The sequence below is a fragment of the Macrotis lagotis genome, chromosome 3 (genome assembly GCF_037893015.1).
Source record: "Macrotis lagotis isolate mMagLag1 chromosome 3, bilby.v1.9.chrom.fasta, whole genome shotgun sequence".
Taxonomy (NCBI): domain Eukaryota; kingdom Metazoa; phylum Chordata; class Mammalia; order Peramelemorphia; family Peramelidae; genus Macrotis; species Macrotis lagotis.
In genome coordinates this window covers 237,251,936-237,540,293 of record NC_133660.1, presented here as the reverse complement: position 1 = coordinate 237,540,293, position 288,358 = coordinate 237,251,936, and the positions used below count along the sequence as shown (strand labels likewise).

At 36.4% G+C, this 288,358-nt stretch overlaps 2 protein-coding genes across 19 annotated transcripts in view; both read left to right on the top strand.

Annotated features, from left to right (window-relative positions):
- TRIM66 (tripartite motif containing 66) overlaps nt 1-10,033 on the top strand; it is a 125,512-nt gene extending 115,479 nt beyond the window's left edge. For 5 of the 6 annotated variants that reach the window (XM_074230251.1, XM_074230250.1, XM_074230253.1 and 2 more), the window contains 6 exons: nt 3,275-3,567; nt 5,032-5,164; nt 6,238-6,312; nt 6,703-6,855; nt 7,365-7,597; nt 7,991-10,033. In XM_074230251.1, the coding sequence (XP_074086352.1) occupies nt 3,275-3,567; nt 5,032-5,164; nt 6,238-6,312; nt 6,703-6,855; nt 7,365-7,597; nt 7,991-8,138 (1,035 nt within the window). In that variant the 3' untranslated portion in view covers nt 8,139-10,033. The remainder of the gene's footprint in view (nt 1-3,274; nt 3,568-5,031; nt 5,165-6,237; nt 6,313-6,702; nt 6,856-7,364; nt 7,598-7,990) is intronic. The other variant, XM_074230254.1, reaches the window with a different exon arrangement.
- Nucleotides 10,034-50,412: 40,379 nt separating this feature from the next.
- On the top strand, nt 50,413-284,940 carry STK33 (serine/threonine kinase 33). 13 transcript variants are annotated; one of them, XM_074230235.1, is made up of 16 exons: nt 50,413-50,653; nt 136,213-136,279; nt 159,007-159,040; nt 184,266-184,706; nt 185,948-186,070; nt 201,161-201,274; nt 206,720-206,824; nt 216,852-216,990; nt 219,390-219,478; nt 234,774-234,858; nt 241,423-241,498; nt 251,077-251,189; nt 252,304-252,389; nt 265,957-266,181; nt 276,354-276,413; nt 282,317-284,940. In XM_074230235.1, exons 4-16 carry the CDS (start codon nt 184,323-184,325, stop codon nt 282,509-282,511), a joined length of 1,794 nt encoding a protein of 597 aa, XP_074086336.1. In that variant the 5' UTR covers nt 50,413-50,653; nt 136,213-136,279; nt 159,007-159,040; nt 184,266-184,322; the 3' UTR covers nt 282,512-284,940. The 13 variants fall into 13 exon arrangements, with proteins under 13 accessions (XP_074086336.1, XP_074086337.1, XP_074086343.1 ...); XM_074230236.1 differs by having other exon boundaries at nt 184,143-184,706; XM_074230238.1 differs by lacking the exon at nt 50,413-50,653 and adding an exon at nt 50,660-50,819.
- The last annotated feature ends 3,418 nt before the right edge of the window (nt 284,941-288,358 follow it).

Below are 288,358 nucleotides of genomic sequence, written 5' to 3'. Positions count from 1 at the left end.
TTCCCCTGATAGAGTGTAATTCCATTTTTGCTCTGTGTTCCTTGGGCCCAGCACATAGTAGACACTTATTATTTGCTTGTTGATTGATTTAAAAAATTAATCAAGATAACAGAAAGTCAAAAATGAAACATTCATTGCAGTTGAGAAGAGGGAGATAGTGGAAGAGGTTAGAACATGTACAAAAAGTCAGAAAATACAAAGAATTTACAAAGTACAAAGTAATTTCAAGTGAGGCCAAGTATTGGTTACTGAAGAAAAATCTGGATTTAGTGGAGACGATGAAGAAGTGCATGAGAAACTGGTCATGGCGCAAAGACACAAATGCAGGAAGAGATGAACTGCCATGTTTTGGGGACAGCTTGGAAGCCAGTTTAGTTAGAATGGAGAGTGTACAATGGGAATTACTAGGAAATAAGACTGAAAAATTTAGTGGTAACCAGATTGTGTAGGGCCTTACATGTCAAGTCAAGGAGTTTGTATTTTATTTAGAGGCCTATTACCACTGAGGATTTTCAAGTAGGGGGAATGGCATGGTCTGTATTTTAGGAATACAAGTTTGGAAGTTGTTGAAGAGGATTAAAGAGAAGAAAGATTGGAGATAGGGAAAGCAGTTCAGAGATATTGTAGTAGTCCAGGCAAAAGATGATTCAGTCTTGAGTTACCTTACAATCCATTTTAGTGGATGAGTACCAAAGATACTGTGATTATGGGGTTGGCAAGACTTAGAAACTGATTGAGAAGGCAGGTTGAGGGAAATAACTCCAATGTTGTGAACTTGGTTTCTTGTTAAGAATAACTCCAATGTTGTGAACTTGGTTTCCTGTTAAGAATAACTCCAATGTTGTGAACTTGGTTTCCTGGAAGAAATATGACACCATCAACACAGATAGGAAACTCTGGAGGAAGGATGAGTTTGAGAAGTAGTATCTTGAGTTCCATTTTAGACAGGTTAAATTTGAAATGCCTGTGGGACATACAGGTGGTGATTGGTTCATCCAGGTGGTGATTGGGCAGATGGTAATTTGAATTTTTTTTTAGGAGAGAAATTAGAACTGGAAATGTATGGTTTGGTGCCAGCTGCAGAAAGAGTAATTGAACCCAAGGGAACTGATGAAAACACCAAAGAGAAAGTGTAAAAAGAGAAGAAAATAGAGCCTAGGACAAGCCTTAGAGAATGCCCACACTTTGTGAATAGGAGGAAGACATGATTGAAACAAGGGAGTTGAGTAGAGCTAAGTATAGGGACTAGATCCCCTCTTTTCTTTTGCCTTTCTCCTGCTAGGTTTTTGTTGTTGTTCAGTTATCTAAGTCAATCTGATTCTTTCGATCCCTGTTTGGGATTTTCTTGGCAAAAAGACTGAAGCAGTTTGCCATTTGCCATTTCTTTTTCCAGTTCATTTTACAGATGAGGAAACTAAAGAAAGCAGGGTGATGTGATTTGCCCAGGTAGATCCTTGAAACCAATCTGGTTATTTTGCTGGTTACCAAGAGTAACTTGGTTTTACTCTTCTTGAATCTTTCCCAACCTTCTCTTATAGGATCAAAGCCTAGAGTCTAGGACTAACTCTGAAGTTAGTCTCTTTTAGTCATTGACTGGAAGTCTCACTCAAGATTGATGACTATGGAGCTAGAGAGAATTTTCCTCCCCTCTCCTTCCCTTGGGCCTATTTAAGAAAAAAAATTCCTTAAATGAGCTGTAAATCCATTTCCTTCATATTTCAGGTCCCCTTCATCCCTTATCTGGAAATCCCTAGTCTCTAGTAACTTGGAAATCACTATATCTTTCATATCTTTGGGCCTTTCTCCTGACTGATCTATCTGAAGCAGGTGTCTTTCTTTTTTTCAAGGCAATGGGATTAAGTGACTTGCCCAAGGTCACACAGCTAGATAATTAAGTTTCTGAGCCTAGATTTGAACTCAGGTCCTTCTGATGCCAGGGCCAGTGCTCTATCCACTGCACCACCTAGCTGCCCCTAGCAAGTGTCCTTGATCATTTTGCCTGACTAGTCCTGGATGATCAGATTTCTTCTTCTATCTCAGCTGTGGGTCCTTTGGCCCAGGCCCACACCTGGTAGGCCTCTATGATATTTCTTTTTGTTAACTCAGTTCTTTCCATCCCAGTCTAGACCTTTTTCATATAGAACCTTCCATATAGAACCAGGGTAAACTGGGGATATGCCCTCAGCCCTTTAGAAAGCAGATATTCATTCTTTGATGTGGACTCTTACTTTCATCTTTGCTTTTCTGCTTGGCCTGTGGCATCTGCAGCATGGCACAGGTTGGGAAAGAGGAAAGAAAGGGTTAATATGTCAGACATGGAAAGGAACTATATACCCAATGATTGGACTTATAGCTTTCCCTTGAAAGGAGCAGGATGACTTAGGGTCAAGAATATTGGCAAGTCAAAAGTCATAGATATAAATTCTGATTCTATTGTTTTTTGCATAGTCATTTAAGGAAATCGCTTCTCTGTTCCATAATATCCTTCTCTAGAAAAAAAGGGCTTGGACTAAATGACTAAAATTCATTTTACCTAAAATGGCTGTTTCTGATTCTAGATAACATGTTTTTACCATTATTAAAAAGCCTTAAATGTGCATGATCCTACAAAAATGTTAACAAACACATTCTCATGCTCATCTTTCTCTTCTCCTCCATACTCCCACACTTGTAATCTGGGAAGACCCTTTCATAATAGATGTTTTACCTCAGATAGGAAGAATCCAGGGCACCCTGCCGTGGGGACTTGAGCATTGCATTGTATGAGGACAGGGAAGGTGAAAGGCCCTGTAGATCTTCTGGTCTGATCTTATTCCTGGTTCTTTTCTTTCTTTACTGGCATTGTCCTCAAACTCAGAACTCCTGGATAGCTAGGAGTAGCCAGGGTCAGGGGTCACTTCCCTTGTCCAGTGACTCCAATAATTAGTATGACTGCTTCTGATCTTGCTCTTCTATCTGGATCTCCAGTCATGCAGTAAGGCAGCATGTTGCAGTGCACATATCTTAAAATTCTCATGGCCCCTTAGATTACCGAATTAAGTTCATATACAGGAGGGGTATTGAAGACTGACTGGAGCCTGTATACACTGGGAGAATGGTAGCAGAGTGGAATGAGAGGGAGAGCTCCACTCCAGTCCTCTCAACCCTTCCTTAACTTCTGAAGAACTTAGATTATTCTATCTCCTGTAAGGTCACCCATGGCAGTAATCCTCCTTCAGGGCCCTAAACAGAAACCAAGTTACTAAGACTCTCTGCTCTTCTTTTCTCTCCAAAGGTCAACCAGGACAATTTGCCAGATGCTTTGAAGCCTAAGGCTGAGGACCCAGAAGAGAGAAATGTACCAACTGGGCCAAAACTGCCATTGTTTGGGAGCCCATCGCCAGGGGATCAAAGGAGCCACTGCAACCCTGGAGCCAAGAAGTCTCCTTCAGCTCCCAACACAGACCCAATTGAGAATGAGGACTTCTGTGCTGTGTGTCTGAATGGGGGCGAGCTGCTGTGTTGTGATCATTGCCCCAAGGTGTACCACCTCTCCTGCCATGTTCCAGCTTTGCTCAGCTTCCCCGTGTAAGGGAGTACAGTGCCCACCACCATGTCTATGATGTATTCTTTCCAGAAAATCCTTTTGAGTCACTGTGGTGTCTTTCCTGCCAGAGAGGGAGACAGACTGGGATCCATGGATCTATTTAGGCTCTTTCCATACCTGTGAGGGTTATTCCCTAAATTCACCCCTCTTCCAAACTTCTCCATTACTGTTGAAGGCCTCATCATTCTTACAATTACACAGGTTCACAACCTTGTGATCATCCTTGACTTCTCATTCTTACCTACCCTGGTCCTCATCCCCACTAGATTGGTCTATGACTCTAGTTTCCTCACTGTTTTCCATCTCTCCTATCTCCAACCCATCCTGCATTCAACTCCCTAAATGATTTTCCTAAAGCACAAGTCTCTGCCACCCTCTCCTCAATACCTCCAGTGGCTTTAAATTTCCACTCTTCTGTTTGTCCTCATTCTGTCATTCCAGGCTTCTTACATCTTCCTTACCTTCCTACTTAGCTCAAACATGATGCTCTCTCCTGCTCCTGAAGAAGCATGGGTTTTTTCTTCCTTTGTTTCCATACACAGGTTCTGACACATAATAGGTGTTTAATAAATGCTTTCTTGATTAGCTGATTAGTAACTAGGCTGTATTAAGGGCTCAGTAAGAGCTGGGCATAAGTGATACCAAGGCAAAAAGCATTTTGGAGAAGGAGTGCTAGTGACTGAGGACATCAGGAGAGGCTCATTCAGGAATCTAACCCAGGTATTGTACTTTGAAGGAAGCGAAGGCTTTGGCAAAGATGGACCCCTGCATCTAGTGTGGAGGCTGGCTGTGGAAGGACATTTTGTGAAGGGAAATGTTTCAGGCTTGCCCTTCGTGCCGGCCTCACTAAAGAGCCTGGAGCCAAGAAATCTCCTTCAGCTCCCAACACAGACCCAATTGAGAATGAGGACTTCTGTGCTGTGTGTCTGAATGGGGGGAGCTGCTGTGTTGTGATCATTGCCCCAAGGTGTACCACCTCTCCTGTCCTCAAGGTGTCCTGTGCTCTGTCTTCAGGGGACCGTGGCCAGCCCTACCTGTTTCCCTCTCCTGCTTCCCCTCTTTCCACCTGAATGTAAAGTCCCCAACGGGGAGATATCAGTCTTCATTTTGCCTTTGTATCCTAGCACTTTCCTCTTTCAGTGCATCGAACCCAGAAAATGCTTAATGAACACGCACCAGCTTAGAGTATTGTAACACTATGCAAGAGTGGAAGATAGGAGGGAGCCATGTGGATTTGCTTTCAGATTAGCAAGCAGTCTTCCCCAGGACTGACTGATGCTTAGAAAGTATTGTCTCTTACTACAAGAGCCCTTCCTTCCCCATGTCTACATATTTCTACAGATATGGTTAAACGAGCTCTAGAGCAGTCTGTACTCTTCTACATTTGTACCAACCCACACTTGTGATCCATAACGTCAGCACTGATGCTATTTCTCATGGTGCAGGGGCGAGTGGGTGTGCACTCTCTGCCGGAGCCTGACCCAGCCCGAGGTGGAATACGACTGTGACAATGCTCGATACGGCCATGCCAGTCCTGGAGGCCGTCTACTCCCCGGTCTGAGCGAGTATGATCAGAAGGTTGGTGCAGACCCTTAACACTCCACTTTGGTTCAAGTTCCCTAATAAAGTCCAAGAAACCTTAGCCTCCCTTAGAGGGAGATTTCAAAAGGGAAGCAGAGCCTTCTCATCAGTTTTTTTTTTTTCTGTTGAGGCTGTTGTTAATTGGTTTCCATAGTCAATAACTAGGGTTGGTCTCTTTTCTATTTTTATTCTGTACTTAACTAGCACTAAACAAAATGGACATTTTCACATACAAAGTAAGTCGGAAAAGGAAAATTATATATGATCCTGTACATCCTTATTATGCATAGCTTGCTTTTCTTTTTAATTATATAATAAGTTCAGCCTGTAGCCTTCAAAGCTGACTTGGTTGTTTAGTCTTCTTTCTGACCTTCCTTCTGTTGTCTTCTCTGTATTTAAAGAAAAATGATTCATCAGTGACCTCTATTTCTCCTTCCTTCCTTCCTTCCTTCCTTCCTTCCTTCCTTCCTTCCTTCCTTCCTTCCTTCCTTCCTTCCTTCCTTCCTTCCTTCCTTCCTTCCTTCCTTCCTCTCCCCTCCAGGGTTATACTCAAGTAAGTGGTTGAGACCAGGTTTGATTTCAGGTCCCTGACTCCAGGGCCAGTGTTCTATCCACTGCCTAGCTGTCATCTTTTTATGAAGAAATAATATGACACTGTACTAGTTTAGTTATTCCAACAATAGATGGGTACCTTCTTAGTCTAGGTCTTTACTACTACAAAAAGAAATTTCATAAATAGTATATCTGCATCCTTTTCTTTTTTCTGTGCTCTATTTGGGATACAGACCTGGTTAGTGACAGAGCCAGGTCAAAGGATCTGCCAAGGTCAGAGATGTTGGGTACACTGTGTCTTTCTGACTAAAACAATTCACCACCTGCCAGTAGCATTAGTGTGCCTCTTGGGATACTCTCTTTTATCTGGTAAGGAAAATAAGTCACATGGGAGAAAAAAGACTTAGCCAAACATGGGAGATCTCTAAGCACCTTGAGCATTTTTTGGTTCTCCTCTGGTTTTCCCTCCCAGACTCTTTAACAAAATATATTATCCTTGTCAACTTTGCTTTTTATAGAAATGTGAAAAGCTGGTGTTGTCCCTCTGTTGCAGCAGCCTCAGTCTCCCATTCCATGAACCTGTCAGCCCACTGGTAAGTTCTTCACACATTGACTGTTAAATTCCCAGATCATCTCATTTTCCCTAAAGATGCTGTTGTGTAATGTGGCCTCTTCTGGGAGGCCTCCCAGCTCTTCTCAGTGAGGATGATTGGAGAAGGATATTCTTGGTCCCATTTTTTGAGGGGAATCACTTTGGTCCCAATGAGGTATGTTGTTTACAGTGTGGTCCTTGTTTTTGCAGGCAGCAGAGGAGAGCTTACAAAATCCATTTGTCTATCCTCTCACCTCTCTGGTACACTTTGTGACTCTCCTTCCTTCTGTTCTCTCCTCACTTCAGCCTTCCAATCTTTCCTCCTTTTCTTTTTTTCCTCCTCCTTATCCTTTGCTAATTCTCTTCTCTCTCTCCTCTTCTCTCACTCTAGGCTCGGCATTATTACCAGATCATCAAGAGACCCATGGATTTATCAATTATTCGGAGAAAGCTCCAGAAGAAAGACATTGCCCACTACTCGAGTCCAGAGGAAGTGGTGGCTGATGTTCGCCTCATGTTTTGGAACTGTGCAAAGTTCAATTATGTAAGTCCTGTCCAAACTTCCTCACCTCCAGTCACTCAAGTTCCACAATGTCTATTTTCCCTTTGTTCTTGCTTGTGTTCAGGCTTTGGGCAAACATGACATAGGAACAAGAAAGGGGGGATTGTGGCTTTAGAGATGTCAGGGAACTTGCAGGTTATCTAATTCCAACTCAAGAAACTGAGGACCAGTAAGGCAATGCAATTTGTCCAAGATCTTCTGATGCCAAATCCAGGAATCTTTCTTAATGGTAGAGAATAAAAGAGGGAGACAACATCAGTGGGTTTCAAACCTGTTCCCCAACTATCCCAGTTAAAAGATAATTTTTAAAATGGTAGCTTCAAAGAAATATTTTACATAGACTAATGGACCAAATAGTGATTTTCCTGGATCTGCACTGTGGGTCACACAGACCACACTCTCTCTAAGTGTGCTTAAGGAAGGGGCTTCTGTGCCTGTAGACTTTAACAGCAAGGCCATGGACTGACCTTGGTTGTTGTCTCTTTGGGCAGCCGGACTCAGAGGTAGCTGAGGCTGGTCGATGCCTGGAGGTCTTCTTTGAGGGTTGGCTAAAGGAGATCTACCCTGAGAGATTGTTTGCTCAACCAAGGCAGGAGGACTCAGACTTGGAAGAGGCCGAGAATGAGAGTGGGGGCTCCATGACCTCTCAGGGCTTCCCATGGCCTGCCTATGGGCAGGAATACATTCAGCCTAAGAGGAGACGTCGCCATACTGTGAGTATGAGGTGTGCGAGTAGTGTTGTCTGCCAAGAGAGGGGACTGCCAGATCTTGGAGGTTTCTGAAATATCTACCAGTACTTAGATAAATGTGGCTTCCTTCTCAGTTCTAGAGAAGCCTATGTCAATCATCAGTTGGACCTAGGGAGGAAATTGCAACTCCTAACCATGACACTGGCTTTGGGGTTGTGAAGGAAAAAGAGAATCTACTATTCCCCGCCCTCCCCCAGGAGACTTGGGGCAGGGAGAGGTTCCCCCTGAGTCTTTCCTTAGAACCACCAGATCTCTGGGAGCCTCCCCAGCTCATTATATTTGGTTGGGATAACATCTGGGTCTTAGTCAGATTTTCTTAAAAGGAGCTCAGGGCTCTATGTTAAGTTACTCTGCTGTTTTCTTTCCAGGAGAGTGAGAGAGCAAAAAGACTCTCATTCCGTCTGGCCAGCAGCTTCCCCCAGGTGTGAGGAGACTGTGCTCCCACAGCAGGAGGTGTCCCAGGATGCTGACAGCACTGCTTCCTCGATGTATCCTCTGGAGAATTCAGATGATTAGGAGTATCTCTGAGCAGCTTTTTGGGGGGCATCTGCAGCATTTCCATGAAAATCCTGGTTATGAAATATCTGGGAAAGAAATCCAGTAGATGACAGCTTCCTGCTGCTGTTTCACACGAACAGAGTCTAAATCCTAGCTCTCATCAGGCTGGAATAGTTCTCTGACTCCTGGCACATTCTGCCTTTTGGAGGACACTGGCCTTTTCCAGCTCCTCTTCCTATGCTTACCCGGGTAGAACTAGGGAGAGAAGTCCTTGACTGTCCATCCCTTGGCTGACCTGTTATCCCTGACACAGAGTGGATAAAAGTGGTTACTGGTAACTGCTCCTTTTGTTGAGGAGATTGAGATGCCTGTCACTGGCAGCTGTGGAATCCTTACAGGGAACATCAGAGATCTTGGGTCTAAATCTCTGTCTGTCGATAAGAGGGTCTCCTTACCTCATATTTTCCAAACATCTTATAGTATCCATTCCTTGTTGTAATTAGGGAGGAAAGAGTCGCTTGTTTTTTCATCTTCCTTTCATGACATCACTCAGGTGTACCGATTTTGGAACACCTTTTTTTTACTCTGTTATAGTTGTATCCATACCCTGTGGCTTTGCTTGAACCAGTTGACACAAATATTTAAACTCTTCCTTTGGGGAGGTATTAAGGACACCCACATGTTCCAGCCTGTTCTCTGTCCCTCATTACTGACAAGATGTCCCTCTAGTAAGCTTCTTTTCTTGGCTCATGAGGTGGTATTGGCTAATTGGAGAGCAATCTTTCAAACCATGTTGGAGTCCTTGACTTTGTTTTCTGGGATTGCTTTTGTGATCTGTGTCTCCAGATCCTGCATAGTGCCTGGGTTGTGAGGGCCCCTCTGCTTGTCAGTGGGAGCTAGAGAGCATTAAAGGTCCCTCTGCCAACCTCCTGGGCCCAGCGGGGGGGGGGCACAGTGATCCCTTTTTTCTTGTTACCATCATAGAGAAAATATTGTGGAAGGAGTCCTTGGTGGATGTCCTATCTCTAATGAATCTGTCTAGGAAAGGGCGAGCCCTCATTTTGTTTCCCTTGCTTCTGCTTTCCATTTGTGTCATAAAATCATAGAATCTCTGGACTAGGAGGGACCCCAGAGGTCATCCAATCCAATTTACTCTTAAGCAGAACTATCTCTACCACATTCCCAGTAAGTGGTCCTCTGGCCTCTTCTTGAAGACTGCCAGTGATGGGGAACTCACTACCTCCAAAATATAACTCATCTTGCCATTGAAGAGCTCTTGATTGTTTGAAAGGTTCTTCTTCTGATGTGCTAGAATCTGGCTCCCTGTGACTACCATGTATAAGGTTAGAGAATTTAGAGCTGGATGGTACTTTTCAACCCCTTCATACTGCAGAGGAAGAAACTGAGATCTAGACATTAGAAGTCAGTCACTTGCTCAAAGTCAAATATCTAGTAAGTAATCAGAATTTGAATTTATGTCCCCTGACTAAATCTGAGGCTCTTCTCACACCACCTCTGTGACTATTTGTTCTTGCCAATGTCCACTGAGCTCCATCAAAACAAGTCATGTCTTTTATATATCAGCCCTTTAAATACTGAAAGGAAGCTATTGTATTAGCTCTTAATCTTCTCTTCTTCAGTCTATACATGCCCAACCTAAACATAGCTAATCCTTATATGATTTTGTGGTTGACCCTGCTTAGATATGTTTCAATCTTTCCCAAAATGTGGTATATAGAACTGGATAACAGTACTCCAGGGCAAAGGACAGCAGGACCATTGTCTCCCTTGTTTTAGACCCTATGCTTGGAATTCAGCTGAAGATTGCATTTCCTGTTTTTGGCTGCCATGTTACAATTTTGATTTATGTTGATCTTGCAATCCATTAAAAACCTTCAGATATTTTTTCTTAATCTGAAACTATCATGTAGTATAAGCCACCTCTAATCTTGTATGTATACAATGAATTTTTTGATGCGAGTTTATGACTTTTAGAGTTATCCCATTTAGATTTTATCTAATTAGATTGTGCTTATTTCTCTAGTAGAGATCTTTTGAATTCTTTCATCAAATAGGTTAGCTGCTGCTCCCAGCTTCATATCATCTGTAAATCTCTGATAAACATGACAAGTATGATTACATGGTTATTTTTCATGATTCAGTGAAAAAATGCTGACGAGATCAGGGCCAAGGACAGAGCCCTGTGATGTCCCATTAGCAGCTTCCCTCCAGGTTGACATGAGCCTCTTATTGATGGATTCTACTAACACTCTATTACTCACAGAGTCACTGTGCTTTGAGCTTGGTCATCCAACCAATTCTGAATTTAGTTGTAGGAAACCTTTTAGTGTCACCAAATTGCTTTTATCTTGCCCATGCAGTTATTTTGAGAAACTTTGTCTAGGGTCTTGCTGAAATTCAGGTGTGTCATGACTATGGCATTTTCCTTGTACACTGATGGAGTCATCTTGTCAGAAAAGGAAATGAAGCTCGTTTTTCATAACTACTTCTTGATGAGCCATTTTTCCATAACTAGTTCTTGTTGAGCTGAGGCTGCTTTACTTGGATCAGTTTCCTTTTCTAATCAATCAGCAGAGTGTATTAAGTGTGTTAGATCAAGTGCTCATCCTTGGGGAGATAAAGCAGTCTGCACACTTAAGACAATCACGTTCTCATGGAGGAGATGACATGCACCTGTCTAGATATGTTCTCCTTGTTACCATACATAGACACACAGCATCTGATAAGTGCTTCACAAATCTGATCTTTTAATCCTCACCACAACCCCGAGAGGTGGGAGCATCATTACCCCCAGGCAAAGAGTTTAGGTGACTTGCCTGGGGTCATACTGCTTCCAGTCTCCCAGCTCCATTCACTGAACCACCTAGTTGCCTAGTAACATATCCATAAAGAGAAGATACCTGGTAACCTTGGAAGGGAATGCACAAGCAGTTGTGGTGCTCTTGAACTGAATCTTGAAGGAAACCAGGGATTTCTAGATGCTCAGAAGTTCTTCATGTGGTCTCGAATTAAACTCATTGACTTCTAGCTTAGACTTTATTATTTTTTTTTCTGAGCCTGGATCTCCCTATCTCTACCAGATGGGAAGGGCAGGACCATTCCCAGGCCTAACAATGATTAGCACAGAGGCTTTAACCTGCTCTGTTTTTATTTCCCCGACAGGTTTAGCCCCCTTCAGACAGCCCAGTATCCCTCTGCTCTCTGGAGCTTGGCGTCTTAGTGCCAAACTTAGTATAGACATCTGATTGGTTTGAGCCCAAGTGATCCACCAGTCCTAGGTTCCCCAGAGTTTCTGGACTCCAGGTGGCCTCCCTAAGCTGGGCCTGACCTATTATTTGAAGAATAAAACTTCTCCTTTTTGAAGATTTGGGTATTTGTTTTTTCTAGTCCTGTAGTACCATTCCCATATCTCATGGCTTTTCAAAGATCACTAGTACATTTCCATAAGAAATTATATTTATATTATGGACTATAATTCAACAGGCTTAATGACTTAAACTCATTGATGGCAGCTCTCAATTACTTGGGTTTGAATTCCCTATTAACTTTTTGTTCTGTATTCCTTCTTTTGAGGATCATTCTCCTCCTTATAGGAAATAGAAATAAAGTAGGGTTTGAATAATTTTGCCTTACGAGGAGTTCACACCAAGCCTCAATGATGGGTCTGTTTTCCCCCAGCCCAGGAAGTTGGGTGTTTGATCATGTTTCTGCTCTTGGTTGTGCTTGAGGAGAAGTAGTTCTATGTGAACTTCAGTCACTTTGTTGCCTTTGGAACAAGAGATACAGCTGGGCTTTTCATTAACTGGGGAGCAGCTGGATTGTGGGGTGAGCATACATTCATTTTCCAAATGGATCAGGAACAAAGAAATCGATTCATAGGTCACTTTCTGATCCTAGGAAATGTTCTGTCCTTCTCACTGTGAATTGATGTTTCTAATATTTTTTCTTTCTCCAGCCCTTCTGCCTTGAAATGGTAGAACATTTTGGCTTTAAGTTGAATAGAATCTAGTTTTGGAACTAAAAGAATCTATTTAAGGAGAGTCAGGGTTCAAATATCTTTTTCATCTGGATAACTCATTATTCTGTCCACAGCATATGCCAAACACTGCCATGCTGAGGGACCTCAGTATCATGATGAAGTTCCTTCTCACTTTTTCAAATCTTGCGTTAGCAAGGACACTCTGGTGCTTGGTCCCTGTGCTCTTTGGTTCAGGGGCCCATTAGAGAACCCTGTATGTACATTCCTCTCTCTGGAGATCACTCTTTCATCAAGAAGCCTAGCATGACTATGACCTAGGTTCTGGCTTTTCTCTGTCTATTCCTGCCCTTGACCTTTCTTTTTGGGTTGTTGCTGAGGAATAAGGATGACTACCACCCTGGAATGAACTCAAGATATACTGGGCCTTGCTCCAAACATGCTCAGCTCCATCTAAAGGGAACCAAGCCCAAGAATGAGCAGGAGATGCTAGGCCCAAAGATGTCTTCCTCCTTTCCAAGTACCAGGCTTCATATAGACAGCCCCACTCATAGCCCTGGTAGTTCTGGAACTGGGGAGGGTGGTGGAGAAGATGGGCCTGTTTGGTCAGTCTATTAAGTCTTTGGTGAAAAATCTAGAAAAACATCAGACTGACCAAAGTTTAATTCTTCATCAATGACTCTTCCCTAGTCATGATAGGAAGACATTTTTGTAACTACTCTTGAACTCACTGGGGCACCAGATGGGTGGTTAGTAAGACAAGAAGGACCCTCACCAAACAGCAGCCCCAGGATGTGACTATAGGGTGAGGGTGAGGGTGAGGGCAATATTGAGACCTAAAAGCAGTACTCACATGTCAGGAATGGCATTTCACAGCAGAGGAGCTCCCCAGTGACTGAGAATGGTTCTTCTCATACTTCATTATCTGACAGAGCCACCTCTTTGTTAATTAGCAGTTCATCAAGTTGTGTCTTGTTCTCTCACTGCTGTGATGGGGGGAGGGGCTTGATTTTTTTTTTTTAAATGTAAAACAGAGGATTTACTGGCAACATTAAAAGAATCACCACTCCCAGCAACTTTCTTCAGCGTGCTGATTTTGCAAGTATAGGGAAAGGATGTGCCCCAACATCATGCCAAACATCACTAATTAGACTCTCCACATTGGGAACAGAGTCCTGACAAAACTTGTGAGCAAGTACAGATTTTAGGAAGCATCATCCAGTTAATACAGGGATGGTCCAGAGTCCACATTCTCCAGGGGCTGGCCATTCCTCTCCTTAAGCCAGGGATAATTTCTGGGCCTCTAGGCATTTTTGCTTGTTCACCAACCTGCTAAATAAATAACAGAGCAACTGTTCTCCATTCAACCATCCAAAGACCTTGGGGTAGGAAGGAGGAAGGACAGAGAGGTCCCAAGTCAAGGCAGGTCAGGTAGTTTATCTTAAGTCATCCAACAAGGAAGGCATTTCAGAACATTTCTCTTGTCTCCTTGAATTAATTTAGCTAAAGTGCTATCCAGAGGCAAGACGGATGCCTTGATGACCTTGAGAGGTTCCCTTCTTTCAAAGGAGTCTGCGATTCTCTGCCTAGAGCTATTAGCCTAGAAGGAAGACTAAGTCCCTGGTGGGTGAGAATAGGAGAAGGGCAAGTGGGGCCATGCAATGACTAGTGGATGAGGGTCTGTCAACCACAGCAGTGTCAAAAAGGCCAGATGTTTGGAGCTGGGCAGCCTGGATCCTGGAGAGCTTCAGCATCTGGACAGAACCCACACATACCTGGGGAAGGTTTCCCAAGGAGTTCTTACACAGTAGGTCCACTCAACATGACTAATGGGAATTCTAGCACCATCAAAACACAAAGGGGGCGGCTAGGTGAAGCAGTGGATAGAGCACCAGCCCTGGAGTCAGGAGTACCTGAGTTCAAATCTGGTCTCAGACACTTAATAATTACCTAGCTGTGTGGCCTTGGGCAAGCCACTTAATCCCATTGCCTTGCAAAAAAAAAATACAATCAAAGACAAGTGTCAAAAGGATCATAGATTTAGAGCTAGAAGAGACACTGAAGACCATCTGCTCTAGTACCTTTCATTTGACAAACCAAGACCCAAAGAATAAGTTAAGGAAATAGTAAGAGAATTGGACTTGGAACCTACGCCCTCAAATTATAAATCAGCACTTCTGCCCTTCCAAGTCCCTCCACAACACAAGGCCTTCTAGTTCTATTGAGGTTTCTGAGGCTGCATTGGGACCTCCCTCTGTCTTACTGCTCCTTGTGATCTGTCAGTCAGCTAGCACTTCCTAAGTATCAACCAGGCAAGCAAGGGTGCTTGTGCTCCAGGAAGTCAGTCTAATGGGTGAGGGGCTGGGAAGGGGAGAGGCACAATATGAGAACAATAAATCAGGAGCAGTCTTAGAGGGGAGGCACAAAGATTTCTAGAGACTGGGGTTTTTAGGTCTTTGCAAGGCAAATGGGGTTAAGTGGCTTGCCCAAGGCCACACTGCCAGGTAATTATTGAGTGTCTGAGGCCGGATTTGAACCCAGGTACTCCTGACTCCAGGGCTGGTGCTTTATCCACTGCACCACCTAGCCACCCCCCAGGGAAGGGCTTCTTGCAGAAGGTGAGACTTAGCTAAGATCTGAAGGAAGCCAGGGAAACTTGAGAGAAAGAGGTGAAGAGGGAGAGCATTTCAGATGTGAGGGACAGTCAGTGAACACACTGAGTCAAGAAATGGAGTGTTTCGAGAAGTAGCTAGGAGGCCAAGGTTACTGGATCACAGAGTACAGAGGCAAGTAATGTGTGAGAATGACTGGAACAGTAGGAAGGGACCGGTTATGAACAGCTTTGGAAGTCAGAGGATTTTGTTACCTGGAGGTGAAAGGAAGTCAATGATGTTGGTTAAACAGGAAGCTAACATGGACAGATCTACACTTTAGAAAGATCCATTTGACAGCTGAACGGAGGATGGATTGGAACAGGGAAACCCTTGAGGCAGACAGATGAGCCAGCAGGAGATGGAGTGATCATTTAAAAAAATTTCTGGAGGAAATCAGGGAAGTGATCCCTTGGTTGGACCTTGAAGAATGGGATAGATTTCAACCAGCATTGATGCAGAGGGAGTCATTCAATGGCCTTTAAGCTATTAGTCACAACATGTACAAAGGCACAGAAGACAGGGCAGGTCAGACAAGGACTGATGAAAGGTAAAAATGTCGAGCTCTCCTGGGGCTTTAAGATTCAGGCCTCTCACCAGTACAGGCTATCTTGCCACTCAAATAGATCACGACTTGGTAGATGACCAACATCCCTCAATCACAACATTTACGGTATTTATCAATTCTGCCTTGGGGTGGCTTTTGTCCCACAGTTATACTATAACATAGGCTTCCTAAAAACAGGAAGAATGGCTCCTTTGCATTCCCTACAACTTTTTTTTAGTTCAGTGACTAAATCAAACACATATGCCTAGTGCTTAATTACTTATAGAAATGAGATTCTTTATCTTATTTAAACTTCACGATCCATTGGTGGGGCTGGAGGAAGGGAAAGTAGTGTGATGCAGGGAAGGAGTGCTTATTCCTTGAGATTAAAGCCCAAAGTGAGGAAGGGACTTGTATATGATCCCACAACATGTTAGAATCAGAGCCAGACACTGAACCATTTCTGACTCTTAGCCTATTCCCATTGGGAAATGTGATAAACTGATGTATCTTTTCCATGGGAACTGTGGAAGATGGCCTGGGTATTTTTGATACAATTCCTAGTTCTATTTTGAGGCTTTTATGGTCAGTCCCTAGAGCTACTAAACAAGAATTTTGAGGCATGAACCCCCTTCAAATTTCTGTCATTTCATACCAAAGTCTTATAAGGAGCTTATCTCAGAAAGACATTGTCAGCCCCTTAAATTAAAACACCTTTAGATCTTAGTTTCTTTAGCTAGAAAGTATGAGAGTTGTACTAAATGACCTCAGAAGTTCTCCTCTTTGTTTTTGCTCTAATGATCCCATATTGAGAAAAAAGGAAGGTCTTAAATTTACTGGGAAGATTTTTTTATAGAGGATAGATGGAGACAACCACAAGGTTGCCTGCCATTCAGGTCTTATTCTCTGGGAATGGGAACTGGGAATGAACACAACTGGCACATGTCAGATGGACACCTTAGAATGGAGATGAAGCTGATCACAGCCTCTTTAGTACATCCTTCTCTAGTTTTGATGCAAGTGTCTGGGCTCTGAAGCAGCAAGAACCCTGATCCTGTACTGAAAGATTCACCAACCATCTCCATTCACCACCATGGAAGCACAAGGGGAGAAAATCTAGGTCTAAATACCACTGAGACGGTAGCCATGCCCAGTCTCCACCAGACTCTTCCTTCTTTCATTTCTCTCTCATTCCATGCTCCTCTGGACAATAGATGGGTTGCCTCGGTAAGACATACAACAGCCCCATCTTCCTAAAATGTGAACAAGTGGATTAGTAAATGTGGAGGGAGAAGTTAGTACTAGTATCAGCGTAGGGGGACAAATGCCCACAATAAATGGAGGAAATCATAGCTCTACCAATACACCATCATGGAAAACAATGCAAGGATGGGCAAACATGAGGGTTCTAAAGAGCAAGAACTTGATATTCTGAAATAACTAGAAGCAAATTAGAAATATATAAAAAGGGAAAATAAGATCATCACACATTAAGTAGAGGCTCTTGGAATAAATTTAAAAGAAACCATTGGATGGGTCATATTGATCTTCTCTGAGTGAGGGAAGTTTCTCCTAGTTCTCATCAACACTTAAAGGTCAAGCAAAGGAGCCAGTGATGATTTTCCTAACTTGGCTCAAAGTGCAGTCTCAAAGCATTCGGCCAGGAGAGAATGTTGGTGTTGAATTTCTGAAGTTTGAATGTCATGGAAGTATCTGTTTCTTCCAACACCCGTTGCAGCCGGGCAGCCCTCCAGCAGCAGGAGGCATCACCAGGAAGATTTGGCTGCTCCTTCCATTTAATAAAATACTTCTAATTAAAGTACTAGGCACACCTGGAACAAGCTAATGAGACCCTTTAAAAGTTTCTCTTGGGGCTTTCCTTGCCAAACTTGTATTGAAGGTGAAGACAGGCACCAGTCTGCCAGATTTTCTGACAGCCAGGGATGGAGGGTGGAGAAGAACAAAGGGATTAGGGAGGTCAATTCTAAGTCCCCTCCCCATTCCAGAAGTTTCTAAAGGGAAAGATGGTAAAAAGATATTGTTTTTTCCTTTGAGACTTCTGACACCTCCCTTTGCTTCTGTTAGTGTCTAAAGTTCATTTTGCTATTTCCCAAATGCACTATTTAGTCTTAGAATCCTGAAGCTAAATGAGGCATTAAGGACAATCCAGTTCAACTTTTACCTGAACCCAGGAAGAACCCCCCTTCCCCCCCAACACACACATTGCCTATAAATGCTCATGTAGCCTCTACCTGAAGGCTTCCAGTGAAAGAATACTTACTACCTCTTGCCTAACCCTTTCCACTTTTGGATGGATCTAAAGATTAGAAAGTGTGTTGATGGGACTTTGTTGTGTGGGTGGTAAATTTTTTATTTTCTCTAGGATTGAATTTCAGGAGTGAACCATGTCCAGGTTGAACAAATAATCACCATGCCTATGAGCTCTGTTAGGCCAGAAAATAATCTCCAGTGTATCACTAGATGCCCAGGAAGATTGCTGAGCACCGAAAAATCAGCCTACTGCACCTGAGTTTGTCTGTAGTCTGAACAGCCCTTGCCTTTACAGTCTAAACACTAACAGCTAAAAACCAAATTAATTAACAATTTTAACTCACTCCCCCATTACCACCACGTTATTTTGAAAAGCAATAAAAATGTGATTAAAATTAATTTAAAGGTAAATTTGAATAATTTAAAGAAAATTTTAATTTTTTGAAATTTGGAAGGGATCTGAGATATTTTCTGCCTCCCTCCCCACTCCTGTGATATTTTCTTCTTTCCCGTTGGCGTGTACTCTTATTTGAGATTAAAAAGAAAGGAAGGGACTTAGGGTCCCATGACATGTTAGAATCTGAGTTGAGAGCTGAACTCAGTTGACTATTCTATTCTCACTGGGGAATATTGTAAACAGATGGGTCTTTTCCATAGGGGCTGTGGAACATCCTATGTCAACATCCTGTTGACATCCTATCCAAACTTTTAGACCCAGCTTCAATGTTATCTCCAGGAAGGCTTTATTGACCTTCCCCAAGTGAAAGTCATCTTTCTTTCTCCTTGGATATTTCATTACCCTTGCTTTGTACTTTCAAATCTTTTTTAAAAAAAGTCTTATCTGCTTTGTGTTAAGGTTGTTTGCAAACATTTTTGACATCTCCAATAGACAGGGAGACTAAAGCAGTGCCTAAGCCATGACAACATTATACAAATTACAGATCAATAGAATCCTAGGACTGGAAGGGATCTCAGAGACTGTGTAGTTATGAGTGGTAACTAAGTAGGAATTCCCCTGATAAATGACCATCCAGCTTCCATGGGAAGATCTTCATTTGAATATGGGAAACTGAATACTTTCCTAAGACAGTCCATTCAAATTTTGAACTCCTGTGTTTGTTAAAAAGTTTTTTTTTCTAATGTCAAGTTGAAATGTGTTCCTTGACAACTTTTGCACATTCCTTCCAGTCCTAGCCTTTGAGGTCAAGTAGAAATATAATCCATCGTAGACATGGTAGCCCTTCAAATGCTTGGTGACAGTGATCATGGTCCTGAGTTTTTTCTCCTCCAAATTAAAAATTCTAGATTCTCTATTGGAGCTTGTTTGTTGAATAAATGATGGATGAAAGAGTGAATGATGAATAAATGACCATGTCTCTTCTTTGTTAATTGCCCCAGAATATGTTCTCTTGGAAGTAAGCCTTGGGATGATCTCCTTTTCAGCCTTAACTATAGTGAGGAGTCCTCCTGCCCATGAAGTTGATTTTCAGATTCCAGGTTTCATGAATTATTTTAGGTCTTAAATTTTACTGATAGACTTAGAGATGAGAGGTGGCTAGGTGTCACAGTGGATAGAGCACCAGCCCTGGAGTCAGGAGTATCTGAATTCAAATCCAGACTCAAACACTTTCTAATTACCTAGCTGTGTGGCTTTGGGCAAGCCACTTAACCCCTTGCAAAAAAAAACAAAGCAAAACCTAGACTTAGAGATGATAGGAGCTGTAGGAATAGTTCAGTTTTTTTCATTATACAAATGAAGAAGCTAAGGTTCAGAGAGGGCAAATCAAAGCAAGTTAGTAACAAAACAATGATTAGAACCCACATCTACACTAAATTTTATCTTACTCCTTTGAGTAAGGAAGGTATTATTCTTTCTAGTCTCTTAAAGGACAAGTACTCCACAGCCAAAATTCATTCTTGAATACTCCATGAGTTTTTCACACTATTTCCTCTCTGAAAGAAGGCCCACAACTATGAGAGATCATAAAGACAAAGTATGGAGAGAGAGGGAGCCAGGCAATGTCCAACCTTCTATACTGGTTTTCCTCAAGAGTCAGGCACCTTGAAATAGCTTTTGAGGCCGCAATGTGTGTATAGAACCAGCAGGTGGTGCCCTTAGCCCAAATTTTGACTTAATCTGGAGCTGTCCAGGGAGAAAGGATTGGGAAAGAGACAGGTTGTGTAGGTAGTGGGTGTGGGATTTTTTAGCCCAGGGGTGTCTATGTCAGTCCTATGATTACACCATTGCCAAGAAACCAAAGGTGCATTACCCAGTCCACACCATCCTGCTGGACAGTCTTCCATGTCCGAGTCATAGAACTTCAGAGGTCATCTATCCCCACCCATTTTCTAATCTGGAATCCCCACGGCAACATTCCCAATAAGTGGTTGTCCAAATTCCATTTAAATACTTTTGTGAACAGAAACTCACTACTTCCTGGGGCAGCTCATTCCGCTTTGAGGAAGTGTGTTGTTATATTAAACCTAAATCTGCTACCATATTGACCAGTTACTATAGTTCAACCCTCCAGAACACAGTTGAATTTATCTGGCCTGGTGATAGGTCATCAGATATTTGAATACATCAGTATTATATATACTCGATACCATATTTTCCTTAAGTCTTCTTTTCAGGCAAAATATCTCAAGTTGCTTCAAACACCTTAGCATTGAGTTGGGGTCATTTCTTAGGAAAGATGATTCTTTTTATTTTTATTTAAGGCAATGGGGTTAAATGACTTGCCCAAGGTCAAACGATTAGGCAATTATCAAGTGTTGGTGGAGGCTGGATTTGAACTCAGGTCCTCCTGACTCCAGGGCTGGTGCTCTATCCACTGCACCACTTAGCCGCCTGGATAAAGATGATTCTAAACTCAAAACTGAACACCTAGGTTTTACCTGGCAGTTGGGCCCAGAAGTGGTTTCCACCTCTCAACAACCTGCTAGATATAGGGATAATCTTGGCATTGTTCAAATTGTATAGACCTCTGGTGGGGAGTGGCAAAGGACAAAGAAAGGGCAAATTCTGCTAGCGCACATTTCAAAATAGCAACAGCAGAACTCACAATCTCATTTTTGTGACTAAAAGAATTAAGCAAATATACCTTTGGTAAGATTTACTTTCCATTTGGCTATTCACAACAGCATAAAAGATGTGAAAACTTACCGATTTTCTTAGGTTACTAACACCGAAGGTCACATTGGAATAATAAACTGGAATAATACCACCAAGCTTTTTACAATTATAGAGTGGAGAAGGAGGAAGAGGTATTGTTTCATTTGAATCCTCTGCCTCTCCCCCCAGTGAAGCAATCATATTTTTTCATGAACTTTTTTTAAGTTGTAAAGCAGACCAAAGTTAGGATTGGCTTCAAAAGTCTTTTCAATAGCTAAAAAGTAACCTGTATAAGATGATACTAACCTGGCTGGAGATTTGCAAACATCTTTCTCCTCAAGATTCAATAAAAAATTATTATGTGTCTCTCTTCATGCTTCCAGTAGGAGAGATGCAATGATGTGGTACAATTCTTCTTCTCAAGGTGATGCTTCAGGAAAAACCAGTCTCCCTCTGTGGTTTGGTAAGGGAAAATATATATCCAGAGTGAAAAAAAGGGATAAGTTTTAAAAAAATGCAATTTAAGATCTCTACAAGTTCCAGGTAAGATTAGTGCATATACAGAGATGAATGATATATTTTGATCAAAACCCAGTAAGGTCAACATTCTCCTCCCCCAATTCCCAAATGTTACCATCATGAATTTAACCATTAGAGACTGTTTGGTTCAATAATTTGTCCTTTGAAATACAAATTTTTGGGCAAGATTAACAACAAGACTCAACCATAGGCACTTTGGAGATCATTTGATAAAATTCCCTTATTTTTCAGATGAAGAAACTGAGTCCCAGAGAGGAAAGATGATATGTTTAAGGTTGCATAAGGAATAAATGGCAGAGCTGGGCTTCAAACTCAAATCTTCTGAATTTTTTTTCTCTCTCTCTCTCCTTCCCAGGACATTGATTAGATCCTTTCCTGAGAGCAGGTTTTGATAAAGGGAATAACAAGAAAATGGGTGATGGAGGTGAGGTAAAGTGAGAATTCTGGTGTTCCAAGAGTAAGGACTTGAAGTAAATGAGTGTTTTTTGGGAGGTGGACCATCACTGAAGACAAATCAAGCCAGCTTCATTACTTTCCACAGAAAATTAAAAGAGGGTGTGAGGTCACCAGTTAGTTCACGTATGGCCCTCTTCCTAGGAGCTGGAAATTTTTTGGCTTAGAGGTCACATACTTTCAGGTAGTCAGAGTGGTATCATGACTAAATTGACTTTTGGAGATGTTTTGACATTGTGGAGACATAGATGCGAAGAAGAGACACTAAAGACTGACAAATACATACAGCTACATATGTTCTTCAGGTGCCAGTTTTGTTCTGCCCCATTCAACAAAGATTGATTGAGCATCTTACTATGTGTAAAACCCTGTGTAAGTGCTGGGGTGGAAGGGTGATAAAAACCAAGATGGAACCTGCTTTCATGAAGCTTTTAGTCCAGTAGGAGGGGACAAAAGACAGAAACAACTATATTATGAAATAGAAACAGAGGTATTTTTTTAAATGTCATGAGATCAGAAGAAGAGAATATTTCCAGTCACAGAGCTTCTTGGGAGAAAAAACATAGGGTTGGGCCCTGAAGGATGTTGGCAGATGGGGATTGTGGATTAGAGAGCCATGGAAACGATCTCTGTATTGATGAGACAACTCATGAAAGGGAAAAAATCCCAGGTAGGATGAGAAGTTGTTCTGGAAATAAAGATTACATGATATGACATTTAAAATTTTGAGAGATATGATTTCTGGGTAATTGATCATTTTATTAATTATGACTGGAAAATAATAAGGGATGATCATTTGACCATTTCTTATAAACAAAAGCCCCAACATAGAAGCATCTGTAAGTTTATATGCCTTTGGAAGAGAGGGTGTACTGGACAGGTGGCAATCAACTCTGATTGATTAAGAGAATGAATATTATAATAAGAGATAATTTTATTCTAATAAAGTATTGGGGGACACTGATCCCTCAGTCCAGGACACAGAGCCTTATCTCTTCCCAGTCTAGGGCAATCTAGACAAACAAGGGAATTCCATTTGGGTCTGTCTGACTAAATCACAATGGACTGGAATTCACCAATTTACTTAGAATAGAATTTCTTTACCTTTTGATCAGATCTTTTTCCAGTTGGGTAAGTTTCACCCAAGATTTCTTCTCATTATCATCCCTACACTTCAAAGCCTGCCAAATAACCTACAGAGTCTGATTTCTGAATGAGGAAATAGGAAGGGAAAAAAAATCTTAATCTTAATTCCATAATTGGTTATTAATATAAGAGGAATAATCATTTCTTTCAGTGGGAAAGCATCTCTCTGCTTGAGCAAACAGGTTCAATGAAAAATTTTGGGTGTTTTTTTGCCTTAGTGTTTCTTTCCCTCTTAATTTCCCTGAAAAATTGTTGGTTTTTTAAATCCCAGCTGTGTGTTATATGGATTAGGGAAAGAAGGGTTTTTGAATCTACCTGGATTAGGAATGCTGGAAATTTAATACCATAGGATTATAAATTTGGATCTGGAAGGGACCTAAGAAATCATTGAGTTCAATTCCTCATTTTCCTGATGGGGAAACTGAGGCACAAAGGGATTAAATGATTTATTTAGGGCCACATAACTAGAAAATATCTGGATAAGGATTTAAACCCAAGTTAAGCAAGAATGAGCTAGTTTTCTGTGGGTGGTGGATGCAATCTAAATCTTCCAGAGAAGGATCTGGGCCTTGGGAATGAAAGGAGCTATGTCTTGGTAGTATCCCCTTCTACACTCCATAACTCTCCTTTGAGTCTTGGTTCAGAGACCCAAGGAAGTTAGAATGCTCATTATATTCTCTGCAAAGGGAAGGGGCTTCTAAGGAATTCCTCAAACTTGAAAAGATTACTTTTATATAGGACATTTCTTCTAGATCTCAATCTTGTCTCATTAAGTCACACACCAAAGGGACAAAAAATGTTTTTACCTCTTTAGGAGGCAAATCCTCTTTTTCTTTTTTAATGTTTTCTTAACAATGAACATCAAAGTACTCATTTAAAGCTCAATGGAACTATAGTATATGTTATATACATAATATATTATATAATAACAGCTATCTTTATATGATGCTTTATATTATCTTATTTGATCTCACAACATATTATCTACTTTAACAGATGAACAAACCAAGCCAGACAAAGATTAAATGACTTAGTCAGGATTATACAGCTAGTAAGTGTTGGAGACCATATTTGAACTCAGGTCCTCCTGACTCACAATCAAATGCTGTGTCATCTAGCTGCCAATATAAACACTGCATTTTTTGCTTGTTTTGCTTTTATGAACATTGCATTTCATTATTTTTTTTTAAGTTTTTGCAAGGCAGTGGTGTTAAGTGACTTGCCCAAGGTCACGCAGCTAGGTAATTATTGAGTGTCTGAGGCCGGATTCGAACTTAGGTACTCCTGACTCCAGGGCTGGTGCTCTCTCCACTGTGCAACCTAGCCACCCCCATTTTATTATTTTTATAGTTTTTTTTGTTTGTTTCATCATGATGTGAAAGGAACCTAAGGTTCACAATGGTTAGCCCAGAGGAACAAAACTGTAGCCAAAGACATTGGGAGCAGGTTTGATGATTCTGTCTAATGTCTGAGAACCAGCCTCAGTAATTATAGGGAATGGTCAGTCTCTGAGGGTTGAACTCAAGCAGATGATAATCATTAATATTTTTTTGGTCATAGTAATTTTGACCATAGTATTTTACAAAATGATCTCCTAAGGCACAAAAGAACTCCAATCAACATTAATGGGCCACAACAATGGAATCATGGATCTATGGAAGAATTATTTGTAGTGTTCAGTTATGTTGAAATGTGATATATAAGGCTCCATAAATTTATCTGTGTGACTTTTCCATTTTGGCTTTCTTTTTCTGAGGACATTGATCCACAGCCAATAAGTCACTGGTGTTAAGCTTCTATGCATTTGGTGAAGCTTGTCTTTGGATGATGGCCCAAATGTAAGGTCTTTGTTGCTGAGTAAGGACCACTATGACTTATTCTCAACTGGCATTGCCTCTGACTCTCTAGGCTCACCTCTCTGCTAAGATCAAGCATTGGAGATCTTTATTGGTAGAAGCTAAACAAGAAAGATCAACATTTAGGCATATTTTGAATTGATAATTTGGGACCCAAGGTTGCCAAAGTAGAAGAATGTAAAAAAAAAAAAAGCATGTTTATGTTGCAGAAATCTCCCTTTATTTCTCTTTCCAGAGAAGAGGAAGAATGTACATAAGATTTGGAGTTTTGGACAATCTAGGTCTACCTCGTGACTTTTTATTTATATTAGTGGCATTGGGTGAGTCATTTAACTTCTCCAAGATCCAGGTCCTCTCTGTGAAATGAAGGGGTAGGATTATGTGGCTCCTATTGGTGTTAGGTGGCACAATTTAGAGCAGGGCTGACCATGGGATGCATCGCCTGCAATTCAATTTTATGTGACTTCCTGTGGATTTACTAAATGCTTTACTGAGCTACCACAGAGTTCTCACTAAAACGGAAAAATCAAAATTTGTTGTCTATTGTTTGGTTGCTTGTAATATTTTTTTCTTTGACTTGGGAGTTCTGGAACTTGACTATAATATTCCTGGGGTTGGGTTTTTTTGGTATCTCTTTCCAGGGAAATTGGTGGATTCTCTCAATTTCTATTTTGCCCTCTGCTTCTAGGACAACCCTGATATAGAGGATTCTGGGGTCTGAAATCAGAAAAATCTGAGCTCTAATCTGGTCTCAGATACTAACTGACTTTGTGACCCTGGGCAAGTCACTTAACTTCTATTTGCCTCAGTTTTCTCATTTGGAATATTTTATTTTGAAGTTCAGTTTAAAAAACGATGTGTTTTAGTTTTGTTTTTTACTTCTTTTAATATTTATTTCTTTTTATTTTTGTATAAATGTTTTTTATACATTACTAAAATATTCTTGTTTAAGAGTAAACATAATACCCCCTCCCCCAAAAAATATAGACCCTCATGAGCAATAAAGGAAAGAAATAATAATAATAATAATAATAATAATAATAATAATAATAATGGCAGCTAGGTGGTGCAGTGAAAGGAGCACCAGCCCTGGAGTCCGGAGCACCCAAGCCCAAATCCAGCCCCAGACACCCAACAATCACCCAGCTGCGTGACCCTGGGCAAGCCACTCAACCCCACTGTCCTGCAAAAAACCAAAACCAAAACAAAATAGAATAAAATTAATATTAATAATAATAATAATAATAATAATTGTAGGGATGGCTAGGTGGTGCAGTGGACAGATCACTGGACTTGGAGTCAGGAGCACCTGGGTTCAAATCCAGCCTCAGATACCCAACAATCACCCAGCTGTGTGGCCCTAGGCAAGCCATCCAACCCCACCTGCCTTGCAAATCCCCTCCCGAAAAATAATAATAATGATAAAAAATGTGCTTCAGTCTGTGTTCCAACACCACCACCTCTTCACAGGTGGATCACATTCTTTAGGATAAATCCATCACACAAGCTACTTCCATATTTTTTGTTTGTAATGTTGCCATTACTGATCACAACTCCCTCCATTCGTATTTCCCCACTACCATATACTATATTTTCTCTCTCCTTTCACTCTGTCCTTCTTCTTGAATGTGCTGTAGGGTAGCTGAGTGGTGCAGCAGACTGATCACTGGCCCTGGGGCCAAGAGGTCCCAAACCCACACCACCCCTAAGACCCAGCAGCCACCTGGCCCTGTGGTCCTGGACAGGCCATCCAATCTTAACCCCTTGCAAGAAGTAAAAAAAGAAAATGTTATATCTGACCACTCTCCCTCACAGTCCACCCTCTCCTCCATCACTCACATCCCCCCTTTCCCCCATTCCCCTTCTCTCCTTCTTACTCTAGTGTCTATACCCCATTGAGTATATATGCTGTTTCTTCTTCAAGCCACCTCTGATGAGAATGAAGGTTCCCTCAATTCCTCCTCACCTTCCCACCTTCCATATCATTGCAATAGCTCATTGTAATAAAAACTCTCATTATATGAAATATCTTAGCCTATACACCTCTCCTTTCTCTTACTCCCATTACATTTCCCTTTTAGCCATTGACTCCATTTTTACAATATATCTTCAAATTCAGCTCTCTCTTATGCTTCATTTATAAAAGTTTCTTCTAATTGCTCTATTAAATGAGAAGTTTCTTATGAGTATTATCAGTATCATTTTTCTATGCAAGAATACATGCAGTTCATCATCATTAAGTCCCTCATATTTTACCCTTCTCTTCCACTCTCTATGATTCACCCGAGTCTTGTATTTGAAGATCAAACTTTCTGTTCAGCTCTGGCCATTTTAACAGGAACATTTGAAATTCCCCTGGTTCATTGAAAGTCCACCAGTTTCCCTGGAGGAGGACATTCAGTTTTGCTGCGTAGTTGATTCTTGGTTGCATTCTGAGCTCTTTTGTCTTCTGGAATATTATATTCCAAGTCCTATGAGCTTTTAATGTAATTGCTGCTAAGTCCTGTGTGATCCTGACTGCAACTCCATAATATTTGAATTATGTCCTTCTGGCTGCTTGTAATATTTTCTCTTTGACTTGAGAGTTCTGGAACTTGGCTATAATATTCCTGGGGGGTTGATTTTTTGGATCTCATTCCAGGGAAATTGGTGGATTCTTTCAATTTCTATTTTGCCCTCTGCTTCTAGGATATCTGGGCAATTTTCCTGTACGAATTCTTTAAAAATGATGTTAAGGCTCTTTTCCTGATCATGAATTTCAGGTATCCCAGTAATTTTTAAATTGTCTTTCCTGAATCTGTTTTCCAGATCAATTGTTTTTTTCAATGAGATTTTTCACATTTTCTTCTAACTTTTCATTCTTTTGATTTTGAAGTATTGTATCTTGACTTCTTATAAAGTTAGTGGCTTCCTTTACTTCCATTCTATATCTAAAGGATTTGTTTTCCTCAGAGAGTTTTCTTATTTCTTTTTCCATCTGGCCAATCCTGCTTTTTAAAGCATTCTTCTCCTCAATAACTTTTTTGAACTGTTTTATCCATTTGACCTATGCTGGTTTTTTTATTCAGCATTTTTTTGATCTCCTTGACTAAGCTGCTGACTTCTTTTTCATATTTTTCCTGCACCTCTCTCATTTCTTTTCCCAATTTTTTTTCTATCTCCCTCGCTTGATTTTCAGAATCTTTTTTGAGCTCTGTCATAACCTGAGCCCAATTTCTGTTTTTCTTGCAGTCTTCGGATGCAGGAGCTTGTACTTCCTCATCTTCAGATTGAGTGTTTTGATCCTTCTTGGGATCATAGACAATGTATTTCTCAAGAGTGTTCCTCTTTTTTTCTCTGATTACTCACTTCCCCAGCCTGTGCCTGGTTTTGGTGTGCTTCCTGAGCTTTTGAGTATTATCGGGACACCCCCGCCCCCCCCACAAGGATCTCAGTGTGTGAAGCTCTTTGAATGACCACAAGGTCTTTGAATGACCACAAGGGCACCCCTCTGCCCCAGGGCTGAGGTGGGGGGCCTAGACTGTGATCAGGATCTGTATGCGGTCAGAGCCCCAGAGTCCTGTTCCAGGTACAGAGGACAGACCTCGGAAATCCGTTCCCCTACCTAGGCTGAGTTGCCTGGGGGGTCCTGCTTACTTGACAGAGGCCCCCACCACCACCACTGATCTTCCAAGTTGCGCCCAGTGCTCCCCAGGGTGTATGTCAGGAAACTGCCCCCACTGCTGCCCACTGCCGTGAGCTGCAGCTCCCAGGTGCCCTGGGGCTGCCTCTGGGAGGCTGAAGTTCCTTCACTTTGGTGGGCTGCCCCTCTAACCCTATGGAGCAGAGCCTTTCTACTATCTTCCAGGCTACCTTGGGCTGGAGAACTGCCTCACTGGATCCTTCTGTGGGTTCTGTCTCTCTAAAATATAGTTAGAGTCCTTATTTTATGAGTTTTGAAATATTATAGAGAGCACCTAAGAAAGCCTCTTCTGTCACCATCATGGCTCCACCCCCAGTTTTCTCATTTGTAAAATGAGCTGGAGAAGGAAATGAGATACTAGCTCTGCCAAGAAAATCCCAAATGAGGTCATGAAGAGTTATATATGACTGATAATTTAGCAATCCTTTCTTCCCAACTCTGTCTGTCATCCTAAGGACCTTTTCCTATAGGGTGCAGTAGTACTGGAAAAGGAACTGGGGTTTGTAGCTCTTAACTGGCCTATTTGCTGCTTTTCAAACTTGAAATTCTGCTGCTTACCTTTCTGCCTTTTCACAATCTACCCCCCAGACCTGGCATGCAATCCTTCCTCCATTTGGCTGTCAATTTCAGGTGCCACCTTCTACTGGAAGTGTTCCTTGATCTTTCTGATTATGAGTATTCTCTCCTTCCTCAAATGATATAATTATTCCTTTATCCATGTGAATGCTGTGTTTTCCCAGGAGAATATATGCTTCTTGTGGGCAGTGATTCTTTTAAACTTTGTATCCTAGTAGGATGCTTTGCAAATAGTAGATAGTAATAATTGTTGAATTGGACTGACTTGGTATTAGTAAGATCTGGGTTCAAATCCTGCCTCTAGCAGTTACTGACTGTATAACTCTGGATAAATTATCTTGCCTGATACTCATTAGTAAAATAGGAACAATAATAAAGACAACCAAGTGGTGTGGTGAATAGAGCACTGACCTTGGAGTCAAAAAGATTGGAGTTTGAATCCAGCCTCAGACACTTACTAGCTGTGTGAACTTGGGCAAGTTATTTAACCCTCATTGCCTCTCCTCCAGGGCCATCTCCAGTCATCCTGATTCATCTCTGGCCATTGGACCCAGATGGTTCTGGAAGAGAAAGTGAGGTTGGTGACTTAGCATAGCTCCCACATTAGAAACAATAATATCTGAACTATGAACTTTTGAAACTTTTCCCATCTGACAGTCTTAATGAGTGGATGACCTCCTGTCTAAATCCTGAGTCTTTAGGTTTGTACAAAATATGTTATTTTATGTTTTTTTTAAGTGCTTTGAGGACTGTAAATCAGTTTTCTCTCAATCCTATTTCTCTTATCTGGATAACTTATCAATGAAAAAACTGGATATGGTCACAGAGAGTGAATATTAGTGGCAGAATACAAACCCAGGTCTCCTCTAGCTCTAAGACCTGTGCCATATGGAAGGAACAGATGACCTCCAGTTCTTTTTATAACATCCAGAAAACTGATTTATTTCAGCAAATCAACAATCATATATATTTTTAAGAGATTTGTAGGCTACCTAGAATTCTTGCCCTTAGCACCTTGCAATCTCCTCTTAATAAATTTAGTTTACATTCTGAATTTTCCAACCAGATTCTCAGGGACCCCCCTTCCCCCAATCTTTGGCAATGCAGAATAACCATATCATTGTTCTGAAAATAATGAAACTAAAGGTTTGCTGAGCTCATTTATACCTTAATGCCATCACCTCATTAGGCTGAACTCTTTGAAAGCAGAAAGTAATAATCATTTTAGCACAGAGTAGGTCCTGAATACATGTTTGTTGACTGGCTGAATAAGTGAGTAATAGGATCAGGATGTGTCCTCCCTCTGTGTATCCCTGTATGCAGGGGAGGCTTGAAGCTGATTTATAACTCTTTTTCTACCTAATCCCTTTTAATTGGGTTTGGTTTAGACCCATAGACTTCTGGATTTTGAGATTTTGGAAGGAGCCTCAGGGATGATTTAATCCAACTTCTTGCTCAGGGCAGGAATCACCTCTATAGAATTACTGGAGATTATTCATCCAGCCCCTGCTTAAACATATCCAGAAATAGGAACTCATCACCTCAAATGATTAGTTTAAATTAGCTTCCCTCCCTCAAGCTGCTCTTTGGAGTCTGTTAGGCTAAAATTGGAATAAATGACATGTGTTTCCCATGTTCTAGAAAATTTTGATATTGGGACTTTATTGATAGCTGTCTCAAAGGATTCCTCTAGAAGATCCATGGGTTCAACCACTCTGATAATTTCACTGGAGGGCAATTTATGTATAATATGTGTATGAAGAGAAACAAACCTGTTTCTCCTGTTCCCTCAAATACATTTTATCTAAAACTTGAATGTGTTCCATTTTTCAGTGAATGTAGAGAATAAGCATTTATATAGCACCTACTGTATACCAGTTTGATTTTCACAACAACTTTTGCCGTTGTTTCTTCTATTTACATTGCTATAGTCATTTTGTTTATTGTTTCCAGGTTGGTCTTACTTCCATTTGCATCAGTTCATAACAACTCTGGGAAGTAGATGGAATTATTATTCCATTTTACTTGCCCATGGTCATGCAAACAGTAAGTTTCTGAGGCTGGATTTGAATTCAAGAACTCCTGATTTTAAACCCAGAACTCTGTGTACTGTACAAGTTTTGTTTCTTTTCAAAGGCATCTCATTTCAGGGCTTTTCTACATAGTCTCATGTTGTCAGACAGCATGTGTTGTGATTTGTATAGTATATACAAATGGTAACTTGATAGTATGTTATCCTTAAGACAGGAAGTGCCTATCTGGCTCTCAATGATATTGAGTTTGGAAGACACATATAAGAGTTTTTTGGTCTACCGGGGCTTCAGTAGTCCTGTTCTGATGCCTCGTTATGGTATATCATGGGGACTAAAGTTTAGCATAAACTCTCCCAGAGTCCTTTTGTTGTTATCGTTCAGTCTTTTCAGTTTGTGATCCCATTTGAGGATCTCTTGGCAAAGGTACTGGAGAGCTTGCGGTTTCCTCCTCCAACTCATTTTACAGATGAGGAAACTGAGGTAAATAGGGTGAACTGACTTGCCCAGGATCACATAGCTAGTGAGTGTTTGAGGCCATGTATGAACTCAGAAAGTTGAATTTTCCTGATTTCAGGCTTGGCACTCTTTGCATGTCACCAAGCTACCCTAAACTTTAAAATCCTGTATTAATGCTAGCTATTATTTCAGTGACTGTCCTCCATGTACTAGAATGCTCTTCTCATTTCCACCTCCTGGCTTCTCTGGCTTCCTTTAAGTCATAGCTAAGGTCTGTAAGAAGCATTTTCAGATTCTTATAGAGCCTTCCCTCTGAGATGACCTTCAATTTATCCTGTATACATCTTATTTATACATAATGGTTTACTTGCTGTTTCCCCATGAGATTGCATTCTCCTAGAGGGCAGGACGTTTCCCCCCCTTTCTTTGTCTACTTGGTGTTTAGCTTAGTCCTTACTACACTGTAGATGCTTCATTAATACTTTTTATCTGCTTGACTAGATGATAGGTCTCTGCAGTATTAAAATAGAAAGCTGAGTTCTAGAAGGGATGTGCTGCTTGGATAGATAAGGAGCTTAGGTCGGCTTATAAGTAGAAACAGATTGGGATACAAAGGAGCCAAGAAGAAGGGAAGCTGAGGCTGAGGCATGCAGAGTGTGGGAACTCCTTAAGAATTGTATGGCATATTTTTTCAATGCCCTATATTTTCATGGAGGGTTGGTACCTGTAGTTGCTTTCATTGATTCTAGAAAAGTGGCAGAATCAATCATCAGAGCTAAAAAGGATCTGACAAGTCACCCAGGTCAACACCCTCACTTTACAGATGGGTAAACTGAAGCCCAGAAGAAGGGATATGTCTAAGAAGATTAGTAGAGTTAGAACATTAATAATAGGAACTAAAGTATTCCCCCTCTCTCTAAGTTTCTGTCTTTCTCAGGACGTTCCAAAAGTTTTATGTAGCTTTAATTGCTTAACACTTCTCTAAGACTTTTGCCACTCACTGAGTACATTGCTTTGTAGTTTGTCAGATATTTTATAGCTGTGATCTTCTCTCCTGTGAACTGGATGGTGTAAGGATTATTAGCCCCATCTTACAGATGAGAAAACTGAGGCCAATAGGATCACAGGATTTCCTGCAAAGTCACATGGGCAGTAATGGGGAGGGTACTGCGGAATAAGGGTTTTTTGGATCACAAGACTTGGGTTCAAATCCCAACTCTTATTTGCTATCTCTGTGATTTCAGGCAAGTCAGACCTTTTTTCTGGGGCTTTGAATCCCCATCTGTCAAGTGAGAAGTCTGAACTAGCTGATTTCTGAAGTTCCTTTCAGCTCTAAATCCAATATTGACTGGAGCCTGAAGCCATGTCTCCTAATTCCAAATCCTTTTTGAAATTCCTATTTAGGATAAGCTATTTCCTCTGATCATAGTCCCCTGGAGAGAACTGCTAGTGAGTTGTTATTATAGGAGTTCACTTAGAGTGGGGGGAGACATCAGATGGGGGGAGGCATAAGTGTGGAGAAAGGCATAAGTTCTTGGTTTATTTACTTGACCCTCCAACTCTTCTCCCCAATTTGAAACTTATAGTGTATATCGTACAATGGGGTTTTCTTTCAGATACCAACAGTTACAACAGTCTGGGAAAAATCTTTGAAACTATTTACATTTAGTTTAGAAAGGTAGAGATAAAATGGTAGAAAGTATGCATGAAAGCAAAAGACTCAGTGTTGCCGTTATCTGAACTTTTTAATCTAGATAATGGTGTTAGTGTTGCTTATTTCAGTATTATTAGAAAGTCAAAGAGTCACAGAATTTTGAGTTGGGAGATGTTTTAGAGATCATAATTGACCAAAACTCCTCTGCATAACACAAGTGAATGAGATAGAATGCAAGGTATTTTTACGATGCAGGAATATATTATTATCTGTATGTTTGTTTATGGAATATGCTGACTTAGGATATATTTGTTTTGACAGAATGGTTTAGTGGAAGCATCCCTGAATGGAGAAGTGGAGGATCTGAACTGAAAAAGTCCTTAGATTTCGTTTTCTTCCCCAACTTTGACAGGTGATAAAACTGAAGGCCAGTTCTCTATAGGGACCTTGAGAATAGGGATTGTCTTTTCCCTTTCTTTGTATATCTAGCTCTTCAAATAGCAACAGACATAGTAAGTGTTTAAGAAATGTTTATTGATTGACTGACTAGACAAGATTATCTCAAAGGGCCCTTCCAGTTCTGACTTCGTATATTCCTGTGAACCATGTCTAGTTATCTGTCCACCCACATGAAGTTCAGCTTTTATCTAGCTGCTTAGGGGAAAAGGAACTTTGCGAGACACTGATAAATGGATGAGAAAAAAGTCCTTGATGTGATTTCCCCACATTTCCCAGAGAAATGTAGAAATTCCATTAATTAATTGGGGAGATATTTATATCTAAGTTTGCACAGTAGCAAGGGAGAAGAAAAATGGTTTGGTGGACAGGATCCTATCTCTACTAGTCACTAGCTTGCTATGTGCTCCTAGGCCAGCCCTTTCCTCTTTTGGGGTCTTAGTTCTCCACTTGTAACATGAAGGCATTGGATTGGATGACCCCCAGGAGTCCTTCCGGCTCTAATATTTGATGATCTATTGCCTTTCAGGAATCAACCCAGCTGCATGTAGAGATTGCTGAAGGTGTTGGAGTACCCGCATTCAAATACTTGTGTACACAGAAATAAATCCTCCAATATATCTAGTGCAGAGAATGGTGCAGGGAGAGCCGGCAGCTGGAGTCATTATTTTTGCATGTAGTTATTAATGCTAAACATTGGAGGTCCCGGAGGCCCCAAGGTGCTTTCTCTTCTACAGGAGCAAGTGTTGCTATGAGATGAGGTCCCCGGGTGGTTTTATTACCTTTCGTCTCTAGAAAAACACATGCTGGGGGCTACTCAGGAAAGAAATTGTTAGTTAGATTAACACAACTATATTAATTCTGTAGCTACTAATGTCAACCATGTTGGCTGGGTTTATATTTAACTTATTTGCCTGTTTCATAAACAGAGAGGGAGCATTTAATATTGCTTAAACTCTTTTAATAAGAGCAGTGAGCTGTTCTATGCTCGTGCTTGCTAGGATGCAATTCTATTGTTATATCCAAGGAGAGAAATGGAAGACCGCCCCCCCCCCCCAACTCTGCTTGGGTTTCTCTTTCTCTAAGAAAATATATCCTGGGGGCTACTCTGGAAGAAATGATTTGCTAGATAAACACAAGTATGTTAATTCTATAGCTACTCTCATAATCTGACCACATTGAGACACACCAGCACCCAGAAAGATTTGTTTTGAACCATGCCTCTTACATTTTCTAGCTGTGTGACCTTTGGTAAATTTCATAATTCAACTTAATTCAATTCAAAAAGTATTGGTTAAATATGTTCTCTTGGAACAGAAACTACACCAAGTATTTGAGAAACAAATTCAAAATTAAAGCAGTTTCTGCTTTTAAGGAATTTATATTCTGTTGGGAGAAAACAACATGTAAACATGTAATACAATATATATATATATATATATATAAATATATATATATATATTTATATATATATATATATATATATATATATATAAAATGAATATAAGGATCGGGGGGGGGTGGTGAGAGTCAGAGCCAGGGCGAGAGAGAGAGAGAAAGATTCCAAGAGGAGGTGAGGAGAGGGTATACATACATATATATATATATATATATATATATATACATATATATATATGTATATATATATATATACACCCACATATGCAAGAGAATGGAACTGGGCAATGACATGTGTACAAGGAACAGTAAGTAGGTCAGTCTGGTTGAAACACTGAAAACATGAGTTTGAGTGATTGTAATTAGCTTGGAACCAGAATATGGATAGACTTAAATGACAAAAGAATTTATATTATATCCTAAATTCAATAGGATCCCAGTGAAGTTTCTTGAACAGGAGTGTAAAATGGTCAGACCTAAGTTTTAAGAATATCAACTTGGTAGTTATGTGGAGGACAGATAAGAGAGGGGAGAAGCTAGATGTATGGAGAGTAATGAGGAGTCTATTGCAATAGTCTAGGTGAAAGATGACAAGGATTATTAATTAAGGTGATAACTGTGTGAATGATGAAAATGTTTGTCCTTTGTTCTCAAAGAAGACCATGACATCAGGGAGGTGATGACATGGTAAGCAAGTGAATGGTTTTAAGTGAAGGGGGACTGTGCTAAGTTGCCACCCTCACTCTCTCCTCCACGTGGGTTCAGTGGCCAGATATGGATCAGGATGACTGGAGATAGCCCTGGATATGAAGCAGTCAGGGTTAAGTAACTTGCCCTGGGTCACATAGTAAGAGTCAAGTGTCTGAGGTCAGATTCAAACTCAAGTCTTCTTGTCTCCAGGGCTATCTATTACATCACTGAGCTGTGTAAGTAGAAGAGAAGGGGCTGAATATGAGAGATATTGTGGAGATAAAAATGGCAAGATTTGGAAACTGAATAGATATGAAGAATGAGTGAAAGTGAAGTCCAGGATATCAAGGCTGCAAACTTTGGTAGGGTCTTCTGTAGCAATAAGAAAGAGGAATAAGTTTGGGGGAAACCCTCTCAGAATGAAAGGTCAGTCAGTCAACCAATAATATTTATTTCAAAGGAGAATAATCATTTATGGAAGATCCAGAAAGAGTAGAAGTAAATTCATGATTTCAAACCATTTTTCTCTTTCTGGAACAACAAAGATTTCAGGACTTTCTAGGGGCAGCTGGGTGGTACAGTGAATAGAGCACTTCCCCAATAGATGTCTTTATTCTCAGTTGTTTATATGCTTGGGTACAAGAGAGACTCCTTGGCTCCAGAGATATAGTAGCTCAAACTGCTTCCCCAGGAGATGAAAGCTCAAACAGTGCGCAGTATCAAACCATCTGCAAAGTCTAAAAGGACATGTCCTCCCCTCTGGACAAACTGTCCTGGTTGACTTTTGGAGAAAGATTCTTTTAGTTTTGATCTCCAGATGACTCTCCTTAGTCAGTCCTTCAAGAAGACCTCTGCCAACAGGTGGCCTAAAAGAAGACAGAACTTGCTTAGAGGGGGCAGGAAAGGAGGCAGGGGCACCCCATCTTATGTAGATGGATCCATTGGAGGAAGATCACTAAAGAAACCCCACGTTCCCTAGACAGACTGATTGGTGGCAGGAGCAAAGGGAAGTTCACTTCTCTTCCCCTACCCAGCTTCTGGTAGATGATGCTTGGCTCAGCACAGGCAGCTGCAGGTTGGTATTGAACTCTGCAGAGAAGATGCAAGGAGCCCACCTGAGAACTGGAAGGATCAGTATTAGGAGACTATGAGGAAAAGAAGGGCCTGAAGTGCCAGAGCAGAAATTGGTTTGGCTACATGTGTGCCTCCATTCTGATGTTCATTTGCTTTTTCTATTGATGCTATGTATATTTGTAGAAAAGCGTATCCCAGGTTGATGAAGAGAGGCTTTCTGTAACAACTGTTCCTGTTATGCCATTTGAGTAAATGTATTTGTTTTGAGCTAATTATGCAAATTTATTAGTAAAGACTTATTAGGTAAGATAAACACATTAGTGGGAACTAGTGAATTGCAGTTTTAGGAATGAGAATGCATAAAGTACACTGCTTCCTGAGGTAGTCATCCTTCAGGGGACCCAATCTTGGAATTTGAATTGGGGAGTGGGTTAGTCCAATTCCTTTAAAAAGCACTATCTTGCTTTTATATCACTTCCATCTCTAATTATATCTCCTCTTATGTCCCCTATTATCTAGTGGAATCTAGAGGCATAATGGATAGAGTTCTAAGCTTGGAGTTAGGAAAACCTAAGTTCAAATGCTGCCTCAGAAACTTCCTAGTATGACCTTAGGCAAGTCACCTAACTTTTGTTTGCCAACTGGAGGAATAAATGGCATTCCATTCCAGTATCTTTGCCAAGAAAATCCTACAGACAGAAGTCCACAGGATCATAAAGAGTCAGACACAACTAAAAATAACAGAAAAATAGTAAAACTATCCTCTATCTAGAGGTGGTGCAGTAGATAGAGTTTCTGGCCTGGAGTTAGGAAGGCACATCTTCCAGAGTCCAAATATGGCCTCAGACTAGACTTACTAGCTGTCTGACCTTGGGCAAGTCACTTAACTCTATTTGCCTCAGTTTCCTCATCTTTAAAATGAGCTGGAGAGGGGTAGCTAGGTGGCACAGTGGATAAAACTCCGGTCCTGGAGTCAGGAGTACCTGGGTTCAAATCCAGTCTCAGACACTTAATAATTACCTAGCTGTGTGGCCTTGGGCAAGCCACTTAATCCCATTTGCCTTGCAAAAAAAAAAACCTAAAAAAAATGAGCTGGAGAAGGAAATGGCAAACCCCTCCAGTATCTCTGCCAAAAAAAAAACCCAAACCCAGATGGGGTCATTAGTTTCAAATGAAAAATGACTGAGCTGAATCTAGAAAACCTTCCTTAAAACAAAAAATAAAAAAAAGTAAAAGTAATTCTTTATTTTGACATAAATGTATTGTATTTTGTATGTATTTATTTGTATGTATTATTTGTCAAATCATTTCTAAGAATCATACTTGACTTTAGAAAAACAACTTTCCTTTTTATTATATTCATTTGTATCCCTTTAGACATGAGAAGCATTGTGGTATAGTAGTGGATACAGAACTTGTCATCAGAAGACCCCAGTTCAAATCTTGCTTACAAAATGTAGTAGTGATGTATTCATGTGTCATTACTTCTCACAAATGAACCTCCATTTCCTCATGTGCAAATTGGGGTATTATCTATCTTACAGGGTGGTGAGGAGGGTTCTTTGCAAACTTTACAACACTCTAGAAATGTGAGCTGTTCTTAGGAAGTAACTTGCCCAAGGTCATGCAAGCAATAGAATCAAGTGAGATAATGTATTAAGGTTTTTTTTTGGCAAGGCAATGGGGTTAAGTGGCTTGCTCAAGGTCACACAGCTAGGTAATTATTAAGTATCTGAAGTTGGATTTGAACTCAGGTCCCTCCTGACTCTGGGGCCAGTGCTCTATCCACTGAGCCACCTAGTTGCCCTCATTAGATACTTCTCAAAGTTAAAGGCAGGCAAACTTCATTAAAATAATTGACTATATGATCATCTGACCTTACAAAAAGTTAAATTAGAGGGCACTTATTCATGAAGTGCAATAATTCTTTCTTTAAAATATGTTGATAAAACAATGTTATTACTGCTTAAACTAAAGCCCAACTTAAAAGAAAGTTGAAGCCCAATTCCTTGCTAGAAACTTAACAACTTTCTTATGAGCTGAGTCAGCAAACTTCAGGATATTCATTGTTCTCAGTTGTGCTAGATACTTACCATGGTTTCAGACTTTGCTCAACTGACAATCTTCAATTCGATTTCATTTTCTTAAGCTTAAGCAATTAAACATTACCCTATGACCACAAAAGTTACCATAGAGTGTTTCAGTAAACAGTATACAATACTTTTTCTGGGTCACAAGAGCAATTACCAGAATAGAATGAGAGTAATGTAATCTAGGATAGAGTATACGGTTTACCTTCACATTGTCTTAATAAAGGTCATGGTGTTACAGTCCATTATTTCATGAGAGATTGATGGCTCCTGGCTATGGTAACAAACAGTAATATTTGATATACCTGGGTTGAGACCACATGAATATCCTGGGGGAAAAGAAAATGGATTCATCTTACCATTGAAGTGCAAACATTGAGGCAGTAATACTTAAGCATTTTGCAAGAAAGCCCAAAGCTCCAAATACACTTTAGATAACCCAATATGTCCTTTCTTCAGCAAATAGAACTTTTGACTAAAACAGCAGTGTGAGGAAAGGTAGTTAACTTATCTAAGGTATTCCAGCTCATATATTGCAAAGATTTGAACTCAAGTCCTTGAATCCTCAGCTAGATGGTATAGTGGGTAGAGTATTAAATTTGGATTCAGGAAGACATGAGTTTAAATTCTTCCTCATATATTTATTAACTGGGCAAATCATTTAACTACTCTCTGCCTATTAAATGAAGCTATCGGACTTGGTGACCTCCAAGTATCCTTCTCTCTTAAATCTAGGATTCTATGAAATCTAGTGTTCTTTACATATATATATATATATATACATATATGTATATAATCTTATTTTACATATGGAGAGATTGATTCTATGAAATCCTGTGATCTTTACACAACACTAGATTACCTTATTTTACTCACTGGAGAGATAAAAGAACTTGGCCAGGGACTCACTCAGCTAGGAAGTGGTAGAAACAGGATGATAGTTGTTTCCAAGAATTTAAAGGGCTTTGATATGGAAGAAGGATTAAAGTAAAAGGAAAGAATTAAAAGAAACTGTTGAAAGTTTCAGAAAGTTTAAACTTAAAATAAAACAAAAACTTCTTAACAATTGTAGAAAAGTTATAAAAAATGTTGTATTTAGAGATAATGGGGACTCTCCCTCACAGAAGGTTTTCAGGAGATAAGCATTTTGGGTGAATGCTGTTGAGGGAATCCCAAGGTAGGTGGAGATTGTACTTTAAACTTTAATATTCTGTGATAGTTACCATACCACGACAAAGCAACAGAAGATTTTTAATAGATATTTAATAGCACAGGGACTTTTATTCCTATATTTTATTATTACTGTATTTAAATGTTGGTTTTTGTGGATTTATTTTATATCTTGCTACTTCACTATTACCTAAATTAACTTCTTTGCTGATTCTCTAGGGTTTTCTCTAAAAAAATCCATATTATCCATAATATTTTTCCTTTTTTTTTGTTCATGTTCATGCCTTAAATGCTCTTTTTCCTTATTGCTATTGCTAATGTTTCTAGAAATATATCATTTACCATGGAATGATAGTGCATCCATGCTTACCTTCTATATACCAAGAAAGGGTCTATGTTTCAGTGTTTCTCCATTGAAAATTTTATTAGTTTTGAATTTTTATACTTATCATATTTGAAATGTCTCAAAGTATTTAAAAAAACCTTTATTATCTTTTGTTTGAATATTACCCACACTTCCCACAATACTGTCTCACCTGGGAGAAAAGAAAAAAGTTTGATAAAATTTATCAATGTTTGAAAAAGTCTGATGCTATTTGATGTTTTGTGTCTATTGTTCTCCACAGGGGTGGTGGGGATATTTTCTAATATCTCTTCTTTGTGGTCAAGTGTGATTATTATAATTTTGTAGCATCAATTTTTTTTGTTGATAGTGTCTTCCATTTACATTGCTATAGTCATTTGTATATTGTTTTCCAGTGTTTGCTTTCTTCACTTTGCATTGGTTCATGTAAGTCCTCCAATGCTTCTTTTTAATCATCATAGACATCATTTCTTATGGCACATAAATATTTCATTATATTTATGTATCAATTTGTTAGTTATTTCATAGTTGATGGGCAGCTTTGATAGTCTTTTTTTGGTACAAAAAGTGCTGCTGTAAATGGTTGTTTTATAATGGAGATCTTCCTGAGAGGGGTGTATACCTAGCAGGAAGATTGACATGTCAATGAGGATGGATATTTTAATCACCTTCACCTAATTCAAAATTGCTTTCCAGAATAATCAGGTCATCTCATAACTATAGCTGTAGTACATTAGTATCCCCATCTTTCCACAACTTCTCCAACACTGAATATGTTTGCAAATTTTGTGACATTTACCAATTTGTTCAATAAGTTGGAACCTCAAATTTAATGTCATTCATTTGAAGCACTGTTTCATATAGTTGTTAATAGACTGTAATTCTTTTTGAGAAATGTTTCTTTGACCATTTATCTATTGGGGAATGGCTTTTGGTTTTATTTGTGAGCTAATTTATTTTGCATATTAGACTCTCATCAGAAATATTTAACACAAGGAATTTCACTACCCCCACCAAGTAATTGCTTCCCTTTATATCCTAGCTTCATTACTTCTGTTCATGGATATACTGTTCAAGTTCATGTAATAAAAATGATCAATTCCAGTTTTCTTATTTGGTTAAGAATTTACTACACACATACCTGTAAAGCGGTATTATAATTCGCTTTTCTACTTTTTTATGGTGTGATATTCAGGTGTGACTTTCAGGTCACAAATGCATTTCATGTGTATTGTGGCATATGATATACATATTGGTCAAGATTCAATTTCTTTCTATATTGCTTTCCAGGTTTCCCAGCATTTCTTGTAAAATAAAAATTTGTTTTCAGGCGATTGAACAATAATAGACTAGTGAGTGCAATCTTTTCTGATTCTTCTTTGTCTGATCTGTTTTTTTTTTTTACTATTTTTTAAAAACCAGTACCAAATATTTTTGATGATTACTGATCTATAATGTAGTTTGAAGTTTGGATGTATTAATTCTCCTTCATTTCTACATTTTTTAATCATTTCCCTTGATACTCTAGATCAGTGGTTCTCTAATATTTTTTGGTCTTAGAATGCTATTACATTATTTAAAACAAAAAAACTTAAAGACCACCCAAGAGCTTTTATGTATGAATATTGTTAATTGATATTTTTCATTAGTAATTAAAAATTTTTTCTTATTATGGAAATAGTGTTGGCCTCATGGAGGAAGCCCTGAAAAGATCGTGGAAATCCTTAGTGCTCCCTAGGATACACTTTGAGAACTGCTGCCCTAGAACTTTCGTTTCTTCAATTGAATTTTATAAATATTTGGTTGCCTACGATGTCTCCCTTTTGTTAATTTGATTGATAGTGTCAAATCTATAAATTAACCTTATTTCAAAAGTTGTCCTTTTTTTTAATTTGTCACAGCCCAGTCATGAGTACTGAATATTCCTCCTGTGATGTAAGATACTGTTTACTTTTTTCAAGAGGCACTTTGTAATGACATTTATGCAGGAATTGATTGACTTGCATGTACTTATGTAACTTTTATTTATTTTAAAAAAGCAAGCACTTATTTTATCTCCTTTTCGCCTCCATATCCCCTTACCTTCACTGAAAAAAGAAAAACAAAATCCTAGTCAAGAAAAATAAATTCCTGCCACCCAATATTAAAAAAAAATAAAGCATGCATTCTACAATCTAGAGTCCATTGTCTCTTTCTCAGGATGTGGAAAAACATGATTCAATATTAATTCTCAGAAACATAGTGGGTCACTGCATTGATAAGAACTCTTTTTTTTAGATTTTTCAAGGCAATGGTGTTAAGTGGTTTGTCCAAGGCCACACGGCTAGGTAATTATTAAGTGTCTGAGGTCCGATTTGAACTCAGGTCCTCATGACTCCAAGGCCGGTGCTCTATTTGCTGCGCCACCTAGCCACCCCTTAATCAGAACTCTTAACACTTTTCAAGGTTGTCTTTATATATTTATTGTATAAATAGTCCACCTAGTTTTATTCACTTCACTCTATATCCATTTACAGAAGTCTTCCCAAATGTCTCTGAAATGATCCCTTCAACATTTCTTATAGTATAATAGTATTCCATCATATTTGTATACCATAATTTATTAATTGGTGGATACACTCCTAGTTTCCAGTACTTTGCTACAACAAAAAAGAATTTCTATAATATTTTTGTATATATGTGGAATCACTCCTCGTTCTTTGATTTCTGTAGATATATAGGCATTGTAGTAGTAATGGTGAATCAAAATGTATTCTCAGTTTAGTGGTCATGGTTCAAAATTGCTTTGTGGAATAGCTAGAATAACTGACAGCTCCACCAGCAGTGATGGATGTACCTGTTTTACTGCAGTCTCTCAAACATTTATCATTTGATAGTTTTCATTTTTGCCAATCTGATGGATTGATCTCAATGGAAACTAAGGTATGCTTTAATCTGTATTTTCTATTAGTTATTTGGAACATTTTTTCATGTCTATTAATAATTTAAATTTCTCTCCATGAAAACTATCTGTTACTATCCTTTCATGATTTTTCAATTGGGGAATAGTTCTTAATCTTATAAATCTGAATCAGTTCCTTATATATCTTGGGAATGAGATCTTCATTACAGAAGACTCCCACACATGGTTTTTCATAGTTCATTGTATCCCTTTTAGTTTTAATTGCATTACTTTCATTTGTGAAAAAAAACTTTACAATTTTATAAAACAAAGTTTTATAAATAATACTCCATGTCTCCAATTAATCATGAAATCTTCCTCTATCCGTATATCTAAAAGGGCATTTATTTCTTGCTTCTCTAATTTGTCCATGTTATGACTTTTTGATATCTAAAATATTCATCCACTTGAAGCTTATCTTAGTATATGTTTTGAAATGATAGTCTATATCTAATTTCTACCAAACTTATTTCAAGTTTTTCCAGTGTTTATTGAACAAGGAATCCTCACCCCAGAAAATGAGCTTGAGTTTATCATTAGGTTACTCAGTGAATTTGCTTCTGTGCCACTGATCAACCAATTTTTAAAAAGTATTATTGAATTGTGTCAATGATTCCTGCATTGTAATATGGTTTGAGATTTAGCACTTCAAGCCACCCTTTCCTTCCCACTCTTTCATTATTTCTCTTGAGATTCTTGAACTTTATTCATCCTGATGAATCTTGTTTCTACTTTTTTTAGCTCTATAAAGAAATCCTGTTAGTTTCAATGAAATTGCATTAAATAAGCATATTAATTTAGATAGTATGATCTTTTTATAAAACTGATTCAATTTACCCATGAATAATTAAGGTTTTTCTAATTATTTAGGAATGTCTTTATTTCTGTAAAGAATACTTTGCAGTTATATTCATATTCTGATTCTGATACATCTGGGTAAGTCATCTCCTAAGTATTTTATAGATTGTATAGTTATTTTAAATGAATTTGTTTATCTGTTTCTATAGAGGTTTGGAGGTAATACACAGAAATGCTGATTTATTAATTTTATTATTATTATTATTAATTTTGGATCCTACAACTTTGCAGAAATTGTTGTTTCCATTATGTTTTAGTTGACTTGCTAGGGTTTCCAAGTAAACCATCATGTAATTTGTGATAGCTCCAATTAATGCTAATAATGAATTCCCTGAAGTGATCACATGTATTCAAATTTATGCTTAGAGTTATAATTATGTAAAATATGGTAATTGATTCCAGTCCAATGGAAATAAGCCTGTAAATTTGAATAAAACAACTACTCCGGGGAATTCAATAATCGCACTAATCAGGACCCAACTGTAATTTTGTTCCCTCTTTGCCCATGTTTATGTTCTAAATTTTTTTCTTGTGTTATTGCTGTAGCTAGCATGTCTCGCTCTATATAAAACAATAGTGGCAATAATAGATCTTCTTTACTTCTGATCTTATTAGAGAAGTTTTTAGTTTATCAACTTTGCATACAATACTTTGTATATAATGTATATAATTCCTCTTGGTTTTTAGAAAAATGCTACTTATCATATTAAGGCAAGGAACATTGTTCCTAAACCCTAATATTTGCTTATAACATTCCCTGTCTATCTCTGCAGTTCTTAACCTTTTTTCTCCATTTATTGACATATTTTCATTACTCTTATGAATATATTCTAGGATGCTTATAATTTTCCAATTATTGAACCAATTCTATATTCTTAGTGTAAATCCAATCTTGCTATAGCAATTTTTTGATCCATTGATGGTAGTGTCTTTGCTAATATTTTCTTAGTTTTTTTTTTTTTTTGTAAGGCAAACGGGGTTAAGTGGCTTGCCTAAGGCCACACAGCTAGGTAATTATTAAGTGTCTGAGACCAGATTTGAACCCAGGTACTCCTGACTCCAGGGCTGGTGCTTTATCCACTATGCCACCTAGCCACCCCTGCTAATATTTTCTTAAACATTTTTTATGTCAAAAGTATTAGAGTTTTTGGTTCATAATTTTCTTTTTCTGTTTTTATTTTCCTGGCTTAAGAATATATCATAGCAGGAATTTGCTAGGAATTTACTTCTTTTGCTATTTTTGCAAGCAATATACTCAATACCGGAATCAATTTTTCTTTCAATGTGTGATAAGAATTTGCCTGTAAAAGCATCTTATTTTGACTTTGTCCCAGATATTTTAAAAAATTTTTCCTAGTTATTTTGAATGGAGTTTCCTTTTCTTTGTTTTCTCCTAGAGTTTATTGCAGTAGAAAATGTAGGCTTATTTTTGTGAATTGTCTCCATGACTTTTGTGCTGATTTCATGAGATTTTTTAAGTAAACAGCACATTAGCAGCCAATAAGAATCCCTTTAAATCTTTTTGCCTGTATTTATGCCTTTACTTTCTTTCTCCTTTTTGTTTTTGCTAGCATTTTTAGAACTTTGTCAAATAAGAGTGCAAAAAAGTGGACATCTTTGTTTTTATTCCTATTTTTATTGGAAATTCTCTAATATTTCCTTATTTCAAAAAATGCTAGCCTTAATTTTATTAAATCTTTTAAAAACCATGTTTTCTTTAAAAAGATCACTGTATGCCTATTTATGCTTTGTAGGATTTTTTAAAAACATAAATCAGTCTTATATTTTGTTGTGGGTAGGGTGTTTTTGTTTTTAATGTGAATAAGTATTTTCCTAGTATTGAAGTATCTGTGTAACTCTGATATAAACCCAAAGTTTGGGTGTTCAGCCCTCTGTTCATTTGTCTCTCTAAACTTAATTAGTTTGGCCTCAGAGGATAGACACATCATGATTGAATCATATATTCAGATTTGAAGCAGACCTTGAGACCGCCTGGATCACGTAGACCTATTTTTAGAGAAATGGAAACCAAAGTCCATGAGAAGCTAAATGACTTGTTCAGCTCAGGTAACAAATGACAGGGCTGGGATTCAAACCAAAATTCTCTGAATCCAAACCTAGTGTTTTTTTGTATTATAACTGCCCATCTTTGGGACTGCACTTAAAGCCTTTACCGATAGAACTGGAATCTGCCAAAGCTTGGGGTCCACTGGTACAATTTTTAAGAATTCATGTTCTGCACAGTGCCATGGTGAGGCAGTAGAGGATATACCAAAGATCTACATTGTAGTAATAAAGTTTTAATTTGTTGTACACTTCAACTCTGTTGCTTGCCAAGATGTTTCCTGATCTATGTTCATTGGCACAAGGTAAGCAAATTACTGATTCTCTGAAGTTTAGAACTAGAAGAAACTTTAGTGATCATCATGTACAAATCTCTTATTATACAGATGATGAATGTGACCCACAGAGAGATTATTGTCTTCTCCAAGGTCACACAGGTACTTAGAAACAGAGATTCAAACCCAAATCTTCTAATTCCAAGTACAAATTCTTGCTGCCAAACCAAGATCAGAAAACCAGGGATTAGCAGGATTAGGACTTAAATTTAGGCTTTCTGACTCCTCTAAAGTTGCAGTTATCCCACCTTCTTCCTTAAAAAGTTGGTCATTTCTGACCCCACTAATTTATTTGACGGTAATCAAATTGAGAGTTGGGGCAGGAGGTATTCATTATCTTCTGTGGCTACAAAAATCAAACTCAGGGTAGCCAAGAAGAGTTCTAATGCTAGGGTTAGATCAAGGAGTGATAAAAAATTGCAGTGGACACCGAATACCATATTTTCCCACGTAAAAGATGCACTCTTTTTTTGAAAATTTTGGTCTAAAAAGTGGGAGCATCTTATACAGTGGTTGTATTTTTTTATTTGCATTTCCTGCTTTTTTTGTGCTTGTTTTTATACTCATTGTATATTTTTTTTGCTTGCATTTTGTACTTTTTTGCACCTGTTGTCTTTGTGCTCATTGTTTTTACATTTGTTGCCAGTATGTTAGATCACATTTTGCCATGTTCGGGCCAGAAATGACTCAGAAAAGCTTTTTGTACAGTGTTACTGAAAGCACCATGGCAGAAGAAGGCCATGAGGGTCAAGTTAGTCAAATAGCCTGATTTAGAGAAGGAATTTTAGAGCTGGATTGAAGAGCAAAGGGCCATTGGAATTCCTGTGTCCATGAAGATGGTTCAGCAGGAGGCAAGAAGAATTACAGATGAAAAGAAGCTACTGATTTCAAAGGAGGGCACAATGGGTGCTTCAGGTTCATGGAACAGAATGGACTAAGCATGCATACATGCATCAGACTTGCCCAAAAGATGCCTGAAAGCTATGAGCAGAAGGTCCTTGAATTACACAATGAATAAAACTTGAGCTCAATAATTTTATGTAATATTTTTTTTTCAAATTTCAGGCCCCCAAATTAAGGTACATCTTATACATGGGGAAATATGGTATGTTTTAGAACCAAAAAAATGTTCTTATTCTAGAGATATAATGATAACACATGAAATTAAACAACCTGATCTATTGAAAGAAGTTATAAAATGTAAATTGGTTGTTGTTAGAATAAAGGAAATAGCAACTAATTACAGTAATTTAATTTTATTATTATGTTTAATTGAAATAAATCAATTGCCATAATATTGAGAATAAGATTAGGGGATAAGGGCTGGATTTGTGATTTCATTAGCATAGAGAAATACCTGGTGAATTGTTACTTTCTATTTAATATATATTTTTAGAGGGGGATCAAGAGAGGCCAAGAAACAACTTTGTATCAGAAAACACTTGATCATTTGCTAAGGGGAGAGATTTGGCAATTAAAAGAAGTTTAGAATATTTAATCTTACAGAGAAGGAAGACTATGAGTAGTGTTGTCTGACTTTAAAAAATGAGTAGGTTTGCAGGGCAAAGTCCATTTAAAAATCTTTGGCAAATGATTCAACTAAACAGAGTCATCTTGAGGATATTAATGATTAAACCAGAAGAATAACAGACTGAAAAAAAGATGGAAAAAAAATCTTCAAAGACTCTAATAATCTCTTTTCATCTTAGAGGAAAGTACACCAACCTGGACTCCACCATCAAAATTCTGGATGTGTTTATAGAGGTAGTAGAATTGGCACTAACCAGAAGGCAACAAGACTGGGGCCAGGTGGTAAAGGATTTTAAAAGCTAAAGGTTAGAGTTTTTATTTTGTCTTTTGGATAATAGGAAGTCACTTTATTTTATTGAGTAAGGGAGTGACAAGGTGGCATCTGCCCTTGAAACAGTCACTGTGTTAGATTGGAATGGGAAGAGAATTAAGGTGGGGAAGACCAGTTAATAAGCCATTGCTTATTACTCTTAAGTGAGGAGTGATAAAAGATAGTGACTGTGTGAGTAGAAAGATTCACCCCACTGCCTTGCAAAAAAAAAAACTAAAAAAAAAAATGAAAAGGGATTCCTTGTGTATGGTGGGACCTCCCATGTTTTCCTGTTTGTGGATGACAATGTGCTAACTGTATCAAACTCAAGATCAGTGTAGTGCTTCCTGGAAGAGATCTACAGTAATTCAAAGGGATTTGGCTGACCGTCACCATAGAAAAAACCAAGTGGATGTATATGATTCCTCAGATTTTAACTGGCATTTGTATGGCTGCCCTCTAGAATTCATTTTTCAACATGTTTATATGGCACATAAAGCATAAAAGGAACAGGTAGATGAAGATTTGAACAGGTGGAGGAGAGCCAGTGGGGCTGCTTTCAGGAAACTACAAAAATCAAGTTTTTTAGGAAAGCAAAGATTTATCTTTTTAATATTAACAGTTTACCAGTATTGCAATATAGATTCTTTAGAAAATGCTTACTATATGACATATACTAGACATTCCAAAGGGCAGCAATCGTGGAATACAATTACCTATTAAAAATTTAAGAAATTAAGAATCAAGAAATTAAGACTCATACAGAGAGTAGGGGAGAGACATATGTTGTTATGAACAGGATGCAACATATAAGCAAGGAGAAACTCCAAACATCAGTAATTATTTGATAAGAAGGAGGAAGGCCTCTGGCACCTTGGGTGCTCCTCCCTGTGGAGTCCATCTATTAGGGGATCATGGACAAGAATTGACTAGGATGGGGTGGCTAGGTGACCCAGTGGATAGAGCACCGGCCCTGGAGTCAGGAGGACCTGGGTTCAAATTCGACCTCAGACACTTAATGATTACCTAGCTGTGTAGCCTTGGGCAAGCCACTTAACCCTATTTGCCTTGCAAAAAAAAAACCCTAAAAAAAAAAAAGGAATTGCTATGATTTGTTGAGAGCATGGATCTATTTAAATTTAGGCCAGAAACCGGTGAGGAACTGGAATCCATTTTATCAGGAGCAACATGTACAGATATAAAAAATATGCTATACACATACTTACATATTGTATGTATCTGCACATATGTATAGTCTTTGTACCTGCGATCTCTACCTCCCCAAACCACAAAACCCCAACCACATACAGAGTAAGTCTTGGGTGATTCTTTGGGGGGGGGGGTGAATAGGAGGGTGGGGAGCAAGGCTCAGAAACTTCCTTGATATATAAAATGAGAGAAATAACTTTTCTCCACGACCCCCCTGATCATTAGTATCTGACAAGACACAAACCAGGGAGCCGTATACTCACCCCGGCCATCATTCATAATGGACTCCAAGGGGCGGGTGGCTTCCTGCCTTTCCATTTAAGAAAACTAAATAGAAAACGAGTTCTGGTGGAAAGGATAAAATGACTGAAACAGTTAATACTAAAGGGAAGCATTTAATTAAATGGTTCACTGTTCCTCCAGGCGGTGGGGCAGGGCGGAGCCAGAGGATGCTACTGTTTATCCCCTGCCTCGAGATGATACATTCTTTTTTAGGTTTTTGCAAGGCAAATGGGGTTAAGTGGCTTGCCCAAGGCCACACAGCTAGGTCATTATTGAGTGACTGAGACTGGATTTGCACTCAGGTTCTCCTCACTCCAGGGCCGGTGATCTATTCACTGCACCACATAGCCGCCCCGGAATGATACATTCTCAAAAAGGGTTAGATATTAAACGGATAAGACAAAATCCAGTAAATAGGCACGTTTATCCCTCGGCGGGGTGGGGGCGCCCCTCTGTCTCCCCAGCCCCTCCGGCCCGCCCCAAGCCCGGGCCCTCTGGGCCCCCCGCGCGCGGCTGCTCCCGTGCGCCCCGGCCCCGCGCTCGGAGCCCCTCGCGGTCCGGCGCTGTCCCTGCGCGGCTCCGGTCTTCCCCCCCAGGAGCCTCAGGGCGCCCAGTTGCTTGTGGGGGGCCGCCCGGTTCGGGGAGCCCCGTGAGCCGGGCCGCCCGGCCCGGCAGTGCCGGCGCCCGCTCGCCGTCGGTCTTGGGGGAGCCCCGGCTCCAGCCTGGTCTGCAGGGGTCCCGGGCCCGGCCTCCGGCTGGCCGTCCGGTTGCTACGGCAACGCGAGGTAAACCGGCCGGCTGGGCCAGGAGCCCTCCACCCTCCTCCCGGGCCGGCCCCTCTCCGGGCCCCGTCGCCCCCTCAGCCCGGGGGGCTCCCCGGAGGCGGCTCCCTCCCGGGGTCACCGGGCCTGGCCGCTTAGTCCCGTCGTCGAGGGGCTGCGCCCCGGAGTGGTAGGAAGACCCGGCTCCTTTGTGCTGCCCCCTTCCCCCTCCCACTCGAGAAGAGTTCTGACATTCTGTGAGTCCGTGGGCTCCCCCTCCCGCGGCCCCCCGAATAGCCCGGGGCGCAGGGCCACCGGCTCCCCCAAACCGCCCTCCCTTTCCCCTCCCCCGGTTTGCCGCGGTGCCGCCCCCCTTGGCCCAGGCTGCTGGGCTAGGAAGACTGAGGCCCCCTGGCCCGGGCACTCGGCTCCCCGGCCCCCTCTGGAAGCTGAGGGAGCCCCCGGCCTCTTGGGCCCCGCACCTTGTGCGCTGACTGCTCCCTCACCTGCGCCAAGCCGCCAGCCCGACATCCCTTGGCTTTCCCCTCGCCATGTTTCGGCCCGACCAGGGCTTTCCAGTGGGCGCCCTAGCAGGTGTGCTCGTCCCCTGCTAACCGTAGTAACCCGTCCCCCCACGTCTGTGCTGCCAGTCTCGTCCTCTCCCCTCTTCTGTCCCTCCTAGGCGGGCCTGCCGGATGAATGTTCTCAAAACGTGGCTCTCATCATGTCATTCCTGTGCTTTTTTATCCTGACACGATTCTGGGCTACCGACCAGATCAAGGCCAAACTCCTATGCCCGACATTCAAAGCCTTCTCTATTCTGGCAAAAACCTACCTCTCCGACTTTATCTCCTATGACTTCTCTGAATGGATCATCATCACCAACTCACATTCCCTGACAGCGACTATTGAAGACATTCCTCTGTCTCACTCCCATTCATTTAAGCACCTCACTTTCTATGGATTAGAATATCCATTCTCTTCCTTTCCAATTACCCAAACTGTTCTCATCCTTTCCAAGTCATTTCAAATATCAATTTCTCTTTGAAACTTGCCTTAATAGTCCCAACAGAGAATGCGCTTTTCTTAGAACTCTCCTAACAGTGACCTGAACCACGTATTTGGTACTTATCATATGGTACCTTATTTTCATGTGTGGTATGTGTATATATATATACATATATATATATATGTCTATACACACATCCACATATATATCACCTACATTTATAACTTCCTTAAAAACAATTATATTCCTCTACTCCTGCTTTAGTGACTAATATTATTAATTATTCATTGCAGGCAAATAATTGTAGACTGATGCATCTGTGAGTTGTGGCAATAATGCTGTTCACTTCTGTCTGACTCTTTGTGAGTCCTTTTAAGATTTTTCTCAGCAAAGATGATGGAGTAGTTTGCCATTTACTTTTTCAACTCATTTTAGAGATGAGGAAACTGAGGCATACAAAGTTAAGTGATCTAGCCAGGGTCACAAAGCTAGTGACTGTTTGAGAATGGATCTGAACTTCGATCTTCCTGAATCTGAGCTTGGTGCTCTATTCACTAAAGCAGCTAGCTCTATAATCATATAAATTATAATAATCATGTAAAAATCTAAAAATCATATAACCTATAAAGCACCTATAATCATGGTGAGCAAAATATACAGTCTGCAAACAGGATGACTTAATAATGTAAGTCAAATTGTTTTAAACCATGAGCTTACAAGAAACATTCCTTTACATAAAGTGTCTTAAAAAAGTTTTATTCATAGTTATTAAAAGTTTATTATTCCTATCACTACTTCTAAATGACTGCCCATGCCCAGTAGAACTCAACTTTATAAAGATGAACATAGCAGATTAGTGCACTGTCCATATCTGAAAAGATATTCCTCACTCTCCACCTATAGTCTATCATCTCTATGACAAAAGGTGATGAGATCATAGATTTTGTGCCCAAAAAGGTCCTCAAAGATACAGATGAGGAAACTGAGGCACAGTGATATTAAGTGACCTGCCCAGAGTCACTCAGCAAGTGTTTGAGGCATGAGATGCCTTCAAATTTGTCACACTATCCATTATACCATGAGGTGTGTTTGATCATTGCACTTAATACACATTCTTAACAGACTAGAAATGCAAGGTTTATTTTTTTATTTTTTAGGTTTTTGTAATGCAAATGGGGTTAAGTGGCTTGCCCAAGGCCACACAGCTAGATAATTATTAAGTGTCTGAGATCGGATTTGAACCCAGGTACTCCCGACTCCAAGGCTGGTGCTTTATCCACTACACCACCTAGCCATCCCTGCAAGGTTTATTTTTAAGCAAAATACTATATAAAATTTAAATTGCAGATTTTAAAGCATAACCTAATATGTTAGAAGTATACATTCTAAAGCACTGATTTATTTTTATTTTATTGAACTAAAATGAATTCTTAGATTTTCCAGTTAACTAAAGTATCTGTGTTAGAACTTTTAACATTTTATTTTAACCACTTTTGATTGAAATCTCTAAAAAATTTCAATTTTTTCTGCCTTTTAAAATGACTGTCTTGCATGATAGAAACCTTTAATTTATGAAGATTCAGGCTCATCATCATAGAGAAGTTAGTCCCCTTCCTCCACCATTCCTCCTCATCATGCCTCTTTCTCCTCACTTCTGCCTCTTAGAATCTGTTTTCCTTTAGAATTCAGACCAGGGTCCCTTACAAAATGTCTTTTCAGATTCCTCTATCTACTAGTACTTTTACTCATTCCATTATATGTATTTTGTATTGCTTTAAATGCATACTTTATATCTTCCCCCCTCCCTTCTTGCAAAAATGCTTGTTTATTAATTATTTGATTGATTTCCATTCAATTTAACAAATTCTTTTGTGCCAAGTTATAATCAAGTGATGAGCACAAATCTGCTGTTTTAGGGAGCTAATTTTTCAAATACTCTAATTTTTCATTTCTTTTGTCTCTATTATACAATTGTTTGGGACTTAATATTAGGCTATCACTTCATGCTGCTGTCAGTGTTCTTACCTCCAGCAGCCTGTCACCCCCTTCTAATTTGATGCTTCTAATATGTATTTGGCTAGATAAATGAGCTCCCAGAGGTGGAAAGGGAGTCAGGGGACTCTGTCTTCTAACCTGGTGGCCAGTAAGTGAGACTGATGTTTGGTTCCATCAAGATAAGGTGAGAGCTCATCTGTCAGAGTTCAGAGCACTTGTCAGGGGTTGGTATGAAGGTCAGAATGGAAGTGGCATGGTTGAGAGTTAGTGACTGGAAAATGTGACAAAATTAAAGGAAATATAATTAAAGTAAAATAAATAATAAAATAAATTAAGTAAAGTATAATATTAGTAAATCAGCTTTGAATAAGGAATTTTAAAGATCCTTCAGTGAGTTTTTAGTATATGGTGTTTGATTATTTAAGAGGCCTTTATGATTTTCCTCCTTGCTTCTCAGATATGGTCTGGAGAGTTGAAACTGTCAATTAAGTGACCTCTAGATAAGTAGGATGAACAATAATTATCTAATTAGAATCAGATGCATATAAGCAGCATTCAGAAGAACATCAGATTTGGAGTCAGGTTTAAGCCCCACCTCTACTGTCTCATGAAAATCTCTAAGCCTCAATTACTTTATTTTCTATAAAATAAGTGTATTGGTCTATATGAGATAAGAGGCCTTGTTTAGTTCTAATAGGCCGAGTCTGTGATGTTATTCAAATTCTTTTGAGTATATATATTGGTTCTACCATCATTCTTTGCATCTTGTCTTCAAATTCCTACTTCTCCTTCAGTATAATTCATTTTGTAACTTTTTACACACACACACACACACACACACACACACACACACACACACTTAAAAAGCTTTTATAGTATAGTATAGCTTTTACTATATACACAGATTTGAAAAGAGATGTAACAGCTTCTTGTTGTGTTATTATATCACTTTACACTTTGTAATGTTTCTAACACATTAATTTTGGAGATACAATTCATCATTGAGAACTGAAAATAAATCTCTTATGGTTAATAGAACCTTCTGGATCCAGAGCTCTAGTGAATTCATTTTACATATATAGGAACAGAGGGGAAAGATGATAAAGATCTGAACTAAACTATGATTATTCCTTTAAGTAACATGAAGTTTTTCAGGAAATGAGAGAGGATGTACATGATCTTATGCTTTAAAAAAAAATTTCTTAAGCACATATAATATGTCAGGGGATTAAGAAACTTTGTTTTATTGCTTTGAAGAGGATATTTAAAAGTTGAATATTGATAAATTCATGTGAAAGAGGTAGTAAACTTGTTTTGTTTAGTCCCAGAGGGCAGAACTAAGATCAGGGAGGCTTCAGGACACTATAAAGAAAAACTTCTTGTCCAAAAGACAGAAGGGAAACTTCCTGTCCAAAAGAGTTTTCCAAAAGTGGAGGAGGTTCAAATATTTAGTTTCACTTGCTGGTCATCTTTAAACAAAAGCTGAATGACCACTTAGTTGTGAATCTAAAGATGATTTTTTTTCAAAAATTTGATAATCTTTACATTGTTTCCATACTACCCATTGATCAGAATAGAATGTGTTGAGAGAAAAAAAAACATATCCTTGAGGAAAAAATAAAATATTTGAGATAGCAAATTATGTAGTACATAAGACATTTTTTTAAAAATTGAAGCTAATAGTCTTTGATCTTTCTTTAAACTCCACAGTTTTTTCTCTGGTTATAGATGGTATTCTCTGTTGCAGATACCCTGAAATTGTCCCTGATTGTTGCACTGATGGAATGAGCAAGTTCATTAAGGTTGATCATCACCACCATGTTGCTTCTAGGGTGTATAATGTTTTTCTGGTTCTGATCATCTTGCTCAGCATCAATTCATGCCAATACTTCTAGGCTTCGCTGAATTTCTATCCCTCCTGGTTTCTAATAGAGCAATAGTGTTCAATCATTCCCCAATTGATGGATATTTCCTTGATTTCTAATCCTTTGCCATCACAAACAGAGCTGCTATAAATATTTTTGTACAAGTGATGTTTTTATCCTTTTTCATGATCTCTTCAGGGTATAGACCCAATAGAGGTATTACTGGATCAAAAGGGATACACATTTTTGTTGCCTTTTGGGCATAGTTTCAGACTGCTTTCTAGAAAGGTTGGATGAGTTCACAGCTCCACCAACAATGTTTCAGTGTTCCAGATTTCCCACAGCCCTTCCACCATTGAACATTGTCTTTCTGGTCATATTGACCAATCTGAGAGATGTGAGATGGTATCTCAGAGATGCTTTAATTTGCATTTCTCTAATCAGTAATGATTTAGAGCAAATTTTAGCCTTGATTTCCTCATCTGCAAACTCTCTTTTGCATATCCTTTGACCATTTGCCAATTGGGAAATGGCTTGCTTTTTTTTTTTTTATAAATTTGACTCAGTTCTCTATATATTCTAGAAATAAGTCCTTTGTCAGAAACATTAGTTGTAAAAAATTGTATTCCAATTTGCTATATTTCTTTTGATCTTGGTTATAGTGGTTTTGTTTGTGTAAAAGGCTTTTTAATTTAATGTAGTCAAAATTATCCAGTTTGTTTTTAATGATGTTCTCCATCTTTTCCTTGGTCATAAACTGCTTCACTTTCCATAGATCTGAAAGGCAAACTATTCCTTGTTCTAGTTTGCTTATACTATTGTTATAAAGGTGATTCTTATTCAGGTTGGGATTAGATCACTTGACTTTTGAGATTTATATGATGATATCATCACCCTTATGTACATATCCTTTAAATATATTTGTAGAAAACCTTTTCCCATTTTATATATTAAATAAAGGACAATATTGTGATAGTGGTCAGAAATGTAAGGAATGTCATTTAATTTCCAATAACTATTTTAGGGATTATGGAAAATGAGAAATGTTTTAGATTGTTGTTTAACTGAATTAGTCCACTTCCCTCCCAATAAATTTATTAAATATGATAAGCATTAGACTATATAAAAAACTAATTATCTCACAAAACCCTTCTGTTTTATGTTAGAAGGGTTTATGTGATAAGGGGCAAAATGAATCAATATGTCATTCCCATACATAATAGACTAATTATCTTTCCTAAGACCTATTGGCAGTTTAAATTTAAATGAGAATGCTATATTATCAAGAAATCTGGAAGAAAAAACTAATGCATGAAGATAAAGAGCTTTATAAAAACAGATACTTTGCTACATTTTTTTTTTACTTTTTGTATTGCATATGTAAAAATGCTATTTTGGAATGTGAAATCTTGATTGATATTAAGTATCTGTTATGTGTGATCTGGGCATTTAATCTTTCCAAAACTCATTTGGGAGGTGTCTCAGAGAAAATTCTCATCCTTTAAGCATCCACATTCATGTGGTAGTTTGGATAATTTAAAGTTATTCTCAGTTATATTTTCTTTATCACAATGAAATGCTCCTCTGAAATGATATATAGAGGACCTGCTGTGAAAGAATCAATTTGCAATCAGCAAACATAAGATATTTGAAGTTCCATTTAGGTATGGTTGAATTCTTTCAAACTCTTTCCCTCTTAAGAGACCTAAATATTGTCAGCATCTATCCAAACAACTTTCTTTTGCCCTAAAGATAAGAGTGTATGGTTTTCTATTATTGCAGTTTTTCCTGATACTTGTATTCATTTCCCTTCATTCATTCATTTCAATGGTCTTCAGGCTGGTTTGATCATGGTGGTGTGATATGTGTGTGTGTGTGTGTGTATTCAAGATTATAAGATTTCATTTTCTTCATATTAATTTTAATTAATATAAATACCAACAATGATGATTTAAAACATTTTTATTTGCTTTTTCAACTATGTGCGATGGTAGTTTTTACCAATCATTTTTTTGGCAAGATTTTGTGTTTTAAATTTTTCTTCCTCCCTCCTTCCCCTGACAGAAAACAAACTGACATAGACTCTACAATGATGAATTTTTAAAACGACCTCTGTGACTTATAGAATTTTAGAGTTCCAAGGGAATTTAGAGATCATCTAATTCTCAATAATTTCCTAAACTTCTGTGTTTAATTCCACATATGCCTATTCATTGTTTATATACTGAACTTAATTTTTCACTATGATATATAATATTTTTGGTAAATATATGAAATAATAGAATCTTAGATTTGGAAAGGACCTCAGAATTGATATAATCCAATTTCACAGGATCATAAAATTTAGAACTAGAAGGGACCTTAGAGATCTACCTCCCCTCATTTTAGACCTAATAAATTAATAAACATTTATTAAGTACCTTCTACATGCTTGATCTGAGGAACCAGGCCCTAAAGATCATCTTTTTATAGTCTCTGACAAAAGGACCTAATCTCTGAGCATTTTGAATGACAGGAAGCTCACTAAGAAGTCACCCATTCTGTATGAAAATAAGTTTTTTATTGTAAAAAAGTTCTTTATATAATGAGCCAAAGTCTACCTTTCTGTTACTTTGATCCTATTATCTTGATTCTGTATTCTGTAGCAACACAAAATATACCTAATTATAATCCACATGACAATCCTTCATATTTAAAGAGAGCAATCATGTGTGACTCTGAGCAAGTCAAGACCCCAGTGGGTCTTAGTTGACTTTTCTGTTGGACCAGATGCTTTCTAAAGTCTTTTCTAGTTTTAAATGCTTTATTCTTTATAAGTTTTCAATTCTCCAGTCTAAATATCCCTAGTTCTTCCAGTACTTCCTTTAAGGGTTCAGAACTGAGCAAATATTATTGTTTGTCCTTACTCGTGAAGAAGACCAATGACCCCACCAGGGTGATGTTTTGACTCACCAGTGAATTGGATTTAAATGAGGCAGAGGTGTCAAAGTCATCAGTCTCACTTTTTCCTCTATAGCCGTTAGAGTCCAGTGACAAGGCTTATAAAGGGTCAAGATGGCTGGTGATGCCCCAGATGACCTTTATAAGCCAGAGTCTTTCCCAAATCTCAGTTTGTCCGAGGCAACACCATCCATGATGATCTGACCTTCTTGTTTTTGCATACTATGATTTTATTTATAAAACCTTCATTCATGCTAACTTTTTTGGGTAGTAATATGTTGTTGTTCTATTAGTTATTATTAAACTAATCCATTTATATCTTCTCAAATAAAAGTGCTATTAAATTCATTTTGTATTTATGCAATTAATTTTTTAAAATCAAGTTCAGAACTTTATGTTTTGGCTCCTTATTATGTCTAGTTTCTTTATTAATTTTTAATTTTATTTTTTCCAATTATATGTAGAGATAATTTTTGATAATCATTTTTATAAAGGTTTTTTTCCCTTCTACCCCTCCCTTCTCCTATCCTGATATGGCTTATACATGTATATAATTGTGTCATACATATTTCCACATTGGTCATGCTGTGAAAGAAGAATCAGAACAAAAAAAGAAAAAAAACAAATTAAAAAAGGTAAAGATAGTGTGTTTTGATCTGCATTCAGATTCCACAGTTCTCTCTCTGGATATGAATGGCATTTTCTGTAGCAGGTCTGCTCTTTTTATTTTAAAAAAAATTATTTTTTCCCAGCTACATGGGAAGATAGTTTTTAGCATTTAATTTTTTGGTAAGATTTTTCAGTTCCACATTTTTCTTCCTTCTAATCTTCCTTCCCCGCCTCCTGAAAGCAAGTAATCTGATGTAGGTTATACATTAGGCATATTTCCATATTGGTCATGTTGTGAAAGAAAAATAAGAACAAAAGGTAAAAAGCCATGAGAAGGAAAAAAGAAATATAACATGTAAAGCAAATTTTAAAAATTGAAACTAGCATTCTTTAGTCTGTCTTCGGATTCCATAGTTCTTCTCTGGATATGGTTGGTATTTTCCATCACAAGTCCTTAAAATTGTCTTTGATCATTGCATCACTGAGAAGAGCTAAAACTTTCACACAATGTTGCTGTTAATGTGTACCATGTTTTCCTGGTTCTCCTCACTTCACTAAGCATCAGTTCATGCAAGTCTTTCCAGGCTATTCTGAAGTCTGTTCCTTTGCTCCATCACACTCATATACTACAATTTGTATAGTGATTCTCCAATTGATGGGCATCCCCTCAACTTTCAATTCTTTGCCACAACAAAAAGAGTTGACATTTATCTGTGTTTTGTATATGTGGGTCTTTCCCCCTTTTTATGATCTCTTTGGGATGCAGATCTAGAGGTGGTATTGTTGGATCAAAGGGTATACAGTTTTATTACCAGAATGGCTGGATCAGCTCACAACTCTACCAGCAGTGCATTAATCTTCCAGTTTTACCGCATCTTTTCCAACTGTTCATTGCTCGTTTTCCTTTTTAGTCCTATTGACCAAGTTGCATTTCTCTAATGAAAAATAATTTAGAGTATCTTTTCCATATGACTATAGATAACTTTGATTTCTTTATCTGAAAACTGTCTGTTCACATCATTTGATGTTTTATAATTGGGAAATGACTTGTATTCTTATAAATTTGGCTCATTTCTCTATATATTTTAGAAATGAACCCTTTATTTGAAGTGCTAGCTATAAAATTTCTATTTTCAATCCCAATTTTATCTTCTAATGTAAGAAATGATGGGTCTTTCTCTTTATATCACCCTTGACTTGTGTTTCATTCAAATAGTTGATAAAATATTGAACTTGATGGGGCTGATGAGTAGAGATAGAGACTATCTCTTAAGCTAATCTTGATCCAGGTATTAATCTTTGAATCACCTTGATCAGGTGATTATGTATACTCTAATCAGTGATCCAGTCCATATTTCTCCATAACATCCTATTGTAAGGATCATAGGATCCTCATAATGATCCTTCATAGGGTCATAAATTTAAAACTTGGAAGTACCTTAGAGGTTTTAGTCTGATCTATTCATTTTCAGGTAAGGTAACTGAGGCTAAGAGAAGTTAAGAAACTTAGAACCTGACTGGTATCTTGGCTTGAAGTCCTCTGCATCTAAGCCACGGCTATTCCCACTATACTATCCAGCCTTTCCTAATCAAAAAGCTTAATTTGCTTTACTTTTCACCCCATTTCCCTCTTCCATTGGATTAACGAGTCTGTTGAAAAAAAAAAGGAAGAATGAGGATAGTTTGGCGTGACTTATTAGTAATTCTGTGCTTGATCACAGCAATTACTTTCTAAATGCTCACAAACCACCTGTTTAGAAATCTGTTCTTGAGTTTTCTAATAAGCTTGTCTAGCTTATGAGGGAGAGAATTTTCCTTCTTTCCTTCTCCTCACATCTCCCCCCCAGAACAAAAGGACAATATTTGTAGTTTTTCTAATCCTGGCTCTTTTATTATCATCTTAGGTGTCTTTAGGGAAATTAATTAATTTCCTCACACCACATTTTCCTTATCTGTAAATTAAGAATGATGGATTAGTTTAGAATCACCTAGGTGGTACAGAGGATAGAGTGTTGGCCTTGAAGTCAGGAAGACTCATCTTCTTGAATACAAATCTGGCCTCAGACACCAGCTGCATGACCCTGGATAAGTCACTTAACCCTGTTCATCTCAGGAAAATGAGCTGGAGAAGGAAATGGCAAACCACTCCAGTTTCTTTGCCAAGAAAAACCACAAATGAGGTTACAAAAAGTTAGATGTGACTGAGCAACAAACAAGAAAAATATTGTATGGTAATGGAATTATTAGGTATCAGCTATAATTGAAATTTCTGAGGAATCAGAACCAAGATCCAGATTTCTAAGGAAATCTGGCATTTTCCCTTTTAGCTTTTCAAGTTTAGCTGGCAATATATGAAAATAGTTGTATTAATTATAGTCAGTGCTAACAGTTATTAATAAGTCATTCCTTTGCAGCTTATTATCTCTGTTTTACAGACTGATTTTTCAATAAGATTTACTTAATTGTATCAAATGTTTCTTTTCTAAAATTCTTAACATGCCCAATTGCTTCAATCTTCAAGGAAACTAAAGTCTTAATTACATTTGGAATTTTGATTCCATTTGATGTGGCAGAGATGTGATGAAAGTTGTCAGTTTTAAGGGATATGACTATCACATATGTAATTAAACTTATTGCCAATATTCAAAACTAGTATTTATCTTACAGCTTAATTAACTCTGTTGCTAACTCAGATTTGTTGCTCTTGAAAAGTTAATGCTTATTTCATAATGAACATGCTGAGGGAGTTCTTATAGTTTTTACTCCTTCTCAGTTCCCTTCCTCTCTTATTTGACTTTGGATGCTACTGATTAATAGTTTCTGCCTGTTTAGCTTCTATTTTTCATAGTATGTGTCACCTGCCATACACACATGAATAAATTGAAAGAATTTTAAGAAAGTCACTGTAAAATAGAATGACATTTTTTTACCCTCAGAACTCTCTGACAGACTGCTAGCTGCCAGAGTGCTTAGTTTCTTGTAGGTAAGAGTGATCATTTGTGGAATATTTTATTCTGTTCTGGACATATCATTTAAAAAAAGAACCTGGCAAACTAGAGAATATGGATTTTGGAAATTGTGTCATGTGAAGATTGATGAAATGAACTGGGGCTATTTTAAGAGAACATTTAGGGGAGACAAATTTTAGTTGACTTTTAAGTATTTGAAAGAACATTGGGTGTAAGAGAAAAAGACTTATTTGTGTTTAGGACTTAAGAGTGGTAGATTTAGGAAGGCAGATTTTAGTTCTGTGAAAAGAGAAAATTTCTAATAGTTTAACAATAGTGCAAACTGTTAGGAACTATCTATCACCAGAAATGTTCAAGTGGAATCTGAATGAATATTTATTAGCAATATTTTGAAAGGATACCTCTATTGAGAGGGAAAGTACATTAAATGATCTACAAAATCTAAAATTTCTATGGTTAAGGTAATGTAACATGGTAACACGAGGACTTCATCTGAAGTTTGAAAACCTAGGACTGTCAACTAATATTCACTTCACTGTGGGAAGTCACTTCATTGCTCTAAGCATTACTTTTTTTTACCTAGAAAAGGAAGATAAGGATATTTACATGATCCACCTCATAGGGAGATGGTGGGATATGTATTTACTTTGACCAATATGAGAAATGTGAGGTGTTTTAATCAGGATGACTCTCTTATCTTTAGTGTGAAGAATACTGGAGTCAATTCACAATTATTTTTCTATGGAACTTGTGAGAAGTATATTCTTTTAAAAATATTATATTTGTTTTACAATTATATACAATAGTAGTTTCTACCTATAATTTCATGTAAGGTTTTGAATTTTACAGTTTTTTCTCTGACCCTCCTTCCCTCCCCCATCCCCCACAGAAGGCAGTCTGAAAATCTTTACATTGTTTTCATGCTATACATTGATCAAAATTGAATGCATTGACAGAGAAATCATATCCTTGAGGAGAAAATAAAATGAAACACCAAAATTACGTAGTACATAAGACACTTTTAAAAAAATAACTGAAGGTAATAGACTTTGGTCTTCATTTAAACTCCACAGTTCTTTTTCTCTGTCATAGGTACTCTAAAATTGTCCCTGATTATAGCATTGATGGAATGAGCAAGTCAATTAAGGTTGATCATCACCCCCATGTTGCTTTTATGGTGTACAATATTCCTCTGGTTTTGTTCATCTCACACAGCATCATTTCATGAAAGTCTTTCCAGATTTCTCTGAAATCCCATTCCTCTTGGTTTTTAATAGAACAATTGTGTTCCATGACATACATACATATATATATATATATGTATATATATATCACAGTTTGTTCAACCATTCCCCAATTGATGTACATTTCCTTGATTTCCTATTCTTTGCCACCACAAACAGAATTGCTATGAATATTTTTGTACAAGTGATGTTTTTACCCTTTTTCATGATCTCTTCAGGGATAGACCCAGTACTGGTATTGCTGGATCAAAGGGTATGCACATTTTTGTTGCCCTTTGGGCATAGCTCCACCAACAATGTATAAGTATCTCAGATTTCCCATATCCCTTCCAACATTGAACATTGTCTTTTCTGATCATATTGGTCAAACTGAGAGGTGTGAGGCAGTATCTCAAAGATACTTTAATTTGCATTTCTCTAATAGGTAATGATTTAGAAATTTTTCATATGACTATGAATGACTTTTATTTCCTCATCTGTAAATTACCTTTGCATATCCTTTGACTATTTGTCAATTGGGAAATATCTTTTTTTTTTTATAAATTTGACTCAGTTCTCTATATATTTTAGAAATAAGTCCACTATCAAAAATACTAGTTGTAAAAATTGTTTCCCAATTTACTACATTTCTTTTGGTCTTGGTTATAGTAGTTTTGTTTGTGCAAAATCTTTTTTAATTTAAGGTAATCAAAATTATCAATTTGTTTTTAATGATGTTCTTCATTTCTTCCTTGGTCATAAACTGCTTCCCTGACAGGTAAACTATTGTTGATAAGTATATTTTAAGGCATTTGATTTCAGTTTTGAAATCCATCATGTGATTTGTCTTTGAATGGTTTTGCTTTCTTAGTCATGTTTGACTTAGGCACATTTTAAAATTAATTTATTTTAGCACACAGCAGCTGATGGATAGTGTGAAATTGCCTAGAATATATTGGGTAGCTGGGACAAATGGGCTGAATTTAAACATTAATGATCATAACTCTGTAAGTAGATATGTACATTATATATATAGTTTTGATATTTACTCTTGATGTTGGAAAATGCTGTTTTATCATGTCAAACTATATGATATTAAATCATATGACCATTTTTGAGAAGATCTTTAGGTCTTATAGTAAAATAATATGCTTTTATTATGAAAAATTTATCATTTTGATTTTTGAATGTTGCTAAGTAAAAAGTCAGTAGAGGTCCTTTATAGTATAGAAATAAAAAAATAAGTGATAAAAAAGGGCTTATGAATAAAAATATCATGGACATTCAGTTAACACCTAAATGTTCAAGTTCAGGAATTAGAAGAATTCTAGTCCTATTATGAATTGAATTGTTGAGTATAGTTTTAGTGTTTTAAAATGCTATCATTTGTTATTCAGTTGTGAATAACTCTTTGTGACATCATGAACCATAGCATGTGAATATTGTCCATGGGGTTTTCCTGCCAAAGATGCATTTCCTTCTTCAACAAATTAAGGCAAACAGAAGTTAATAACTTGCCCAGGTTTACATAGCTAGTAAATGTCTGAGGCTGGATTTGAGCTCAGATCTTCCTGACTTCAGTCCCAGTTTATCCACTGAGTTTTCTAACAGCTATCTCTGGAAATGGCACAGTTCATTGCAATTTTGACCTGGAGTAATAGACTTTTTCTGACCTTAAAGTGAAATCCATCTTCTCGAAGAACCTCTTATATGAAATGATGAACTCTGATTTTAAAATCAGACACTAAAGTGTCGACCATTAAAAGTTCAGAAATATATTTTGAGTTCCTCTGAAAGTAGATTTGGGGTATTTGGCTTTCAAGTAGTTCTGTCATTGGTGAAAAATGATACAACTTATTATGACTATAACTCACTCCAATGAGTGAGCATTAGAGTTGTTGTTCTATAGAAATGTTTCTGACCTTCAGGGATGCAGATTGGAAGTCTAAAGTGGTGGGATTTCCAAACACACTCAGTGAAATTCATGGAAGTTCACTGCAACATAGCCTTTGAGAACCACTTTAATGTCACTAGAAAAGGCTAGACAGAAGCAATGTAGCATAGGCCTAGGGTACCGGGTCTGAGTGCAGCTCCCATCTTTATAATTTACTGTGTGGTAGTAAAAAACTATAATGCTTTTAGACTCCAGAAGACCCGCAGTCAAATCTAATTGTGTAACACTAGGCAAGCCACTTAACCTCTCTGGGCTTCAGATTCTTGGAAAAGAAGGACTGAACTTGGTAGCTGCTAAGGTCCTTCCCCCACTAAGTATGTGATAGTGTTATCTTCTAATATGTGAAGAGACTGAGGAAACGAAAATTCTCTCAGATAATCATATATATCATATAATGTTTCAGGCCACAAAAAAAGAGGAATAGAGAAGAATGTAGAAAACTTTTTGTGTTGGCATAGGCGTAATATTGTCTTCATCCATATAAATGCTCCTCTCAATGAGTCTCATCATTTTTCTGCTCCCTTTCAGACTTATCTTTAAATTTACCTCCTAAAATCCTTGACTTCCTTAAGACTCAGCATGTGTTAACTTCTTCAGTAAATCTTTTCTGTTTACTCTTACTGCTAGTGCTTGCCCTCTAAAGCTACCTTCCATTTTGTATGCATACTGTTGCTTTCCTAATTTGAATCTAAGCATCTTTGAGGACAATGACTGGTTTTGCTTTTATGTGTTTTGTGCTTAGCACATAGTAATCACTTAAATACTTAATATACTAAGAGAATCGAATACTCATCTTTAAATTCTTTTTGAGTGGGAACAAATCTTTAATCATTTTTCCCATGTTCTAAGGCATGATATGTAGCATTTCAAAGAGTGCTTTAGAGTTTTGCCCACCTATTTAGCATCTAGTCTTCAGCTTCATTCATAATTTTGTGTAATCTTCACACAAATGTCAAGTTTGTATTATGTTCATTTGCTTGCTAAGGAATCTTTGATGTTACCCTTCGCTTATTAAAATATGCTGCTTAGAAAACACCCTCAGATATATAGGTAAATGCTACCGAGCACAGTTTGGAACTTGAAGCAATTTCCCATCATGATATAATCAATCCAGGACATATTCTCTGTTCACTCCATGCAACTCATAGACATAGACCACTGAAATCTTTCCTCAGAGATTACCACTTTTCTAGATGACACATGGACAGAACCATAATGTGTAGAAGCTCAAAGAAGGAAAATATTTGGAGCTATATAAGGACATAGAAGATAATATTAAATGAACAAAAATTTGACATTCATATAGTCCCTTGACTTGATCTCAGTGATGTCACACAGTATGTGTTGATTCTCCCAGAACACTGGGGCTCAATTAGCTTGTCACCATCCCAATGAACTTTGCATATTTTTTTCATACATTGATGTGGGTTACTTCTCTGAGACTAAAATTTGAAAACTGCTGACTCTAAATTGTTGACATGCATTTTCTTTGATTTTTTTTTGTTCTGGTGATCTATATTTGAGGATGTGTGACTAGCCCGGTTGCCATGTGATTGTTTATCCATGCTTACTGATAGTGAAACTGTCTCTAGCTTTGATAAGGATAAGAATAAGAAAAGGAATTCTATTGCTGAGGATGAGATATTAAAACTTTTTTCTTGTTTTTATTTGAAAACTTTATAGATATAGTAGGGATCATAGGAGGCAAAAATCATGTTTCCAGCCTCTACTTTCTGAAATCTCTTCTTGTATCTGTGATGCTAGCCACTTTTTTGATTATTGTTTTATTCCTTTGCTTTTTCAGACACTTAATACTTTTGTATGTAGATTTGTAAAATGAGAGCTCTGAAAGAGTTCATATAGATCATCTAGTTTAGTCCTTTCTTACTTTTATTTACTTAAAATTTAAAAAAAAGTTTTATTGATGTCTTTTCCCTTGCATTACAAATATCTCTGGGGAAAAAGAAAACAATGTCCTTCTCTTCTCCAGTTTAAACACACCCCTGTGATAAAGAAAATCAATGGTGACCCCACTTCTAATCAAGTATGCAACATTGTGCTCTGGTAGTTCACTTTCTTTTGTGAGGAGGGAAATATATTTCATTATCTTCAACAAAGCAATTATTGGCTTCTAAAATACTCAGAGTTTGACTTTTTCTTAGTGTTTTTTCTTTGACTTTATTGTAATTCTGTCTAAATTATTCTTTTGATTTTGCTTATTTATCCAGCATTAGTTCTTATAGCTCTTCTCAAGTTTCTCTTCATTTCCTCATATTTTTCATTTCTTACTTCACAATAATATGCTCATAATTTGAATGCCAGTTCACTCATCAAAGTGGAATATGGTTGGGACTGTTATAGTACTTCATTTATTCAAACTCAAAATTATTTTACTCTTTTTAATATCCATATCACACCCTTGATTAAACTTATGGGAGGGTGAAGCTGCTAGATTCTTTTCATTTCTCTTTTTGATAGTTGAATTTTTATTTTTAGTTATTAAGCTTGTATTTTCCACTCTACTACTACATCTATTCCTCTTAAAAGAAAGACAAAACTTTTGTAAGATGTAAGCATAGTCAACAAAAAATATTGTCACATTGACCATGTTAAAAAATGATTTTTCATCGTAGTCCTTCCCTTCTCTGTCATGAAATGGGAGATAGCCTTCATCTTCAATCTTCTGGAATCATATTAATCATTTCCTTGATAAGCATTCTTATGTTTTCCTAGTTATTAGTTTTTGTAGTAGGGATGTTGTAGTATAAATTGTTTGACTGATTTTGCTCACTGTATTCAGTTTCAGTTCATGCAAGTCTTCCCAAGTGTCTTTGAAATCACCTTTATTTCTTATGGCACAGTAGTCAGTTAACATTTATTAAGCTCCTTCTTTGTTCCAAATACTGTGCTAAGTACTTCAAAAAAAGGTAAAAGATGTCCCTACTCTCTAGGAGCTCACAGTCCAATGGAGGAGATGGCATGTGGAGACCCCTGAATGATCAGCGTAAATTTGAAGTAATTAATAGGAGGACTCTAGAATAGAGGGAGACGGGGAAGGGCTTCTAGTAGAAGGTAGAATTTTAGCCAGTACTTGAAGAGAGCCAAGACCACCAAGGGCTAGAGATAAGGAAGGGGAGCCAGAGTAGGGTGATGGAGTTTCTTATTTGAGGAATGGCAAGGAGACCAATGGCAGTGAATCTTACATTATGTAATGACATATAAGAAACCTGGAAAGATGGGAGGAAGCAGGTTATAAAGAATTTTCTTTTTATTTTTGCAAGGCAGTGGGGTTAAGTGACTTGCCCAAGGTCACACAGCTAGTAATTATTAAGTGTCTGAGTCCAAATTTGAACTCAGATCCTTCTGACTCCAGGGCCAGTGCTCTTATCCATTGTGTCACCTAGCTGCCCCGGTATAAAGAGGTTTACGCATTAATCAAATGGTTTTATATTTGGTCCTGGAGGTGAGAGGGAGTTTATTGGGGGGCTGATATGGTTAACTTTGTGCTTTAGGAAGATCACTTTGAGAGCTGAATGAAGAATGAGATTTCTGTCAGGGCTGCCAATCTTTGCTACAGTGCAGGCAGGAGAAGATGAAGACATGCACTAGGGTATCAGCAATGTGAGAGAAGAGAAGTGGGAGTTTTTGAGTAGTGTTATGAAGCTAAAATAAGAAGACCTTGACAAATGACTGAATATGGAGGAATGGAGAATAAGGAGTCATGAACTCCATGGTTTTGAGCCTGAGTGACTGAGAAGATGGTGGTGATAGGGAAGTTAGGAAGAAGGGAGAGATTTTTTGGGAAAGATAATGAGTTCTGTTTTGAGCATGTTGAACTTTAGAAGTATGGAGGATGTCTAGTTCAAGATGTCCAATAGACAGATGGAGATTTGAGCTTGAGGATCATCTGAGAGGTAAGTGCTGACAAGTACATTTGAGAATCTTTAGTACAGAGAGGATTATTGAATCCTTTGGAACTGCTGATGTCATAAAGTTAAAAAATAGAGGTAAAGAGAGAAGGTCCAGAGCAGTCTTGTGGGGCACCCATAATTAGTGGCTGTGACCTGAAGATCCAACAAAGTGATTGAGGAGCAGCCAGATAAGAGGAGAACAAAGATGTCAGAGAATCGAGTCTCTGGGACAAGAGGGTGATAGATGGTGTCAAAGCCTGTGAAAAAGTCAAGAGGGATAAGGATTGTGGGAAAGTCATTAGATTTGGTAATTAGGAGATTGTTAGTGACTTTGGAGAGAGCAGTTTCCATTGAATAATGAAGTTGGAAGCCAGATAGTGAAGATTTAAGAAGAGAGTGAGGGAAAGGAAGGATTCCATCAATTCATGTCCCTTCATTTGTTCAGCTGTTATCCAACTAATAAGCATCCTTTTGTTCCCAGTTCTTACGTATCACAAAAAAGAGCTACTATAAATATTTTGTTCATATAAGCCCTTTTTCCTGTAGATTTAATCTCTTTGGGGGAATAAGTCTAATAGTAGTATAACTAAAGAATATGCAGAATTTCTTAAATTTGGGGGCGTAGATCTAGATTGCTTTTGAGAATGGCTTAAAAAGTAGCTTACAGGGGCGGCTAGGTGGCACAGTGGATAAAACACCGACCTTGGAATCAGGAGTACCTGGGTTCAAATCCGGTCTCATACAATTAATAATTACCTAGCTGTGTGGCCTTGGGCAAGCCACTTCACCCCATTTGCCTTGCAAAAAACCTAAAAAATAATAATAAAGATGAATTTAAAAAAATAAAAAAATAAAAAGTAGCTTACAACACCAATTGTTAAAATCCTTATTTTTCTACTTTTTTTTTGTTTTTCTGCTGTTAATCAGCATATGTCATTTTCCATTTTTTTCAGCTTTGTTCATATGATGTATGGGAGATTTGCTTTGATTTGAATTTTTCTAATTAACAGTGGCAGTAAATGAACTGCCATCCTCTGACTTAAGAACCTTTGTTCTCACTATACCACACTACTTCTAGGCTTATTTGGTGCCAGGTCTTGATTATTTGATCTCTTTCATTAATCAGCTTTTCTATCTTTTAAAAATCTAGTACCTGTTAATTTTCTCTATTTATTTTTTCTCAATTACATGTAAACAAAAGTTTTTAATTGTTTTTATAAAATTTTGAGTTCTGAAGTTCTCCGTCCTTCCCTAACCTTCTTTGAGAAGGCAAGCAATTTGACATAGACTATACATATGCAACCATGCAAAACATTTTCATGTTAGTAATGTTGTAAAAGAAAAAGGAGTTCAATCCCCCTGCTCCCCCAATAATTAAGACAGGATGCTCCAAATTGCATTCAGACTCCATCAGTTCTCTCTATGGAGGTGGATAGCAATTTCCATTGTAAGTTCTTTGGATTTGTGCAGGTTTTGCTGAGATTAGCTAAGCCATTCACAGTTGATCATTGTACAGTTTTGCTATTTGTACAATATTCTCCTGGTTCTGCTCATTTCACTTTGTAACAATTCATGTAAGTCTTTTCAAGTTTTTCTGAAATCATCCAGCTCATTTTTTATAGCATGATAGTATTCCATCACAATTACATATTACAACTTGTTCAGCCATCTCCCCAATCGATGGGCATGCCCTCAATTTCCAGGCAAAAGGCTGCTAGAATATTTTTGCTCCTATAAGTCTTTTCCCTATTTTTTATTTCCTTGGGGTATAAACCTAGTATTGGTATTTCTGGATCAACAGATATGCACATTTTGATAGCCCTTTGGATATAGTTCCAAATTGCTTGCCAGAATGGGTAGATCATTTCATAACTTCACTAACAGTGTAGTAATTTCCCTATTTTCCCACACCCCCTTCAACATTTGTTATTTTTCCTTTTCTATCATATTAGCCAATCTGATGAGGTGAAGCACCAATTAGTTTTCATAATTACTCCTATGTAATATGGTTTGAATTCTGGAAATTACCCCCTTCCTTTCTCCATAACACACTCTCAGTTTATTCATTATATGCTTTGATATTTGGACTTTTATTCATCTAAATGATGTTTGTAATCATTTTGCCCAGTTCTGTAAATACATCTTTGGCAATTTCATTGGTATAAGACTAAATATGTAGAACTATGTGGGTTTTATCATCACTACCTCCAGCTTAAAAGAAAAACCTTGGAGCAGAAAAGACAATGATGAATAATATGAATAATGTGACCTAAGAAGATAGTAAGGTAAACAAGATTTGAATTTCTGATAAGGGCTAAAAATGAAGAAATGAGGGACTTTGAGGCAGGAATGGAAGTACATTTAATGTAGACAGAAAAATATATTTGCCTAATACCTGAAGATCTTATCAAAAATACAAGGAAGGGAAGAGAAAAACAAATTGTTTAAGATTCCTGCTAGATTTACAAAGAGTAAAGTAGGAAGACATAGCACTGCTGCCCTATAATAGGCCAGGACGCTAATTACCATTACCTCAAATATATGTACATAAATGCTGAGTTGTGTGCATTTTACTTTTGTTTTCTCTTTCAAGGAAAATGATCTTTGGATTGAGAAACAAAATATTTAGTGAGGGCTTTAATCTAAAGATAATAGATGAGATAGACAATATCTAGCTTTCCTCTATGACTTCAAGAAAGGAGATTCTGGCTACTATGAGAGGTTGGAGATGTGATTGTTGATGACCTTTGACTGGATGTCACGTGACTGGAAAATGACTTATTCTTTTAGTATTCTGAGAAAAGGGAAGAGGATAGAGTCTACAAATGCTAGATTATTAAGGGGGGGGTTGTGAGTATATAGAATGAGAAGTAGTAATCCCTAAATTTCATTAAGGATATACTAGATTGTGTCCTCACTAATTTTTTTTTTAATGGAGGAGCTGGACTGGTAGATCAAGGGAATATGGTAAATAGATTTCCCTTTGTTTTCTGTAAATTGTATGTCTCTCATGCTGCATCCCATTTTATGATGGAGAGATGTGGGCTATGTGATAATGGGTTAGATGGTTTTGGAACAAATTGAATGAAGAGATCTAAGGAACTGTCATTAATTAGTCATTATCATCTTAGAGGTATGTCTGTCAGAATGCTAGAAGGATCTGTCCTTGACTCTGGAGTGGTCAACATTTTTCTCAGTGACTTGGAGAACAGCACTAATTTTGAGGCATAAAGAATGAATTGTGGGTTGTCAAACTTGCAGAGGATAGGATATGACAAACACGTTGGATGATGATACTGCAATAGTAGCTACTGGCATGTATAACTTTAAGATTTGCAGGACTCTCTTGATCCATGTATTATCTCATTGGGATGATAGAGACGGGTTTCCAAAAAGAGAATGGTTAACTAGAATGATAGACTGGTTTGGGCTAGATAAAATTGAATCGGGATAAATGCAAAGTTCTGTACTAGAATTTGAAAGGCCAGCTTCACAACTGCAAAATGAGGAAAGTTTGGCTATAAAATAGTGAAAAAGAACTGGCTATTTTAGAAGATGGTAAGGTCAGTGTGACATAGCCTATTGCTAACCTAGGCTGCATTGAGAGCAAAATATAGTGTCTAGAATGAGGGAAGCAATCTTTTGCTATCTTCTCCCTTGGTCAGGCTATAGATGGGGTATTTTAATTTGGGGTAATCACATTTTAGGAAAGAAATGTATGCATTAGAATAAATCTATAGAATGGCATTGAGGATTCCTTTTTAGTAGAGGTTGGACTAATTGGTCTTCATAATGGCTTCCTGTTCTAAGATTCTCTGTTCCTTGCCCAAGGTTGTACTTTCATTATGCAGTGAATTTCCATTCCCTGATAATCTTCCAATTTAATTTACTTGGTGATGCTACGAGGAAGTTTCCTACTCAGATGAGCATTGGTATAAATAAGGTATATTTTAATTTACTCTGCTTGACTTCTGACCCAGATTAGGAGCAAAGGGCCAAAGTGGAAAGAAGCCGATTGCAGATTGATTTAAGGAAGAGATGTTTCAAAGTGGACCGGGCTCTCTGAGGGACTAATGCGTTTTTATATCCCTAGAGGACTTCAAACACAGGCTGGAGGAACTAATCAAGAATGCTATGGAGGTGATTCATGTTTAAGTGAGTAGGGCACTAAATGAGGTCATTTGTAACTCATTTTATTATTCTGTGTCTTGATTACAAATTGAGATATTACATCATAATTAGTAGTAATGAGAAAATTTAAAAAGTCCAGAAATTCAAAAAGAAAATTTAAATAGAGTGATGTTTCCACATTATGATGAAAGAAAAAAAACTGATATTAGGAAAAATCACTGCTACCCTTCTCTTGAGTTAACAAGACTTGTGACCATGTGTTTCTATGCTCTTTGCACTGTAGCTTCTAGGAAAGCTTAATACATTCATGGTGGACAGGGTTTAAATGTTATTTCCTTAGTAATTTCACTTGTTTCCTATAGAGACAAATGCTTTGGAGTTTGGGGAAATATAGAGAATTGAAAATAATCTGATATATGCAGTAATGTTCATTTTATCATGGCTGGCAGTCTTATCTTTTGTGAAACTGGTATGAATGAGGCATTATTGATTTTCAGTTCAGTGCTGGATCATGTATTTTGCCTGGAGATCGAAGATTTTATGTCTTTTAAGTATTTCTTTGGACAGATTCTCTGATTTCCAGTGGCCTTAAAGCAGAAAATTCATGATTTCCTTTAAAGGAAACTTTACTACCTCTTTACCTGACTGATTTGTGTCATTCTCAGAATAATATTAACCTGGTCGTTGGATAGTTGCAACAGTTAGGCTCTAACACTGAGAGGATCTTTCCCTGAGACTTCAGGAGCTATAGTCGTCAATATTTAAATACCTTGATGTAATTTCAGAGTTTTTTTGCTATGTTTTTTCAAGGTAATGGGGTTAAGTGACTTGCCCAAGGTCACACAGCTAGGTAATTATTAAATGTCTGGGGTCAGATTTGAACTCAGGTCCTCCTGACTCTAGGGCCAATGCTCTATCCACTGCACCAGCCTGTAATCCCAGTTTTTAAAGATATCTATTGAATTCTATTATTCATGAACACAATACATATATTTGCATTTATGCATAAATCCAGTAAACTTTTAATAAATCATAGAAATAATAGAATCTTAGAGCTGGAAAGAACCTTAGAGATTATATAATCCAAACCTCCTCATTTATAGTGATGATAAAACTGAGGTCTGCAGAGGTAATATGATTTATTTAACATTATAGTTCTAATTCTATAATTTAGAGGGAAAGAATTTGAAACTGTGTCTTCTAACTTTTAAGTCCAGTGTTTTTTCCACTCTGACTTGATGCCATAGATCCTTAATCTTTCTTATACTTGTCTTATATTTAGTTGTCTAGCCTTTGTTTGAATACATCTAGTGACAGGGAACTCATTCTTTACTTTGTGAAGCTTATTCTATTTTTGTGCTATTCTGATTGTTGTTTCAGTAATGTCTAACTCTTCATGACCCCGTATGAGGTCTTCTTGGCAAAGATACTAGAGTAGTTTCCCATTTCCTTCTCCAGCTCATTTTACAGATGAGGAAACTAAGGCAAATAGAGTCAAGTGAGTTGCCCAGGGTCACACAGCTAGTTAATGTCTAGACACATATTTAAACTCTTGAAGATATATATATACACACATATTTATCTCTCTATCTTTGTCTCTGTCTCTGTCTCTATCTCCATCTTCATCTCCATCTCCATCTCTATCATTATCATCTCATCTATATCTATACCTTAGTATATGTATTCATATATGTGTATGTATTGTATAGTATATGATTATATGTATATATTGTGTATAATATGTATATATTATTATTTGTTCATATGTCATGTTGCTTCTCTTCACATTGCTATCAATGCACCTCAAGTTTGTGTTGGCATACATTGAAGATTAGAGTCTAGAGATAACATTGAGATCACTAAATCTAAACTTCCCATTTTATAAGAGAAGAAACTGAGGTGTCAAGAGGCAATGCCAGCTATTGGTGGAGCTTGAAGAAGACCTGAGGAAGATTTGGCATTTCAATGGAGCTTAGGCAGAGTGATAAATTTAGAATGTTGATATGAAGTAACGGCATGATTTTTAGTTAAATCATTATATCCTCTACCTATTGCACATATCACAGAACCATAGCCCATAAGGAAATGCTTCCCAATGTTCAGGCTATTCAGGAGTAGATGGATAGGTTGCTTCAGTGGCTGTTGACACATTCTGTCAGGGATGCTAAAGCTATGATTCCCATAGGTGGGCAATAGGTCTGCATGCTTATTTCTCAACTGTTGAACTCTAGTGTCTTTTGTCATTTCGCAAAGCTTTCTACATCAGAATTTTGTGAAGTGGCAAAAAATTACTAGAGGTCAACAGTGCTTCCGTATTTTACATTTAATAAAGCATGTCCTTCACATCCACCCAAGGAAGCACTCAAGGTAGATGCCATTATTCATCTGAGAAAACTAAGTCACTTTGTTCTGAGGTCACATGGCTTGGAAATGACAGGTCTAGGACCCAGACCTGGGTCTCTTGATTAACAATATGGTTTTCATTAAGTTGTACTGCTTTTCTGCCCTCAAGGAGCTTACAGTCTAATTTGGGATATGTGTGATAAGATGGATACACTTGAGAAAACACTGTATATAGTATATAGATATTCCCTGAGTATGGGGCGGTTAGGTGGCACAGTGGATAGAGCATTGGCCCTGGAGTCAGGAGTACCTGAGTTCAAATCCAGCCTCAGACATTTAATAATTACCTAGCTGTGTGGCCTTGGGCAAGCAAAAATAATATTCCCTGAATGTGTGTGTGTGTGTGTGTGTGTGTGTGTGTGTGTGTGTGTGTGTGTGTATAGGCTAGATTCTGTGGCAAAAATTGTGATTACTATAGACTTTGAGAAGAAAAAGAGAGATAGTCAGGAAAGTCTTTTTTTTTTTTTGTCTGAGAAGTGAAGTTTGAGTATACCCTTAAGAGTGAGTAATGTTTGATTAGGGGGAGGTGTAGGAAAGATTATTCCTCTCAAAGTGAGAAGAAACTCTGATGGAAAAGATAGAAACAGGAATGAATTTCTAGGACAATGAGGAGACTGGCCAGTTTGAATCAGATGGATCAGGTCATGGGACTTAGATTTTTAAAGAGAAAGATATAGAAAGGACAAGTACTGAGAAAAAGAGATGAGTCTGTTAGACACACAAAAATTTCAATTTCTTAAAGGGAAGCTTGATTTACCCTATTAACCTCCATGTAGATGGCCCTATGGAAATGATTAAAGCTACAAGTGTGCAGTTCACATTTCAATCCTATGATGGACAAAGAGGAATTTGGGGAAGTCTTGTGCCTGACTTGCAGCATGTTATTACAAAATTCCTGGGCTAAGATGAAATGACATCATTGGCAAATATTCTCATAATAATAATAATAATAATAATAATAATAACTTATATTTTATAGTACTTTGAGATTTACAAAATGCTTTCTTCATGATAACCATGGGAGACAGACTGCACAAATATTATTCCCATTTTACAGATGATCAAACTGATGCCAAGAAATGATTTAATGGCTTTCCCATGATTATACAGCTGGTGTCATAGGTGGCCTTTGAATTCAGGTTAAGTTCCATGCTTCATCTACGGTACCACACTGGCAAAATTAAATTTACTAAAATGAACATGGTGGGACATCTGGATGTAATTGTGTTCTTGAAATGGGGATCAAGGTGTTCACTGAAGATGAGGCATGCAGGAATGGGAAAACAACCAAATTCTTGAATTTCCAACTCAGAAAATATTTATTTAGCATCATGTATGACCAGAACACTAATGTTAGTCTTTAAGGGTACAAAGATGATAAGCATCACAGTTCCTAGACTCATGTAGTATACAGTTGGTAGTTCTATGAATCAAATCAAGAAAGTCAAAAGGGGGGTTAGGGTGTGGAAAAATGATTAGATCAATAAACAGTTTAGGAAACTGGTACATTAAAACCAAGAGATATTCTCAAAGCTGCGCTGCTTATGTAACTTAGAATATTTTTGGATTTCAAACACATATAAAACATTAAATTCATAAATGCTCCATAAGATACCAAAGGCTTTTGAAATGTGGGTTAAGACCTGGTTTACTCTGCCATCATGGTGGTACAAAAATGACTAGCTCATTAATCAATATTCCTTGTGCCTCTTTGTTGATATTCTCTCTGCCTCTTCTATTTCTCAGTCATGAACTATAAAATGTATATTTAATGAACCCTAGGGTGCAGAACACAATCATTTTGATGAAAGATTTTGTATGTCATATAAGAGTATTGCTTCTTAATTGATTTTTATTTATATTGTATTTGGAGTCCAACAACTGAATGCAAATGCCTTGTATTATTTGATTTTATGTTCTAAGAATTATAAGACTTTTTATTACATTATGCAACATAATGTTCTTAGTTGAGTGAATTTTTGAATTTAGAGGTAACTTTTAACTTCCAAAAGTATTCTCACCTTTTATAGAAACTACAAAGAAATATGAAAAGATAAATGGTAAGTAAAAATCTTTTTCTTTTGGTTCAGCGTTCTACATTTAATAAATATTTATTTAGTCCTTGGCATGTAAAATGTGGAACAGCTAGGTTGAACAATAGATAGAACCCTGCTTCTAGAGTCAGAAGGACTTGAATTTAAAAAAAGCCTCAAACACTTGCTAGCTGTGTGACCCTGGATAAGTCATCTGACCTTTTTCCTTTATTTTCTCATCTGCAAATGAGCAAATCCCTCCAGTATCTTTGCCAAGAAAACTTCAAATAGGATCACATAAAGTCAGATGTGACTCAACAATAATGACATTGTAAAATGCTCTGTATTAGGAATTGATGATGCAAAGATAAATAACATTTTCTATTGTCCATGAACTTAGAAATTAAAAAGAGGAAGTAAGACCTGCATATGGGTAAATAGAAAACAGAGATTTAGAACTATTTGAGTGGCCAGACCTAGGGGTAGTCATTAAAGGTTTCATAATATTAAAAGGAGGCCTCCAGTTGAGTACAGGAATCTGTACTTTGCCCTATGCTGTTTAACATTTCTATTAATAACTTGGATACATGCAGATGGAAAATTTTGGAAGGAGAATTAACATTTTGGAAGGCTTTGAATTGAAGCAAATTCGATGAAATTTAAAGAGAATGAATATTAAAGTCTTATTTGGGTTAAAAAATCAACTTTTCAAGTATAACATGGAGAAGATGTGACTAGCTAGCAGTTTATCTAGAATTTGGGGTTTTAGTGGTCTGTAATTCAGCCATGTTAAGTACCTATTATGTGGGTAGTAGGCATCATGCCAAGACCTGGAGGTAGGGTGGGCAGGAAACTAATTTCATCCTAGACTATAGGGAAAGACTATAAAGTATAAGGGAATATTAGACTTTCATCTTTAGACTCAGTCAGATCATATTTGCAATGATTAGAGCTATCTACAAATGGAATGGACTGCCTCTGGAGTGTGGGGGGGTTCTTCCTCTCCTAAAAGCTTCAAGCTTACTTGAATGACTGCTTGTCTTGCATCCTACTCTCTACAGAAGGCTTTTCCTGACCCTTTTGGCTAGTTCCTCCCCTATACTTTGCAAATGTCTTGGAAATGTTGATTTTCATTTCTTCATTAAAATATGAGCTTTGAGGAACATACTAAGCATTTAATTAGTGATTATTGATTGATTGATAGAGGGAATTTTTCATGTCTAGATTGAAGTCAATATCCTTTGAGTGCCCTTGCAACTTTGAAATTCTCTGATTCTATGACAAGGATGATATAAAAATGCCATAGGATACGATGTGGGAAAAGTCATTTATAGCTACAAGAATTAGATCATGCTTTATAGGATTTGAGTTGGGTCTTGTAGCATAGTAGTTTTAACAGCTAAATTTTTCTGGTGGGGGGGAGTAAGGCATTCCAGGCATAAGGAAGAACATGAGTATCCCAAAGATGGGATGAGAGTAGTTCAGCTTTACTCTGATGTAGAATTCATGGAGGCAATGATGGGTCTGGCATATCTTGGAAGGATCTTCATCTTTATATAGAAGACAAGGAGTCATTCAAGCTTTTGAAAAGTAGAATGGTATGTTGATAACAATAATAATAAAAACCAACATTTATATAGCACTTAAGGTGTATATAACATACCTGTTAGAGAATGGAAGTATCAAACCCAAACTTTCCAAAGTACGAGGGAACTCCAATCAGTCAGCACATCTAGGAAGAATCAGAGAAGAAATGGCCCAAAGTTATTGTGATTACTAGTTAGGAGTTTATACATGAGCAATAACACTAGGAAAGGTGAGGAGGGAATAAAATTGACAGGACTTAGTATATATCTAAACAAGGAGAAAAGAGAAAATGATTCTAGTTCCATTTCCTTGGCTTATTATTAATATTATTTAAGATTTATAATGAAGATGGGAGTATATGTGTGATATTTTTATTTTTTCCTCTTTTATTCATAAGAGTACATTTGGTTTTGGATCTAGTTCCTGTCTCTGATTATTCTTGTCCAGAAAGAAAGAGGCAAGAAAAACTTGAAGGTTTTAGGCTTTCATAAACCTGTGACCATTCTTCAACAAACCTCATAAACCATCTTGTGGAATCAAGTGGAAGAGGTAGTGCTCCTTTCTTTCCATTGGGCTATTCATGAAATGGTATATCCTTCTAGAGCCTTTGTCTTCAGCATTTAGAGCTGTTAAGTCATTAATTATAAGGCTGAAAAAGAGGATCAGTACTGAAAGTTATGAAATGTATGAAATTTTCACCAATCAGCATTTAAAGTTGTGTCTTCTTACTTCAAAAGTTGATAGCTTCATTGCTAGTCATGTAGTAGAAGGGGCAATAGAGTCAGAATACCTAAGGAAGGGGTTGAACTAAACTATATCTAAGATGCTGTAATGCTCTCAAATTCTATTAAAGCTCATGAATACACAGAATATTAGGACAAGAAAGGACCTTAAAAGTAGTCTCATTCAGGTCACATTACAGAAATCCCCATGTAGTGTTTCTGGAAGACAATTCTTCAGCTCTAGTTACCAATATTGTTGGGCTGTTTGCTATATCTTGAATATATTCATTCCTCCATGGGAGAACTCTGATTGTTGGAGAGTTCTTATAGTGATCTAAAAATATTAATTCCTTATAACTTCTACTCATTAGTTCTAAACCCTACTTGAGAAATAAGATGGGGATATAAATTCCTTTCTTTGTTATACCCCTTCAAAATATTTGCAGACAAAGCTGTCTTATCTCCCTTTTTGACTTCTGTTACTGAGGCTAAATGTTCCCGCTCCTTGCAAGCTGCTTCTTATATGCCATAGTTTCTAGATAAAATGACAATCCTGACTGATCTGAGTTTTTCAGCATTTTTAAAAAGCATTAATCAGAATTGAATATAATACTCCAAATGCAGACTGATTAATGTAGGAATGCAAGGCTTCTCATCCTTTAATACTTATAGTACTATTAATATAATTAAAAATTATGTTGCCTTTTTAAAAGTAGTTATGCTCCAGACCCATATTAAAAGCTCATGGTCAGCTAAAGTCTCTAGATCTTTTTTATATGAATTACTTCAGAATCACTTCTTGCCTATTCTGTTTTCAGTTTCTTGATTCTAAAAAATCTAAAGGCATCCTAACAGCAGAAGGGAGAAACAGTAATTCACAGAGAAAAATTTACAGGAAGAGAATTAAACAGCATAATTCAAAATCACAGATTTATATACATACATGTTCAAAATACAGGGATCAGGTAAATTAGAGATTCCCATTCAAGGAGGCACATTTAATCTATGCATCACTGAAACCTGGTGGTATAAGACATGGTTTGAATTTGATTCTGGAAGGGTAAAAACCTTATTTACAAAGATCAAAATAGATGAAAGCGAGATATGGGATAACATTCTATATTAAGAATATATACTCATTTTTAGAAACATGGAATTTGAGAGGGGGAAAAACATGGTAAGTTTTTGAATGAGGTTTAATGAAGAAAGAAAATGAAGTGATAGTATTATAGATACTATAATATACTATATTATACTATATTTACTATAGATTATCTGGGCAGAGGATTAGTTGAAGAATTAGTTCTTTAGTTGAGAAATGTGGAAAACAGACTGCAAAAGTCACAGAATTCAGTGGTTGTCTAGTTTGCTAACCCATGAAAATAACCCCTGGTGTCACATACTTGTGGTTATTTAGCTTTTGCTTGACGAACATCAGTGAAGGAGATATTATTCCATTTTTGGATAGCTCTAAGTATTAGAAAGTTTTCCTAACATCAAGTTTAAATCCCCCTCTTTCCAATTTTTACATATTACTTCTTGTTCTGCCCTCTGGAGACTAAACAGAAGTTTAATTCCCCTTTTCACATGACAGTCCTTCCCATACCTGAAGATAACCAATATGTCCCATCTGAATCTCTTTCTACATGATACACATCCCTCTGAACTCTAGCTGATCCATGACATTAACTCAAGACTTTTTGACATCTTGGTTGCCCTCTTTTGGACAACTTAAATTGTGGGGCACAGAATTTAGTACCTTAGTCCCTTATCTGACCTAGGCAAAGTGCAGAGATTAGAAGTAATGTCTCTTAATGGTTTTCAAAATTGCATTAGCTTTTCTTGGCTTCCAGGTCATGCTGCTGGGTCATATTGGATCTGAAGTCAACCAAAATCCTCGGGTCACTGGATTGGAAATATGAAATTGTAGTGATAGGGAATTTCAACTGTCTAGCCATTTGTGGGTAATTTCTCTCTGTCCAAAACTAACTTGCTTTAATAATAATTTCATCCTTCAGAATTAACAGGCCATGACAAGGGAAACTGTTCTAGTCCTGATTCTACCAACCAGGAGGATCTGATTGCAGAAGTAGAGATGCCAGAAACCTTAGGAACAAGTGCCCTCTCTGTCATGGAGCTTATAATAGAGAAGATGTGCATTTGATGTGTATCCTAAATTTTGAGGAGATTGTATTTCAAAGGGTTCAGATAAAGGATATTTAAAACCTAATGAAATAAATATTTTGAAGGAGGAGTTTATCCCTGGAAATAGGTAGTTCTAAAGAATTAAATTCTAAACATACAAGATTAAATGATTCCAAAGGGGATGAAAAAGGGTGGACACCAGAGAAACTGATGATGGATACATGGGAAATTCTTTGACAAACTCAGATTTTAGAAAGGCATGAATAGAAGATGGAATGAGGGGCAAGAAGTTGAGGAGGAATGCAAAACGGTCCTGTGATAATTGTATCTGGAATGCTAAACTCAGAATGAACTGAGGTGAATAATAAACAAAAAATGTTAGAAAAGTGATTTTTAAGCTATGATGAAGGCAAAATGAGAATCAGAGAAGCCAATACTTAAGAGTTCATCAGATGATAGATTTAGAAATGAAAGGAACCTCAAAAACGATATAATCCAGTCCCTTTCATTTTTCAAGTGATGAAACTGAAACCCAGGGAGGTTAAGTGAATTGCCCAAGGTCACCACAACATTGTCTGGGAAGGATTTGAATCTAGATCTGACTCCAGAATAGTGGACTTCCCACTGCGTCACACTATCTCTTGACATGCTGCTATTGAAGGATGATTTTTTTTTAAAAATTGAATTATTCTCTTCTTATTTTGATTCTATTTTCTCTTTCAAGGAAAGTGATCTCTTGACAAAATAGTTTAGCAGGATGTGACATCCAAAGATAAATAAGGAGATGGGTCACACAACATCATGCCCTCCTCAATGAATTTAAAGCAGCAAGACTAGATGAGCTGCTTCCTGTTTTTGTTCAATAGTTTCAGTTGTGTCTGCCTCTTCATGACCCCATTTGGAGTTTTCTTGATAAAGATATCAGAGTGGTTTTTCCTTCTCCAACTCATTTTACAGATGAGGAAATCAAAATAAACAGGGTTACATGTCTGGCCCACTTAGTAAACTAGTAAGCATCTGAGCCTGGATTTGAATTTAGGAAAATATCTCCCAGCACCAGCTCTCTCCACTGTGCCCCCTCCCCAGCTGTCTTTATTACATGGTAGGCATTTAATAAATGCTAGTTAATTGATTGCTCTTAGAATCATACTCAGCACAGCAAAATGTTCAGGAATATGAGAATTGTGGCAACTGAGACCACCTGAAAAAATAGCAGATTCATGCCTCTGGATACACGCTCTCCCTCTTGCATATGCTTGTTGAGTAGATTGGTAGGCATCATCCAGAACCTTTTAAAGTATAATGTTTCTTTCTGTATTTATTATTATTTGGTATGTGTGTTTATGTTTATAATTAAATTCACACAAGTTAAAAGCTTATACATGACTCTAGGTCTAGCATGACGATCACCTTCCTCATTCTTTACCATATCCAACTTTAATCCAGTCTAGGATTGCATTAGTGTTTTAGGTTACCGTGTTGGGCTGTTGATTCCTGTTGAGCTTGTGGGCCACTAAAAGTCTCAGTTCTTTTTTCAGTTGGTGCAGTGGATGGATGGATGGATCTGGAGTCAGGAGGACCTAAGTTCAAATCTGACCTCAGATATTTACTAACTGTGTTACCCTGTGCAAATCATTTAACCTTTGCCTCTGATTTCTCATCTATAAAATGGGGATAATAACACCAGCCTCACAAAGCTATTGTGAGGGTCAAATGGGACAATAATTATACAGTGCTTGGTATAGTACCTGGAAAAATGAAGTGCTGTATAAATGTTAGGTTATTATTATTACTATCGCTATTATCATATTTTTGAAATTGATCTCCTGGTTCCCACTAGACTTCTAATCGATAACTTAGTTGAGTATAATAAACATTTTTCATTTATTTTTTCTCATAGTAACCATATCATATTCATCTACTTTATTTAAGTGAATAAGTATCTCATTTTAAAGAGACCCAAGACTAGCCCCATTTTATCTACAACTGTTTAAAGGAATAAACTGTCTTTCATGAGAGATTTAAGGATTTTTTAAGTATAATTTTGATGTTCAAGTTATTGTCACCTAATTTTATAATTAAACTTAAGATCTGATTCCATTGAATTTTGCCCTGGTCAGGATGGTTTAAGAGTATATAAAATGAGAAACAATGATTACTAAAAACTAGCAGGACTTTTGGATGATAGCTATGAAAAGGGGTTTCTTTCAAGTCAATTCATCCTCACTTGGTAATCTCATCAGTTTTTATGTATTCAATGATCATATGATGACTTGGGCCACCAATTACCTGTTAGGCATATCCAACTAGATATTCCAAGGGCATCTCAAACTCACCATGTTCAAATAAGAACTAATTTTCTCTTCCTCCTCCTTCTACATTTCTCTATTTCTCTCAGGGGTACTGCCATCTTTCTGGTCATCCACTTTTACACCCTCTTTGTTATCCTTAACTTTCTTTTCTTCTCTTTACCCTACCATCCCATCTGTTGTCAAGTCTTGTCAAAACTAATTCTACAACATCCCTTGTACCTGTTCCATTCTTTCCATTTGGCCATCCCTCCTGTTCAGGAGACCACCTCTTGTCTGAAGCATTGCAGTGGTCTCCTGTTTGATTGCTTTGTATCCATCCTCTCCCGACACCAATGTGTTTTACAGCACAGCCTCTAGATATTCCAAAAGCCAAGGCCTGACCATATGTTGCTCCCTTGATCAAACAGCTCCAAAGACTCATTACTTTTAGTACAAAATATAAAGACCTTTGTATTTTAAAAATCCTTTGTTATCTGGTTCCTACCAGTCCAGGTGTATCATACCCTCCTCCCTTTTAGATCTAACTTCATGCACTTAATGGTTAGTTGTGGGACTCTGGACAATCATGTTACCCTTTGGGAACTAGTTCCTTCTCTGTTAAATGGAGGAACTGGATGAGATGCTCTTTAAGAGCTCTAAATTTATGGTTCTGTGAATCACATAGTCTCTATTCCTACTTGCTCTTCTGGGACACATTTCCTTCCCAGTCTTCATGTATTTATGCATGATTGGGATATTGGGATGCATCCCCTTCCCACCATGCTCTTAGAACCCTGAGCTTCTTCCCAAGCTCTCTCTTATGAGAGTCCCCACCTCCCTTCTCCACAGACCGGGGGCAACTCAGCCCCTTCAAAATTACTCTGTTTTGGATTTACTTCTGCGGGTCTATGTTTTTTCCCCAGTAGAATGTAAACTGCTTGAGAGCAGAGATTGTTTTGGTTTTGTCTTTGTAGCCCCAGAGCTTGGCACATAGTTAATAAATGTTTATTGATTGATTGAGTTGTTCTAAGGAGAGTATTTTATTAAATGCAATAAAACACAAGTTATTGCAAGATGATTTGTTCATTTTCATCATCACTGCTGCTTTTTTGTCACTTTCATTGCCATTATACTCCGGAAAGCTCAATTTTAGGCAGAACTCTGGTTTTGTGGAAGCCTATAGGGTAAATCATCTCAGTATAGTGGAAAGACTTGGAGTTAGAAAGCCCTGTTTATGACAGATGCTCACCAGCTTTGTGAGGCAGCAATGTTCCCTAACTTCATTAGTATGGGGAGATAGTACTCTTACTTCTACCTCATAGTGGGCATTTAATAAATACTTGTGGATTGGATTAGATTGGATTGGATTGATTGGAACTTCAAAATGATATAGAAAGAAGAGTTATTTTTGCTTTTATAGTCTTATTTTTGTGTTCATTAAAAAAACTAAGTCCTGAATTTGCTTTTAGCTTAATCTTAGCTAATGAATTGATGGAAATACTATTGGACCAGTTATTGTTAGTGAGTTACTATCCCCTGTTTCTGGTATTGCTTTTAAAATGGTCCAGCTGAGTTCATCCAGATATCATAAAATAAAATGGAAGGCAATAGTTCAGGCTTTGCTCCATTGAGGTTGCAAAGTTTTGCTTGAGGGATATCTTCTGGAATGTATTTGGTTCTGGTAGCTTAGATACAGCATTTTACGATAAGTTTCTGCCTGACTGGGAGGTAGGTGTTGGGTATCACCACCCCCCATTTTACAGCCCAGAAGATTGAGGTGGCTTGTCTGGGAACCCTGCCCACTGCTCAGTGAAGGAGATGTGGGAGCTGGCTTGGAGCCTGCTCCCCTCATGGGACCGGCCCGAGGCTGGGAAGCCCATTGAGGAAGGAGCTCACTGTATGCTGCTCTCTTCCGGGCCTTATTATCTATTTTTAATCAGAGAATGTTAGTTGCTGTGGTGACTTTGACAGAAATGGTTGATCGTTCATTTAAAGTTTGACAGCTGAGCGCCTCTTATTTTAGTGAGTTTAGAGTGTACTTGAAAATGGTTTATTTTAAAATTGGAAAAGGATGGAGCTGAGAATTCTTGAAATGGAGCTCAAGCCTTGTGTCTTTTTCGTTTCTGCCTTTGGCAGCAGCTCCCCTTGTATAAACATATAGAATATTGACTTTTAAAAAAACCAACTTGGAAGTTGTCTCTCTACTTTTAAATTATGTTAACATCCTTAATTTACTTTCATTTTCAGAGATTTGTTTTTTGGAAATTTTTAAAAATTTTCATTTTGAAATAATGTAGGCTTAAAATTTTAGATTTTCTACGGCAATGGGGTTAAGTGGCTTGCCCAAGGCTAGGTAATTATTAAGTGTTTGAGGCCAGATTTGAACTCAGATACTCCTGACTCCAAGGCCAGTACTCTATCCACTGCACCACCTAGCCGCTCCGGCTTAAAATTTTAAATAAAATGTTTATTTTTCTCTTTAAAAAGATTCTTCATAGTCCAGGGGGCTGATTAGTTCAGCTATTATAAGGATTGGGGATGAAGTCAGAGATTTAACTGGCATGGGAAACTGCCTTATAAGTAAAGTCCCTCTACCAAAGCAGATTGGCATCTTTTTGTCTTAGATTCAGCTTTCGTGGATCAGAGGAGAGACTTGACCCCTAGGTCTTTCCATTAATTATGGGTCACATCTAAAATTTATAAAATCTTTTTCTTATCTCAAACATGTGAAATACTAAATATAAAATGTGAAATAAAAGTATTAAGTACAAAAATTTAAGTATTTTTCTTCATTTTAAAAAAAATTAATAGATCTTTCTTCTAAGAGGCATAGAAAGGTGACTTGCTTAAGGTCACTTGGCTGCTGGTGGCAGATATCTGAATTTAGCTCATTTTTTCTGATTTCAAGTTCAGTATTCTTTCTGCTGTAGCAGACTTTCCTTCCGGAATGTGGAAAGTTTATGTTGATTTTTATTTACAGCCTTCAAATTCAGGTGATTCATATTTCTTAAAATGCAGTTCTACATTGGCTTCTTTCCACAACATATATGTTTCTGTATTTTTCTGCTTTTGAAAAATGTTGGCCATGGAACATTTATGAGTGTTCAAATCAGTTTTCAGGTTAGACAGAGGCAGATTATAGACCTCCCTTGTGGGAAGATTATATCTTCTGTAGTGTTATCAACTAGAGACCCAAATCTTTGTATTTGTTTTTCCTTTTCAGCAAAGGACTTGAGGCCTTAGGTAAACCAAATGGACTGGGGCATGAAATTTGTTGAAAGCTGTTTCCTAGCAACATTCTGATGCTTCCTGTAAATAAGTACTTGACATTCACCTCGTTATTTTCCTTTCTCATAGCCATGGTTTCCAAGAATAATAGTATACCTTAGCTACATGCAAAAGGGCAGAGAAGTCTTAAAATTCCCTCCATCTCTTCAGCCCTCTTTGATGGAAACATGAAGATGGCCCTTATTTGGTAACAAAATTTCCTTTGACCTAATTTATATATTTTATTTGAGAAAATGTTGGAGTCTTCATATATATATATACATATATATATGTATATATATATACTAGGCCTGTTTTATATATATATATATATATAGTGTCTGTTTTATATATATTTATATATATTTTATATATAATATATATATATATATATATATGCATGTACTGAGCCTGTATGGTTTTCCAAATTTGATAAGGAATATTCATTTTTCATATTGTTCTGAGGTTAAATGACAGTTTAGGTATATATATAGTGCTAAAGCATTTAAAATTACATTACTACAACTTAGCCAGCTAATGTCTCCAGTGTGTAAATTATTTTGAGTGTGGTGGTGAATTATCTCTTTCAAGTCCTACAGTTCTTTTGAATGTATCTTAATTGATTCATCGTTATTTGTAAATTGACATACTGGTTTATGTTTCATTTGCTTTATCATGAGAAAATTAGTAACTTCTATGATCAGTCTTGATTAGAGAGCCAGAACGGAGTTAGAGGAGAGAAGAGTGAAGAAGCTTTGCAATGCTTTTAAATATTTTAAACTATTTGATTATTGAGAAGTCCCTTTCATTGAGACCAGTATTCTACCGGTGATACCTCATGCTTTTGATTCATATCTAGTCTGTGATCTCTGAAGAGTCAAATTTTTACACAAGCCAAATGACAATAGAAATACCAAAATCTCAAGATTATTGAATTTTAGAGTGGGACAGATCCTTAGGGACCATCTTTGCCAACCAAAAAAGAATCCTTAGTAACATATATCTGGTCATTCAGACTATGTTGAAAAGCTGATGATCTTCATAGTAATGATAGATCTGTGGTAGGTCTAAGTAGGCTATTATATTACTTATGTCTTAAAATAAACCAGCAATCCCTTATGCTATCATATGTATGATTAGAAAAGAATGTGAATAAGTTTCAGCTCAAGTTGAGAAAACACAGCAGGAATGCTATCCCTATGGGAGCCAGAGAATCTTAGGAAGGGCTTGGTGACAGTTTCCATGAGGGATAAATTGGAAATTAGAGAGGAATCACATCTATCTGGGTAGAAGGTTTAAGACTGATATGGTGAATTTAGTGTTCCCACTGTTGCAATTATGGCTCTGCCTCTTTGATTTCTGGTGGTGCTTTTTGACCAAAATCATAGAACCGAGTCCAAACATATTAAAAATCTTTAAGTTAAAAACAAGTGTAAGTGTTTCTTATGGCTTTGTATTCCTTGTGTTTAGCCCAAACTCTTCCTTGCACTAAGTATTTAATAAATGTTTTTAAGTTTGGTTTGGATTGGTTGACTTTATAACCAAATTTGTAGATTATCTGTTATTATATTCAAAAACTTTACATACATGACTTGGCTGGGGAGGTGCTGAAAAAGAAAAAAATTAAAATTAAAAAAAAACACAGGAGTATAAGTTTGAGTGTTGCTCTGGGATGGTCATCCAAGAGCACTTGAGTGAATGAAATTTGATACTTCCAAAATAACTTCATTGATGGAGAAAGGGATGATTCTGGTCAAAATTTTTAAACAATTGATCTTTAGTACATTTATTACTCAATTTCAGTATCTCCTTTCTTTCTCTCATATTTTTTTTCCTGTACCAAGGATTCAATTGCTTATGTACTGGCTCCTAGCTGTGGAGGATTGATACCTTTCCAGATTAGGACCCACTATCCAGGTTTGGTTTCTTAACCTCATTTCCTCTTATTCATTCACAGAATGAAAGACCTGAAAGGGACCTCAAAGAATATAAAATCACAGAATGAAAGACCTGAAAGGGACCTTAGAGTCAAACTGAGTTTTTCAGTGAGGAAACTAAAGCCCTGGGAGGTTAAATGACTTGCCCAAAATCACATACATAATAGGCATCAGAGACAGAATGCTGTTTGCTATATATCACAATTGGCTCCCATCTAGGTCAATTCTCTCATTTTACACCTGCTTCCCTTAGAGATGAAATTATTTTCCCAAGGCCATACGGTTAGTTGCAGAGCTGAAACATGATTCCAAATTCACTTTTACACTTTTGTACACACCCTCATGATTACATCATTGTGGGCACTCACTCAACTGATTTAAAACCATAACCCTTCCAAAATTCTCTTTAAGTTTTTAAAAATTATTTTTAATGAACAAAAGTGTCTTTTTTTATTCCTCTACCTTCCCATCTCACACAAAAGTTTCTAAGAGATTTGGATGGTGAAGCAAAATGAATCCTGCTATTGGTCATGTCCAAAAAAATCATTTTATTTTGTACTCTTAAGTCCCATCACTTGTCAGAGGAGATGGGAAACTATTTCATCCTGTATCTTCTGGAATCATGCTTGGCTACTGTGCTGACTAGAGTTTTAAGTTTTTAGAAGTTGTATGTCTTTATAATTTTTTTGAATTGTTCTCCTGTTCACTTTTCTTTATATCAGTTCATACAGGTCTTTCTTTTCCTGAGTTTTTTTAACTGTCCCCTTCATACTTTCTTTTAAAAAATAGTATTAAATCACATTGATATACGATAGTTTGTTCAGCTATTAATCAAATGATGGGTACTCCTTAGTTTCCAATTCTATGTCAGCATAAAAAAGGACTTCCATAAATATTTTTGCATTATATGTATCCTTTTCTTTTGCTTTGATCTCTTTAGGATAGACATTTAGTAGTGATAAAATGGATTAAGGTATAGGCACAGACTTTTGGAGCATAATTCTGGATTTTTTCATTTGCATAATGTCTCAACCAGTTAATCACAACACCAAAGTACTTAAATGTAACTGTTCTATAACAGTCCCTCCCTCCAACTTTGTCATTTTTCCATTTTTGTCAACTTTGCCAAACTTATGGGGTATAAAATAGCACCTCAATTTTGCTTTTTAAATGAAATACCTATAATCATTAGTGATTTTCATTTTTAAATGAATTTTGATAGTTTGATTTTCTTATTTTGAAAACTATTCTTTTCTTTTGGTTATTTATCAATTAGGGAATGACTCTTATTCTCATAAATTTATGGCGGTTCTGGATGGTTCAAAGAAATGAGATTTTTATCAGAGAAATTTGGTACAAAGTTCCCCTCTCCCCTACTTATGTCTCTCTTCTAATTTTTTCTTCTTAGAACTGTATGTACAAAAACTTTTAATTTGTTTTTAGTGGAAATTGTCCATTTTTTCTTGTGTGATTATCTTTGTTGGGTAATAGGTAATTTCTTATTTGTTCCTCTAATTTGTTTATAGTGTTACCTTTTATATTGTTGAAATTATTTTGACGAGGTGTTGGTTTAAACCTAATTTCTGGAAGCTGCTGTCCAGTTTCCCCAGCAGTTTTTATATAATGAGTTCCCTAGTAACAGGGGGCTTTGAATTTATCAAATGCAATGTAGCCCGATTTATTTGCCTTATATTTGTATACCTTATCAGTTCTGTTTTCTGACTTCTGTTTTCCTTAACCAAATTCTTTTAATGTTTAGTAGAATTTGAGATCTGGTCCTAATAGACACCCCTTTCCTTCTTACTTTTATTTTTCATTCTTGCTCTTGAGCTTCTTGATGTTTTGTTCCTCTCTCTGAGTATTGTTATTTTTTTCTTGCCTCTGTAAAAATATTCTTTTTGGGAGTTTGTTACAGTAAACAGTTTGTGTGGTATGATTTTATTATATTGGTCCAACCTATTCATATGCAATGAATTTTTCTCCAATGATTTGAGTCTCTTTTATTTCTATAAAGAATTTTTTTTAATAGTTTAGATCCTTTAAATTTCTGGGTAACACTTAGAAGATATGAAGATATACTTCCAAGTATTTTTTAGTTTCTGAATTTTTTTGAATACAATTTATTTTTCTAGTTCTTGCTGGATTTTGTTGGCTATATGTAGAATAATTTATATGGAATTGTCCTAAATACAGCAAGTTTGATGAAGTCATTTCAATTGTTCTCTATATAATATATCATTCACAAAAAGCAATAATTTTGTTTTCTTGTTTTCTCTTTTTTGCTTATTTTCTCAATTTCTTTTCTCTTACCTGATTGCTATAATTACCATTGCTATAGTGAAGTTAAAATGGGATCTTTACTTTATACCAATTTTATTGGAAAGACCTCTTACTTTTTTTCCTTGTATATATTTACTTTTGAATTTATCTAAATACTGTTTACTATATTAAATTCCTTTATTGCTATAATAGCTAGAATTTTAAATGGAAATGTATATGAGATTTTGTCAAAAGTCTCCAGTATATTTTATTGTGATCATGTTTTTTTATGACTTATATGGTTTATTAAATTTATAGCATTCCTTAAATCTAACTAACTCTATATTTCTGATATAAAATTCAATATGGTCAAAGTGTAGAATCTTTTCTAAAGGATTCCCTCCCCTATTTTTAAATTTTTTCTATTTTTTCCAAGCAATGCATATAATGTTTGCTTTACTTATTCTTTAAATGTTTGATAGAATTCTTCTTGTAAATCCATCTGGTCCCAGAATTCCTTCTTCAGGAATTCATTATATCTGTTGTTCAATTTCTTTTTCTGTGATATAGTCATAAAATTCTGTTAATCAAGGCACTTCACATTTTAATAACTATCCATCCTTTTAATTTAGATTCTTCGTTTTATTGGCATATAATTGGACAAAATCATTTTTAATAGTTTCCTTTATTCATTTGTTTTCAACTCACTTTTTAAATACTAGAAATTTATTTTTCTTTTTTCTTTTTTAAAATGGAATTTGCTAATAGTTTTAGATCTACCTCCTTTATTATTTTTTATAATAGCTCTTTTATTAATTAAATGACGTTTTCTTTAAATTTTGACTTTCTCACTTTCTGTTTTCGTGCCTAATTGGAATTTTAAATTTGTTGACTTTTGAAGTTGTTGATTTTATGTGCCTTTTCTATACCTTCTCAAGCATGCGAGAACTGACACAGTTTACTGATAGTCTATAAGCAAGAAGATTGAGGATTGTTTTTTGGAGATGTCGTGGAAAGATTATTAGTAAAGTGTGGATTGAACTAGATGGACTTCAAATGTCTTGTAACTCCTTTGATCCTGTGACAGTATTCTGCCTGGTCTCTTTGACTGACTAGGTGACTAGTCTTTAAGGTATCAATGGTCAATATTGACTTAATGTTTTACCCTTTCCAGACAACACCTGCAATTCAACAACCTATTTTAACTCAATTTCAGCTGCCCTGGCAGGCATTAGAGATCAGGGAGCTTTTGGAATATCTTTACCTTGGACACCAACAGCAACAGGTAGACATCATTCATGGAGAATGTCTCTAAAGATGTAAAATTGCCTGGCTTAATTTTATTTACATTCAGGCTGATGATGTAATGATGTCCATGAAGATCAGAGCTGAACTGCTCGCTGTCATGGCTCTGCCAGTCACAATCTGTGCTTGTAGCAAAGACAAGAGCTTGTGGTTACCCAACACTCAACCAAAAAGGGCATAGCCTTCCTGCTCCTTCCCCTTGCCCCCACATGTTACCTGGTAAGTGAAACTGGCAGCAGGGCAGAGGATGACCAGGTGACTCTTCAAGAGGGACAGAATGAGATGAAGTGTCTGACTGGATTCTTCATAGTCACAAATGGAAACATGGTGAGGGAAGACAATGGCTTTGTTGTTTGAACAGAAACAGAAATAATGAGTGTGTATTATTGAGCTTGCTTTTTCATTTGTATTTCTAGCATTGTACATTGGTAAATTGAAATTCAATGATAGTAAATGGGTCTGGGGATTTGAGGGACAGGTGAACTTTTGGGTTTTTGGGGAATCATAGCACCTGTGTAGCTCCCTCATCTGCTTATGTGGAAATTGGTTCTAGTAGGAAAGGAATGTCTTTTTTTTTAGAGCCTTGGTAGAAGAAAAGCTATCTCGTGGATGCTACTGCTGAGGGAGTGCCAAATGATTCAGTGAATCAAAGAAGGGTCCTTATTGAGGATCTGCTGATTAAATCCTTTTACATTTTATACCACCAAGGGAATATTTCTAGGGTATGTAGAATCTTTTATGTGCCCACTCCATTATGGCTCATTTTGTGCGTCGTAGTCATTAAGCTTCTTCTAAATTTGGAAATACATTAGGAACAATTAAGGGAAATATATATTTTGGTTTAGGAGGGGCAGCATGGTATGGGAGGAAGCATGTTGGGATTAAAGGCAGAAGACCTATGTTCCATCTGAATTCTATCTCTTACTAACTGTGAGAAAGATACTTCACCTCTGCAACACAGAAGGGGATAACAATGTCCTTTTTTCACACTGGATTAGTATAAGGAAAACGCTTTGCAAATATTAAAGTACATAATAGTAATGACAAAATAATTGTGTACTAGATATTGTCTTAAGCTATTTACAAGTATTTTCTCACTTGATATTAAAAATAATTTCCTTAGGTTGTGGCCTTTTTTCCTTATTTTTTAAAAATTTTATTTATTTAAGCAATGGGGTTAAGTGACTTGCTCAAGGTCACACAACTGGGTAATTATTAAGTATCTGAAGCAGGTCTGGTGCTCTATCCATTGACCTTTTCTTTATCAGCTTCTCAGAGCTTTTGAATTCTTTCCTGGCTTAGACTATGTTCTCAATGGGAGAGATTGATTAGTAATCCTCCAGACAAATAAAATGTCAACTGTAGTATAGGTTAATTTTTCAACTATTGAAGGCTGTGAAAAACTTAGCTATTTTTTGCATCTAGACTAAGCAACTGTATAATTGATGGAATTGGTGGTTAACAAATTTTATCATCCTCTGTTGCCTTAAAATGGGGGTAGAGTTGGTCTTGGGTTCTAAAAAGCTTGGAGGCCCCAGTATATTGGAAAAATTAGTGGTAACTAAGGGTTGGAATGTGTCAGTGTGTAAGTTTGTGAGTCTGTGTGTGTGTGTGTGTGTGTGTGTGTGTGTGTGTGTCCATAGTAACTCATTAAGATCAGGCAATGGAGAAGTTGCAACCCATATCAGAGGCGGGCATGTCTACATTAATGATTTCATGGATACTTGAAGTATCTTAATATATAAGTACATAGTTGAGAATCTAATTCCTTGAGTATAATTCTTCTTTTGCTATATATTATGCTTCTTACCTCCTTTATCGTTCTGAAGTATAACAGAGTAGCTCTGTAACTTGCTCATTAAAGGAAGAACATTGATTTTTCACAATTCTTGTTTTTTTTTGTTTTGTTTGTTTTAGTGATTTTAGTAATAGCTAGTGCAAAGGGATGAAAACTAGATTTGGAGTAAGGTGACCTGAGTCTTTGCTATGGAGCCACCACTCAGTATCTGTGGGACCTCAACTCTTTGTTTCCTAACCCAAAGTCTCAATAGCCTTCTCTAGGAAATAAAGGGGTTAGAATAGAGGAGCAATCTACAAGGCTCAGAGTTCATTCTTTTTATCTATGTTAGGTTTTGCCTAATAGAAGAACAAATTAATTTTTCATTATAGGACTTAAGAACAATTTACAAAGTTTGGAATCATAAACTTGGGGATGGAACCTGAGAAGTTATCTGCTTCAATCCTCTGATTTTACAGTTGAGGGACTAAGACCCAGAAAGGTCAATTAAGTTACTTGCCCAGGCACACAGCAAGGAAATAGTTGAGGTGAGATTTGAACTAAGGTTTTCCCAACACTTTATTCACTATGCCAGATTGACTCAGCTAAGAGTTTTAGAAGTGATTCATTTATTTGAAGTTTTAAAAGTGAGCTAAAAACATGACTGAAAACAAAACTAAGACATCTTTTTACATGAGTATCTTTAAAAATAATTTTGTATATAGCATGCTTGACAACTTTGTTGTCTATTGAAGAACTGTGCTGTTACATGATACCATACTTGAACAATGTGTTGATTTACAACAAGAAAATTGAGAAGGTAATAAAAGATTTCATTGATTAAAGTCTGTCTGTGAAGAATGATGTCAGGACTCGGATTTCTCCTTGATAGTGTCACAATCGATCCTTCCAGTTGCTACAGGACATTTCTTAGACAGGAATGGAGAAAAATATTCAGCAAGATTGTTGTTATAATGTTTCATTTAGTGATTTACCAAAATTTGTAATCACATGGTGAATTTTAATTTCAAGATAACCTTTTTTCTTTAAAAATTAAACATCAAATAGCTTGAATTTTTTTGTGGTTGCCATGAAAAAACACTTTCTCAGTGGAATAGTGGAAGGAGCAGTTTTAGCATATGATATTTTTAGAATTTATCAAATCATATTGCAATATCCATTCTAGTAATATTTCTGAGTTGTGATTTCATGTACTTAATACATTATCTTCAACTTATAGTTGAAGTTATATCATCTGATATATGATTTGCAGTAAATACAAAAATATTATGAAAATTTTAGAACTTTAATTTCATTTTATGGATCCACATTTATATTGAAAAATTCAATTGAAACTTTTCATTTCATTTGGACTCATTCAGCAGACAATAATTTTGGATTTAAATCTGTTTTTTTCTGAAGTTGGTATTTCAATGACTCATTGAAAGATTTCTACTCTGCTCTATTTTCATTGAATCTATCTGGTCCTTCTTGACCTTATTTTATTATTGTTGTTATTATTTTTATGACAGCTATAGTTTATATGGGATGGGAAAGCATTTTCATTTATATTATTCCATTTCATTGTTATCATCTTATGAGGTAGATAGTTCCAAAGTCCATGATAGAAAAGCAATCATGTGTTATAATAAAAAGAGCACTGAATTTACTAATCTTGGAATTAAAGACTATAGATTGGGAGCCAGAGTCTTTGATTCCAATGCTTTGAATCCAGTGCTCTTTTTATTATAATATACGTTTGCTTTATCATGTAACCATAATTGTTTAATTGTAATATGAAAATAAGAGCAAATAGAGAAATCTTTCTATTACAGTAGATTGATAATCTAGAAAGGATTTTAGAGATCATAAAAAGAAATTGATAATCTTTTTCAAAAGGAGGGGAGGAATGACCTCATTGACTTCTCAGGGAAGATACATTTCAATTAACAAGTATTCAGTGAATGCCTTCTAGGTACCTTGTGGGAATTACCAAAAAGTATTACAAAAACTCATATTTCTAAAATGCTTTAAGCTTTGATGGTGGAGGTCAATGCAGGTATTTTTTAAATTTTAAAAATTTATTTAAGGCAATGTGGTTAAGTGACTTACTCAAGGTCACACAGTTAGGCAATTATTAAGTGTCTGAGGTCATATTTGAACTCAGGCCCTCCTGACTCCAGGGTTGGTGCTCTATTCACCTAGCTGCCCCTCAATGCAGATTTTACTAACAAAATTTTAGAGAGACTTGAAGAGCTTAAGTGATTTGTTTTAGTATGGTGTCCCAGGTAGTAAATGGCTAAGGTCTCTAGAAGCTGGAGTCGCTAGATTTGTTAAGTGCTTTCTCCTTTCTACTCAGTCTCCTCTGCAGTTGTATTCTCATCTCTTTTCTAGATTGAATCAATAACCTTCCATTTGGGTTTCTTGCTTCTCCTCATTCCAATCCATTTCTCCACACAAAGTGATTTTCCTAAGTGTAGATCTAACCATGGCATCCCCCACTTCAAGAACTCCATTCTCAGGATTTAGTATAAAGTCTATGGTTTGGCATTTAAAGGTCTTCACAACATCAACAATGTCTGCTTTTCCAGGCTTCTTAGATTTCACTCTCCTCCATGTTTTCTATCCTTACCTCTAACTCTTAACTGACTCAACTGCCACCTTCTGGAAGAGCCTTTCCTAGTTTCCCAGATAATAAACATCTCTCTTAGGTTGTCTTCCACTTTCTTGGCTTTCATTATTTATTCACATGTTTATCCTACCATTAGAATGTAAGCTCCTTAAGACCAGGTGCTATTTTTGCTTAGGACCGTTGCTTGCACACAGTAGGTATTTCAATATTTCTTTATTAAATGTACTACCACAATGCTTACAGAAATTATATTAATTTACATTAATTTTAAAATTCTATCTAATATGTGATATCAATTATGATCTTAAAAATATTCTTTAAAAACTCAAATGACATCTCCTTCCTGAAGTCTTCCCTGACTCTCCTAGCACTAGTAATTAACTTTCCCCTCAAATATTTTCACACACTTTTTTATTGATTAATGCTCTATAAATTATGCGACATATGACTATGACATTGTGTATTTTAGAATAACCTGTTTATCAGGCCCTGACCTTTGACTCAATAGGTCCAGGCACAATCTTAATGGTGTAGATACCTCATTAATAATCTTTATCACACTCTCATGCTCTCACCCTGACCCCTCAGCTGGGAACAATGAAAAACAAATCAAAAGAAAACTCATTACAAACATGTTGTTAAAACAAATTTCCACATTGATCATGTCTAAAAAAATCCTGTCTTCTTATGCACTCAGCTCTCTGTCAGGAACTATGTGGCAGATTTCATCATTTGTCCTCTGGAATCATTACCTTACATTTATCAGAGTTTCTCATTCTTTTCAGAATTGTTGTTTGCCTTTATCACATTGCTGTCATTGTACAAATTGTACTGGTTCTTTTCACTTTACTCTGCATCATTTCATACAAGTTTTCCTAGGTTTCTCTGAAACTCTCTCCTTCATAATTCCATCACATCCCTAATTTGTGTACCTCCCTTTAATATTCCTGTTCTTTTTCACCTCAAAAAGCTATAAATAATTTTGTACATCCCTAGAGTTCATTTTGCTTAAGACTAATCCCTCCCTTAATCTACATTCTCTCTAATTCCTCCTCCTCTTCTCTATTTTTAGCTCCTATTTTCTTGTTGAACAATTTTTTTTTTATATCTAACTCTGTGTATGTTTTTATGTGTGCATTCTTAACTTTGAACAATTTAAATAAAAGTGAGGTTGAAATGTCTATCCTTGGTTGAATAGTTATCAACTTGTGTACTCTGATTGTGTGAGCTAATTTTCTTATCTTCCAATTCCTTTGCCTCCTGCATCAATGTATCTCCCCCAAATATATTCCTCTTATTTTCTCTTTTCATTCTTAAGATCATGGAGGCTTAACAGAACTACTCCCAGGCTTCTTCTAATTAGATTCCTACTATGATCCCATATAATACAAAGGTTTTAGTGGGGATCATCTCCCCATATTATAATTGTAAACATTTTATCTTTATTTAGTCCTTTATCATTGTTTATACATGTTTACCTTTTGATGTTTCTCTTTACTCTTGTGTTTGTACTTCAAACTATGTGTTTCTGATCTTTTTTTTTTTTGTTTGTTTTTGCAAGGCAATGGGGTTAAGTGGCTTGCCCAAGGTCACACAGCTAGGTAATTATTAAGTGTCTGAGGTCGGATTTGAACCCAGGTACTCCTGACTCCAGGGCAGGTGCTCTATCCACTGTGCCACCTAGCCGCCTCTCTGATCTTTTTTTTAATTTAAATTTATTTTTATTAAAGATATTGAGTTTTACATTTTCCCCCAATCTTGCCTCCCTCCCCCCACCACCACATACAGAAAGCACTCTGTCAGTCTTTACTTTGTTTCAGTGTTGTACCTTGATCCAAATTGGGTGTGATGAGAGAGAAATCATATCCTTAAAGAGAAGTCTAAGAGGTAACAAGATCAGACAATAAGCTATCTGTTTTTTTTTTTCTAAATTAAAGGAAATAGTCCTTGTACTTTGTTCAAACTCCGCAGCTCCTTATCTGGATACAGATGGCACTCTCTTTTGCAGACAGCCCAAAATTGTTCCCGATTGTTGCACTGTTGGAATGAGCAAGTCCTTCAAATTTGAGCATCACTCCCATGTTGCTGTTAAGGTGTACAGTGTTTTTCTGCTTCTACTCATCTCACTCAGCATCAGTTCATGCAAATCCCTCCAGGTTTCCCTGAAATCCCGTCCCTCCTGGTTTCTAATAAAACAATAGTGTTCCATGATGTACATATACCACAGTTTGCTAAGCCATTCCCCAATTGAAGGACATTTACTGGATTTCCAATTCTTTGCCACCGCAAACAGGGCTGCTATAAATATTTTTGTACAATCTCTGATCTTTTTATCAGGAATGTTTGTCTTCTATTTCATTAAAGATCCTTCCCCCCCCTTGTAGAATTATACTGTTTTGATGGGTAACTAATTCTTGACTGTAAGACTGTATATGCTTTCTTGAATATTGTTTTCCAAATTCTTTGTTTCTTTATGATGATGACTTCTAATTTACGTGTGATTCTGATTTTGTGTTCTTGATTTTAGTTGCTTGTAGTAAATTTTCTTTGATCTAGAAGCTTTAGATTTTGTCTATGATGTTTCCAAGAGTTTGGGTGATTTCTTTCAGAAGGTGAATAGTATATTGTTTCTATTTATAAATTGCTATGTAATTCTTAATGATCTGAACAGTTTTCTTTTTTTGATTTCTTGAAATCAAAATTTTGGTTATGCCTTTTCAGGTAGACTGATGATTCTTAAATTCTCTCTTCTTGATATGTTTTTCAGACCAGTTGTTTTTGCTATGAAATGCCTTATATATATTTTTCATTTTCCTAGGACCTTTGGCATTTGGCTGGTTTTGCTTCACCATAAAGAACCCTCAGTTCTTCTCAAAGAACCCATGCTAACAAAGACATCAAATATAGGATAATTTTATTTAAAGTAGAAATGAACATAGAAGGGACTTCTATCTTAGACGTTAGCAGAATAGTGGGGAGAGCTCTTTTGATGAGCCCTGTTTCATACATTGAAGATTCTGCACAGTCTTTGAAAACTTGTGGCACTATAGAAGGGATTTCTAAGTTTTACAGAAGCTGTAGGTTTAGTGCCTCTGTCTAATCTGCTCACCTTTTTTTTTAGAATCTCTGAATTATCTTTGCATTGGCAATATCTGTTTCTTGACAGGGTATCTGCAGTAGAAAAAACACTGAGACTCAAAAGGGCTTCATGGAAGCTCTAGAAACTCAAGGGAAAGAGGGAAAGCTAGAGGCTCAAAGCAAAGATGCATTACCTATATCAATAAATAAGTATTTATTAGTTACTTTCTTTCTAGTGGAATGTAAGCTTTAAGAAATTAAAGTGATTAAATGTGATTAAATCTCATATATAATCTCTTTGTCTCCTCCACGATGTAGCTAAATATCATAGAACTTTTAGCAAATGTTTATTGAATATGTGTTGAATTAACAACAATAGGACTGACCAACAAGACACTGCACAAACTATTTAGTAATTATTTCAATTTCCACTAGAGGTCAGACTCTTCCCTGAAAACATAAATACTTAAGTGGCCTGATCCTGGAGAATATAAATATTTGAGCATACAGTACCACATAAGAGAAGTATGTTATAAAGGTAAGATAATGGAATGATTTTTTTTGAATGTGCAATATGATCAAAAACTATTTTGTCATAGAAAAAAACATATTGGTTGACTAGCAGCTCCAATACTGGCTACAACTGTGGAATTGAATGAAGAGTAGCTCTCATGAGATGTAGTCTGGCAGAGAAAAGACCAATGACCTTGACCTTTGGAATCTAACCACACATTAAACATTAAACTAGTCTAGGATTACCAGTGCTCCCTATTTCTGTTCTTGAATCATTCAATCCAATCAGGGACTTAAACTGTGCCTAGAGAATATAATGTAGCAGTGAAATGACTGTGTCCATTCAACGTGTGTTACCCTAGGAACTGGAAGACTATATATGACACCAAACCATAAAAAAAAACACAGAAGCTCATTTCTCTTCTTCAATATTGGTCTCTAAGTATTGTGAATGATTTGAGGTTTGAATAATTACAAAAACAAATTCATACAACTTAATTTTGGTACACTGCTACCTTTAGGATGATTTTAGTGACTGTTAGGAGTTAATGTAACCTGTCATGTTCATTGAGACAGCCAGTTAGACTTCTAGTGGTAACCATCAACTATGTGTTATTGGGCAAACACTGAGGATATTAAAAAAAGACAAATAATGGTCTCTGCTCTTAAGGAACTCACAGACTAATGGGAGAGACAACTCCCAATAAAAAAATAAAATTTATACAGGATAAATTTGATATAATCTTAGATGGAAGAGACTGGATCAGGAAAGCCTCCTTGTAGAAAATGGGTTTTAACTGGAACCACAAGGAAGTCAGGAAAGCCTGAGATGAAGAGGGGAGAAAATTGGAAGCATTGAAAACAACTACTGGAATGACCAGTGTCAGGAGATGGAAACCATTGACATTGGATTGCAAAAAGCATAAGGGAGAATAAGATATAAGGAAAAATGGAAAAGGAAGAAGAGGTGGATTATGAAGAGCTTTAAAAGCCAAAGAAAGGGTTTTATTTGATTTTGGAGATAATAAGGAGTAACTGGAGTTTATTGAACATGTGTAAGTATGTGTCTGTTGGGGGACATGGTCAAACCTGTATTTTTCGAAGGTCACTTATGGAACTGAGAAGATGATGGGTCTGGAGTGAGGAGAGTCTAATGGCAAGAAGACTAATTAGCAGGATATTGCAATAATTGAGGCTTGAAATGCCTCATGAGTTGCATGTCTGTACCAGATTGCTAGCAATGCTCATGAAAGAACGGGCATATACAAGAGATAATAGAGAGATAGGACCAATAGAATTTAGCAGTGGGTTGAATATAGGGTGTAAGAGAGAGTGTGTAGTTAAGGAGAACACAGAGGTTGTGAGCCTTAGTGACTAGAGGGGAAGTGGTACCTATGACAGAGGAGAAAGAGGAGGATTTGGGGGCAGAGAAAAGATAATTAGTTCCATTTTGGACAGATTGAGTTTTTAAGATGTCTGTGATATTCATTTCAGTTTGAGATATCTAATAGGTAAAGGCACTGAAAGACTGAGTGTTAAGAGAGAGAGACTGGGGCTTGCTAGGAGGATTTGAGAATTACCAGATAGAGATGATAATTGAATCCCTGGGAGCTGCTGAGATTACTAATTGTAATAGCATAGAGGGAGAAGTGGGTCCAGGCAGAGCCTTGAAGTGGGATATTCTGGTGAGATGGAAGACACCTTTTTTTTTTTTTTTTTTGCAAAGCAGTGGGGTTAAGTGGCTTGCCGAAGGCCACACAGCTAGGTAATTATTAAGTGTATGAGGCCGGATTTGAACTCAGGTACTCCTGACTCCAAGGCCAGTGCTCTATCCACTGCGCCACCTAGCTGCCCCTTGGAAGACACCTTTTAATGTGGTTTATCTTGGTCTCTTTCTTGGCCTTAGGGTCAGATTCAAGGAGGTTCCATCAACTTAGATAAGAAAAAAATCTTTATTTTCATTATTCTCTGCTTGAAATTTCACATTTTCTTCTATTATGAATTGTGACCAGCAAACAAACCCCTTCTAAAAAGGAGTCCATAGATTTCACCAGACTGCCAAAAAGGTCCTTGATGCCAAAAATGAGTCTCTCCAATAGGGATTTGCTTAATAAAATCTGGCAACTTCCTATGTTGAGTGAATAGTCCAGGATGACTCTGAGATTGTGTACTTGATTCACTGGAAGGATGGTTGTGCCTTTGACTGAAATTGGGAAATTCAGAAGTGGTGTTGATTTTGGTATATATATATATATATATATATACACATATATATGTATATATGTGTGTGTGTGTGTCTGTGTACGGAAATGTATACATATATAGATATATATTGGGGGAGGGATTAATTCTATTTTGAAAGTATTAAGTTTGAAATGTATATGAATACCCAATTTGGAATGTCATATATTTGGTGTAATGAGATTGGAGAGCAGATATGAAACTAAATATAGTTTTGTAGATTTTAGGATGATGATAATTGAACCTCTTGGAAGTGATGAGGTCACTGGATGTGTATAAAGAAAAGAGAAAAGGTGTACCAAAGACCTGGGGATACACATCCACAGTTCATTGGGTTGTAATATCATTCATGTTTGAAAAAAAAATGGTCTAGCTTCAAGATAGCTATTGCCTGAGTCATAAGGTACTTATTATTAAATGTTTGTTGATCTACTTCTAAGCAGCTTCTGAAGTATCTTATAACCACCTCAATAGCTTTTCATTAGTCACAGCTGATATTTATAGAGATAATAATCACCCTGAAACATGAACGCCATTGAGCAGTCTAGGAAGGCCAGGACAAGGAGTCTGAGTAGTATAGGAAGTTGTTTGAAATAGGGCATATGGCATTGTGTTTGACTCCATGATGTTCACCTCACATTCATCGAATTAATATTGATTCATTTCCAACTGTTCCTTTCCAGTTGAAGGTTATATGGGAAAGTATGGATGAGAAGAGTGCTGAATGAGAAGTCTTCCAAGCATTATGATATGAGTGGAGGTAGATGTGTTCACAATAGTGAAGTTATGAATCTAAAGAAACAATGTGCAGTATATTGTGTACTAGACTCTGGGGAAGCACAAAGTTTACATAAGACAGGGTCTATGAAGGATATGATTTTTAACTCTTCCCAGGATAGAAGTTTTTCCTTGCAGATGGTGCAGGGATCATATATGACACCAAACTTTTGAGACCCCTGGATTTTTTACCTTTATATTTGTTGGGCTTGTTTGACCCAGAGGCTGAGAAATAAAACGGGATTTCTTATTATTTTGCCTCTTCTTTTGTCCCTGTCATCATACCTCATTTGCCTACTCCAGACCTTAAGAATCCATTTTTGGGATATATATGGAGTGTGTGTGGCTGCAGTGGTGTTTACAGAAATAGTCCTCATATTCAAACCAAGAAATGAAAGGTATCAATAATCAATCGATTATTTTTTTTAGGTTTTTGCAAGGCAAACGGGATTAAGTGACTTGCCCAAGGCCACACAGCTAGATAATTATTAAGTATCTGAGACTGGATTTGAACTGAGGTCCTTCTGACTCCAGGGCTGGTGCTCTATCCACTGTACCACCTAGCCACCCCTCAATTATTTTTAAGAGTCAGTTTTTCATGGTTTATTGATAAGAGGGTATGGACACTAGAGGAGCATACAAAAGAAAACTTCCTTAACCTGTCTCTGTGGCAATTAAACTTTCTAAACTCTTATTTCTAGCTTTATTTTAACAGCCCTCATTTGTCCTGTGATTCTCTGTAGATGTGATACGTCTGCTCTTTTATAGTCCCAGGAAAAAGTTGTGCTTGCCATCTCAGTAGTACTATTGTTGATTCTTCATGACTCCATCTGAGTTTTTTTTTTTTTGGCAATGATACTAAAGACTTGCTATTCCCTTCTCCAGATCATTTAGCAGATGAGGAAACTGAGGCAAACAGGGTTAAGTGACTGACCCACGATCACATAGCTTGTAAGTATCTGAGGGTAGATTTGAACTCGGGTCTTCATTGACTCCAGGTCTGGTACTGTACCTAATGAACCACCCAGCTGCCCCTGGTAATTTGGAATTTGCCCACTTGAGTGTTCTGAACCAAGGGAATTCATCTATTGTGTAATCTGAAAGGCACTGTCCATCATTAGGTCTCCTGGCTTAATGGGGGGGGACTGCATTTGAAGCAGGGAAATACTCCCTACTCATGTGTCATTTAACTTGTCTCCTTCAATAAAAGAAATTCAATAAAATACAGATATAGTCTTCCCATCAGCTCAAAAACAGGCTATAACACCATTCTGAAAGTACACAATGACAAGGCCATCTGTTACATGGGCTCTACCATTATTGAACTTGGAAGTATAGTAAGAGGATGTTACTTATGCATGGAAAGTGCTCTGTGAGTGTCATGGGGGAAAACTTAAAGTGCTGTGTAAATATGAGTTATTTTTCCTGGGTAGGTCATGGAAACCCTCATGAAAAAGCTGAATTTGAGCCAAGTTTTCATGAATGACTAGTCAGGGGAAAGAGAGTGTTGAGAGGAGGGGTATCCAAGGCTTAAGGAAAAAGTAGAAGGAAAGAAATGAACAAAAGCACAGGACAAATATGAGAGATAATGCATGGAGCATAGGCTAGACATGAGATAAAGATGGAGAGGTTACAGATGAGAAAACTGAGACAAATGGAGTGAAGTGACTTGCCCAAGGTCACACAGCTCATGAGTATAAGACTGGATTTGGACTAAGAACGATGAGTCTTCCTGACCCCAGGTCAGACACTGTTCTACCTAGCTACTCAATTGTGGGTTTTCCTTTTTAGATAGTAAGAAACCATTGAAAACATTAGAGCAGAGGGGTAATTTGACTAAATCCATGGAAGGAAAATTAATCTTATATCACCTTGTAGGACATATTGAGGGGAGAAAGTGAGTGGAAGTTATAAGACTTGTTTCTATTGTACTGTTGTATGTAGGTCAGAATGAGTGTGATGCTAATAGGAAGGAAAATATGGTTTTGTGCTGTATTGTAGAGGGAGAAATGCTAGAACTTCCAGGATTTAGAGCTAGAAGAGACCTGGGGCCATTGAGACCAACTCACTCATTTTATAAAGGGGGAAATTAAGGCTCATTTAACTTCAAGTGGCTTGCCTGAGGTTACATCAATAGTAAAAGCATAGATAGGAATCAAACAAACCCAGATCCTTGGATTCTAAGCCCAGTACTTTTACTGTTGTCTGTGTTAAGGTATTTCTTCTGGTAACCGATTAAATGTAAGAAGAACTTGGGGGGAAAGAGAACATTATGGGGTTTCAAACAAAGCAAATGATAATGCCACTAACAGAAATAGTAATGGCTGGCATTAAAATCATATAGGGTGGGCTCTAGGCTCTGCTGGCCATATCTACATACTAAAGACCAGTAGTGTGAGTAGACTGATAGAGGTGTAGACAATGGTTTGCCCCTGAAACTAGCTTTGACTCATGTTGTCTTCCTTTCTTCCTGGCTCCCAACTCTATCTATTCAACTTGGTAGAGTGTAAGACCTTTGGAGAACCGGAGAGCCTTGAGACCCAAAGGTATTTGGTAGTTATTGAGTGAATATATATAATCAGGCATAGTTTACCCTTCAGAGATTAATACTAATGAAGTTTACAGATACTCATCCATGAGATAGATGGAAGTCACCCAGAGAGATCCCAAGACCACTGTGTAGAAATTGAGTCTAGAGAAAAAAAAGAAACATTATAATTTGGAACTATGCCCAAAAAGTCTATAAAATGTGCTATCCTTTGACTCAAAAATACCACTACTACTCTGAATCCACAAGAAGATTTAACAAAAGGTGGGTAAGGACATGATTGTATAAAAATATTTATAGTAACTCTTGTGGTAGTAAGGAATTAGGAACTGAGGGGATGCCTGTGGATTAGGGATTGACTGAACAAATTGTGGTATATGATAGTAATGGAATGTTATTGTGCTATAAGAAATGATGAGCAAGTTGATTTCAGAAAAACAGACTTACATGAACTGATGCAAAGTGAAGTGAGGCAGAACCATTGTACAAAGTAATAGCAAAATTGTATGATGAGCAACTGGGAACACTTATTCTCAGCAATACAGTGATCCAATACAATCCCAAAGGACTCATGCTATCCACTTCCAGAGAAAGAACTGCTGGAGGCTGAGTACAAACAAGTATATATGTTCATTTCCTCCCTCTCTCCTTCCCTTCCTCTCTTCCTCCCTTCCTCCCTCCCTCCTTTCCTTCTTTCCTTCCTTCCTTCCTTCCTTCCTTCCTTCCTTCCTTCCTTCCTTCCTTCCTTCCTTCCTTCCTTCTCTTCCATTTGAGTTTTATTCCACAAAATGACTAATATGAAAATATGTTTTTACATGATTACCTTTTGCTTACAATCTTAGGGAGAGAGGACAGGAGCGAGAAAAGGACAGAAATTAGAACTCTAATCTTAAAAAAGTTTAAAATTGTTTTTACATGTAATTGGGGGAAAAATAAAATATTAATAAAAAAAGACAAACCAATTTGAAGGGCATTACTAGGAAGATCCTAAAGAAACTGGTGCCTGAGACTGATGCCCTTCTACTGGAGACAAGAGGCCATATAGCTAAGAAAACAAGATAGATCACTCCATAAGACAGAAAAACCAGGAAGGAGTTTTGAAGGCTCTTGATGATCCTGTGTTGTCTTTCCTGAAAGAGCTAAGAAAAAAATCCAAAAATCCTTTGTCTTTGAAATAACAAAAAATGCTGCAGAGCTTACTTTTCTTTTGAAGGAGAGAGAGCACTACAACCAAGGAAGGACTTTATCTGGAACTGGAAGCAGAGAAGAGTTCAATAGAAATCCACCCTGGCAGCACAAGAAAAACTTATATGGAATAGCTTCTATGGGATGATAGTAATATCACTAGAAAACAACTGTAGCCTTACAGCATCAAAGGGGTGAATTATTTTTCCCCACGTGCCCCCTGAAAATCCATGTTCTCTTCATAGAATCACCCTAAGGTTGTAACCTGGCCACATATTTTTCCTTTTCTTTTCTCTTCTTTAAGCTTTTGCAAGGCAATGGGGTTAAGTGGCTTTGCCTAAGGCCAAACAGCTAGGTCATTATTAAGTGTCTGAGGCCAGATTTGAACCCAAGTACTCCTGACTCCAGGGCTGGTGCTCTATCTATTGCACCACCTAACCACCCCTAACATGTTTTCTATAGGGGTGTCTTTCCATGTTTGTTTTATAGGGGTGTCCATTAAAGTCCTGTTAAATGGGGGAAATGCAGCATTGCCACTATTTTTTGTGTTTAATAGTATTTTTCCAATTATCTAAAGATAGGTTTCAACATTAATTTCTGTAAGATTTTGAATTTCAAATTTTGTCACTTTTCTTACTATCACATTTCTTCATATGCATTTGCTTTGAATTAATTATGTCCTGTCTTCTCTATTAAAGGTAAACAAGTAGGTCAGAGCTCATGAGCTATGGTTTTTAGTGGATAAGACTCTTAAAATACCCATAAGATTTCCGTCCTATTAAAAATATTTATCTTATTAATTTTATATGTTCCATTGGATCTTTTTGCATTTGAATTGGGGGCGACTGCTTCTGAAGGATTCTCTCTGTGAGGTGCGGTCTTCAGCCCAACAATAGTTATTTATAAGGCATTTTACCCACACAATCTCATTTGATTTTCATAAGAACCACCTGAAGTATTTACTTCTTTGTTTATACATTTATTTTATTTTTTTTTTATTTTTTGCAAGGTAATGGGGTTAAGTGACTTGCCCAAGGTCACACAGCTAGGTAATTATTAAGTGTCTGAGGTAGGATTTGAACTCAGGTACTCCTGACTCCAGGGCTGGTGTTCTATCCACTGTGCAACCTCGCCACCCTTATACATTTATTTTTAAAATTTTTTTATTTCATTTGAGGCAATGAGGTTTAAGAGCGACTTGCCCAAGGTCACACAGCTAGACAATTATTGTCTGAGCTAGGATTTGAATTCAGGTCCCCCTGACTCCAGGGCTGGTGCTCTAGCCACTGTGCCACCTAGCTGCCCCCATATGAACATTTATTAACAAACATTTATTAAGCATCTCTTATGTAATGCACCTTGTTCTGAGTATTTGAGTTATAAAGACAAAAACAAAAGTTTTGAATGTCAGCTTAAAATTCTAGTGAGCCCAGATCTAGTATATTCATAGAGAAATAAATTAAAGGTAGTTTTAGAAAGGAAAGAAAGAACAATTAGGTTGACTTGGAAACATTTGAAGAAAGTGGTGGCAGCTGACTTGAACCTTTAAAAAAGGTAGATACTGTGGGTGTTATTGTCATTTTACAGATGAGGACAATGGAAACTGGGGACGTGATTTGTCCATGGCCATACAGCTTAAAGTCTCTTGACCTTAAATCCTCTTCTCTTTCTACTATATCACATTGGTTCTCTTGTCCATTCAGAATGAGTAGATATCGAGGAAAAGGAAGAATTCTGAGGGGGGGGTAGGGTTGGGGGTAAATTTGGCTTCTATTGAAGAGATAATTGAAGCCATGGAAGAGAATGACGATTGCTTAGGGAATTCGTTGTAAGGAGGTGGTCACTGTAGGCAGGAGCAGATTGTATTTTTGTAGGACTTACCCCATCATCTAGGTCTCATTTTATAGCTAAGGAATTGGTAGTATAATGGTATCTCTGGATCTGAGCAGATAGCTAGAATTTTGGAATCCAGGAGTAACAGCCAAAGAAAATGGGTAGTTTAGCGTATGTAGGTAAGAAAGCCGATTCTAACATTTGGAAAGTCAGTCAAGGAAGATACGAGGAGTCATCCCAAGCTAGGTTGAAGATCCAATTGGATTGTGAAGAGAGGGAGAAAGAAGGGGTGGGCAAATGGGTTTACAAGAGTGCCCCTAACAAACAGGCTGATAGCTTCTAGTCCCAGGACACAGGCTGTTGTCCTGACTTTTGCTGACAGATCAGACCTTGAGGGGGTGTGTTTGCAGCCTAGGGGAGAGAGAACCCCATAGTTAGAACCTGATTACAGCTGGTGGAGAGAGAGGACTAAACCTTCTAGGGGCTTCTTAGAATTTTGGAGTTTCCTAACATTTTTATCCAGAATCTCTGCGAACACCTTTTATCTTCCCATGGCAGTGGCTTTGGTTGGTTGTATCTAGCCCATGCTCCTCTCCCCACTTTGTTTTTTCCTCCTGGAAACCCACTAATTATCTAGTCTTTATGCTTTATCTCTCTAGGCTTGGTTGTCAGAGGTGACCCACCTTGATGTGTCCTCTCCAGGACTTTTTCATGGTCTTAATAGGAGGAGCAGAGGGCCAACCTAGCAGGAAGTTTAGGGAGCACTAATTTAGGCTGTCCTTATCCTTTGGTCACTTTATTTTTATACCTCCAGGCAACAGCACTTCTGAGACCTCTTCCCCTTTTAAAGAGGGCTTTGATCTTGGATCCCTTTCTGTTTGGGATATGTTTTTGAAGGGATGAGGACACAATGTCAGCTTTCTTCTCCCAAAGGCACCAGTGGCCGAATTTCCCCTATAATCTGGGACTTTCATCATTTCCTCAGTGTTTATGGTGGCCCTAGGCCTGCAGAATAGCATTTCGCTTTTGTTTCCTGACCTAAGTGACTTGTTAATGGTAAAAGGGCCATCAGTGAAGACTGCTTTTAATAAAGGCTTTTCTCTTCGGCTTTACCCAGGGTTCCTGGTCAACAGTGAAACGTATTTCCCAAGTTTGCTCACTTTTTTTTTTCATTTTAAAGTTGCTTAAGGCCATTTGTATTGCAAGAAGAATCTCTTTCCAAATTGAGCAAGTTGAAGCAGGCAAATGGAAATCTCTTTAGTGAATCCATTTTACCTGCCCAAAATAACACCTTATTCTTTCCTGGGTGGTTTTAAATGTAAAACTCATATCTTGTAATGACTAGACTATAACTTTGAAAGGAAAAAGTAAACGATTACTTAGAATGTTAAAGAACTAATGTGGTGGAGACTCAGCATGGTCACTGGGTCTATAGATGATAAGACCTGAGAGTTAGAAGATCTATTTTCATTTCAGTGCAATTGAATACAGCACACATTTATCATACGGTTATAATAGGTACTGTAGTTATATTCTGGGGCTACAGAGAGGAGGAATGAGCTTATAGTGCTAGGGTGGGTGGGGAGATAGTATATGATGTAAAATAGGATGTGATAGGGTAAAGTATAGATCCAAAGAGCTTTAGGAAAGAAATGAGGAAGGAGAGATCCCTGTCACCTGTTAGCTAAGGGAAGGTTTCATAAAGAAAAGTACTTGAGGAAGGCTAGAAATAAAGAGAAATATTTCAGTTTGTAGAGTGAGGAGGGAAAAGATGCCAGGCAGTAAGGGAACTGCCTTTTGGTGGGGTTCAGTTGTTTTCAATCATGTCTAACTCTTCATGACCCCATTTGGGACTTTCTTGGCAAAGATACTGAAGTAGTTTTCCGTGTATTTCTTTAGTTCATTATACAGATGAGGAAACTGAGACACACAGGGTGAAGTGACTTGCTCAGGCTCACATAGCTGGTAAGAGTCTGAGGCAAGATTTGAACTAAGGAAGATGAGTCTTCCTGACTCCAGACAGATCCAACTGCTGAGCAGTTGCCTAGTTAGATGGAATGAGTGAAGGCCAACAGCAAGGATCTGCCAGCTGTCCGGTCTGGCTAGCATATTGATTATGTGAAGGAAGAGAGTGAGCATGTGGAATGAGGCTGGAGAAGAAGCTGAGAGGGACATGGTTGCTTCACTGTGGAGCCTTTGCTTTCATTAGAGCTGTGACTAGGAGAAGGGGTTTGGAGCTTGGCTTCAAGATGTCATAGTTTATAGGACATTAACAGCAACTTAAGCTTCTTTAGCACTGCAGGAGCTACTAAACTGAGCACCTAGTTAGCAGGAAAAAAATGAGTTAAAGTAGAAATCTAGACCCTCTTTCACCCTCCCCCTTATCTTTATGTTCTCAATGTCTCTTTCTCTACTGCTTCATTTCCTATATGCCTATAAACATGCCCATCTTACCCCATGCTGAAAACACTCTCACTTGATTCTTCCATCCTGCTAACTATGGTCCCATTTTTCTTCTGCCTTTGTAGCTAAACTAAAAACAAGCCACCTAAAATAGGGTCCCCTACTTTCTTCTCATCCTCTTCTTAACCCCTTATAGTCTGGCTTCTGAGCTCATCATTTCACCAAGATTGCTCTCTCCATAGTTACTAGTGATCTCTTAGTCGACAATCCAATGACCTTTTCTCAATCCTCATTCTCCTTTGACACTCCTTGATGTTTCTTCTTTTTAGGTTTTCAGGATACCACTCTCTTGTGGTTTTTCTCTTATTTGATTGCTCCTTCTCTGTCTCATTACATGTGGATTTCACTGCCATCTTTATGTTTATGATTCCCAAATCTACATTTTTTTTTGTCCCGGTTTCTGTGGTGTCCTCCAATCTTACATCTCCAACTGCCTTTTAGACATCTCAAATTGTATGTCCAGTAGATATTTTAAAGTCCAAGACAAGCCACATCTTTCTCCCATGCCCTCCCCACTGCCTTTCTATCTGTTTTGTAGTGTCAGCACTATCAGATACACTCTTTTCTCTCCTTTGATACTTCTGCCCTTCCAGTGCATGCCCTCTTCACTTTATCCCTGGATTATTGAAACAATAAGCTAGTAGATATGGCCACCCACAAGTCTTTGCCTATTCTAATCCATCCTCCATTTAACCACTACAGTGATTTTCCTAAGATGCAAGTCTGCATATTGTCTCCAGGAGCAAATGCAAAATGTTTTGTTTGGCATTTGATGCCCGTCATAACCAAACCCCCTTCTGCCTTTCCAGGCTTCTAATACTTTACTCCCAATGTGTTTTCTTTAATAAAGTGACATTGACTTCGAGATTGTTTCATGAACAAGATCTTCCATCTCTTGGCTCCATCTTTTTTTTTTCCTGACTGTTCCTCATGCCTTGAATAATCTCTTTTCTCCTTTCTGACTGCTGATATTCCTGGCTTCCTTTATTCCTAACGAAATCTCATCTCCTTTAGGAAGCCTTCCCCAACCTCCTTAATTCCACTGTCTTCCCTCTATTATATATTTACCATTATCCTGTATATAGCTTGCTTTGTATATATTTGTTTGCATGTTGTCTCTTCATTAAATTGAGGGCAGGAACTGCCTTTTGCCTCTTTTTGCATCCACGGTATTTAGCACTGTGTTTGGTATATAGGTGCTTAATAGATATTTATTGCCTTGAAATTGAATAATTTATATGGGACTTTTCAGATGTAACATTATTTGTTTTAAACAATAGAAGTGACTTTTTTGGCCTAGAATGTGACTGGTAGAATGTGACTACTACTACTACTACTACTACTACTACTACTACTACTATTACTACAACTACTACAACTCCTCTTCCTCCTACTACCACTACCACTACTGCTACTACTGCTACTACTGCTACTACTTCTACTATCACTGGTAGTAGCAGTGGTAGTGGTAGTAATAGTGAAGAAGAAGTAGAAGTAGTTGTGGTAGTGATGGTGGTAGAGATAATTAGTAGTAGTGGTAGTGGTAGTAGTAATGATAGTAGAAGCAGAAGTAGTAATAGTGGTAATGGTAGTGATAGTAGGAGTAGGAGTAGTAGCAGCTGTAGCAGTGGTAGTAGTAGTAGTAGTAGTAGTAGCAGGAGAAGCAGTGGTGCTGGTAGTAGTAGTGGTAGTGGTAGTAGTTGTAGTAGTGGTGATGGTGGTAGAGGTTGTAGTAGTAGTAGTAGTAGTAGTAGTAGTAGTAGCAGCAGTAGCAATAGAAGAAATAGTGATAGTAGTAGTAGTAGTAGTAGTAATAGCAGTAGTGATAAGTGGTGTGGTAGTGGCAGTGGTAGTAAAAGTAGTAGAAATAGAAGTAGTAGGAGGCAGTAGCAATAGAAGTAGAAGTAGTAGTAGCAGTAGAAGAAGAAGTAATAGTAATAGGAGTAAGGAAGAGAAGGGACAAAAGGAGGAAAAGGAAAACAATCAGGAGGAGGGAAAGGAGGAAGAGAAGAAAGGAAGAAGGAGAGGGAGAATGAAAAGATTTATGAGTAAATATTAACCCATGAGAGTAACTCCCTGGTGAGAAATCTCCCTCTACCAGTGTGGCTTGAGTATGGCTTGTCCTTTAGTCAGCAAGTCAGTCTTAGGGAGGTGCCTGGTACTGCTTAGAAGATGTAACTTGCCCACACCCCCTAAGTGGGATGTTATAGAAACAGAAAAATGAATTCACACCTTCCTAACTTCAAGGCTACCTGCTCTTCCCTTCCATTTTCTCCTATACCACTATTCCATTAGTTCTCATTAGTTCTACCAGCACATTCTTTTGCTTACTATTCACTTGGAAAGTGACTCTCACATTTTTGTTTTTAAGTTTTCAATTAATAAGCATTCATATTCTTTCTTGTCTTCATTCTCTTTACCACCACTGAAAAACAAAAAAATAACCAAAACCTTGTAAAAACATGCATATAATCAAGCAAAAACTAATTCCTACATTGGCAATACTTTAAAATGTTTATCTCATTCTACATTTGAGTCTATTACCTCTCAGAAGGGGGGCAACTTGCACCATCATAGGTCTTTTGGAATCATAGTTCGCCACTGTATTCATCAGTATTCTTAAGTTTTTTAAAAATTATTGCTAAAATAGTATTGTATAAATTGTCCTACTGATTTTTCTCACTTCATTCTGTATAGTTTAGGACTGTGTATGGTGGGATTAAATTCACTGTGTGCTGTGTGCTATATTTTGCCCATGTAAATGCTATGTGTCCACATAGATCTGTCTTGATATAGTTCCCATGAAAACAAGAATAGATCTCTCTAAAAGTAATTTTTCTTACCCTTCTCCAAAAAAATCCCTTTGATTTCTTCCAGTAGAAGAAGTAGGAAGTAGGGTTAATAACTGGTCATCTCTGCTTTCTACAGAGAGAGGGAGTGTTAGGCTAGAATTATGTCTATCCTTTTAAATATTGTTAGTTTGGGTTCAAGCTGCACTGTTAATCACTATCCCTTAATGGAGGAGTGCCTCAAACCATATAACTTAAGATATCACTTCCTTCCCATGAAGTGACAGCTCCACAATGAGTAAGTATAGCAAATAGAAAATAAACCTATTTATTGAAACTGAAAGCAGACAGAAATCAGAAGTGCCAATGAGAAAACATATCAGAAAATACACTGAGTGAATGATGAACTCTTCCACCTGGAGCAAAAGATCTCAGTTCAACAGAGAGGTGAAATAATTTTCTCTTTTTTGTTTGAGTTTCAGATACCACCCAAGGGGAAATTTCCCCAATTTTCTAGTGTACTAAGCAGAAAATAGAGATGTTTGAAGTCACCAGCTCCTCTCTATATATTGGTTTCTTCTCAATCTTTCTGTCAGGTTCTGGAGCTGGGTTTCTTCTCTAGCAGAGCTGGAAGCCAGAAGACCAGGATATCTCTCCTTTCAAGCTCATTGAAAACTCTGTCTCCCTTGATATGGATGCAAATGACCCTTTGAGTCAAAGGTTCCATAACTCTTCACAGGGTTTCTTTTGGAACTGTCCATCATTTCTTACAGCATGATATGTCATCACATTCGCATACCATATCTCTTCATTTCCTATCAGGTGCTCCACAGATATCATGCTTCCTCCCAGGATAAATTCAACATTAGAAATCTCATCATCATGGAAATTGCTTCAGCCTTGATACTCAACATCTCAGTATCTTTAGTGGTCTCTTGCCTTTTATTAGAACCTAGAGGTCAGAGCAAAATACTCCTCACAAATCCTCTCTTTGTAAAGGATTCATAATGTTCAACTAGTTTTTCATTTCCCATCAGCTACTTTGCATGGTTTTGAATTCATAAACATCATGTCCTCATGCTGGTTACCCTCTGATAATCCAACATCCTTTGGTGTATTTTCTTCTTCATTAACTAGTACATTCCCTGAGGGCAGGAATTGTCTTCTTTTTCACATTTATACCCTTAGCACTTAGCCTCCCTGACCTCAAGGTCTTCTTTGAGAATGAAGGACAAGCACCATCATCATCCTCATCATCCTCCTTAGCATAGTGCCTGATACATAGTAAATGCTTAATAAATTTTTCTTGACTGACTTACCTTGTTTCATCATGAACTTTTCCCCTCTACATATACCTAAAAAGATAATTTCATCCTTGTGTCTTCAATTTATTTATGATGTGATTTTTTATATCTAGAGAATTTATCTCTTATGCTGAGGAAAATATTTAGCAATATAAAATTTCCCTTGAGGATTGCTTTGTTACATCCCCCAATTTTTATATGTTGTATAATTGTTACCATTATTTTATATGAAGTTATATATTATATCTATGCCTTCTTCTTTATTTCATCAATTCTTTAGAATTAAATATTTAGCCAGAATTGGTGAAATTTTATGCCTGAATTACCAACTACTCTGAGGCTGGTGGATCTTTTGAGCTTATATTTTCCTTAATTTTATTGTCTTATACTTTAGACTCTCTTTGCTGCCCACATCTTCTTTAATAAGCTTTTTTATCCTTTCTTCTTTCCTCTTAAAACCTCCTCATAATTCCCCCTCCAAAGAAAGGGTTTCTTTTTCTTAAAACAAATTTCTTTCTGAATTTATTTTTTTATTCCCTTCTTTACCTCTACCTATTCTCTCATGTTTCTCTGTTGAATTGAATGTATTTCTGCTTAGAAGTTTGTGTGTTCTTGCCTTCTTTGACCAGTTCACACGTATGTGTAATTGAGATGATGGTTACTTCTCCTACCCATTCAATGTGTGTATTGTCTTTTACTTGTGCACTCTGATTATGTGAGATAAATTCTCCTACTTTTCCTTCTTCCCTTTCCCTGTCTTTTTTCCTTTCTTCCTTTAAGGTCATCAACATTTAACAAAATCACTCATAGTCCCTTGGTCTTATTCAACTCCTTCTGTGATTCCTCATGACATTAGCATTCTGAAGGGACCTTCGTTTCATCCTTTCCTCACTTCCCATATGAATATAAACAAGTCATCCTTACAAAGTCCTCTCTTGATTATTTCCTTGTAATTTTTTTTTTAGGATTTTTGCAAGGCAATGGGGGTTAAGTGGCTTGCCCAAGGCCACACAGCTAGGTAATTATTAAAGTGTCTGGGGTTGGATTTGAACCAGGTACTCCTGACTCCAGGGCCAGTGCTCTATCCACTGCGCCACCTAGCTGCCCCTTCCTTGTACTTTTTAATGTTTTTCTTGATTCTGATGTTTATATTTAAAGTTTCTATTTAGCTTGAGGTTTTTTGATTAGGAATTCTTAGAAATCTTCCATTTTATTCCCTGTCCCCACCAAAACTTTTTTTATTTGGTTGAGTAAGTTATTTTTGGTCTATTTATTTTGCCTTTTGGAATTTTGCACTCCATACTTTCTGCTTCTTTATAGAGTAGCTACTAAATTTTTTTTTAAAGTTTTTAGTTTTTGCAAGGCTATGTAGGGTTAAGTGGCTTGCCCAAGGCCACACAGCTGGGTAATTATTAAGTGTCTGAGACCGGATTTGAACTCAGGTATTCCTGACTCCAGGGCTCTATCCACTGCACCACCTAGCCACCCCATTGCTACTAAATCTTGTGTGAACCTGCCTGTGGTTTCTCAGTATGTGAATTCTTTTTTTTTTCCCGTTTAGTTGCAGTATATTTGCTTTGACCTAGAAGCTCTGGATTTTGGTTATGACTTTTCTGGAAGTTTTTATTTTGAGGTTTCTTTCAGAAAGTGATCAGTGAACTTTAACATTTTTCCTTCTTTGCCATTCTAATATGTTTGCATAATTTCTTTCCTTATTTCTTAAAATATAATATCTAGGATCTTTTTCTTGATCATGATTTTCAGGTAGTCCAATAATTCTTAAATTATTTCTCCTTCATTTGTATACTATATTCATTTTAAAAATATAAAATGACATATTTTCTTTATTTTTTTAGTTATTTGATTTTTTTAAAAAACATTTCAGCGTGTTTCATGGAGTCATTAAATTGTTTGGTCTTTTCTGTTTTTCAAAGAGTCTCTTACTTGGTAAGCTTTATAATTCTTATACTAAGATGTCAGTTCTTTTTCCATGTCTTTCTTTCATAGCTCTCATTTTTTTTTAATCCTTTTCTCTGTTGCTTTCTTTTAGTTTATATGGTACTCTTTTGTTCCCTATTCTGAGCCTTCTTCTCCAAACTATTTCACTTTATGGTCTCATCAGCAACCATGAATTCAATTATCATTCTTTGTAGATAATTCTTATTTCTATTTGTCCAACCTTAACCTCTCTTTGGAACTCCAGTCTCAAATCTCCAGCTGTATGTTATCTTAAACTGGATATTATATAGATATCTTAAATTAAACTTGACCAAAACAGAATTTATTGTCTTTTTTTCCCAAATTCTAATCTCTTCCTAACCTTTCTTTTACTGTCAATAATATCACCATCCCCCCAAATACCCAGGTTTGAAATCTAAGTATCATCAAAACCTTCTCTTTCATCCCTCACATCCAACTAGTGGCCAAGTCCTATCATTTCTACTTTTTCTCCTATCCACTACCTTCTTTCCTCTGACACTGCCATTACTTATCATCTCATGTCTAAACCATTGCAGCAGCCTGCTGGTTGATCTCCCTGTCTCAGGTCTTTTCCCACTTCTATCCATCCTTCATTAAAATTTCAAAGTAATCTTAAAGGACATGTCTCGCCATATCACCCTCTCTCTCCCATTCATTAAACTCCAGCTGTTTCCTATTACCTCCATGATCAAATAAAAATTCCTCTGTTTCACTCCTAAAACCCTTCATAACCTGACCTTTTTCTTCTTATATCTTATTCTCCATTACATACTCTTCAGTGCAGTGACATTCTTTTCTTTACTGTTCCTCATGCACAATACTCTTTCTCCTGACTCTTGTCTTTTGTATAGCCTCTTGTTTTTTAGTCAAGTAGGTAAGATTCTCAGTCTAAAGAGAATTCTTTAGGATAGAAGAGGTTTGGATCAATCATTGTGGAAAGTTTAAGAGTGAATCAAAAATTCCATATTTATATTGAAAAAGATTAAATTTGGAGTAAGAGTAGAAAGACAGGTAGAATAACCCTAAGTCATATATTGAAAGTTATTGTAGAGAAAAAGAATTACATTATTTTGCTTGACCTTAGAGGCCAGTAGATGTTGATAATGATGATTTTCCTTCATTCTTGAAGACCACCATGACATCAGGGAGTTGATGCCATCATATCATGTGAATTGGATTTGAGAGAGAGAGTGTTGTCTAGTGGATGGAAACTGTGGCAGAGAGATGTAGGCTTAGTGTGGAGAAAAACCTAACAATTGGAGACATCCTAAAAATGAATGAGCTGCCTCAGGAAGTGATGTGCTTTCTATCAGTCAGAGGCTAGATGACCCCCTGATTGTACTAGATAACCTCTAGAGCTCTTGTAAGTCTAATGCTCTTGTAGTTCTTTTTAAAGAAAGTTAATCTATTGTAATTACATAATATTATAGCTGGGAAAGTCCTGGGAGATAATCAGGCCCAATACCCTTGTTTTGTAGAATAGGAAATTGAATTCCAGAAAGGAAAAAAAAACTTGCCCAAAGTCACACACCAATGAACAGCAGAGTCAATGCAAAATATTGGTGATTATTTGGGATGATTAATTGTATTTAATAATTTTTGTGAGGAATATGCAGATGTATTCAAATCATCCTTTCTCTGTATTTGTGAGTGAAGGGAAGACTGCATGTTTTGCTTGTCTATTTTTATATATATAAGGTTTCATTCTTCTTTGAAAGAAAGAATGAAGAAAAGAAAGCTTATCAATTGTGGCTCAAATGCAAATCATATTAATACAGAAGTAAAAGTTTGGGCAAAAGTGCCACCTTGTGGAACGAGTTCATAGGTGCAGGTAGAAATTGGCTGAGAAACTTAATCTTTTTTTCTCCTACTGCTTTGGTTTCTTAAGATTTCAAGAATTCATAGGATGTTATAGCTGGAGAAAACTTTTGAGATGATCTTGTCTATCCTTTTTAACTTTACAGATAGATTGTTTTCAATCTTATTATAAAATTAGAATGAAGATATAAATGCTAATTATAGTTATATGTATTTTTTCAATAACTTAATTTGGTAAAAATGGTCCAGAATTAGTTATAAGAAATATCCTCAAAATATAATTGGATTCTTATTACTTATTTTCCTTTATATGATAGGCCCTATTACAAAATATTTTTGGAAGAAAATCAGAAATTTACATATCTTGGATTACATGTCAGCTTTTTTAGGGGGATAAGTTCCAAGTTCTTAGCTTTTGGGAAAGTTTTTTTTTAATTTCATTTTAGAAGAGTGGATGATCTGTAATAAGTCTAAGTAACTGAAGAAGGCTAAAGAATAAAACGTTTTGGAGCCTTGTTCATCTCTGCTTGATAGATCTCCCTTTAGTGAAGGTGAAAAATATATCTGGCCTGGCTACTTCAGTACACATACACTCATTTCATTTAGTATGATTAATTCTTGATGCTGGGATGACTTGATTGGGTAGGCTATTATAGATCTTAAACTAACTCTGGGATTTGGGTCATAAAAAGGGAGGAGATATCTGCAAGAGGACCAGTTGGGAGAAGCAAAGTTGACTATGGTAAGTGTAGAAAGATCAGTGGATTTGGAGTTAGAGATAGGGATTCCATTTCCAATTTTTCTGCCTTCTATCTTTAAGACCTTAGGTGGGTTTCTGTTGAGTTTTCCATTTTCTTATCTGTAAAATGAGGGTATTGGAATAGACTCTTTAAAAATTCTTTCCCCACTCGATTTCAATAATCCTGTGATACCGAGAAGAGCAGAACAAGAAGAACAAAGATCTGACTGAGGGTCCTGGTGAGGCCTGCATCAATACAGCCCCCTCAGTAGCAGCCATGGTGAGGCAATGATAGAGGCTTTTGGCCCCAGAGATGGTGATGGCAAGACCTCTCATTAATTTCCAGATGGGGAAACCATATGACCCAGGGAAGGAGAGAGCCATATGTCTCTAAAATGGCAGCAACCACTGAGATGTTAGAGGGGCAAGAATTCGGACCCCTCTTGGTAACCATATGGCTGTTGAAATGGAGGAGCAGCAAAGGACAGAGCCATGGTTGGAAGGAGAAAACCTGGATATTTCTCTGCTATTAGCATGAATTCATTGACTTTTGCAAGCCTGTAGGAGCTGACTTTTTAGGAACTCCAAATGGGAAGGACCTTTTGGGAAAGCCCTGGTACCATAAGTACCATAAGTCTGTAGGACTATACAAAGTCCTTTGAGATGATGAGGACTTGGCAGAAGGTGAGAGGGAAAAGTCTTTTCTGGAACACTATGTAGGTTCCCCATTGTTATCGTTGTTATTTCAGTCTTGTCTGACTCTTGGCAAAGATGCTGGAGTGTTGACATTTCCTTCTCCAGCTCATTTTACAGATGAAGAAACTGAGGCAAAGAGGATTAAGTGGCTGACTCGAGATCACATATCTAGTAAGTGTCTGAGGCTGGATTTGAATTCAGGAAGATGAGACTTCCTGACTCTAGGTCTGGTCCTCTAAACACTGCAACCTAGCTACCCATGTTTCCCTTTGAGGGAGTCTTAGTTGCAGTGTTTTGCTGCAGTCATGATGAGGGAGGGATTTGAGAAGGGATAGGAGACCCTCTAGGATATAGGAGAGATTGTATGACTATTTATGGGCTCCTTTGAGATCTTTGCATTTTTGTATTTTCTTTTCCATTTTTTTCCCTTAGAGGAAATAAAGACTGTCCTATAGCCTATGTATACTGTTATTTTGAATGCCTGAACAGGATTTCGAACTTGTTATTTTGAATGCTATTCAAATAGGTCAAAACCTAGACTAGATAGATAGCTATTCCCTAAGGGAGCCTCTAATAAGAGAAAGATGAGTCAAAGAGAATTATTCGTGAGATTATTAAAAGTAACAGTATAAAAAATTGAAAGAGAACCAGATTTTTCACAGTTATTTTGAGGAGTATTCTGAGCCAAACAAAGGATAAAAGCAATCACAAAAATAAGATTTAAGTTCATAAAATTGAAAAGCTGCTGAGCATGTATAGGTGAACTTTTTATCAGCTACCTCTGATAAGAGTCTATATTCAAGATATATAAGGATTTAGTGTTCTTTCTGTTGCTTTGAACTACTTTTCAAGAAAAAGCTAATCCCTCATCTCCATATTAGTTTTCAGATACTAAAGCAGCTATCTTTATATCCTCCTTATATCAAGAATTAATAGTTATACATTTGCAAATGGATAATTGTTTGGAAGATACGAATAAACAGTCCTCAAAGGAATAATTGTAAACTATTAACAACCTTCTGAAAGATTAGTCCAAATCATTATTAATAAGATAAATGAATAGTTTAACAATGATGAAGTATTACCCAATACTGAGAGAATTGATAAATAAAACAATGATGGGAATAGTCAGTGTTGTGGGAGTTGTGGAAAGATAGCCACACTAACTCACTATTATTTAGGGCTCTGGTTGGTCTAACCATTTTGAAAAACAATTTAGGATTATGCTTTTAAAAAGGAACTAAAATGCCTTTGACTTTACAAATTCTCTTGTTAGTTATTTATCCCAAGGAGGTCAAAGATAGAAACACAAATCTCACATACAACCAATATTCATAGCAGCACTTTTTTTTTAGTAAGAAAGAACTGAAGGGGCAGCTAGGTGGTACAATGGATAGAGTACCAACCCTAGAGTCAGGAGGACCTTAGTTCAAATCCAGCCTTAGACATTTAATAATTACCTAAATGTGTGACCTTGGGTAAATCACTTAACCGTATTTCTTTGCCAAAAAAAAAACTGGCATAAGTAGGTGTTCACTGATTGGGGAAAATGACTGTGCTATATTAACATAATGAAATAATACTAACCATGGGTAATATTTACATATGTGTATGAATATGTATATGTATTTGTATATATATTATATACACGTACACTTTGCAAAGCACTTTACAATGTCTCATTTTATTCTCACAGCAACCCTGGGGGGCACATATTAATATTATCCTCATTTTGTATTTGAGAAAAGCAAGACAGGCAGAATGCAGTGAGTAGCTCAGGTTCACACAGCTAATATGAGTCTTTCTGACTCCTAAGAAACAATGGGACAGCTAAATGGCTCAATGGATAGATTGCTGGCCCTGGAATAAGGAAGAACTGAGTTCAAATTCAGCAAGTCGTTTAACACTGCTCTAGTTTCCTTACCTGTAAAATGGAATAGAGAAGGAAATGGCAAACTACTCCAATATCTTTGCCAAGAAAAGCCCACAGAGAGGTCACAGAGAAAGTTAGACACAACTGAAATGATTCAATATCAACAACAAAAGAAACAATGACTATGAAGAGTTGCATGGGAATTCTGACCTGAATTGATAGGTGAAGGGAGCAGACCAACAAAATAATATGCATTTTGTCTTTATCAATGTAAATGCAAAGCCTCTAAACTAGGTTTTTCTTTAATACTATATAATTTTGATGACCAGAAAAGAGCTAAGAAAATGCATCTTCTTTTTATGCTGTCCTAGAGTATGGTCATTGGTCCCTGCTGTCATCCTCTTCCTCCTTCTTCTCTCCCCATCAACAAGGGCTCTGACAGATGGTCTCTGTTATCTTTCATCTTATCTTGCCAGTGCTACTTTCTGGCCATCTCTTTCCTTGGCTACTTACATTTCCACCATCATTCTCATGTCTCCCCCACCAAATCTTCAACTCTTCTCTTGACTCTGAGAGGTGAATTTTCTCTTTACCTTGGTCAGAACCAAACCTCTGCACTAGTCCTAGGACATTTCTGTACTATGCTGCCTCAAGCTTAGGTAACTCCCCAATCCTAACCCCAATTTCTAATTCCTAATACATTATTTTTATTTTCATCACTAAACTTGAGGGCAGGAACCATCTTATATGGCTATATTTATATGCCACAGTATCTGGTCATCATAGTAAGTCCTTAATAAACGCTTTATTCTTTCTTTGCAGAGGTGGGGTACTGTGATCTAAAAGCTATTATATATTCTGTCAAGATTGTTGATTAGTTTTGATGAACTTCTTTTTGACTTTTATTCTTTGTCACAAAGAATGACTTGATGGGGATGGGTGGGTGCAAGGTTATAATTGGAAGTGAAGGTAGTGTAAGAAGAAAATATATTAAAATGAGAAATTTTGAGCGTGTGATGATTTTTAACCACATTCTTCTTAAGGTCCTTTCTAGCTCTAACTATGAAAATGGCAAGAGACTTTGCTGTATAATTATACTGACCTGAATGCTTCTTTTAGACTTGAATCATTAAGTACTAGCATTTAAAAATAGTTTCTGTAGTGGTGTGGTTGAAAACTTACTATAAAGCAAAATTCAAATCACAGAATCTCTAAGCTGTCAGTTACTTCAGAAATCATTTAGCCCAATCCACACCAGAATGAGACTGCCTTTGGTGATATCCATGATAATGCAATGATACAGAATTCCCTACTTTGTTAGGCAGCTAGTTTCACTTTGGGACAGTTTTGGTTATTAGGAAATATTCCTTATATGAGGCTGAAATTGGACTGTAACTTGTCCTCATTTATCTTAGTTCTTCCCTCTGTAGCCAAGGATTGTAGGATTTAGCACTGGAAGTGCCTTGGAGATCATTAAGTCTAATTTAGGTCATTGAGATGAGGAGATGAAACCTCAGAGATTCAGTGACTTACTCAAGGTCGCATGTGCAGTAAGAGGCAGTGATAGGATTTACCTCATGAATTTCAAATCTTTTTGCCTACTGTATCATATTTACATGTGTGAAAAGTCTAATTGCTTTCCATGATAGATTTCAAATACTTAAGATTGACATTTTCATATCTTTCCCAAATTTTCCCTTTTCCAGGCCACATACTTCACCTTATCCCAATAAGGCATTGTCCCCAGAAATATAATTCCAAATTTTTATTGTCTCATTTTATTTGATCACTTCTTTATTACTGAGAAACCTTTAATTGATAACATTGTCTTTTATTAAAAGTTTATTTTTGTTTGAATTCACAATCTTTTCAAATTAGTCATTAATACTTCCAAAGAACTAGGATTTCATCAATGTGGGTGCTCCTCAGTGCTTATATTATAGATTCAAAGAAAGAGAATCATAGATTTAGAGCATAGATCATAGATAGGACCTTAGAGACCATGAAGCCCAACTGCCTCATTTTATAGAGGAGGAAACTGAGGCATAGAAATTAGCTTGTTACACAGCTAGTAGGGACTGAAATGAGACAGTTTTTCCTGACTCCAGTTCTAGCACTCTATTCTATCTGCTTCAACCTGCAGACACTTTAGTATTCAACAATCCTCATGAGTTGTTTCTAAAACATTCTATCCCTTGGTACCCAACTCTTTGCTGAACCAATCTATTCTAGGTTCTTCTCTGATCAGAGACAGCCAGACCTATCCTTGAAGACTTTCCAGCAGCTTAGACATTCTAGTTTTGAACTTAATTGACTTTATCCTTTGAAATTCCCAGATCATATCAACATGGAGGCATCAGAAGGCCCTTAGTGAACGTTTGAGTAGCCAAGGATATATAAACAAATACTAGCTATGATAAAGAAATCCTTGTTGGCACAGTAGATAAGAGTGCTCGAGTTGGAATCGGAAGAACCAAGCTTGAATTTTGCCTTAGACAACTACCACATGCAGTTTTGCAATTATCAAGACAATCTTTCAGCCTCAATTTTATTATCTATACAATGGAGACAGTATCAATACCTATTTTTGCAGGCTTGTTTTGAGGTTCAAACTAGATAATAGATGTGAAATACTTTATAAATCTAAAAGTGATATATAAATACTAGTTTCTTCTATTTTCATCATCAGTTCAACTTTGAATCTATTTTATACTGCTATATTGCATTTATATATATGTAGATATACATAATTTTATTGTGTATTAAGATTTGATCCTGGTTCAGGGTTATTCTAAATGTATCTTATAACCACAAAAATGTACTTGCCCATCAATACTGTTACTGATTCTAACTTCCCAAGAAGGTCAATGAAAGAAACAATTCTGAGCACCCACTCTACATACATATGTTTGTATATGAGTATATTCAATATATATATATATATGAAATGGGTAAACAAGTATAATATGCAATGGAATATTGCTTCATGAGAAATGATGAATATAAGGAATTTATAAAAGTATTGGAAGAGATATGAAATAGTACAGAATGAAGTAAGGAGAAGCAGTAGAACAGTATAGATGACCATAATGTAAATGAAAGGAAATCCCAGAAGGCAGCCATATGCAAATGAATAAAAATAACAAATCTTGGTCATTGAGAGCAGTTGATATGGTAATATACTTGATTTCTTTTCAGAGAGATGGGAGATTCCTGGCTCAGACAGCCTATGCTGTCACACTAGGGTCATTTTGATGTCTGTTTTTGTTAAACTCTTCTTCTTTGATACAAGAAAGGGCTCAGTTGCGGGGAGAGGGAAAAATATTTTTAAAATCTCATTAAAACATTAGAAAATGTGATTTATAAGGTAACCTCAAAGAAAAAATATCAGTGAAAGTTATGACATGGCATTAAAAGAGAGAGTTGATCCTAACTCACAGTTGTCAGTCGCTTCCCTCTTTATGAGCCTCAGTTTCTCCATCTGTAAAGTGAGGATATTAATCCCTGCCCTGCTTGTCTCAAAGGGCTGTTGAAACATTCAAATGAATGTGTATGAAAGCTCTCTGCACCCATAAAACACTGTGCAAATGTGAGCTGTTTTCATTTTTACATATCAGCTTTCTTTAAAGGGCACCGCTGCCCTATCGGGGATTCATTGGTTGCCTTTTTGCATGTTTCGGTGATGCTGATGCTTAGACATTTTTTCAGAGTCATAAATAGGGCTGTCATTTCCATTTTTTGTTCTCTTTTGAAGGTTTGCATGCTCATTTAGCTGTATGAAGCGATGAAAGAGCAAATCAACACCCTCTGCGGTGGCTGAAACCCAAGGGGGAAATAGATTTGAAAGCCTGTCTAGGTAATGGGCATCTTTGGATTGTTTTGAGTTTTGCCAACAGCATAGAGACTTCAGATGAACCAGGAAGGACCCCAAGGAGGAAAGCCTTTTCTTTTGGTTCTGTTGGTGCTGTGATTTTAGGAGAAAATATTCTTTTTGAGAAGTTCAGCCTCTATAAAATGAATCTTAAGGCAGGAAGGAAGTCTAAGCTTGGGTTCCAGCCTCAAACAGACTCCATTGTAACAGAAGTTTTCTTTCTTCTCTTTCTCTAATTTCTTCTCCCAGATTTGTTAGGATGCCAGCTTTTTTTTTTCACCACCACCATACCTAGGGCACATTTTAAATGTGTATTCCATATGTAAAATATTTTGTATTATCTATGCATATATAAATATTTATAAATTCAAATACAGGTCTTTTTATAAGTTTGCATGCATTTGCTATATATATATATTTATAAATTACTTATGTGTACTATTGACTAATATAAATTACAAAACCTTACATAGAAATAGAAGTTTTAAAACATAAGATTTGATACTAGAGTCATTTGGGAATCACTGGAGATTATTGAAGAGAGGAGTAACATAGTCAAACCAGCATTTTAAGAAAATCAGTTTTGTAGCTGTGCAAAGATTACATTGGAATGAAGAGCATCTTGAGACTGGGAAAACAATTAGGAGATTGCTTCAGTAGTAAGAATGAGGGATGATATAGTCCTGAACTAAGGTGGTGACCATGTGGGAAGAGAGAAGGGCCCAAATGTAAAAGATGTCAATTGATCAATAAATTTATTGGCTAGGGCCAAGCTCTGGGAATAAAAAGAAACCAGACCAATGCTTCCTGCCCTTGAGGAGCATACAGTATAAATGAGGAGATATGGAAACATCATCCAAGCAACTTTGTACTTGGAAGTGATCAACAGAGGGAAAGCATTAAAACTAAGAGGGACTGGGAAAGGCTTCCATTTTAGAGACAGAGGAATTTTATCTGGGACTTGAAAGAAACCTGGCAAGCCAGGAGACAGAGAACAGAGGGAGTTGTATAAGTTGCAAAGGTAAAACTGACAAGATTTGGCAGTTGATTGGATATGTGGATGTGGGTTGAGAGAAAATGAGAAATTCACAGGATCATGTCAAGGTTGTGAAAATTTGGATGATTGAAAGGATAGTGGTACTATTGATAGCAATAGGAATATTTAGAAGATGGGTGAGTTTGGGGGGAAGGATAATGCAATGATATCTGTGATCCAAATGTCAAGCCCTCCATAATTGCTCACCTTGGATAGAAAATGAAAAAAAAAGATTTAAACTTGTGAAAAAAGGAAGGGGAAGAGAAAAAAATTCATAATAATTGCAGCTAGCTAATGATAGAATTAATTACTAAGAAAGGAAGTAGGTTTTCTCTTACTAGAGGTCCATAAGCAAAGACTGGTGATAATTTTTGTAGCATATTGTAGAAGGGATTCTTGTTCAGGTACAAGTTAGAGTAGCTAGCCTCTAAAGTCCTTTTTCCCTTTAAAATTCTATAAAACAGAGAGATAAAAACCATACTGTTTTATATTAGTTAATCCATTTAGCTTTCCTGCCTCAATGCCTCTGTTCATTGTGACTTCTACCTCTAATTCTTACCCTCCCCTTTTTGTCTGTCTTTTAAGGATAGCTCAAATGCTTTCCTGTTTCCAGCCCTCATTTTTAGAAATGATCTTTCTTTCTTTTGACCTTGTATTTTATTTAGTACCTTCCTGATTTTCATATATGCATATATACATGCTGATTTCAATTTAATATATATTTATTGAATATGGATATATGTGCCATTTGAGAGCTAAATGAAAATGGTGAACTGGGAGTCATGAGTTGAGTTTGAATCTTGGCTGCCACTTAATATTTATGTGATCTTGGGAAAATCACTTTACCTTCTCAAGTCTCAATTTCCCCATATGTAAATTAGAAATAATAATATTTCATGGCCCTACTTCACATAGTTCTTATCAGAAACAAATAGTAATGTATATAAAAGCTTCAAAACCCTTAAAGTATTATATAAATTTAAGCATATTCTTCTAAAATCCTACTTTAATATCTCACAATGGAATGAATATGACTCTGGATTCTCTGTCAGCAGAGTTCAAATCCTAAACCTCCCAATCTGTATAAGATTTTGAGTACTGATCCAATGATAGGAACACGTATGCCATTAGTTGGGAGACTAGCAAGGCCAAGTTTATAGATATCATAAGGATGATCAGTTACTTGGTCACAGTTTCAGAAAGACAGATGATTTATTTAGGGTTCATGAAATGCATTGGTGGAGAGAATATGCATATCTATGCAATTGTGGATCCATGAAGCATTATTGTTGTTGCTACTAGAGTTTAAGCTCTTAATTATTTTTATCTTTCCCTTAGTGTCTTAACAATGCTCTGTTTATGTAGGCACTTTAATAGTGTTTGTTGACTCAATGGATGATTTAATCAGGCATCTGGAATATTTCTGACCACTTTGACCAAAAGACTACACCTCTTTCTTAATCTTTTAAGGAATTCTTACAAACAAATGCAAGACAAATAATCTACAGGGATAGGTCTGTTTTCCATTTTTAAATACTGATTGCAATTGTCCTTTGTTTTCAATACTGTGTAACTTCCTGGTATCACACAGAAGTTCCATTATTATAGAGCTGAAGTTCTTTGGATATGTGAAACATTCTGAAAATTCATTCAATGCTTTAAAACTTATTATATCCAGGAGAGACAGATTTAAGATTGCTACAGTTTCTGGTTGAAGTACTTCGAGCAGAAATCCATACTCCATTAGGTTTTTGAACATTATGTGACCTTAATTTTCCAGATATTTTGCCCTTTAAATTGAAAGTAGTATTTTAATACTATTTAAGTCTTCTGAAGGGGCTTGTAATATCATAGACTTAAGTTGTGAAACATTTGAACCAAATGAAAGGTAAAATAGCAACTGACTCTAGACTTTAGAATTTTACTTTTTTTTATTTCCAAAGATACAGTGACATAAAGATATGTATCAGACCTACTTAATACACTGAAGTTGGTGAAGAAAGCTATTTGCTGGAATGTGAGGTTGTTCACACTGTACCTTGGACAGCATTTCATTCACTGTGCCCTTTCTTTGCTTTGATGACAATATTTCTGAACAGTAGGCACTATAAGTTCTGTGAAGTTAGGGGATTTACTTCTTATAAAACTATGGTCTGGACAAAATGAAAATCTACCTGGACAATAGCGGTGGAGTTATCTCACTCCACCAGATAAAGCCAGAAATATAAGACTGCATTGTATTACTAAGGTAACAGGGCCGGTTTGAAAAATCCTCTGTGGAAAAGGCTAGATCAAAAGAATCTTGCCCTTTCATTAGTAAATTAGGTCAGTATTTTAATAATGTGTTCATTGAAAACTGTACACATTTTTCCCAAGTAATTGATAAAATAGAATTCAATTCCTATCTTAGAGTTATAATAAGTGAACTGAGTTCTTTGAGAGCTCCTAATTGCTTCACCATTTTTTTTTTTGTAAAATATTGTTTAGAACCTGAATTGGCCATATAATCTCTGCATTGGATTGTCATTCACTTAGAGGTATCATACTCCAAGTTTTCTTTATTAGTCTATAGAATCAGGGTTTTAAAAATATATTAGCTCTCATCTGTGCAATACTTTAGTTATGAGTTGACTATTAGGAGCACACTGTTCCCTGAATGATTTCCCTTACACAGATTCACATTACATTTGTTAAATGCCAAATAAATTACACGACCATTTTAATGTCAAGTAATTACTGTATTGAATTGCTCGGGAATATCTCTTAATGTAAAGAAGCAACTGGCGATAACATCTCTACAGCTTTTCACTGCTAGTATCAATCTTATGATGGTATTCTTCTTGGCTTGTTATACCATATACCTCTTTTTTGCTGTTACTCTGATCAGTGTTGTTACTTCAGCCTTTAAGGTCAAACAAACAGAAATGATTCTTTAGAACCTGAAGTCCCAGGTTTTTGAGGCTGGTGAGCTCTCTTGGGTAGAGCCTAGTGGTCTTGAGTCCAGGGTCAGACAGTTACATTCAGCATGATTCCTCTGACCACTTCTGAGTTCTCTACTGGGAGGCAGGAGACCTTCAGGTCTCGTCTTGACTCTACTTCTTCTAGCTTTGTGACCTGGGATAAATTTCAGGTGCCATTTCCACCTTTCCAGCTAAATCTCATCTATTATATATGTGTTATGTCTCTTAACATCCTGCTCTGGAATACCTCATTGTGTCGTGGAAGTGTCCCTAGTTTCTCAACGGTTGTGCTAGTCAATCACAGGAACTAAAGTTTAAAAGGCTGGGGCAGGTGATGGCTCACCTTTGTCCTTTCTTAGCCTCCCTCTAACTGAAGTCAAAGAGATTCATCTTCAGGCAGACTTCAGGGTCAGAGATTTTTCAGATTTAACAAGTTTCAAAGATGATCTGCTGTGTTCTAAAGGAGTTTGTGGCCTATAAGAATCTTAAAATATTGAAGTTAAGTTTATGAGTCCTATCCCCCAGTGGAAAGTAAGAGCCATGAGGGCAGGAACCATGCCAGAAATCATAGGCAGCATTTTACTCTGTGTACAGTTTGCTTGCTTGCTGAATTGAGCTATATGGATAAATCTAAAGTTCCTTCCAGCTATAAAACTCTAGTGAGTATGTAAGTGGGTACCATCAATCATAAAAAGCATGGGGAAAATGTGTGGTTGAGTTGGGCTAAGAAAACCATGAACATTTTCTCTGGAGCATCTTGGTAGTGTGATCTTTGTGAAGCATGGCACATTTACCATATTCACTTGTCACACTAGAATAATGGTTAATTGGTTCATGTTTTTAAAGGGAGGACATGGGTATGGTAAATTAGATGGAACCAGGAATTTGCCTGTGTTTGCGTATTTCTTACTTAATCAAGGTTTTAGTTGTATTAAAAGCTAATGTTGATGTTTCCAGAGTGTTTTAAAAAGCTAACCAAACAACTCCTTAAATGCCATAATAGTCCAACCTTTCCAAAACTGCATCTGTGCACCCCTTTGAATGGGAAAACAATGCCTAGTTCAGCAGTTCTCTATGTTTTTGGCAAACCAAATAATAGTATTCTGAATACAATATGTTACCCTCATTAGAGTCAGGTCATACCCTTTGAAAGCACTCAGAGTATATTCAAAAGGCCTTTATAGTCTCTTGTATTAATTGAAATACCTGCTGAGTCCCCCCAAAAGCTCATAAACATATGAAAAACTGTGTATTTCACATGAATACTAGGAGAAAGTCTAGAAAAACCAATTTGATTAATTTAAAAAAACACTAGATTTTCCTCATATTTTCTGCACTCCATTTTGTTACTATCCTCTTTATAAAATTTTAAGGGTACTAGTTTTAATATCCTAATCATATGTCAGGATTTGTTTTTATTATTATTGTTTCATGGTGTTTTTAATAATGTTAATGAGAGCAAAATTATAGATTTTGTTTCTTTGTAGGTGAGTTTTTTAATAATGTTAATGAGAGCAAAATTATAGATTTTGTTTCTTTGTAGGTGAGTTAATTTGCTCTGTTTTGTGTCTAAAGACTGCCCTTAATCCTGGATAACCATGTTGCAGGTATATGCCATTGGTGACAAGGGGAAATGGGCTAAAATATATGGATACAATTCTATAGTAATGACAACATAGTGTTATTACTAGAAATATACTGACAAAAAGGAAGAATGCAATGGTTCTCCTGCCCTCTGCCTTAGTCAGAGCATCCCAAATGTTTAGAATATTTTGCTTAGTTCTGAGAATATTTTTGTGGGAATTTGACGATTTGGAACATACTTCAAAGAGGATGACTGAGGGGTGAGTAGACTGGAAGTCAAGTTATGGGAAAATCATTTGTGAAGAAATTAGTGATATTTAGCTTGCCTGGAGAAGACAATACTTAAAGGGATATGATCTTAACTTACTTAAGCTCTTTGGATTTCAGTTTCCTTATCCATAAAATTAGTAATGTGAATTAGATTATTTCTAAGATCTCTTTATCTCTAATGCAATGATCCCATGATTCTATGAGGTATTTATTTGATGGGCTGTCAAGTAGGAGAAGTATTATATTTTTACAGAATTACAGAATTTGACAGTTAAAAAGGATCTTAGTTGCCATCTAAACCTACCCACATTAAAAAGGAATCCTAACCATACAAATTGACACTTAGATTCTGCTTGAATATCTACAAGGAGGGTAAACCCACCCCTTTTTAGGGATGCTCCAGTTGTTGGAAGTATGCTCAGGTCCTTCAACCATACCGGATATCTTAAACTCAAAATCAATCATCATCATCAGAACACTTTTAATAGGTTTCCTAAACCATGATATGTAGAACTAGACATAAGAGTCCAGGTGTCAGACTTGTTAAGTGAAGAATAACATAGAAAAATACCTCATCTCCCTATTCTTGGAAGTTATTTCCCTCTTAATGCTGCTTAAGTCTGCATTATCTGTTTTGATTGCCACATCACACCATAGACTCTTATTGAATTTGTAATCCACTAAACATTGAGATATTTTACAGAATAATTGCTTTCTATACATGTCCCCATCAATTTATACTTGTGACATTGATTTTTATTGTATCCATGTATAGTATCCCTATTGAATTTCATCTTATTTGATCCATCCAATGTTTTAGCCTATCAAAGTCATCTTAGATACTGATCTGTCACTGGTGTTAGTCATCTATCTCAGCTTTGTGTCATCTAAATTTGATGAGTCTGCCATTTGTGCCTTTATCCAAGTCATTGTCGAACATGTTCTATAATGTATGACCAAATACAGAACTTTGAAATACTCCCTTGGAAAACTCCTATCATGCTTCCATTGAACCACTAACAACTACTCTTTCAGTCCAACTGTCCAACCAAAATCCATCTCCATGTAATATCTAATCCACATTTCTCTCATATTCTCTGAAGAAAAGTGTGATACTTTATTGGTACTCTTGTTAAAATATAGATGGATCGATCATATCCACAACATTCCCATCATCTATTAATGTAGTAATACTGTGAAAAAAGGAAAGGAAATTATGGCAGTCTGGCATGACCTGTTCTTGATTGATGTACTCTGGCTCTATATTATCACTATTTTCCCTTCTAGCTATTCTCCAACTAACTCTTTTTAAAACAAAACAAAAGTTGTGCTTTTCTTTTATTGTGAAATTAGGAAATTCCAAATAAAATGAGCATTTGTATTTATGTTATTTACTACTCTGCTTTTGGAACTCTAGCACAACTCTCATAAAGCACTGGTGTGTCAAGATCTTTGTGTGAGATCTGTGATTGGTTCCTTAGACTCCTCCTCCTCTTATTCTTTCCGTCAAAGTGGTTATAGCATACTCCAATGGTCAAATCCTTTCTATTTTTTTCCTCCTTTGGTTTCCACCCAATTATCACACACTCACCCCCTATTTTTCTCATTTGGTTCCTAGATTTCCTCACATAAGCATACTTTCTTAATATACAGTACAATCTCATACCTATTCTTACCTATTCTAGTTCTTAAGAGTAAGGTATTCCCATCTCAAGCTATATCCAGTCCTGAGTTTCATTCCAACAACTTTCAGTGATTCTTATAAGGCCAAATTTGCCTCCTCACATTAGGAATTATAGCTGTTTAGTTTGTTGCCTAAAGTCTGGGAACTCAATAATTGAATTTTACTCCTAGTTCCTTTCATCTTTTCTGACCACTCAAGCATCTCTCTCTCTCTCTCTCTCTCTCTCTCTCTCTCTCTCTCTCTCTCTCTCTCTCTCTCTCTCTCCTCCTTGTCTTCATGCTTGACCTCCTGTTTCTTCTCCTCCTCCTCCTCCCCCCTCCCCCTCCTCCTCCCCCCTCCTCTTTCTCCTCCTCCTCCTCCTTCTCCTTTTCCTCTGACTTTTCTCCCTCCTCCCCCTTCTATATAGTATCTAGAGTTCTTCAGTTTGACCCCATAAGATAGAACTAAGATCACTTGACTCATGATACCCAACAGTGGAATGGACTTTCTTAGTAGATAGTGAGCTTCTTGTCTCTGGAGGTGTTTGAGCAGAGGCTGAATTATCACTTCTCTGGCATGTTACAGAGATTTGTGCTTCCAGAAAAGACTGGGCTAATTGAAGTCAGAGAGCTCTTCTGACTGATATTTGGTGATTTTTGATTAGTTCAAAGCTATCACCATTCCTAGATAATACTCAAACACACAGACACATACTGCCCTTAAATATAAATATATTCTTTGTTGGATGGCATGATAGTTTCATTTTCATAGATGAAGTGTTTTGTTCTTTTTTTGATTTGAATATCAGGGAGAGTTTTTAAAATTTACTTTTTGTTTTCTTTCTATTTATATATATATAATATTATGTTAATTCATTTTTGTTGATATTTAGAAAATACCAAAATTGCCTATTTCCTCATATAGAATAGAATAGAAAAAGAGGAGCATACACAAAACAGCTGGTTTTTCTTTTAAAATGTATAATGCCTTCAGTGTACAATTTTCAGAATTGTCCTGCTTGTTGATTCTTCTTTCTGACCTTCAATTCTCTCCTCTGAAATTTTAAAAAATGTCTTCATGACCTCCTCCCCACTTTAACTACTGTCTCTATCCTTTCTCTTCCTTTTCCTCCCCTTTACAAAAAAAATAGAATTACAGGGCAAGTTTTGGGAAAAACCCCAGCATTACTAGATGAAACCATAAAACTAGGATTGGGCTAGATGACCTTTGAGTCATCATTCCAACTGTAAGATTTTGTAATTTGGTTCAAGCATAGATACATATAGAAAAGTTCACATGGTCAGATTATATTTATGACACAGTATAATTTTTCTAATAATGATAGCTTTGGGAATAAATTAGAAAGTTATTCATTTTTTTATTGATTCTTTTGCTTAGGTAATGGGGGTAAAACCTGATGGAAGTGCTGTTTCATGAATATATTGCTCACTTTCATGTAAACCAGGTGAGTACCCTACATTAAAAATCTTAAACTTTTGCTTATTTATTGAAACATCCTTTGTTTCTCCAGGACCGCCTTCTCCAAATTGTATTTACTTCTAGTTCCTAAATTAATGTTGGTGGCTTCCTCAGAGTTCACAATCCATGAAAAATTCATTTATTAAACTGGAGCAAAGAGAATCCATAGATCTTTAAAATTTCTTGTTAATGTAAATCTATACCTCCAGAACTTATTCTATGCCTTGTTAACAAATATTTATTGTTAAAGGGGCAGAGATGCCACAAGTTGTACTATCATGCTGGAATATTGAGTTGAAAGAGGATAAAGGCATTTCTTGCACTACCTATGTATAGTGATCAGCCTGGGGCTGATTCAGGTTTGACTTTTAAAAATCTCTTCAAGTCAAGAAGGAGTTTTCCTCTATTATTTTCCATGATTTCTCTTGCTGCTCCTTCCTGTACAACTTAGGTATTTACCAAAGTTCTGCCTTTGACCTTCTCATCTTTCAATATATTTATCACAATTTAATTAACATTATGTTTATTTATAAAATTGTCTTTTCTCCCCCCATTAAGCTAGAAATACTTCATTTGATAGGGGCAGTTAGGTGGTTCAGTGAATAGTGAAGGATCTGGAGTCAGGAAGGTTCTGAGTTCAAATCTGACCTCAGTCTCATCCTAACTGTGTGACCTTGGCCACTTTACCTCATCTATAAAATGAGCTGGAGAAGGAGATTACGAACCATCCCAGTGTCTTTTCCAAGAAAACCCCAGTTGGGGGTCACAAAAAGTTGAATATGATTGAAAATGACTGAATAGCATCAGCACTTCATTGGTAGAGATTGTGTTAAGTTATCCTCATTTCTCCTTCAGTGCCTAGGATTGGCATACATTGCATATCATAGAAATTTAAGAGATTTATAATTGAATGAATGAGGATCTTACATAATGCTCACTTCCAAATAGTGTCCTCCACTGAGAAGTGAGATATTTTTCCTTGGTGATCGTTAACATGTAATTAATGTTAATGTTTAAATGTATCAACTTCTAACTTCTTAAAAACACATTTTAAATCTCCATATATTCAATTTTAAAATAATAAATCAATGTTAAATACCTACTATGTGCCAATGTACTAAATGATTATAAATTTCCTAAAACCCAAATGTTCAAATTTCTGAAAAGTTGTTCATTGGAAAAATAATAATAGTTGGAAAAAAATCTGAGTTATACTCAAGTATTTTAATGTGACAGATTCCTTCTGGGGGCTACTTCTTCAACTGTCCTCAAATTGTGAGTTTTGTTTACCAAAGGGTGACTGATATCTTACCTTCTCTCTTTTATGGGACTAGGGGTAAACCTGAAAGACTGGATTTTTAAATTATTGCTTATGTCCTCCTTCCTCAAATTTATTTGATTGGCAGTTTTTCAATATCCCTAATTAATTTGTGACCAAGATATTCCCTAAATGAGTGTAGTATGAACAGTCAATATAAAACATTCCTTCCAAATGATATAGCAGTGGCTATATTTAATGGTTGTAGACTAGTGGAGAAAGGATTTCTAGGAACCAGAAGCTATGGGGCATGAAAAATGGCAGCAGTTCAAAAAGAGATCTCCAGGCTGTTTCTCAGACTTTTAGTCTGACCATAGTATACTTTTAGGCTTTAAATATATTATGGAATTATAACTACCCATTGGGAGAATCCTAGGGGACTGAAAAAGCCTCCTGGAAAAGGGAAATGCCTTCAAGAAAATATGATAACAAAATAAAAGAAATTAAGCCTTTTTTAGATTAAAATTTTGATTCATGTATAACTTTATATTTTAGAATGAAAATACTAATAATATCATTTTTTCCCCAAGGAATCCTTGTTTCTATCATGCATTGGTTCCCTAGAGTATAGGAAATGGTGTTACAGGCAGTCTTCTAGGGTAAATAATTATTGAATACCTTCTCCTCTCAGGTTGATTCTGTGGACAGTTTTTCATTTTTTCTCATGCCATAGAGGTCCATCACACCTTGCACAAATGAGCAGAGTGGTTTTGGTGGGGGTAGGGCTCAGTTAGGTTGGGGCTTTTTCTTATGCACAGGTTGGATTCTAAGTGTTTTATTTTCTTGAATCATCTGGAGGGGATATGTTGGAACAATCTGCTGCCATTGGATTTAGAGTCCCAATACCTGGGTGTGGAATGTGAGTTTTTGGTCTTCAGCCATGACACCTCGCTCCTGTGGCTCATCAGCAAGTCAAGCCAACAAGCATTTATGAAACATCAAGGACACAAAGAAAAGCTTAAATAACAGTCCCTGCTCTCACGGAACTCACAGACTAATGGGAGAGAGACACCATGCAAGAAACTCTCAATAAACAGAATTTATAAAGGATAAATTTGAGGTGATCTTAGAGGAAAGGCACTGCTATTAAGGGATCAGGAAAGTTTTCTTGCAGAAAGTGGGATTTTACTGGGGATCTGAGGGGAAAACAAGGAAACCAGGAACCAGAGAGGAAGAAGGGGAAGAATTCAAAGCATTGTGACATTGACTTGTAAGGAGCATGGAAGAGAATATGTCGTAAGAAGAAGCTGATATTTGTTTGTCCTTTGTTCTTGAGGAAGATCATGACATCAGGGAAGTGAGGCCAGGTCAAGCACATAAACTGTATTAGCGTGAGGGGATGTGCTGTGCTAAGGCTCACTTTCTCCTCCAGAGTCATCTGGGACCAGTGACCAGATATGAATCAGGACAACCAAGATGTCTCTGTATGGGAGGCAATTAGGGTTAAATGGCTTGTCCAAGGTCACACAGCTAGTAAGTGTCAAATGTCTGAGGGCAGATTTGAACTCAGGTCCTCCTGACTTCAGGAATGGTGCTCTAGCCATCGCATCACCTAGTTGCAAGAAGAAGCTAGATGGTGCCAAAGCACATAGAGAGCCAACCCTTGAGTCAGGAAGACTCATCTTCCTGAGTTCAGATATGGCCCCAGAAAATTACTAGCTGTGTGATCCTGGGTAAGCCACTGAATCTTGTTTGCCTCAGGTTCCTCATCTGTAACCTGAGCTGGAGAAATGAATGGCAAAGTCACTCCAATATTTTGCCAAGAAAGTTCTAAATGGACTCACAAAGCGATGGAAATGACTGAAAAATGACTGAACAACAAGGTGTAAGAACAATGGAAAGGTAGGAAGGGGTCAGGTTATGAAGGGCTTTTAAAGTCCAATAGATAACTTTCTCTTTATATGTGATCCTGGAGGTAATAATGAATAAGTAGAATCTATTTAAAATTTGTGTGTGTGTGTGTGTGTGTGTGTGTGTGTGTGTGTGTGTGTGTGTGAGAGAGAGAGAGAGAGAGAGAGAGAGAGAGAGAGAGAGAGAGAGCGAGAGAGAGAGAGAGTCTTATGACCAGGAGACCAACTAGCAGGATATTGCAATAGTTGAGACATGAGGTGCCTCTTGCGATGCATGCCTGCACCAGAATGGTGGCAGTGTCCCAGGAGAGGAGTTTATAAAAAAGACGTTACAAAGATACAATCAGCAATACTTGTCAGTAGGTTAGATATAAGGAGTAAGAGAGAGATGAAGATAACACTGAACTGATGAGCCCAAATGTCTAGTGGGATGGTGATGATATCCTTGGAAAGTGAGGAAGAAGGGAGGGTTTGGAGGAGAGCAAAGGATAATGAGTTCTATTTTGGACATGTTGAGTTTTTAAATTGTCCATGTGATATTTAGTTTGAGATGTCTATTAGGTATGGCAATGCATGACTGGCAGTTCGGAGAGAAGTTAGGGCTTGCTGTGAGGATCTGAGAATCATAGAGATGATAAGTGGATCCATTGGGGGTTGATGGGATTACTTATTGTAATAGTATAGAGAAAGGAAAGAAGAGGTCTTAGGGAGAATCTTGGAGTGGAATATTCTTGTGGGACAGGAGATACAGCTATTTAACTCACTTATTGTAGGTTATTTGGGTCTCTTTTCTTGGACTTGCTGAATTGCCAGTTTATTTTCACTTTTATAGAAAATCTAGATACTTCAAATGGATTCATGGGTAGTTATAGATCTGAAGAGATCCATAGACTGAAATGCCTAGAGACAAACTAGATGGTGAAGAGGACAAAAGGCTGAGCCTGGAGTCAGGATGAGTTCAAATTTGGCCTCAGAAACTTACTAATTGTGGGATCCTGGGCTAGTCACTTAGCATGTTAGCCTCAGTTTCTTTAATAAGAGCACCTACCTCATAGGGTTGTCATGAGGACCAAATGAGATATTATTTTCAAATAGTTTATCATGTGCCTGTCACTTTATGTGTGCTACATAAACACTTTTCTCATTTCTTTGAATTCTTTTTCTATTCAAAACACATTTTGATTTTCCTGTCCTATGATTAAAAAGGCAGAAAGTGATTTTGTCTCATATCAGAATCAAGAAAAGAGTTGTTGGATCAATGGACAAAACAATACAGAAGAGAATGGAAGACAGCCCAGGACAGAGGCTTAGGGGACAACCATGGTTAGTTGTGTGGCCTAGATGAAAATCCAGTAGAGTGTATACTGAGAAAGAGCAGAATGACAGAAAAGAGAAGTTCCAGGTAAGATCAGGATCACAAAAATCTATAGAGAAGAGTGTCAATAAGGGAATAACAAATACCAGAAGGATGTTAAGTGAGAAAGTCTGTTACATTTGACAGCTTTTAAGACATCACTGGTAACTTTGGATCAATTAAATGATGAAATCAGAAGCTAGACTACAGAGAATTCAGAGGAAAATAAGAAGAGGCATTGTGGATTTTATGGAAGGAGTTTTTGAATGAGACAAAAAGAATGATATCTGATGGGGACTGACAGATCAAATGAAGATTTTTTTTGAGGATGGAGGAGATGTGACATATTTAAGGACATCAGGAAGGCAACCAGTAGACAAGTAGAAGTTAAAGACTAGTGATAGGGTGAAAATAATAGAGGAGGGCAATCTGAAGGAGAAAATGGGGTGGAATAGGATTATTTATAAAGCTTGTAGAAGGGTTTGCCTTGGTAAGGAAAAGAGCCAGCTATTTATGAGAGACAAAATTGAAGGTAGAGAAAGTGGTGAATGATACCTTAGTGATATCAAATGAGGAAGAGGGGGAAAAGGAGCCTTCTGCCAATGGTTTCAATTTTTTCAGTGAAATATGAGGTATAACATCTTGCCAGCAGTGACTGAGAGAACCCTCTGTGATTGTCACAGGATAATCTATTTCTTTACTTTTATAGAGATGGACAAGGGAAACATTCTGGAAATCCTGGGGGATAACTTCCTCTTGTCATATAACCCAGAAAATTTCAGTCAGTTTTTGTATGAGCAATGGAACTCCCTCCTTATAAATCTCAACTGAAATAGAATCAGCACAAGGTGCTTTGCCACACAAGAGGAGCCAAATGACATTCAAAACCTCTTCTTCAGTTGGAAATTTGTCTTGAGAGGGGTTGACTTCAACCTGAAGTAAACAGTCAGTGGCTTCAGCATTGATTGATGATGGTCTGTTGAGAACACTAAGGAAGTGTTCAACCCATCCCTCTAGGATCCTGTCCTTATCACTAATCAATGTGGCTCCATCAGCACTGAGTAGCTGAGATGCGCCATAGGTCTTTGACCCATAAATAGCCTTCAGGGCATCGTAAAAGTGTTTTGAATTGTTACTATTCCCATAAAACTGAATTTCAACTGCTTTTTTTCCCTGAGTCAAGAATCCTGCATCTCTCTCAGCTTCGCATTACTTTTGATGGAGTTAAATGTTACCTTTTTAGAGATGGATGAACTATTCTACTGTTAAGTCCTCTGGGGTTCTTGGTTTTCACTTAGCAGCTCCTGAATTTCATCATCATTTTAATCAAACCAGTCTTGAGTTTTGCCACTGTTCTGTCTCAGATGAGTAAATGCAGTGTTGTACACCATATTTCTGAAAGTTGCCCACTCCTTTGCTGCTCCACTGTTGCCAACCATGTGTTGGCTTAACTCAACCTCCAAGTTTGCAATTGTCCTTTCCCATTTAAAGCACTATAATCTATTGGTGTTAAGTCTTCTAGTAGTCATTTTACCTTGCAACCCCCCCCCCCCCCACCCCACGCACATGTTAGGACTTGGGATTTGAATCCTGGCTTTGCTCCTTATTCCTTATTTCATCCTGGCCAAATGTTTAGCCATTTAAACATTTAAGAATCTGTTTCTTAAAATTAGATCATTGTACTAGATGGTCTCTGTCCACTCTAGCTCAAAATCACTATTAACTTGTTTGGAGGAACTGGGAAAATTTAGATTATATCGAAGTGTAGACTCAGAAGAGGCTCTGAATGTTGTCTTCTAGTATTTGAAAAGTAGTCATTTCTCAGAATTATATTAGTCCTGATTTGTCCTAGAGGACAGTACTAATGACAGCAAGCTACAGAAGTTACAGCAAGGTAGATTTGAGATCAGTGTAGCAGAGGTTTCTGTGTAGAAATATAGGATGATCACTTGTTGAAGATGTTGTCTGCAGAGTTGGTGCTTAGATAGGCCTAGATTGAGATAACCTATAAAGTCCTTTCTAACTGAGAGTCTGTGCTTCTATGATTCTTATATTTTCCTTTGTCTTGGGGCTGGTTTGATCCAAAGGCTAAGATTTGCAGTTTCAAATGAAGTGACTTCAATTGTGGAGACTTTTTTTTAGTGATATGGGAATAAATAAGTCTTTAGAAAATGATCCAAAAGAAAACTAGAGAGAAATTAAATCTAAATCTTTAAGTAATAACAAGGGCAAAAGACCTGCATACTGGCTCCATTCTGTGGACAACCTCTGAGTACTTCTAGTTCTTGGCATCTACCTTTATTTCCTTCTACTAACCTGAACCATTTTGGTTGAATATTAACTTTTAGGAAAATATAATTTAAGCAATATATATATACATATATATAGTTATATGTATTTCTTGAATTATATTACTATGTAAATGTTTCAAATAATCTATCATCTATCTATCTATTGAATTATATTACTTATATAGACAATTCTTATAGTAAGAATGGGATAACAGATGGATAGGCAAAGAGTTTCATAGGAATATTCTGAAAATGGCAAAAGATATAGAAGTTTGGAATTTTCTAGTATGCTAGCTATATCTTTGGTGGCAGACCTATAGGCTATGTGGATAAGAATCAAACTATGAGAAATGTGTGGGTGTATTTTTATTTGCATTAGTAGGTGGAATATTGATATGTATTATATTGAAGTATTGAGTCACGATTAAGTTCATAAATTAGACAATGAATTTAAGAGATTCAGTGTTTTGCTAAGCTCTAGATATACAAAGAAAATCAAACTGTCCCTGTTCTTAAAAGAGCTCATGGTTTAATGGAGAGGTAAACAGGCAGGCAGACAGACATTTTGAAATGTGATCTTTAGCTTGAGAAAGAAACAAGGATAGAAGATTATAGATTAGGTAGCATTCTACATAGAGATCATAACTGAAGCTATGAAAATAGATGAAATTGCCAAGGAAGAGGTAGTGAAAAGAGACGAGAATCTTTGGGGAGACCTATGGGAATGGGAAGAAAAAGAGAAATGATTCAGAAGGCAGCCAGGAGAGGTATGAGGACAACTATCATGGTTCAGTGATACAGAGGCCAAAGAATTAGAACTTAAAAAATGAGGGATGTGATCAGCAGAATATATGTAAAATGATAAAAAGTCATTGCAGGGGCGGCTAGGTGGTGTAGTGGATAAAGCACCGGTTCTGGAGTCAGGAGTACCTGGGTTCAAATCCGGTCTCAGACACTTAATATTTACCTAGCTGTGTGGCCTTGGGCAAGCCACTTAACCCCGTTTGCCTTGAAAAAAACTAAAAAAAACATCATTGTATTTGTAAAGTAGGAAGTTATAGTTGCCTTTTAAAAGTGACTTCAGAAGACTAATGGGAATAGAATTCTAATTGTAAGGAGTCAGGTAATGAAGAAATGGAGTCAGAAAGTATGAATTACTCTTTTAAGAAGTTTGGCAGTGAAATGGAAGGGAAAGATGATATGATAAAAGTGACAATTTAACAGATTCAAGGAGAGCTTTTCCCCTTCTTTGCTTGAGAAGAAATGAACTTGCTCGTAAGGAGAGGAGAGTTAGTGAAACCAGAGAGATTGAAGCTGTCAGAGAATAGGATGACTGATGGACTAAGGGTTTTCATGGGCAGGAAGGAATAACAATAACAACAATAATAGTACATTTATATGACATTTGACAGTTTATAAAGTGCTTTCCTCACAACAATACATAGTTGGAGAAACTGAGGCTGAGTCATTAAACATTAGAGTTGTAATTCATACCCTGGTTATCTGATTCTAAATCCATTTCTCTTTCTGCTTTATCACACGCAATCAAGGGAATATGAAGAAATGTCAACCGCAGTAAAAACAAGAACACATCTCTTCCTCTGTACAGGAAGAAAAAAAATACATGAGAGGCTGAGTGAAGAAATTTTGTGATGCAGAGGAGGAGAGTTGATTGTGGAATTTTTGTTGGGTGGTAGTAGTGTTTATTAATTGAAAAGGAGATGAGAACGTAGGGTTTGGTTCTGAATAGCCATAGCAAAAAAAAAATGGGATAAATATCACATAGTGCTGAAAAAGTAGTCTGGTAGTGTGAATTTATAATAGCCTCTAGTCAGGACAGTTGGTGATTTTCTCTAGTTAATATTCAATAGCTCAGAAGTTAGAGTAAAAAAATCAGGTGGACCAATTTATCCAGGATTATCAGTAATGAAAGGCAAAAGAATTGAGAAATTTAGAGTGGACCAAAACTAAATTGTTGAACTACTCTGAGACAAGAGAAAGTTAGTGGTGATAGGATCTGGGAGAAAAAAAAAAGAAGTCAGGTTATTTTTATTTCATTATTCCTGAATGAATATGTTGGAATAATAGAATTTTATGTTTTGAAAGCTATCTTAAAGATCATCTTATCCACTCCCTTCATTGTATAGAGGATACTGAAAGTCAAAAAAATCCCAGATATAAAGAAGGCATAATACCATAAAGTATATGAAGTGAATAGTGAGAAGATGATGAGAGAGGCATACATTTATGTCCTATTCTGTTTACTTTTTTCTCTCTTTCTCCTAACACAAGCGTAGGGTTGAATTTGAGGAAGGTGAAGAATCCAGGTTTCCCAACTAATCCCGATATGTTTTTCAGTATCTGTACCCTCATTGTTTCAGATCACTAGGCAAAATTGAAAAGGAGAAAGGTTCTGTTGGTGATATTTTCTCTTTAACCTTTGGTCACTGTTTTCTGATCTCTTCATTCATGGATTCTGATATATATATACTACCTTCAGGCCATTTGCCTCTTGTCCCAATCAAAATTTATAGAATCTTAAGTGGTAGGGATCTCTGATAAGTAGACTATGAACCATAACTATAAGCAATGAAGAGTACTCACTTTGTACTTAGAAATTTATTTATGAACTAAAGTTAAGAACATGAGGTATTTTCAAGTCAATAAAGAAATAAATTTTGAGTATAAAAAGCACATATGAATAGATCATATATCACATATATACTTCTCTCATTTATCCATGTTTGAAAGAGGCCTATCTCTTGGACCTAAATTTCTCTAAATAGGCACTACTGTTGACAGGATGACAGTTTCCCTATGTCTAGGTATAGTGCCTAAGAGAAGACATTGAGATTAATCTCTTTCAATGTGATTAATTTTGCTTTCCTTATTCTACTCCCAATTTAGTGATGGAAAGTCACTAAAGTCTCATTGATCTCTGATTTCCAATCAAGCATGAATCTCAGGGATTGATTCATTCAGCTGACCCAGTTTGCCTAAGGGATATTTCCACTATAGTTAGATAATGTACCATGCTTTACTGGAACCATCATTTCCATAAGTTTCCATTTGTACTGTTTAGCCAACTCTAGATAAAGGCATGGGAGTAAAACAGTTGGGATAACTATAGCTGACTTTCTGTTCAATTTTGATTTGTTTAGCTCCAGTAGAATCAACCTAAATTTTAAATTTACCTTGTGATATATTAAATTCCTTTATTTGAAACATCATTTAGAAGTTTGTTATCTCTTCATTAAGAATCTTTTTTGACAGGGTCACTAGATTGGCATATCAGGGAAATGCCTTAAACACAGCAAAACTCCGATTTCATCTGAACCTTTTACAAGGTGCCTGATCATGTAATAGTGGACAAAAGGAAAAGGATGTAGGTTAGATTATAGGACAATTAGGTGACTTTGAGGACTGGTTAGAATGATCAGATCTGAAATTGATAATTAATGAATGGGTATCATCTAGGAAGAGGGATCACTAGTAGAATGCCCCAGAGATCTGTCCATGCTTCATTTCTCTAACATTTTTATTGATGACTTCAATGAAGACCTGATGTCAGACTTGCCAAATTCTTGGATGACATGAACATTATATAAAGGCAGTTAATATGTTGGATGAGAGAATTGGGATCTAATACAATGAAATTTAATAAGGGTAAATATAAAGTTTATCTGTACTTGAGTTTTAGAAAATTTATAGAAAGTATAGGATACTGGATCTGTAAAAAGATCATTTCCTCCCCCTGCCCCACACCCATTGAACTGCAAGCAGAATATTAGTCAAGCGTATCCCCAAAATAGCAAAAGACAAACAACAAACAAGGAAACAACAAGAGCAACTCCCTTCCCTCCCCATTACATTAATGCATAGGGTCTGGAACTAGGGAGATGACAAGTCCAACTATCTTCTGATTTAGTCAGATCTTTCTTGAAGTAATATATTCAATTTCACAATGAAATACATCAGGAGGTCAAGGTCTCTAGAGATCTTCAAGGACTTGGGGGCAGTAAGCCTGGAGAAAATACCAATCAGTAAATCTCTCTACATATATAACTAGTTTCTTGTGGGAAAAAAATAGACTTACTTTTCTTGACTTCAGAATACAGAATGCCAATCAATGGATTATTTTAAGTTATAAAAAGGCAGATTTTGGTTCAATATAAGGAAGAAATTCCTAGTTACTAGATTGTGCAATAATGGACTGAGCTGCCTTGGTACACAATGAACCCCTTTGTCATAGGAAATGTTTTTAATGGACTAGAGATTGTTTTCTTTCAGAGATGCCTTGAGCTTAGGGTGAAGGAACATCATAATAAATGATCTCTGAGGTTTCTTTCAGCTCTGAGGTTCTAGAAAATTTGAAAAACAGTTATTTATTCTTGGTGTATGAAGACTGGAAAACAGTTTCATGTTCAGATGCCTGTTCAGAGATAACCAATTGCCACCTCTCTTGAGGTGTGCTGCTGTCCGTAACACAATATATAAAGACATCAGTACTTTGTTGTTAAGTGAAAGTGGGGCTCAGCTTAATTTAAATAAGGAAAAATCTCCTTTTTCTTTTTATAAAATATATGTATTTAATTTTAAGATTCTTTGTAGGTACTGCAAAAATAATTTTAATCCTTATTTTAATTTTTTTAAACTTTATTATTTAGAGTTTTGAATCTAAATACATCCATCCCTTTCTCCTTTTCCTCCTCTCTCCCTGAGATGGTAGGCAATCAGATATAGGTTATAGATGTACTTTTATGACTTAATCATTTTGTATAAGCTTATGTGCTAATCATTTTGTGTAAGAGAATTTGAACAAAAGAAAAAAGTAAAAAATAGAATGCTTCAATATATATTCAATCAATAATCAATTCTTTCTCTGAAAGTGAAGAGCATGCTTCATCTTTAGTCTTGTTTTGATAAGTTTTTTTGCTGAGAATAGCTATCATTCATAGTTCTTTATTTAACAATATTGCTGTTTCTGGATATGAAGTTTCCCTAGTTCTGTACACTTCCTTTTGCATTTGTTCATATGGATCTTTCCAGGTTTTTCTGAAATCATCTTGCTAGTCATATCTTATAGCGCAATAATATTCCATTACAATCTTATATCACAGCTTTTTTAGCTGTTCCACAGTTGATGGGCTTTGATTTCCAATTCTTAGCCACCATAAAAAGAACTGCTTTAAATATTTTTGGATGTCATTGAGATAATAGTGGTTTTGCTGGATCAAAGTGTATGCCTGTACCTTTTGAGCAAAGTTCCAGATTGCTCTCCAGAATGATTGGTTCAGTTCACAACTCCACCAACAGTGCATTAGCATCCCAGATTTCCCACATCAACTCCAACATCCAACATTTTCCTTTTTTTGCCATTTTAGCCACTCTGCTAGGTCTGAGGTGATACCTCAGAGTTGTTTTAATGTGCATTTCTCTGATCAATAGTTATTTAAAATAGTTTTTGTTAATGTGACTAATGATAACTTTGATTTCTTTGTCTGAAAACTGCCTATTCATATCCTTTGGTCATTTATCATTTGGGGAATGACTTTATTTTTATAAATTGGATTCAGTTCTCTTTGTATTTGAGAAATTTGATTTTTATCAAAGATGCTTGTGGCAATTTCCCCTAGATTTTGACTTTCCATATACTTTTGGCTGCATTGGTTTTTTTGTGTAAAAGCTTTTTAATTTTATATAATCAAAAATAATCAAAATTATCTATTTTACATTTTATAATGCTCACTGGTCCCTCATTCTTCCCTCTTTCATAAATATGAAGATAAATTGCTCCATGCTTTCTTAATTTGCTTATGATATCACTCTTTCTGTTTAAATCATGTACCCATTTTGAACTTAGCTTGGTATATGGTGTGAGATGTTAGTCTCTTCCTAGTTTCTGCCATACTGTTTTCCAATTTTCCTAGCAGGTTTTTTTTAATATTTATCTTGAAAAAAGGAAGTGATAGTTTACCTTTAACTGGGGGGGGGGGTAGAAAATAGTCATTGTTTACCCCAAAGAAATAATGTAGGTATCTTTGTGGCCCACAAGTTCAAGATTTTTATTTAATAATAACCTGCCTAAGGCATATTGCCTTCTCTTGTATCTGCAAATTATGTGCTCTATTGATTTTAATCACATTTTATTTTTAAAAGTCACACTATAAGATTTCAAGGCTCACCAAAAGAAGAAATTCATGCCTAAGGAATTTTCCTCCCTTCTCTGGAGACACAATTATTATATCTCATTCTTTTGTAACCATCTGTTAAAACACATTGGAGAATATTTAAGATTTTGAGTTTGAGATCTTGGTATGCTGATATAGTTATTATTCTCTTTGCTATTTGGGGGATCTTTGATTTCTCCAATATGGATGCAAATCACTACTCTTTCATATATTTTCATCTTATGTAATTTTAGCATCTGATTTTGCACAAATCTCAATGCACTGAAGACTTTCTTCTGTGTTATTGTTTTTTTAATCTTAAGAGGAGATTGATTAGAACATTAGCATAATTATGGATCCTAAAAAGAGGTGAATGACAATCATTCGAAAGAGTTTCAGACTGACATCATACTTTGTTTCTGCATCTGTATGCCCAAAAGGTATGTGCATACACTTTGATCCAGCAAACCCCCTATATCTCAATGACATCCAAAAATATTTAAAGCAGATTTTGTGTGTTTCAGAAGACTGATGAGTTTTAATTGTGGACTATGTTGAAATTAGGTAACTTGTAATTTGACACTAGAACACTGTTGTTCCATTAATCAGAATTATTGTTATTATTATTATTATTATTATTATTGTTTTAGAAATATCCTTTAAAGTGGGAGTGGCTTTTATTTTTAAATGAGATAATGAATATGTATTTGAATATGAAGAGCACAGCAAGATGTTTTTCAAGGTATTTTTATTAGAATAATGTTAATTGAAAAGTTAGCTACTATAGTGACATGGAATCTGGGGAGTTTGGCATCAAGTTCTAACTTGTAACTATAGACACAATATGATAATGTTATTCTTTGGATTAATCATTCTTGCCATGTGATAGTGTGGAAAATGTAAAACTCATGGGATTTATAGACAAAAATTTGTAATGGATCTAATTTTTATGTTTTGTGATCTCTTCATATTATATCTAGTAACTTGGGAGTGGGAGATAAGGATTATCATGGTATGGACAGTGGAAGGATGAGGAGGTAAGAAACTTAAGTTTGGAAAACAGTGCCTTGTTAAACTGGTTAACTTTGGGATCAAGACTACAAAGGAAGAAAATGGGAAGTCAAAACAAAACCATTGGGAAAACAAGAAAAACATGTCAAAGGTCAAGCAGAAGATGAAGAATCTTACAAAGAATCAGTTAGTGGAATGTAGAAGGATAGGAGATTGTGATCTTTGACATAGGATATTTCAGATGAAGTTAAGGTCCAAAACATGACCAGACTTTCTTGGGTAACTGAGATAGAGGGAGACAACAAGGGATTGGGGAGTGTTGATGAACTGGGTGAGTAGGTAGTCAAAAGGTTTTCATTATGAATATTTTTTAATTTTAGAAAGGTTTTATTTATTTTGAGTTTTACAATTTTTTCCCCCAATCTTGCTTCCCTCCCCCCACCCTCCCCACAGAAGGCAGTTTGATAGTCTTTACATCATTCCCTTAGTATGGATTGATCTAAGTTGAATGTGATGAAAGAGAAATCAAATCCTTAAGGAAGAAATACATAGTGTGAGATATAGCAGAATTACATAATAAGACAACATTTTTTTTAAAAAAAATTAAAGGTATTAGCCCTTGGTCTTTGTTCAAACTCCACAATTCTTTCTCAAGATACAGATAGCATTCTCCATCACAGATACCCTAAAATTGTGCCTGCTTGCTGCCCTGTTGGTATGAGCAAGTCCATTAAGGTTGATTTTCACTCCCATGTTGCTGTTAGGGTGTATTAATGTCTGTTTGGTTCTGCTCATCTTGCTCAGCATCAGTTCCTGCAAATCCTTCCAGGCTTCCCTGAATTCCCATCCCTCCTGGTTTCTAATAGAACAATAGTGTTCCATCACATACATATACCACAGTTTGTTAAGCCATTCCCCAAGTGATGGCCTTTCCCTCAGTTTCGATTTCTTTGCCACCACAAACAGCTGCTAGAATATTTTTGTACAAGTGATGTTTTTATCCTTTTTCATCATCTCTTCAGGGTATAGACCCAGTAGTGGTATTGCTGGATCAAAGGGTATGCACATTTTTATTGCCCTTTGGACCTAATTCCAAATTGTTCTTCAGAAAGGTTAGATGGGTTCACAGCTCCACCAACAATGTATTAGTGTCCCAGATTTCCCACATTCTTTCCAACATTTATCATTGTCCTTTCTAGTCATATTGGTCAATTTGAGAGGTGTGAGGTGGTACCTCAGAGGTGTTTTAATTTGCATTTCTCTAATAATTAGTGATTTAGAGCAATTTTTCATATGATTATGGATTGCTTTGATTTCCTCATCTGTAAAGTGCCTTTGCATATCCTTTGACCATTTCTCTATTGGGGAATGGCTTGTCTTTTTTTTTTTTAAATTTGACTCAGAGGTAACCAAGGATGAGCAGAGAGGTTAAAATGGAATTGAAGCCTGTACCAGTTTTCAACTCATTGATAAAAGAGGGAGAGAGAGAGAGAGAGAGAGAGAGAGAGAGAGAGAGAGAGAGAGGGACTTGAAGTTGGATAGATGATGACAACAAAAATCTGGATGGTGGTGATATTGGAAGGTATTTTTAACCCAAATTTATTTTTATTGTTTTACCAATTAATAAGAATTTATTTTCTTTCTTTTTCAGTCTCAATATCTGTCACTGTTTCTTTCTGTGTGTCCCTGTCACACACACACACGCACACACACACACACACATGTCCATACCCAATCGTCACCCACAAACATAAAGAATCATATAAAACAAATTCCCATATTGGCCATGTCCCAAAATGTATGTTTTTTATTCTGTATTTTAATTCCATCTCTCCTCTGGAAGGAGATAGAGAGCTTCACTTGGAAATATAGTTTGTCATTGCATTGATCAGTTTTAAATTCTTTCAAAATTGTTTTTCCTTATGACTATGTAATTATATAAGTTGTTTTCCTTCTGCTTCCCAATTTCCTCTGAAGTGATCTATTTTTATTTTTTATGGCATAAGTGCATTACATTCACATGCCATCATTTATTTTGCCTTTATCTAATAGGTGGCCACTCCTCTAGTTTCCAATTTTTCTCCTACAAAAATATCTGAGATTTTCTATGTATATGTGTGTGTGTGTGTGTGTGTGTGTGTGTGTGTATTTGTACAACTAGCTCCTTTTCCTCTTTCTTTGATCTCATTACTCTTTATATAGAAATGGTAACATTTGATAAAAGAATATTCTCAGTTTAATGACTTTATGGGCAGAATTCCAAATTGTTTAACTAAATGATTGTACAAATCCACAGATTCATCAATAGCATATTAATATGTCTGTTTACCTAAAGTCCTTCTAACATTTGTCATTTTCCTTTTGTCACCTTAGTTAATCTTAAGGGAGTGAGATAGCTTGGTATAGCACCAAATTAGTAAGTTGATTTAGGTAGTATTGTCATTTTTATTTTGTTGGCTTTGCTTAGCCCTGAACAATTAATATTTATCTAATTATTTAGATCTCTTTTCATTTCTGTAAAGAGTGATTTGTAATTGGATTTCTATTTCTATTTCTAGGTTTACCTTGGTAAACTTCCAAATATTTTACACATTTCCTTATCATTTTTTTATATTCTCTTAACTTTGATCAGTTTTTTTCAATTATTTTCATTTGACTCCATGGTTTTATAAATAAAATGTTTCATCTGGAAAAAGTTGATGATTTTGTTTCCTTTTTGCCTGTGCTTATTGCTTTTATTCTGCTTTCTAGCATTTGAGCACTGTTATGAAGGTCAGCTCCATTTTACAATATATATGTTTTTTAAAAATCACTTTATCCTATACACATACACACACATATACACATCCATCCATACATGCATATACACTTAATATGCCTATTTTCTCCCTCATTAGTCTGTGAGCTCCTTGAGAACAGGGACTTTTATAAAGTCTTTTCTTGATGATGCCAGCAAAAATCTGGCATCTCTAGTACTTCCCATAGTGTCTGGTACACAGTAGATAACTAACTAATGAATGCTTATTGACTTGACTTTGTTAAATAGTAATGAACATCTTTGCTTTACCCCAATCTTATGGAAAGGTCTCTAACTTTTCTTTATTACATAATAATATTTATTATAATTATGTTATAACAGTATATGTAATATTATAACAATATTATGCATAATATAATATTTACTATTCATTATGATGTGTTATTTTTTGATAGATGTTATTTGCTATAACAACAGTTCATTTATTTCTGTGTTTTCTAATGCTTTTTTCAGAAAACAAAGGCTTTAGATTTTGTAAAAAGCATTTAAGAATGTATTGATGTAAATGTTTTTAATTTAGGTTATTTTATGGTTTAATATTATATTTATGATTTTTATTTGTGTGTTTATTGATGTAATTTTAACCTGGCAATAGTGAATAATCTTTTTAATATATCATTTTACCCCTTTAATAATATTTTATTTTAAAATTTTGTTACAATTCATTAGGGATATATATATATATATATATATATATATATATGTATATATGTCTATAGTTTTCTCTATCTCTCCCTAATACAATATCATATTTTTATATCACAGAAAAAGATTGAAAAGGCTTTTTGTGTTTCTATATTTTCAAAACATTTGTCTGATAGTTCAATTAATTTTTCTCTTTATGTTTGATAAAAATTCACTTCTAAATTCATTTGATCCTGAAGTTATTTGTTAATTTGGGAGTTCATTTATTGTTCATTCAATGTCTTTTTTATTATTATTCTTTCTTCCTATTATCTTGATATTTTTTAGTTTTTAGAATCACTTTCAGGAAGTTATTGATGGATGCTTTTGATTTCTATTTTGTCATTTATTTCTAACTTATTGAGCAATTTTCCTTTATAATTTCTTGAATTATGATATCTAGGTTCTTTTTTACATCATGGCTTTCATGTTGTCCAGTAATTTTTAAATTATCCCCCCTCAAACTATTTTCCAGTTTAGTTGTTTATCCAATGAGATAGTTCTATTTTTCATTCTTTTGGCTTTGTTTTATTGCCTCTTGATGTTTTATGTTGTCTTTAGCTTTGGTTTGACTGATGATAATTTTTAAGCAATTATTTTTCTAAGTGTGCTTTCATAACCTCCCCCCCCCCCAATTTGGTCAATTCTGCTTTTTAAATTCTTTTCTTTAGTGAAGTTTGTTTCTCTTTTGCTATTTGACTATCTGTTTTTTTTATGGTATCCTTCAATATTATCAATGCCTTTTTTACTAAACTGTTAATTCTCTTTTCACAATTTTCTTTGATTTAATTTCTTTTTCTCTATTATTCTTGTTTGATTTTAAGATAATTTTTTTTCTTTTAAAAAGTCTCTTCTTTTTTGTAGCTTTTCTAGGAATTTTTGTTGGATTTCCTCTCTCTAAAAACAACACTCAATTTTCTTCCTCATTTCCTTTGTGAGACTCTTTTATCTTTATAATACACATCCTATAATGCATATCCTTTGTAATAATACACAATTATCTTCTCTGATTATCTTTTTTTTGTCTCTTTTTGCTTTGTCTGAAATCATGCTTGCTATTCCTGCTTTTTTTTTACTTCAGCTGAAGCATAATAATACTACAGCCTCTTATTTTTAACTCTATATGTGTCAATGTCTTTAGTAGTCAGTGACATCTGGATTCAGATCAATAAACAAAATGGGATCAGCTAGTTTAAAAAAATTAACCCCAAAACTGTCTGTGAATTCTATTTCAGATATATTTCTTTTAAATACTATTTTGTTGTATTCTGATTCCTAATCTATTCTTCTGTTTCATAAGTTAGTTTATCGCATTCATGTGTACAGTTAACAATGACCGTGTATTGTCTATTATTTCTATTCTCTTCTATTTATCCTTTTTATAACCCTCTCCCCTCCTCAAAATCTGGTTAGCTGTTGAACACTTCCTCTCCTAATCCCATCCTTCCTTTTAGTACCATCTCCCTTTCCCTATTACTTCCCTGTTGAGTGAAATTAATTTCTATCTCTCTCTCATTTCAAATGAGAGTGAATTCAGGTATTGCCTGTTCTTCTTCCCCTTCTTCCCTTCTCCCTTTTCTACTTTATCCCTCTTTCTCACTTTTCCATTCTTTTTTTTGAGATCATCCCAACATAATAGACTCACACTCATGCCCTATATTTAAGAATACTATTTCTAACTGTATTAATAAAGATAAAGTTATTAGGAGTGTATCAATTTCTCATATAGGAGTGTAGATAATTTAATCTTATTAAGTTCCTTCATGATTTCCCTTTCACATTTAGTCCTTTTGTGTTTCTTTAGAGTTTTGTGTTTAAACTTCTCTGGTCTTTTCATCAGAAATGCTAAAAAGTCTCTGTTTTATTAAAGGTACATACTGATTTTTACTGGGAAAGTTATACTTGGTTGTAATCCTAGACCCTTTGCCTTCTGAAATTCATATTCCAAACTCTTTACTTATTTATAGTAGTAGTTGCTAAATCTTGTGTTATCTTGACTGTGGTTCCACTATATGTGAACTATTTTTTTCTGACTGCTTTTAGTATTTTCTCTTTGACCTGGGAGATCCAGGATTTTAGCTATAAATTCCCCAGAAATTTTCATTTCTTTCAGCATGTGGTGTGTGGATTTTCTCTTTTCAATTTTTCAATTTGCCTTCTGGTTCTTTGCTATCTGGGTAATTTTCCTTTATAATTTCTTGAAATATGATGTCTCTACATGTCTTTTGAGGTAGTACAATAATTCTTAAATTATATCTCCTTGAGCTGTGTTTTACACCAGTTGTTTTTCTGAGGACTATTTTAAGTTTTTGACTGTTTTTCCAATTTTTTGACTTTATTCTATTATTTTTTGGTTTCTCATGGAATGATTAGCTTCCTCTTTACCAATTTGAATTTTTAAAGGATTATTTTCTTCAGTCAAGTTTTGTACCTCTTTTTACCAAACTATAAACCTCTATTCATAATTTTCTTGTTTTGCTCATATTTCTTTTCCAAATTTTTCCTCTGCTACTTTCACTTGAATTTTTAGTCTTAAAAACTTAGTTTGTTCCTAGGAATTCTTGTTTGGTTTGTGTTCAATCAATATTTTTCTTTGATACTTTGCTTATAGCTGTTTCCAAGTTGTTGTCATCTTCTAAATTCAGGTTTCACAACTAATTTTTCGACCTCTTAATCCAGAGCCTTTTCATTCTATCTCCCCAACTCTCCCAGAATGCTCAGAATCCAGGAAAAATATGAAAACCAAGGTTTGAAGAAGCAAAATATGAAAAGTCAGATTTGCCCTTAGGGAATTATAAATTACAGAGTAGGTGCTTGTCTGTATTGATGGAAAGTTTTTCTTCACAGGGAGTTCTTTACAAGACTGGTCCAAAATTATAAGTTTGGTTTAAAAATAATGAAGTTCATTTTCAATTTTTCTCTATGTATCCTCAACATCTAGAATAGTAGTATTTAATAAATGTTTGTGAAATAAAATTGTTGCATTTTTTCAATCTTGTAAAAAAATGCTTCAGGCAAATACTAGTCTATTGGATACTGGATCACCTTAATTATTTTTCAGTTTACTTCAGTAAGATACTTAGATATAATATATAAATTAAACACTTGTCTTTCTTTTGAAAAAGAAGACAATTAGGCTCTGTTATAATTAATATAAATTTGTTCTGTAGAGGTAATCTTTTCTCCTTAGTCTTGTCATTATAATGGAAACAATGAAAAAATTCAGTAGTCTTTTATAATATAACCTGATAGACTTAAAGACTATCATTTGATTTCTATATGGACCCGATCTGGATGTTATGGAAAAGTTTTAAAACTTCAACCAGTTTTTAGGTCTATACTGTATCAAGCAACTTATTTTCACAGATTTTTCAACTGACTTTTTGGATGGATCACAGAATCATAGACTGTTAGAGCTGCAGGTGATCTCAGAAATCATTGAGGCCAACTTTCTCATTTTATATAGCAGGAGTAATAGATGAGGATATCATATAGATATAGCCTTAGGGCAGAGAAAATTCAAAAATTGCTTTTTAGGAAGAAAATTGTAGCCATTGATGTCTTATAAAGCCATTCTTATGTTCATTTTTTTTCCCTGAGGAAATTACTATAAATGTATCATATAGGATCTTTTTAAGGTTTAAATAATAGGTAAGAGATTTACAGTCATAAACTTGTTCTTTTGGTTTGTTTTACACTTTTGCCAAAAAGGAGTTTATAAAGTAAAAAGTACATACAGATGGATGAAATTCTGACTTGTTTTGAGCTTTATTTTTCTGCACTATATCTCATGTTTATTTGTCCAGTTGTCAGGAACATAGAAGAAAACTATTTGAGAGCTAACCTTTATGACTTTCTAATAAATCCATTATGCCAAAAGACCTGTTTAAACATGATTCCTGGCACAATAGAAGAAGGGCTATTAATCTTTGTGTTTAAATAAAGATCTGCTAGGTGTGCAATACTTGATTAATTTTATGCCATCAAAATATGAATGGCATCATTGGTCTGTTAGATATTGTAGATTTTAGCAACAAATCCCTCAGATCTATTCATAAATTGGAGAGAGAGAAATGGGAGTAAATGTTTGTTCGATTTTGTTTTTCATTTAACCTAAAATAATTAGAATTCAGCCAGCCAAAAAGAAATTAAATTTCAAATCAAATTATTTGCAAACTAATTTAGTACGCAACTGCTCAACCAATTGTCTTAGAATTATTGGACTAAGAGAGGTAGAACATTATTTGGCTAAATGTTCTGCCATGGTAGGTTGGAAGGCAGAAATAGAAATCCTTAGTGAAGAAAAGGAGTTCTTTTGTTCTTCTGGTTTAGCTATTAAATACCTCTTAAGAAATAGCTTACTGATAAATCTCAAACTTTGAGCTAAACAACTAAAGTGCTCTTAAATCTCTGCCAATGTTACTGATGCTGTAATAGTATGATACCCAGAAACTGATGCTGAGCAAAAGGAAATACAGAACAAGGTAAGAAAGTGATAAAGCTGTTTTGATAACCTCAGTAAAACCTGCCTTTTCAAAAGCACAAAAATAACGTTGAAAAAAGATGTGATGTTGAAAATGTATGGTAGCATGTATGTTTGAAATTTGGAAAATATATGCTTTTATAGATGTAAGATTTGTCATAAAGTATCTCAACTGGACTGAAATAGTGAATTTCATTGGTTTGGAAAACTCACTGTGAGGAAACTCCTTTCACCCCTGGAGATCAACACTTTCTCTGCAATTTATAGTCTTAGAGAGTTGACTTGACTACCAATTTTTTAAGAAATCCCAACAACTTTTCATTATTAACATTTTTCTTCAGTTCCAATATACAAAAGTCCCAAATTTGTATTCTTTGTGAACGTGTAAATTGAATAGCTTTATTCTTGACATATGATTTTCTCTAAATGTAGACAAAAGTACTTTCACCCCCCTTAAACAGAAAGGTTGTAATTTGCAGATCCACTCTATTGCTTTGAAGTACTGATCGTTACAGACATTACAAAATTAAAAACATTTTCTTTCCTCTTAAAGCAGAATTACTTGTTAAATATAGATACATTCTGAGATTCCTTTGCTCCACTTTTGAGAAAAAACAAGACAAGTCTTTATATTAGCTATTTTTATTTTGTTTTATTATGCATAAGTTTACATTCAAAGTACTATGTAATACTCATGTTGTTTTTTTTTTTTTCTTTTTACTCTCCATGTCTAGAGAATTAACTTGATTCCTATCCATGCTTACTATGGTGAGTTTGAACTTCCTGTATAATATGAAATTTTCGCCTTCTTAGACATACAGTCAAATCTTTTCATTATAATGAACTGTACATAGAGTATACGTACCTCCTATTTGAATGCATCCTTTGCATCTTGCTGATCTTAGAAAGCTTTATGCACATTACCTGTGGTGAACATCATAACTTTTCATAGTCATAGAAACTTGACCTTATTTAAGCAAGTGCTAACACAAAGGGTGGTTTGTTCCAACAAAATACATAATTTAGTTTTATGTATAAGTGGTTCCTAAACTTGGTTCAATAATTTAATCCTACAGCCATCTATTAAGTACCTACTATGTGCATAGTACTGTGATGATGGCAGAGGTGGAAAAGTACAAAGATAATTTAGACAATCTTGTCTATAAAGAGTTTAAAATACAGTAAGGATAATATAACACAAAATTTCCTATGATTATACAAGTTATGTTGCAGAATACAATAGGCTCTAAAAAACATAGTAAGCTACAAAATACTAACTTTATATATATAAATTCGTGTAAGGTTAGCAAGAATGTTGATCCTGGATATCAGGGAAAGGCTCATCATATGGTGGCATTTGACTGGTCCTTGAATGATGCATTTTTTTAGTTTTTATGAAGCCACCATAAAGTGAGGTCAAGTATAGTCCCTGTCTTCATAGAAGTTGCAGCCCAAAAGGAGGAGAATATGACTTATGTACAAAGATAACCATAATATACAATATTAAATGATACATGTCCTTGAGAGTTGCAAAAGCAAAATTCAATGTATGGTTCATAAAGAGAAAGGTCATTGCCAATGAAAGGATTAGAGAGCTATGTTATGGAGTTGGCATCTGATTTGGTGTTTATAAAAGAAATTCAGAAGATAAAGACAGAGGAGAAGGAAATTGCAGGAATAAGGCATATTGTGAGCAAAAGCAGAGAGGTAAAAGAATGAAAACTGTGTTTAGAAGGCAGAAATGTTTCCCTATGACCTCATATATTTACCTTTGTCCCATCCTGTCTGTCTAAAAGCTGGATAAGGTACAGCAGGAGGAGGAATAAGCGGGCTACTTAGGGAAACAAGAGGTTAAGTGGGAGATAGGGGAAAGTGTTGCTCAATTTCTCTTTTTTGTCATCTGGGTAAAAGTTGGTAGGGAGAGGAGAGACAGTATCTGCAGAGAAAATCTAGGGATTATTCTATTCAGATACAGAAAGTATGGCTCTACTGACCTGAGCTACATGGCCCCCTGAGGGAGAAATGGTAATGAAATGACTGGGAAATATTGAATCAGTTACTAAATGAGGAGAATGACAGTATTATCTGAAGTTAAAGGACAAGTTTTAAGTAAGCAAGGGAAATTAATATTTAGCTTTCATTCAAAATATGATTTTTAGGTATTGTGGAGTGCAGACTTCTTTCCTTCTGTTCCCTCATCTCCTATCCCTCAAAAAACAAAACAAAACAGAACAGAAAACAGAACCACTCTTCTGATTTTAGTAATCAGACCAGTTCCTGAATGCTTAACTTTAATTAGTCTTCGGCATTCTAGTTGAACTTTGCCAACTTTCCTCTCCAAACAATTTTAAAACAGTTCATCAAACCAAATTCTGGAGTGACATAGCTAATGAAAGATTGAGGTGAGACATTTTCCATCCCACCAGAACTTAGAAGGTGGGAAATAGGTTTGTGAAATTGGGTGAGGGCTGACTCAGAGCTCAGCACAGTGGTAACACTAGTTGTAGCCCTTGGAGGCTGTAGTTGTGGTGCAGCAATAGTTCTAGGAGATGGTAGAGTTTTCCACACCTGTTCAGAAAGAAATTACAGGGGTTTGAGGGCAATGGGATCAGGACAGAACACTATTGTGCTATTCCATTGCCCATCATCCTGTTACTGGTCACATTTTCATGGAGGAGATAGATATAATAGTTTTAGGGCAGGAAGAGTAGCTTTTGGTCACAAGAAAGCAGGGGTCAAAGTCATACCCTTTGATGAAGCAATGCCACTTCTAAGTCTATATCCCAAAGAAATCATAAAAAATGGGAAAAGTCTCACATGTGAAAAAATACTCTATGTATTGGCAAAGAATTGGAAATTGAGGGGATGCCTATCAATTGGGTAATGGCTGAACAAGTTATGATATTTGAATGTTATGGAGTATTATTGTTCTATAAGAAATGATGAGCAACTAGACTTTAGAGAAGTATGAAAGATTTTCATGAGCTGATGCTGACTGAAGTGAGCAGAACTAAGAGAATATTTCACACATTAACTACAACATTCTGAAATGATCAACTATGATGAATGCAGCTCCTCACAGCAGTTCAGTGATCAAGGTCAATTCTTAGAGACATTTTAAAGAAAATGCCATTGACATCCAGATAAAAAAATTATAGATTCTGAATACAGAGCAAAGTATACTATATTTATTTTTTTTAAAAAAACTTCTTTTACTTTTCTTTCTCATGTTTTCCCCCCCCCTTTTAATTCTAATTGCTCTTTTACAACATGACTAATATGACGACTTTCACCAGATTGTTCGTCATGATGGGGAGGGGTAAGGGAGGGAGTGAGGGTGGTAGAAAAATGTGCAACTCATAAACTTGCAAATGGATGAATGTTGAAAACAACCTTTGCATATAATTGGAAAATTAAATAAAATTTCAATAAAAAAACAACAAGAAGAAAGCAGAGAATGAAGACCAGGAGATCAATGACCCTCTCCTTCCCCAGGTCATAATGAAGCAGAGTCATAATGAAGCAGAGTTCTCTGAACTCAGAGAAATATTATAATCCTTTTTATTGGGAAAAAAATCTTGCAATTTTTTCCATATTGTAAAAGTGTTCTCCATTCTGTATTGGCTCTTGTAAAACCCATTTCCTAAGCCACTTTGGACCTAATATTAACCTTACCCTCGTCATGCTCTGGGGAAAGGAGCACTCTATGAGGAAGGCACAACTGAAGCAGCTCAAAGGAAACATGACATCCATAAGTTTAGAGTACTCATCCCAGGTGTTTACATGGACTATTTGTGCTCAACCTGTCTCAAACCAACCAGCCACCTATTTGCCTTAATCAATGAGAAGCCCTAAGGTCTTACTCTCCCAGTTTAAGGAAAAGTAACCATTCTTTACTTCTTTGTCAAGTCTCTCAATCACTGAATAGGCTCTGCCTCAGTCAAACTATGACCTGGGAAAGACCTTAGTTTTAAAAGGTCAAAGTCTTTTACTACGTCTCTAATTGTCGTGGTCCATATCTAGCCACTGAATGAAAGTGAGGCTGGTGACTTTGCACAGCTCTGCCCAATTTACATCTAATTCAGTTGCATATTCATGGCATTATCTCCCTGAAGTCATGGTCCTCTTCCAGAGCAAAAGACAAACAACAACCATTATTTAAGTAAATGCTCTCAGGACAGGTAGAGTGAAGTTAAAATATTTAGTTTTAAGGTTCTGTATTACAAAACAACTTTATTACTTAATATTAGCCCAGTAAAATATGAAAGTGCTAGGGAACTATTCACAAATAATTTCTAATTACATTATTTTCTTTTTTTTTTCTTTCTTTCTTTTTTTTGCAAGGCAAACGGGGTTAAGTGGCTTGCCCAAGGCCACACAGCTAGGTAATTATTAAGCGTCTGAGACCGGATTTGAAACCAGGTACTCCTGACTCCAAGGCCGGTGCTTTATCCACTATGCCACCTAGCCGCCCCTTAATTACATTATTTTCTATAGAAAAATCATTTCCTACTTATTGGTTTCACCACTCATCAAGAGTTCTGGAATGAATTAATGATGAGTGTCAAAGTATCACTGTAAATAAAAAACAAAAAAAAATATATTAAAAATCAAATAAGAGAAATAGAAGAAAGTTTGAGAAAAGAAATGAGAGCAATGCAATAAAATTATGAAATATGAATAAACAAACTTGGTAAAACAAAAATACTGGGGAAAAACTCCTTAAAAAGCAGAAATGGCCAAATGGAAAAAGAGATAACAAAGCCCACTAAATAAAATAATTCCTTAAAAATTAGATTTAACTAGGTGGAATCATCATGAATATCAAGAAACAATAAAGCAAAGTCAAAAAGAATGAAAAAAATCAAAGAAAATATGGAATATCCTTCTTCGAAAAACAACCTAGAAAAGAGATTAAGAGGTGATCAATGATCAGATTACCAAAAGTCATGATTAAAAAATAGATATCATTTTTCAAACTATTATAAAGGAAAACTAACATATCAAAGAACCAGAAATTGAAAGAATCCACCAATCACCCAAAAGAAATATCAAAATGAAAACTCCAAGATATTTTAGTCAAATCTCAGAGCTCCCACCAGATACCAATATTTCAAATAATGTGGAGCCACATTCAGGATCATACAAGATTTAGTAGAGTAGAAGGCTTGAAAAATGATATTCCAGAAGGAAAAGGAGCTAGGAATACAAGCAAGTATAAACTTCCTAATATAATTGAGCATAATCCTTTAGGGGAAAATGAATATTTAATGAAATAAAGAACTTTCAAGCATTCCTGATAAAAAGACGAAAGCTGAATAGAAAATTTGGCATTCAAATGTAAGACTCAGGAAAAACATCAAAAAGTAAACATGGAAGAGAAATCATAAGGGACTTAATAAAGTTAAATTAATTACATTCCTATATGGAAAGATTATAATGTAACTCAAAAAAACTTTATCACTATTGGGGAATCTAATGGACAGAGAGACCTCACAATTAAATATCACAATTTGTTCAACCATTCTCCAGTTGACAGGCATCACTTCAATTTCCAAAAAATCCTTTTGCCATCACAAAAAAAAAAAACTGTTATAAATATTTTGTACAAGTAGTGCCATTTCCTTTTTCTTTGATCTCTTTGGGAAACAGACCCAGTAGAGGTATTGTTAGTCAATGGGTATGTAAAGTATGCCCTTTCTAAATTACTCTTCAACGGTTCACAACTCCCAACAAGAGTGCATAAGCATCCCAATCTTTTTACATCTTCTCCAACAAACCTGCCTTTTTTCAAAACTTCAGCTGGAGCATACTAGATTTTGCTGGAGGCTTTCACTTTAATTTAAAATAAATCTTTATGTTTCAATGCATTTCATATAACCATTATAGTGTTGGACTCTGCATTCTACTCCTCTGGTTTTTTTTTGGTGAGTTTATTCCATTCACATTCATGGTTATGATAATTGTGCTTTTTTCCTCTTTCCTGTCCTCTTTTCCTTTTTTCTTTTTTCCTTTCTTGGTCCCACTACTTTGTACAAGGAGGAGCAAATGAAGAAAGAGGTGTTTGTTCAATTCTTGAGAACTATAAATGAAGTGACCTATTTCTGCTCTGTTTCCTTTATTCTCTCCTTTCCCCTGCCCTAATCATATATTTTTCTTTCTTTCTTTCCTCTTAATTCTCTTTTATTATACCTTATTTAACTTTGCAGTTTGTTTTGTTAATCTCCTTTTATGATCCCCCTCCATACTTGTTTTCTTTATGACTATTCCATTTCTTAGCCTACTATTCCTCTTATAACCCTGTTCTCCTCTTCCTATTGTCACATTTCCCTAAGGAATATAATGTAATGCTACACTACAGTATTTCTGGGTAAAACAGTATTTGTGTAAATGTGTTCTATATTCTTTTGTCTGGTTTAGATGAAAATGAGCTTTGTGAGATGCCTATTGCTTAGTTCTTTTTTTCCATTTTGTATACTCTTCATCTAATGTACTCCTTTTATCCTCTTCTTTTTTGTCCCCATTCTAGCCCCTCATTCCTTCCCCATTCTAGCCCTATTCCTTCCATTTTCTTATCTTCCTTAGAACATCTAGACTTAATAAATCCTGTCCTCTCCAGTCCCTTGCCTATTGTATTTTATTTTTTCTATGACTATTGAAGACAATAGACTCTGAAGGGACAAGTGTTTCTTGTCTCTATTAACATGTAGATGATTCATCCTCATATAGTCCCTTCCAATGGACCAAACTGAAATATCTTTCAATGTTTCTTTTATCTCCTCCATTATTATTATTAATGTGATCTATTCAATTCTGTCATTTTTATGGAGAATTCCTGGAAGATCACTCTCTTCCATTGAAGGTCTATTTTGCTATTTCTCATCAATCTTTATATTTTAACCTTTTGGAATATCATATTCAAAAGTCTCCTCTTTATTATACTAACAGACATCAGATAGTCTTGATTGTGTAATACTGATTGTGGCTAGCTGGTATTTGAATGATTTCTCTTTGACTACTTGTTGTATTTTTCTTTTGATTTGGAAGCTTTGAATTTTGTTTGTGTTGTTCTTGGGAATTTCCTTTTGGGAGGTGACCAGTATATCCTTTCTGTTTTTATTTTTCCTCTACTTCTAAGAGTAAGAGATCTAAGAAGTTTTAACTTGCCATTTCTTGAAATTTGGCATCTTTATTTCTTGAAATAGTTTTCAAGTTTAATAATTCTGAAAATACTATTCCTTGACTTGATAACCATGCCTTACATTTTCTTTTTTTCCATCTTTTAAAAAATTTTTGTTATTAAATGTTTATTATGTACCAAGCCACCATACTTGGAGCTAGGGAAACAGAGACAAAAGGCAAAACTATCCCTATTTTTGGAGAGTTTATATTTTGGAGAGTAAAGGAGAATATACAACATTTAAGCCCACTTCAAATACTAACTGTGATTATGAGTGGCTGTTGGAGAATTGACTGAGCTAAATTCAGAGAATTTCATCACCAGGTGATCATTTTTCATTTAATTTTTTAAATTCATAATTCTCTCTTTTCCCTCTTCCTTTTCCCCATTCATTGTGAAGGCAAGAAAAACAAATTTCATTACAAATATCTGTAGTCATGCAAAACAAATTCATATAGTAGTCATGTCTAAAAAAGGAAAAGAAAAAAATGCTTCTATTTGTACTCTTGAATCATCAGTTTTCTCTCTGGAGGATGGGTAATATTTTTATCATGAGTCCTCTGGAATTGTGACTGGTCATTGAATTGATAAACTTTTCAAAGTTGATTACTATTGTTATTGTATAAATCTTTGCATCAGTTCACACAAATCTTTCCAGGTTTTTCTGAAATAAGTCTTTTCATTATTTCTTATAGTACTGTAGTATTCCATCGTATTCATAAACCATAATTTGTGTAGTCCTTCCTCCAATTGATATATATGTCCTCAGTTTCCAATTCTTTGCCATTATCAAAAAGAACTGCTGTAAATATTTTGTACATATTGGTTTTTTCCTCTTTTTTTGATTTCTTTGGGGTCATAATCTTTTTCATCCATAAAAACTCATGAAGTTTATCGACTAAGATATGGAAGTTGTTGGGATTACACAGTCAAAGGCAGACTCAGATCAAGGAATCTCCATTCTATTTTGGTTTGCTCTAATGGGACATTTTTTTCCTCATTTCAAGCTTCATCCCAGAAACATTGAAATAAGTTGATGCCCATGAAAAACTATCTTTTTGTCCTTAAAACATGTTTCACTTGCAACATAATATTAAGTATAGCTTAATAGTCAAGGATCTAGAAACCTTTTTATGCTTTTCTTGGGTCTTATATTTGACAGTCAAATTTTCTCTTCAACTCTGGACTTTTAATCAGTAATGCTGAAAAGTTGTCTTTTTGATTAATATCCATTTCCCCCCGATGGATACTCAGTTTTGCTAGGCAGATATTGCAAGCCCTCTGATCTTTAAATGTAGAAGCTACTCAGTTTTGTATTATTCTGACTGTGGCTACATGATACTTGAATTATTTCTTTCTGACTGCTTGTAATGTTTTATCCTTGATCTGAGAGCTTTGGAATTTGGTTATAATATTCCTGGGAGGTTTCATTTTGGGATCTCTTTCAGGAGGTGATCAATAGATTCTTTCAATTTTTCTTTTACCCTCTAAGGGTAGCCAGGTGGCACCATGAATAGAGCACTGGCCCTTGGAGTCAGAAGGAAAGTAGTTTGAATCTAGCCTCAGACACCACTTACTAGCTGTGTGATCTTGGGCAAGTCACTTAACCCTGATTTGCCTCACACCCAGAGCTATCTCCAGTCATTCTGAGTTATATTTGGTCACTGGACCCAGATGGCTTTGGAGGAGAAAGTGAGACTGGTGACATAGAACAGTACCCCCTACCAAAATCCAATCCATGTGCTGGTTATGCCATCATCTCCTCTGATGATTTTACCATCTCATTCTAGAATATGAGGGAAGTTTCCCTTGATAATTTTTTGAAAGATGACAATTAGGTTTCTTTTTTTGATCATAGTTTTGAGGTAGTCCCAAATTTTAAATTATTTCTCTTGTATCTATTTTCCAAGTCAGTTGTCATTCTAGTGAGGTATTTCACATTGTCTTCTATTTTTCCATTCTTTTGATTTTGTTTCTATTGCTTTTTGATTTACCATCATTGGTTTCCATTTGGACAATTATGCTTTTTCTTCATGAACTTTTATGTCTCTTTTTCTATTTTGACAATTCTGTTTTTTATAACATTTTCCTCCTCATTGGTTTTTTGTATTTCTTTTAGCATTTGGTTTAGTCTGTTTTTTAAGGTGTTATTTTCTTTAGTATCTTTTTTGTGTTATCTTTACTAAACTGTTGACTCATTTGTCATGACTTTCTTACATCACCCTCATTTCTCTGTCTAATTTTTCTTCCAGCCTCTCTTTCTTATTTTTCAAAATCCTTTTTGAGCTCTTACATGGCCTGAGACCCATTCACATTTTTCTTGGAGACTTTGAAAAATGTAGGAGCTTTGATTTTATTATTTTTTTCTGGGTCTGTGTTTGGATCTTCCTGGTCACCATAGTAAATTTCTATGGTCAGAATTTTTCTGTTGCTTGTTCATTTTCTTAGCCTATTTCTTGACTATTAACTCTTTGTTAACTTTATTTTTCCATTTTCCATTTCCACAATAATATTATTGTGAGAGTAAAAATAAACCCCCCTCCCCCCCAAAAAGATGAGAAACCTCAAGAATAGTGAGAGAGAAAAAAATGTATTTCAGTCTGTATTCAGATTCCAAATGGCTCTGTCCCTGGGATGAGTTGCCTTCTTTATCATAAGTCCACAAAAGAAGTTACTTCAATATTTTTCCCACAGTTGCTAATACTAACTATATTTCCCTTCACTCTATTCCTTCCCACACTCATTTATTCTATTCTCTCTCTCCTTTTACCCTGTCCCTGTTCAAAAGTGTGTTGTATCTGAGTACCCTCTACCATGATCTCCCCTATCTTCTATCACCTATTCTCCCCTTCCCACCCCCACCCCCCCTTATCGCATCCCTTTCTTCTTATTTTTCTCTAGGGTAGGATAGATTTCTGTATCCTATTAAGTGTGTATGTTATTTCCTCTCTGAGCCATTTCTGATGAGACCAAAGGCTCACTCATTCCCCCTCACCTTCCCCCATTCCACTCCATTGAGAAAGAGTTTTCTTGACTCTTATGTGAAATATCTTAGCCCCTTCCTCCTCTCCTTTCTCTTCCTCCCAGTACTTTCCTTTATTACCTGTTGACTCCATCTTTTTACTATATTATACCATTATATTCAGCTCCTTTCTGTGCCTTGTCTATATATGCTTCTTCTAAATGCTCTTATAAATGAGAAGGTTCATATGAGTTTTCACTATCTTCTTCCCATGCAGGAATACAAACAGTGCAACATCATTAAGTTCCTCATAATTAGTCCTTCTCATCCACTCTGTCTATGGCTCACCTGAGTCTTGTACTTGGAGATCAAACTTTCTGTTCAGCTCTGGTTGTTTCAATAGGAAAGTTTGGAAGTACCCTGATTCATTGAAAGTACGCCTTTTCTCCTGACAGAGGATGTTCAGTTTTGCTGGGTAGTTGATTCTCAGTTGTAAACCAAGACCTTTTGCCTTTTGGAATATCATATTCCAAGCCCTATGAGCCCTGAATGTAGATGCTGCCAAATCCTGTGTAATTGTGACTATAGAGCCATGGTAGTTGCATTGTTTGTTTCTGGCAACTTTTAGTATTTTCTCTTTGTATTGGGAGTTTTGGAGTTTGGCTATAATATTCCTGGAAGTTTTTCTTTTGGGATCTTTTTTCAGGAGGTGATCAGTGAATTCCCTCAATTTCTGTTTTACCCTCTGCTTCTAGGATCTCAGGGTAATTTTGCTGTATTATTTCTTGAAAAATGAAGTCTAGGTTCTTTTCCTGTTTATGACTTTCAGGAAGCTCAATAATTTTTAAACTATCTCTTCTGGATCTGTTTTCAAGGTTGGTTGTTTTTACAATGAGATATTTCACATTTTCTTCTAATTTCTGTGTTTTTTTTAAGAATAGTTTTATTTCTTCCTGAGTTCTTGGAAAGTCATCAGCTTCCTTTAGTTCATTATGCATTTGAAGAAGTTAATTTTCTTCAGAGAGCTTTTTTATCTCCTTTTCCTTATTCTTCTCATTTGCCTTTTGTGTTGCTTTTTTTCAATTGGCCCAAACTGGTTTTTAACATATTATTTTCTTCAGTATTTTTTTTTTGTATTTCTTTCATCAAGCTGCTGATGTGGTTTTGATGATTTATCTGCATCACTTTCATTTCTCCTCACAATTTTTCCTCTACCTCCCTTAATTGCTTTTCAAAGTCTTTTTTGAGCTCATTTTCTATTTCTTTTGGAGGTTTTGATAGAGAAGCTTTGATTTTGTCATCTTCTGAATTTTCATGGAACCAAAGTAATTTTCTATGGTCAGAATCTTCTTTTAATTTTCATTTGCTTATTTCCTCAGCCTATTACTCACTTACCACACTTACAAGGCTTGGAGGGGGGGGTTGGGACAACCCATAAGGACATTAATTCCTTCATGGTCTTATGAGAGGCTCTGAGCCCAAACTGCAACCTGGATTTGAGTCTGGGCAAATAGCTGAGTCCCCAGACCCCCTTACTATCTGTGGGCTGAAAGCTCTGGATGTGCTGGGTGGCTCTGCTGATTTTCAATGAAGGTTCTCACCATGGCTGTTTTTGAGGCTGGTGCTCACTCTGCACTCAACTCTGCTCTCACTCTGATGAGTCAGAGTTCTCTTACCACTCCTTCAAGCTGTTTCTGGTGATTCTGGCCAGGAGGTCTAGAAACAACCCCTCTGCCACAGACCCAGGTGCCACAGGGATCTAGGCATTCTGTCTGGCTGCTCTGTGCTGTGGCTGCTGCTGTGGCTGTGGCTTGGTTCACGGTGGCTTTTTCAGATGCTTGTCCTTGTGAAGCAGACCTTTCCCGCAGAACTTCTATGCTGTTTTGGACTGGGAAATTGTATCACTCGGTCTTTCTATGGGATCTGTCTCTCTAAATTTTGGCTAGAGTCATAATTTGATGGCTTTTGGAGTTTGGGGGGATGGGTTTCTGGGAATTCCTGCCTTCATGTGGCCATCTTGGCTTCTCTTTGTTAACTCTTTGTCAGAGATCTGCTTCTAGAATGGAGGTCATACTTCCCAAAACTCTAGGGGTTCATGCAGCAGTTTTCGGAGATACTTATAGGTTACCCATAAGTTTTCAGTTCTTCCAAGGTAGTATGATCTAAGGAGAGGTGTATTCACTACTCTCTTGGCCTATTCTCTGGTCTATGAGTGTCCACAAGCACTCTTTTCTTTTTTAATTTATTAATTTATTTATTTTTGTATTTTACAATTTTCCCCCTAATCTCGCTTCCCTCCCCCTACCTCCCCCACAGAAGGCAGACTGATAGTCTTTACATTGTTTCCATGCTATACATTGATCTAAATTGAATGTGTTGAGAGAGAAATCATATCCTTAAGGAAAAAATAAAATATAAAAGATAGCAAAATTATATAATAAAATAATGGGTTGTTTTTAAAATTAAAGGTAATAGTCTTTGGCCTTTGTTCAAACTCCACAATTCTTTCTCTGGATGCAGATGGTATTCTCCATCACAGATACACCAAAATTGTCCCTGATTATTGCACTGATAGAATGAGCAAGTTCATTAAGATTGATCATGAACGGAACCCCATCTAGCTGTTAGGGGTACAATGTTCTTCTGGGTTCTGCTTATTTTGCTCAGCATCAGTTCATGCAAATCTTTCCAGGCTTCCCTGAATTCCCATTCTTCCTGGTTTCTAATAGAACAATAGTGTTCCATAATGTACATGTACTACAATTTGTTCAGTCATTCCCCAACTGATAGACATTCAATTTCCAATTCTTTGCCACCATAAACAGAGCTGCTATGAATATTTTTTTATAAAAGTGATATTTTTATGCTTTTTCATGATCTCTTAAGGGTATAGACCCAGTAGTGGTATTGCTGGATCAAAGGGTATGCACATTTTTATTGCCCTTTGGACATAATTCCAAATTGCCCTACCGAAAGATTGGACGAGTTCACAGCTCCTCCAACAAGGTTAGTGTCCCAGATTTCCCACATCCCTTCCAAAATTGATCATTGTCCTTTCTGGTCATATTGGTCAATCTGATAGGTGTGAGATGGTACCTCAGAGCTGCTTTAATTTGTATTTCTCTAATCAATAATAAGAGCAATTTTTCATATCACTGTGGATAGCTTTGATTTCCTCAACTGTAAATTGCCTTTGTATATCCTTTAACCATTTGTTAATTGGGGAATGGACAAGCATTCTTTTCTGCCCTGGAACTATGAGGAGCTCCATGGCTGATGCAAGTTTTGAGTTGTTAATGCTCTTCCTCACTCTGGCAACTATGGGAATCTTCAGTATTATCAACATAAAGGCACTTGGGGGCTAATTTAGAAGGGTTTGGGAGGTATGAGAAAGTGACATTGAGAGGCATTAGAGATGGTCTTGCCCACTTCACCTTTTTTGCTCAGGCTTTTTAAGTTGTTTATTACTTTTACTTTTATTGATTTTATCTCTTATGAAGAAGCCAGTATGGAAGAGTGGATAGAGAAACTGGTCTCAGAGTCAGAAAGAACTATTTAATCTATATAGAACTAACTAATCTATACGGCCTGTATGATGCTGAACAAAGCACTTAAAGTTGTGGATCTCACTTCCTCATCAGGAGTTTATTTTCATTTCTTTTTCTTTTTGAATAACATTTTTGTTTTTTTCCAACTATACACACACACACACACAGACAATTTTTAACATTCAATTTTTAAAAATTTGAGTCCTAAGTTTTCTTTTGGTATAAATTATTTGTGTGCCATTATATAAAGCATATTTCCATATTATTCATGTTGTGAAAGAAATAAACCAAAACAAAGAAAAACATGAAAAAATAAAGTGAAAAATATTATATTATTAAATAAACATAAATATAATAAATATATATAAATAAAAATTATACTTTAATCAATATTGAGAATCCATCAGTTCCTTCTCTGGATGTGGATAACAATTTTCACCATGAGTTCTTTGGATTTATCTTGGATCATTGTATTTATTGGCTGACAACAGCTGAGTCATTCACAGTTGACCATGGTGCAATAGTACTATTATCGTGTATAGTGATGCCTTAATTCTAGTCTCTTCATTTTGCATCATAAGTCTAACCATGTTTGTCTGAAATCAGTCTGCTCATCATTTCTTTTCTTTTCTTTTTTTTTTTTGTAAGGTAATAGGATTAAATGGCTTGCCCATGGTCACACAGCTAAGTGAGTATTCAGTATCTGAGGCTGGATTTGAACTCAGGTCCTCCTGACTCCAGAGCTAGCACTGTAACCACTGTACCACTTAGCTGCCTCCAAAATTTTTATAGCACAATAGTATTCCATTACAATTCTATTCCACTACTTGTTTTAACCATTCCTCAATTGATGGCCATCCCCTCAATTTCCAATTTTTTTGTACCCTAAAAATAGATATTTTTGTACAAATAGGTCTTTTCCCCATTATCATTTTCTTAAATCAATGAAATAATAGGTCTGATGCCTTTCTCCTTGGATCCCCAAGCTTTTTTGAGGAAAAAAGAGTTTGTAAAATGATAACTATTCCTTAATTTAATAATAATGATTATTAATTATTGCTTGGTTATTTGACTAAAATTATGCAATATTCTAAAGGTATATCTTGTGTTGGTAACTGGAATCAACATTCAGTGTGTGTCCTTAATATAAAATCATATTACTTTTCATAGTGCCGCATAATTTCTTTTGATTTTCCTTAATCTTTAAAATCTCATTTTAAATATAACCTTTAAGATAGAAGCTTATTATGAAAATCAGAGAAATCCATGTTATTTTCAAATTTGGATTCCCCAAACTAATAACATGAAGGTTTCCAGCTAACACTTGAAGACATGCTGACTAATAAACAGACACGACAGAGCTTATGAAAATTAATAAAACATACAGAAGTGGGGCAAATTTAAGAATTGTGAACATCGACTCAGAAAGAAAATCAATATTTCTGAGTGGATGGAGAACTAGTCTAGTTTAGAGATAGTATGATTTGGGTCTAAGAATTCAAGCCTTATCTCTGATCCATACTGCCTTGAGGTTCTGGGGAAATTGCTTAACTTTGACTATCTTTAAGATATCTCTCAAGTTTCAGAATAGTTGCTGATCTGCAATAGTAGAGAGATTTACCTCATTTGAGAGTTTCTATTACCAGCGAAATCACAGGACCAGAACCTATGCTGCCTCTCCAAAACAACAACAACAAAATCATTAAAATTGGAATTGCAATTAGACATTATTTATATCAAAGGTCACAGGCCCTTAGACAATCCATTTCATTTTGCAGATTAAACAGAGGTCCTGACGTCATGCAGTGTGAGTGAGGGTCACATCTTTGGGACAAGCCTCTAGTCACAAACTAGATGTTGGGGGAGAGTGGTGGGACCCTACTAAATGGGCATGGGGTTTCTCCTCTGTGCTGTATTTTTTCCTAGGATGTGGCTTGGGAAGTTGCTGAGGCTTTCATGACCTTTACTTCCAGCTCTGGTCCAATGTGGGAAGAATATTGTTGTGGGACTAAGGCAGGAGCACTATAAGATAAATCTGGGACATGAGCTCTTTGAAGATATAGTATAAGAGGAAAATGGGCAGAGCAAAAAATGAAGCAAGAAGATTTTGTTGAGGGAAGTACACAATGTGGGAATAGGGAGGATTGAATAATAGGGCAGTCTGCTGGGATCTCGGATGGAATTAGGGCCCAAACTAGTAAAGCCAGGTAGAATATTTCTGGGGGAGTTAATTTTCTTGGTCAAGCAGGTTGAGATACCGAGAGGAGGGAGCAGAGAGAACCCAGACATCAGGTGTGGGTCGAGGTTGTAGTGCTCCATCCTGTTGGAATGCCCAAGAATTGGCAACTAGTTATACAGGCTTCCTGCCAGGGAAGGAGTTAGACAAGGGAAAAGGTTGAACATTGCTGGGGTTGAATGAGAGTCTGTGCTATTGTGCTTTGCACCTGGTCAAGGAGGTAGCTGTTCTTGCTCATTAGTATAATGAGTGGGGTGGGGAAAATGTTTGGGGGCAAATGAATCAGATTCAGTCCGAGGTGGGGAGGAGCAAAGCCTTTCAAAGTGCATATTACATCTGGCATTTTTGGAGGTGTTCAATCTATTAAGATATCTTAATAAACAACCATTTTAATCACTCTTAAAAATAACCCAACTGCTGGGCAAGAAAGAGACCTTTCTGAGTGATACTCCAGCCTTATTTTAAGAGAATAACTCAGAATTTGAACCTCCATAGAAGCATAAAGGTAGCAAAAACAACTATAGTCCTTACAGGTCCTATAGGTTGAAGGCCTTATTCAAGGTCACAAAAGTGAAGGAAACCATTGAATCTGCACAGGCCCAAAGAATAGAAGGGTTTATTCAAGTGACCTTGGACAGCGAATTAGTGACAGCTCTCTTAGGGCTCATCTTAATTTTGTTTTATTGGGCATTATCTGATTTGTACAGGAAGAAAATAATAAACTCACTTAAATTGTAAATGCGTGGCTGATCAAAATAGTAAGCTTCTAACTACCAAAAAACATCTGCCAAAGAAAGAATCAATTTAAATTTTTCAGGACATTATGTTCCATTTTTCTAATATAGCCAGTTTCTTAGGAATAAAACCATTTGCACATGATGATTTTTGTAGATAAACAATCAGAATTCCATTCCTTTTGGCAAACTTCATTCAAGTGGACTATCCATAAAATGTTTCCAGGCATGAATCTAATGAGCTCAGAATGAGAGAGGGGACTTTTCTATTTAGCAAGTGAAGTGTGGGGACCAGTCAATAAAGCCTGTCTTTCAATTTTCAGGTATAGAAATGAATTTTGAACAAATGTAAGTCATAGCACATACTGATTTACATTTTACCCATTAGCTCAGAAGTTTAAAAGGTATATTAGCAAAAATTCCATTTTTAGATCAGGTACTGGTTGAGGGGAGGAGTGGAACAAAGATTGAGGGAAAATGTCTGCTTATGGAAAGAAGACAAGAAAGAAGAAAAGAAAAAAGGGAGGAATGCAGAAGGGGAGAGAGGGAAAAGGGGAAAGAGTAGAGAAAAAAGAATAACTGAACCTTGACTTCTTTGTTAAGGTACTCCACCATTATGCTCTCAGCTTTCTACCAATCTTCACTGATCCTTGGTGGGACTATTCCTAATATAGAGATTCTTTTTTTTCTAGAAAATTACAGTTATGATGATCTCCTTTGAGAGACTCCTTCAGCCACTTGGGATCTATGATCTAGGAAATCAAATCTTCTCATTAGGAAGAAGAGAATGAGATTGAGAATGGTATTACAGTACTTTCTTAAATCTCTTTACAGAAAATATTCTCATTGAGGGAAGGCCAAGTCCTTTCTAGGTAGCAGAATTTCATTGAGATATTCTTAGGCAACCCTTGTTTACATAATGTAGAACACCAGGAGTGAAAGGGAACATAGTTTAGGAATTGAATCACATCAGTTGTCTCCTTTTTTTAATCTGTAGAATCTACATTTATATTATTGGGTCAACCTGTATTTTTTGAAGGAATGAGGTTCAAGGACCTCCCCCTTCCTCACCAATATCCCTAAAATCACTCCTCAACTTGGAATTTCCACAGAGGTTTTAAAGCTTTGGATGATCAACTAACCTAGATAAAAAAGTGAAATCTTGTAGTCTCAGCTAGTCTAGTATTTCTAGCCACTGAAGGGTAGAATATTTCCTGAAAATCTTGAAGAACATGCCTAGATAGTTCCTCAGGATTATTAAACTGAAACTTTTTTTAAAACCTTTTTCTCCTCTGACATGCTGGCCCTCAGAGCATTCATTTTAAATCTTAGTAGATTGGAAAAAGAGCTTTTGCCTTATTCAAGGAATGCCCTGGATTTCATAGTTGGAATTCCTTAAATATTCATGCTTATTCTATGCAAAGTTCAAATGTCTTATTCTCTTTTTCAGAACCCACTCTAAATCTGCTGTCTTTTATATTTCTGACCTCATTTACTCCCATGTCTCTCTGACCATTCTTCTATTCTTTTGACCTTCTGCTCATATCCCACTCATTTGTGGCTAGTTCTTGCATCCCTTGTGCTTATGATAACCCTTTAACCTTCATAAGGAAGAATCTCTTCTTTATCTCCTTCCCAAAGTTCCATCATTCTTAGATGTATTTTAGCCATAATTAACTATATTCCTGCAGTGCGCTGTGCCATTTTTTTTACTGCTTGTGTCTTTAGTGTGATAATTCTGTGCTCTTATCACAATTTCTTTATATGCTGTCATTCACATTAATATTGCCTTCTGTTTACATATTCTCTCTTTCCTCAAAATATAGCTAAAAGAAATTGAAAACAAACCCCATCAACTTGTGAACCCCTAAGTGGTAGTAATATTGAATGACCTCAAGTATTTTTTGATTCAGAGCTATGGTCTTGCTGGGAACCTTCAAAGATGAGACTTTAAAAATGTGATTTTTTTTTTAAGGAATGGGTAGGTCAGCAAAAGGGACTGTAGGCTGTTTGAATCATTCTAGGTATTTGATTACCAAGAGCTTTTCTGCTTTCTAAAGCTTTAATTCCAATCAAATGCCTTCTAAAGTAGTTTAGTTTCATTTTCTTTATCTCTAATTTTGATTATTTTTAACATCCTAGATTGACTTTTGTTTCACTCGAATTTGCACTTGCATATTCACTGCGCACGCACACACACACACACACACACACACACACACAAACACACAAAAGTTCAATAGCTTTGATTCCAGCTTTAATTCTATCAGATCCTGTTTCAACTGTTAACTCAATTTGTTGATATTATATTCAAAGATTTATTGTAGTCATCATGGAAGAAAAAATAGAAATCAGAAAATGATTCTGGTCTTATAGTGTTTACCATCTATTAGGGCATTTGAGATAACGTTGAGAAGATAGATAAAGTCATGTAGAGCCTTCATTCCAAGTTCAAGTGCTCAGATTCCTTTTAGAAGGAATAGAAAGCCATTGAAGGTTTTTAACTAGAGAAGTGATATGGTCAGAATTGCACTTTAGGAAAGCTAGAGTAACAGCATACAGTGTAAAGGATGAATGACACCCTTGTAGATGATGCTTTTTAAAGCTATGTGCCAGTGATAATTAGAGTGAAACAGAATTAATGGCAGCAAGAAGGGAGAGAAAGGGAGGAGTGCTTGAGATATCCCAAAAGAAACAACTGGATGTGTTAACAGAAACTATGGGTCAAGAGAAAGAAATATGATAAAGATAGTAGTGTGGGTAAATAGAGTTCCAGTAAATAGAAGAATCAGGAAATGAGCAAGAGGAGTTTAAATTTGGATATATTGAATCTGAGGGAGCAGCAGGATATTCAAATAAAGATGTCTAGACATAAAGGAACTTGAAAGAGAAGCTGGTACTGGAGAATGGGGGCTTGGGAGTGATTTGCATAGAGGATTAAAATTAAATTAAATTAAAAATTAAATTAAAATTAAAATTAAAATTCTCTGAGTGTCCATGTACAAAAAAACATTTTTAGTAGCTCTTATCATGGTGGCAAAGAATTGGAAATTGAGGGGATGCCTATCAATTGAGGAATGATTGAACAAGTTGTGGTATATGAATGTAATGGAATACTATTATTGTTCTATAAGAAATGATGAATGGGAAGATTTTAGAAAAACCTGAAAAGACTTACATGAACTGATGCTCAGTAACTTTAACAGGAAAACATTGAGGATAGTAATAGCAACATTGTGTGATGATCAATTATGATAGACTTAGTTCTTTTTTTTTTTAGATTTTTTTTTTTGCAAGGCAAATGGGGTTAAGTGGCTTGCCCAAGGCCACACAGCTAGGTAATTATTAAGTGTCTGAGGGCAGATTTGAACTCAGGTACTCCTGACTCCAAGGCCAGTGCTTTATCCACTATGCACCTAGCCACCCCTAGACTTAGTTCTTAACAATACAATGATCAAAGACAATTCTAAAAAACTTGTGGTGGAAAATGCCATTCACATTCAGGAAAAGAATTATGGAATCTGAATGTAGATCAAAACATAGAATTTTCACTTTTTTAAATTTGTTTTTTGTTTTTTCTTTCACAGGGTTTTTCCTTTTTGTTCTGATTCTTTCACAATATGACTAACTTGGAAATGTGTGCTTGTATAATCTGTATCAGATTGCTTGTTGTCTTGGAAGGGGAAAGAGAGGGAGGGAGACATTTTTACAAAAATGAATGCTGAAACTATACTTTTAATTGGAAAAATAATATATTAAGAAAAAAATTATTTGAGTGCTGAATGCAGTCTTTAAGGAAGGAAATGTAGAGAGAGAGAAGAGGGATGAGAACAGAATTCTGAGGAATATCATCTATGGTAAAGGAGGAGGAAAGAGCCATTGTAAAGACATTTAGAAGGAATAACTAAGAGATAGTAAGTAATAGGAGAACCAAAGAGTGTCTTGGGTGAGTAGTGTCTTGGGACATTTAGCAGAGAAATCAAGAAGAATGAGCATGATGAAAAAGTCATTAGATGATTAGGTCATTGGTTATTTCCTCTCTCTCTTTTTCCCCCTCCCAGTTTCCTTTTTTAATAGCTGGGAAATACCAGCAAACATGAACATTTCCATATATGAAAAACAGAAAATAGAATTGAATATGAAACCATGAATTTTATCACATATAGATTTAAAAAATATTTATTAAATTTAACATATAGGATCAACACTTCTTGACTTATATGTATCCTTTACTAAACTTCCTTCTGCTTTCTTATGAATATTTGTACATTTCATTGATATTTTTCTTTCTTTTTATCTCTATGATTCTCCCCTTTCTAAGTCTCCTTACCCCAAATAAATCCTTCCCTTGTAACAGATAAGTGTAATCAGTCAAAGCAAATTTATATATTGACCCTCTCTGAAAATGTCTCATTTTGCACACATTTCCTTTCTAAGAGGAGACAAGAAGCATACTTCATCATCAATTCTCTGTAGAGTGATTAGTCATTGCATTGATTAGTTCTTATATCTTTCAAAATTATTTTTCTTGTAATATTGTACTTGTATAAATTATTCTCCTGTTTTTTGCATACTTCACTTTGTATTAGTTCAAACAAATCTTCCAAGATTTCTCTGAATCTATTCCATTTATCATTTCATATATCAGTAATATTCAATTACCTTCATATACTGTAATTTGTTTTGCCATGCCCCAGTTGATACCCCAGAATGTTCAATTCTTTACTACAACAAAATGCTGCTATAAATATTTTTGTGCATATGAATCATTTTCCTCTTTCTTTGATCTATTTTTTGGCATACAGATTCAAAGTCTGTAAGTGACATCACTGGGTCAAAAGATATGCACAGTTTTATGACTTTCTGAGCTGAGTTCCAAATTGTTTATCAGAATGACTGGACTAGATCACTATTGTATCCACCAGTAGTGATTTAGCGTGACTATTTTATCACATTTCCTCCAACATTAACCATTTTCTTTCTTTGTAATCTTTACCAATTTGGTAAGTATGTGGCAGATCATATTAATCTGCATTTTAGAATAATTTTAATCTGTATTTCTCTTATTATGAGTTATTTGACATATTTTAATATGATTGTCATTAACTAGCATTTTTATTTTGACAGCTGACTGTTCCCAACTGTGTTTTTATATATTTGTCTCAATTTAATAGGATACCAGTCTTTTATCCAAAAAATGTCCTAAAAAGAAATTTGAGTTTTCTTGTTCCCTTTAAATTCTAACTGCACTGATTTTGCTTGTGTAAAAACTTTTCAATTTTTATGTTATTGAAGTTCTCTTTTTATCTTCTATGATAATCTCTATCCTTTGTTTGAACAAGCAATATTTGCGAAAGATATCTCACCCTTTTCCCTAACCTGTGATATTTCATCTTTTAATCTGGGTATTACATTAATTCTGAGCTTACAATTGGTATGTTATGTGAGATATTGGCCTAAACCTAATTCCTATTAAAATGAATTCCATTTTTCCTGGTTGTCTAACAGTGGGTGAGTCTTTACCCTGATTGCTGAAATTCTTGGGTTTATTATCTAGTAATAGTAACTATGTTACTATGTTTTTTCCCTTCTGGGATTTTAATACCTAATTGACCCAATGGTCAGTGGAGTAGAAAAGGAAAGTAGACAGCTTTCAGAGATTTGATATACAGTACTGCATTTATTCATCTGAATGAGACCATCTGCAAATATTAAGACTGGTTTGTTGAAAATGATGGGGAAATTCAGAAGCTACTAATTGAAAAATGAGCTCCATAAGATATACCACCAGGACCGTATGTCTGTCTCTAAAAAAGTCAGCATTTAACATTAAAGTTCAAGTGAAGCTTAGAGAGATGTAGGATTGTTGTCTCAGTAAGAAAGCAAATTAAATTCAGTTTTATGCTGATGGTAACAGTCCAAAGCCCTTTTATGATGCCCTAAAGGCTATTTATGGGCTGAAGACCTATTATGCATCTCAATTAATCAGGACTGATGGAAACATATTGATTACTGATATAGATATTTTCTGGAAGGAGGGGCTGAACACATTTCATAGTGTTCTCAACAGGCAGTCATCAATCACTGCTAAAGCCACTGCTTGAAAGTCAATCCCTCTTTAGCCAAATTTCCAACTGAAGAAGTTTTGAATGCTATTTGTTTCTTTTTATGTGGCAAAGTGACTGGTGCTGATTCTATTCTAGCTGAGATTTATAAGTTGGGGAGCATCATTGCTCATCCAAATGCTGACTGAAATTTTCTGGGTTATCTTTTTTTGGGGGGCGGTTGCAAGGCAATGGGGTTAAATGACTTGCCCAAGGTCACACAGCTATTAAGTGTCTGAGGCTGGACTTGAACTCAGGTGGCCAGTGCTCTATCCACTATGCCACCTAGCTGCCCCCCTGCCAATGTTCTATCCACTATGCCCCCTATCTGACCAGAGGAAGTTATCTCTCAGGAGCTCAAGAATTTTTGCATTGTCTATCTCTATAAAAGTCAAGAATGATGGTCAGAAGTACTTTCAATGTTTCTTTAAAGAACTTTGGAATTGATTGGGTAGCATAGGAGATGATGACAAAGGATTGCCCAGAATGGCTTTCCTGCATCAAAGAACGGATTCTGTTCTTTGAGCAAAACAAAATTTCAGCAACTCTAAAGAAACCTGAGATATGCAGATGTAGAGAAATCTCCATCCCATATGTTCATATGGACTATTTGTACCCGACTTGTGCTAGAACCTTCCATATTCACATTGATCAGTCATACAGCTGGACACACACATTTGACTCTAATAGAGTGATTCTTTGAGAATGAAGGATAACAATCAGATCTATTTTGAGCTTACAGTGATAGGTCATGTGAAATATTGGTCTAAATCTGATTCCTGTTTATCCCGTCTGATTTCCATTCCCCTCAGTTTTTGTATAACAGTGGGTGAATCTTTACCCCAGTAATTGATATCCCTGGATTTATTATAGACTGTGCTATGTTTTATTTCTTCTAGAACTTAAATACTTAATTAGCCTGATATTAAGCTTTTCTTTTTTTTTTTTTGTCCACTAGTAAATACTTGAGATAGTTACTCCTTTGTAATATGGTTAGAGATCTGGTATCCAGGCGATTCCTTCCTTCCTTCCTTCAACCTTTTTTATTTTTTATCTGCTCTTTGAGATTATTTACATTTTATTTCATCAGATGAATTTTGTTATTATTTTTCCTAACTCTACAAACTAATCCTTTGGTAGTTTTAAGTTATATGACAGAATCTACACGTTTAGTATAGTATTGTCATTTTTATTTTATTGGTTCAATTCAACCAAGAACAATTAATATCTTTTCAGTCATTTAAGGTTGTAAAAAGTGTTTTGTAGTCACAGGTCTTGGTAGGTATTTTATAAATTTTGTGCTTATTTTGAATATTATTTGTTCTTCTATCCCTTCCTATTGTGTTTGGGACATCACCATTCTGAATACTTAATCTTCAGAATGCACAGAAAGTAAAGATTCCAAAAGATAGGCTTCATGCAGAAGAAATTAAACCATGTGAGATGACGACCAAGAACATTACATCCCATCAACCTGCCTGTTAGTGGAGTTGTCACAAAGATGCTTTCAAGGACTCAACGGAAGATGAGCTCACAATTCAATACTTTTAATCAATCATAAAAATTCAGTCATTTTCTGCATGTGGGCAGAAGATTATAGAGCATTAATACAATAGAGTAATTGTAGGATAGAGATTTGTCCTCAGTTTGTTTCTAAGCTAATTGAACAAAAAGTCGAGAATAAGATAACAAGCACTATGAGGTAGATAATAGAAGCATTATGTGCATTTTCCATATGAGAATGCTGAGATTCAAGGAAGTTAAATCATATTATCAGGGACACATTGGTAGCCGAGGTATGAACTCACATTCAAATTCAGTTCTTCTAACTCCAAGCAGTTTCTCTGTTATATCACAGTGTTTCTCCATTCCAAGTATTATATACTGCAAAAAGACCTATATTTTAAGCCTGTACTTTTACCTGTGTTAGCCATGTGACAGATCCCTCACCTGTAAAGTAAGAAGGTTAGACTAAATGATCTCTCAGGTCTCTGAGTTCAAAATCTTAATCTCTGTGAAGATTGTTTGTAGGTCATTGCATGACCTAGTTAAAATGAGCCCAATATAGCAGAAAAATGGATGTGATCATTTATTTCACATCTAAAGGGCTGTCATATGAAAGAAGGATTACCCCTTTTGTTTAGCATGGAAAGCAGGACTTGTACTAATTGGTAGAAATTATAGGGAACCAGTTTCCAACAAATATTAGCTTTCTTGGGAGATAACTCATGTTTTTCAAGTAGAAGGTGGAATATTGTGGAAGGGTTCCTTATTAAAGTTCCTATTTGACCAGGTGATATCTTCCAATTATGAAAGTCTCTGAAAATTTGAATAGCAGTCTTCCAAAGGTCACAGAATTGAATGGTGGCAAAGTTGGGGTTCAGATCTTGGCCTTCTGACTTCAGGTTCAGTGTCCTTTCCTCCACTTGGTCCCATACTCCTAAAATGAATAGAAGAGAGGACCCGATACACTCTACTTTGCTTATAGAGAATGAGAATGAAAGTTTATTTACATTTTCATCATACAGACTTTTAGAATAAGATAGTTCCCTTGAAAATGTTGCAGCTCTACTGTAAATAGATGTGAATTAATAAAGCTGTTTTAATAAGGATACCAAAGAACACACTTATGTGTCATATATGTTTTTTTTTTTAATTATGCTGTTTGGCATTTTCACAATCATAGTCAGACAGAAAGTAACTCTTCTGATTGGAGTGCAAGGCAAATGTCCAATCACTGCTCAGGCAGCCCTGTGCAATTATAGGAGATAATGATCCATTCAATGAGGATATATTTCTATAAAGGGTCTAGTTTTTAGAAATTACATTCTCATTGGTTTTTCACTAACCTCTTACATCCAGGAATATTGTAATAGAATCAAAGACCTAAAGAACTAAAAGAGAGCTTAAAGATAACCTAACTTAATCCCTTTAGTTTACAGTGAGGAAACCGAAGCCCTGGGTAGATAATGGACTGACCTGAGATCACTCGGGTAGAACATAGCTATATGTTCAGACTCTGAGTAGCAATCCTTTGGACTTTGAGCATCCTCTGGTTTCTAGCCAGATAGAAGCTGACAATTTTCATTTCTTTTGTTTCCTGCAGATCTGGTGTGCCAATGGCTGTTTAGTGTTTCATTAACTTGCAAGATTGCACCAAGCAAAAAGGTAGTTTATTTGAAGGAACTCACTTCTTGCTTTTCCTGCCATTTGTTATTCTTTCAAACAGGCTCCTCATCTCTTCTGCATGTGGCTGAAAAACTAAAATACATAAATCAATAAATAAATGGCTGATTGTAGCTTTGGCAGAAAATCCCTAAAATGCCCTGAATGTTCTGGTAATTCCCAACCAGACAGGATTAATGCATGTCGTTGCAAAAGAAAAGATGGCTCTGATTCTTTCATTTCTGTAGTGGAGACATCCCAATCTTCAACCATCAACAGTATAGAGTTTCCACTTACAACAAATACCAACAGAAATAAAAACTCAACCATTGAAAACAGCACCATAAAGGAATCTGTCAGCTTTGAACAGACATTGGAAGAGTCACCAAGCCTCTCTCCTTTTCTCTCCACACTCCCATCCCAGTGGTCATCCCCAAGCTTATCCCCATCAATGATTTCACAAGCATCTTTCCATCCAAAGGAACAATTCTCTAGCCCTGGAGAGGTGAGCAGATTCTGGTCAGTGGCCTATTTTGATTTTGTGTTTGTTTCCAGGTGTTGCTCAAATCAATCATTGCCCATGACCCTGAATGACAAGGAGTGCTCAATTCAATTCAACAAACATTTTTTTTTAAATTCTTACTATTTGAAAAGCACTCTATTTATTATTGGATAAGATACAAAAATGAACCAGATGTAATCCCTCCCCTGCTGAAGGAAGTTATAGTAAGGTATCAATTCCCCATACCCAATATCCAGTCTCCTTTTTCTAAGGAATAGGATTGAGTTTAATCACCATGTATCATTTGCATTGGAAAATTGTATCAGTGATGTGTCATGATTGCTTATATTCTTATTTCATATTCTGAAGTAGCATGGACCCACATATAAATATACGGAGAGAACAGAGATGCACCACACAACCTCCTGGCAATCTCAGACATTGAACAACCAAGGCAGAAGTTTTCCCCCATACTTAACTAAAATCTGCATGGAGAATATCACCAAAGATTGAATAGTTTGACCCATTTGGCACCACTGAGTCCACTTAAAATTATCTTCCCTTTATAACCAAGTAGTTGGAATTTCTGAAGCTCAGCTCTAGTAAAGGGCCCTGATGTGCAACCCCACAGTTCCCCTAGTTGCTTAGCGAGTTCTGTCAAACCCAATTTTTTCACTGTGACAAAGAAGCTTAGATTTTACCTAAATCTGAATTTCAATGCAACTTCAACTGATGTTGACTGAAGTTCAGATATAGGGTGAAGGTATTTTTATTACTTAAGAATAATTCTAGTTGTCTAGATGTGATGTCACATGTAGTCTCTGAACAAGATTGCTTTTCACCAGTGACAGCCAACCTTTTGACACCCCATTGGGCAAGTTTGGACTTATTCCTGTTTACATTTGGGCTTAGCACAGAAATGCTAATATATTGTAATATAGGCCAAGGAGAAATGGAGATGTGCCAACTGTTGGCATTTGCAACAGCAGCAAAAAAAAAATCTATTGAGTGCTTGCTGGCTTAGGTGCCTAGCCCCAGAGGCAGAGCCAAGAAAAGTCATGAGATAGGTCATATAGAGTTTTTTTTAATTTGAATGAAAAAGCATTTTTATTTCCATTTTCATTGAAAAATGCATTGGTCTGCATTAGAGATTATATGTAGTTATCTGAGTTAAAGTATTGGCTTTATGTTAATAGTAATATTACATTTGTAATATAATTGTATTTTTCCTTTTTGGCCAAAAGCCCTTAAGAACCTCAGACACAATTGAGACATGTAGAAAAGTCTCACAACAGCAATGGACTCGTTCCAACTCTACAGAAGGAAAAATTCCTCACACGAGGATGGAAGATTGTACTGCTATACAGGTAGGAAGTCAAGCATTATTTTTTCTATATTCCAGAATGTTTTTTTTTAAATGAGGCTAGAGGAGCACACACCTCTTTATTCATTTAATCTATTTTAACTAACAAGAGGAAAATTGCCATTTTTGTTAATTCAGTAAGCTAAGGGTAAACCATTGCCTGTAATGAATATGAATAATTCTTTTACCAGTTTTAAGACAAGCCTAATTACTAACCAGAAGAGTCATTTTGGTGTGGAGTCAGCATGAAGAAAGAATAATTGGGTGAAAAAAATCAGTTTTGAATGTTAGGATTATTTTAGCTATATGTTTTCTCTTTTCTTGGATATTTTTGCACCACCTAGACATAACCCTCCAGTGCCTTTTCTGGGTTCTCTAATTTTTTATTGTAAATTCACCAACATGTCACAAAGGTTTTATTAGGCACCATAAGCCCCCCATCATTTAATACTTTTGTGACCCTGGTTACATTACTTAGTTTCCTGGGTCTCTGTTTCTCCCTTAAAAGGACTACATAATCTCTCAGATCACTTCTGATCCAATGATCCATTTTATTGTGGAAAGAATACGTTAAGGGTACATGATGTCATTAGTGTGAATAGCACTTCCCTGATGTAGATTTCAATTGCTTTGCTTTAATAGACAATTTTCATGGGTTTCTGAAGTTGAAAAACGAATCACAAAGGTGCCAATTTTCTGATGATGAACCTTGTCTTGAAACAACAGTTTGCACATTCTTTCTCTACATCTATCCTCTTTTTAAAAAAATTTATTTGGGGCAATGGGGTTAACTCAGATCCTCTTGATTCCAGGGCTGGTGCTCTATCCACTACACCATCTACTTGCCCCTCTACAACTATTCTTAAAACATTTTTAGCCCAGTAGGACCTGCCAGAGCTCCCCATTACTTTCAGGTGTCTCAGATTATCTCCACACTATGATAAATATAAAGAATTAGATTGATATAGTTTATAGTCACCAAGAAATTAACTTATTTCATTTGACACTCATCACAATTTTGTTGTGAAAATATAAACTTTACAGATGAGTAGACTGAAAGATTCAGAAAGTTGGAGGATTTGCCCAAGTTCTATTTTTGTCCATTTTCACATCAAGTTATAATCACTTTATATCTTACTCCTTTTACAAATATCCTTCATGGACACACAATCCTCATGAGCCAAAGAATCATGCAAAGCCAAATCATTTTATGAACCTTTTGTAACCCCCCCAGCATACTCTTCTCCCCCCCCTTAGCTCCCCAACCATGTACTTAAACACTCATTAACTAAAGTATGGATTCAGATAAAATCACTTCCTAATCTCTTTATGTCCAACCCTTCTAAGTAGGTTCCTATCCTCTACCCCTATGGAACTACAAACCTCTAAGTATCTAGGAAAGTAAAGTCACTTCTGATTTAACTAAGTATAAAACCTCTAAGGACTCTAAGTACTGGCACCCTCTGAAGGTCTCTCTTAGGAACTTTACAACTGAGTGTAAGGTATGGGAGACACCAGCACAGAACTGCCCAGCATAGGAAATTTTGGGGAGAGAAAGAGCTGAGCTGTATAAGCAAGACTGAATTAAAGTAGGTCAAAGGAAACTGAGTCACATAAGTTTAGAGTAAACATCCCAGGAGTTCACCTTTGTGCACAACACTGTGGTAGAGCATTGGTCTGACCAACTACAATTTGTCTCAAACATAGTGATGTCATTTTGATCTTCTTCAGCAAAAGGGCAAGAACCAACCATACCCATATCCTCTAGGTACAATCTCTTCAACTATATTCAACCCTTTAACTAACCTAAAAGAAATACAATTCTCAAGAGTTACAAGTGTTATCTTTATCTTCCTGGATGGAGTCGTATACAATTTAATGTTCTTGACTGACATTTATTCTATTATTTTTTCCCTTTTCTGTTTATCTTTTTATTCATCTCTTGAGTCATGTATCTGGAGATTCAATTCTCTATTAAGTTCCAGTCTTTTTATCAGAAAATTTTGGAAGTCTTCTATTTCATTGAAAATTCATCTCTTTTCTTGACATTTGCAGGGTAGTAAATTCTTGATTGTAATCCAGGGTCCTTTGCCCTCCAAAATAGCCTATTCCAGGCATTCTGATCCTTCAATATTGAAACTGATAAGTCTTCTGTATGACTGAATATGCTTTCTTTGTATTTAAATTGGTTTTTTTTTGGCTGCTTGCAGTACTTTCTCCTTTATTTGAGAATTTTGGAATTTGGTTTTGATATTCCTTGGAGCTTTTATCCTGGGGTCTCTTTCTTGCGAAGTTCTATGTATGCTTTCAGTGGCTATTTTGTCTTATTGATCTAGCAGATTTGAACAGTTTTCCCTGATAATGTCCTAAAATATATTTTTCAGGATCTTTTTTTTGATCTAGGCTTCCTGATAGATCAATAATTGGTAAATTAATTCTCCTGGATCTATTTTCCAGGTTGTTTGCTTTTCCTAATAGGTACTTTACATTTTTTTCAAATTTTTTCAGCCTGTTTACTTTGTTTAATGGATTCCTGGCACTCATAGATTCATTGATTTCTATTTGTCCAGTTCTAATTTTTAGAATTTTATTTTCTTCAGATAGCTTTTGTGTTTCCTTTTCCAGTTGGTTAATTTTATTTATTTATTTTTTGCTGAGGTGCGTTCCCCTTCCAGTTAGTTTTAAATGAGTTGCATTCCTTTTCCAGTTGGTCAATTTTATTTTTTGAAGAGTTAGATTCTTTTTCTAGTTGGTTATTTTAACTTTTAAAGGAGCTGATTTCTTTAGTCAGTTTTTCATAATTTTCTTACATGGCTCTTGTTTTTTTTCATTTTCTTCTTTCTCTCTTCTTTGATTTTTAAATTCTTTTTAAAGCTCTTTTATGAAGTTTAGGATTTGAGTCCAATTCATAGACTGCTTTGAGACTTCTCATGTAGTAAATTTTTCAGTTTTCTTCTTCTGAGGTGGCACTGGATCATCTTTATCTGCATGAGAGCTTTCTATGGTTGGCATTCTTTTATGGGTTTTTTTGCTCATTTTTGAATGTTTGAACTCTGCTCCTAGGGTATATACCCAAGCTTTTTGTGTTGGAGCTGGGGTCTGATCCCTGGCCAAGATGTTGCCTATACCACTCAGATGTTGCCTATGCAGAGGTTTGTTTCCTCCTTTATAGCCAGGCTCTGCCTCTGCAGTTATCTGTTACCAACCTAGTCCTGGATTTTGCCCAGTGTTCCCAGGGTTCAGACTTCATTTGGGGTTGGGACCCTCCCTGCTGGGACCTGGCTGTTGTCTAACTGCTGGGATCTGGACTTGCATTATGGCTAAAAACGTCCTATGGACTTTCCTGCTCTCCTGCCTAGCTGGGTTTACTTCCCATTTTCTCCCTGAAAAGACAGACCTTCACTGAAGATCCTCCATGATGTCTATAGTTGAAAACTTTCTTGTCTTTTTTTTTTGGTGGGATCTATAGCTTTAATGTCTGTGCAGAGGCTGCATTTAATGTTGTGTAGAGGAAAAACTCTGGGAGTCAGTCCCATAGCTCTTAAGTGTCTGAGCCACATCTTCTGATTCCAACCTCAGGGCTCTTTCCACTTTGTAATGTTGTCCCTGTTGACCTTTTGGACCCACATAACTTATAAGCTGAGAAGGTGAGGCCAAGCTTTTCTTTCATCTACTTTTTGGGCCTTGAGATATGGTGCATACCAGAAAATGTAAGAGCAGCCTTTTTTTTATTTTTCCATCTATAGGATCAAATTTAATTAGACATATGGAAGCAGAAATATGAGTGGATTATGGGGGAAAAAATAGTGGATGTGGTGTCAGGTGAACTAGGTTCAAAATATTATAGTCTGTTAGGGCTGAGACCTTAGAGATGATTTGTACAATTTTCTCATTGTTGAGAAAACTGAGACCCAGAGAAGGCAAGTAAGTGACTTGCCAAAGGTAACAAAGGTGCAGTGTTGACTCTGTCACTAATTAAATATGTTTAATTGACCAAATCAGTTAGATTTGATAATTCTCAGGTTCCTATTCTATAAAATAAAGGAATTGGATTCATTACTGTCTAGAGTCTTCTCACTTTCAAATTCCATAAAATGTAGCTAAATTTCTTCCAAACTTCTTAATGCAATTAAAAAATCATCTTAACTCAGAACTTATTGTGCCATTGTGCCCACCCATTGTTTAGCTTGCTTTTTTTTTAAAAAAAGCTAAGATTTCTCCCTCTGAACTTATTTCTGCTCATACAGTATTGAAGGGTAAATAAGTTAATACTTGTGTAGAAATTGAATCGTGTCCACAGAGGAAGTTAGCTGTGTTTGGATGATAGATTGAATGGATAAACTGAGAACCATGGAAGTACAGCTTTTTGTACTGAAGGATTCATGGCAAACTTTTTCTTCTTCATTCTGAAATTATAATCACAACTTGTTTGGCAGCCGCAGAATGTCCTAGGATGCTCTGTCCTTATCTGAGGGGCAGAATGGCATAATGAACAAGAGAATTGACTCAGGAGTTTGGAAGACCTGGGTTCAAGTCTCAATATACTTACATGCCTACATTTATACATATAAACATGCATACATGTATGTGATATAGGTTTATGCCATACAGATATAAGTATACATATACATGTGTGTATATCTATATCTATGTGTGTAGGTATGTGTCTTTGACTGAACAAATTATTTAACTTCTCATATAATTAAATAATTTCTAAGACTATGAGTTGCAGAAGTTACTGAACTGAATTGTTTAAAAGCATCTACTCACCAAGGGTTCCCTAAATCAATGAAATGATAGGTATGGGTAGAAAAAAAGATAAAAATCCAAGAATATTTATACAGTGTTGCTCAATGGAAAAACTATTCAATTTATGGTTCACAGGACCTAGGTTTGAATCCTTACTATGCTATTTACTAATTATGTGAACTTGGGTAAATCATTCTTGGACTTCAGTTTCTTCCTCTATAAAATTAGGGAACTAGACTAGTTTTCTCTGAAGTCCTTTTCAGCTCTAAATTCTACAGTTCTCTGACTCTTCTAGGCTGGAGAAAAAACATTAGGTTCCACAGTCTTTCAATAATGATTTTGAAAGGATTCTCATTAGATAACTTTTTCAATTTGAAAATTCATTGAGCAAAAGAAATGATTTTTAAAACTGAAAATGAGTTAGGCAGCAAATATTTGTTAAATATTTATTCTCTATCAGACATTGTGTTAAGGACTGGGGATACAATAAAGAGAAAAACATGATCCCTGCCCTCAAGGAGGGATTCTATTTAGTAAAATATATTATTATATTTTAATGGAGGAGACAACATGGCAGCAACTAAGTACATACAAAATACATGCAGTGTAAATGGAAGATATTTGCAGATGAAAGGCGTTCTAGGAGTGAGGAGATAATTGGTAAGGGCAGAAACTTGAGGAAGTTTTCTTATAGAATATAGGATTTGAGCTGTCTTAGAGGAACTTAAAAGATAGTGATAAGAATGAAATACTTTTCATATAGAGACCATTGATGAAAAGTCACAGATTTGGGAGATGGGATATTATGCATAAAGAATAGAAAAAAAGGCCAATATTCCTATGTTTTGAAGTGTATGGAGGGAGTAAAAGGTAAGGAGACTGGAAAGGTAAGAATGGGCCAGGTTGTAAAGGGCTTTAAAAAAGAAAATGGAATTTTACATTTGCTCTTGGAGTTAATAGGGAGCCACTAGAGTTTATTGAATAGAAGGATGATAGAGTGAGGTTTGCACTTTAAGATCACTTTGGCAGCTGAGTGAAGGTGGATGGGAGTGAGGAGAGACCTGAGTCAGGGATTCCAATCAGAAGGCTATTGAAATACTATAGATACAAAATAAAGAGGATATGCCCAGAATAGAGGTTATATGAGTGGAGGAAAGGGGGTTTATATGAAAGATGCTGTAAAGAAAGAAATGATATGATTTGGCAGCAACAAACTGTGGAGTAGATGTGAGGGAGGAATTGTGTTTGGCACTGATACTATGAGCATGATTGTCTGGGAGAATGGTGGTACCCTTGGCAGAATAAGGGAATTTGGAAGAAAGGAGGGTGGGGGATGGAGGTAGGGAAGATAATTTTGACTTTGAGATGTCTTCAGGACTTCCATTTTGAGGTAGCCAATAGGCAGCTGGTGATATTAGATTGGAGTTCAGGAAGGAGATAAGAATAAGATAAATAGATATAAAAAATCATGTGTAAAGAAATAAAAATTGAACCCATGTGAGCTGATGATATTATCAAGCAGGTTAGTATAGAACAGTAGTATCAAATTCAAAATAGAAACAAGAATCACTAAACCATATATATAGATATCCCTGCAGACTGCGTATTGACTTAGAAAACCATAAACATTAACATTATTTTTATTGTATTTTTAATTATTTGTAAAATATTTCCCAATAATATTTTAATCTGGTTCAGGTCACATTGGGAGTGTTGTGAGTTGTATCAATCCTTGTATCTGGCACCTCTCTAAGAGGTGAATTTTATGTGGCATTTTATTACATTCAGAAAATATATATATATATATACATATATATATCCCTATATATTTTATTTATATATATATATATATGTGTGTGTGTGTGTGTGTGTGTGTGTCTGCATATTCTTGATATATAGACACATATGAGTATGTGTTTATACACCTGGGAAGCTACCTGGTACAGTGGATAGAGCTGGGCCTGGAGTCAAGAAGACTCCTCTTTTTGAGTTCAAATCTAGTTTCAGACACTTATTAGCTGTGTGACCCTGGGCAAGTCACTTAAACCTGTTTGTTTCAGTTTCCTTATGAGCTGGAGAAGGAAATGGCAAAACACTCCAGTATCTTTGCCAAGAAAACCCCAAATGGGTTTACATAGATTCAGATATGACTGAAAATGAGAATAACTACTTATACTCATACATAAAAATGTACATAAACATATATGTGTGTACATACACACATGGCATTGAAAAAGGGAGAGAGATGACATGATTACCAGGATGGTACCATAAAGCATCAAAAGAAAGATCTATGCATGTTATTAAATAATTGTAGCTGGATACATAAAATAAGAAAATAAATCCTTCCTACCCTAGGGAAAAAATTCATGAGATAACTCCAAAGAACTTGAAAATACTATTTTCATTCTGCTCTTCTATTTCTATTACTAATTTCACAAGGCCATCAATGAGCACAAACAAGCTCCCCCAAAGCAGCAACCCTGCTCAAATCCTTCAAAAAATGACAGATATTCATAGGAGAAGGGACAAAAGATCTGGGATAGGGTATAAGATACAGGTACAACACTTGGGGCTATGGGTTAAAGGGGAATAGAACATCAAGCCTAGGTAAAAGAGAATTGGAAACCTAGATGGGACCAGTCCTTTCTCCCAGCAGAGGCATAGGTCCAGCCTGCCCACATTGTAAGGAAGGCTGCAGCCACATAGCAGTCCAATCTTGGAGGTCCTTTCAGCAGTGAGAAGGAAAGGAATCAAAGAATTTGTGATGGGAAAATATAAAAGAAAACCTGAAATATCAAAAGATCTAGAAAAAGGCCTAAATAAAAAAAAACTGACCCATAGAGAGCTAAAGCAAAGAAGATTTTTCCCTAAATGGAAGAATAAGTAAAACCTCAAAAGTGAAATCTAAGTATGTTGAACAAACATTATAATGGAAAATTCCTTGATGGAAAAAAACAGAATTGGTTGGAATTTCTAGATAGCATGGAAAATAGCAAGGAATTTCAAAATGGTTACAAAGAGAAATAAAATTCTTATAAGAAATTAGAAAATAATTTGGGTCAAATTCAGAATTTAAAAAAGCTTCATAAATACTGGAGTAAGAAAAAATTAATTACGTGATTTAAAAATCCATAAGGAAACAAACTTTCTATAATGAGAGCATTGTGATAGATTTGGAATTCAAATTCCAAAGTGGAGGAAAATTTGGCAGAAAAGAAGCAAAAGACATCAGCATTAAAAAAACACATGAATTCCATAAAAGTCAAATTGACTGGGCTTGATAGGATATATAGAAATAATTTAAGCATAATAGATGTTCTTCTAGAAGAACATGACAAATCATAAAATTTGAATACGATAGTGGAAGAAATATTACAAGAAAACTGTCTAGAACTTTTGGATACATACAATTGTTATTTGTCTTTCACAGATTATTGATTAAGCAATAACTAAGATAATCCAGAGATAATTGCCAGGAAAACATACATATACAAGGGCTCTATTTTTCTTTTCTTTTTTATGTTTATTTTTTATTCTCAGGTTTGATATTTAGAAAAGAACATTTCTATACTCAAAGCAAAACAATAAAAGGATTTTTTTGTGAAACTATAGAACTTCCACTTCATATCCCTTGATTTTTTAAAAAAAATCGTAAATTATACATCTTACTTTGAAAAATATGTTGTACTTCCTTATGAGCTTTCTCTATTCTTTTGTGAATTAAAATGTTTTAATGGTCCTATTTTTAAAAAAAATTCATTATTGCTAATGTTTTCCTCTTCCCCAACTTTTTTTGCTCAGTAAACAGGAGAAAGGGAAAAACAGAATACCTTTAAATACCTTGAAAGAGGGAGCAGCTAGATAGTCCAGTGGTTAGAACATCTATCCTGGAATCAGGAGAACCTGAGTTCAAATCTGATCTCAGATACATGACACGTACTAGCTGTGTGACTCTGGGCAAGTCACTTAATTCCATTTACCTCAAAACAAAACATAAAACAAAAAACCTGAAATATTTAAACATAGTCAACTAGAATGAATCCACATGGATTCTTGTCTAAAAATATATATTCTCTCTTTGAACCTTACATCCATCACCTCCATGTCAAGAAGGAATATCCTTCATCATATCCTATTGAGATATGTTTAGTCCTTGTGTTGATCAAAGTTCTTAAGTTTTTCAAAATTATTTTTCTTTATAGTGTTACTGTCCTTGGTTCTACTGGTTCTATTCACCTCATTCTTTGTCAGTTCATACTACCTAGGATTCCTTTTTTTTTAAAGAAAGATTTTATTTATTTATTACCTAGGATTTCTCTGAAATCATCTATTTCATCATTTCTTAAGCTGTAATAATATTTATATTCATATGCCACAATTTTTTTAGCTTTTCTCTTTTTGTCTAAAAGATAATCCAAAGCACCTCTTTAGCTTATAGTTCTTTGTCTTTCTTATTTCTCTTTTGACTTCCTCTAAAGGATTAGAAAGGTTTTTTTGGTAGATGTTTTCTCTTCTTATCATCCTCCTCATTGTCTCCTGGTTCAAATAGAAGTGGATAATTTTCACTTATGATTTCTTGAAATGTATATTAACCAGATTTTTTGGATCATAGTTTTCATGGAGTTCAATGATTATTAAATTACCTCTCCATCTGTTTTACAGGTTAGTTGTTTTTTAAATGCCAGATGTTATATTTCTTCTTTTTTCAACCTTTTGATTTTGTTCTAATATTTCTTGCTATCACTAAGAATCATTAATTTCTGCTTGGTCTGTCTAATTTTCAGGGAGTCCATTATTTGGTTAAGATTTATCACTTTCTATTCTAAGGAATTTATTCTTTCCCTAGAGATTTAATTTCTTATTTTATCTCTTGCTTTATTTCTTCTAGATATTCATTTAGTCCATTTTTTTATAAGTCCCTGCTTTTATCATGGTATTACTTTCTCTGAGGTTGAATTTTGGGGGTATATCTCTGGATCCACAATAATTCTCTGTAGTGATAGAAGATTACCCACCTAAGTGTATTCATTTCTACAGATGTAATGCTTGAACTGTAAGAATCAGGCCTGTTCTTTGATGAACTTTTGGATGGGGTGGCCAGCCTCACTTGATCTTGGTCGGAATTTCCTGGGTTCCTATATTGACCTCCACTCCCAAGGTTGGACCCTTCTCCACTTCGATGTTCAAAGTGTTGTATTTTCAGGGCCTCTGTGTTGTCTTAGTATTGAGTTTTAGGGACTTTGGAGACTTGGGCCATCACATTCTGATTACTGCCATGCTGGCACTGGTCATTTCTGTTCTTTGAGGTTGACCCTTTTATCCTTCCCCCTTCTCATAAGATTCTCTACTTTTACTGCCTCTGGACAAAGAATCCTTCAGACTTCATATATCTCTAGCCCTTCTCTTATGCTAGGAACTGGTATCTTGTTTCCCATTGCAATCATTGGGTCCTGCTAAACCTCTTTCATATTGCTCTTGTCTTTAGGCCAGCTTTTTGTGCAGTTCTAGGGTAGAGCAAGTAACTTACTATAATTTTTCATTGGATTTCTTAATAGTTATCTAGTCTGGTTTAATTTTTTGGATTTTGCTAGAGTAGATAGGAGCAAAATGATCTGCCTACCTCCAGACAGAAGTCCTCCTAAATACAGTACTTTCTGGTAATTTTCTTTATTTCCTTGATTTGTTTTGAATTTCATATTTTCAGTTTTTAAAAATTTTGTCAATTTGGGTTTTCTTTCTCTTTTTAAAAACTAAATTACTTAGTGGTTTAACCTATTCACTAGCTTATTCAAAAATTCTTTCCTTTTGTTCAAGGAACTCAACAATGTTTTTGTTTTTAATTTTAGTTATTTTCTTTTTCACTTATCATCTAGGAAAGTATTACTTACTCTTCATATAGGTCTGTATCTACTGTTCATATTTCCTTATTGATGACACTTTGTATTGCATTATGGTCTATAAAGGATGTGTTCAATATTTTTACTTTTCCACATTCATTTACGAATTCTTTATGTTCTTGCTTATTATAAATTTTTGTAACTGTATCCTGTGAAATGAAAATAATATTTTTATCCAATAATCACTCTGGTTACATCCAATCCAATTTTTCTAACATTCTATTTAGATCTATAACTTTCTTCTAATTTTTTGATATTATATATATATATATTTATATACATCTATATTAATATGTATTTAGCAAGTTTTGAAAGCATAATGCTGATATAACTTATACAATTTTGTTTTACTATTTGTATTTTTGCATTTCAATTAGCATTAATATACTTAGCTATAGCATTCACTGAAGACATTTAATGTTCTTATTATTTTATCTGTGACACATTTATGCATAATATTTTCCTGTTTATTCCACTTAAAAAAGGATCTATTTTTTCCTATATCTGAAATCATGTTCAGGGTTCCTGAAGTTTTGCATTATCCTGAGCATAATAAATTTTATTCCAACCTCTAATTTTAACTCTGTATGAGCATTTGTTTTAAATTTAGATTTACATGTTTGTATGCAACAGATTGTTGTGTTCTATTTTCTAAACCATTCTGTAAATCTCTTCCATTTGGGGAATAAATCTAGACCATTACTATTCAGGGCCATAATTGTTAAGGTTGTTTTCCCCTCTAGTCTTGTTAAACTTCTTTGTCTTAAAATAAGCCTTAAGTATCTGTAGTCAGTTTTGTTTGATTCCCTTAGCTATCTTTCACATACACATAGAACCCTCCTCTGCCCAACCTCATCCTCCATACTCACTTTTTTTTTCAGAATACAAAGTGATGCTTGTTTTGCTTAAAATAACCTGTTCTACCTGTCTGCTCAGATACTTATTCCTCACCTTATCCAACCTAACCCATATTTCTTTATTCTCCTTTACTGTTCTTTTTTTTAAACATCTCCTTTGACCAACTCAGTTAAGAATATATCAAACTTTTGCTTTGCTTTTGTCTTCCCTCCTTTTTGTTCAGATGAACTTTGTCTGTGGTGCTCTATTCTCACCACTTTTTCCCACCAAGATGGCTTTATCTGATCTTTTTCATGACTTTCATGTATCATGCTCTCCCTGCATTCTCTCAGTCTCCTCAGACACAGCAAAGCTGCTAAGAGACAATAAACTTGTCTCTATTAATCATGTAAACATTGTTTCATTCTAGTTCTTTTTTTCCAAAATAGATTTTTTAGGTTTCTTAAGTTTCTTTGATGAATTTGCATATCAAAATCACTTGTCACTTCTAATTTCCTTAGTAGGAATGATTGAATTCTTCTGTTCTGCTGAAAAAAATATTCTTAGAGTTGTAGAGCAAAAAAAAGGCTGACTTCCTGACTTCTAGATTGACTTCTTAAACTTTTCAATCTAATATTTCTTCCTGCCCCCCTTTCTTTCATTTCTTGTCATTTATAATTACTCCCTCTATTGCTCATAATTCTTTTCCTTGATATATTGAAGAACCTCTGTCTAGTAATTTGCAAAATTCTTTCTTTCCTAGTAAACCTCTCTGTTACTTGTTGACTATTTTAAGCGTATAAGCTATACATTGGGTTACTTCTCTGCTAGTGTTTTGTGGATTCTGTGAAATGATACTTTGTCCTATTTCAAATACTGTATCCAGCTCTCTCATATGAATTCCTGAAATGTGGTATTCCTGTGGATCTATCTGGAAGTGTTTCAGACTGAACATGTATTAAATAGAGCTATCTGGAAGTATTTCAGATTTAACATTAATTAAATAGAATCATTGTCTTTTCCCTTAAGTCCTCTTCTTCTCAAATTCCTCTTTATCTGTTGAAGGCACCATAATCATTCCAATTATTGACTTCACAGTTTTCTTCCTCAGTGGAGGAAGTACCATCTGATTTGAGTAAATTGGTGATTTTAAAAGCAGAGTTAAGGATATAATTAATCCATGCCAATATACATATATATATATATATATATATATGTATACACACACACATACATATATACACACATACATATATATATGTGTATATATATATATATATATATATATATATATATATATTTGACATGGAGTTAATACATATTCATTGAGCCAGGAATTGGGCTATGGGTATAAAAGATGAAATAATGGGTAACAATCCAATTTAACTAGAATGGAGGTGTGAAGGAATATATTCATCCTATGTTTGCCATACCTCTACATAAGTTGATCCCATGTCTGGTATACCCTCTCAGTTTATATGTCATCTTCTAGAGAAAGCCTTCCTGATCCCACTAAGTTATTAATGCATTTTGCTCCCTTGCAAAATTATATTTACTGATCTCCTCCCCTATAAATATAATCTCACTCTTAAGATCATTTATCATTTTTTTAATTTCCAGAACTCCGCTGATGTTTTATATAACAGGTGCTTAATTAATGTTTATAGATAGGGTTACTTTTATCACAACAACCCTATGAGATAAAACTTTTGGGGCATCTCATTTAATAAGTATTTTTGATTTTTTTTTTGTACTTCATATTTTAGAGGGGGAATTTCTTAAATTTCTTCACCAAACATGTATGGTGTGGAGCACAATAGTCTGTAGAATATAGTTTTTTGTTTTGTTTTGTAAGGCAATGGGGTTAAGCACTTTGTCCAAAATCACACAGTATCAAGTATCTGAGACTAGATTTGAACTCAGGTCTTTCCTTCTCCAGGGTAGGTGCTCTATTCACTGTTATCACCTAGCCACCCTGAGAAATATAGTTTTGAAGTGCTGATTTTTAAGAACATACTAGTTGTGAAGGATTGTATTACTTATTTTTTTTTTCTTATTGACCCATAGTCATTTTTCCCCTCCCACTCAGAGCCAAAAAGTCATATTTACCTTTGCTTGGGACTTTTGCTTTTCACTATTTTTAGCCTTTCTCTTATCCCTGAAAAACTTCTTTTTAGTACTAAACTTTCTGACCTTCCTGGTCCCTGAATCAACTTGCCTTCTTGGGTTCCAAGATGTATTATAATTAAAATGTATTTACATCTTTTGCTAATACCATCATCCTTTGAAAAATCCCAGTTTTGCTTTTGTTCCTTTCTTCCCTCCTATCCCATGATTACACAATACAAATCACAAGTGTTTTATTGAAATTATTTAAAAGGAACAAAATGCATGCATGTTCAGAAATAATGGATCCACTAAGGTCAGGCCATAAATTTGTGGCAGTATTAAATGGATCTGGCCTCTTCATTATTCTCTCAGTTAGTGCAAGTTACAACTCATCTCTTCTTTTTGGTTATTCAGAGAGAGTTCTCAAGTAAAAGTCAGAATATTTTGGGACACTTATTACCTATGTGACCTTGAGTAAGTTATCTTAGCCTCCTTGGATCTCAATTTCTTCTGTAAAATTCAATTTCTGTAAAATGAAAATTCTGGATTAGATAATCTCTAAAGATCCTTCTAGTTTTGCAGCTATGATCAATTATCTTATTTTTTCTCTCTATGCATTTTTTTATGTAGTCCTCAAAATCTTTCACATAGGACTATCCTAAACTCCTAAGCAGTAAACTACAATGGTTCCCTGTTACTTTTAGCATCTAATAAAAAATTCTTTGTTTGATATTCAAAGCCATTCATAACATAACCCCATACATCACTACCTTTCTCGTACCTTATTCCTTTTTCTCCTCTCATCCCATTCTCTCCTCCCAGTCATGTATTCTTCAATCCAGTGACATTGGCTTCTCTGCTTTTACTTGAACAAGAAAGGAATTTTCTCTGGCTGTCCCCATATTCCTAGCATAATCTCCCTCCTTATCTCCATCTACTGGCTTCCATGGCTTCCTTTAAATCCCAAATAAAATCCTGTCTTCTACAAGAAGCATTTCCCAGTACCTTTTGTCTTTTAATTACTTTTCTTTACATATTTGTTTGTTTATTTTCTCCCCCATTAAATGGTAAACTCCTTGAAACCAGGGCTGATTTTTGCTTCTTTTTGTATTTCTAGTGCTTGGACAATGTCTTGTACATAATAGACATATCAATTATTCATTACTAAACATTAATAAATGTTATTGACCAATTGATCTGATAATTTAAGACTAGTTCTCCATATATATGTGGGTGTATTGTGTATATATAAATATATACATACACAATACACACACACACACACACACACACACACACACACACACACACACACACACACCCCTGGGTGTAAAGTTAATCTCTGATGAAGCTGTTTCCAGAAGACAAACAGTCCTCAGAACATGGTTCCTATCAGTGATATTGCTTAATTTTTTAGTAAGTTCAGTCACTGTGAATATCTGAGATTTCCAATATCCACCGTTGGACAGAGATTTCAACAAGATGTTCTTTTCCTCCAGCAAATATATTCTTTTGGAAGAAAACTAGGACAAGGGAGCTTTGGAGTGGTCATTGAAGTCACACACAAGGAAACAGATCTCAAGTGGGCCATGAAAAAAGTCAACAAGGAAAAAGTAAGAAATATCAGCGAGTCTAAGGGCTAAGCTATGGGCACACAACACTATTAATAACAATTGAGGGTAACAAATAATAGGAATAATAAGACTTTTATATTTCATAATGTGGGTTTGGGAGACTAGAGTGGAAAAAGCCCTAGATTTAGAATCAAAGGCCTTTTGACATGCCCTGTACTGTACTGTATCATCTGTGGGAAAGGCATGTAACCTCTATAAACTGAGGACCCATGGACTGAAAGGCATCTAAGGTCCCTTTCAGTTCTAATCTGTAATCCATGAATGAAAGAGGTAAAATAAATCAAATAACATTAGAGTGAAAAGCAAGGAACAACTTTTCAGATGAAAACTTTCACTGAATTAAACTTGTACTCGTTAACCCATCTACTTTCTTTCTTTTTTTTTTTTACACTGGCAATTACTCCACTGTACTGTACATGTTATATATCTCCTCAAGCTCATGGTCCTCCTAACAGACCAGAGTAAATTCTACTCCCTTTTCTCTCTTTCTTAGTTACTAAATGGTAACATAGGATTCATATTAGGGGCGGCTAGGTGGCGCAGTGGATAGAGCGCCGGCCCTGGAGTCAGGAGGACCTGAGTTCAAATCCAGTCTCAGACATTTAATAATTACTTAACTATGTGACCTTGGGCAAGTCACAACCTTCATTGCCTTGCAAAAAAAAAAACAAGAAAAAATTTTAAAAACTCAGTTGCAACTATAATATAGTAAAAAGGACTTTGGACTTGCAGTTAGGATACCTCTCAGGCTTTCTAAGTTTACCAGGTTTGTGCTCTTGAGCAGGTCCATTAATTTCCCTATGCTTTAGTTTCCTCATCTATAAAGTGATAATTGATGATCAGTAGAATAATCATATAGTATAGTAGAAAGGGAAAAGAATGGGTCTTTAGGTGTGGGCTGTGCCTTGATCCATTTGCTGTTTGAGTGGAAATTTACTGTGCATCTCTTCTTCAGATGGATTACTGGATACTACAACTCAATCTTTTAAACTGGAGTATTTTATCATTATTTTTGTGTTTCTGGGCTTGTAAGGAACAAATTGAAGGACATTGTTAATTTTACAAAGAATTGATTTGTAATATAATATACTTAGAAATAAATATAGTTGTTGTTTTTCCCCTGTAACTAAAACGAAATATTACTAGTTTCCTACTAACTCCATGACAATTGGAGTAGACAAATATAATTGTAGGGACAACAGTGAAGGAAGGCACTAAGGATCAGAAAGATTATTTCTAGTTGGAGAGCTTTCAGTTCATATAGATTGACAAAACTATTTATAATTTAAAATGTCACTAATAATCTTAACTGTCAAAATTAAGCGGATGGAAATGGGATTGTTCACTAATCATATTTCATGTTTTAAAAGATCTGTCATTTCATTGATATGTGAACTCCCACCATTGATACAGATTACAATGGGAAATTGCATTTGAACAAACAGTAGAATGAGAACTAAACCCTGGCATGACCTTCAAGGAATCAGGGTATTGAGAAAAAATGAGAGAGAAATTTAAGGCTAAGTTGGCATCAACAACAACACTTAAATGTCCTAATTCTAAATTCTCTTGAGTCTCCTATAATGCAGAAAATCAGTGAAGGGAGGAAGGGAGGAAATCTAAGAGATCCTTTAGTTTTCCCAGAATTTTTGAAATGACTGGTAAGGGAAATTAGATTCCATCTCATCCAAAATCCTGATTTTACAGAAGAGGAAACTGAAGACTCAAGAGGTAAATGGTTTATCCCATGACACTTGGCTAGTAAATTGAAGAACTAGGTCTAAACCCCCACATCTTTTGACTCTACTTCTAGCCTTTTCCAAAATATAGATAACACATACAGACAAAACAATAGACCAGGTCTGAGGTCTTTTCTTAGATTTGGGATGAATTATATGAAATCACTCCACTAGCCATGGAATCTTGAGCTCAGTGCTTCTTTAGAGTTTGAAGAGGGACATACAGTATAAGAGATGGAAGGGAGACTGGTGCTCATCTGATTCAATCTTAGAACTTTTTACAGAAAACATCGAAGTATACAGAGATTAAAGTCTCATGTAAATTGTTAGTAACAGAGTCCAGAGTAGAACCAAGTTATCTGTCTTCTCAGTTCAGTGTCAAAATGTTAACTGATTTTCACTCTTAAATTACCTTAGATTCTATAATTATCCTCCCATATAATTTCCTATGCTCCAAATTCAATAAAAATGATTACTATTCATCAAATTAAATTATTTGGTATGAAATTTGTTAATACTAATGCTATGGACTCAGTTCCAGGCCTTTAAAGCTTATAGTTTATTTTGTTGAAGTTGACATTCAATGAAGTAACCTCATTAAAGCAATATTAAAATGAGCAATTAGATCTGTTTAACATTGCAGATCACTTAATAGTATTGTGACTTTTGTAAAGTCACTTAATTTTTCCAGGACAGATTATCTTTGTGGAGTGAACTAGACAGAAACAACAGTGTTTAGTGGAAAGACCTCCATACTGATAATCAGAGGACCTTGGTTCAGATTCTGACCATTTGTGTTTAATTAGGTAAGTAGTTTCATTTCTCTGGAGTTCTATTTTCTTATCAGGAACTTGGAATATATCTCTGAAGTTCCTTCCAATTCTAAATCTTTCATCTTTCTTTGGTCCCCCATAACTCTAAATGTCTTAATGCTTGACTGCATTCTAACTCTCCAAATTTTATGAATTTTGGTAGTTTGGAATTATAAGAAATTTAAGAGATCATTGAGTTCAGAAGACAGCAAATTATGATCTGTGTGCCAGATCTGGACTACCATCTTGTTTTGTTTCATCAGCAAGCTAAGAGCCATGGTTCACCAAGTCCTAATCTAGTCTGCCCCCTAATTTTTTATAGCTATAGACACTGTAGCTCAGAGGGGTTAAGTAATTTGCTCCCATTGATGGTCAGTGGAAGGGAGGAGAATCCAAGTCATTCTCTAGCCCTATTCTCTAGCTCATGGAAAAGTGCCATTTGATGAGCAAATTCATGCTCAGATGTCCATTATCCTTCTCTGGTATATTTAGATTTATTTTAAGACTAACCCACAGAAGATAAGACTTGTTACAAAGCAGAGGACCCTTTATGGGATTCCAGATCAAAGAAAGGATAGGTTTTTGACAGACAATAGGACCTTTGAAAAGGGAAGTCTATAAAGAAGTGACTTGCTTAAGTTCTTTTAGGTAGTTAGTTGTAGAAACAGGACCATAATTCAGGTGTCTAACTTTTGTCATCACTTGATACTGAACTTCACCATTTTGGGAAAGTACATATAACTTGAGCCTCACAAACCACAGGAAAGACATCAACTGCCTTAGCAGAAACTAGTCTTTCATTGGAAATAGTATCTTTCCCCCTCATCCTTCCCCCTCTTTTGCCTCTCTTTCCTCTGATCCTGCACATGTTGTTCATCCTTTTCAAGTGGTAGGTAATCTGGGATGTCATGGCTTTTATGTTTTTGTGATTCTATGGACAGAGGAAAATACTTTTGTGAAGAATTACTCAATTGAATATATTGAACATTGAAAGGATTAAGGAAGAAGGAACAAAATTAGAGCTAACAAAATTAACAAAGGAAATACAGTGAAATAAATAGCTCCCATTTGTATTCTGCTTTACAAAATACTTCCCTTATAGGAATCTCTTATAGAATGTAGTACAAATATTATTATACCCATTTTTCAGATGAAGAAAAAGATGAAGACAACTGCCCAAGGTCACATCACTAGTAACTGTTATGACCAGGACTTGAACTAGGTTTTCATATCTCTAAATTCAATGATTTTTCAATGTAATACAATTTAGCAAACATTTACTAAACGTGTACCTTATGTACATAATTATGATACTTGCTAGGGAAATAAAGATAAAGATAGACAAAAGCTTATATCCCACAAGAGGAAGACATTATATCCACACAGAACTAGGTATATTATAAGATGTGATGGGGATACAGGAAAGATGAAGTCAAAATATTTAAGAAATTAAATTTGAAGAGAGAAAATTTTCAACTAAAGGGAAAGGGAATACTATGCAGAAGAAATAGCAGTTGAGCTGAGCCTTGAAAGAAGAAAGTTAGGAAAAGCAGACATGAGAAAGCACCTTCCAGGTGGGCAGGATGGTCTGGGCAAAAAATGCATGGGAACATTCTGATTTCAGAAAGCAGTAGTAGCAATAATACTATATGACTTCTTGCCTGATCATATGTCTCTTGTTGTTCAGTCATTTCAGTTGTATCAGACTCTATGATCCCATTTGGGATTTTCTTGGCAGAGATATTGGAGTAGCTTGCCATTTCCTTCTCCAGCTCATTTTTACATTTGAGAAAACTGAGGCAGAGTTAAGTGACTTGCCCAGGGTCACACAGTTGCTAAGTGTCTGAAGTCAGATTTGAACCTCAGAAAGATCAGTCTTCCTGATGCTAAACACAGTACTCTATCCATTGGACTTCTTACTATACACATTTCTACCCTCCATTTTACAGATGGTAGAATTGAGACCTAGAAAAATTGCATTGCTTGTCCTAAGTCAAATGACCACTAAGCAGTTTCCAATACTCTTTAAGTCAACAAACATTTATTAGACATTTATGTGTGCTGTGCAATATAAGAAAGGTAAAAGATAGTGTCTGCCCTTAAACAGCTCATGATCTCATAGAGAAGTCTTAATCGGAGTTTCTTATTCATTCTTATAAGTATGTGGTTAAGTCTAAAAATTTTGTGAAGCAAGGAAATATCCAATTTTTCTAGAAAATAGAATGTATAAAAATGATTTAATGTGAAATAAGTTTTGAAAGGTAGGTTGAGCCAAATTGTAGACAATCATAGATGCTTTGACTACTTAATTAGTACTTTATATTGTAGTCAGTATAGAGCCACTCTGAAGGTCTTTGGATATGAGCCTGAAATGAATGATCAAACCTGTGTCATAGGAAGATTATTTGAGAAACAGTATATGTCATGAATTAGACAAGGGACAGATGAGGTATGCAGAAGCAACAAGTTCAGTAATCTGACAAGAGGGGATAAGATGGGAATAATATGATTGGAAATACAAGGGTGGAGTTGACAAATGTTACAGGAGCAGATTTGATTGGACTTTGCAAATGATTGGATGGGGGTTGAGAGAAGGGAAGAGGTTAAAGTTGTTTAAAAGGGAAGACAGAGCTGTGTATCAGCAGCAGCAAAAAGAGGGAAGTTAGGGGAAGTTCCAGACTACATAGGATTTGAAACTCACCAGAGTAAAAATGGAAATGAATCTAATTTAATCATGAGAATAAGTTGCTTATCACCATATGAAAGAGAAATAGCATGAAAAGATAAAAGATATAAAAAGAATATGCACTTGTTACCCAGAAATAGGTTGAAGTGTCATTCTGATTTCATCTTGTCTTTCCTCATCAATTAAGGCTGGAAGCTCAGCTGTGAAATTACTCGAACGGGAGGTGAACATCCTGAAAAGTGTGAACCATGAGCATATCATTCATCTAGAACGAGTGTTTGAAACACCCAAGGTAAGGTTGCAGAAGTGGGAGTATTTTGAAAGTTGTAAATACAGAATGATCATTGTTGGGTTCTGAAGTAAAAAGAGTAGCAGTTGCCTTGTCAGAGAGATGAAGAAATAGAATCTCTTTATGATTTCTTTATGATTGACCAACACAGCCAAGAAAGTGATTATACCAAGACTTGAACCCCAGGTCTTTTGACTCTCAAGGCCTCTGTTCTTATTATCATGTTGCTATGCCGTGTTCTTAAGGGTTTCCTTATTATTATTTGTTATCTATGTATCTTAATAATCAGACTTTTGGGTCCAATGATGTCTCCAAGTAACAGAGAAAAGAAATTGCATTGAAACAATAGAAGAGATATTTTATTAGCAACTACAATTCCCTTGGGAAGCAAGTTTTCAAGGATCATAGAATTTTCTAGTTCTCATCACCCCCTCAAACCCATTCTTTTTCTTTTTTTCAGGTGAGGAAGCTAAGGATCATGGAAATGTTCAAATATTGAGTTAGTGTTGGATTCAGAACTAGATCCAGGCCTCCTCACTCATAGACTAGATCCCTTTCTACCATACAATTCTGGTTTGGGGTTTGCCCTTTCATTTCTTTAGTGTTACACAGAAGTCTGATGCAAGATAATAAAGTTAGGATGCTGTTTATATTCAATTAACCAGCTATGAGTATGATGATCACATCCAGAATATGAATCCTCTCCCATGTTGTAAAGGAATAAGGACTAACTAGGCCCTACAAAGATGTGCTCCTTTTAAAATTTTAATTAAAATTTAATTTAATTTTTTAATTCCCTTAATATCATAGTTTCATTCAAATACCTATTGTTTTGTGCTCTCCTACTGATAGGTGTGGTGATTTGCGGCTTAGTTTTTCTTCTTTGTAGAATGAAAGAAAGGTAGTACTATAAGGGACCTTAAAGAAAATCTAGTCCAATCCTCCCTACTCCTTCCCCTAGCCCCTCTCCCCATTATCACTTTCCCCAGACTCTGTTTTGCAGGTGAGATTCAGTTCCAATTACCACACCTTATGAGGAACGTTCACAACCCAGAGCCCATTCAGAAGGGAGCATTCAGGCTGGTGAAGCTCCTGGAATTTATGCCAGAGAGAATTCTTTGTTTTGGGAAAAAAAGATGTCTTCAAATATTTGAAAGATTGGCTTGTGAAAGAGGAATTAGATTGTTTTGCTTGACCATACAGACTGAAAGAATTTTTTAACATGGATCTGAGAACTTGTGTCTTTTTAAAAATATTTTGATGATTCTAATTCAATATATATGGCAAAATAATTAATTAAAACTACACTAAAACCTTTGAAAAGGCACCTTGGCAGTGCCGTGGTTTGAGTGCCATAAACTGGAGTTAGAAAGTTTCATCTGACCACAGATACTGTCTGTGTGACCCTGAGCAAGTCACTAAATTCTCTTTGCCTCAGTTTCCTCCATGGTAAAATTATATCTTTACCAAGAAATTCCCAAATGAGATCATAAAAAGTTGGACATTCTGAAAAATGATTTACCAACAATTTAAAAAAAACTTTTGAAATGATTTATATCTATATTTATAATCTTATAGGTTTTATTTTATTCATTTCATTTTAAAACATTATTGCTGAAAGGAGTTCATAGGCTTCACCAAACTATCAGAAGGATCCATGATACCCAAAAAAGTTAAAAACCCTTGATATAGAGCAATTTCAGGGCTAGATATTTAGGAGAGTATCCAAGCAATTCCCATCCAAAAGAGTAGTGGTCTACCTCTAGAAACAATGAGTTTCCCATCATTAGAATTCAGCAGGTTGAGGGGGAACAGTCATTTATTGGGAATGTTGGACAAAGATTGTTCATGAATAAGGAATAGAGGACTCCTGAAGATCATTCTACATTTTTAGCTCTTAGTCACGCTAAATCATCTCTTATCCAGGATATATGACTCCTTTAACCTGTCCTATGACCTGATCTTCAGGTGCCACACTACTCTGCTCATCTTCCTCTGGATACATTCCACTTTTATAACTTTGTCATTCTACTTTAAAAAGCTGAGGAACCTGACTGAGACCAACATCCCAGCTGAGTGGGTAGAGAGACAGAATTTGATCCATGGCCATCTCCAAAGCTAGTACTCTGCCTACTCTACTGCTTTTAAGACAAACACATGGTATTCCATATGGTGGACAGTAGTGGTATCATTGACTGTCTTTTAAAAGTGTTAGATATGTTCGTTATCCTTCATAAAAGGAAATGGCCAGCTCTCTTTAGAATGTTCTGTCCTGAGCTGGCCACATAAAAAAAATGATATATTGTTATCTTGCTGCCACCAGAACAATAGAGGAGTTTATAGTGTTTATTTTCTTCTTGAAGTCTAGAATAACTGAAAGGAAAATTTGAGGAAATTGGCTGACTTTTAGAATATATCTATGTCCTCACAATTGTGTTGTTTGCTCTTAATTCAGTTAGGCTGGCTGCACACATCCCAACATGATTAGCCTTATCATTTGGTCATCTGAATGATTGATGGAATGACTACTTGATTGATTAGGCCCCAGTGATTGGTATTGATCCCCCAAAATGCCAATATGACATGATCAGCTGCACTGTGGTCCAAAGCACTTTCTGAAGAGAGATATTGTCTTAGTTTCAGTAGATGTTTCTGAATATCAATTAACCAAATACTTTTCTACCAGCAGCATACCCTTTTTTCTCTCAAATTTCATTTAACTATAATGTGTCATATATGTTGCTGAGGTAATTTATTATAAGTAATATATATTTTAGACAAGTATTTTGTCTAAAGGGTCTAAAATTCATGACAGTTGGTCTATGTAAGTGGGGTACTTACTTCTTTTAGTACTAGTGAAATTGAAATATGTCTGATCATTGCTGCCCAACAAAAATATGGTCCCACTGTGGAAAAAAAAATTTTTTTAGGTTTTTGCAAGACAAATGGGGTTAAGCGGCTTGCCCAAGGCCACACAGCTAGGTAATTATTAAGTGTCTGAGGCCGGATTTGAATTCAGGTACTCCTGACTCCAGAGCCGGTGCTCTATCCAGGGCACCACCTAGCCACCCCTGTGCCACCTAGCCACCCCAATGGAAAATTTTTTGATCAGTTTTAAAATGGATTTATGCCACTAAAAATTCTAGAAAACCCTGAGACTCCAGCACATGCAAGAGACTTTGATTTTACAATCTCTTCCTCCCTAGTGTTCCTCTAGTTTTTCTTTTTTTTGTATTAATTATGGTAAAGATAATTTTAGCATTAAATCTTAGCACTGTATTGAATGAACAAAGATTGGTTACTTCCACATGGGTTCTACAACATCTCATAGATCTAATCATTAGTTTTTGCAGTTTCAGGGGCTCCTCTTTATTAATTCACCTAGGGGTAATAAAGCTCTAAGTGATGCATCCAGGTCAGTTATATTCAAAAGATACTGATGAATCAGAATGCTGATTTATTCATTGATAATGGAGATGAACACATATCTTTCCTGCCTTCTTGACTGGTGGCGAGTGGTAAGATGAAGAAACAGAATTCAGAACTCAAAATATTTTTTAAGATATAGATTAAAAATAAAGAATACATTAAATTTTTTAAAAAATGATAAGCAAGATGATTTCAGAGAATCGTGGATGGCATATATGAATTCATGCAAAGTGAAGTAAGTAGGACCAAGAGACCACTGTACACAGTTAACAGCAATATTTTAAGGATAATCAATTGCAAAAGACAGCTACTTAGGTCATAACAATGATCCAAGCCAAATCCAAAAGACCCAAAATGAAAAAATGCTGTCTACCCACAGAAAGAGAACTGATGAACTCTAAATACCAGACTGAAACATACTTTTTCAATTTTTTAAAATTTTTCCTTGTTTTTTTTGGTCTGTTTTATAACTTGACTAAAATTAAATATGTTTTGCCTGACTTCACAGGCATAAAGAATATCAAATTACTTGTCTTTTTAGTGAGGGATGAGGGAAGAAATTCAAATTTTTTTTTTAGGTTTTTTTTTTTTTGTAAGGCAAAAGGGGTTAAGTGGCTTGCCTAAGGCCACACAGCTAGGTAATTATTAAGTGTCTGAGACCGGATTTGAACCTAGGTACTCCTGACTCCAGGGCCAGTACATTATCCACTGTGCCACCTAGACGCCCTTAGAAATTCAAATTTTTAAAAGAGTTAAAATTTTATGTGTAATTTGGAAACAGTTAAGAAAATAAAAACATTTTACAAAGATAATAGAGATATACCTGACCTGATAAACAGCACTCCTTCCTGTATGCTTAGGAAACCATATTATAAATCAGATCATTGTTTACCAAATAAGAGTTAGTTGTTAAGAAATACTAGTTCAACTTATAGATTTATATGAAAAAGTATCAACTGTCTAGAATCAGAGCTCCCTCTCCCATTTTTACTACTGGAAAAATATCCAAGCAACTCCAAGCAGTTATCGGATGATTACTCTATGCAAGGCACAGTGCTATTGGAGATAACAAAGATCACTAGTATATTCAACCTGAGCTAAAAGAGTCTTCAAAGTATCCAGTCTAATCTTTACACAACCAAGAATCATCTCTACATTTTCCCTAGCAAATTGTTATCTACATCCTAAGTAGCACAGTGGATAAGAGCACTGACCTTGTAGTCAGGAGGACAGGAGTTCCTAGCCAAACTCGGACACTTGACACTTACTAGCTGTGTGACCTTGGGCAAGTCATTTAACCCTGATTGCCTAGAATCCAGGACCATCTCCCATCATCCTGATTCATATCGAGCTACTGGACACAGATAGCTACACTCAAATCCACTTCATGTGCTTGTCATGGCATCACCTCCCTGATGTCATGATCTTCTTTGAGGACAAAGGACAAGCATCATCATCACCTCCTACCTGAATACTCCCAGTAAAGGGAAAGCTACTCTCTTCTTTTGGACTCCCACCCATTGCATCTAATTCTACTCTGTGGAGTCAAGTAAAATAAATTCAGTTCCTCTTCCAAAAGTCAGCTTTTCAGATTTTTGAAGACCTAAGTTGTATTCATGCAAGATTTCTCTTTTTCTACAAAAAATACACAGATCTTTCATCCAAGTCAGAATGATGACAGCATCTACTTTAGCCCTCTCATCCCTTTGTTCATTCCGAACATGGTGCCTTTGCGATGCAGCCTTTGGATAACATTTAAGTTTTTGGTTTGCTGTCTGCCACATCACTCTGTCCACTCATATTGAGTCCACTAAAGGTGGAAGTGTTTTCTTTTTACATTATATTAATTCATGAGTATTCCCTTCCCTTTTCTTTACCTCTCATATAGCAAAGAGTTAAAAAGAAAAATAGTCCAGCAAAACCAATCAGCTTATAGATAATATTTAACAACATGTACAATATTGTATATCTGGATTCATTTAACTCTGCAAAGGAAAGAAGGAGGTGAATTTTCTTAACTCCTCTCTTAACTCTTTCTCAACTCCTTTATAATTGCACAATATTTAGATTCATTTTATTGTTCTTTCTGTTTGCATTGTTGTTATCATCTTATCATCATATATTGTTTTTCTGCATCTACTTGCTTTATTGAGTTGAGACTTTTAAGCCTTTTCTTGAGTCTGACTTCTTCATAGTCTTATAGTACTGTAATATTCCATTACATTCATGCACCTTGTTTGACTATTTCCCAGATGACATGTACTTCCTTGTTTCTAGTTCTTTGCTACCACAGAAATGCTACAATGAATATTTTTCTATTTATGGGACCTTTTCCATTCTCCTTGGGGTATGTGCTAGTAATAGAATCTCCAAGGTAAAAGGATATAGACATTTTATTCATTTTTAAAAACATAATTCCAACTTGCCTTCCACAATGATTGGACCAATTCACAGTTCCTCCAAGAGAATATTAGTGTCTCTGTTTTCCCATAAACCCTCTAACATTGAATATTTCCAGTTTTGTAGTTTTTTTCCAATTTTCTGTCATTGTGTTAATTTGTATTTCTAATGTTTGGAGAATACTTTTTCACATGATTCCAAAATAATTTTGAGAACTAAGGACTACTTATTCATTGGAAAACTGCTTTTTATCCTATATATTTCTGTTAATGCCTTATGTACATATTGGATATAAAGACTAGAAAGAAATATTTGGGTGCAGCTAGGTGGTGCAGTGGATAGAACACCAGCCCAGGAGGGCCTGAGTTCAAATGTGACTTCAGACACTTAATGATTACCCAGCTGTGTGATCTCGGGCAAATCACTTAACCCCATTGACTTGCAAAAAAAAAAAAGAAAAAGAAAAAGAAATATTTGATGTTTAACCCCATTGCCATACAAAAACAAAAAAAAGAAATATTTGATGAAAATATTTTTCCAGTTGCCAGTTCTTCTTTACCCCCAGCTTCTTAGCTGCCTTAATTTTATTCATGTAAACCCTTTTCAATCTTTTTCCATCAAAATTATTTTATCTCTTGTTATTTTTTCTCTATTCCTTATTTGGTTAAGAGTTTTCCCCTTGGTCATAGCTGTGATATATATTTCCATCCTTTTTTTTAGTTTTTATAACATGACCTTTTCTATTTGTCAAATATCTATTTGAAACTTGTTTTCCCTAGAGTTTTCCCCCCAAGAACTCACTACTTCATTATCCTGAATTTATGAATCCCCTTTTGAATTTCATCATATTCTATTTGACCTATCATTCTATACTTCTGATTTATTTTTAGAATAAGCCTTCATGACTCATTGTATTAGCTATTAGATCCTACCCCAGTATGGTTGATTAGATATTTATTTAATATAAAATTACTATAAATAAAAATCAAAAGTTCATAGTTCAAGGACTGGAAGGGACCACATAGACCATCTAGTTCAACATTTTCATTTTTACAGATGGGGAGACTATAAAATGACTTGCCCCTGCTTACCCAGAGGAATCATCAGAGGTGGGCCTTGAACTCAGCACCTCAGATGGCAGAGGCAAAGCTTTTTCTATAACATAGTGCTGCTTCCCAAAAATGTGACTCTGATAGGAACATAGGCGTGCAGAAATGCAGGGGTTTAGATGAGGAAGAAACTCATTTATACAAGAAGAACCCCAGAGGTAGTGTTTGATGTGAGCCTTGAAGGATGAGAAGAATACCAGTGGGTGAGGGGATAGGGAATGAGATCAAGGGGATGGACTTCTAGATAAAGGATATCACATAAGCAAAGATATAAAGGTAGGAATAAGCAGACTTACTCTTGTGACTTCTAGATGCCATAGATAGCCTTTTTTGTTGTTGTTCAGTAGCTTCAGTAGTGACCCCATTTGGACTTTTCTCAGCAGGGAATCTACAGTGGTTTGTCATTTCTTTGTCCAGCTCATTTTATTGATAAGGAAACTGAGGCAAACTGGGATAAATGACTTACTCAGGAACACACAACTCACACATTTATGAAGCCAGATTTGAATCTGGACAGATAAATCTTCCTGATTCCAGGCCTGACTACACCACCCAATTGCCCTTTTTTGGCCAGTTTTACAATGTAAATGATGTACACTTTATTTTTATATTACTTTTCACTTAAATTGGTGACTCTTTGTTAAGACATGAGGATCATATGAAAGGTATATTTCTCAGGGGAAATTCCTTTTGGAAGGAGATTACTGTGAGTATCTAGGCCTGGACATTGTATGCTGATACTTTTTAACTTCCATTTAAGAGGACAAGCATCTCCCAATCTGGGCCCTTGATTCAGAGTGTACCTATTTAGAAGTATGTATTTTTATATTAATTATCATCAGATAATTGAGGGTATATCATATCCTAGAGTCTAGTATGGCGATAGAGGGTACCTAATTTTTGTTTAGAGAAGTGGACTGAATTCTATAATGTGAGCTATGAGATCGCCAAAGAAATAATATAGACACATTTAAAAATATTTATTTGGTGAATCTTACATCAGCAGAGAAATGCGGATTAAGATTTTGTTGAAAAAAAAGATTCATTTTCTATTCTAGTTTCTGAAAACAATCTGTATTTCTAAACCTTTAAAGGGATATCTTTAGGAACCAAACTTTTTTTTTTGCACCTCTACTTGTTTCCTGAAATATAAGGTAGAATGAAAGGGTATACTTGTCTTACTATTCAAATATTTTAGATTAAATCTTTTAATTAGGTATGCAAGAAGGAACCAGAACTTCTATAATTGAACATCATTGCAAGGGGGAAGCTAGGGGGTGCAGTGGATAGAGCACTAACCCAGGAGTCAAGAGAACCTGAGTTCAAATGCGACCTCAGACACTTAACAATTACCTCGCTGTGTGACCTTGGGCAAGTCACTTAACCCCACTGCCAAAAAAAAAATCCAGAAAAGCAAAACAAAGAACATTATTCCATGGAAGATAAGACTAGGTAAGAAGTAGTAAAGGAAAAGCAAGTTTGGTTTAGTAGAAGTATAAAATCTGGAAATAATGACCACTCTTATTAATGTCATATGTTCAGCTGTCAAAGGAAATCAATGAGTAAGATCTTACCTATTCTCATACATCAACACAGTTTAGGGATATGGTAAAATAAAAGTTTTCTTTTATCTCCACAATAGGATAAGCTGATATAACTCTTTCTTACCTATAGAAGTATCATAATATAATGAACTAGAATCAAGAAACTCAGCTTTTAGTTCAAATTCTAACACTAAATTATTGTGTGACCTTGGTCAAGTTATAAACTCTGCAGACCTCAGGGTTCGTAATGTGAAACAAAAGAGAGAGAGTTAGACTTAATGAGCTTTAAAATTACTTCTGCTTTGAGATTTTGTGATGGTCTGATTTCTCCAAAATGTTCAAAGACAGAAAGTAGGAACCAGAGTAAAAATGTGAGTTCATGCTCAAGTATCCATAGAATTCAGGGAGCAAGTAAAAAGACATAATTAAGGACCAGAAGTAAAGTGGCAGTCACTGAGAGAATAAAGAAAGCTCTCTCCTAAAAAGAGCATGATACAATTTGCCATATTTTATCCTGCACTCGTATGTACATTTTAGTGCTCAGATATTTGATTTTTACCCTCTATTCTAGATTCCCCCCCAGTTGAGCTTCACCTGAATAACTTCTTAGGTTGCTATCTTTACCCTCCAGTGAAATAGTTGTCTTCAAGTAACAATGAGTATGAATCTATTCAAAATGTCAGGCATAAACTGTGTCCAAATTTGGGAAAAGTATACAAATTTGGATACTGATAACTAATCTAAAGAACACAAATCTCACCAACTGTCCTTAACCTGAGGGTAAGGAAGCCATCCACTTGAGCAGACAGATACACATACATGTGGATTTAAATGATCAGTAGCTCAGATCACTGTATCTATACAGCTGTATCATAAACATGAATCCTACCTGACTTCTTCCCTTACTTTTTTTATTATTTTTTTTTGCAAGGCAAATGGGGTTAAGTGGCTTGCCCAAGGCCATACAGCAGGTAATTATTAAGTGTCTGAGGCTGGATTTGAACTCAGGTACTCCTGACTCCTGGGCTGGTTCTCTATCCACTGCGCCACCTAGCCACCCCCCCTTCTTCCCTCACTTTGTCCTTCACACAGTTCTTTCTGTAATAGCAGCAGTATATTGGCCAGTTAGGATATACCAACCCAACTTCTAGAGCTCCCTTCTCTTAAACACCTTGTGTTTGGCATAGTCCCAATAAGGCCAGAAGCATTAGGATGGTTTCCCATCATAAGGACTTTCACCTCCACAAACCCAATTGCTGTCTTCTGCTCTTTGCTCACAATGGAACTCCAAAGGTTTTTAAAAATCATTTGAACATTACAGTAAAGTAGTAATTTCCCCTTATTAATAATGTGATATACTTTCTCTGGCAAAATATCATTTCAGATGAAATCACTCATCTATTTTTACTATCTATGCATTAAAAACTTGAGTTTATCCAGCAATCCCCCAAATATCTTAATAACCTGTGCTAAAAGCTAAATACCTCTCTCTCTCTCTCTCTCTCTCTCTCTCTCTCTCTCTCTCTCTCTGCTCCTTTTAAATACCAGCGGATGTACCTTGTGATGGAACTCTGTGAGGATGGAGAACTTAAAGAAATACTGTTCAATAAAGGGCACTTCTCTGAGAACGAGACAAGGCAAATCATTGATGACCTAGGGTCAGCTATTGCATATCTTCACAAAAAAGGTGAGAAGGAAACTTGTCAGTCACCTGCATTTAATTAAAATAGCAAACAAGATAATAATAATAAATTATATGCAAATTTATATAAACTAACTCATTTGAATCATTAAAACAACCGCAATTTGTAAATAATAGAAGAATTATTGTTTATGTGTGATAGATGAGGAAATTTAGGGTCAGAACTTTTTTTTTTTAAAGATTTTTGCAAAATGGGATTGAGTGGCTCGCCCAAGGCCACATAGCTAGGTAACTATTAAGTGTCTGAGGTCCTCCTGACTACAGGGCCCATGCTTTAGCCCCTGCACCACCTAATCACCCCTAAAAGAACTTTCTTAAGGTCATATGGCTAGTTAAGGAGGTCATAAGGCAGAAAGAAGCAGAACCATTACTCAAACCCAGGGTTTTTAAATTTTAAATTCAGCACCCTGCATTGATCCCTAAACCAAAGATAAAAAGAGAAAGAAAGCTATAGAATGATAATGTTGGGAAGAATGAAATAAACTATTTGAAAATAGAACATGGAAAATATTTTTAGATCATCTATCACTAAATCCTATTGCTGAGAGTGACTTTTAAGGGTCATCAGGTCAAAACTTATTTTGTAGATGAGGAAACTGAGGCTGAACAAAGGCATTTTTAGTCGCAGATAAAAGACAGGATAAGAACTCAGAGTCAGGGCTACTGGCTTCAGTTCCAGCATGGTTTCCACTACAGCATGCTATGCAAGTTTGGTTAGTTCCAGGAAAATAACAATTATGATAAAATTTATTAATGAAAAAATAAAGACTACATACATGATACTCTCTTGTGTGACAAAGCCTATCTCACAGTATGAAGAAAGCTTTTGATAAAATACAGCCCTTATGTAAGTTAAAATAGTTTAAACTATAGCAATAGAATGACTTTTCCAGAATACAATCAAAAGGATGTAAGTGAAACCACATTTTGTCTATGGTAAAGAAACACTAAAAGCATTTCTTTCAAAAATGGGTGCTAAATAGAGACATTTACTCTCATCACTTCTATTTAACCACTTAAAAATCTTAGAACTAGAAATAATGCCTAAAAATAAATACAAGGGAAAGTATTACTAATGAAAAAGTTGAAGTATCTTTTTTGGTAGATTTTATATCTAGAAACCAAAGGCAGTCAACAGCAACAAAATTAATGGAGCAATAACATATACAAAAGAGTTGGATATGAAGTAAACACACACAAAACATCTGTTTCTAAATTCCACTACTAGAAACCAATGGTAAAAAGATAGCACAAAAATGAAAAATATGTATCAAATAACATTCTTTTATCAAGACATATTAGAATTCTACAAATACAATTATAAAATGACTGGCAGAAATCAAAGAAAAGCTAAAGAAATGGAGGAATTAATTCTAATATAGTAGTGATAGTGAACCTATTTCTCAAATTATAAATTTAAAATAATATCAATCAAAATACCAATTGGTTATTTTATAGCATTAGATAAAGTTGTAAAGAAAATAAATGTGGAAAATCAAATGGGCAAGACTGAGAAAAATTTTGAAAAAGAAAAATGGTGAAATGGAATTGGCATCTCCCAAAATTATAGAACTTTGAAGCCAAGTGCCCTTAAGCAGTATAAAGTTAGCAGACCCCTTTCAGGAATAGTGGGGATAAGAGAGTATAGTATAAGTGGGGATAAGAGAGTCAGGGGAATAGTGAGATTAATAATAGTGATGATCCATATTTTTTCTGTTGGGGCACATCAGCATGCTTAACGTAAAACAATACTAGTTAAATTTACCAATGAAATTATGGGTCCTATCCCTAACTTTATCCGTATTGTATAGTTAAGAATTATGAGCCTTTAGATAATATATTTTTCTTTCTTCCTTGACTCCTAAGAAAGTTTAAAATATATCATTTCAAAACTTTCTGTAGTATGTTTTTTCACAGCAAACAAATGTGTTTTTAGAAGAAAGGTGCAGATAACAATAATGATAGCTCCCTTTACATAGCACCTTATGGTTTACAAAGCATTCTCCTTACTTACCTTCTTATCTTCAATAGCCGCTATCCATTTTACAAAGGAGAATGCAAGACCCTAAGAGTCACAGTGAGTGACTTGACCAATGTCATATAGCTAAGGAGCTAAACAAGTCAAGGATACAGAATTAGTCTTTGGAGTTCAATTATAATGCTATGTACATTATTTCTGCTGGAATGAGAGAACAGGAATGGGGTGAAAATCCTCAATTTCTAGAATCTCCAAATTTCAGTGTTTCACAGCTGTCAGTCCTTGGGGCATTTTTGCAAGGTATCTTTGGCAGATTCTTTTGACAATCATTCAGAGTTTAACCTGGTATCCTTTCCGAATAACTTTAAATAACTGACCCCAAGTTATCTACTTTTTTCCTTGGTAGATATTGTTCATAGAGACCTAAAGCTGGAAAATATTTTGGTTAAAAGCAGCTTTACTAATGAAAAAAATGAAACCAACTTTAACATAAAGGTAAGACTATTAGTACTAGAAAGGATCTTAGAGATTATCAAGTTAAACCTAAGAAACTGTGGGTGTGGAAAGTGATACCCAAGTGTCAAAGTCATTATCTTCCTCTAAATGCATATTTGTATCTTTTTGAACAGGGACTAAATGGTTTTCATTTTTAAAAAGACTTCTCACAGATGAAGATGTAACTGACACGAATAATTTTAGAAGTTATATATTCTTCAGCATAAAAAAGCCTTTCAGCAATACCACTTAACTTCTCCAATTATTCTTGTCAGTTATACATACTCATCTATGAGGCTTTAACATTTTAAAAATAAAAACCATTTACTCTCTGTTCAAAAGTCTACTTTATTAATGTACATACACATTTGGATAACTCTAAATCATTTATTATGCTAAGCAAACAGATGCTCTGAACTATAATTAATTTCCAAATTATTTCTGACATATAATGTAAATGTGTTTGTAATTTAGAGAAAAACACACCTAGATGTTGCTTTGATTCAGCCACTAAATACATTTCAACAAACATTTATGAAGTACCTTACATGTGGCAGAGAGAGCAAAGATATATGCCCCTTAGTTCTATGTGACCTCTTCTGTTTCTTCAACACCACTGGAAAAGTAGTGAAAAAAAGACAAAGGATCCTAAAAATCATACTGTTTTTAGGCTAATAATTTCACTAGTGACTCTAATGTGAAATTTTTGTCCAGTGACAAAATCACTGAATATTTTCGTGGAATGGAACCATATTAATTTTGATATTCTTAGTATAAATGAAACCAGAAAATTTAAGAAAGTTGTAGCAAAATGGAATGATAGCTGCTAGATTCTATTTGTAGAGGCAGCATACGAAATCTGGAATGTTGATTTCATTATGTATACATCTTCAATTCAACAGTATTTACTACTGCTTGAAGGCAATGAGACTATTCAGTCATCTCTTATGGTGTGAGGGAGAAACATTTACAAAAACAAAACAAAACCCATCATGCTCATAATTGAGTTTCATGGACCAATATTTGTCATATGTTGCAGAGGTTTGGAAGGTGAGGAAATTTTAGAAGGAATCCCAAACCATCCAAATTAAATGGATATATATATACTGTAATACTCAGGTACCTTAATAAAAAGGTGGGTAGAGAGGAAGAAAGTGAGAAATGTGTAGAAAAATATGATTCAGGGTTAAGAAATAGAAGATCGTAACTGAGTTTTATGGACCAACATTTGTCACTTGTTGCAGAGGTTTAGAAGGTGAGGAAATTTTAAAAGGAACCCAAAACCATCCAAATTAAATGGCTCCAGGTCTTTACACCTCTATATTGTGATTATTTTCTCCAAGAAGACATCCTGAAACCTCTGGAAATAGAGACTAAAACCGAAATCTCTCTCTCACACACAGAAATTGGCAATGCTTTAATAGTCGGGAACTGACTGACCAATGATGCTGAATTTGCTCTTTGTTCAGATTATTGACTGGTTAAAGGGGAAAATCAGCATTAGTTTAGAAAAAAGGGAACAAAACAAAGTGAATAAACAGTATGCAATTAAAATAACTCCAATCTGACTTATTCAAATGAGCTAGTTGCAGTCCAGAATGGGAAATGGATAAAGGAACAGGCATAAATAAGAATTCTTGGCTTTTGCTATGTACCTCAAATTGATTTCCATAAGTCAAAAGAACATTGGAACCATTTCAATCCTAAAATACAAGATCTGCTTGCCAAATTGAGGGGGGTGGGTTGAAGAGGCTGAAAAGGAAATACTAGTTTAGAATACAAGCTCATTTTCAAAACCTTGTGGAGAAGAATGATAGAAGATTTTGAGTACTATGGCCTTGAGTAAAACATCAATAACAGATGGAGAGGAAAAAAAAAACAGGTTTGGAAAAAACTTGTGGAAGAATCATTAAACTAGATCATTCATTTTAAGAACCTTTAAGGGTGAAATAGAAAGAAAGATTTAAAAAGAATCTATTTTCTCTTTAACAATATCAAGTGAAGCCAAAATTCCTGGATTTTTACCATTTTGGTTACTAATGTGTTGCTTGATGAAATGGATATAACACTAAGGAAACAAAGATAAATATACTCCAAGGAGGTTCTTGCAGAAGATAACAAACTTTCAAGTGTTGAAGGGTGCTTTCTGAGTTATCAAGAAGAAGAAAAATAATAATTAGAAAAAAGTTACAGATGAGGATTAATGCCCCACCCCCAGTGGACTCAAAAGACAATTCTAAATGAATATTGGTTTATATGCCAAACATCTTCTACAAAATCTTTATGAGAATCATCTAAACATAAAAAGATGGTATTCCTTCCTTTCTCCTTCCTTTCCTTCCTTCATCCCTCACATTCTCTCTCTCTCTTTCTCTTTCTTTCCTCTCTCCCTCCTTTCTTTCTTTCTTTCTTTCTTTCTTTCTTTCTTTCTTTCTTTCTTTCTTTCTTTCTTTCTCTTTCTTTCTTTCTTTCTTTCTTTCTTTCTTTCTTTTTTCCTCTTTCTTTTCCCTTGTTTCCTTCCTTCCTTCTTTCTTTAATCCTGTTTTCTTCCTTCTTTCTTTTTTCCTCCCTCCCTCCCTTCCTCCCTCCCTCCTTCCCTCCTTCCTTCCATACTTCTTGTCTTTCTTTCCATCTGTCTTTCCCTTGTTTCCTTCCTTCCCTTTCTCTCTCTCCCTCCCTCCCTCCCTCCTCCCTCCCTTTCTTTTTCTTTCTTTCTTTCTTTCTTTCTTTCTTTCTTTCTTTCTTTCTTTCTTTCCTTCCTTCCTTCCTTCCTTCCTTCCTTCCTTCCTTCCTTCCTTCCTTCCTTCCTTCCTTCCTTCTTCCTTCATTTTCTCCCTGGACTAGAAATGCAGTTACTACATATAGTTCTGATTCCAATGATGATTGATATGGAAACTTCACTCTTTGTATTTGTATTCCCAGTGTCTGGAACATAGACACTTAATAAATATTGATTGATTGTTAAACCAAAAGCCTGCCTAAGAGGGTCTTCTCTAGCAACAAACTATCCCCCATCCATATATTTAGATCATACAAGATTCCTTGATATATGTAGCAGCAGAGATAACGATTCTCCAATGTGAAGCAGAACAAAAACAGGTACTTAGATATTTACTAAGTGTGTTCACCACTGTCATAGAAAATATCAGCATGAATTCAAATGGAAGACAGATTACCAGTAAATAATCATTTTTAATCACTTGAAATTTCATTCTAACAATCTACACAGGAAAAGGGAAGTAGAAGAATGTTTATTGTTGTGATTATAATGTGTGGTTGGATGGACAGATAACTGACCTTATCTATCAGTACTGATCTATTCAACAGTCACTAGAAATGAAGAATGAGCTGTTTTCAGAATGGAATAGGAGAAAGAGAGTGGAGGCTGGAAAATTATACCATGTTTTCAATGACCCCCAAAGTGAAGCAAAAATGTTATCGTTTTTTAGCACAAATATTCTTCTGTGAACCTCTTTGGTTACAAATGTAACAATCTCTGAATGAACTAAATTGTAGATCACACCAAGAGCAGTAATGAGATGTGGGCATAAATGGGTCTTTACATATTGCCAGTGATGAACTGCACACGCGAAAATATTTGAGTACCAAAGAGAGATGCACAATTGGGAAAAGACACAGGATGACTATGTAACAAAAGGAAAAAATAACTGATGGGCTGGTACCTACATAATGCTAAGAGAGTTAAAAGAAGTCTCCCAGTATGTTGGGTTGGCCAGCTATGGAGATTTATAGGAAGTGACAAACAAAAGTCACATAGGATAACAATGCATGAATGAGTTATGACCTACAACACTGGGGGAAGAATCTACATGGGTGATATTAGATGCAAAGAAATTGTTCAAATCTATATCATGTGATAGAAACTACCCTTGTCATCCTAAACCATGAGGATCCAGCTATAAGCTAAAGTTAACATATGAAATGAATTATCTTATTGATTCTACCTTTACAATATTCTTTCATCCCCTTGTTTTCCCTTGCAAGACCACCAGACTAGTTCAGACCCTTATCGGAATATTTCAATGGTCTTACTTTTTCAAGCTTCTCCTTTCTCTAACTCATCCTTCCCAAGACTGACTCTGTTATTTTCTTATTCAGAAACTCCAGTGGTTCTCTGTTCTCTAGCATAAAATACAAATTCCTTAGTTAGGCATTTTAAACCCTTCATAATCTAACTTCAGTGTAATTTTCTAAACTTATTGTATTGCACTCCATTTTTGTATAATTCATTCAACACAGTCTATTTGCTCCTCTTTACACATTCTGTTTCATCACCTTACCTTTGCACAGATTATTGTTCATATTTAAAATGCACTCCCTCTTTACTACAACCTCTTAGGATTCCTAGTCTTACAAAGCTTGACTTGAGCACCCCTCCTACATGAGGTATTTCCTGAGTTGCCCAGCTGTTACTACCTCCTCACCAAATTAGTATTTATTATTATTATATTTATTAAATCTTGTACTTACTAAATTTACTCATATGTCTAAATGTTTCACAAAATGAGCTCCTGAAGAGCAGACTATTTTAAATCTTATCTTTTTATCCACATTGTCTAATAAATAGTACGCTTTGTTATTAATGAATACTTGTTGATTGTATGATTAATCAAGGACTTTTGTCAAATTAATTATTTAATAATTCAATTCCATTTAATAATTCAATTCCATTAATAAATAAACATTTATTAAGCACCTATTCTGAACAAAGCAGCATACTAGGCCCTGGGTAGAGGTGTCAAACACATGACCTTTGCTTGTAGATGGTCCACTACACTTCTGAATATGATCTAAACCAGTTTAAAACATAATTGGGAAATATTTAACAAAATAAATAAAATACATAAAACATTTAAAAACTAAATCAATATGCAGCCCACAGGGATCCTTGTGTATGATTTAGTCATCCCTATTTCTATTTGAAATTTATGCCACTACCCTGGAGCTTAGGTGGCATGGAAAGAGAAAAAGAAATATCATTTAAATTATATAAATATATATTGACTTATATAAAACATAAAATATATATGTTATTGATAAAATATCTGAGAGCCAACCTACCAAAATGTACACATATAGGAAAATTATATGAATACAATTATAAAATAATCTTTACATAAATTAAGACAAATAATTACAGCAATATTAATTATTTATTATTAAACTAAGATAATAAAATTTTAAAATGATAATACTGTCACTTTAAACTACAGGTTCATGTTATATCAACCAAACTACCAAATTACTTTCAAGAATTAGATAAAATAAGAACAATTTTTCTAGAAAGATTTTATTTATTTTGAGTTTACATTCTTTCCCCCATATTACTTCCCTCCCCCCACCCCCCACAGAAGGCAGTTTGCCAGTCTTTACATTGTTTCCATGGTATGCATTGATCCAAGTTGAATGTGATGAGAGAGAAATCATATCCTTAAGGAAGAAAAACAGTTTTTCTATTGGAACATAAAGGTCCCAAATCTCAAGGGAAATATGAAAATGTAAAAAAGTGAAAGGAAAAGAGGCCTAGAAGTACCAGATACACAATTTTATTGTAAAAGAGTAATCAGTAAACTATTTGGTCCTAGTTGGAAAATAGAAAAGTTGATTAGTGGAGTAGATTGGGTTCTAAGGATCCAGATCCTGGGGGTAGCTTCGTGGTACAGTGGATGGAGCACTGGCCTTGGAGTCAGGCCCTGAGTTCAAATCCAGCCTCAGACACTTAATAATTTCCTAGCTGTGTGACTGTGGGCAAGTCACTAAACCCCATTGCCTTGCAAATTAAAAAATAAAGATCCAGATCCAATCAAACATAATTACATAGTCTTCCACAAACCCAAAGGTCACATGTACTGGAGAAAGGACCCACTACACGACAACTATTGTAGAAATAGGAAAGCAATCTGGCAAAAATTAGATTTAGACCATCTTCTAACACCAGATACTTTAATAAGATACAATGTATAGTTGTCCTAGATGTAAGAAATATTATCCTAAATTAGAGAAGGGAAGGAAATAGTTTTCATTTTGATATGAGAGGGAGAATTCTTGACCTAAAAAAAAGAATAGAATCAATTTTAGATAAAATTGAAAAGATTTTTTGAATGACTAGAAATCAATATAGTTAGAATTTTAAAGGAAACCATGAATTGGGAAAAATCTTTACAATACATTTCTCAGGTTGAGGACAGATATTTTTTATATACATATATATGAAATATACATATATAAACATATTCAGACATATACGTGTTTGTATGTGTATATATATGCATGCATATATCCACAAATACATACATATATATGGATTAGATAAAAGTATAAAAGTAAAGCTCTTCCCTCATAAATGAATGGTCAAAGACTATGAAATGTTCTCAAAATAAGAGATGGAATCTATCAACAACCATTTGAAAAACATGTTCCAAATCACTCATAATAAGAAAATGCATAAAAAAACCATTCCAATATTTCACTTCAAATTGATCAGGTTGACAAAGATGCTAAAAAAAGGAAAGTGACAGTTGTAAAACTATGGGAAAATAGGCACACTAATATACTGTTGGCAAGCTGCAAAGTGGTCTAACCATTCTAGAAAGCAATTTGGAATTATATCCAAAATGTTACTAAATTTGAAAACCATTAATAAACCATATGGAAAGGCAAAAGGATGGATTCAAAGATACCTGCGAAAATTGTATGAAGTGAACAGAACTAGGAGAAAAGTTTATATATAATGATTACAATAGTTATAAATGAAAATAACTGAAAAATTTAAGAATTCTGATTCAGCAGGGATTATTGATGACTCCAGGCAACTGTGGATGAAGCAAGTTTCCCAGTTCTTCATATTAGGGAGATGATGAAATATAGGTGGGAGATGAGACAAACATGGCCATATGTACAATGTTTTCCTTGATCATGTCATTTATTATGCGAAGGTTTTATATGGAGAGAGAAGGGGATTTTGCTGGATGTTTTCTTATCTTTGAAATGAGAGGATTGGATTGGACTATAGGGCTTTCTTAACAATGAGATAATTAGACCTCTGTAATTGTTACTGGTCAGTTGTTTTTCAGTTATACCCAACTCTTCCTGGTAAAGATACTGAGTGTTCTGACATTCCCCCTCTAGCTAATTTTACATATTGAGACAAACAGGGTGAAATGACTTGCCTCATGTAGCTAAAAGTGTCTGAGTTCGGATTTGAACTCAGGAAAATGAGTTCCTGAATTCACACCTGGTGCTCTATCCTGGTGCACCACTTAGCTGCCCTCTTGTAAAATCACTGTTTTAATTACAAAAATCATAGAATCACATAATTAGAAGAAATCTCCAAGACCATGTAGTGTAATCTGCACTTTTTTTCAAAATTCCACAAAAACATGCTGAATAAGCCATCCAGCTTTGCTTGAAGGATGAAAGTCAAGATGATTGGTGATGACTCGGGAAGCAGTGGATGACCTTACAGTTTTCAATGCCTGACCAAGTTCTAAGCCAGTGCTTCAGCCACCTTCGTGACAACTGGAAATTGTTTTCATCTACTGGGGAAGTCTTCAGATGCTTAGAATAGACATCCCCTTAATTCACTGACTAGTTTGAGGCCTCAACCTGGTTGAGCCTATTTGTGGAGAGCATTTACCATCCTATGGCTATACAGATACTACAGCTTCTTGGAATCACAAGTGAGTGAATTAGGTGGACACTTAAAGTTGATGAGCAGCCCTGCAAAGGCCTCAGCAAGTCCATACATTCCTCTTCGGTACCATTTAGCTGTATTATTGTTTAGTTCTCATTCTCTATTTGATCCACAAGAATAACAAAAGAGGCTTTCTCAGATGCTTTACTAATCTAAATATCCTTTAAAATGGAGCGTTGAAGTTATTGTGATGACAGCTCCTTTAAAATTTTAATTACCATTTGTATCCTTTGTTTTAAAATTATTTTTACTAATAACCTACTTCTTTTCCTTTCCAGGGAAAATATCCTTCCTAATAGAAAAAGTAGCTTAACAAAACTAACCAATAAGTAACTGAATCTTATAGTAAATGTGCTATTGTCCATCCATAGTACTCTAACTCTGAAATGAAGGGAGGTTAATATTTTCACCTCTGTAAACACATAGCATTCAGTTGCATTTTTGTTTTTTATTTTTAATATTGTTGTCATCATGCATATTGTTTTCTTAGTTCTGCTTATTTCACATCTAAGTCTTTCCATGTTTTTCTGTATTATTCAGAATATTTATTATTTTTATGTTACAGTGATATCTATTGCATTAATGTACCACTGTTTGTTTAGCCATTCCTTAGCCTACAGACAACTAATTCATTTCTAGCTTTTTGCTAATATCAGGAGTGTTGTTTTAAACATTTTGCGTATATCAAACTTTTTATGTTTGGGGAAGATGCTTAGTAATGTGATACCTGATTCAGAATGTTTGAACATTTTTAGTGATTGTAGTGACATGACCTATTCATGATGAAACCATACTGATTTTGTGATTACTGCTTCCTTTTCTAAATATTTACAACCATTTTTTAAATAACACATTTTGTTCATTGTTGCCAATTAACAAGGTAAATCAATAGCCAGAGCACCCAAGTTTTTTTTGTATATATTCAGTGAACATACTGCTTTTGCTACACTTGATGTATACAACACTGGAAATCAATCTAAAGTCTAAACCAAAAGGGGCGACTCTTTTATTTTAAATACATATATCATTAAAGAAGTCAGTGTAAGGGGCGGCTAGGTGGTGCAGTGGATAGAGCACCGGCCCTGGAGTCAGGAGTACCTGAGTTCAAATCCGGCCTCAGACACTTAATAATTACCTAGCTGTGTGGCCTTGGGCAAGCCACTTAACCCCATTGCCTAGCAAAAGCTAAAAAACAAAGAAAATAAAAAAAGAAGTCAGTGTAATTACAATTGACTTCCAGCATTATTGGTTTGCATGGGTACAGCTTTTCATTAATTTATTTTGTGCTTTAATAATATCTTTTGTATTTTTATGTTCTAAAAATGAAGGGAAGAATAAAAAAAGAAATAAGATTCATGGCATAAAAATGGTCATTTCCATTCATACATAGGAAAACTAACTTTATTGTGATAACTTTTAAAGTAATAGAAACGTGGTAGAAGTTTGGTAATAAATATGTCAAAATCTGCTATATTTTGTACTATAAGAAAGCAACATGGACAAACATTTTGGCCTTTGAAATTTTAAAGATCTTGGAAGTCTGACTTGGCTTTCTTCTGAGTACTGACCCCTTTGTGAATTCATTTGTTTAATTAAATAAAAGAGAAAATCTCTTTTATTAAAGGTTGACAATAATGTACCCGTATAATTATATATAAAACAAGTACAAGGTAAATGGTGGGGGTGGTAGAGAGAAGCAAGCCTTGTTACTGGGAGATCAGGAAAGACCTCATGAAGGTCCTTGGGTTGATTCTTTTTTTCCTTTTCCTTTTCCTAAAAAATATTTTATTTATTTTTAGTTTTACAATTTTTTTTCCCTAATCTTGCTTCCCTCCCCCACCCCCCACAAAAGGTAATTTGCCAGTCTTTACATTATTTCCATGGTATACATTGATTCTAATTGAATGTGCTGAGAGAGAAATCATATACTTAAGGAAGAAAAACAAAGTATAAGAGATAGCAAAATCAGACAATGAGATATAATTTTTTTTCTAAATTAAAGGTAATAGTCCTTCATCTTTGTTCAAACTCCTCAATTCTTTCTCTGGATACAGATGATATTCTCCATTGCAGAGAGCCCCAAATTGTCCCTCATTGTTGCACTGATGAGCGTGTCCATCAAGGTTGATAATCACCTCCATGTTGTTGTTAGGGTGTACAGTGTTTTTCTAGTTCTGTTCATCTTGCTCAGCATCACTTTATGCAAATCCCTCCAGACTTCCCTGAATTCCCACCCCTCCTGGTTTCTAATAGAACAATAGTATTTCATGTCATACATATACCACAGTTTGCTAAGCTATTCCCCAATTGAAGGACATTTACTTGATTTCCAATTCTTTGCCACCACAAACAGGGCTGCTATAAATATTTTTGTACAAGTGATGTTTTTACCCCTTTTCATGATCTCTTCAGGGTATAGACCCAGTAGTGGCACTGCTGGATCAAAGGGTATGCTCATTTTTGTTGCCCTTTGGGTATAATTCCAAATTTCTCTCCAGAAAGGTTGGATGAGTTCACAGCTCCACCAAAAGTGGATTAGTATCCTTGGGCTGTTTCTTAGAGAAAGTTATTGTTGAGTGGACAAAGAGAATCTTATATAAGTCTAGAAAGACTGGGTAGGGCCAGGTTGTGAAGAGCTTAAATGACAAGAGGAATTTGATCTTAGAGGAAGTAAGAAGTCATTGGAATTTATTGATTAGAGAAGAAATATGGTCAAGCCTGTATTTCAGGACAATTACTTTTATGAATTTGTCAGTGAATGTATTAGAATAGGGAGAAATTTGAGTCAAGGATGTCAACTAAGAAAATATAATAATAATAATCTAGAGGAGATGCCTGGTGAGGTGATGAGAATCTGAACTAGAATAGTGGATATGTCTGTAGCAAGAATGGACAGGCAGGTTTGAGAGATAATTTGGAAATTGGAGGTAGAATTGAAATAATTCAGTAACTTTATGGTAATGTGGGATGAAGGAGAGAAGAGTTGAAGTTAACAATGAAGTTGTCTATCCGGATGACATTAAGGATGGTGAGGCTCCAAACAGAAGAAGGGGTATTTGAAGGAAAAATGATGAATTTGATTTTGGACATCCTGAGATATCTTCAGAACATTTAGTTTGGAAAGACCAATAGGGAGTTGATGATATACCACTGAAATATAGGAGAAAGACTACTTCTGAATATACCTTTGGGAATAATTGAGTATGGAGATGATAATTAAATCCATTATTGGTGAGTAGAGAAAGAGATGAGAAGGGTAACCAGGATAGAGTCTTAGGCTATACTCATATATGGATAATGAATCCTGCAAAGGGAATTGAGAAATGGCAGTAATGCAGGCCAGAGGAGAATGAAGTGAATAAAGTGTCCCAGAAATCTAAAGAGGAGAGAGTATGAAGGAAGACAGAGTTGTCACTAATGTCAAATGGGGCAGAATTGAGAAGGGTACCTTTGATTTGGTGATTAGAAGAACATTAGTAATGTTGGGAAAATAAGTTTTAGTCAAATGATAAAAGTCAGAAGCTTAATTACATTGAGTTTAGAAGAGAGGAAGTGGAAGTCTAGTATAAGTAGCTCTCCCAAGAGACTATAGAGATGTGGTGAAGGAATTGTGGAATGGATTTAAGGGAAGAAAAGGGGGCAGACCGCAAATATCGCTGATTTTTCCTTGTCAATGTATGTCAAGAACTTCATGTAAGAAGGTTAGGGGAATGGGTCCTGTGGGAGTCTATAGAGTAGAGAAGAGGAAATTGGGAGCAGCCTCTTAATGTTTCATTGCTAATATTTCTTAAAACTGTAAAATCATCATTGGGACAAGGGGGGAACCTTTGCTTTATCCTTATTTGTATTAGGAAAGCTTCTAATGTTTCTTTACTAGAAACAATACCTAGTCTCTGTTTTAAATTATGCTTTTATATTAAAGAAAGATCCATCTATGTCTATACTTTTTTAGGACTTTTAAAATGAATGTTCATCCAATTTCCTGCTGAATTCTTTCCCCTCTGCACTGAAGAGGAGCAAACCTGAAGCACTCATCATCTCCTATTTGAACTATTATATTTTCATTAATGATTTCTCTACCTCCAGTCTCTCTGGTTTTCAAAACATTCTGCACCTAGCTACCAAAATAACCTTTCTAAAACATAGGTCTGAGCATGAGTGGTTCTTGTTTAAAAATTTTCAGTGGATATACCATTGCTTGTTGAATCGGATACAGACTCCTTAACCCAGCATTCAATCAATTCCTTTAATAATCTGTTTCCAACCTACTTCTCCAGTTGTATCAAATACTCCTCTTTACATTCTCCATGCTCCAACCAAAGTAGAATACTATTATTATTCTTTTATAGTCATTTTCCATCTCCTTTTCCCAAACAATTCTTCATACTTAGAATGATGTCCACATCATCTATTTTGGTGCCCAGCAACTGGAGAATGACTAAACAAATTACAGTATATAAATCTGATGGAATACTACTTTGCAGAAAAAAAATGATGAAAAGGACAATTTCAGTGAAATCCAAGAAAACTTTTACTAAAAAATTGATGGAGAGTGAAGTGAGAAAACCAGGAAAAATAATATATTTAGTATTACAGTAGTTATGTTATAAAAACAAACAACTTTGAAAACCTTAAGAACTCTGATTGATTCATAAAGACCAATAATGAAACATGCTACCCACCTCTTGATAGAGACTTGGACTAAGGATGCAGAATACAAAATTTTCTGGACATGGTCAATGAAGCATTGATTTTACTTGACAATATATATTTGTTTCTAGGGTCTTGGTTTTCTTTTTTCTTTTTCCAGTGGGAAGATGTGCAGAAGAGAAAAATAATTCTTTGTAAATTGAAAAAAAATTAATTTTAAAAGCAAATATTTTCCTTCAAGAATCTAACTTAGATGCCACCAACTCTGTGAAGCCTTCTCTAAATTGGTCTCTTCTTAAAATAGTTTTTTAAATTTTGCTTAATCCTCTCCTTTGTATTTATCACTTTCTAACTTGTAGTTATTTGCATGCAGGAATATTCCACATAAAGTTGCCATCACTAATAACATTTTTCAATGATACTTCTAATACATAATTATGCATCTTCCTTACCATTACAAAATACCATTAAAACATTTATTATAGTTCATTCAGCAAGTGAGAGGCAGCCTTAATGTAGTATATCAGAAAGCTAATTCCAAAACCAGAAAGACCTGACATATGGCCCTGAACTAGTCATTTAAGTCCTAAACTCTAGACAACTTTCTTAAGACTACAAGTTGAAGAAAACTTCTGACCTGCATTGGCAGACAGAGTTTCTTCACCTGGGGTTCCCTCTATCAATGAAATAAATCATAGGTCTAGTCCCTAGGCTCTAACAATAACTAAAGACCATCTTGTTCTTCCAGATCCTTCTCCTTCAGTATCTACTTGCCTGCCTCTCCCTGTCACCACTTTGAACCTAAAATATTCCCAAGAACTGCCTTTCCTTAGATTCAAAACACCCCACGGATTCATCCCCTACTTTGTCATGTTTTAAACTCAAAAGATGTGACACTTCTTATAGCTAAAGCTACCTCTATATATGTACCTTTGACCCCACATCCTCCCACCTTCTTCAGCATATTGACTCCTACTAGTGATGCCTGTCTCGAACATTCAGTCTTCTCTCTACTCTTCTTTTCCTAATACCAAAAATATATACTCATCTTTGTTTATTCCCTTTTGTTTGCTTCGCAGGGCTCTGCATTCTAACCATATCACTCAACCCTTCCATTGAAAGTGCTCTCTCTAATGTTGCTAGTGGTTTCCTAATTGTTCAATCTGATGGTCTTTTCTCAGCCTTCATTCTTCCTGAACTCTAGCATTTGAGATAGCTGACCATAATCTCCTTTTAGATAGTCTACCTCTGGGTTTTCATGACATTTCTCTTATTGTCTCCTCTGATTCTCTTCTTTTCTCATACTCTTTTCCCCTTTCTTCCTCTCTCCCTCCATCCTCAGTCTCTTTTGCTGACTGATCATCTGTGTCATACTCCTAATTGTGGGAGTACTCCATGGTTTGGTCCTTGGTCCTCTTCTATTCAATTTTAAACTCCTTGCCTGGGTGACCTCAACAATCCACATGGCTTCAGTTTTCATCTCTATACAGATAATTCCCAGTTCCATATATCAAGCCCTAGTCTCTTGAACTCTAGCCCTGCATTTCCCGTTGCCTAATGGTCATTTCAAAAGCAGGTGTCCCAGGTGGTGGGTAGGTGGTGCAGTGGATAGAGCATGGACCCTGGAGTCAGGAGTACCTGAGTTCAAATCCAGCCTCTTAATAATTACCTAACTGTGTGGTCTTGGGCAAGCTACTTAACCCCATTACCTTGCAAAAACCTAAAAAGCAAAACAAAAAAGACCCAACTGGGTGTCCCAGAGACATCTCAATCTCAAAGTCAACTTGACCAAAACTGAATTCATTATATTTCTACCAAAACCCACCCTTCTTTCCTTGTTTATCCTTTGGCCACCTAGACTTACATCTTCACCATTCTCTTCAACACTTCTTTATATCCAGCAAGTTGACATATCTCAGCATTTCTCAAACCTTTGCTCTTTTCTTTACCCACAAGACCAAGTTAAAACCTTTAACAACTTTCACTTAGATTATTATTAGAACCTCTCAATGGTCATCTTGCCTCGGTCTCTTATTCTGTAGTTCATCCTTTACACAGCTGCCAAAGTGATTTTCCTAAAGACCCATCTCTGATCCTGTCATTCTCCTTCTCCATAAACTACAACAATGACTCCTTGTACTTGAGAATCCCTATAAAGTCTTCTATTTGGTTTTCAAATCCTTTCACCACCTGTCCCAACATATCTTTTCCTGTCTTGATGAGCATCATTCTGTTTTTTCTTCATTCTTGGACCAACTAGATTAATCTTTTTCCTTTCCTTGTATGTTTTTACCCCCCTTCCAGGAGTCTACTCCCACCTCACTCCTAGCTCTTAGTCGATCTTGTTTAATGTCAAAGCTCAACTCCAGCACCAACCTTCATCGACACAATTACTTTGTATTTATCTTGTAATTATTTTTTGTTTTGTATATAATGATATATGGGTGTGTTGTTTCCCATAATAGGAGGGACAGTTTCATATATACACAATCATTCATAATCTATATCTCATTCATAATACTGTTGGTATGACTCTAAATATCCCCCACAGCAGTTGTTTTAAGTGCTTAAAGTCATGTGTTTATAAAACAGATTAATGCTAGCCAGGGTAAACCTGTAGATTTTCTTTTTATTTCCCCTACTAAATCATAAGTTTTTTTCTTTTTAAGGCCTGATGCATTTGTTTCATCTGTGATTAAGTAAATTGCATTTACTAGGTGCTTAATAAATGTTTGTTTAATTGAATTAAGAGCAAAATATAATGTGTTCAGTGTTCCTTTATTAGTGATGAAGTTAAACAAGGTCTTACAAAGGCAACCCTGCTTTTCTGTAACCTGAGCTCTGAATTTCTGCCACCGGATTTTATTCAGTTGGAACAAGAGAGCTGATTGGTAATCCTGTGCCTTGATATTCTTGAGTTTCTTCTCCTAGGTGACTGATTTTGGGTTAGCTGTGCAAAAGGAGGGAGGATGTGAAGCCATGTTGCAGACAACCTGTGGGACTCCTATTTATATGGGTAAGTTCAACATTTCAAGGTTTTAAATCATGAAAAAACTGATTGGAAATAAATACTAATATAACATGGATTTCTTTTAACCTTTGAAGAATCATAAGGAATACTCATTACTTAGCTGACCTTAGAAATCATAGAATTCAGTTGAATCCATTCAGAGGTGAGGACATGAAACTCAAAGACAGGGAAGGAATTGCCCAAGTCATTGGCAGTGTCAGGACTTGAGATTCTGTTCAATCTCAGAAATGTCTGTGGCAGGCTGTGAGGACCCAAAGACAAAACAAAAGAATACCTTCCCTCAATGAACTTATATTCCTTTTGTGGGAAACTAACATGTATACCTATAAATAAATAAACAAATAAATAAATAAATAAATATAAAATTCACTCAAGTGCTTTCCAGCAAATAGAAATAAAATCTAATATGCAGAACAAATTGTTAACAATAGAACAGGGGGTTCTGGAGGTTCCTTGCACAATGTAAGAGAGGGATAGAGATACCAGAGGGATGGAACTGACATGAGAGAGAAGAAGGGAGCTGGGAATATGGGTCAGAAAAGGAGTCTATAGCCTAGGCAGCCTAGAACTCAGAATTACAAATTGTCCAATGGATATAATTTTTTGCATTGATTTTTTTTTTGCATGGAAACAATATTGATTTGATTATCAGCCCCTCAACAAGAGGTAGCTTGGTGGTCATGGCAGAGTTTGGAGTTCTGGTTATCAAAAGGTGAGGCATGCTTCACTCTTCTGATCACTAGTTCTGCCCCAAGACTCATCTCAGTACTCACTAGATGATTTCCCCCTAGGAAGTCTCAGGAGGGCTCTTGGACCTGGATGGATGGACAGTGTGGAAGGGGAAAGGTGGAAACACAGGCAGATGACTTAAGATCTGGCTCTACCTGAAGGTCAAGGCAGGGGTCATTGGATTACTAGGGCCATTCTGAGCCAATTTCCAACCTCTAAATTCATTACACTTTCCATTTATTCATACTACTTTCTTCCATTCTTTTCAATCTACTGTAAAAAGATGGTCCTTGGTCCAACTATAGAACTGTATGAAAACATGTTGAATTATCTGGATATATTATCTAACGGTGTCGAAGATATTAAGAAACTAAGAATTAACCCATAAGTACTAATTCAAAATCCTGTGCTGTACACCAGCTACCTAAAACCAAAAAAATTAAACAGTTCTAACTCTTAAGAAGCTTATAGTCTGTAGGAAGGTAAAACATGTACAATGGGGACATTTAAAAAATAAATACAAAGAAAGTAAATACCAACTAATATTGAAAGGAAGGTACCAGCAGCTGTGGGGATCAGGAAAGCTCTTGTATGGAACAGAAGGGAGGGATATGGACAGGAGTGGTAGGTTGAGACCATTTCCAAGGCTATTGCAACAGTCTGTGTGAGATGCATTGCTGGCCAGGACAATGGTGGTGAGCAGGGAATGAATTTGAAGGGAGGTTATGCAGTAGACTTTGGTAAATGATTGTCTCTCACAGAGAATGACTCCAAGGTACAAACCTAAATGACCAGAAGGATGATGGTACCCTTGAAAGGGATAGGGAAGTTAGACAAAATCAATGACTTGTGTTGACTCTACTTATTTCCTGAACATGTTCACAACATAATTCCCTTGTAGTGCCAAGAGTGACAGGGCAGGTGATTGACCTAGGTAATCTTTCAGGTCCCTTCTGACTCTGAGACTCAGTTACTCTGTGGTTCTCATTTTACCTTAGTTAAGTAACCATCTTTCATATATCTCAGATCTGGATCTCAAGAATTCCATTATCCTCTTTTTAGAAATTAAGCATATGGATCCTTGAGAGCTAAAGTGATTTATCTAGGGTCACCAGGCTTGCCCTGTGAGTGATAGCACAGTACATCAGGGTCCTTGCTGTATGAATATAAAGAGCATTAATTTTTTTGAGGATGGGCACATGATAACTTGCCATAGTTGGGGAGATAGGGATATGTATGTATGTGTGTATGTGTATATATATATACACATACACACATATATATTGACATTATATATATAAATATTTAATGTTTCAAAATGGAAAGATGATCAAGAGGATTTTTAAAAATATAATAGTTTTGGAGCAGCTAAGTGGCACAGTGAATAAAGCATCGACCCTGGAGTCAGGAGGTCCTGAGTTCAAATCTGACCTCAGACACTAATTACCTAGCTGTATGACCTTAGGCAAGTCACTTAACCCTATTGCCTTTCAAAAACCTAAAAAAAAATAGTTTTACCAACCTTCTCCCCCCTTAAAGGTAGTCATTTATTAATGCTCAAATATTTGGGAATTCATTTTCCTTTTTGTCATTTTCCTCAGTCTTTCTTCTTTTTTCCTTCCTCCTTTTTCCTTTCTACTTTTGACTATTTTTTAATTCTGCAACCCAAAGAAGAGTAAGGAAGAAGAAATATAACTCAACTCAATGCAATATGTATTTATTTAGGAAAAGAATAATCAGGAGAAATCTGGTTTCCAATATCACTTATGACTCTTAACTAGTTGTGTATTATGATCTAATAATACCTATAATAGCAGCAACATAACAAGTTATGAGGATCAAATGAAATGATGTATGTTTAAACATTCTGTAAGCCTTAAATTATTTTCTTAATTATTATTGTCTTTATGCATCCTTGGGAAGACACTTCCCCTATACTGAGTCTTATCTCATTTATCAAGGTACACTACCTACCTCATTTAATTTTTGTAAGGACCAAATGAGCTAACTGCATTTACACATTGCATACTTCAAAGAGGCCAGCTAAGTGGTGCATGGAGAGAATTGTGAACCTGGAGTCAGGAAGACCCAAGTTCAAATCCAGTCCCAGACCTTATTAGTACCTGGGCTTATTATTATTATTGCCTAGACAAATCACTTCACCCTATTTGCCTCAGTTTCTACATATGTAATATGAACCAGAGAAGGAAATGGCAATTTATTCTAATATTTTTGCAAGAAAACCCTAAATTAGGTCATAAAGAGTTGACCACTACTGAAATGACTGAACAACAATACCATAAACTGCCGCTAAGTATGAGGTTATTATTACCGTTAATCCATTTTTGTTCTTGTTAATTGTTCTCTAAAACAGGCATCCTGGGGGCCTGAAACAGTTAACTAAAATGTGTATTTTTGTATTTGTTTAAGATACCGTTTTTAACAAAGAGAATTCCAAGTTATTTTTACAGTTATACCTCATTCTAGACAACAAGTATGTTCTTTACAAGTTGTGTATCAGTCTGATTTAAGTAAATCACAGTTTGGCAAGGGACATGGCAATTTAAAGGGATTGCTTATGGATCTTTTTGTTAATAAATCAACAAGCCTTGAGTCAAGACTAAAAGAGGCCCTATGGTTTTTGGACCCTTTTCTGTGATTAACTCAGCCTGGGTTCCAATCTTATATTAAATAATTGGATAAGCAAGTAATTTGACCTCTCTCAAATGTTTTTGTTGTTCAGTTGTTTCATTTGTGATCAACCCTTCGTGATCCCATTTGGGGCTCTCTTGGCAAAGATACTGGAGTGGTTTGCTATTTCCTTCTCCAGTTCATTTTACAAATGAGGAAGCTGAAGTAAACAGGGGTAAGTGATGTGTTCAGTGTCTTGTATGTAGAATCATAGAATTTTCTAACTGAAGGATACTTTGGAGATAATCTTTTCCAAAGTCATAGAGATCTTTAGAGGTCTCTACTGATTCCAGCATCCTACGATTTTATTCCATGTGATCAGAACTGGAATTCTTTGCTACAGTTTTCTCATCTATAAAATACTTGCCCTGTCTACTTCAAGGACAAAAGGAGAATAACAATCCAAAAGTCAAGTGAAAAAAAAGTAAAGAACAGACTTTTGAAAAACATCTGAATTTGTACAGTTTTTTTTAATTAAGCTTATTCAAAGGAAAGTGTATCTGTACAATTCAATCTGTATAATTCTTCAGTGCTTCCACATGTGTGGTTTTATGGATGTGAGTCCACCGTCCACTAACACCAATCATAGTCTGACCATATTCCAGACCATCTTTGAGAGCTGAGGTGACTGAAAAAAGTATCCAGTGCCAGTCTTTGGGTAATGAGCATCTTAGTGACAGCTGCTACTGACATACCCAGCTCGGGTCAAGGTTTATCTAATGTACCACCCACCTCTCTTGGAAGCTCTTGCTGTAAGCATCTTTCTCTCCTCATGTTCTCTGATATTGCTTTATTGTTTACTTGTTTTTAATCCAATAGTTAAAAGGGTCAGCTCCCTGAAAGCAGGACATTTTCATTTCTAGAGTAAGCATTTAATGAATTTTTAAATTGAATTAAATTGAATGCTAAAGTCTACTATGTAAGACACAGTGAAGCATTAGAATAATGCTATAGTGGAGAATCTCTGTAAAAATGGTATTTCCACACTTGGAGAAACTTCAGTCTCATCCACCATTACAGATCGTATCCCATATATGCTTTTTCATTGCATTCAATGTTTGTTTATATCTTCCATATCTCCTCCATAGGAGATCCATCCAATATGCTAGTAGACTTCCCTCTGGTTCTTATAATAATAAATGGTGGTATTTAATAAGTATGTTACAGTTTTTTGATAAGAAACATGACTTTGTTGTCTTACATTTGTGTAGGTAATTAATCAATAGATATTTATTAAGCACCATCCTAAGCACTGGGATAAATTCACTAGGCACTATCCTAAGCACTTGGATACAAAGAAAGAGGAAAATAGTCTTTGCTTTGGAGGACCTCACTTTTTTGGAGGGAATAGAGATTTTTTTTTTTTCAAAAGCAAGGAGGGTTTGGGGGGATTTTGCTTTGACACTGACTCAGTCTGGTTTCCCAGTCCCAGTTCTCATACTAAACAATTATATGAACAGAGGCAAATACTTCTGTTTTCTCATATGGGAAATCACAGAAATTTCTAGTTGATTGGGACCTTGGAGATAATAAAATTAAACAAGGAATGCGATTATGCCCTTGACAGAAAGGTGGGTTTTGAGGGAAAGATGAGTACTGTTTGGATCTGTTGAGATGCCTGTGAAGTATCCATCAGAAATGTCCAATAAGTAGTTGATGAATCAGGACTAAAGCTCAAAGAGATTGAAGGCTCAAGATACAGATATAGGAATCATTCATGTAAATCTAGCAGAGATGATGAGGTCACTCAGTGAGTGAAAGTGCCTCAGGACAGAGCCTTGGGGACCATCAACAGTTGGGAGGTATGATGAAAATGACAGACCAGCAAAGGAAGTATCAGGCCAGTAGGACACCAACAGAGAGAGAGAGAGAGAGAGAGAAAGAGAGAGAGAGAGAGAGAGACAGACAGACAGACAGACAGACAGACAGAGACAGAGGACAGAGACAGAGACAAAGTCAGAGAGAAAATGAGTCTCAGAGAGAATGAGAGAGAGACAAAGAGACAAAATGAGAGATGGAGAAAGAGAGAGAGAGAGAGAGAGAGAGAGAGAGAGAGAGAGAGAGAGAGAGAATGAATATCCTGGAGGAGAAAATGGACAGTGTGAATGTTACAGAGAAGTAAATAAGGGTGAAGACTGAGAAATGGCCTACAATATTCAATTTCAATATGAGTTCATATTGCCAATGAGAAATGAGAGAAGTAAGAGATAATGATGGAAGACAGTTTCCTTCCCCTCCCCCCAGAATTTTGACTGATAAAGGGAGAAGAGATAGAAGACAGTAAGTTTGAGAAGATGGTAAAATCTCATGAAGTTTGATTAAGAAGAAACTTGGGCATGTTCACAACCAGAAGAAAAGGAAGATAATAGGGTCAATCAGCTGGAAAAGACAGAAGGCAATGGGATCAAGGGAATGCTTGGTAGAGTTATGAAGGAAACAATATAGGAAACTAGAGCAAAGAAGATAGTGGGGATGATGTCAAGAAATTGTGAAATGAGTTGGGGAGAAGTAAGAGCTCACATTTTCTCAGTACAATGAGTCAAGGTCACCTGAAAGGATGTGGAAAAAGTGGCACTTTTGAAGAGAGAAGTTTTGGAATAGCCAAAGTATAGAATAGAATAGTGAATCAATTAGGAAGGAGTTTTCCTGTCATGGTGCAGTAAAAGCCCAGATGAGATTGGATAACAAATTTGTAGTGTCCCAGTTAGCTTGGTTGCACAACTCTGTCTGGCATTGCAACATATGGGTAGAAGCAGATGACAAGAACAATCCAGGTTTGGGACTTAAGAGATGAGTAGAAATAGTCCATGGGAGCGAGATATTTGAGAGTAGAAGAATTGGTTAACTAAAAGCATCTAGGTTTTAATAAATCACTTTAAATCAGTTACAAAGAGAAAATTAAATTCCATTTAGTTACTAAATTTGCTCATTAGGACCTGAATGATAGAAGTGAGGACACATCCACATGGATTTTTAAGATCTGTGTATTATTCATTTAAAACATCTGTTGTTTCTTGTTTTCAAAGGAAAATCAATGACAACCTATTCATGTATCCTTCATGCTCTGAATTTAAACTTTTCGATCATTGTTTGCATTATTAATATTATTGTTTTCTGTTTGCTTGGCAGCACCTGAAGTGATCAATGCCCATGACTATAGCCAACAGTGTGACATCTGGAGCATAGGTGTCATAATGTACATGCTGTAAGTAGCCAGCAAAACATGAGTGAATGTAACTTTCTGCTAGAGAGGCTGATGGGTTTGCTTTTTTTTTTTTTCTTGGTTCTGGTATGAATTTAATGAAGGAGGTAACTTCTTGGTGTGGGATCTCTCTCAAGGAGATTAAATTGGCAATTGTTTTCAAACTTGAGTAGTAGAGACTTCAGGCGTCACTGAGAATTACCTTTCATGGTCACACAGCTAGTATGTGTTAAAGGCAGGCTTTGAACCCAGGTATTCTTGATTCCAATTCTGGTCGTCTACCCACTATGTTATGCTGAATCTTAAGTTTGAATTAAGACGAGCAAGTATATATTAAAAGATTAGCCATGACCTGGAAAGTCATCTTCAAATAATTGACAATGTATTTTATAAGTCATCAGTTATGTGTGTTAGAAATGCATTATCTTAAATTATGTATATGATGGAAATATCATAGGATTTAGAGTTGGAAGAGACCTTAGAGATCATTTTAAAACAGTCTTGTAATTTTCAGGGAGGAAATTAAGACTCATTGAGAGGTTGTAAGTTGTCTAATATAAATTAAGTAGCAGAACTAGTATTTAAACTGTAGTTTAAATTCTAAATCCTAGAATGCTCTTACTATTTTTAGCCCCTTTAAATTGGTTGCTGCAATATTGAGTACCCTGGATATGAGGATGAGAAAGAGCCTCTCCCCAGCCTTGTCTCAAATTTGACTCTATAGCCACTCAATCCATTGTTCCATATTTCTCCTCATTTCTGCAGTCAGATTCCTAAAAAATAATAGCATCCTCACCTCCCATTCTCTTCTCACCATTTTGCTATCTGACTTCCAGTCCACTCAGTGGGTGGTAATCCTCTTGATTGCCAGCAATCTCTTAATTGTTAAATCCAGTGGCTTTTTTCCCGGTGCTCCTCCTTCTTGACCCCTGCAGCTTGACTCTTGGGTCCTGCTTCTTCTCGGATACTTTGTCCTCCCTGGGTTTTCATAGCATTGGTTCCCCTGATTCCCTTCCTACCCAGAGATTCTCCCTGAAGGATAGTCTGCTTGATTATCACACATAGCTTTCACACTTGGGAACTTCATTCACTTCAATGGGTTCAAGTCTATGCAAAGATTCCTAAATCTTCATATTCCAGCCATAATCACCTCCATCTCTAATTTTTTTTTCTAGGCATCTCCACCCAAATGTGCCACAGGTATCACACACTCAAAAGGACTTCAACAGAACTCTCTCTCTCAATCTCACACAACCTAAACCTATTATTAACTTGTCAATTGCTTTCAAGGACACCAACATTTCCCCCCTTCTAAGTGTCTCACTCTTCTAGAGGCAGCCAAGAGGCACAAGAGACAGAGAGCATTGTATTTGTAGTCAGGAAGACCTGAGTTCAAATACTGCTTCAGACATTTTATAATTGTGTTATCCTAAGCAAATCATTTAATCTCATGTCTACCTCAGTTTTCTCTTTATAAGACAGAGTTAATAATAGCATCCACCTCCCAGGATTGTTGTGAGGATCAAATGAGAAATTTGTACAGTGTTTTACAAGTCTTCAGACTCCTAATAAATGCTTCTTGTTGTTGTCGTTATTATAATTTTTTCTCCCCATCCAACTAACTACAAAGTCTCGTTGGTTCTTTATCAACATTTCTCACTACCTTTCTTGGAATATTGCAGTAGCAACTTAATTACTTGATCTCCTGGAATCCAGTCTTTTCCTGCTTCCAATCCATCTTCCACACAGCTTTTACCATGATGTTCCTTAATCACTGGTCTGACCACGTCACGGTTGTATTCAAGAAGCTTCAGTCAATCCCAATTATTTATAGGGAAGAAATAGTCTATGCAGTTTGTTGTTTCAAGTCCTTCACTATCTGGCACCAACCTAGCTTTTCAGTCTGATTCTATATTGGTCTCCCTCGTGCATGTTTTCTTCCTGTCTCGGGATCTCCAGCTTTCTAGTGTTTGGGCATTCCATGCCTGGAATGTCCATTGTCTTGGGTGACAAAAACAATTGAAAATATTTAAGAGACAGGTAATATAGAAACTTTATTTTGATTATCATTATAAACCATAGGAACATCTGTTTCACTCACCAAGTTTCCAGTAGAAATCAAGCAAACTCTGATTATAAAGTACACATACACATAAATAGGCAGAGGGAGGGAAAGAGAGAGGGAAGAGAGAGAGAGAGAGAGAGAGAGAGAGAGAGAGAGAGAGAGAGAGATGCTGAATTTCAAATTTTTACTAAGTACATGGAGACAACATTCCATACAAGGGAGATAAAGCCAGAATACACAGTTTTCAGATATGATTTTTTGACTTCTTAGAGTCTTGTTCATTGCAGTGATAAGAACCCTGGTAATGATAAGAACATATTATAGAAATTCTGCAAGCAGACAGCAGTGAATGTAAAACTCAAACCCAGGGGAATGGATATGACTTCATTTTATGCCATAACAGAGTTTTATTTAAAGATGGAGTCATCCATGCCAAGAGATAAAAGAAAAGCCCTTCTCTTTCTTCCGTGCTCCCTCTCTGAGTTTCCCTCTAGTTCTCTTTCGGGTTTACTCAGCTCAGGTCCCACCATGAGTTCAGGGCCTTTTCTGGCTCCCCAATTTTTAGTTTGCTGCCCACCCCATTGTATTTATTTGGTGTGACCTTTGTATGTATTTATCTGGCTACATGTTGTTTCATTCAAAGCTCCTTGAGGTCATTTTGTTGTTTTTCTATTTCTCTTGCCTAGTATAATATCTGCGATATAATAGGTTCTTTCTGAATGCTTGCTGAATGAACACTGAAAATAGGACTTATTCATAAATAAAGCAGGAAATTATGGAACTAGCATTGTTAACCTCTATCATTTTTGGTGTCCAAAGAGTCCATTGGAAAATTAAGACTTAAGGACCTTGCAAAGACTAGAGGTGCCATAAGCATGAGATGGATGGCAAATGGGAAAGGGTATTATTCTTGGGTTAAGAAGATGGCATTTTTGGAAAGGGTGTTAGACTTGGAGTAGGAAGACCTTGGTTTGACTCTGGACTCAATCCTGGTCATCTATAGACTAAATAAATGTATACATATATAGCCTGCCTCACAGAGTTGTAAGTAGGCATAGGTATATCTAGGAATTTTTTTCACATAGGGCAAAGATTCTTCACGGTAATAGGTTGGCATAGAAGACAAAATAAAAATAGTGGCCTGTAACTTTGTAGAGTTCTTTCCAACATCTCTTATCCCTCAATATGCGATGACCCTTAATCTCTTGGGCTTGCCTTATCCATCCTACAAGCCATGTTGAGATATAAACCAGTTCAATTAAATCAGGTGGAGAATGTAGCCTGTCCTTTCCTCTTCCTCCTCCAACCTTTGCTGGACCATAATCCTACTTCTTCATCTTTTCCAGGCCTTTCTTTGTCTCTTGGGGCTATCATCCACCTCCCCCAACTTCCAAAGGGATCACAGACTCTGCTAGGAGAGGTAATGATCCAACCTATCTCCACTTCCCTCATCTTTTTCCAACCTCGTTCTAATTCCATCTTCTGGGGTCCGTCTCCTTTCCTCTAGTCTCCAGGACTCATGAGACATGAAAGCCAAAATCTCTGTACCACTGTGTGGAGGAAGCATGATATTTCACCTGGTCAAATCTCTGATTGCTTTGTCCTAGTAAATCCTCTAGTCACCAAACTTAAATGAACTCCTGAATATAAGATGTTTTGTAAGTAATTCTAATGTTATATAAAGATATGGTTCTTGTTATCCATCCTGTAAATGCCTTGGAAATTAAACATTCTCTTGTTATAAACTGAGAGATGGTTTTCCTCTGTAGATTTTGAGGTTCTGATTTAGGGTGGGAGAAACCAAGTGGTATAGTAGGCCAAGCACTGAATTTGGGGGCAGGATATTCAAGGTCTAGTCCCACCTCATTAGTCAGTAATGAGACTGTGATCATACCACTTCTCTTGGAGTCTCTATTTTCATTTTTATAAAATGAAAAAAGTCTATTTTAGTTCTGACTTTCTTTTTGTTGCTGTTCAATCATTTCAGGTGTATCTGACTTTTTCTGACCCCATTTGGGATTTTCTTGGCAAAGATACTGGAGTGACATGCCATTTCCTTCTTTAGTTCATTTTACAGATGAGAAAACCGAGGCAAACAGGGTTGAGTGATTTACCAAGGGTCACATAGCTAGTGAATATCTGAAACCACATTTGAATACAGATTTTTCTGGCTTCAGGCCTGGAGTTCTATCCAATAGGCCACCCTGTTGCACCATCTGACATGCTATGCTTCCTTAGCATGTTACATGATAAGAATTTTTAGGAGCCTCAAGTAAGTTTTTGTCTTTTGGAGTTTAAACTATAAGCTTCCTAAAAAGGAAAGGTACTTTCAATGTACTTGTCTGTTAAATAAGAATAAGCATAGCTCTAGAATTTGAAGGAAAACCTAGAGGCTTTCTAGCTTACTTGATGAGATGGCTGAAATTTGAGAATCTAGTAAACACTTTCCCAGTTCTACATATAGTAAGTATTAGAATCAGGATTTGAATTCAGCACCAGTGATCTTTCTTCTGTCACTTTCAGGTCATGAGCATGTGTGTGTATGAGTGTGAGTGTGTGTGTGTGTATTTGTGTGTGAACACAAGTGGGAGGGATTTGGGAAATTTGTGGTTTTCTGCATTACTGTATGGGAGTTTGATCTTGCATGACAATTTTTGCTGCACAAACTTGAGAGGTTCCTTTATTTTAGAATGATCAAATCCCAATGGAAATTAGAGTCTTAAAAACAGCACTTCATGATGTCTTTGATCTTGACTTATCTTGACATGGAGATAACTGGAGCAATATCGGTGACTCTTGGACATTATTCAAGGGGTACAAAATCTCTGGTAGGATCTACCAAGCAGGAAAAGCTTTCTGTAGATACTTATATGCACTTAATCATATACATATATGTAACATATGTGTAGACATGTACACCTGATGATAGACAATATATCTGTCATCTAAGAACCATTCTGTTTCAGGATATTTTAGGATCACCATATTAGGATCAATGAGAAAGGCATAAGGACTGTCTACTAGGGTTGATGGTGACTTCACACCAGTGAAATTATTGATCATTAAACTATTACAATTTTAAATGTTCCAGAGATCCATATGATTAGAGAATCCTATAGGGATTCCTCCTGAAAAGCAAAGAGCACTGACTTAGAGAATGGGCCATATCTGCAGGAAAAGAAGAGACACAGGCTTTATGACTTAATTGTTCAGTTCCACTTTCCATTAGTGTATATGCTCCATGTATATATCCCATTGAACATATTGTACATTAGAACAGATCTTGTGTCATTTGAGTTGTGTGCTTTTGAGATCTGTGATGTGTGCAATTTGACTTCCCTCCTCCCATATGAATGCAGAATGTGTCTATGCATGTAGGCTTGTGAGATTCACGGCTTATATGTCTCACAGAAAGTGAATCTTAGAGTGAGAAGGAACCTTAAAAAGCATCCAGATCAGCTCCTTCCTGAAGCATATATTCTTTCTTGAGTGGTCTCTGTCAGTCATCACTTAGGCTGTACTTGAATACCTCTGGGGAAGGGGGAACTCACTCTCCCCAAATAGCCTCTTCCGCTTTTGGACAATACATAACTGGATAATCATGTGGATAATCCTTAATTATTAAGGTCTTCCTTATATCCAGTCAGTATAAAGAAGCCAATGAAATTAACTCAAGGTGGTGGAAAGAATTTGGGGTCAGAGAACCTTGGTAAAGACCCCAGCCCTGTCTTTATCTCCATGGGGCTTTGTCCTAGTCACTTCTGATTGAAGGATGGTGGGATTATAGTTAGACTAGATGTTATCTGAGGTTCCTTCCATCGCTAAGCCCGGGATTCTCGGAAGATCTGCCTCCCCATAATTTTTCCCCATTGCCCTCCTAGTTCTGCCCTCAGGGAACAAGCATAGTGTATCAATTTTCTCTTCTCCACTTGACAGATTTTTATCATCCCCAAAGTTTGCTTTTCTCCAGGCTAAACTTTACTAGTTCCTTGAACAGTTCTGTATAATGATATGGACTTCATTCCCTTCAGCATTATGTTTTTCTTTTTCACTCAAAAGATTGAATTTAATTTCTCCACCCCTGGCATTCTTATTGGATGTGCTTTAGTTCTTTACTGTTGTTCAGTCAATCAGTCATTAGCTAATGATTACAAACCTGCCCTGTTCGAGGCACCCTGGGCTCTGGGAAAAGTGCTTGGGACACTCACCTCAGATTGAGAAAGGCCTTGCCCTCAACATGTTCAGAGAAGAGTCAATTATTTCAACATATATGTATATATACACACAGACATATATGGGCATATTCACATGTAGATATACACACACATTAATACACAACACATATACACAGATTCCTATTTGTCTTTGTGTGTGTGCATAAATACATATATATACACGCGCGCACGCACACACGCACACACACACACATACAAACACAAAAACAACCCTCCCCCCCAAAAAAAAAACCTAAATTAATTTAGGATAGGCCTGAGGGCAAAACTAGAAGAGCAATGGGTGGAGATGGATAGAGATAAGAAAAATGAAAAGAGAGAGATACCTGCAGAAAGGAGAAAGGGAGATAGACAAAGAAAGAGAGAATGGGAGAGAGATAAGAGTCTTGGGTTACACTTCCATGTAGGGAACAGAAGATGAATTCATTATCACCTACAGAAGAGATTGAGAATAACCAGTCATACTGTAGGAAGAAATTCTTGAGTTGTATCAGGAAAAATAGATAGTAGTTTCAAAAGAATGAAATAGTCAACAATGTCAAATGCTTCTGAGATTTCAAAGGTGGGAATGAGAAAAGGCTATTGGATCTAGTAATAAAAGGAATTCTTAGGGACCTTGGAGAGAGACATTTCAGTTAAGTGAGATCACAAAAGTCAGATTACAGGAGGTCAGAAACTAGAGAGGGAAGTGAGAAGGGAGAGGCAATGAATGCAGGCAACATTTTTCCTGGGATTTGGCCATAGAAGAAAAGAAAGGATATAGAATGTTAGCTTGGGGGGGGGATAGTGAGATCTAGTGATTTTTAAGTTTTAAACATCCATAGATGAATTGTAGCGTACATAACTTAACACAACTGTTTAGATATATTCTGATGAGAGCAGATTCCAGTAGTATGATTATCCCCCTTCATTATTGACACCAGTATAATTCTGTGAGTAGAGCAAGGATGTTTGTTAGTGAGTTTAATAGACACCTGTTTCCTGACCCCCTCCCCCCCTTTTTTTAAAAGAAAACTTTCCTTTTTCTCATATCATAGCTCCCTGGCATCATAATAAAATTATATGCCCTTTTGCACACACCTTTGTTTACAAAGTTAATGTCTTTATTAATAATTGATGAGCCCCTCTAGCTTGTGATCATATGTATTAATTATCTTTTCCAGAGGGGATACATTTTCTTGTACCTAAATGTCACCTCTGCTTAACAGGGCAAGTCATCATCCTTTGTTCAGGGTAGAATTCAGAATAGTAAATATTCTTTGTGTGCCCTTCCTTGACTATTTAACTTGGACTAATGCAACAGAAAATAATGGAAAGATTTTTAAGACATTTCTCATTTCGTTTTTTTAGTTGTTGTCATATGTTGTCATAACATTTGATTGATCTACCATTAGATACCATTTTGTGTAGGTAAAACTTGAGGGACAAAAAACCCAAAACTAACCATCTGAACTCTAATAGCATATATTAGAAGCTATCCAGATTTGCTGGAGCGCCTGAATTATCAGATGATTTGGTATCATAGGTTGGCAACAGGCTCAGCTGCAGGAGATTTCCCATAAATACTTTCCCATAAAGCCTTTCTTCCCATTCCTTCTAGCAATGGAAAGTATGATGGGATAGTCAGGACAAGTTGGAGAAATAAACTATGGAGGTATTAGGATATATGTGTACAAAACAATTTGACAGATGCTTATCTGTTTACAGAAACCTTTGGTATGTGAACAAGTTTCATTATGGTTTTTTTTTTTTTCCTGCAGCAGTCCAGTTCAGCTTACACTCAGCCTCAGGAATGAAAGTCATTTATTTCTGAGAAAGTTATTATCATCATCGTCATCCCAAATATAGCTCAAGTTAGTACTAGCTCAGAAAGTGCTAGTGTCTGTGGTTTTCCTTGCAGGCAAGATCAGAAATACAGAGAATGTTGAGCAAATGATGACCAGATTAAGACCTTAAAGATTTAACTCATTTCTTTAGGATGTTTAGAGACAATTGTTCTAGCATACACATCAGTAAATAGATCATCTATTATGGTAATGCTGGTTTAATTCCATCAACAGTAAAATAGAAGACTGAAAACATAAGAATTGCCACACACAGTCAGTTCCATGGCCCACCCAGCCCAAGATGCTCTCTGATAATGGCATATCCTGGGAACCCTCAACAAGATCAGCTTCACAGATTGGGGTAGGCCCTTTCAATATCCTGGTTTCCATTAGGATTCTATTATTGATCAGACAGAACCATGAATGGATACTTTTTATATTTAACTAGACTTTTTCCTATCTTGATATTAGCAATTCTACATTAAATTTGTTCTCAAGGAGCTATTATTCCTTTCATTAACAGGAATCACAACTCCTCCAAGCCTTGGTAGATAGTCTTCTTGTATTATTGTGACCCAAAAAGAAAAATTACCTGAAGATCAAGATTCAGATAATGATTGATCCTCTTTAAATTTAATTAATTGGTCCTCTTACAGCCTGTCATGGAACCTCTACCTGAATGAGACTTGGTGAAGCCAAGCTTGTACAGCCCTGGCAGCACTTTTGTGTTATGTAGGGACATTGTTGTACACCATTAGATATTAGAGGAGGACAGGTATTATAGGAGGAAGAGATGTGAGGTGGTACTTCCTTATGTGGTCCTAAATGAAGGGAAGGAAGCACAATGCAGTATGGTGGGCTTGGCGTCATCCCCAAACTCAACCATTGACAGAGAGTGACTCAGAAAGGTGGAGAGAAATGGAATTGAGAAGTGGAAGGGAGAAGGTAGAAGTGTTATGGTGACTGAGTCAAAAAAGAGTTGGGAGAAGCATGACTGGGAGAGGAATGAACACTTGTAGCATGCCTTTGTTAACCTCCTCCCTATCCCATTCCATCTTTCCATAGGCATGTTTCATACTATGGCACTGGTAGCTTCCCCATCAGTCATGACCCCTAGCAGTTAAGATTTGGCTTAGGCTGCTTATCTACAAAAGTACTGCTAAATAGAGATGTTACAACGGAAACTAGAAAGAGTAGGAGTAGACAGGTCAGAAGATCTGGATTTAATCCCAGCTGTAACATGTAGCGGTGTGACCATTGAGAGTGTGCTTGACCTTTCTGAGTTTGGGTGACATCATCTTTGAAATGGGAACTACCTGAAGAAGTCTCCTTCACAGGGTTGCTGGGAGCCAAGCATTTTGCAAATCCTTCAAATATTATGGAAATGTTAATCATGATTATCATCAACTTTATCTTTGAGTTTTTGAATGTCTAAATGGAACATTGCTTTTGTTGTAGATTATGTGGGGAACCTCCTTTTTTGGCACACTCAGAAGATAAACTTTTTGAATTAATAAGAAAAGGGCAACTATGCTTTGAAAATAGTATCTGGGAATCTGTGAGTGATTCTGGTAAGGATAATTTTGGGGCGGGGAGGGAGGGAGGGAGATTTCCAATTAAAACAAATAGTGACAATGTTAAAAATCTTTTAAAACAGTGACAATATTTTGAACATCTTTTTAGTTATTACATTTACTACAGGAAAACTGTCTTAGTGACTTTTTTTTAGAAAGGAAGGTTGATATTTTCTTATTCTGTGGAATAACTGAACAAATATGGTCTTATAGTTGACAAAAGCTGAAAGTACAAGATCAAAATTGAACCATGTTATACAATAAGATTGGAAAGGTCTAGAGAGAAGAGAGAGGGCTTAACATGCAGAGACTTATGGCTGAGAAATTACTATCCTGATTCTGAACAAGACAGACACACTCAACCAGATACAAGTGAAATCGCCCCAACTCCAAAATATCACGATACCTTTCTGTTCCATCATCAGTTAAAATAAAGCTTTTACAAAACAGTCCTCTTGCTTGGGCCCTTGGTCCTTACACTGTTTCTTTGTTTGAGGCCCATTTCATTAATCAAAAGGCTCTCTTGAGAAGAGCCCTAGAGTTTCCCAAAGGAAGTTCGAGAATTTGAAAAGACATTATGTCCTAGTTTCCATAGCTAGGAGATGAACACATACATAGTGTATCTAGTCCTCATGGGAGTCAAGTGCTGACTCTTAGCTCTGAAGAGGTCCAGCTCTTCTTTTCATCCCCTTCTTCAAATATTCTACTGTCTACAATAAATCAAGTTAGCAGAAAGCAGGAGATGGATGGAGCTTTAAGGACAGGCTACCTATTAAGGGTGGTTGAGGTCAGAACATCTCCACTATTCAGAGGTCATCCTAACAAAGTAGATATTTGTTCACATCTGATCTGGTTAATGTGCACTGTGTGAATCATCAAACTGAGAAATGCAGGTCAGGAAAAACCTCATCATAGGCTGAAAAAATTCTCTTCTTGATTGTCTATGCAGGCAAGTCAGACTTTCTACACAGTAAGATATTTTTTATGTAGTTACTAAGTCTTCTCTCCCCTTATGCCTTGCAGACATGGCCAAAGGTAAACTTTGAGGTGAGTGTCATTCATTGTTGTTAAAGAGAAATGAGAATTTTCAGGGACTTTTCTTTTCCTGCAGCTAAATGCGTCTTGAAACAGCTTCTGAAAGTAGATCCTGCCCACAGAATAACGGCTAAAGAACTGCTTGATAACCAGTGGATAACAGTGAGTTATAGTGTTATTTGTTCTTACCCATTTATCGCCATTGGATTCTGTAGCCTTATATATGGTCTTTTACCAAAGCAGCCCAATGGCTTTTGTCTTCCAATGTTTCATTAAGATGATTCAATTCAACAAGCATTTATTAAACACCAACTCTAAGCTTGGCTTTGCCAGCAGGGGGGGAGCAAAACAAAAAGTGAGAAAATGCCCCCCTGACAACCTGGTATTCACAGTATAATAGGAGATTACTTCATGTGTACAAGTGACTATAATGCAAAAGGATGAGACATCTATAGGAGAAGTTCCAACTGAGTCATCAAATGTTTATGTGGTACAAGGTCCCAGGCACTTTACTAATTACTAGAGATAACTAGATCCAAGACTGCCCCAGAAGGTTTACATTCTGCCAAGGGAGCAGGTAGATCCATAAAGGGGGGGGGGTACAAATGAGGTACAAAGCTATTTTTCAGGGGGAACCTGCTGGCAGTGGGAGGGACGAAGAAAGTTTTCATGGGGTTGATGGCACTTGAACAGTCTTACAAGAAACAAAATGCTGAGAGGTATAAGTGACAGACGGGGTGTAGCTGTTGGCAAAGACATGCAGAGAGAAGATGTGTTGTGTGTGAGGAAATAAGACTCTAAGTATGGCTGAATGACAGAGTGTATGAAGTGGAATAATGTATAGTAAGTCTGGAAATTCAAATTGAGGTCAACTTAGAGAGTTTTTAAGGGCAAGAAGACTCATCTTCCTTAAATCTGGACTCAGACACTTAGTGACAAGGTGACCCTGGGCAAGTCACTTACTTCTATTTGCCTCAGAGTTCTCATCTGCAAAGTGAATTAGAGGAGGAAATGGCAAACCACTCCAGTATCTTTGCTAAGAAGGCCCCAAATATAGAGTTCATATAGAGTTGAACACTTACTAGTTAGATGAGTCATTTAACCCCATTTGCCTCAGTTTCCTCATCAGTAAAATGCAAATGAAAGAAATGGCAAATTGCTCCAGTATCTTTACCAAGTATATACCAATTGGAGATATGAAAAGTTGGACATGACTAAAAAAATGACTAAACATCTATAAAGAGTTTTGAATATCAAATAGAAGATTTTATATTTGATCCAAGAGGTGACAGAGAGCCATAGAATTTATTGAGTAAACCAGTGACATTGTCAGACCATCTTAATGAAATCAATTTATCAGATCTGTGGAGGATGGATTCGAGGGGCAGAGGTGAGTCTTGAGGCAGAGAGACAAATTAGGAGACTGCTACAATAGTGCAGATAAAGTGATGAGATTCTAATCTAGGGTGATGGCCAAATGAGAGGAAAGAAGGGAACACATTCAAGAGAAGTTGTGGACATTGTAACAGCAAGATTGGGCAACTACTTGTATATAAGGTAATAGAGTCAAGAGTCAAGATTGCCACTGAAGTTGAGTCTAAGTGACAAGGTGGATGATTGTGCCCTTGAGAATGATAAAGAAGTTTGGAAGAGATGTAGGTTTTGGAAGAAAGATAGTAAGACCTGTTATGAATGATATGTATGAATGAAGTTTGGAATGTCTCATAGGTCATGGTAACATAGGAGTAGTGGCTCGAGAGACTGGAGATAGATATATAGATCTTGTTGTTCAGTCATTTCCAGACATGTCCAATTCTTTATGACCCACCATTTGGGGTTTTTTGTCAAAGATATTGGAGTAGTTTGCCATTTCCTTTCCCAGTTCATTTTACAGATGAAGAAACTGACTTGCCCAGGGTCACACAGCTAGTAAAACTCTGATCCTGGATTTCAACTCAGAAAGATGTTTTCTTGACTCCAGACCCAGAGTTCTATCCACTGCCCCACCTCCTGGCTGAACATAGCAAACACTATGAAAACAAATATGGTTGAATTATTTTAATACCTCTCTCATAAGACTTATTTGGTTATCCAGATAGTTCTTTGGAAATATTTCCATATCATCCACCAAGCATTTATTGAGTGCCTGAAGTCCAACAAGGCTTTTTTGAGTAGGAGCTATGAAAAGAGGGGGGTGGGGTTGGGGGAAAAGAGTAAAATAATAGGAAAATTGGTTCCCATGGGAAGTTCAGGGTCTGTTTGGCAAAGAAAACTTACATCCATAAAGTGATGTTAAAATAGGTGTATAACAAAACAAGTCATTTGTCATTTTCACAGTGGTACATTTATGTCTCAGCTGTTGCTTTGAACTTTATGAAAAATACTGTCATCTTTATGATGGTGATGCTACAATCCCTAATTCTGGCATCAGTCATCTTCTTCAGTTCCTGTTCCATGTCCTGATCCTTTTAAACCTCAATTTCCCAATGAGAGTTTGGATCTTTAGACTCACTACTAGCTCTAAAATTTCAGTATTCTGAGTTCTTAAATTTCTTTTAGCTTTGCCATTTTTATGAGAATAAGTCTTTGAATTCCAACTGCCTATTGAGTTGTCCTTTATCTTCTCTATATCATGATAGTAAAATAATCAGGCCCATCTTGGGGGGGAGGTAATGTAATGCAGTGGAAAAAACACTAGACTTTGTTCTAAAATTGATTCTGCTACTCACTAGTCTATTCTTATGTCTCCAGCACACACTTAAAGATGGACTATTCATATGATTTTGGCTTCTCCTTTTATTGTGGATGGCCAGGTTACCTCCAAGTAATCTGCTCAAGTTGTGCCAGGGGTGTATGGTAGAGGTCTAATGTGGAAGAACCCAGCTTGGATTTTCATTGGATTTCCTGTTTCCCAAGATAAGGCAGGAGTATTCTTGAAGCCATGGTGTACTTCATTCAATTTTTGTATGTGGGACATTTGTATGAATTTAAAAAAAATCCTCATTTGCTTCTAGGTTATAAATGATAATGATAAATGGAGAGTCTTAGGAACCTAGGTTCTGATGATGATGATGAGGAGGATGGTGATATTTGGCCTTCATTCTTGAAGAAGACCATCAGGGAGGTGATGCCATGATAAGCACATGAACTGGATTTGAGCAAGGGGTTGCTGTACTAAGTCATCAGCCTCACTTACTTCACTGGAGTCATCTGGGTCCAGTGGCCAGATATGGATCAGAATAACTGGAGATGGGCCTGGACATGAGGTAGTCATGGCAAAGTGATTTGCCCAAGGACACACAGCTAATAAGTCTCTGAAGCTGGATTTGGCCTCAAGTCCTCCTGATTGGTACTCTATCCACTGTATCCCCTAACTGCTTCAGGAACCTAGGTTAGTTTCTGAGGGCACTGCCATCTTATTTGTAGTACTCTTGCCAAAAGAAACAACTCCAGCTTAACAGAATACCAACTTCATATTTTTCTGTAATCTTGGAGTCCTTAAGTTATATATTCATGCCACTCACGATCCTTTGGATGGAGTGCATAATTTAGACCTTACTCCCATGAATTGAGTTTGTTTGCCAACTGAAGGCTAATGGACAAGTCTGTGAGGTATTTTCCAGACCCTTTCAAATCATGGCTCTTACTTTCTTTTCTCTAAATTTCCTAGATAGCATCTAAGTTCCAGAAAGCTGATCCTTATCTCAATGAATCACTAAATGGTCCCCTAAACTACCAGAGATAAATTCTCTTTCCTCATAAGGCATATAAGCCCACCTTTCTTTTTACTAAAATGCAGAAACCTGTTGAAACTGCTTCAATTATTTCAAAGAAACTATTTAAAAAGCCAAATACTGTGTAACTATATGTAGGACTTTCTCTTGACTCCTCCTCCAATTTGCACTTACTCTGGGAAACTGTGGCTACTACCTCATACTTTCAGAATCAACTTATGGGTTTCCATTCCCAAAAGTTTACCCAACAAGCCACCACTGGTATCTTTCCAATTAACAGTCAGCCTAGAGGAAGCTGGGTGCCACAGTGGAAAGAGTGCTGGACTTGGAGTCAAGAACACTCATCTTCCTAAGTTCAAATTTGACCTCAGACACTTACCAGTTCTGTGACCCTGGGGAAGTCACTTAATCCTATTTGCCTCAGATCTTCATCTGTAAAATGAGCTGGAGAAAGAAAGGGCAAATGATTCTAGTGTTTTGCCAAGAGAGACTCAAATACTTGACCAAAAAGAATCCAAAGAAGAAATCAAAAAAAGCCTTTAAAAGTCAAATAAAACACTTAACCCCATTTGCCTTGCAAAAAAATCAAATAAAAAATATTGGGAAATTTTTAAAAAGAATAATCCAAGAAAAATAAGAAGATTATGAAAAGAAAGCCAACCAACTGGAAAAGGGAGATCCAGAATCATAAGAGAGAAAAAGACTCCTTGAAAATTAGATTTGGGCAAGGGGAAGTCAGCAAAGTTATGAGACCAAGAAATATAAAAATGAATATAAAGAATGAAAAAAATAGAAGGGAATGTAAAATATCTCATAAGTAAAAACTGAAAAACAGATCAAGATGAACAGATAGATCACACCACCTGAAAACTTTGGTCAAAGAAAGAATTGAGATATAATAATACAAGAAATAATTTGAGAAAATTGTCCTGAAGTGTTAGAACAAGAGGGGAAAGTAGAATTAGGAAAAAAATCCACCTGAAAGCTACAGGAATATCATAGTCAAATTCTGAAACCCCTAGGTTAAAGAGGAACTATTATAAGTAACAAGGGAAAAAAAAACCATTCAAATGTGATGGAATCACAATTGGAATTATTCAAGACCTAGCAGCAGCTGCATTAAAAGACTGCAGGTCTTGTAACACTAAGTATCAAAGAGCAAAAGAACTGAAGTTGCAGCAAAAAAAAATCAAACTCAGCAAAATGAAGCATAATTCTGAACAAAAAAAGGTCATTCAGTGAATTACCAGACTTTCAGGATTTTGTTGCAAAAAGACCTGAACTTAATAAAAAACCTGACATACAAGATCAAGAAAATATAAGGGAAACATCAAAAACTAATTACAAGGGACTCAATAAGGAAAATTTTTATTTTTTATTTGTGGAAATATAAATCATATTTCTAAGATTATAATTAGTAATTGGGTAGATCCAAAGAAAGATTGGGATAGAACTGAATATGATGTGATTCTAAAAAGAAAAATGGTTTAGGAAGACATAAAAAGTAATTATACAAATGAAGTGTGACAGGATGCACTGATATAAATTAGATGGGGGAGGAGGGCTGGTAGTTCTGGAACCCTACTCTTATCAGGAATGCATAAAAGAGGGAACACATACATATCTATCTAGAAGGGTATACAAGTCTTCTAAATTCAGAAAGAAATGAAGAGATGGGAAAGGTACTGATTTAGAGAGTGAGAATAGGATAAGGGAGGTATAGAAGAATGTGTAGATGAATGGGAATGGGAAAAAGAGGGAACAACATATCAAACTGGAAGAGTATAAAAGTCTCCTAAACTCAGATACAAACAAGAGCCCATGGGGATAGTGGGGAGAGAGGATAAGGGAGGGATGCTTGAAGGTGGTTAGATTAAGGAGTAGAATGTCAAGGTAGTAGGGGGAAGTAAAGCAGAAAAGTGAGGAGGAACAGAAATAAGGTGAGAAAAATAGTGAGGAAAATAGGAAGGAGGAAAATTAAACAAGTAACTATAGTTTAGAATGTGAATTGGATGTATTCACCCATAAAATGGAAACAGATACCAGATTTTTTTGTGTTTATTTATTTAAGGCAATGGGGGTAAGTGACTTGCCCAAGGTCACATTTGAACTCAGGTCCTCCTGACTTCAGGGTCAGTGCCTTATCCACTGCACCACCTACCTGCCCAGATACCAGATTGAAAAAAATTTTTAACAATATATTTCTTTCAGGAAATGCTAGAAAAATGAAGAGATACATAGAAGCATAAAATAAAGATTAGGAGTAGAATTCATTATGTAAAAAAAAAAGCAGGACTAACAATCAGGATTTCAGATAGTTAAACCCAAAACAGATTTAAGAAAAATAGGGAAACTCTACTATATTATCAGCCATATCAATATTGTTTTAGAATATTTAAAATAACTAGACAGTATAAGATTGGAATGCTGGAATATTGGAATATTGGTGTAGAAAATGATAAGCTGATGGAATCATACAAATATGAAAAGACTTGGACTGATGAAGGAAGATGCTTTTCACCTTCAGAGAAACAGAGAACAAGTGAAAATAAGCATAGAACAGTCTTACATATATGCATGTGAATGTATATGTGTATATATGGGTATGATTATAGATATCTGTGTATATGTATGGATATACATTTTTATGTATAATGAATATATATATTTCTATAATTAATTATAAACTTTGGGGTAGGAGGGGGAAATAAATTAAAAAGCCTATGGCAGAGAATAAAATAAAAGCTATAAGGAAACAAGGAAAAGATGAACAACTTCAAATATCATCTGTAGTATTTATTATATAGATTTTCTTGAAATGGAAGTTTATTGTTTTATATTGAATATTCTCTTATGTTCTGTTGTGTGCATGGTTATATATTGTTTCTCTTTAATATTTTATATTTAAGCTTAAGATGAAAATGTTTTAAATTCCCAAAGGGGATTATGAAGAGTTTGAAACAATTAAAACAACCAAACAGCAGTAGATATAATTAGCTCAAAGTAATGGTATTTCCTAACATGTCACAGTAAGATCATTAGCTTCCAAACATTTTCACCCCAAACCTGAGACTCACTCTCCCATGAATACATACAGCACCTCTGGGAAAGAGTAGATGTGTAAGGGAAACACAAGTAGGGAAGATACGTGGCAAAGGCCATTCACTCCTCTGGGTCTGAAAACCTTTTCATTTCTATGGAATCCTCACAAAGCTTCCCGAGCTCAACATCTCCTTTAGGCAGGTTGGTCTCCCAGTGCAAGTATTTGAGTATTATCATCCTCATGTAACACGAGAAAATGGACACTCAAAGCCATAAAATAACCTCTGTAAATCACGGGAAATAGGATATGCTAAAATTAAAAAAAAAAGGAAAATAAAATACAAAATTCAAAACAAGAATACAAGCCAAATCTGATCTCCCAGAATCTGTTGCTGCCCGGACATAGAAATCCTGGCTCTCTTCTATCCTGCTTGGTGTCTCTCTCTTTCAAACTACTTTCAACCTAAAGCAATTGACTCTGTATCTAGGTCTGTCTGAATTATGTCTCTACTCCTTCAGCTGTGTTTCTGACTCTCTGGAACTCACTCTGTAACTCTGCTTTGGGAAAATGTACCTGAGGAAGGGAAATTGGAGGGAGGTTTAGATGAGGAAAAATCCCATCTCCCCCCATCCCTCCAAGAGATGAAGACCTGGATTCTTCCCTGACTTCTTGTTCCTACTTGACTTCACCTAAATTAATGAAATGCCTACTGTCTCTAGGGATTATTGATTTAAAAACCCCTACAAGGACATGACCAATTTTTATTCCTCCAGTGAGTTACTTCTTTATTCAAAGAGAGGTGTTTATACTTCCTTTAATGGGATAATGATGTTGCCTTATTAACCCATTAAATACTCATCATCTGTGATTGCATCCTATGGCCCCTATATTGAGGCACTGAAACCAAATCCTCCTCCTCTTCCTCTGTTTCCTCCTCTTCTTCCTCCTTCTCTTTCTCTTCCTCCTTCTCCTCTCCCCTTTCCATTTAATTTGCTACATAAATATGTTTCTACTGGGGGTTTTTTAAAACTCTACTACTGTAAAATGTTTGGCTGATTATCTAAGCTGTTGTTCTTGTCTTGCTCTGTTTCTGAATGTTTTTACTTAATATCATATCTTAAAGGAATAACTTAATAATATTAGGATGGAGATGAATGTGTTCCTTTAGTAGATCATTTACTATGCTTCAGGCACAGCATACCTAGGTTTTAGTAAATCTCTTATGTTATTCTCATGAGCAGAATGGGGAAATGCAGGCTGAATACTAGAAATGCAAGATGAACTCAGGACTGGTGGAATGATTAGACTCAGAATTGTCATTAAATGACTGATATAAACTTGGTCAGAGTGCCTCAAGGATCTAATTTTGGCTTGTATTCTTGTTTTGTTTTGTATTTTGTTTTACTTTTTTTTTTTAGCATATCCCATTTCCTGTGATTTACAGGGGTTATTTTACTGCTTTGAGTGTCCATTTTCTCATGTTACATGAGGATGATAATACTCAAGTAACTCCTTGCTTTAGAAATAAATCTCACCTAACATTATGTCTTGCATATCTCCTAAACAGATATATTATGCAACATTGCTTATTATGGCTATCTGAGTATTTATCTGGTCCATCCAGTCCATGAAGATGAGGAGGATCTTTTTTTCTTAGACTTCATATCTTCCCCCGCACTGAGAACAGTGATTTGCTCAAAGGTTATAGACACTAGTCTGCCTAACCCCACCAAATTTCAGTTATTCCCCATTTCCTCTAAATAATCCAGATGAAAACTGGCATCTAAATAAATAAGACTCTGTGAAGTTTGGCTCCAATCTTTCTAGCTTAGATTCATAGAACTCTCCTTCACTCACTCTTTTCCAAATTGAACTCCTAGTGATTGCCTGAGCTCTCTGTGCCTCCTCATCTCTGCCTTTCAGAATTTTCATCTTCCTCCATGAATCACCTCCTTCCTTGATCTCCTAGCACTGAAATTTCTCAGATTTTATTTAAGCATATTATTTAAATCTCCATCTCCTCTTTCCAACCCTACTTTAGCCAACCAGTAAACTAATAAATGGCATTAGGCATTAGGTTAAAAGCTTGAGAAATAAAGGAGGCAAATAAAAGAGGCAAAAGACCATCTCTTCTCCAAAGAAAGTCACAGGCTAGTAGACTTAGAGCAAAGGTGTCCAATATACAGGCAGTAGAATGTTTGCAACCCACAACACTCCCAAGTGCAGACTGAACCAGATTAAAATATAATTGGGAAAAATTCAACAACATAAATTAAAATGCAATAAAACAGAGATAATATTACATTTTAAAGCTAAGTTAATATATAGCCTGCAGAGATCTTTTTGTACAGCCTAGTGATCTCCATTTCTGTGTGAATTGGACACCACTGCTTATTGGTACACTTAACCTGTTTTTATGTTGTAGATCAACCCCCTCCCCCACCTTTCCCAGTAGAATATAAAGTTTCTTGATTGCAGGAACTGTCATTTTTATCTTTGTTATCCCATTCCCTCTCACAATGTACATATTGTCATTAAACTTGCTAGCATCAAATGGGAAGTGCCAAAAATGATTTAAAAGCTACCAAAATGTTAGCTCTAATTTTTGCTTTGTACTAAGCAGGTTTGATACCAAATAGTTGCCCAAGTGAGGTAATAAACAGTCATTGGAAGTCTGTAGTAAGCACACTTAGATTTGAACAAAATCCCAATGTGAAACTCCTTTGGATCTGGTTTGCCTAGTGATTTCTCTGTTGTCAACTGAAGACGATGCATGGTTTGGACCCACAGGCTATGCAAGTGATTCCTGATGGATCATTTAATCGAAGTTACTAATTGATATAATTCAGTTATAAGCTTAGATGATTTGTCTGAGTTACTCATCTTAGATTCCTTTATAACATTTTATTGCTGTCCCCTTATGAGCCTCTTTGAATTATCTGCTCTAGGAATAATATGCTAGGAAGAGTGCACCCTGAACAAGACTACCCTCAGGAGTTCAGTGTGTGAAGTTTAGAAGAATAGCGCCACTTTACAAACTTCTAAAAGACAAAACCCTTTGCTTAAATGTGTACAGCCCTTGTGACATTCACTTCAGAGTCTCTGTTTGAAATAGTCCAAAGCAAACATGGCAGGCTCCCTGCTCCAAAGCCAACCTTTCCTGATGTAACAACTCACACAAAATGTAGCGCCATCTTTCAAAGGGCTCCATGGATGAAAGATCTCCATCATTTGGTTGATGTTTTGTGCATTTTGTAATGTGTTATCTGTAACCAAGGTTTTTCAAAGAAAATAATACAAAGTATGCATGCATATAAATGAATAGGACAGAACAAGGGAAAAGCTTCCTTATGTTTCTGAAGGTCAGATTCAAGAAGGACTTGCCCTTCAAAGCTCTTGTCCCCCATTGGCAGAATAACTAGGATTATTTTCTCTGATTTATTTCTCTGGATCTTTTCTTTAATTGCCACCTTACCCTTGGGGCTCCAAGTCTCCTGCCTGATTCCTCCACTTCTCTGTATCCTCATCCGTCTTACACTGGGTCAACAGATTCATGTTCCTAAAGCCTAGTCCTTTCAGGAAATTTATTTCCAGTAAGATCAAGTCCAAACCTGTCAGCCAGGTCAGCCGTGTCCATCTCTTCTCTGTTCCCTTCCTACCTTTCCTTTCACATCTCCCACTACTTCCTATACTCTAGATAGACTTGAGTGTTATTCACATAACATCCCTTACTCTTTCCCTACTTTGCCTTTGTTCAGGCTGTTTCCTCTCCATCTTCCATTGTTAGTCCTTTTATACCACTTTAGATGCTATTTACTCAAAGTGTTCCTTGGTCTTTCTTAGTAGATAATCTTTTCTTCTCTTAAATTTCTATAACACCTAGTCAGGCTTCTTATATGGCTTTCCTCCCTAGTACTTCATTTTGTAGTGTTTTTTTTTTAAGATGAAGGAGAGGGGTATTCTTTTTTATTTATTTATTTTTAGGGTTTTTTGCAAGGCAAATGGGGTTAAGTGGCTTGCCCAAGGCCACACATCTAGGTCATTATTAAGTGTCTGAGACCGGATTTGAACCCAGGTACTCCTGACTCCAAGGCTGGTGCTTTATCCACTATGCCACCTAGCCACCCTTAGGTATTCTTTTTTATAAAAAAAAATTTTGGTTTTTGCAAGGCAGCAGGGTTAAGTGACTTGCCCAAGGTCACACAGATAGGTAATTATTAAGTGCTGATTTGAACTCAGGTCCTCCTGAACTCAAGACCAGTGCTCTATCCAATGAAGTCTTCCTTCCCTAACATTCCGTTTTCAGAAACCCAATTAATAATAGTAGGCATAAAAAATGATAATAGTAGGCATACTATGCCTGCACTCCACAAAGCTGCCCCCATTTTGTAGTTATTGTTCCTGCTAGACTGTGAGCTCCTTGAGAGCAGAAATCCCAGTATTTATCCCTGTGTTGTGAAACTTAATAGGGACATGATAAAATGATTGTTGGGTGAATCAGTGAATTATTTAATTCATTAAAAAATATTAAGAATCCACTGTTTGCAGAACACTGTGCTTGTAACTAGAGAAAATGCAAAGTTTAGATTAAAAATGATTCCCACTCTCATGGACCTCATGTTGGAAAGATGAGGAAAGAAAGCCTAATTGCAACCAAAGTTAACTTGCAAATGCACATTAATGTACATTAAAGACATGATGTTTAGAATGATAGAAAGTATGATTATAATAGACTGCAGACTTTCTGGAGGGGGTCATATGGGTTGGTTTTTGATGCATTGGTTGGAGTACTAGTTGCTAGGGACTGCTAGGTGGCACAATGGATAGAGCATGTGGCCCGGACCTCAGGAAGACCTGAGTTCAAATGTGACCTCAGACATTTACTAGCAGCGCAATCCTGAACAAGTCACTTAACCTTTGCTTGCCTCAATTTCCTCATTTGTAAAAAGAGTGGAGTTAGAAATGGCAAAGCATTCCAGTATTTTTGCCAAGAAAGCTCAAAATGGATTCAGGAAGAATTGGACACAGTTGAACAACAACAGCAACAGGAGTTCTATAGATCCAAGAGGAGTGAGGACTTTCTAGGAATAGGTAACACTTGAGTATGAAGGTAGAACAAGGAATAATGCAATTTGTTCCTGTGGAGCTTGCAGAAGAGGGTGATGTGAGATATAAAATTGAAAATAGAGGGTGTTGACTTCCTGAAGCTCTCCTGGAGAGTGAGCCTCAGCAGATTGAGAATAGGGGGTCCAGATCCAGCAGAGTCTTCTTGGTCTCAGCTCCCTCCCTCGGGAATTAGAATATTCCATTCTCTTGTGGTAGAGCAAGTTGGCATTGACCAAAACATCCCAATATGGACTGAGGTTGTGCTGTACATTCTGCTTTTGCATTCAGCTTTGTTGTATATTTGTCTTTGAAACCAGAAGGTAAGTTCTGCCATTTCTTTCATTTTGCTTTTAAGTATTCCTTTCTGTTTCTGCCTGTTTGCTTTTTGAATGTGTAATTAATGATGAGGTAATATTCTACCTTGGGAACCTCCATATAATGATTCTAAAAGAAAATTTGCTAAATTGTATGAATAATCATAATAATATTGGCATTTTTAACAAACATCATCTCATTTTATTCTCACAGCAATTCTGGGAGGTAGATAATGTTTTATTTATGGCATATGCCATATGTTTGGGCCTGTGTGTATGTTGTTCAGGTTTTTCAGTCATGTCTGACTCTTCATGATCCTTTTGGAGTTTTCTTGGCAAAGATTATGGAGTGGTTTGCCATTTCCTTCTCCAGGCCATTTTGTTTGTTTGGCTTTTTGTTTGTTTGTTTGTTTTTTGCAAGGGAATAGGGTTAAGTGACTTGCCTAAGGTCACACAGCTAGCTAGGTAAGTATTATGTGTCTGAGGATGGATTTGGATTTGAACTCAGGTCTTCCTGTTTCCAGGCCAATACTCTTTCCACAGTGCCACCTAGCTACCCCTCCAGGCCATGTTACAGATGAGGACACTTGAGACAGACAGAGGTTAAGTGACTCACTTGCAGGTCCCTTGAAAACCTGAGTTCAAATTCAGCCTCAGACACTTACCAGCTGTACGATCCTGGACAAGTCATTTAAACGTGTTTGCCTCAGTTTCTTCATCTGTAACATGGCCTGGAAAAGTAAATGGCAAATCACTCCATAATCTTTGCCAAGAAAACTCCAGATGGGTTCATGAAGAGTCAGACATGACTGAAACACCTGAACAACATACACACAGATGTATAATATATAGCATATGCTAAAGATAAAATCTAAACTAGGCAGATTGTAAAAGGAGAGAAAAATTAGCAAATTTATTTATTGAAATGCTCCTTAGCTAATATTTAAACAAAGTCTCCTGCCTTTATTTAAGACACAAGTAATTTCCAGTCAGCAAAAATACACTTAAGTTCAACGAATGATATGTGAATGTCTCAGGACTTGAATTTTGAAGGAAGGACTCAGGTTAAGCAATATTTCTATATATGAGGTTTGACTATAAAGCACTACAACTAATTAACAGCCCAGCAGAATGCACATAAGTGAATTTCTGGTTCTGATTATTGTACTCTTGCCTCTATTTTTGAAAAGAGTAACAGAAACTTCATTCAATAAAAATGTTCACCAGTAACTGGAAAACAGAATACTTATGGAGGTCAGGGTCTTTTCCCTCCTAAACCATGTTTGTTTGTTTTTTTCTTCACTCTCCACCAATTTTTTTATTATTTAAATTCTTTGTGTTGGAATTGTCCTCTATAATTATTGCAGTTTCAGCTTAATATGGTTGTGGAGGCTGTGATTTGTGGGTTTTTTGTTTGTTGTTTGTTTTTTGGTTCTAAGTTGAAAATAGTATAAGTACTATGAGATGATGAGATAGGGATTGTTTAATTATCCATATTGTTTAAATCACTAAATATTAACTGTTAAAATCAGGGCAATACACTGACTCCTGTGAGACCCACAAATGTCCTGGAACTGATGAAACAATGGAAGAACCAGCCAGGAAGTGATGAAGAAGACCTGGAGGACCTACAAGATGATCTCGCTACCAAAATACATGTGTATGCAAGCTTCCATTTAGAGGATAGTGTCAGTGATGAGACTGTGGCAGAAGAAATAGATAATGGGAGTGCCAAATCCTCTCCACCAGGAAAGCAGGTAGGAGAAAAAAAACTTCCCTCTCCTCCAAAGTATAGCAGAACCTCTGGTCTTGCAATAATTATTCATCTGTATCTATTTGGATAGACTTCTGTTTTCAGAAGATTTTTAGAATTCTAGAATTCCAGAGCTGGAAGGTCCAAACATGGGAAGGGGCATCCATTCCAACTCTCACCTGTGCAGGAATCCCCCTACAACTTCCTTGACAAATGCATACAACAGTTGAACAGGGAGGAGTGAACCTGAGGGTTGGTGTAGACCTTTAGAATTCTTAATGTGGAAGAGGAGAGGTTGGTATCCCGATGGGAGGGAGACAGGAAAAGTGGAAATCTGAAGGAAAATTGAGGGCAAGGAGAGATCCTGGTGGAATAGGGAGGGGAGGCAGGCTAAGAGATGGGGATGAATCTCTGAATGGAAGCAGTTTGCTCCTCTGAGGACAGACCCACGCTTGACCACCAGGTCAATCTTTCCAGCTTGTAGTCTGGTAGAGCATATTATAATGTATGCTCCTTGGTTTTATGTAATAAAACCTTCAAAACTGCAGGGTCCCCTCCTTCAGTGGGGCATTACTGATAAATTTACCTTTGCTAACTGGGGTTCTTACTGTGCCTTAAGATTGTCATTAGGAACATTTACCTGGCCTGTCTAGATGAGATGTCAACAAGAGTATATAGTCACAGGGAGCTGTGAGCAGATTTGGCCTACCAGAGTCCTCTGACCTTGAATGCCAGGAATCTTTCACTTTTGACCAAAGTTCAACCAGACATTTGGGCAAGACCTCAGGAAGCTTTCACTGATCTTGGGACCCTGTGCTCCCGTCATCCAAACTCTTCTATGTTATCTTACCCTCATACTTCTCTGTCTCTTCCCCTCAGTTTGACAACCTGCTGCTGCAGATTACAAATTAGCCTGAGTTTTAGTACAATACCCAGGAATTCCCAAGGGACACACCACACAAATTAATACATACATAAACACATAGGAAAAGTCACTCAGGAGCAACAAATTCCCCAGAGCCCACTCCACCCCAATGGGGCGTTGCTTCATAGCTTTCTTGTTGTACTTCCTGTCAAGAAATGGCAGAATAATAGATCAAATTCAACATCATTCCCCCCCAAATTAAATTCTCTCTGCTTTTATCTGTTGCTGATGAGCAAACTCTGAGGGTTAAAGAGGGCAGTATCCTCCTTGGGGATATTAATAATAATTTGTGTCTTCATGCTCCAACTGGCCTAACATAGAGATCTTAGGTTGAGAAGCATTGTCTGGAGAGCAGAAAGGAGACAAGATGTACAATAGCAAGTCATAAACTAGGTTAATGAAGACTGGGAACAGAAATCTGTCAATAATATTAGATGGTGGTCAGTAAGTGTTTATTAAGGATATACTAGATGATAGACATTGTGTCAGTTTAGTGAGGAGAGCAAGAGCAGAGTCATGAAAATCTCAGGAGGAGAAAGTATCTAAGAGAAGTGATCAGTAGTGCCAGATGCTATAGAGAGCTCAAGAAGGATGAGATCTTTGAAGTATTGGTTTGAATTATTTGTTCATCCTTTTATTCGAAATCTTAAAAGAGCAGTGCTAAATAGTGTCAGTTAATTGAATTTCTCCTCCCTGGTGTCAGATGCACCTGGCATGGGTAGGAGATGTTTCTCACAAGGGACTCCTTACACTAATGATAGGTTTGGTTAAAAAAAAAATCAACAACCCAGTTCTTATATTGCTTTCTCAGACTCTGTTTTTGCAAGTAGCCAAGATCTATAACTGCTTTCCTTCTGTGAGGTCTATATGACACTATCTTCATGTGACAATCCCATGGTAAAGCAATCTCAAACTGAAAAAAGTAGCAAATCATCTATTGTCATTCCAGGTTCACCCTAGAACATTCAAGAAAATTTGGTGAACTTTTGAAAAGTAGGAGCTTAGTGTAGGAATGGTGCAGGATTCATGTGACCCAAAATAAAGACAATCTCTCACCTTTCAGGTGCTTATATTTTCTTGTTGGGGGAAGGCAGTGGGGAGGGGAGAACAATATGTTCACAGTCATTTCAAAAGAAAGAGGAGCTTAACAATTGAGGGGCTCAAGAAGGTGACCCCTGAGTTGAGCCATGAAGGAAGCTAGGGATTATAAGAAACAAAATGAGGGCACAGCACAGTGGGGGTGCTAGTAGAGATGCACATCAAGTTGAGAGAACCCCTAAAAGGCCAGTTCAGAGGACAAGGAAGCAATGGGTAAAAAATCATATTTTAGAGTTTGTGTTTTATCCTAGAGACAATGGGGAGACACTGAAAAATTTGATCGGGAAAGTGATAGGGTCAGCCCTGTCTGTGATTTAGGAATACGAATTTGCCAGCTATCCAGAAAGTTGAAGTAGAGAAGAGAAATACTAGAAGCAGCAAGGTCAATTCGGAGGCCCATTGCAGTCATCCAACCAGAGTTAGGGCCATGGCTGTGTGAAGGGAGAGAAGAGGAAATAGGTAGGCTAGTTTGTAGATGCAAAATGGACATTCGTCAACTGGACATGTTAAATTTGATGGAGCATTGTGAATGGGAGATGCATGGCAGGCAATTGATTGATGACAAAATTGGGACAGGAGTTCAGGAAGAGAAAGAGTAGGGTTAGAGACAGATTCAGGAGGCATCTTTGTGGAGACAATGGTATCCATGGGAGTTGATATGTAAGAGGAGGAGGCCCAGCACAGAGCTTTGGATGGTAACTATGTCTGATGGAAGGGAAATGGATGATGACCCAGAAGAAGAAACCAAGAAGAAGCAGGAAGGCAGGAGAAAACCAGGTCAGAGCAACCTCACAGCAGCCACTGGAGGGGAAAGAGTTCACGAAGAAGAAGTGGTTGGCAGAGTCAGATGTGGAAGAGAAATTTTAAAAAGGACAAGTTTTAAAGCAGAGGCCATTGGTAATTTTGAAGAACTATTTCAGTTAAATGGAGAGGTTGGAAGGAAAGTTGCAGAGGGATTGAGGAGCAAATGGAAGGTGAGGAAGTGAGTATTAAAAAATCCTTTCAACATTTAGAGTATGAAAGGGAGAAGAGGTACCCCATAATCATTTAAATGATGCCGGGGCAAGTGAAGATTTTCTAAGAGTAGGAGAGACCAAGCCTTGTTTATTAGGATCACAAAAGGAGATAATGATAAGGAGATAGTAATCTTGGGGAGAGGGGAGAAATGATTTGTGTGGCAAACTCCTGAGATAGAGAGGAGGGACTGGTTTCAAGAACACTGGCAGAAAAATGTGGAAAAGTCTTTCATAAGAAGGAATTAATGGTTTTTGCCATAGCAGCGCATGAAATACTGTCTCCAAGAAGCTATGATTTGCATTGGCGACAGAAATATCCACATTAACAAAACCAGAGATCTTTAGAAATATTGAAGAAATCCAAGATAACACCACAAATGAGTTTTGAAAAAAAATGTTCCCTCCTCCCCTCCCTTTCATTCTAGCCAGAAACAACCTCAAAGTAGTGGGTGTTTATTCGAATTACTTTCCAACTGTGTAGTTTAAGGGTTGAGATTGGGGCTGTTTAGGCTCATAATTGTTGTTCTTTGAGACCAGGAACTGTGTTTTTAAGTCATTCTTAACTGTACTGTTTATAAAAAGAGCAATGAAGTTATAGGATTGGAAAGCATAATGTTCTTAATGCATTATAGGAATCAATAAGCATTTGTTGTAAATTATACAGAAGTCAGGTTAATGTTAAGGAGTTACTTCTGTTCTTTCAGGTCCTCATTAACAGTACACAGTGAAGTTTGAACTGATGACCTTGGAAAAGAGTGAGAATTATTGATGGGACTGAGAAATTTAAAATTCTGAATTGATGGGCTTGAAATAGGACTGGCCATTTACTCTTGTGTCCACACGTGATTCATATAATAATTAACACATTTAACATTAAGATACTAAAAACATTTCCATTCAACTTAGTCTTTATATATTGAATTATTTCAGTCCTAGAGTATCAAGACTGGAAGGCACCATATAGCTCATCTGGTTCTTTTTCCTTCATTTTACAGATTAGCAAACTGAGGTTGATTGAGAGGGAACAACTTGCACTAATTAGGGACAGAGAGAGAGACAGAGAGACAGAGACAGAGAGATATCACATGTTTTAATAGGATCTGATAGTTCTTTCGTTTAGGACACCTGCTACCTAGCAATCTTGTTATTCTCTTCAACTGAACATCTTAGTCTGTTTAGAGGAACCATTCTCTTTCAGAGGAGAAATGACATTTCTGATGTCTCCTGCATGGTAATTTTAAGGCTGTGGACAGTCAGTTAATGTTTCTCGTTATTGGTAACCCTCTAAACCCTCTGTGGTGGGCTCTTAATCAACTGTACTGGATACTAATAAAATAAAGGCTTGAACTCCAGTCATCATCAAATGAGGCACCTCTCAAAATGTTACCAATTGCTCCAGCTTATCATTTAGTCTTTCTTCCTTGGAGTAGCATGATAGATGATAAAATTCTGCCATTACTCATTAAGCTGAAAAGACAACTGGAGAGAAATTATTGAGTCTGCCAATTAAATTGGCCCCAACAATGAGAGGGAGGGGAGAGGGGTTGTCACAGAGGAATGAAATCATCTAATGAATCAGAACTCTGTCCGGATTTCAGATGTCTTGCTTTGGCATTTCATAAACGAAAGAATTCCTAGTTGTCACAGTATTCATTGGACGTAATCCTGAATGAACTAGAGTAATGCACATATAAGATAAAATCCTTGAACAATGATTTTTACTCAATGAAAGGATGACCTCTTAGAAACATGCTTAGGAGTGTGTGTGTGTGGGGGGGTGATGGAGGATATTGTCTGTCAGTATTAATAACACTTTAAACTAGGAAAAAGAAAAGATGATGTGACTGACCCGGTTGTGATTACTACAGTACTCATGTATTTGTGTGGTATTCCTTTGCAGGAGAATCTCTTCACATAAGTTTGAAAATATACAGCCAAGGAAGCAGGATCTTCATAGAAAATAGTTTCCCATTAGTTTGAAATTAAAGTGTAGTGCATTGCTTTGTCAAAAAAGAAATCAGGTTTTAAAATGTTATTTAATAATAATAATATAAATAATTATTAATAATAATAATATAAATGTTATTTACTTATTTACATTTTTAGCAAAATGGCATTTAATTTCAGTTCACTAGACATTTATGTGGAAAGGGGGACAGGAGGGGCAGTTGGTTGACCTGAAGTCATCAAGACTCATTTTTCTAAGTTCAAATCTGACCTCAGATTTGCCAATTGTGTGACCCTGGGCAAGTCACTTCACCTTTTTTTGCCTCAGTATCCTCATCTGTAAAATGAGTTGGAGAACCACTCCAGTATCTTTGCTAAGAAAACTTCAAATGGGATCACAGAGAATCAGACACAACTGAAACAACTCAGCATCGACAATACATATGTCAACAAGATATGGCCATGAAACCACAGGATGTTAGAGTTTAAAAGGAATTTAGAGATAATGGTTCTAAGCTCCTCATTCTTCAGAGGAGGAGGCAAGAGAGAGGTAGTGATTTAGTTGAGGCCTCACCATCAGTGAACAAGAAAACTGGAGGGATTCAGGACAAGTCCCTTGTCTCTTAGTGATGCTTTCAATTAGTTTCAATTAGACGATTCTCCCCTGCATGCACATATGGTTCCTTTGTTTTATTTTCTGATCCCCTGGGCAGAGTTCAACTTTTCCTAGTACATATTTCCTAAGTTGTATTGATATTTATTGTTTATTACACCATAAAAATTTCCCGCTGTCCCCTCCCTACCCTAAATATTCCTTCCATGGTCACAAAGAAAAATAAGCCAAAATAAGTTGGTATCAAGTGAGGTTCTACCTATGACTCCTTTAGCCCATCAACTGCCTGCCAAAATAAGAGAGGAAACACACTGTCAGGATTCTTGGTGGAGTAGTCTTTAGAAAAGCAAAGCTATGGTATTTTCTTTCATTTTCAAAGGCAATGTCAACACCATTCTCTTGGGAATATTGGGAATTAGTCATGTGTGGACAGTAGTTTGCACACTGCCCACATGATTATTGTCGTCTCATCCTATCCTATTTGGCAGAACATTCTTAGTCTCCCAGGATTTTATTATGATCTAGAAGTCAGGGCAGTTGATCTGTGGAGGCAGGAGTATGGCAGCAGCTGCTCCCAACATCCTTTACAAGGGCACTAGCTTCTCCATTACTCTGGGGCTGCCTGTAGGCAACAGATAAAAAGTGGGGAGAATTCAGGCTTCTGGGCTACTGCTTGGGCCAGTTATTATCTGTGCTGATTAAGCTAAGGTGTTAGAAGACTGAAGAACAAAAGGGGGAGGCCAGGCTGCTGCACAGCAGAGTAATGAAATTCCAGAAAATCTGGTTGGCATGATGGCTTTTCCTGTGTGTCTCTTTTGTTTATGGTCCTGACAAAAGTCTCACCCAGTGGGCTGTACTGTAACAAGCTTGAGGTCTTAAACAGAGAGAACCCCAAAAGGCATAGACATTTGTAATGACCCTGTTGAAGGTCAATAACTACTGTGTCTTAGACAACCTCCTTGGAGCTTTTCCATATTCTGTTGGTCATCCTTGTGGAGGAGGCTGCAAGGTCCTGGCATGCAGCAGTCCTAGGACCCTGGTACAAGTAAACCACAGCCTTTCTTAGAAGACCCATTCTCCATCCCCTTCTTGAGTGTTTTAGGTCACTGCATTGATTTTCTGTTCTAGTTTCCCAGCAGGCCACTGCCAGGCCACAAGGGTTTGGAGTGATGCATGGGTCTTTCCTCAAAATACATTTGGTTTTTGTTCTTGCTGAGTGGTTACCTCCCTCCAACTGCCCATATAAGAGCAGCTTTAAATACAGTCTCCAAATAGAGCCTTCCCAGTGGAGTTGGGTTGCAAGGAGTGTCATTCCAATCCCAGAAGAGTATCCTATTCAGGATTGCTCAACCTAATGTCTTTCCCTTCCTATTCTCTCTTTTCCTCTACATTAATATAGTAATTAAAATGAGTGTGTCTGAAGCTCATTTTTAATAAAATTGGCCAGCTTGCTGTTTTAGAGAGCTCATCATTTTGGAGGGATTCTCTAACACCTTGCTTGGGACACATAAGTCCCAGGCATTAATGTCAGTGGGTTTATCCTGTGGGTCCTGCTAACTGAATGAAGACCATGGAATTAGTCCCCATATACTGGAGTTGAAAGAAATGGCACCCTTGACCAACTTACAAATTTGATTTGGGGCCTGGAAAAGGTTGGAGAACCAAGCCCCTCTGCTTGAGGAATGATCAGTAGGGAGACAGTCTTCTCATCTCTCTCCTTGTCCTTCTGGAAAGAGCAGGGTTTTTTCCAGGAGGTGAATGGCTAGCACCTAGCAAAACCATGGAAGAGAACTTAAGAGTTGAATGTCCTGGCACTTTGGACTCCATGTTGGTCTATAATTTTAATATGACTCTAGAGATGGTTGCTATGGTGATAAACCACTTTACTTAAATAGCATGTATTTTTACTCAAAATTCAGAGAAATGGTAACAGTTTCTCATAATCATGCCCTGGTATTAACTTGAAATGATATGCCTAGAGCTTACAGGTTTTGCATCCATTATCACCAGATGAGTTCATCGGGTTAAAGTTATACCAGTGAATAACAAGATATGTATATTTAGCCCCAATTTTCCTAGAGCATATCTCCCCTTGCACACATGGTATCCCCTTTGGAAATTAATCATTTGAGCTGGGGGAATTTGGCCCAGTGTACCTTGAGGTCACTGAATTATAGAATCATGAGGTTGAAGGGAACCTAAGATGGTCACCTTGTTCATCCCATTGCCTCTGGCTAGAACTATACCTAAACTTCCCTAAACACATGAAAAGCTGCTAAGGAGTGCCATCACCTGTCATACCACGGTCTATCCAGCCCAGAACTTTGTCTGATAGTACTCTAAAGGAAAGGATGTCTGTTATAGGAATGGGTGGAAGGGATGGGGGAATCTACCATACTTCTAGTATTAGTACTAGTATTTAGTACTTAATGCTCTTGTTTCTAAATTTTGGTTTCTAGATGAGGCTGTCTTTCATCCAAGAATACCCATTAGGACACTGTCTTTGATTAAATATCTTCTTTGCCTTTATTTTAATGTACTGAATAGTTTGCTTATTTTTTTTTCACTAAAGACCTGTGATTTCATTGAAGTTAGGACACTCCAACTGTGGAATGTCCTTCCACTGATAGACATTAGCTTCTCATGTGCAATTTAATGGTTTAGAGAGTTGTCTGGGAGGTGGGGTGGGGGGAAGACTGCAAAGTTAAGTTTTGCCCAAGATCCCATATCTAATAAGAAACCATTGTAGGGCTTGAAGCCAGGGCTTTCTGACTCCAAGGCTGACCCTTGACCCACTAAACCTACTTTGCATCCTCCTTGCTTTTTCTGAGTCCATCACATTGATGTTATTGCATCCCCATGGGTCCCATGGAAAAAATCATGAGAACCGTTGACATGAGCACAGTATCATCCACAAACTGGAACATTTGTTGAACCTCTCGATGTCCAATGAATCCTTCTTCTAGTATAATAGTACAGGATTCAAGACATTGTCAGTGTCTTCTGGTGAAAACCTGTGGAAGTATACTTCCTCTGTCCTATTGGCCTGCAAATGACAGGATCTTTGAGATCATATAATCCACAAAGTACAGATGGGAAAATTGAGATCTGAAAAGATTAGTTTCCACATTCAGATAACAGCAGAACTAGTATTGAAGCCCACATCCTCTGACTAAAATCCTTATTTTCCCATTATGTCATAATACTTTTCAAAATAAAGCCACAGAGGTCAGGTCAAATTTCTACCATTAAAATATGTGTATTTTATTTAAATTATAATTGCCTCTAGTTGCACTCCCATGTACAACAGGTGACTCCCTATCTTGCTTAGACCTTTAATCTTGGAGATTTCAATCTGAATTCTTCAACTATCTCCCTTTTGAAGAAATGAAATAATACTAGGCCAAGAATTCATTCTAAGGAGAAACTCACAAGCCAGAAAGCACAGAGGAAGAACAGAGAAACCTGGGGTTCTGGATCATCCACAGCCTGGAAAATCAGGTCCTAAATAATTTAGGATTGGTTGTATTCATATAGACAAGGTTTCAGGTTGGTATATTTATAGGAAAATTACTTTCAGAGGAAAAAATAATGCTTTGAAAATAAAGCTCTGACTCAGAAGGAACTAATACTGTCACTTATGCATTATTCCCTTTCAGGAATCTCATGAGGATCAAATGAAAGTATGTGAAAGTGCTGTATAACCATAGACCTCTCCCCCACCCCTTTCACATAGATGTGAGGATTGTTGATGAGGATGATGGTAATAGTTTTCTAATGCAATATTTCTCAAGGTTAAGGTTGGTAAGTGAGAATCTAAAGAGGATTAAAATAAAAGGGTTAATTCTAGTAAGAGACTTTTTTTAAGGAAAGGACTCAAACAGTCTCTTGTGAGAACTCCCCCAGCTGTCCCGCAGAGTTTTCAAACAACAGAATTAAAATCTAGCAAATATAGCTAACAGAAGCACTCCTCATTTGTAAGAAATGTGTGAAGATGAGAGAACCTATAATAACATAATCAGTGAACTGATCATCTCTTCAAGTGAGAAACAATTGTGATTTACTTCTTCACAGTCAGTTTTAAGTTTATTTTAGGACTAATTTTAAAGTGGGATTTATGCTATTTGTTCCTCAAAAAAAAAAAAATAAAAAGGTACATGATCAAGTATCCTTTCCCTGCTCCCTCTCATTGGAGAGAGGCTAGAGATATTTCTATATTGAATTAGAAAACATTTTTTGGGAGGAGTGGAAGATTGTTTTTCCCAATTCACCTGAAAAGTCAGGCATTTCTTAACGAGCATTTACATTGATTAAAATATCTTGTAAAGAACTCTATCACCAATCTTTGCCTAGAGTTAAGATGACTGCTGGAGTGTGTTACAGCTGGGCTTTTTTTTTTTTGAGGTGTAGATTGAACTGATTAGTTCATATAGCTCAATATCGATTGACTAATAAGGCTCTATGCAGGTCTGAAATTCAGTGATTCGTTGATAACCTCAAATGTTTCGCCCATGGGAAAGAAGCACTTTTACTGTTTTCCTTTTTAGTGACTACAGTTTCTTGTTTGTATTTTGCAGGTCAGCAAGAAAAAAAATAACACAAGTACATTAACAAATGGGACAGTGAAGAAGAAAAATGTAAGTGCTAGGCTATCTAGTAATGTGAGTACATTTTTCAAAGGTATAAAATGTCTGCATTTTCATTTCTATTCTGATCTTATGTACATATCAAAAAAACCTGATGTTCTGTTCAGAAGATAACTTTAAGCTGCAAGAAGAAGGATCAATCACCTTTCAGTCTAATTTGGGTAGAGAATGGATTTTTATGAACTGATTATTTCTAGGACTCTTTACCTCTTGATGAACACTATCATAAAAATATGTAACATGGAGCATTGCCCTGCCCTGGGCTGTTTTACAGTAATTACAATAATAGAAACATTATTATTTTATTTGGACATTGTGGAGAGATGGAATGTACTATGTAGCAGTGAGTCCTAACTTGGAATCAGGAAAGCTGGTTTTCTTTCTGAGATGGGTCTCTTGCTAGTTTGGGTGACTTTGGCCAAATCACAACTTTTCTGGGGGTAATGACATTCCCCTTCCCTGAAAAGTCTTATGAGAAAAGCCTCACAAAACTATTGTTTTTATAAACATAACCCATGGTAATGTTGTTTGATCAGACACCTGAGAGAGTGTTCCCAGTCATCTTCCTTGTACTAACTGCCCTTGTCAATGAAGTCTTCCTTCCCTAACATTCCATTTTCAGAAACCCAATTAATAATAGTAGGCATGCTATGCCTGCACTCCACAAAGCACCTAATCCTTAAATAGACAGAAAGCAATTTCTATGTGTGCTCACCTACTGTTTGGAAAAGTAGGCTCAAATCTTTAGAACCCTTTAGAAAATCTTAAAAGTCACGACCACTCCTCAAAAGAAAATCCAGGAAAACAAATCAACAATTCATTAGGAATAAAATACCAGAGGAAAGAGGATATTTTCGTGATTTTCGGATCTTTACTTTGTATTAAACAGATTGTTAAAAAGTATTGGCTCAAGTATCAGGTCAGGCTTTTAGAAAGAAAACCAGGGTTGGCTTCCTTGGTAGGCAGCTGTTTGGTGGTATTGTAAAGTTGCTCTGGTTCACTCCCCTAATCCCATTTATGCCAGTGAACTGTATTAGGCATCATGTAGTCCCCTTGCTACCTCTCCCGCTATTCTCTCCCTCCTCTTCACTCTATCCTTTCTGCCCCCTACTCCTCACCCATCTTAGTCACTTCTCTTTCCTGCCCATCTTCTCCACTGTGCCCTTGGGAAACTGTTTCACTGTTGATAAACTCCTCGTCATCCTTGAGCTGTTCCCTGCTGTATTCCTTCTGCTGGCTTGCATTTATTGAAATGGGGCTCTCTCCTGAGGGCTCCAAATCTGTGGCAGCCCTCTCCATTGTTGGCTGCTCACTCCTCCCCGCCTCCTGGCAAGACTTGGGGAGAGAATTAGCATAGTCACAGTCACCATGTTACTTACTCCACAGTCACTGCTGACTCCAAGTCTTTGCTCTGCCAAGATTATTTAATGGCCTTTTCTCTTTTAAAGTTCACTTCATTCAACCATTCTACCTTCCCTGAAGCCATCAACTAATCTCCTGAACCCTTTCTCATGACTTTGGCACCTGGTTCTCTTTTCTTTCCACATCTTTTCTAATTATCATTCTAGGAACTTCAGTCTACATCCCATTGACCCTTCTGACATCTAGTCTTCTCCGATTTCTCTACTCTATTTCAGCCACCTGGGTGAAATAGCCACCAAGGGTGATTACTTGTTGTTGTTGCTGTTGTTGAGTGATTTTCAGTCAGATCCAACTCTTCATGACCCCATCTGGGGTTTTCTTGGCAGAGATACTGAAGTGGTTTGGCATTTCCTTCTCCAGCTCATTTTACAAATGAGGAAAGGTTTAAATGACTTGCCCAGGGTCAACCAGTTAGTATCAAGTGTAGGAGGCTGGATTTGAACTCAAGTCCTCCTCACTCCAGGACCAGTCCTCTTATCACATCTAACTTCCCCTTGCAGTTGCAGGATCTTAAGCTGCATACACTGTGCAAAGTATCCAAGAATAGGATAATACAGAGTTCCTGTCCTCATAAAACAGTATATAGAGAGGAGGAGAGGACAAGACAGGAGGGTGAGACACCCTCCACACAGATAAGTGGGGCCATCCAATAACTCTAGTATGGGACAGATCATGATGTTACCCCAAGCCTGGGGCTAAGTATCAGAAGAGATAAGAGCAAGGAGAGAGCATTTCTGACTGGGGACATCATGGAAATTGTTTTGAAAGAAATAGATTTATAATTGGGTCTTGAAAGATGAGTAGAGTTTCCTAAAGCAGAGATGTCAGAGAAGACAGAGAGGAACTACCAGTAAATGGTAGGGCAAGGCACAGAATGGGGAAAATCATGGACTTGTAGAAGGGACAGTTATTAATTGAATTTGTCTGGAGTATAGAGTTTATGGATGAAAATAACGTGAGATAAGACTTCTAAAGGTTGTGAAGGTCATTTCCTACTTCCTAATGGAAGTCAGTCTTTCCAGGTGAGTCTGGTTTAGGGGAAAGATTGTAAGCTTTGTTGTGAACAAACTGAGTGCTGTTGTCATAATGAGATGGAATTGGATTGGAACTAAGGCTTTAGAGCTCAGGAAAGAATTCAGGGCTAGAGTTATGGAATTAGGAATCATCTTGAATAGAACTAATATGAGAAGTTACGGGAGTAAATGAGATTACCAGAAGAGAAGTTCCATTGAGTCAAGTCAAGGCCTTCATTTCTCTTATTCCCCTGCTCCTGGGTTTCTAGGTTTCCTTCTCCTCTTTGACCCTGGAAGCTGCTTTCACCACCATGCTCTAACAGTCTTCACATCCTGGAAGTTCCTTCTACTTTTTTCCTCTGCCCCTGAGGTCAACTTTCTCTGACTGGTCATTTCTTCCTGGCACCTCTAATTTAAGAATGGGTCCCCAAGCCAGCAATGTTCACTTCTAAATTCCTCTACAAGTCCTATTCCTATGTCTCTGGCCATCTTTCTTCACCATGCTCCATAAAATGACTTTTGGACAATATTCATCTTAAGCAATCTGTGGTGGCTTGGATAGAGCATTGGACTGGAGTCAGAGATGCTCATGTTTAAATCCTGTCTTAAATAGATGTTTCCTTGGGTAAATTATTTGATTTATCTCTATTTTAGTTCTTCAAAATAATAAACACAAAGCAACATATAAAGGTCAGTCATCATTATTAATGGGATATAGAAATTTTAAGAAGAATCAGCTAGCAAAGGAGAAAGAAAAGGCAAAATCAGAGAGATGAGCGCAGAATCTGTGGCATGTAATATCATAGAAGCCCTTCCCTCATGGTCTCCTCTTTCCTGGAAGAGGTCATCTTATGGCCCTTTCTTCTCTATACTCTCTACTTTGGTAATCTCACATAGTCCTAAGACTTCTAAGATCAGATTTATGAAGATGACTTTCAGATCTATATCTCTAGCCCTAACTTCTCTCCTGAGTTCTTCACCTATAGTTTCAATTAAAAATATCCCTCAAATCCCCCTATAAATTCCATGAGGTCAGGGATTCTCTAAAGTCTCATTCTGTTGATAAGTGTTTTTACTCATGTGGCAAAAAAATTCAACTCACATTTATTAAGACCTTACCTATACTAGGCAACAGTTAAAAAGATAGTTAGAACATAGACATCCCCCCCACCAAAGGAAACTTATAATTTTTTGGGTTAGGAGAGGAAATATTTACAAACAACTACAGTACAAGGAGTTACAGGATTCAACTATCTCAAATGCTAAGGGGTTATCAAAGAAAAAAGGGACTGAGAAAAAACATCTTATCCTGATGATAGCATTTGGGTGACCTTTGAGAAAGCAACATCAGTAGAATGGTGCAGAAGGCTTTTAGCACCCTGTCCCTGCAAAGTTCTAGAAATTAGTGCACTTGATAGATCTGGATAAGGAGAGAAAAATTTTCTCATGTGGGAAAAGATAAAGGGGAAGAAGAGAGGATGAACAGAGTTCAAAGGAATGTACATTGCTGAGAACATAGCTAGGAGTTCACAGAAGAAGCCAACATAGACCACTAGACTAGGAGTGAACTGAGAAACCTCGGCTCAGCGGCTCATCCCTACTATCAGTGATCTGGAACAGAACAAATGTTCTACTTTCATAAAAAGGAAAGAGAATGGAGTCAGCAAACTTAGGCCAATAAGTTTGACTTCTGTCACTAGACAGAATAATAGACTCTGTTATTGGAGAGAGGGTTTGAGAGCATTTAGAAATGGAAGTTTTGATCACCAAGAGTTAACATCACTTCAAGAAATAGGTCATGCAAAATAAATTTTGTTTCCTTTTGGCAGCTTAGATGAAGGGACATAGAATACCAAAGTATTTGACAATCTCATATGTCGTCTAAGTAGTTCAGAGACAAGAAATGAATCTCCCAAGGTCAAGATGTTTCTGAAACAGGGTTTGAATTCAGCTTTCTGGATTGTCCTTTTTTGCTTCCCATGTTGTAAAGTAAATAGTAGCATCATCGATAGATAGGACATATCTATGGTAGATGAAGTCCTGGACCAGTTCCTGGGATCAAATTTTGACCTTGGACAAGCCACTTAAAACCTTCATTCCCTCGTCTGTAAAATGAGGGGTTTGGACTTTATACCCCCAAACCCTGATAACTGAAAATTTCTCAAATGCAAGGCATCGGCCTGGAATTGTTTTCTTTTATGGTTGTAGGGGTAGCTATTCATCTCTCTCAGATGGTGAGAGAATTTAGCTTTGAAAAAAGAGTAGAAATGGAGATCATTAGAAAGGTCAAGGGAAGGGATTTTTTGGTGAGGTTTTTTTTTTAGTGAATGTGCATTTACTCTGATTCAGTCCTCATTTAATTGCTGACTAATTGGGTTGTTTCCTTAGAACAACAAGTTACAAGGAGAAAGAGTCCCTTCTTAAACACATCTTGGTGGCTTGAAGGAAATCACTTTATTTTCTTGATGCCAGGTTCATCATTTTTAAACATGAAAGGGCAGTTCAAGTCTGCAGGGGAGTGAGTAGATATGTGAAAATACTGGTATCAGTCTGGCAGATGAGAAGCAAATAGGAAAGAGTCCAAACACATCCCCTTGATGCTCAGGAAACATATTTCCTGAGCATGAAGAAGAGGATCACTCTGAGCAGGGGTCAAAATGGACTTTTAAAGTCATTCCTCTAAATTACAGAATCTATATAGAAGTGGCTCTAAATAGCGATGACATCCGATAAGAGCTATCAGGTCAAAGTGGACTTCCCCGTCTAAGTGTGATTTCTTTTTTCTCAGATGAGGATTTGAAACTGAGCCTATTCAATGCCAATTGCATCAGACACTCCACAGTTCAGAGCTTCCATGGAACTGTTAACAGGAGTTGTTGTGGACATTTCATGTTTATTTTACAGCTCGGTTCTGTTGAAACTTGGTTTTTTTGACATGGAGTCAGGAGGTTTACGTTCAAATTTCATCTCATTTCAGACACCTCCTAATAGTGTGACCTGGGGAAAAACCTCAGTTTCTTTACCTATAAAATGGAGATAAAAGAAGAAAAGGACCAAGAAGTAGTCTGGATTTAGTGATAAGGGGGTCTTTGATGACCTTTAAGAAAGAAATGTCAGCAGAGTGATATGATATAGTAGAGAGATGAGTCCCTGCCCCTACAGTATGCTAGAGATTAATAGCAATTAACAGATCATATACTACCTATAGTATCCCAAGCTTATTTTGAGGAAAGCATTTTGTAAACCTTAAAGGGTTATCATTGTTCATAGAAAGTCATAGAAAGACATAGAAAAGTCCTGATATTTATATGACTATTTAATATTTGCAAAGTACTATACTTAGATTATTTCATGTTACCTTAAAAAAATTGTCTACCATTCCTACTCTAAACATTTTTGCTTATCTATATTCAAGATGGCTTTTGAAAAATTCACTATGGACTTTTCTTTTGTTTCTAGGCTCCTACTAGTGGAAAACTGGCCAGTTCAAAGCGAAATATGGACAATTCAGAAAATGTGTTCCCTCAGAGCTCCCCATCCTCCAAACCAGTTACAGCTTCACCAAAGGGGGAGTCCTCCAACTCCCCTACCCTAGGATTGTCACCAAAAAACTCCAAAACCCCTGCCACATCAAAAATCAAAAAAAAATCCTAAGGTATCTTTCAGCTCCAGGCAGGCCAGGCCAGGGCTGTGATTCCTTTTGGTGGAACAAGGGTATAAGGGACAAAATGGACAGAGCCATATTGAGCCTTTGAGCTCTTCTCCACCCTGTCAGGGCAGAATTCTCTGTCTGTATCAGCTTAAACCTGAAGCTCCTTCTAAAGCAGCATGTACCCTGTTAACAAACACCCATTCATGCCAGTGTTGGCAGAGCAGAGTTGTCACTGACTAGAGTTATATGTAAGTATTTCTTTAGTCTGAGTCGGCAAGCCCCCTAATGAGGGTTTCATGAGCCCTTCTGCTCTGTTTTTACCAAGATTGTTAAATTTAGTCACAGATATTTATAGGGGGAAAATATAGGGGGCAGAATTGTCCCTGGGGATCCTGCTACTTGTGGGCACTTTGCCCCAGAGGACTTTTCCCATCACGTGTATCATTGTTCTTTTAGGTCATCTTTAGACTACTTAAACAATTCATTTTAAACTTGAAAATGGGAGAAGTTTTTTTTTTCTTTTTTTAAAACTACCTGCTGTTATCTTCCTAGTTGTATTGAGCAAATCAATAAAAACAGATATTATACATTCTAGTTAACTTTTACATAAAAAAGGAGAGGATGAACATATTGAGATTGACTGAGCTCATGGACAGATTCTGAACTTGTTCTGCTGCTAAAAAGGGGATGTATATTTTTCTGTGCACAGAATTTCTTTGTGGCTAGTCAGTGTATTGAACTGAAAAACCATTTCCAGAAGGTTTTGTTTAATTTCACTTAGACTTGTGTCACAAGCGTCTTCTAGCCAGCTGGCTGAGGGTTTGCCATCTGAGTCTGTACCAAACAATTAGATGCTTCTGCAGGCCTCTCAGACAAATTAGAAACAGGCCACAAAGAAGAGGCAGTTACTTTTGTCCTCATCAAGAGTAGTAGCCTGGTTTTGTTCCAAATGTTTCTTATGAGATCATCTCAGGAGTCTTCCAGCAAGAGTGAAACCTGGAAACCAATGTGCACTTAGGGGGTCTTGTGTATCCATGTGATGACCAGAGGAGATAAGCTGTTAGTCATCTATAGCATAGGACTTATCAATGGATCCACTGTCAAATCCTACTACCCAACCCTATGGTTCTGCCAGTATCATTGGTGTCCCTAGGGGCTCTCTTAGTAATTGGCTCATCCAACATATCACCTTAATGGGCTTAATTTTTCCTTTTCAAACTAGATTTAATAGAGCTTCCAAAAGCCTTCTGATATCTGATAAGACTATTGGGCGCCCACCTACACACCATCTTTTTTGTTCAGGGCTAAATGAACTCATCTTTGAAGAGCCAGTCTCTATTCACCTGATAAGGAAAGTGACCTCATTAGACAAATAAAGATCACATTCACCTAAAACACTTAAAGAAGTATAACCTGTCTGTCTTCCACACTGAAGTTCCTGAAGGGCACCGACACTGGCAGAAAAAATATGGCACAATACCAGCTTTGATTTTGCCTTTGGGTTTTAAGTTTGTTGATTCCCAAGTCCTGAAAATGTATGTTCTCTGCCCTCATCCTACTCTTTTAATTTGTATAGCAAACTAGTTTTAAAGTCATGCCCTTCTGAGGATAGAAATTGCTGCTGTTAAATTGAGTACTGTTACTCTTTGGTCCGGAGAAATTACTTATTCCACTCAGTAGGTTTGAGTTGATGTCCAGACGAAACCAGTTATTTGAGATATAAAGCACTATTATACTAAATAAATTTACATACATTCTTCCCTACTCTGGTTCTATTGAAAGTTGGCTGTCAATCATATATATTTGGCTAAGATCACACCATGGTGAATTCTTCTCTCTAAGAGTTCCTTGTAAGTATCTCATAGGCATCTTGGCCATATCCTCTTCCTGCCCTGCCCTTAATATACCACCTGTTTGAGTTTGTGAATAGTTATTCCATTTCGTGTTGGCTCATGATGACTGCAAGCCAACTACTGGATGCTTTAATTTTCTTGGCAACCCTTACGTCTTATGAATCCTAGAGCAGGAAGGCTTTGCTGTGTAACAGATATTATCAGTCGAGGCAAAGAAGTAGCTATGTTGTCCAGGGCATGGAAATGCAGATCAAGCACCAACTTGGGTAAAAGATAAATAAAAATATGAGGTCTGTGTAGTTGAAAGAGAAAAGAGTGAATGTGGCTCAATTCAGGAGAAAGACACATTAGGGAAATAAATGAAACCAGAGAAGGGTTTAAACCTGGGCAGCAATGTAAGCAAAGAATAGCTGATGAAGACAACAAGCTGGGGAAGGAGCCGGATGTGTCTCATTGCTTTAAAGGGATAACCCATTCCTAACCAGTACCTGTGGAATGGAGCTTCAGATAGTCCTGTGTATGGGTTTGCTTCAGCCTGGACACAGATAAATCTGTACAATAAATGATTTTCCAGAGCAGAGCTGAGTGAAGTCAACTTTCTAAAGGGTGGTCAAATACTCTATCCATTTTAAATAATATTTAAATGGGATGTCTGAATGAAGCTAAAGCAATTCTTTACTTTTGAAGTAGTTCAATAATTCTATTTGATTATAATATGGAAGCTCCAGGTTACACATATGTTCTTTAATATGTATTTCTTCAAGAGTTAAAACCTGGTTTGGGAGTCCAGAGGAAATAATGTGTATAGACATAATTTCTCAGCACTAAATAAAGCTTTAGAATTGACCAAGGAAATTTTGTGCTCAAAAACTTCTCTGGATGGAAGTCAATATGTATCTCTGAAGGGGAAGAAATGATCCCTTCTTTTATACCTTTCCCATCACTTCTGCCAGTACCTGGGAAACCCAAAATATAGAAAGGCACCCAAAAGAATGTCTTCTATGTGTTAAAATTAAGCCTCAATATATCCAGCTTTTTAGGACCATTCTCCCCCACCTTTGCTTCTAAGGGTATAACTAGAAGAGGACCCTTGAGGACTCTGATAGTCACCAGACTATCAAACTCGGACCCACCAAGATAAAGAACAACATAACATCAAACCTGGATAAGCAGGGACTTCAGGTCTTTATGATCTCTGAGCCAAGAAGTCATCTCTTCCCTCAAAAGATGCAATGAAAAAAAAAAGACACAACGAGTACCTTTGGGGGCCCCTCTCAATAGATGGAGATGGTGACTGTTACTTTTTACCTACAGGCTTTCCAGATGAAGCAATGGCCCACTAGGCCAACTTGCTATGACCATTGACCCTGGGCTCATGTACACCAAAGAAAGACAAAGACTTTGAGTTCTCTGTGATTTTCATGTAACCCCAATTCACAAGTGCTAAAGTCACTGAGAAAAGCAATTAGTTACTAATTTACCATTCAAGAGGGTTCTCACATGGTTAAATTTTCCCTTTCAGGGAACCTGAATTCTTTTCAGTAAACTGGATTAAATTTGATTTTTATTTCAGTTTAGGAAATGATTATCACTTTAGTGCTTAATGGTAAAACCAGTTTTCTTCACCGTTTTTTCTTCAAAGTAAGGCTATTTTCAATATTTCTTATATTCTTTTCTAAAGCTTTTGCAAGGCAATGGAGTTAAGTGAATTGCCCAAGGTCATATAGCTAGGTGATTAAGTGTCTGAGGTCAAATTTGAACTCAGGTCCTCCTGATTCCAGGGCCAGTACTCTATCCACTGCACCACCTAGTTGCCCCCTATTTCTTATATTCTTGTGGTTGCGGTCCTCAGTCCTATTCAATGGCTAGTCCAATAAACTTTTCTCTATCACTAGTAAAACAAAAATCTGAATATTTTATTACCTGGAATTATTAGGCATATTAAGTAGAATGTTGATGGTATCCCAAATAGCTGCTCTTTCCTCCTTATAGGTAATTACTGTGACTTCTTTAGTCAGTTCCACAGCTCCTATGCTCTCCCAAAGAATTCTCAGTGATCCATGGGTTAGCTCAGTATATACTCCCTTCCCTAAGTCATTTCTGCTTCTTACTCCCTAGTAATCCTTATCTCCCATCTCTATACAAATCTTGCACATTCTCTTGGCATCCTACTTTTTATAGGGCCAAAGGCTGCATTCCATGGGAATAGCATCTGGAGCCATAGCCCATGACCTGTAGAATATTCTAGCTTATATGCGGTGAATTCCACTCCTGAACTATTTGAATGTGGAAGACTTGCTCTGTGTCAACCAGACCTGTTCCAGACCAGTCAACTAACTGGTACAAACTCTTCAACCCCCTACCCGACTCTACCATCGTCCAGGTTAAGTGAAAGCTACCTAGAAATACATGGTCTTGGAGAAACTGGTTTCTAACATTTAATAGTGAAAGGCTGTCTCTGAATTTTCTAAAGAAATGTCCCCATTCAACTCCACTCAGTTTGTTTGGATATTTTTGCTTCCTCACAGTTTATACCTGTGACTGTTTCTGAGTTTGGGCATAGATTTCTGAAAGACTGGACAATGTTCTAAACCTGTGGAGTCCCTGCATCTACCTGGGAAGGCTCAGCTCCTTGGACTAGTCTGTAGACCCTGGGGCTTACAAAAGGAGTCAGTTTTAACCCCTTATTAGGCATTGAGATATTTGGATGAGAAAGAGCAAAAAGCAGGATATATAATTCAGCTCCATATTTGGTTTATTGCATTCTGTATTCTTTGACAATATTTTATAATAAAATATACTTGAATATGTTTGAAAATATCATCCATGCCATGATAGTCATTTTAAGCAGAAGGCCTCCAGCAACCTTGGAATGTGCTTCCAACCAAAGAGGGAAGAGGGAGTTTGTTCCTGGTCAGACATTTCCATAGCTGGGGGTCTTCATGCATGTGCTGCTCCAGGAGATTGATGCTAGCAGTAAGAAAAGGGTCATGATTGCCCTTACAGGTCAGCTGGGGGTTGAAGAATCACCGTAACTTTCCTATTTCCTATCATTCCTCATCAGAGGAGCATGTGCAAGCTGTGTGGTTGAATGTATGGCCAGCTGCCGGATCCACTTCCGTGGCTGGAGTCCTTGCCTCCCCCTCTCAGCTCTCACTGTTGATCCTGCCGGAGGATAGTGTTAAGTGGAGTGATGGTGTTTTCCTTATCAGGGAGACAGCATCCTGTTTCAGAGAGCGTAGATCATTCTAAGAGACATAGAAACCGTGCAAGATTGGGGAAAAGTGTTCACTGCCGGTGAGATAGCCAAGCCAAGTTTGATAGAGCGGCCCCTCCCAATCAGATAACTGCCTGCTTTACTTTTGTCCCCAGAGAAGGAAAATGATTCATAATTTAGGCTCCTGTCATCTGGTTTAAAACTTAGTTACTGTATTGGAAGTTCATGAGTCAGGAAGAATTTCAGAAGTGGAACATCAAACTCTCATTTGCACATGCATTTGTTCAAAATAGTAGATTCGTGATCATCATGATTTATTTTTGGGAGCTTGGAATGATTTTCTCAAAGGTCTGGGTCTTATTAATAAGATCATATTATCTAGGCCATTTGTGTTTCCTTCTTACCTGCCAGTCCTGGATTTTTGTATACAGACTTCCACCAAACATCGTCCTGAGTCCAGGCTTGAATCTTAAGTCTTCATAAAAAACATAAATGTTTACTTGGAAGTAAACAGTAGTAAGAGTAGTAAGTAAAGAGAAGTTCCCCCACCTCTCTTGCATACACACCCCAAAGAATTCTGCCACATCTCAGACCATAAGAGAAAATTGAATAAAAGGGAAAGTTAGTGAAGCTACCATATTCAAAGACTGGTCCCTGGGTGTCATTACTTTCTCTTTACCATTATTAGAGGACTTCCTAGCTAGTAAAACTTAAGACACCATATAAAATGGGGCGGTTGGATTACATGATCTTTAAAGTTCCTTCCAACTACAAATCAG

Coding starts and splice junctions, on each gene's coding strand:
- STK33 (XM_074230242.1), top strand. CDS start 184,323: ATGGCTGATTGTAGCTTTGGCAGAAAATCCCTAAAATGCCCTGAATGT. Junction 201,275..206,719: donor AAAAAGTCAACAAGGAAAAA/GTAAGAAATATC, acceptor TCATCAATTAAG/GCTGGAAGCTCAGCTGTGAA. Junction 206,825..216,851: donor GAGTGTTTGAAACACCCAAG/GTAAGGTTGCAG, acceptor TTTAAATACCAG/CGGATGTACCTTGTGATGGA.